Source organism: Chlorocebus sabaeus, chromosome 11 (genome assembly GCF_047675955.1).
Source record: "Chlorocebus sabaeus isolate Y175 chromosome 11, mChlSab1.0.hap1, whole genome shotgun sequence".
Lineage (NCBI taxonomy): Eukaryota > Metazoa > Chordata > Mammalia > Primates > Cercopithecidae > Chlorocebus > Chlorocebus sabaeus.
The window spans coordinates 63,030,369-63,318,726 of record NC_132914.1 but is presented as its reverse complement, the minus strand read 5'-3'; the positions used below and the strand labels follow the sequence as shown (position 1 = coordinate 63,318,726).

The 288,358-nt window shown below is 39.0% G+C and overlaps 2 protein-coding genes, 1 long non-coding RNA gene and 1 pseudogene across 6 annotated transcripts; 2 read left to right on the top strand and 2 right to left on the bottom strand.

The window, feature by feature from the left end:
- The first annotated feature begins 30,678 nt into the window (after positions 1–30,678).
- LOC119620677 (uncharacterized) lies at positions 30,679–33,893 on the top strand. Its single transcript, XR_005237222.2, has 3 exons — positions 30,679–30,792; positions 33,049–33,160; positions 33,752–33,893. It is a non-coding gene; the product is annotated as an uncharacterized lncRNA (long non-coding RNA).
- A 45,346-nt stretch (positions 33,894–79,239) lies between these two features.
- Positions 79,240–79,719, bottom strand: LOC103238657 (large ribosomal subunit protein eL31-like). Its single transcript, XM_037996837.2, has one exon. The coding sequence runs from the start codon at positions 79,691–79,693 to the stop codon at positions 79,316–79,318; it is 378 nt and encodes a 125-aa protein (XP_037852765.1). The 5' UTR covers positions 79,694–79,719; the 3' UTR covers positions 79,240–79,315.
- Positions 79,720–96,391: 16,672 nt separating this feature from the next.
- On the bottom strand, positions 96,392–237,889 carry HMGA2 (high mobility group AT-hook 2). 4 transcript variants are annotated; one of them, XM_008003920.3, is made up of 5 exons: positions 236,944–237,889; positions 234,253–234,339; positions 223,791–223,841; positions 111,321–111,353; positions 96,392–99,383 (listed from the first exon to the last, which is right to left on the bottom strand). In XM_008003920.3, exons 1-5 carry the CDS (start codon positions 237,052–237,054, stop codon positions 99,336–99,338), a joined length of 330 nt encoding a protein of 109 aa, XP_008002111.1. In that variant the 5' UTR covers positions 237,055–237,889; the 3' UTR covers positions 96,392–99,335. The 4 variants fall into 4 exon arrangements, with proteins under 4 accessions (XP_008002111.1, XP_037852770.1, XP_037852769.1 ...); XM_037996842.2 differs by lacking the exon at positions 96,392–99,383 and adding an exon at positions 110,199–110,383; XM_037996841.2 differs by lacking the exons at positions 96,392–99,383; positions 111,321–111,353 and adding an exon at positions 187,438–188,123.
- Positions 237,890–285,287: 47,398 nt separating this feature from the next.
- The window catches only part of LOC119623872 (small ribosomal subunit protein uS2B-like), an 18,527-nt pseudogene continuing 15,456 nt past the window's right edge, over positions 285,288–288,358 (top strand).

The window sequence follows — 288,358 nt, the reverse complement described above, 5'->3', positions numbered from 1 at the left end:
TGCTCAGCTTATTTGGCAGTTTCCAGAAGATGTTACTCTATTGCCAATCAATAGTTAATTTTTTTTTTTTTTTTTTTTTTTTTTTAGACGGGGTCTTGCTCCATCACCCAGGCTGGAATGTGACCTCTGGGGCTAAAGCAAGCCTCCCACCTCCGCCTCCTGAGTAGCTAGGACCACAGGGGAGTGCCACCGTGCCTGGTTAATTTTAAAAATTTTTTGTAGAGAAGAGGTCTTCCTATGTTACCTAGACTGGTTTTGAACTTCAGGGTTCAAGTGATCCTCCTGCCTCAGCCTCCCCTGCTGGGATTACAGGCGTGAGCTACTTGTTAATTATTTGATAATTAAAATGAACACCCATATTGCATCCAGCTCCTTCCTGTTTCAAGGTCTTTGCAAATGCTCTGTTTAGAATATTTTTACCTAGCGCTACCTGGCCCCCTCGCCTCCCAACAAACATGCATTCATTTTCCATGGGTCTCAGCTTAAACATCACGTCAATGAAGACTTCCTTGACTCCTCCAGGCTGGGCTGACACCACTGTTACATCTCTCTGTGTGATGTACCTCTTCGTGATAACGTGTATCTCAACTGTAATTTATTAACTCTTGGGCAATTAATTATTTGTTTACCGCTGGATTTCCTGCTAAATTGTAAGACTCTGAAAGCAGGACTGCATCTTGTTTACCACCATATCTTTAGGGCCTGACATTTGGTAGATACTCCATGAGTTCTTGTAGAATAAATGAACGAACAATTGAGTGCCTGGCTTCCTACCAGATGACTGCTACTGTGAGAGAATTGCCACTGTTTATGGGAGACCAATAAACTGCTAGCTCCAAACAAAACCATAATCATAATGGTTACTCAGAACCATTAAAAGCCAGTTTAAACATTCATGGGAAATTCAACAGCAGAAGAAAAGATAAGGAGGAGGAGGAGGGTATGTAATGGCCACTACGTTTCTCTGCAGTATGCAATTAATGATTCTTTGCCATTCTGTTAAGCAATCTGAGTCATTTTCAAAGACCCTAACCCTTTTATGGTGTCCTTTCCCTTCAGATCTAGCAATATGTGAATACCTAGTGAATTTGTGTGTTGAGAAACTAGATTCCTACTCTGAACTGCATTCACTCATTTATTTACTTACTCATTCAAGTGCATATTGTGTATTGATTATGCAGTATCACAATTGCCAATGGGAGATATTGGGTAAAACACTTAACCTGCATGTGCCTCAGTTTCTTAAGTGTAAAATAGGGCTCATAGGATTAAATGAGATAATACTCGCAGTAAAACTTTTAGCACAGTGCCTGGCATAGAGCAAGATTTCACAGCTTGTGAATGACTGGCACTGCAATGTTCAGGAGGATCTTTCCCTTTCTACAGTCAACCAAGTTGATAAAATGACCATCAAGAAGAGTTTCTCACTGCACTCGTTCTGTGCTATGGCTCCCAGCTTTTCACGTGTTTTGGCAGAGCTACAGCATGTTCACATCACACCACTCGCAGCAGCATTTGTTTTTCTGCCTCCGTGGTCAAGTGCCGCATGGAGTCCTCTCGTTCATACCCTGGGGAGTTGGAGTGGCAGGACAGATGGTGTGTTGGCCATTTGCTGTTGTGCTTAGATTATATTGAGCTTAGGTGCTGCTGGATACATGTTTGAAGGTTTAGAGAAAATTGTTCACAATCTGTGAAGCATGTGAATTATATTCCTGTGACATTTAAAAAATTCTTGGCAGAGGAAAAAGTGTTGAGTGAAAGGTAATAATCCGCTGTTACCTTCCCCTTCATTTGACTGCATAATAGCGTTGGAAAGGCCTTTGAGAAATCTGCTGAATTAGACTCTTGTCATTGTGCTTCTCATTCGTTAGATAGCCTCCTTATTCTTCTGTGCCATTTCCCACTGGCGGTCTGTGATTAAAAAATATTTTGAACATGGGCAAGCAATTGATGTTCAGTTCCCCAGAGATTCACTTCTTAACACAATAGGTTCTACGTGAAGTTGAGAACAAGTTTTGATCATTACTTTCATGGGGGAATGTGTTTCACAAGTGTCTGCTGTTTCTTTAAAAATGCTATCTCAGCCTTGTGGGAGATTATTTTTTGTTTATGGGAAAGTTTGGATGATGATATAGAAATTTCTATTCAAATTTTTTGGAGACTTTCACCCAAATGGAAGAGGAAAAAAAAAAAGCAACAAACCCTCTGAGATTTCATAACTTAGAACCATACGTATCATTTATAATTTTTTAAAGACAATCTTCATATCCTTTGTAATTTTTTCTAAGACAATTTTTGGCAGTGCTCTTACTTCCTTCTTGATTTTTCTCTCACTTGTATCTTCACACTGACTGCATTTATAAATACAGTTAATACTTACATTACAATTTTTTATGTATCAGGCATTGCCTGAAGAATTTTACATGAATTAACTTCACTGACACCTTACAACAACCTTATGATATAGTGATATTATTAATATTATCCTTATCTATAGGCAAGGCAATAGAGACAGAAATAACTAAAATAGGCCACTTAAGATCACAAGCTAGTAAGTAGGGGACCTGGGTATTTCAACACAAGCAGTCTGGCTGCAGAATAGTGCCAGCCCTTAACCACTATGCTTCATTACCATTCACGTCCCAGTATATGCAAAGCAAACCACAGAAAGAGCCTAGCTCAGGCCCAAGGACTTCACCAGTAATTACAGAACCTTGCAGAGCAACCAGTGGACTCTGGGTCTCAGTGTTGAACACTTTGTTTGTGTGCCCTTCAGTAGGCCATTCACTGAGCTGAACTTTGCTGCTTAAAGTAATACATTTTTAAAGATCCACCCAGTCTTTGTGGGAAAAAAGCTGTTAATGGAATAAAGTATTAAGAGATCTTTCCTCTCAGTGATGCACCCATTGAAGAAGGCAATTATCCATAGTTGTATTTAAAATGTATAATTTCTTTCAGGCTTATAAATTCAGATCCTGTAACTTACAACAGACTGATGTGTGCATCTTTCTCTTTTTTTCTGAGTAATATTATTTTAAAGTACTGTATGTCTTAAATTTTGTTTTTCAATGTTAAAGAGTGTCTTTAAGTGGAAAAACAGAAATTCTATAATGTGACGGACGTGGTGGCTCGTGTCTGTAATCCCAACACTTTGGGAGGCCGAGGAGGGCGGATCACGAAGTCAGGAGTTTGAGACCAGCCTGGACAACATGGTGAAACCCTTGTCTCTACGAAAAATACAAAAATTAGCTGGACTTTGTGGTGGGCACCTGTAATCCCAGCTACTTGGGAGGCTGAGGCAGGAGAATTGTTTGAACCCGGGGGACAGAGATTGCAGTGAGCCAAGATTGTGTCATTGTATCTAGTCTGGGTGACAGAGTGAGACTCTGTCTCAAAAAAATAAAAAAAATAAAAAAAATTATAGAATGAGTGCACTTAGGCCATTAGAATTGGAACTGGCCAGTTATATCATTTGCCTTTTCATGCTTGTTTGTTTTAATGAATTCAAATTCCTAAACTCTTATTTGGTCCAGTAGGATGATATGTCAGACAAAGACTGAGTTTACTGACTTCAACATCTGTTTTAAGAAATGAGAGTGCTTCTCACTTTTAGTTGGAAGCTGCTAAGTTTTACCCCTAGAATGAGGTACACTTTGAGTGGTTAAGGTGAAGATTTTACCAGGCCCTCTTAAATGTTCATACCTTTTATGCCTTCCTGAACAGAGCTCTGGGGATAGAGCAATGTGGTCTTGGCTATTAAAGATAGTGGGCCAGGAACACCTGGTCACAATAAATATAGGCTCCTTCTTTCAGCTTTCTCTGTGGTCTTAAAATGAATCTACAAATTTAAAAATGTGTCATTTCCAGGATTATGATAATCCTAGGTAATGAGACAGTTTCACAAGCCCTACATTGTCAATCTGATGCCTGCTCATTTAAAAGGCCATATCCAAACGAGATTGAATTGTGTTAACTGTACAGTTTCCCGAATTCAATTCTTCCCAACACCAAAAAGACTTAAATCAAGAATATTTACAAGGTATCCAATTATAAAATCATAAAAGCAAATGAATTTATTGAATGTTATTTTAAGAAATTGTCCACCACTTGAAAAGCCTGCAAAATGTTGGTGAGTAGAAATAAATTAGGGCAAAGTCCAAATATCTGTGGGCTTCAGAGAGTCTAAAATCTTCTTTCCAAATAATAACATTGATTGGTATGTTTCTAATTTATAAAAGTTATTCATGCTTATTTTAGAAAACTTGGAGGGAAAAGGAGGAAAACAGAACCATTTTCGATCTCTGTCATGCTTGAAATCTGTTATCCAAGAAAAAAGCAACTGTGCGTATTCTGTTGAGGGTCCTTTTTCAAAGTGACTACATTATTGAATTTAATATGCGTTTGAACTTAAAATACAAATAAGAATATCTGATAAAAGCAACAATTGCAATGACTCTATACTATAATTTCTAATGGTAGGACACTCCAATTTGAGATACACTTTTTCTTATTTGCTTTTTAAAAGTTACCTTTTCCCGTTATGAAAGTTACATTTTAACTATGGAAAATTCGAAGAGCATGGGAAAAATGTCACACAATCATCCTTACTTCTTCTCAGGACAAGCACTAATATTGATCTATTTTTATCTAGCCCTAAAGCTTTTCTTTCTTACTTCAGCAGGTGCTTTCTCAGAAAGAGGTTGCTCAGGTCCTCTTAGAAAGGCAGGCAGATTTGGCAATGTCAGATCCTGGGCCAGTGTTTGGCAGACTAGCGCTGTGTTAGGAAACAGTTTCTAACAACTGTGCTGTCTGGGCAGGATGGTTGGGGGAGTGTCTAGGAAGAGAACTGAAAATGACCTGTGACATGAAAGCAAATTCAAATATGTTGGGAGCTGACTGATCTATCTATTCACAACTCGTTTTTGCCCCTGGTGCTTCTTTGATTGAGATTAAGTGTCATCTTGTCTTCATTCCAGCTTGTGCTTCACCACAATGTAGTTTTTATTTCCCAATCAGCTTTTGTGAAAATAATCAACCCATCCTAATTGAACCAGGCACATAGTAGGTCCTATATAAATGTGTATTGAGCTCAACTGAGGAAAATTAAACTTAGAATCTGGATGGCAGTCTTGTATTTAAGAATATCCAATTGTTTTGTAGAAAGACCTATAATTGGGGCCAGGTGCGGTGGCTCACGCCTGTAATCCCAGCACTTTGGGAGGCCAAGGTGGGTGGATCACAAGATCAGGAGTTTGAGACCAGCCTGCCCAATATGGTGAAATCCTGTCTCTAATAAAAATACAAAAAAGTAGCCCAGTGTGGTGGCATGCGACTGTAATCCCAGCTATTCAGGAGTCTGAGGCAGGAGAATTGCTTGAATCCGGGAGGTGGAGGTTGCAGTGAGCCGAAATCGCACCACTGCACTCCAGCCTGGGCGACAGAGTGAGACTGTGTCTCAAAAAAAAAAAAAAAAGAAAAAAAGGAAGACCTATAATTGAACTTAGTGAAAGGATAGATCTTTTAAACACATGTGGACATAATTTGATATGCGCTGAGTGAGGTACTGATGATGACAATGGAAAAGGAGAAAATGGAGGAAAATGTGAAGGCCATAAAGAATTATTCATGCAGCAAAGTGTTATGCTTATCTCAGTACATACGCGTCTGCACCTGTACACCTGTAAATAAAATATTTTACAAAAATGTCTTGGGCTTGATGCTGATAAGGTTATTTTTAGAGAAAAAGTAAGAACTGAAAATGCCAAAATATAGAGAACGTCAAATGCCAAGAAATATGCTCAAGGAATAGAAAACCGTAATGAGAAAAATGTTACATTTATACATCAGCAGAAATCTTATCTTTGCTTTCATGAATTTTAAATTTGCATTAATTTGATTCAACTAATTTCATTAACATCTAATTTCTGCTTAGGACTATTAATGACATGCAAATGACTTATCTGAAATGAAGGCCAGCCACCCACATATTTGGATAATTGTTTTTTTCATTCCTTGGGAAATTCCTTTAATGTTTGGAAAGTATTAGCTGTGGGTACTGTCTACTTAGCACAGAAAATCAAATCAGTGAAAATTCTTCTGGTTCAGCAGGTGCTCTTTATCATCTCTGAGGTCCCCAGACTCAGAGGGTCTACATTTCTGAATGGGTGACCCAGGGACCACCTATGTCAGAATCACCTGGGTGCTGACTTCATGCACATTCTGCTTGACAGCATGAAGATTGCTGGGGCCCACTACAAATCAACTAGAGGAGAATATTTAGGTATGAGGTACCAGAAATCTGGGTGATGTTTATGCACACCAAAATTTGAAAGCTGGTGTATAATAAATGCTAGGAGATATTTGTTGAAAGTTCCTAAATTATGTAAATCCAAAAGAGAGAAGGAATGGAGTACACTGGTTCTTTCACCAAAGGGAGTCACTTACCCTTTAGTCTTAAAATTAGTTTGAACACACTAAGAGACAGATTTAAAAAACCCACAAGCAGTGGGTGAACTGATATTCAACAGAGGAGAAAACTAGGAGGTTTACTTCTCCAATGAATGATTCTGCTTTTTGATCATTGCAATAATAATGATCAATGCCATTTTTTGATTACTACTTTGTGTTCAGCCCTTTCCACGTACAATTGTAGGGGATCTTACTTGATCTTCTTAATAACTCAGTGAGGCTGATGCATCTAAATAAAGATGATGAGGCCACTGAGGTTCAGAGAGATTAAATAATTTGGACCAGCTCTCCCTGCTAGTAAATTGTAGAGATGGAATCTCTTTGATTCTAGAACCTGGGATCTTAGCCCCCAAAGCACAGTGCATTCACGACTTTTATAAACCACAGCTTTGGGTGCACCTCCTAGGGAAAGAGCTTTAATTGAACTGTTTTGTTCCCCTCTTCTCTGCCTTTCTTGAATAATCTACCGTGAGCAGTCGGTGTCACACACAACATTTTGGGACCTAGTAGCCCTGTCAAAACCACAAGCAGAGAGAACTCAACACTGGCTGTTGTCATCTCCCATTGCTTTCCGGATTTGGGGCTTCACTATTCTTTCCAATCATGATATAGGACAAGATGCTAATGCTGAGTGTGAGTAGCGAGACAGTGCTAAATCAAAAAAAAATTGTAAGAGTGCTGATAATGTTCTGTGTCACAGTCTAGGTGCTGCTTACATGGATAGATTCAGTTTGTGAAAATTCAGTAAGGTGTATACTTTTGAAATATGTGCTATTCTGATTGTATATTACACATAGATAAAAATTTTTAAAATAAACAAAATTCATAGTCTTATTTTGAATTATGTAATTTAGCTGCTGAAGCTCACCACCTCTGGCCATGTTCCACTAGTCCCAACTGCCCCTTTTATTACCAAATCAACAAACAGTTTTCTGGTGAGAAAATGGTAAGGTAATTGTTCCAACAACTGCAAATAAAACTATTTGTTAGACCAAAGATTCAGAGTGGAAGTTAACCCTGGTGAAGGAAATGGGCTGCTTCCCTGTTAAATTCTTTTCATCTCTTGGTTTCCGTAATCTTAAAAGTTTTGCACATTTTTCTATTATGTTAACACATTGTGTACTGAGTGTGCAGACCTGAGGCATCTACAGCGTGCTTTAAAATTTTTTGCTTAAGTAACCCACAAGACTCCTACATTCTTTAGTTTTGCCTGTATTGAGAATCAGCAGTTACTTTTAAGTTTTAATAAGTTTCACATGTTTTGTAGTGAAACTGTGTTTGGTTAATTCCAATCTTTAATTAGTAGCCTCTGGATTGGTGTATACCAGACACAGGGATGTTATTAGTGTGAACTGAAAGCTATGTGTGTTCCTCCATAACAGATCAAAACAAACCTTGTGTGCTCTGACAGCATTAAACCCCACTGAGACCTGACCAGGATACGGTTTTTAGTTGTAAAAGAAAATTGTAATTCACAAGTCCTTGCCAGATGTTGTACCCCAATATCTCAGCTTCATTACATCTACCCCAGAGTAGGTGGTGATATGAAGGTTACCCACAAGGGACCTGGTTTGGTTTTTAAAAAATTATTTAAAAATTAGAGTCATTGAAAATATTTAAAGTGGGAAAATTGGTGCATCTTGTTTTTTAAAACTTTTTAATTAAAAAACTTTTGGGATGTTAAATTTCAGGTAATGTAAATAGTACTTTGCAGTTTAGAAGATAGCTTTGAAATCTTCATATATATGGTACATTTTTTTGACAATGTTAAATCAAGAAGAAAATTTGCATCTACAAAATAGAAAAAGATATTTAGATAAAATAACTGGAAATGAGCAAACTTGAATGAAAACACAGATTAGGGATTTGGTGTCTGTTTAAGAAGCAAATGAAAGAATTCTAAGATTTTTCTTATCTCAAACTTGTGCTACACTGTGGATGCTACCAAATGCAAAATTACAAAAACTTTGATTAGCTTGACCAAGACAAAAAGAGCTAATGCATTTTAAAAAACTAGTTTGATTGGCAGTGGCCTCCGAAGTGTGGAAAGGTATCAGATCAAGTTCAAATGCTAATGTAAATGGTATATTTACAAGGGGTTCATGTGGTTATGTCAGGATGGTGAGATTCCACCTATCTTGGAGTTTAACACATGACTATGAACAGCTAGACTCCTAGGTAATTTAGATGCTCCTTCCCTGATCATTCTGTTATATGACTTTGGCAAAGTATACATTTTGTACCTTACATTTCTCCTCTCTGAAACTATTAGATTTCTGAATGTTTTCTTTGGTTAGACAGTTGGTCTTCTTCTAGCACTTATTTCAATATAACTTTAATATAATTTCACAGTAATATGTAACACAGATGGTAAAATATAGTAGTAGCTTTCACCTTATAGGCAAATCGTATTTTATCTGGTTGCAACTATAAAACATTATTCCTGAAGGAATGCCATGGTAAGTTTCCCCACACTTCCCCGCCAACCCACCCCCAGAGGGGATTTTACTGTAGTAAAGATCAATGTTAAATCTTGGTGATTTAAAATTTAAATTATATATATTCCCTATAAAGAAGTAACTACAGAAAGCAACTCCGTGGATAATCTTGTTATGAACATAACTTGACACTAAATTCCCTGTTGACTAATTTGAAAGATACCACTATGTTTCTTTGTTTTTAGAAGCCCCCAATTGCCTGTCATTGACAAAAGAGCAGCATTGTAAAATGTGGTGGAAGGATGTTCTTTTTTAAAGACACTCCCCTCCCCCTTTTCACGCATTTTGAACTTGTGAGGAAGCAAATAATCACATGCTGAATTTAAGAAAGGGTGTTTTCTTGTATCAACACCAGCAGCAAAAGATTTTATTTTATTTTTTTAAACAGGATTTTAGGATCCCCAGTGCTAATTCCTGTGTGTGAACTAAGCAATAAAACCACACAGGCGAACTTGAACTAGGCTCTGAGGTTGGAGAATAAATTTAAACCTTCTTTGGAATTTTTCCTTTTAACTTCTTTTATTCTCCAGATACAAACCACAGAAGTGGAATTCGTTGCTCTTCATGCTGTGTATAAATTGTTGTTGGCACCAAATTTTTGAATGATATCCTCTAAACATCCTTCAGAGGGATAGAGTTTTTTACTCTTTCCTCTCCATTTTAAATTTAAAAATTTCAACTTCAAAAATTAACAAGATTGAAAGGTCTCTTCACGGTTCATTATCTTTTCAGAATTTTCATTAACAATTCATTTTGGAAAATTTACCCGTTTTCAGATTAAAACAGGTAGATAATGAGTTCCTCGTTTTATCTTGCTTTGTTTTCCTACAGTGAAAAAGATTTAAAATCATTATCTATAATTCTAAACAATCTCCAGCCCTTGAAAGGCTATTAAAAATAGAAACTAAGAAAAATATACTTTTTATAATCAGTAATACCTTAATATTTTATGAGGATTATAAATATGTGATTCTTTTGGTATTTATTGTTAGGCTAATGAATTGTTTTAATTGCTGCTAAATTTTTGTAAAATTAAAATTGAGAAGTATTTTAATTAAGATTGTTATTTTATTAACACAAAGAGAAGTGCTAGTACCTCCTTACTTGTGGAGTGCATGCGCACATGTTTTGAAAGACAAACTTCCCATCACTTCTCTTTCTATCTCTTTGTAGTAGAGTGGTACAGTTGCAACAGCAGAGGAGTTGTTCCTGACTTCTGGTCTTCATCCTGCCTCATACTAGCTATATGACTTTTGGCAAGTCCCTTAATTCCTTAAGTCTCAATTTACTCAGCTCTAGAATAGAAGAGTTAATAAACACCTGCCTCAAGAGTTGTGGTTAGTGGCTACACATCTTGTACACTGTAAAGTGGTGTGTTACCATGTTACCAACCAGGAATAAGTATCTCAATAAGTAGCTCTTCTACTAGCAAATATTTTACGTAAGGCAATGGGGAGATAGCGGTTAAGTGATAAGCCTTTGGAACTAGAGATTCCAAAGTTCAAAACCTGGTTCTGTGTATTAGCTCTAACAAACTTTGACAAGTTTCTTTATCTCTCTGACTCTCATATTCCTCACCTGTAAAAAGGGGTTAATGAAAATACCTCAAAGGGTTACCAAGAGGGTTAAGTGAGATAATATATACATTGGGCACTTAGTATGTGCCTGATATTTAGTAATTGCTCAATATATGGTAACAGATTTTTGTCTTTGCCAACAGTAAACAGTCTTAAGTTCCCCTTGAGTAATTATAATCATTACTTGTTTTAAAAATGATGTATCAAGAATTTATATCTGTGTTTATGCAGATGAAGCAACTCAGTAAATATTTGCTGAGTGAATACATGACTTTCTTTAATGTGGATTTAAAAAAAAATGTACTTTGTCACCTAGCAAATGCTCCACATTTAAAAAAATATTTTCATAGCGGCTGGGCTGTCTCAGCCTCCCAGCACTTTGGGAGGCTGAGACAGGAGGCTTGCTCGAGGCAGGAGTTTGACACAAGCCTGGGTAACATAGGAGGCCTTGTCTCTACAAAAAATTTTTTGAAAGTTAACCGGGCATGGTCATGCATGCCTATAGTTCCACATACTCAGGAGGCTGAGATGGGAGGATTGCTTGAGCCCAGGAGGTCGAGGATGCAGTGAGCTGTAATCGTACCACTGCACTCCAGCCTGGGTGACAGAGAGAGAGAGACCCTGTCTCAAAAAAAAAAAAAAAAAAAAAAAAAAAGCATAGGATAGTTATCAATCAAGGCATATCTACATAAGCTGCCAATGATTATTTTGCCACAAAACTTCAAACAAAGACATGCTTATAACTGTTCTTTGTTCAAGGACTTTAGCCTAAGATAGTTCTTTAGCCATAACATAATTATCTTTATGCAATACTTTCCCTTGCAAATAATTTCAAAACAGCAGACTGCTTGCTGTAGGGACTTCTCTTACTGCTCAAGAAATTCATCAGAACCATAGCCATTCAACAGTTGTGGAGACTATTTAAAAATGTTTTTCACCAAAAAACACTGTAAAGGAACATTTTGAGAGTAATGCTAATTTTCCATAAACTACAACAAACATGTCAATTTTCTGTGAGATATATCACACTAAAAAATAAAAGTCCACAGATTTTTCCTGAATCTTGTTGCACCCTCTGTTTTACCTTTCACCACCACAAGAACTAACAGCAGCTGAAAGAGTAGAATTGCACAACCACTTGTGTACATAAATGCTAACAAGCAATGAAATAGCCAAAGGGTAAACCCCAGAAAAAAGAGGTATCAGAGATGTGGCTAGCACACATATTAAGCAGCTATACCCTGGAATGCTGACGATAATTTATTGTTTAAGGAGGCACTTTCATGAGTCTGACAAAGATGACACCAATACTGTATTGCTGTTTATCTGGTCTTACTCACTGATGGAGCTCAAGGTCTTTTTTCACGTGCTTGAGAAGTTGGAAGCAGACATTACCATTTTTTTTTTTTTTTTTTTTTTTTTTTTTTTTTTTTTGGCAGAGGAAGAAGGTGAGAAAGGCGAGAAGTTAGAGGTATCTCAGTGTTTGCAGGTTAGAGCAGAAGATGCTGGCAGCAGATGTCGTTAGCTGAAGCAGTGTGGTGTTTGATTCAGCTTGCTGTGCGAAGCCCCCTGTAGACGCTGCCCCACTTTTAGACATTCTCAGGAGGTTTTCTCTTAATGGGTAGATCCCCAGGAGACTCCCAAATCATGCCATTTTGTTTCTCCTTTTGCCTGGAAAAGTTCTCATCCTCTTCTCACCTTGGGGACCTTCTGTTTTTTTCAGAGCCGCTCAAACATCACTTCCTCCATAAAGCCTTCCTTCGCTCAGCATACCTCCATGCACCTCCATATGCTGGCATGGCTGGTTTCCAGGTGCTGGTCATATATTGTAGGTGTGTCAACCAGCATTCGCCTCATTGTATTGCAATCAGAGGTTTCCATGTCATTCTTCCACTACACTACTGGGCAGGGCTCATACTGGATTCCTGTTTATATGTTCACCATACAGCATATAACTTGGCAGACAGGAAGCCCAAATTTAACATCAAATAACTGAATATAAATGGAAATTAAGAAGTCTTTATTTGCATCTTGATGATGTAATTGTTTTACAAGAAAGCTTAAGTACATGGCCTTTTAGGAAATTCTAAACCTGAATATTGATGGAGAGATTAAAAAATTAATTTTAAAGTGAGCAATACTAATTATAGTGGCATTATTATTAGGTTCTTCTTGAAGAAAAGTTCTGAATTCCAAAAGTTAAAGAAATACGGGATTAAGCAAAATTAAAAGTAACATATTTAAACTCTAGGTTTTACCAAAGCCTAGTATATATGTGTATTTTGTTTTCTTACCTAAATCCTAAATTCTTTGAGGGGAAGGAGATTTTTACTTCTGTTTTCCAACAAGTAGGCACAGTGTTTGATACACAGTTAATGTTCAGTAAATGTCTACTTGACATCACACACACACACACACACACACACACTTCATCACACATCTTGAGAATCATCAGGAAGCCTAGCATTATTTTTGGCTGGGGTACGCATGAAAAGACATGAGCTTTTCACTGAATACCACCAACATATAGTTAATTCATGAGGAAGAGAAGTATCATGGTCTGTGAATGATTTGGGGTCTGTGCTCCCAAATTCCTGGAAGCCCAGTGACTACAATTAGAGAAACACAACCTCAAAGGTGTTTTCCAATATGGATCTTACATTTGCTTTTATGTTTACATTTTTAGAAATGCTGTAGCTGTGACTGTTCCCAAAAACTAATGCCATGTGAATTTGCCTCTAGTTTTATGAATGATTTCAGATGTGAGAACTTCTCCAGAAAACCTGCTTTCTCTATCTGGGTGAGGAAAAGAGAGAAAATACAAGAATTTCTCTTGTGTAGTGCTGACTTCCTCTGTGGCCCCAGAGAAGCCATTTGAACTTTCTTCTTTAGTTCCTCCAGCTGTAAAATGGAACTAATAATGACTAATAATGTATTTCACAAGGTAACAGTGAGGATTAAAGTAGTCAGTGTTTCAAGGTGGTAGGCCCTAAGTATGAAATATTTGTATAATGTCAAACTCTGACCAATGCTTTTCTATTAGATTGGGTTTTTAAATCCCCTAACTTTATTTAAACACCCAAGTCAATTGACTTGCAAGCAAGATGCCATATTTCTACGTTAATAATTCCATTTTTCTGACAGAGAAGTTTCTGGGAAACAATAGCATTTGGCATTAAGATAAACAATGTAACTTCTTATCCCAGCTATACTGCAACTGTAGGCAGGCTGCACAATTTATTTGCTTCTCTTTTTCCTTTCAGGTCTGAAAGCAAAGTATCTGTGCCCGACTCTTACAGGATTGTGAAAAGTAAAGAGGTTAACATATGGCGAATGCTTTAAACTCTGTGGTGAAGATGCCAGAGAGTAATATTCTACAGATGGGAAAACTGAGTCCCAGAGAAGCTCACAGGCTTGACTTAAATCATGTGGCAAGTGAGTATCAGGAAAAACACTCAATACTCTGGATTATAACCAGTTATTTTTGCCTTATGGCTTCCTAAAGAAACAATACCAATAGAGGCAAAGTTTTCCCTTCCTACTTTCACAAGAGTCGGCTTTCTTTCACCTGTCGTGATAGCTTTTGCTTCCTTCTGAATCTGGAGCACTTTTTTTTTTTTCTTCTTGAGTTTTCTCTCAGCAAAGAGGAGGAGGTGACTAGAACTTGTTGCCAAGGAAAAGAGCCTGATTAGAGTGTCCAATTGAAGACTTCTTATTGGTTGCCAAGAACACTGTTATATGGCTTGTAGAAATAAATCAAAGTCTCGAGAGGAGGCCAGAAAGTCAAAGAAATGCTGTTAAATCTTGAGTCCTGTATGATGCTGAAGAAATAAAGGAAAAATATAGGGTGTAAATTGAGTTGTAATTCCAACCAAGTCCAGGCAGTCAGTTGTGATGGCGAAACAACAGATGCATGTAAGGCTTTAAAGGACAAAAAGTGTTACAGACTCTGGCTGCTACCCAAACACCCTTGCCACGGAAATCAAAGAGTCTTAAAGACAAAGCAGCAGACTCTCCTGGCTAAAAGGGTTTGCAATGGATCTATTGCCAGTAATCTTAAACCCACTCAGCAGAGACCGAGTAGGCTTGGGAAGCAAACAGGTTTTGTAGAATGACGATTTTTGTATAACGCCTAACATATTCTCGGCACTCAGTGACCTCCTTATTATTCCTTCGAGTATTAGTTATGTAGCACAACAACATATGAACACAGGACTCCCTGGGTGGGGAAGAAAAGAAACTGGCATGATTTCTTCAAGTTTTCCCTGCTCATTCCACCTCTGGGGGTCTGGGCTGAAAGGACAGGGAAAGGCAAAAAATAATACCTGACATCTTTTTAGTGCCTACTAGACCCCAGGCCCTGTGCTAAATTTATATGTATTGATCTCTTTTTTATTGTTTTGTTTTGTTCTGGGACAGTGTTTTGCTCTGCCGCCCAGACTGGAGCGCAGTGGCATGATCTCAGCTTACTGCAACCTCCACCTCCTGGATTCAAGTGATTCTTGTGCCTCAGCCTCCCGAGTAGCTGGGATTATAGGTGTCAGCCACCACGCCCGGCCTATATGCGTTATCTCATTTAACCAACATAATAATTCCATGAGGCTTATAAGCTGTATATTTTAAGATGAGAAAATGGGCTTAGATAACTCTAAAGATAGTGCAGTCACTAAGAGCTTGTGCTCTGTGGCCAGACTTGGTGGGTTTGAATCCCAGGTCCTCCAATTCTGAGCTGTGTGACATTGTGCAAGTGATTTAATTGCTGTCTCATGTATAAAATGGTGTGAAAATAAGTACTTATCATCATTGTGATAATTAACTAAATTAATAGACTCAAAGACTTGAGAAGACTACCCAGCACACAGTAAGTACTTGATAAATTACTCAATGAATACCAATCAAGATTATAAACACAATTAAAAATAGTGTAGTGGCAGACCTGGGCCTAGAACTCAGGTCTCTCTGAAGCCAGCGACTTTTCCCTCACCCTTTCACTCTACTGCCTATAGAAGGAAAAAAGAGAGGATGTGGCCAGGAAAGGCAGAAGCAATGTTCTGAAGCAATTTCTAGCTGCTCAGCAATAGGAGAGCACCAGAAAGGGAATTTCTTCCACACTCCACCCCTGGCCCATTCTCACCCTCACTGCTTGTATTTATTTTATTTTTATTATTTCCAATTGCCATCACTGAGAGCCAAAAATAAGAGTAACACAACAGTACAGCCTTATTTTGTGCCGTCTTGTTAATGCTGTCTGTTAGTGGTGTATCCTCCCTACCGATTCTCGCCTGTCCTTTGCATCCAATGCTTCTTTTGCCAAAAAGAGGAATGAAAGATGATTTTCCTGATGTTTCTCATGAGCAAATAGCTTCAGGGGGAAATATCATCAATTCTATTCAGAGTTTTAAAGGCATGGGCATTTAGATGTTGAAAGAGCACTGTCTAATGCAATTTTCTTGACATAACCCTTTGGACTTGGCTTCAGTTTTGATGAAACACACAAGAAAGCTCTCATCAGTGGCTTGGACAGACAGCAGTTCCCTCACAGCCCTGCCGAATTGTCTGCACAGGGAGTGGACGATGAATCACATCCTCTTATGCTTGCAGCTACCAGCGGTACTCTGGGGGCAGCAAAGTCCAAGGCTGTCTGTAAGACTCCAAGTAAGTTGGAAGTCCCACATCTGTTATGGAGGGAGTTGTAAAACTCACACTACTAGTTTAGAGGACTAAGGCAGTTATTAAGATTTTTATTTTAATAATGATTTAATTTTTTTAAACTCAGGACTGTAAGAAAATGTTCACATGAATGTATTTAGAAGGTTTTCCAGTTTTAATGCAGGAAATTCAATGGATTCAGTCCTGCTGTCAGGCTTCAGCTGAGATCACATCCTCTTTGATTCTTCAGTATGGGCTGAGAAACACCCTTATGGGAGTCTGACTGTTAAAATGATACAGGCAGGAGCCTGTTGTTGGAGCAGTTGTTGGAATGTCTTTCCTGGGGCCAGAAGCATCTTGTTCTGCTGCAGATGGTCACCACTTTGCCTCAGCCCCCACAGGCTGAAGACCCAGCAAAGACCTCCTACCTGTTGGGTAGGAAACCTGGACTTACAGGTCTGAGTTGCCGAAGGAACACCAATTTGGACACGCTGTGATTATTTCTATATTACAGCCCAGCCTTCAGAACGGGTGGGTAAAGTTTTAATTTTCTGGAAGAGGATACATTTAAAAAGTGAGCTCCTCAAGGACCTTCTTAGTTCAGCCAATGGTCGGTTGTACTATCTAGTCTTCTTTGTGCTTTTTGCAAAAGTATATATTGACTGGATATAAATTAATATGTGTTAATGACACATGAGATAGAAATTATTTAGGCAGATAGTGAGAGTAAGAGAGTCCTTGGCAAGGCTTCCCTTTTAACACAAAGCAACCCCCAAATCATTTCTTTTCTAAAAAAGAGCAGCCTGAAAAATTGAGCTGCGGACACAGATAAGTAAGCTGGAACTTGCACAGGTAAATGCCAGCAGCTGTGCCAACAGAATAGGGCTACCTGCAAGCCAGGTATGTTTAACATGGAGGCTTCATCTTCCCTTTTCTTTGTCACCACCTGTGCAGTAAAGAACCAGGCAACATGGCACCTACCAGGTAGATAACCCATCTGCATAATAAAAGATTAGGGTGGGGCGGCCCACTTCTTTGTGCACTATGCAAATGGCACACCTGGTCTGACCAATCTTTTGTGCCCTATGTAAATCAGACACAGCCTCCTCAAGCTCATCGATAAAACCTTCTGCATTTCACTACGGAAGTGGCAGCCAGTTTTTCCGGGACCTCTCTTTCTGCAGGAGAGAGAGCTCTTCTCTTTCTTTTGCGTCTTAAGCTTCCACTCTGAACCTCGCTCTTTGTGTGTACGCATCCTAGTTTTCCGTGGCCATCAGACAATGAATCTTGAGTATTTACCCCATACAAATGACCCTGCTGCATTAATGTTGGAGCAAACTGACCCCACATTTTATGCATGGAGTCCAGGAACTTAGCCTTCACTGGCAGACCACAGAGAACACTGACAGAATCTGCGCACAGTGTCCAGGGATATTTAGACTCCATTACCCACCTGCCCCCAACATGGCCAGTGTTTACTGGAACAAACCCGGGAGCTACTCAATGTTTTTACTTCAGAAACTTTGTTGGAAGTTTTTCAATGGCTCGAGGTTGGCTGCACTATTTCCTCAGACCTTGAACAGACCTGTTATCTACAAATTCAGCATGTTCTACCCAACATCTAGAATCATTTAGTCCAAACTCCTGCCCAGTGGGGAAATCTCTTCCACAATAATTCTGATACTGAATATGCCCCAGGGCAGCACTCACTATGCACAGGGTTTGAGAGAATAAATACCCTTTACACTGGGTCAAAGCTTCTTAAGTGAAAAATGATAAAAATGTGAGGTTGATTCATTGATCCACTGTTAATTCCAGGCTACTATCCAATTTGCTATTATGTTTGATCTGGCTTGATTTTCTGCTATCTTTGTAAACGCCTCTTTAGAGCTGGGAGTATGTGTGGAATGATATTTATGTTAATTTTCATACTTTGTAGTAAGCTCAATCAAAGAGTTGTTTGTGTTTTGCTTGAGAGAAGTTGAAACTAACAACCTAAATGAAACAATGGAGTCATCTATGCATTTTTCTTATACACGCTGTTGTCACTGCCAACCTTGCTGGTGGGAAAAATTTGTGACTGGAGGCTACTAAGGTTTCCTAATCAGCAAGCCACTTCTTCGAGTACCTTTTTCTCCTATAAGTGTGAAAAAGTCACTTCACATGCTGTTGGAAAAATGTCTGTTTGTCCCATAGAGAAGTTTGCCAAAACCTATTACTTGTTGAATAATCGAGACTTGTCTAAGGTAAAATTGCTTTCCAAAACATTTGGTCTCAATCAGAGACACACTTGTGCTCATTTGCTTAAAACTGGGTGCAAGTTTCCAGGAGATTTGAATGGAGGCTGCTGTGTTATCATCCAAACTATCATTGGCTTCTCATGTCCCTAGATCTTTTAAGTACTCATGTTTGGTTTAGACATTGGCAATTCTCACTCTAAAAAGAAAATGTTTTGAAACTGTCTTTTCTGTCAATAGGTGATATACCATGTAGTCCATTTCCCCGTGAAAACAATGCTGCTGGTCAGAGTTTCTCTTTGTTCCAGGTTTTTCACGTTAACGTGGTCTGTGTAGTAAAATTGTTACTAGTGAAGGGGGGTGCCAGATTTGTGGCACGGCCCATAACACACGCACATTACTGAGACCACACACAGATCAAAAAGATAAAGGCACGCATTGCTTTTGAGCAATGACCCGTGTGCCAAAAATGAGGTTTCACCTACAAGAGACCAGAAGAATGTAAGGGTTTTAGTCTCAGGGAATCAAGAGTTTCCTTATTTGTTCTAGTCTATGTTTTAAAAGGATGATAGGACATTATTTAGCCCCTTTGATTGTTCTTGTTTCACTATTTGCAACTGAAAAAGAAAAAAAAAAGCCTTCTTCCTCCCTCCGGTAGCCACTATAAGAAGTGCAGCGACACAGTGAAGGGCTCGGAACTTTGGCTCGGGGGCTGTACTGCCTGGACTCACTTCTGCACTCGTCACTGTGTAACTTAGAGTCTCAGTTTTCTGTAAAACAGGAACAATAACTGCACCTACTTACTGAGGTTGTTGTGAGAATTAACTGAGATAATACAGGTGCTCAGCACAGTACATGGACCCTAGCAGGGTTTCAATTGCTATTGTTACAGTAAAATATTACTCTAATAACATCAATATGCTCCGTAAATTAAATTACATAAAATGTGGCATCAATTTGCCCCATTAATAAATATTAATATATTCTTAGTCAATCTGTACTGTTGCAAAAAGCACAAAGAAGATTAGATAGTACAACTGACCACTCGCTCTATGAGGAGGTCACCTCTTGAAGATATCCTGTTCTGGAAAGTCAGAGGGTCACCCACTCATTCTCCAGCTCTTTACAGGGGTTGGGCTAGAGTGTAGGTACAATCACTGTGTGTGCAAATTGACTTAATTAGGGAGGGGAGGCATTATTCAAGGTGTTACTTGTTATTATTAAAGTTGTTGTCTCAAACCTGCTTTTAACCTTTCTAATCAGCGACTGTTAACCCTGGATGCACATTATAATTACCCAAGGAGATTAAAAGACATAGTGATATCTGGTCTGAGATAGGAGCAGCAAAATATAATTACTCAGACTTGAGTTCAGATCCTGTTTCCCTCATTTTTTAGCCATGTGACCTTCGACCAACTATTAACCTCTCTGTTGCCAAATCTATGAGATGGGTGGAGCGAGTTGGGGGGGGGTTCGTTGTAGGGACTAAACCATGTATTTAAAGCTCTGGGGCCACGTCTTTGCATGTAGCAGGTATCCAGTAAATACTTGTTATTAGAAACCTATTTTCTCTGAAGACCCCAGCCGAAAGGGTCCCCTACCTCCACTGAACTCAGTTATGAAAATTTTACCTTGAAATATAGTCTTGGGCAAAAACTAACGAAGGTTTCTTATTTTACAAATGACAAAACTAAAGCACAAAAAAGTTATTCAAAGTTACACGGCTAATAATAAACTAGAACCTGAACCCAGGTCTCCTAATTCTTTGTCTATTGTTTTTCTTCCTATTCCATAGTTCTTAATCACATATCCCTGGAAGCCTCAAATTCTAGCCCTGGATGCCAGCGTCAGCCTCGTATTTTTCCAATCCCTTCCAGCCTTAGCTTTGTGGTGCAGCAACACCAAATTGTTGTTTTCTGATACTCATAATTACTGTTTCTCACCTGTTTGCCTTGGCTTGTGTGATCATCCCTGCCCTGCCTGAAATGCTCTCCTTGCCTTTGTTTTCTAGCAACTACACTCACTTCTGCTGCTGACCATCAATGATTAACTGCTACAGCAAATGTTTTCCCATTGTAAACAGTTAGAAATGAGACAAAATGTCAGACATCAGACAACAATATTTTAATCCCTGTGAGGAGGAAAATAAATGGGATGAGCCCTGTAATTGCCACAGCTTATCCCCGGAGGCAGTTTCCAGGATTACTACCCATGGTGGAATAACCAAAACAGCCCAGTGGTCTTGCTAAGTTGAAGAGACAGAGTTTAAAGTCTGAGGAGACTGAGGAGGCTAGAATTTGCAGGGTAGATTACCAGAAAGGGGAAACCACATAGAACGGAAGCTCTGGAGATCTGCAGAGCACTTACCCCATATCTTTGGATGAGTTTTATTGATCTGCACCTGCACGTGAAGACACTATGAAGACTGCGGGAAAGAACTCCCTGAAAGCATAGGCTGAACAATATTTAGAGCTTACAGAGGACTGGGAATACTTCATGTTTCTACCAGCTTGAGCAAAGAAACCCCCAAATACATAGGGTGTTGGCTGAAGTCCTCAGAAGTGCCATGCTTTAGTAGTGGAGTAAATTAGTCCTATAATAAAAGCTGCTCTGGAACCACCATACAAAATGTAAAAATGAGCCTTTCACGAATCAAACTGATCGGCCACAAAATCCAATGTTCTTTAAAGGAAGAGAATACAATCCAGCACCCAACAAAATAAAATTAACAATATCTGTAATTCAAATAGTAATTTTTAGATATACCAGAAAGTGTAAAAATGTGATTTATAACAAGAGAGAAATTAATCAGTAGAAATAGATCAAGAAATGACAGAGATGGCCAGGCGCGGTGGCTCACGCCTATAATCCCAGCACTTTGGGAAGCCGAGGTGGGCAGATCACGAGGTCAGGAGATCGAGACCATCCTGGCTAACACGGTGAAACCCCGTCTCTACTTAAAGCACAAAAAAAAAAAGCCGGGCGTGGCGGCGGGCGCCTGTAGTCCCAGCTACTCGGGAGGCTGAGGCAGGAGAATGGCGGGAACCCAGGAGGTGGAGCTTGCATGAGCCGAGATCACGCCATTGCACTCCAATCTGAGCGACAAAGCGAGACTCCATCCCAAAAAAAAAAAAAAAAAAAAAAAAAAGAAATGACAGAGATAATGGAATTAATAGGCAAGGACCTTAACAAAGTTTATCCTACGCTTAAGGATGTAAAAGAGAACATAAACACGACGAACAGGGAATAAAAGACATTAAAAAGACCCAAATGAAACTTATAGAGATGGGAATGTGAAATAAAAAATAATTTGGATAGGATTACCAGCACCTTATGTGATGCAGAAGAAAAAGTCACTGTACCTGAAGACATAGCAATAGTAACTATCCAAAATGAAACACAGGTTAGAGAAAAAAAAAAAAGTCCAGGCTCACACCTGTAATCCCAGCACTTTGGGAGGCTGAGGAGGGTGGATCACTTGAGGTCAGGAGTTCAAGACTAACCTGGTCAACATGGTGAAACCCCATCTGTACTAAAAATACAAAAAATTTTCAGGCATGGTGGTTGGTGTCTGTAATTTCAGCTATTTGGGAGACTGAGGCAGGAGAATTGCTTAAATATGGAAGATGGAGGTTGTAGTGAGCCAAGATTGTGCCACTGCACTCCAGCCTGGGTGACAGAGTGAGACTCCATTTCAAAAAACAAAAACAAAAACAAACAAACAAAAAAAAAAGCAAACACACACATACAGAGAGCCCCAGTGAACTCTGGGATCTTATTAAGCCACGCAATGTAAGTGCAATTGGAGTCTTACAAATGTGATATGGGGGAAACAGAAACACTATTTGAAGAAATAGTGGCTGAAAAATTATACAAATTTTATAAAAAATGTAAACTCATAGATTCAAAAGACTCAACAAACTCCAAACAGCAGTAATATAAAGAAAATCACACTAAGGCACATCATAGTTAAATTTCTGAAATTTATGCCAAAAAGAAAATCTAAATCACAGCAGGGAGAAAAAGATACATTGTGTACAGAGATATAAACTTGAGGATGATAGCAGACTTCTCGTCATAAACCATGCAGGCCTAAAGACAATGGAAGGTCATCTTTTAAGTGCTGGAGAAAAACAAACAAAAATCTGCCAGCCTGGAATTCTATACCTACTGAAAATATTTTTTTAAAGATAGAGGCAAAATAAAATTTTTTTCAGGTCAGTAAAAGGCATGTGATCTTTACTATAAGAAATGTTAAATGTTGTTCTTTTAGCAGAAAGAAAATGATACTAGATGGGAATTTGGACCTGCAGAGAGAGATAAAGCGCACTTAAATAGTAAATATGGAGTAAATGTTTTAAAAATGGGTTTTCCCCTCATTTTTCATCTCTTTTGCATCTATTCATCCTTCTAGGGAGAAATCCTGTGCTTCTTTACCACCTCTTCTTAGGTTAGGAGTGACAAACTCAACTCTCTACACAGGCTTAGATTGATAAGGTAAATAAGTCTGTGTATGCTTATAAGAAATAGTGGGAACAGTAGTAAACTGTAGAGTACATGTCTCATTTAAAAGGAGTATCCATTACTCAACTTCAGTTTCTAGTTGCTGGGAGGGAATTGAGCCAAACTCTTCCTTTATTTAAATGTAGCAATTAATTTAAATCAACCAAAACCCAAAACTCCATGGACTATAGTCAGCTGTTGGGCCACCAGGATGCAATTACTATTTTAGGTATTCTTCACTTGTGCCCTCATAATCTCAGAGAACTGGAGAAAGGTTTAAGAGTTAAGCACTTTGACCAAAATTTTGGTGGAGTACTCTTTGTTTGCATCAAAAATAATTTGGTTTACTTTGTTTAATTCAGTTAAGTTTATGCTATCCCTAATGTAAAAAAGTTCTGTGAGAGTCACATGTGGGTTAAAGCAATGTGGTACTTTGGTAGCTATAGTCTTACTTCAATGACTTTAGTTTTGTAATAGATGAAGAAACCACAAAGCATGTTCTGCAGCTTCCCTAGGAAGTACCTCTCTTAACGTAATTTCACAGCGAAGCATCTGTCACTGGGAAACTTTCTGTCTGAACATGAATGATAAAGGTATAGGTAGGGATCTTTCTTTCTTGCTTGCTTTCTTGCTTTCTTTTTCTCTCTCTCTCTCTCTCTCCTTCCTTCCTTCCTTCCTTCCTTCCTTCCTTCCTTCCTTCCTTCCTTCCTTCCTTCCTTCCTTCCTTCCTTCTTTCTTTCTTTCTTTCTTTCTTTCTTTCTTTCTTTCTTTCTTTCTTTCTTTCTTTCTTTCTTTCTTTCTTTCTTTCTTCTTACTGTCCAGAGGTCTTTTATTTTTTAAAACACCTATTATGCCATGAATTCATAGGGAATAGTTTCCAGCAGCTCAGCCTCCTTCCCATTGGTTCTCACAAAGTGTGTTTCTCTGGGTGGAGCAGGCTGGCGCTTCAGTTGAACCCAAGTACCTTTCTCTTTGGTTTCTTTCTTATTCTGATAATTTTCCTTCACATGTTTCAACTATCTCAGCTTTTAGAGTGCTTAATATGTTTAATATGCACATTAATTCTCTTGGCAAGAATCTTGCCCTTAACTTGTTTGTTTACAACAATGCCAACAGCATGCTGGGGAACACTGTAGACTCTTCCAGTTTTGCCATGGTAACACTTGTGGGGCATTCCTTTATGGACAGCGCCCATTCCCTTATGTCTACAACATCACCTTTCTTATAGATTCGCATATATGTGGCCAAAGGAACAATTTCATGTTTTCTAAAAGGCCTAGAGAACATATATTTGGTGCCTCTCCTCTTTCCCTTTGTATTCATCATTTTGGTGAATTACTGGAAGATGGTGGTTCTGGCTGAAAGGGGGATCTTTCTTTTTATTCCTTCCTAGGATTGCTTTTCTTCCCACTTCCTCCACCTGCTCCTATCCTTCCACCCTGGACTTCACTTCATTCTGCACACCTCGTCTCACCATTAAAAAATCAAATCGACAAATTAATGTTTTGGAAGCTGCTCCAATGCTCAAATGAGTAAAAATGAAATATTGATGGTGATCAACATATTGAATCTTTATTATATCCCAGGTAAATGACATCATGTCACTTAATGCTCACAATAATCTGATACAAGAATACTTAAAACGATCTCCATTTCGCAGGTTAAAAAAAACAAAGCTCAAGATTTCACAGCTCATAGGTTCTGAAATCGGACTTTGTGTTCTTACTTTCTGCATCCTTGCTCCTCAAGGATTGTCAACTGAAAGTTTACTAGAAAGGTAGTGTCTCAGGCCTCACCCCAGACAACTGAGTCAGAACCTACATTTTAGCAAGATCTCCAGGTTATTCATAGACACATTCAAGTTTGAGAAGTCCTGTTCTATGCTGCACCACCTCTTTCTGGGTGTGCCTCCTGATAGTGCCCATCCACCACTTGCCTGGAATTCCCCACACACTTCCCAGTGTGCCCAAATTTCTCTTAAGAGTGATTTATGCAGCAAGCCTTTGCTGGTGGAATTCCATTGTGTTGACTTAAACACTCACCCCGAGATCCCTCCCTTCTTCCTACTCTCAATCCATCATCATGTCTCATTTTCTATTTTTGGACACAGCTCAGGGACATGAAGAGGGAGGGCTGGGCTTGTGGCACTGGAGGGTTGCCTGACCAATAATTTCTCCTAGTGGCTGCTTCTGGCCCTGCGTGGGCCAGAGAACAGTGCTATGGGTGGGAAAGCAGGAGAAGCTTCATAGGAAACACCCATCAAGCAAAACCTTTGGCAGACCTGAAGCCATGGAAGTTGTTATGGGTACAGACATCCACGGATGCTGGCAACTTTATTAAAGCTTATTTTCACATTGATATCACTCCCAAGCAAAAGTCTGACCACTACATGCACTTTCTATTGAGTCCAAAAGACTGCGGAGCTGACCTATTATAAAAATGGGTTCTCAAAATACTGTATGAAGTCAAAGTTGTTGGATGGTCAATGAAAAATAGTTTTTTCAGTTAAAATAGCTCATACACATTGACTTTGAAATGGCAGAGGTGACAACTGATGGTCTTATGATGTCATTCCAAGGCCCATAATGATAGACTATTTATTTATTTTTTTATTCTTTTCAAGAGGTAGGATGTCTCCAAGCTCTCTCCTTGCCATTTCTCTCTTAGAAACCTTTTGTATTTGTCACCCGACTTCGGTGGGGGTCTGAGTTAAGCAGAAAAGGCTGCTGTAGAGAGATGAGAGGAATTCTTTTCTCCTGAGACATGGCCAGTTGGGGTAGAATGCTGGTGCAGAGGCCAAGTTTTCTGCCAACAGAATACAGTGTGGAACTGTAACATACTCTTTAATGTTGTAACTTTATTTTCCACTTTATTTAAAGTAATAGAAATTCTTCCTATAAATAATGCTGTTTAGTAGAGACAGCATGGCATAGCTGACTAAAGCCATATCTTTGAGCATTTGCCAACCTTTGTAGTAAAGGGACATTTTTCATAAGTCTCCTGCATTCACAAGATCAGGAAGTGATGGAAATATCTTTATCACAGAACCAAAATGCTCAAAGGGGGCGCTGTAAGATCATTTTATATATTTTATTCTTCAAAGATAGGCAGACATCCTAATTTTTTACAGAGATGTGAGCCAGTGAGGTATAATGAAAAGAATAAGGCTTTAGGCTGATGCCAATCTTGAAATGCATCTTAAGTCTATTATTTATTAACAAGAGTTTGGGGGGAATTGTTCAACTTTTCTGATTTTTAATATTCTTATATTTAAAAAATAAGAAAATGGACACTTTTGTCTTTTGATCCTGAAAACATGCCTGCAAGTTGATTGTAAGAATAGTGAAACAATGGATTTAGTATAAAAGGGGCAAGGGATCCTGTTTTGATATAAGTTTTGCTTTTTAGACACAATAGTTCAATGATTAGAATTCTAGCATCTCACACACATTCTCTAATTCTATTTTTCTTTGCAACCGAATGTGTAGTCAACATGCTTAAGTGAGCCCCTGGCTGAGGTTAGAGACATCACTTTTAAACATGTCTAATAATTATTATTCTTTTCTGTATTATATTAAGTCCATGATACTCCTGTTACTAGTATATTTAAACCTTTATTATTCTATTTTTCACCATTTTTAATAGAAACATTATGACAAATTACAGTAAAATATTCAAATATTAAATATTAATCTTTGTTTGGATCACTGAATTCACAGAAGTTATTTCTTAGGGGTAATTATTTTTAATTACTGCTGTTACAAAACAAATTCCAAACCTCACTGATTTAGTTTAAATTTTTTTGTCATAAAAAGTCCAGTCCAGTGGACTTTGGGAGGCTGAGGCAGGAGGATAACTTGAGGCCCAGGAGTTCAAGGCCAGCCTGTGACAACATAGCAAGACCCTGTCTCTACAAAAAATTAAAACATTTCCCAGGCATGGTGGCACACACCTGTAGTCCCTGCTACTTGAGGCTGAGGTGGTAGGATCTCTTGAGGCCAGGAGGTAGAGGCTGCAGTGAACCATGACCATGCCACTGTACTCCAGCCTGGGCAGCAGAGGAAGACTCTATCTCAAAAAATATCTATCTCTCTGTCTATCTATCTATCTATCTATCTATCTATCTATCTATCTATCTATGAGAGAGAGAGGTCCACTGGAGCTGATCTTGCTTGGGCAGCTCTTCTTAAATTGCCAGAACTCAGGTGTCCTGGCATCTCTCCTCAGAGACTCTGTTACTCCATCATGGTTCTCCCCTGGACGCCTGTGCCTGGGGTCTGCTTTATTCAGCAGCCGATGAGCAAAGAGAGGGATTCTCACATCATCTCCTCCTCCTCCTCTGCCTCCTCTGTCTCTTTCTCCTCCTCCTCCTCCTCTTTCTTCTTCTTCTTCTTCTTCTTCTTCTTCTTCTTCTTCTTCTTCTTCTTCTTCTTCTTCTTCTTCTTCTTCTTCTTCTTCTTCTTCTTCTTCCTTTCTTTCTTCTTTTTCTTTCTCCTTCTCCTCCTCTTCCTCCTCCTCCTCTCTTCCTCCTCCTCCCTCCTCCTCCTCCTCCTCTCCTTCTCCTTCTCCTTCTTCTTTTCTTCTTTCTTCCTTCTTCTTCTTTTTCTTCTCCTTTCCTCCCTCCTCTTCCTCCTCCTCCTCCTCTTCCTCCTCCTCCTCCTCCTCCTCCTCCTCCTCCTCCTCCTCCTCCTTCTCCTTCTCCTTCTTCTTCTTCTTCTGACAGGGTCTGGCTCTGTCACCCAGGTTAGAGTGCAATGGCAAAATCAGGACTCACTGCAGCCTCCACCTCCTGTACTCAAGCAATCCTCCCACCTCAGCCTCCCCAGTAGCTGGGACTACTGGTGCATGCCACCATGCCTGGCTAATTTTTGCATTTTTTTGTAAAGATGGGGTTTTGCCAGATTGTCCAGGCTGGTCTTGAACTCCTGGTGAGTTCAAGGGATCTGCTCACCTCAGTCTCCCAAAGTGCTGGGATTACAGGTGTGAACCACCATGCCAGCCTCTTATGGGTCTTTTTAAGGACCAGGGCTAGAAGTACACACTTGACACTTGCTTACACTTCATTGGCCATCAATTGTCACAATATGCCATCTAGATGGAAAAAGATTGGGATATGTAGTTTTTCCAAGTGCCCAGGAAAGAAACTAAATGGTTTGGTGAATCCACAGCATTGTCTGCCTGGCAACAGGGCTGTCAAACGGAATTATTAGCCAGCAAGCAACCACCAAGGCCCTCGAAAAGTTTGTTCATCAAAACTGATGTATAAAAGGGTGATTTTAGTACGTAGTAAGTGTGTATAGCTGTCCACACATGATATATGGAAATTGAATGCATGGCAATTGGAGACTATCTCTACATCTTATTGTGTGCAGAGTTCATGCCTATTGCAGAGTTGCTGCAAAGAGTCAGTAAGACATTTATGTGAAAATGCCTAGCACAGAGTTAGTATTAACATGTTGTTCCCTGGGCTTTTTCAAAAAAATGAGATTCTTGGCTGGGCATGGTGGCTCATGCCTGTAATCCCAGAGCTTTGGGAGGCCGAGGCAGGAGGATCACTTGAGCCCAGAACTTCAAGGCTGCCGTGAGCTAAGAGTGCACAATTGTACTCTAGCATAGGTGACAGAGGAAGACTTTGTCAAAAAAACAAAAACAAAAACAAAAACAGAAACCCAAAAAACCCACAGTCTCCTTTAATAAACTCGTCTAGTGATGAATGGGTTCCAGCTAGAGTCTGCAACTTCTTATACATTGCCAAAATTGATTTCTCTACATTTTAATTATATTTACTTTGAATGATTCTCATAGAAATAGTTAAACATCTGATCATCACTCTTCTTATACTACTCCATCAATGTCAAAGCCATCTGGCCATCTGTAAGTCTTTTCTTCTTTTGGCTCATTTAAAACTTTTTGATATGTCTATCAGTTTTCACATATGACTCAATGTACATTAACTGCTATTTTCTTGAAGCTCTTTATGTGTGAAAACTGGGAGATTATAGTAGTCACCTACCTGAGAAACTTGCCATTGACTTTTATTTTCCATTTAAAAATGAATATTTATTTCTCCATTGCTCTCCGTCAGTTAAGAATGTGTTTGTGTGAAAATACCTCAGGAAAACAAAGATGGCTTCACAAAATTCAGAATGTTAATTTATCCCAGTGGGCTACTGTTATTGGAAAGTTATCAGCCATATCATCACAACCAAAGGTTTTAAAAGAAGTAATTTTATATCAAGAACATATGAGTGTTACCTTATCCTTTCCTTTAATCTTATTTTCATCTTAAAAGCAGAGTTTTCCAAAACCTACTGTCTTCTGGGAATAAATCAGAATTTTCCTGAGCCTTCCTTCCTGATGTGCCCCTAGAATTCAGATCCTCATGAATCAGCAGCCACCCCATAATGTGAATGCTCAAGAACAGAATGAGGAACAACGTTCTCCAGGTCTGGTCTGAATTTGGGAGGGCTGACTTGTCTAATTTTAGAGGTGTTGTGCCCAAGAGGAATGGAGGCCGGGCTTCCTTGCTTCTTTACCAATCTACTTATCGGTTTCCTGTTCAACTCCCTTCCTTTGCTTAGTAGGTTTCTAGGTATTCTCATTTATTAATGTTAAAAATACCTTTTCAGATGAATTGCTCATTTACACGTTCAAACTAAGATTTTCATTTCACAGTTTTATCACAGCTGGCATAATGAACCATGTCAAATTTTTAAACTATATTGTGACAACATTTAAACTTGTTATGCTTTGCCTGTGGATGTAATTAAGACAGTGTGTTTGGTATCAGTTTATTCTTAAAAAGCAAAGTAAAAGCAGATGAGGTGTATTTATAGACTCATCAGCCAATGAATGGATGAAAGAGAAAAAGAAATTAATGGGGAAATGTCAGCCAGAATGGAGGAGGGACCCACTGAGAAGTTCATTTCCAGACCAACTATTTGGAATTTAGTCCAAAGACAGCTGTCCCTTGATTTACAGTAGAGGAAAAAAATGACATTGTAAGACTATTGGGCCTCAAGTTAAGAAGCAGGCAAAGAGTAACATACTTCAAATAAACTTCTGCAGTCGGGATGGGGGCCCAAGCACAATGCTTACAGTCAGGGCCCTATCTGGAGGTGCATGCCTTCCTACAAAGAGTGGGGCTTAGAAAAAATCTGGGAAAGAAGGAAATCTGTAGGAAACGTAGAAGCTTTGGAACTTGGTCCCTGGCCACTTGAAAGCTGTTTTGATTTGAAGCCAAAGCCCCTGGGGGGTGGGGCGCAGGGGGGGTAGAGTGAAGGGGGAAGCAAAGAAAAGGGCAGAAGACAAAATTGTAGTATAAAGCCCCAACCCGGGGAATTCAGTTTCAAGAACCGACAAAGAAGAAAAATGAATTGCAAAGCGTAAAGGATACAGATTCATTTCTTTGTGTTTTCTTGAAAGTTTGGGCAATGCACTTCTTTTATTGTAAAATGAAACACAACAGTTGTCAGACCTTCTGGGGCATGTGTCTGACATTAGACACAGGTGAGGCAGAATAAATCTGCATTGTCTTGAGTACATGTAAAAGGGCAGCATGAGGGGAGGAAATATGGTTGTTTTGGCATCCTGTTTTTAACCACCCATATTTCAGAGTCTGGGAGAAATGATTTGGGCCCAAGCAAAGTCTTGTGGTCTGCAACACTTCAGCTGGGGTGAGGGGGAAACAGGGGAAATGGTTTCACTGGTTCTCTTCCCCAAAGCATCTAAAGGAATGTTCATTAATGACTTTTAGAAGAAATTCCTTTGGATTTTCATGGGGGAGCAACCAAGAAGAGTTCTTCAGAAATTCAGATTTAAAAATTCCTTTTCTAGAGAATTAAAATATATTAATAAAAGGTAGGTTTAATTCAGAAAAATGTATATTCTCTGGGAATTCATAAAGGAATGTTTCTTTTGTTTGATATAGATACTTGTCTCTAGATCCTAATGTACCTGCATTTCTGAGCCATAGTTTTGCTTCTCCATATATCCCTAAACTCTTTTTCTCCTTCCTCTGCCTCAGTGAATTTGACCGATGTAGTTTGCTGATGTGTGTGATTGTGGGCTCTTGGTTTAACTCTTTAGAGACAGATCAATAAGATGATATAGGAAAGGAAAAAGAAGAAAGGAAGGGAGGAAAGGAAGGAAAAGAGGAAGGGAGGAAAGAAGGGAAGAAAGAAAGGGAGGAGGGAGGGAAGGGAAGGGGAGGAAGGAAGGAAGAAGGAAGGGAGAGGGGAAGGCAGGAAGAAAAAGGATCAAGGCATAACAAATCCATTTGCTTCAATCATGTAATCAAACCATTCCTATTTCTGAACACTCTCCTCAGCTGTGGCACATCTGGAGATACTGAGGAAATGAGTTCACAGAGCTTTGAGCTTTGTTTCTGCTGAGTTGGCTGTTCTGTTATATAGATAAGGTGTGTGTGTTTGTGTGTGTGTGTGTGTGTATGTGTGTAATGTACATTTAATTCACAAAACAGTTACCGGGCCATCCAGATCACTTTATAGCTTAGACCCAAGCTTCTTAAACTATTTGTGGCAAAGGATCAGTTTTTAAATGTTCAATCAGTCATAAACTGGTGTTTTAATCAAATGTAACAAAAATGTATTTCTAGAAAAATTAAATTTAAAAACACCCCAAATCATACAAAATGCAAACCTCTCATATTTAATATCAGATTCAAAAGACAGGCCAGGCGCGGTGGCTCACGCCTGTAATCGCAGCACTTTGAGAGGCCGAGGCAGGTGGATCACCCGAGGTCAGGAGTTCAAGACCAGCCTCACCAATATGGTGAAACTCCATCTCTACTAAAAATACAAAAAGTAGCCAGGCGTGGGGGTGTCCGCTTGTAGTCCCAGCTACTCAGAAGGCTGAGCCAGGAGAATTGCTTGAACTCCAGGAGGCCGAGGTTGCAGTGAGCAGAGATCACGCCACCGTACTCTAGCCTGGGTGACAGAGCGAGATTCCGTCTCCTCCCGCTCCGTAAAAACAAGACAAAAAAATTTCATGTCAGATGACTAGAAAAGTTTCTAAGTGCTCACTCTCAGTTTCACTGAACTCATTGCAGTGTGGTGCCAATCCGCCCAGGGCCAGCACTGTCCAGGGAACCCCCCTTGCAGAGTACTAGTATAGATGTTCTATAAAGAAAAGGTCTCTAAACAAAAGGAAAGGGATAGCAGTTTATATTTTTAAGTTCAAAGTTATTAACTTGCTATTGAAGTATAGACAACAAGACAAATTCCAGTATTTTTCAAATAATTTCTTTTAAAGAAAACATTTAATTGCCTGGACAGCGTTGATTAAAAAAAAAATTAAGTGTTTGCTTAAGTAAAATAAACTATATACATGGGGTATCTCTGTTATCCTATGGGCCCTATTTGTATTCAAGCACTGGAAGAATGAATTGATTTTAACACAAGTAGTTTTAAGAATGAAACAGTTTCTAAAATGTAAATAAGGCTATGGTATTCTGAAATGCATATTCAGCTGGTTGACATGACATATACATTCTTGCGTGCCATTTTTTTTTTTTTTCCCAGTTCATCTTTCTTTACTCAAATGTAATGAATTAATGTAGACCATTGCCTAATTTAGTGTTGACTGAAGTAGTCAGAATTCACATATTGGGTTGAAATGGCCAGGAATATTGTAGAGCACTGAAAAGACTCTAAGTGAATTGCATGTTTTCATCTTAAACTATAAGACATTTACCAATTCCCACTGATCTCAAGTTGCCCTAACGAACTTTCCACACAGAGGCTAATAGAATTTATGTCTCTAAAAGCAGTAAGTTAAAGAAATGGAAGCTTGAGTCATAAAGAAATTCCCTGGCTATAAATTTATTATTTGTGAGAAAGAATTTATTTTTTCACACACACACAAAAAAATGTAGAGCAGAGCTATTGCATATCATCCCCACATGGAACAAGTGGTGAAAGGACTGTTGGGTTATGGAAATCATATTATTGTTATCATATGTTTTCCTTAGCTGCGGCTATCACAGAGAACCTTTTGGGTAGGGTATTATTTACAATGCCCTATTGTTTAACATCTCATGTTAGGATTCTGTTTCAATAGTAGTTTATTACCATCACATATTTTTTTTCTTTCTAGATTTGACTTTAGATAAATGTCACACTCCAGTAAAGAGATTTTAAGAATTACTCAGTAATCAAACGATGTGAGTTCAATGGTCTATAAGCTTGGAATCTTAAGAAATTACTGAGTAAGTAAATTTTGGGTAGTGAATATGAAAAGCATTCACATAAGCATGTAATTTAAAAATGGAACTAACATCCATTGAACAGCAATAAACTGACATGAATTGGCTTTATTGTGGCCAGCGAGAGGAGCTGGCTATCCGATGGCTGAATTAGAGGCTGGGACAGAATGTGAGATCTGGATAGGGGGCCTTTGTGGGTGGCATGTAGCATCCAGGTGCACAAAGGTTTGGTGTTGGTGTGTGACTTCGGACACCTCAGGATGCTGAAACTTCTTAAAAGTTGACCTATTTATATTGTTTGCCTCCCTACAGGACCCTTCCAGTGTCCCTAGATGATAGGAACCATCCAGTTTTGTCAAAACACATGCATAAATCTAAAGGGTTCTGTGTTCTGTGAGAGGCAGTTTTGTGGAGAAGACAATCATTCTCTCTGTCTCTCAGTTGGATCTGTTTTGGACCCCAGGGGGTGATTTGCCATCTTTTGGCACATTCTGGGTCTCTGTACACTGTTTCTGCTCCCATTCTTGCACTTGTTAATATACAGCCCCCAGCTGGTTGCTCTCTAAGTGCCACTCACAATCCATATTTCCACAGTGATGACATTGGCTGCCTCAGTTTTAGGAGCTGCCGGAAATAGCCACTAATCAAGAGAAAGAGAGAAGGACTAGCCCTGAATAATTGGTCAACGATGCTGATTTTGTTGGTTTCCTGTTTCTTTTGCTTCCTGGAAAACACAAAGCAAATATTGCATGTGGGTTGATGCTACAGCATCGTCTGAACTTGGAAGGATGATCATGCATCCTGATGCCTTGTGGTCTCACTACAGGTCCAATTTTCATGTGTTTTAGGAGTCTTGGGATTAGGTTATGTACTCTGACTCTGGGCAAATGGAAACACCAGGTGAGAATTGTTTATCTCATAACATTTCTTACAAGGTATTAACTTTTGGACCATTTTGGAGAAGATGAGCAAATTCATTTTTCAAGGCCAGCAGGGGTGGTTGCTATGAGCAGGCCTTTGTCAGCACATGAGACCTGACCTTGCTGACCTGGGAAGTTTCTATATATGATGAAAATCTTTTTCATAATCAGATGATGATAGCTGGCAGGGTGTCACTAGATTATGTATATGATGGTTTATGTTAACAACGACTATTTTGTTAAAAAGTATTTGTCGAACTTCTACTTTGTGAGAGGTCTTCTTCCAGGTATTGGGCAGTAGTACCTCTTCATTGCACTTTGAACTCTTTCTTTGTTATTTTATTTCCTTCACATTTGTAAGTCCAGTTGGAGTAAAATCTTTTCTTAACTCAAGTTTTTCTTTTGAATTGAGAAATAATAATTGTATATATTTATGGGGTACAATGTGATGTTTTGATATATAAATACATTGTAGCATGATTATATCAAGCGAATTAACATTTTATCACCTTACACAGTTACCATTTTTATGTGGTGAGAACATTCACAATCTACTTTTTAAAGCAATTTTGAAACATATGATACATTATTGTTAACTGGTTATGGTGCTGTGTAATAGATCTCGAAACTTATTCCTCCTATATAACTGAAACTTTGTCTCCTTTCACCAACATCTCCCCATTCTATTCTCCCCACCGTGCGGCTCAGCCTCTGGTAATCACCATTCTACCCTCTATGTCCACGAGTTTGATTTTTTCAGATTCCACATGTAAGTGAGATCTTATGGTATTTGTCTTTTTGTGCCTGGCCGATTTCACTTAGCACAATGTCCTCCAGATTCATCCATGTTATTGAAAATTACAGAATTTTCTTCTTTTTAAAGGTTGAATAGTATTCCACTACATTTTTTAAATCCATTCATCTGTTGATGGACATTTATGTTGATTCCATATCTTGGCTATTGTGAATACTGCTGCAATGAACGTGAGGGCGCAGATATCTCTTTGAGGTGGTGATTTCACCTCCTTTGGATATACACCCAGAAGTGAGATTGCTGGATGATATGTAAATTCTATTTTTGTTTTTTTGAGGTGCCTCCACACTGTTTTCCACAATGGCTATACTAACTTACGTTTCTACCAACAGTGTAGAAGTGTTCCCTTTTCTCTACATCCTTGCCAACATTTTTTATCTTTTGTCTTTTTGATAATAGCTGTTCTAACAGGGATGAGATGATAACTCATTGTCATTTTAATTTTCATTTCCCTAATAATTACTAATGTTGAGCATTTTTCATAAGCCTACTGGCTATTTGTATGTTTTCAAATCACCAAATATTGATCTGACTGACTCTGTTTGCTTTTTTCTCCCTCTTTCCCTCCACACCCCACCCCACACACACTCCATTACAAGTATTTATTGAGGTTGCAGTGGGAAAGGCAATCACATAACTATACCGTTACTTGAGTATACTTTAAATTATTATCTGCAAAACTTCTTGAATTCGTGTCCAGATAAACAGAAATATTTTGATCGAGACTTTGTTGAAGTATATTTCAAGGTGGGAAATGTTGGTTATTCATTTCAAAAGTAGTAATAAGTAACACATTATGTTATATTGGTGAGGTGTGTAAGATACAGAACTGTAGAAATCCAAAGAAGGAAATACCTTTAAGGGAAGCTCTCCATGGAAACCTATCAAGCCATGAATCTGAAGCATGCTAAGTGGCTTCTGCTAAAGCCACATCAGTGGAAAGGTTTATCACTTAACAACGTCTGCACATGGAATGTCATAATTTTGTGGGAACTACAGCCAACGTCTCAAAGGTTTTCCGGACAACTACACAAATGTTTTCTTTTACTGTGATACTTAAAGTATTTGACTTTTAATTCTGAAATTTTCTCTCATGCCTCCACATCTGAAATAATTCAACGCTATCTTTATTTGAAGTCTCTCCTGGTTAGCAAGCTGGCTGGTGGTGATGTATCACATACAGTGGTTTCTGTGATGTGGGCTGCTGACTATGGAAAGATGAATGAAGATCACAATCACATTAAGTCTGGGGACTATGGTCAGACTTAAACCATTATCCTTGAGGTGTATGGCTGTTGATTTATCAATGTCCTCATTTTTATGAAGGAAATCTTCTCAAGGTTGCTGTATGCTCTGTGTGTGTTGTATGTCAGATAAGGTATAATGTTATGTTCTCTCATAACTTCATAAATAAGAATGTATTGCTTTGAGAGATGGAATAAAATGACAAGTTTTATTTGACATCTATATATTTAAGAGGTCATGAAGAGATTAATGGTTGTTGGCCACTGGTCAAATTTCTTTGATGTACACTATTTTTTTCCCACTAAAATTCTGCACTTGCCAGTCCCTGGACGAGTTACTCACACATTTATATACATAAATTATGGTGCATTTATTACATCATTTCCAACCTAGCTGGATAAAAGCACGGTGGGATTTTTTCCCTGTGTGCCATTTCCATTTTGGTGGCATTTCTGCTTCCTAATAAATTCCAGACAGTCAAAGTCGACACCCAAATTCTGTTTTTATGTATTTCAGCTTTCTGGATTCAGCCACACTTTGTTTGGGAGATGTCCTACTGGGAAGTTACTTAGATTTATGAATATTTGATGAGCTTTTTTCAGAAATGGGGGTCTGGAGATTCACATAATCTCACTGTATATAGCATACTTTTTCTTTTTTAACTCTTTATTATAATTTTTAATAACTTGGATGTGGTATTTAATAACTCATTGATTTAATTTTATTACTTGCTAATAGTTTCAACTTTGATCTCTTTCTAACTTATTGTCAGAAGGATGTTGAAAAAAATCCAAAATGAGTTCTGGGGCAGATATAAAATGTATCTCTTCTATTCAAATATATATATATATGTATATATATATATAAATCAATCTATCTATCTATCTATCTATCTATCTATCTATCTATCTATCTATCTATCTGTTGATCTTTAAAGATAGACCAACTTTCTAACTTCTGTCACTTTACTAGCATGGAATGCAAAAGTGCTCAAATGCCCTCAAGTGGTCTCAGCCCACACTAACCGCTTTCTGTTACTTCTTTTCCTTATTTCTTTGCATTCTGAATGCATAATTTGGCTTTTTCTGCTACTTAAAATTAGCATCTAAAGGAGGAGTGTCTATGTATTTTTGTCCTGGTATTTCTCATATTTTAATACTAACACAGCACTGAATAATGTTTGCTGTGCAAATAAAAATTTAAACAAATGCCAGATTGATAAGGTTAGTTTTTTGATTTTGCCTAAACAATAAACAAAACAGGAAATACGTTAAAACCTAAACATGCAATCTCTCAAAGTAAAAAAATTTTTAAAAAGTTATACTCAACATACCCACTTACGGTTTAAGGATATAATAATATAAATTTTATTAGATTGCGGAAAAAATCATTCTACCCTCTGAAAACATGTAGATAGTCATATAATTCAGTTAGCCAGTTTAATGGGCTAGGCTCCCATGTTCATGCAAATTCACAGAGAAATCTCAAAGCATAAAAATTTTGGTCAGTAGCTTTTTTATTACTATTATTAGACGGAGTCTCGCTCTGTAGGGCAGGCTGGAGTGCAGTGGTGCGATCTCGGCTCGCTGCAACCTCCGCCTCCCAGGTTCAAGTGATTCTCCTGCTTCAGCCTCCTGAGTAGCTGGGACTACAGGCTCCCACGACCATGCCCAGCTAATTTTTTTTTTTTTTGTATTTTTAATAGATAAGGGGTTTCACCACATTAGCCAGGCTGGTCTCAAACTCCTGACCTCAGGTGATCCACCCGCTTTGACCTCCTGAAATGCTGGGATTACAGGCACGAGCCACCGTGCCCGGCCTGGTCAATAGTTTCAACTATCAACCCCATGTATTTTTTACTTACCTTCAGTCAACTGATTTGCTGATTTGCTCTTTGGTGGAGATACTCAGAGACCAGTGGAGATAGGGGGGAGTATTGAGGGTGGGTGTGGAGAAAATAAGAGTCCTAATCCAGCAGACAGGAAAATATCTGAAAAGTGACCACTATGTATACAACACAGCCAATTCTGATACTAAACTTTCTACTCTAAGAAAATCACTTACATTAAAAAAAATTAAAAAGCTAATGAACAAAGGAAAGCTACCCCAACTCTTAGAATTAAGGAATAATTATTTTCAGATAGAGTTTTTGTTTATGCAAAGCTCCTTCTCAATCTTTTTTTTTTTAACTCAGTAATTTTAATTGCATTAAAAACTAGCTCATTTAAAAATTGTTTTAGAACAAAGTTTTAGTAGATGTACTTTGTGTGTTTTATACAGCTTGTGAGATGCATATTGTAAAATGCTGTTATTACATTTTGTAGTGACATTTTTCCTTTCTACCATGTAAGAAATTCTGTTTTCTTATTCCCAAAGATAAAAATATGGTGGCTTTTTAAAATTTGAACCAATTTGAACATTATGCTCAGAGCCAGGCAGAATAAGAAAAGCTTATTTACTGAAAGGAATATTAGGATAATGGGCGGTATTGAAAATTACTTAAAATTAACATCTAAAAGAGGACTGTCTAAGTATTTTTGTCCTGCCAGATTTTCTGCTATGTTAGCAAAGGTGGAAAAGTTTAGGTATAAATGAAGAGAAGGAGAAATAGTAGATGAGGTTGAAGAAATGAATAATATCTTCAAATAAGATCATATAAGAAAAGAAATGAATAAATGGGCATGTAATAAGAGAAATCCAATATTATACCAACACTTCCAAAGAGGCTCAGAGCAAAAGATGACATTGTCTTTCCGCTCAATTATGCCAGATGCCAGGAAGGGTAAAGTTCTATGTTTGCTGAGACTACTCTTGCTCTTGGACCCTGACAAGATTGAATGGGAAGCCTGCAAACCTGAGTGGCCTTGCCCTGAGAGACACATTCACATGACGTAAGAGTGGATTGAACTAATTATTAAAGATTAAATGGGATTCCAATAATTTGCCAGTACCATTTGAGTTGTACATTTTTTTAATGTAAGGGATCCGTGTTGGAGGATAGGGAGTGGAGTGAACAGTTATTTTATGGGATATATATTTGGTCTTTGTTTCCTGGCGTTCAGCTTCTAAAATCCTTGGACTCTCCAAAGTAATGTATGTTTTTGAATGCTAATGAGATGACTGGTGACTGGCAACCTTTAGGTGGCTTCAGGATGAGGGCTGGTCACAGGAAAGACCAAGGCAGGAATAGAGGGTTGGGACTTCAGCCCCACCCTTCAATCTCTGGGAAGGAGAGGGACTAAAGGTCAAGTTAATCACCAATGGCCAATGGTTTAATCAATCATGCCTATGTAATGAAGCCTCTGTGAAAACCCCAAAGGATGGAGATAGGATGCGCTTCTGGATAACAGCATGTGGAGGTTCCTGGAACAGGGCACACCCAGACAAGGCTTGGGAGCTCTGTGTCCCTTTCCACATTCCTTTCCCTATGTATCTCTTCATCTGATTCTTTGTAATCTCTTTTATGTTAAAGCAATAAATGTGAAAAAAAATTTAGTTAATTCCACAAATATTTACCGGGAGTCTACTACAAGTCAGGCACTACGCTAGTCACTGTCAGCACATAAGACCCTGCTGTCAATGACCTGTGACGTTTCCAAATGATAAAACCCTTCCTCATAATCAGATTGTAGTAATGGGGGCAGGTCACTAGATTATGGAGATGCTGGTCATGATGACAATAACCATTCGGTTGAAAAAATAATCACTGAACTTCTCCTTTGTAACAGGCCCTCTGCCAGGTGCTGGGTAGTAGTACCTCCTCATTGCACTGTGAACTCTTTACAGTATTTTCTTTGTTATTTTATTAGCATTTATAAGTCCATATCTAGTAAATTTGGGTCAAAGCACTCAAAAGAACTGCCTCCAGTGGGCAAAATCTTGATCTGACTGGTGATCTCTTCCCTCTCTCTTTCCCTCTCTCTCAGTCTCTCTCTCTTTCCCACACACACTTGTACACTCCTCTATTCTGTCCTCATCTGACAGGATATAGGACCGCAACACTCTCTGCCCTCATGGAGCTTATATCATAGTTGGAGGAGGCAAACAATGCACCCAAATAAATAAGTTACATGGCTATTATTTATCGACAGGGGATAAGTGCCATGAAGAGTAATAGAGGAGGGAAATGAAATGAGCTGTGGAGGAGGGGAGGTTTCATGATTTTAAATACAGGTGGTCAGAGAAGGTCTCGCTGGGAAGGAACATTTGAGCAAAGCCCTGAAGAGGGAGAAAGGGAGATCCCTGTGGATATTCTGGGAGGAATCCTTCAGGCACAGGGAACAGGGCCACTAGCCTGTCTGGAATGAGTGGGTGAGGGGAGCAAAGCAGGAGAGAGGCAGAGGAAAGTGAGGTGAGTAGATGGTCAACAACCACACATGTGTCTGCCAGGGGACCATAACAATGCCACAGACTGGGGCGGCTTAAACAACAGACATTTATTTTCCCACAATTCTAGGGGCTAGAAGTGCTAGATAAGGTGCTGTCAGAGTTGATGTCTGGTGAGGCAGTTCTTTCCAACTTTCAGATGGCCACTCTCTCGCTGTGTTTTCCCACGACCTTTTCTCTATGAGCATGTAGAGAGAGATCTCTGGTGTCTCTTCTTTTCATAAAGACACCTGTCCTGTTGGATAGGAACCCTCCCTTTTGACCTCATTTAGCCTTAATTATCTCAGTAAAGGCACTAATCTCCCAATATCGTCACGTTAGGGTTTAGGGCCTTGACATGGTCTGGCTGTGTCCCCACCAAAAATCTCACCTTGAATTGTAATAATCCCCACGTGTCAAGGTTGGGACCAGGTGGAGATAATTGAATCATGTGGGCAGTTTCCCCCCTCCTATTCTTGTGGTAGTGAATAAGTCTCACGAGATCTGATGATTTTATAAATGGGAGTTCCCCTATACAAGCTCTCTTGCGGGCCGCCATGTTAAGATGTAACTTTACTCCTCACTTGCCTTCTGTCATGATTGTGAGGCCTCCCCAGTCACTTGGAACTGTGAATCAATTAAACCTCTTTCCTTCATAAATTACCCAGTCTCAGGTATGTCTTTATTAGCAGTGTGAGAACAGACTGATACAGGCCTCAATGTTTGAAGTTTAGGGGGATGTAATTCAGCCCATAACAATCCACAGTTGCAGAATGTTGTAATTTAGAGTGAGGTCAGTGGTGGAGAGACGTGATTGCAGTTTCTTTTTGAAAGGATCGCCTTGGTTGCTGGAGAGCTGGGAGGCCGGTTAGAGTAAAATGGGGTAAGGTAGTGATGGCGGTGGACCACAGAGTGTGTAGCATCTATCATGCAGATGAATTTGAGCATAATCTGGATGAAACGTTTGTCATGCCCTTGAGCTCTTCAGTGAATGTCTTAATTCCTTTGTGTACTAACCTCTGATAAGACTGCTATGTCTTAATATGTTGTGAAATGAGTAGGGAATTTCAGATTCATAAAAATTAATCATCAAAATATCAAAGCTTGCTAATGAAACTTTAAAATTTAGAATAAAATATGTTACTTTATTCCGCAAAGGATGACACTTTCATTCGCTGGCAATCTAATAAGTTATCTTGAGTAGCTGGAAAAACAGGTTATAGAATGCGTAACTGGGAAATCTATACGTGCATATTTAGATTGAAAAATCTGCTTTTCTTCCATCTTCATTTGGCTGGTTTTTTTGTGGCATTCAGGTCTCAGCTCAAAATCTCCTCACCTAAGGGTCCATCCTTGACCATTCAGTCTAAGTTATCTCCTGCTGTTACTTTCCATCCCATCACTCTGCTCTATTTTCTTTTATAACACTTTTATTCTGATATTTTCTTGTGTGTTCATTGTCTGTCTTCCCCTCCCAGAACCAGCATTAGAGGAAAGCAAGATCTCTGTCTTGTTCACTGCTGTGTTCCCAGCATCTAGAACAGTGCCTTGTGCATAGTAAAAATTCAACAAATATTTGTAGAATGAATGAAAGAATAAAAGAAAAAACACAGAGACCCAGTCATGTAGCTAACCAAGACTTAGAAACCGTGTAAGGGGAAAGAAATTCCTTCTGTGTAGTACAATGTTGAAGGTTGACAGGGACCACACAGTAGACAAAGGGCTGAGCAGATTTCAGGGCTAGAAAGTTTGTATTTTTGATAGTTTATGTGCAGATCTGGGAGTCCTGAGATTGGGGGTTTACATCTGCTCTATCTCCGACTCACCGAGTGACTACGGTACAAATCATTAACTTCCGCAAGCATTAGTTTCTCCATCTGTGCGGTGTTACCAGCTAGTTTAAACATTTAGAAACCTTCATTGGCAAATATGACTCTATTTATGCTTTTTCTTTCAGGAGACTGAGTGCTTTGTGGGAGCGAGCCCTGCTTTTCCCTTTGGTTTCTGAACTGCATCTCCTTGGCAGGCAAGTGATTAATTCCCCTAGATTCTTCTTCGCTTGCTCCCTTTCCCAGCCTCTCCCAAGTAGTGTCCACATGCAGTGATCACCTTGAGACATGCCTTGGATTGTCATTCTTTGCCTTCATTCCTCTTTACTTGCCATCTGAGCTAGATGAATCCACCAGCTTTCCACCACGCAGATGCTTAGGCCTATGTCAGTACTAGAGGGAGGCATATAGCTTTTCCTCCTCTCCCACTTGATAGTGCTCAGACTTTAGGTCTTTTTCCCAGATCCAAGATGCTGCTCATGTACCTTCAATTTTCCTTCCCTGCCAACCAGTTCTACTCTGCCAGGAGGAGGCCTTGGCCCTGTGAACAGATGTTGGATAACTTCCTTCTTGACTTGACTGCATTTTCACCTCCTAAAAGTCAACCTTCTTTTTAGCTTTGTCTCTGGGCTCTGTCCTCTAACCCTGCCTGACTCTGAATCTAGAGGGATATTGGGCATGACAGTTAAGGACATATGCTTTGGACTCAGCCAGACTTGGGTTAAAATCCTAGGTACACTACTAACTCTGTAACCTTGGGAAAGTTCCTCAACTCTCGGAGTCTCAATTTCCTCATCTGTAAAACAAAGATCAGGAGGGGTTGTAAGAATTAAATGATATGATATGGGCCAACAATTTGGTACAGAGCCTGGCATGCAAGTCTGGTAGTTGCTATAATCAATTACTCGTGCCTTCTTCGTTAAGTTGGGAAAACCCACCCGATAACATTCCATGCTTACTTTTCTTGGTTCCAGGGGTTGTTATTGAGGGTTTAACATTTTGGTTTAAAGAAATTAATCTCCACCATCCTGTGACCTCTAATTGGTACAGTTAGATAATCAAACAGTTTCACCTTAAGTATATTATCTACTCGTCATCTTGCCTTTGACAGCTAGTGTTGTTGAGGCACTTTGGCTGATGCTTAGAAATGCAATCCTGAAAAAAGAAAATGTGCTATCTAATGTCATGCCTACACAGACAAAATCGGAGATAAATTGATGTAATTTCCTGGAGAATGAGGATCATAAAGGCAGCTGATCTGGACAATTCCAATTGGATTATAATGTGAGAATATATTATGGACTACTTAAATTTTCCTCAAATGTTTGGTATTAGGAATATATTTAAAAATTATTTCATTCTGAAACTGGCCTGATCTAATCTTTTCCATGAAAAGAATGCTGTATTGGCTTCTCATACAGCCCAGATTGATGAAATATTTGCTTAGTCCCATGGATGGAATTTCCTCTAAAAAAGGAAATATCTCAACGGGGACATTTAGTATATGTTTGCCAACTTATCATGTAGTGCGGCAGGTTTTCTTCAATGGCATGTAATGGTACTTTCTGACTTTAAGCTCTAATGTATCTTGCAGATTAAAGCAATGAAAGGGATCAGAATCTATTGGTGTTAAGAAGTCAGCCTCAGCACTAAGAGAAAGAAGGAAAGAATGAAGGAAAGAAAGAAAGAACAATGAAAGCATTGTAAGAAATATTTATACAGCAAACGTTACAGAGAAAAACCCCAAACCGAAATGTATTTCAAAAAATGTTGGAGGAAATGTTATATCTTTTTATGTGCTTAAGAAAACAGTTTAAAAGAACTTCACAGCATTGGGTCTATTAAGCACATTTATTCCAGTGATTTCCCAGATATTTCCAAGTTCCATTTAAAACAGAAGTCTCCTATCAAGGAATCCTTTGAAATTATTTACTCTTTTATGGTTGTAAAGTATGGAAATGTAGTGCTTTTAATGGAAACCCTAATAAACGGCACATGCTACAAAGTGTCTACTGATGTACTTTATAGGTTAGGATTCTTACGTCACACTGACTTGCCAGTCTACATTCCTGGTCCAGTAAATGCTCCAGTGATGTAGAAGAGGATACGTGGAAGGGAAAGTTCAAGCAAGAATGGCATGGATCATTTATGCTGACCAGAAAGATATGGCAGCCAGAGTGTATCTGATAGGCAGCAAACTGTGCCAGTAGCCTGAAACAGAATTATTTGGATTAAGGACTTTGTTTTGTTTAAGAGATGGTCAATTGGTGAGCACTGTAACTTGAAAACAATTTTTCTTATGTTCAATATAAAGGAATGTTTTGTAAAAAACCTGGCTGTGAATCTCTGGAATAAAATAGTTTGTAATATTTTAGCACATATTTAATTGGCAACAGAAAAAGTAAAACCACTTGACTCATAAGGTTAAAATCGTTTTCTGGATAAAATCAACTCCCAGTCAATTTTTATTTTTATTTTTTTAGATGGCGTCTTGCTCTGTTGCCAGGCTGGAGTGCAATGGCACAATCTCGACTCACTGCAACCTCCGACTCCCTAGTTCAAGTGATTCTCCTGCCTCAGCCTCCCAAGTTGCTGGGATTGCAGGCACGCACCACCATGCCCAGCTAATTTTTGTATTTAGTACAGAAGGGATTTCACCACATTGGCCAGGATGGTCTTGAACTCTTGACCTTGTGATCTGCCCGCCTCAGCCTCCCAAAGTGCTGAGATTACAGACATGAGCCACTGTGCCCAGCCCAATCAAGAAAATTTAATGTGCTCCTTCAAATGCATAGTTTTATATAAAATAAATATATTATAAAGTTATATATCCTTAATTTTATTCTGAAATAATACTAGCAGTTCACAAATGGTTATTCTCCCCCTGGCAAATTTTTTTTTTCCATTAAAATGTTTTAAAAACATTCTCACTTGGGATATGTTTTGATTTAACAATTCAGGCATTCTGCATTAAATTGGAATTGATTTATTGACATTTGATAGATTCATACTCACATTCCATGGTTTAAAACTCTTGTTAAAATGTTGTTAATAATCTGTGGGTATATATTTCAAATAACTGTCATTATATTGAGAATAACTGTCATTAAATAGAGAGAATTAAATTTAATAGAGTAGTTACTAGATCTTTAAATACCAATGTGTGATTAGAAGCAGATTTATTGAGGATTTAATCATGGAAGAATAGATTCATGCCTTTTCAGCGATAAATTTATTTTGTTTCCTTTGTTTTATTTTTCTATGTGAAGTAAATGGTTAGTAGGCATTTAAACTGGTAGTGTAGGAAAAACTAAATGCCAATTAAGTAGTATTCAAAATATACAGAATACATTAGACTCTTCAAAAACAGTTCAAGACTGTACATTAATCCTTTGTGAGCTTGGAGATGTCCACCCTTGGCAGAGACTCAGAGAAGCCTAGAGATGAATGGCTGTTAGGAACAGAGGGATATGAAATTCACCTGATTTTGTTCATATTTGCTACTTGGTACAACAGTTGACTAACTTCCTTTAAGATGTTTTTGATACTATGGGTAAAATATCAAAGGCGGATACTTGAACAACATTGTTCAGAAACCTTAGCTTGATTCACTCAAACTCTCATTAGTTTGATACGCTCAAACTCTCATGCTTTCCGTTTTGTTTCATTTTAAGTAAAAAGACATATCTCTCAAACTATCTGGAGGGGCCGATTTGTTTTCACCGCCTTTCAGCCCACCCCAACCCAAGTTTGGAGCATTTTGTTAGATCACTTTGATCTTCTGTTTGACTTCTGCTTCATGGAAAAATGCTCATAAACCTTCAGAGAAAGGCTTTCTTTACTTTTAGCTTTATTCAAGAATTATAAACAGTGGACAGATCTATAGCAAAACGATTTTAAGAGCACTTAGGACCCACATGCTAATTTATTTGCTCACCACCAAAAAGAGGCTTGTTTGGTAAAAAGAAGTTTAAAAAGTTCAACTTTGCTTAGTGAAAAAGAACTCCACTTTTAAGTGGCTAAAAGTATTGTGTTTCAGGTTTCTTTTTTTAATATTAAGATCTCTAGCAACAATCTTCTTAAAGATGTTATGCACAAGGATTGACATGACATTTGAAATGGCTTCAAGAGTCCTGTTACTCCTGACATGCTGGCAAACACTTCACAGATGTGTGTTCTTGTTGTAGCCATGTCAAGAGAGGATACAAAATCTGTGACTACAAACAAGTCTCTGCATGTCTTAATCCCAGGGTAATGGTAGGCCCCGAGACGTTAGGGTGAGGGCAACCTATTCCCTTTAATCCATCATTATTCCAGCCTTATTGCAGCTTCTCCACAAATTATGGGATTGACCCATTGAGCTCTACATTCTTAGATGTTGGATAACAACTGTGGTTTCAGATAAAAACAAACAAATGAACAAAATTATAAACCATTGCCATTTGGAATTTTGCAATTCTGAGAATGTCTTTCCATGTAGCAAGTGAAAAAGGATTACAGACTGTTTACACTACTGATTTTTAAAAACGTAGTCCTCTAAACCTCTATTGGGCTTGTAAATTTATGTCTCCTGGGCTGAATAAGTACTATTGAGAGATTTTATTTGGAAAATCGCTTAATTTTATGTAAAAATTCAGATTTCAGCTTCTCTTAAAAAGTCAGATCTGACCACACTAGCATTTTCTCTGGCAATATCGACTGAAAGTAGTAGTGGCTGCGCATTTTATAGAGATAGTTTAATTTTTATAATTTTCCTCACTCTTTAACCATGGCGCTGGGCTTCTTGACTCATTTACCCATGGCCCCCCAGTTGGCATTTGAGTCTTTGGCCCCAACTCAAGGCCCCTGTAGCATATGATTACTTTGAAATACCAATACCAGTACTGATGTATGGGGGGGCCCGCAAAGTTTACATTCCTATTCTGAATAGATGTTATCCATTCTGCAGAACTGGACCTTTTTCCTTAGCAGGATATTATTATGATGAGGCAGAAAGTATCCTGGAAAGCTACAGAATATCTTTCCAATAGGTGTAATTCGGTAACCTTAGTTGTTACCAGTGGAGTGAAGTGAGGTGAAGGATTCTATTCTGGGCCTAGTGGAAGAAGCATCTTTTGCTGTGTTGGCACATGGTATACAAACCCTCAATAGAAGGCCAGTTCCAGGAGGACAGAGACTGGGGTTTCTTGTTGAATCCCATGTACCTAAAAGAGTATTTGTTGCACATAGTAGGAGCTCAATAAATATTTGTTGAATAAACTAGATGGATTATTTATGGAACGTCCAAGTTTCAGTTTAAACAAGATGTATAAAGTACTCATTATTACTTTTTAGCGAGTGCCTTCTATGTATTAGGTGCTTTGCAAATATCATTTATTTCTCACAAGAGGTAGACATTGTTGATGCCGTGTTATATATGGGGACGTTGAGATTTAGAGATTTCTAATTGTCTAAAGTCTTGTGCCCAAAAACAGCAGTGATTTTTATTCAAGTCATTTTTACTTCAAAACTTGTTCTTTCTGTTGCCACTCCACATTTTCTTTTAAATATAAGATCATACTTTAAAACATTAAGCAAAAGTGATTATGAATAAGCTCTGTCCAAAGGACACCAAAACATCTAACGCGTTGCTGACATTGTTCATTCAATCAACTGTCTTGGCTTTTTTCTATTTCACAAAATCCACTGTTCGGTTGAGTTTACTGATCAGTTCTGGACCTTGCGGGGGAGCAGGGTGAGTGAATTGAGCATGCAAAAGTTAATCTGTGAACCAGATCAGAAAGGGCATAAGACACACACCTCAGGTAGAACCAGATATTCAGCCTCAGGCTGTCTTCTCTAAGCTGCCAATTGGCCTCCCTGACCCCAGTCTATTTCAGCAGAAAGTCTGAAGGGTTGAATTTCCTCTGGGACTCCCCTTTGACCTCTGGTTTGTCCTACCATGGCTTGAAAGCCTAATTCAGACTTGCAAAACTCTCAGTCGTCCTTGCTTCCTGCTGACTGTGTCTGCTTTGTCTCAGATCTTCATTTTTGTATGTCTAGCTCTGGCGTGGTAATCTTACTCCAACTCTTGATTTCTCCCTTAGCTTGGCAGTTTTGGGTTGTGTATTTTTGACCTTGCACAGTAGCCAGACCCAGTTAGTCCAGTCACAGGAGTGCAGCAGACAAGACTCAAGGCCCTTGACTTACAGTTGGACTCATTTGAACTGATCAATTTAATAAGAGGCTGGAAAAGTTGTTTAACTTCTGTTCCTCATGATTCCATTTGCCTCCCCTTTTCATGGAGTTGTGGGGATAGCTTTAATGGTGCTTATAAAGTCATTAATTGAAAAATGACCATGAATCTAAGATAGTATAGTAATAACTTTTAAACTAAATTTCTATGAACTTCATATCTAAAAAATAATTATGTAGGTATAACGCAAACAATATTCACACACAAAGGTCAACTAATTAGCCAGTTGCAGTGGCTTACGCCTGTAATCTCAGTGCTTTGGGAAGCTGAGTAAGGAGGATTGTTTGAGCTTAGGAGTTCAAGACCGGCCTGGGCGACAGAGTGAAACCTTATCTCTGCAAAAAAATGAAAAATTAGCTGGGCATGGTTCTGTGTGGCTGTAGTCCCAGCTACTCAGGTGGCTGAAGTGGGAGAATTGCTTGAGCCCAGGAGGTTGAGACTGCAGTTAGCCATAGTCATACCACTGCATTCCAGGCTGGGTGATGGAGCGAGATCCTGTTTTGAAAAAACAAAAATCTAATAATTACAAAGCCCAGAGAGGAGAATCAAAACCGAAGCAAATGTAGAAAATGATAGGGCTTCACAGCCATCTGGGCCTGGAATTTTCTTTGTTGGAAGGTTTTTAATTAAAAATGAATTTTTAAAAAAGATATAAGGCTAATCTATTTCTTCTTGAAGGAAATTTGGAAGCTTGTGTCTCAAGAAATGTGTCCATTTCATCGAAGTTGTCAAATCTATGGATACACAGTAGTTTTTTGTTACCCTCTAAATAGTTGTAGGTTATATAGTGATATTTATTCTTCCATTTCTGATATTTGTAACTTGTGTCTTCTCTCTCTTTTTTGTCAGTTTATTAATTAATTATATTAATTAGTAGTATTTTCCATAATTTTTCTACTATCAGTTTCATTGACTTCTGCTCTGATCTTTAAGATTTTCTTCCTTTGGGTTCACTTTGCTCTCTTTATCAAGTTTCTTAAGGCAAAATCTTATATCGTTGATTTGAAATATTTCTTCTCTTCTAATATAAGCATTTCAGTTCTATAAATTTTCCCAAAAGCATTGCTTTGACCACATCTTGCAAATTTTGTTGTCTTGTGTTTTTATTTTTTATTCAGTTCAGAGTATTTTCCAAATCTCCTTATAACTTCCTTTTTGATCTATGAGTCATTTAGAAATTGTCTGCAATGCAGAGCAACCACCAAGATTTGTGCACTGGTCACTGTGAGACTCACTCCTGTTTTTTGTTTCTAACTGACCCCAGATGTTCTAGCCCTGTCAGTACTCCCAATGTTCTCTATGTGATAAGAGAAACAATCCTCCTGCAAAGGGTGCCAGAATGGTGGGGAAGCTGACTATCCATCTCCAACTCATTGTTTTCTACTACAGAAATTGTGGGTCCAGGGAAATTATCTCTGTGTGGCAATATGCTGGCTTGAGGAAGGTGCAGTGTGGCTCAAAAGAATTACTCCTCTTATTATTTGATTGCAGCTTTGCTAGGTTCTTCAGTCCAAGGGGGTGTCACACTTACTCCCAGTATTCAGGATGGCATTTTTACCTGTAGATAATTGCTAGTTAGATTTCTTGAGAGTGAGAGGGAATGAAGCCAGACAATGCCTATTCATCATCATACTTTCATCATTCTCCAGTATTCTTCGTCTCTTTTATCATGCTTTTCATTCTAGCATTTTCTCATAGTTTCCATCTTTTTGCTGACCGTTTCCTTGTGATCATGCAAATTAGTGATGTTTTTCACTAGATCTTTTAACATATTAATGATAATTATTTTAAAGTTTGGTAGTTCCAAAATATCTCTCATAACTGAATGTGGTTGTGTTAATTACTTTGTCTCTTAATGGTATATTCTTTTTATGTACTGCTTTGTGTGTCTTGCAATTTTTTATTGAAAACTGGACACTTTTATGTAGAGAGCAAAGACTAAAGCAAATATTTATGGCTTTTTGCTAGGCTTCTGGTATATGGAATTGATTCAATCAAGCCAGGAATTAGACTGGGTGTATGCTATCTTCCTGTTATGGTTACTCTCAATGTGTCACAGGCTTCAACTTCTAGTGTTACCTTGTGCTTAGGTGGAGAGTAGTTTGTCAGAGGTTTTTTCTCAATGTCTGCTTCATCCTCAGATTTAGGCCTTACCTTTGTGCCTATGCCTTGTCAAGTTGTCTCTCAATGCTCTTGAAGACTGCTATTACTTGTTTATTGAGCTTGCTAGCCTGGTGTTGGGAGTGGAGTGGAGGTGTTCTTTGCTATTCTGGTTCAATCTCAGTCTCAGATAGGTGCTCTGTCCTTGGGTCTTAGAGGTGGTGCTTTCTCTGTGATATTTTTATTTGCTCAGCAGTAGGAAATCTCTAATGATCCCCAATGGTCAAGCTTAGGATATATTCCTGCCCTTCCCCAGAAGGTTTTTCTGTTCCTTTCCCCAGCTACAATGGGTCTTTACCAGTGCCCTGATGGCGACGTAGTTTTTATTGTTGTTTTTCCCTCAGCGGGATAAGGCTTTTTTTTTCTTCCCCTGAGGAGAGAAATAAATGGCTATATCTTCAAGCCTTTGCCTCAGTGGCTGCTCTTCTCCTGTGCAAGTCTATACTACAGTGATGTTTTCTCTGGAATCTCATCCTGTCTTTAATTTTTCTCGTGAGCACTCAGCATCTGTGGAGAAGTGCCTGCAAGTGGATGTGAATTCTCCTTATGTTTGTGGCTCTCAGTAGTTCTATACTGTCACTCTAAACTCTATACCCTATACTTTCCCACTTGACCTTTAACAGTCTGTTAAAAATTTTGGTTGATTTTTTCTTACCAGCTTGCATGGTATCTGGTGTTTGCTGCAGGCAAGCAGGTACTCTCCTTGAAGGCACCTGTTTTTCTTTGAATTTATTAAGTTAGTTGTGTCTGCCCTGTGACCATAGCCCTGTGATAGATTCAAGAGAAGTTGTAATTCTGTAAATTATCTTTTTTTTCTTATTGGTTATAAATGTGGGACGATATTCTTTCCTGCTTTCTACATCCGATAAAGATCCAGAAATACTGTTTCTTGATTTACAGGAAAATTTATTTCTAGGTTTTTAAAACATCTACAGGTAATAAATCTTATTTTATAGACCAAGTGTCAGTAAGGTCATTTTGGACCTCGAGTAACAGAAAACCCAATCAAAATACCCAAACCAAGAGTTCTAAATTATCTCATTTGAAGAGAATAGTGGAGGTACAAGGTTTAGTTAAACTTTTCAGCAATTTTGTTAGGGATCTAGGTTCTTTATATTTTTCTATTCTGGTATTCTCAGGATATTGTTGTGTTCCCTTAGTGTAATTTCCCCCAATGTCCCAAGATGACTACCAATGTTCTATGCATCACATCCCTACAAACATATCCAGACACAACAAGAAAGCAAAAATAAATACAAATAAATCGATAAAATAAACATATAAGAAAAATCAATGGACTTCTATCATTATATTTTAAGAAAAGAAAACTGTACCAAGAAGTCGCTCAGCAAACTTTCTACATGTCTTATTTGACAGGGTTGGGTCACATGTCCACTGCTCAATCAATAGCTAGAAAAGGGATGGAATTATCACATTTGATTTAACCTCATCAAGAGTCACTTCTGGGCTGGGAAGAGAATAAATTTCTGTGAAGCACCCGGCCACCTGACAGCTGAACAAAATCAGGGTTCTATTTTTAGCAAAAAAGAATGTGGGTAATGACTGTTCAGTGATTAATGGTGCCTGGTAAAGTCCATAGGCATAAAGATGACAAACTTTGGAGTCAGATGTATCTTGGTTCAAATTCTGGCCCTTTGAACTCTGGCAAGTACAAAAGGGATAATATTTTGTAAATACTAAATATTTGGTATTTGTCTTTCTTCCTCATTAAATTGTGTTTTTCTGTGTTTATTTTGCTGTTATAGCCCAGGAAGGGGAAATACCTTGTTATTATAGCCCAGAAAGGGGAAAGCTACCTCAGGAAAGCAGAAGAAATGATTTTGGTTATGGTAGGTGCACAGAACATCACAGCTATTGTTATCGGCCAATAAATTGTAATAACACATTTAGCTGATGGCTTATTCTAATTACAGGTACTTTGTTATGACTGCACTTTCCATTCTGAGTAAAGATGGGGAAGAATTTCCTAGCTGAAGTGCAGAGTGGCAGGCCTTTAGTGGACCACGTTTTATGCAATAGCAAGGGTCAGGGACATGTGGCAGTTACAGCAATTTATGGCTCTGCCGTTAATGAGGAGGATTCCATATTCCTCTGTGTTCCAGGTGAGACATAGCTATGGAGCAGGGTGGTCTAAAGAGGTGCAACAAAAGTAAGAGAGCTCTTCAGGGACTCAAGTTTATCTCTTCATTCACAGTGATGGGACTATACAGTGAATAGGAAAAATAATAGCACCAGTCGAGTAATAAGCAGTTTAGATAAATCTAAAAAGACTCCTATTTATCTCTCATCATATCATAAGAATAAGATGGTGGTCAGGTTAAAGTGCATAGCATTTACAACAAGACTCAAAATCAAATGAGTCTTATTTATTTATTTATTTATTTATTTATTTATTTATTTATTTATGTATTTGAGCCAGAGCCTCACTCTGTTGCCCAGGCTGGAGTGCAGTAGCGTGATTTTGACTCACTACAACCTCTGCCTCCCAGGTTCAAGCGATTTTCGTGCCTCAGTCTCCCCAGTAGCTGGGATTATAGGCATGTACCCCCATACCTACTAATTTTCATATTTTTAATGGAAACGGGGTTTCACCATGATGGTCAGGCTGGTTTTGACCTCCTGACCTCAAGTGATCTGCCGGCCTCAGCTTCCCAAAGTGCTGGGAATACAGGCATGAGCCACCACACCGGGATAAATGAGTCCTTTTTTGCAGATCAGTCACCAAATATGTTATTTTGCTTTGGTTTTTCAAAAGTGTAAGCTTAGTTTTATTAATCTCTCAATGTTTATTTCCCCCAAGACCTTAGATCATGTCAGTTCCTTCTTAATCCTAGAATAGTCTTTCTATATTGAAAGTGTAATAGTCCTTCTGCAAAAATACAATGGAACCCCCACCCATAATTTGGTTTGGATGTAGAGACTGATGATGCCACACATACACCAAGAGGGCATGAAAAGTTTTGATACTTACATGATTGAGGCATTTCTGGAAGGAGCAGAAAAGGAACACCCATGGAATCTGAAAATGGCTTAAAAGACAAGGAAAAGAGATGGGTTTGGAGCTTTTACAGTGTTTAGGTGGTGGGTCTGGGCTGAGGGTTTCTGTGCAGGCAAAGGACTTGGGTAGTTTGAATTTCTCACTAGCGCCAAAGGAGAGAGCACCCAGAATTTCCTATCAGCTTACTGTGTTGTGGGATGGGGAAAGAGGAAGGAGTGAGGCCTAAAAGCTGTCAGCAGTCAAACATCAGAAATGGAGTCAGACTCATTGTGAAAATAAGATCTAGAAATGTACATCCTTGAATAGGGATGCTCCAAATATTTGGGTCCTTTGATAGTTGGGTGAGAAAGTTAAAGAAAGCAGGATGAAGAGGGGAGAGAGAAGGGAATGAGTAATCTTACAAAACCTTTTGCCATTATGAGTTACTTATTTTGGTTCTGAATAAAATTCAAATGTATTCCTTTTGCCTACTGCCTCTTCACGATCAGACACCTGCTTGTCTGCCTGTACCCTCAGTCTCTCTGTCATACACTAACCTTTGGCATCAATGAATGCCCTTTTATTTTTAAAAATGCTTTAAAATTATGATATATTTTACATATACAAAAGAAGTCTTGTGTTTTTTATAAACCATTTAAAAAAATACATTCAGATACCCACCCACAAATTAGATTTTTAAACATACAGTTTACTTTCTTTATTTCCTTCTTTTTTCTTTTCCTTTCTTTTCTCTTTTCCTTTCTTCTTTTCCTTTTTTTTCCCTTTCCCTTTCCCTTTCTCCTTCCTTCCTTCCTTCCTTCCTTCCTTCCTTCCTTCCTTCCTTCCTTCCTTCCTTCCTTCCTTCCTTCCTTCCTTCCAGAGAAAATCTCACTCTGTCAACCAGGCTGGAGTGTAGTGGCACGAAAATGGCTTATTTTAGCCTTGACCTCCTGGGCTCAGGCTATCATCCCACTTCAGCCTCCCAAGTAGCTGGGACCACAGGCATGTACCATCATACTCAGCTAATCTCTTTTATTATTTTTGTAGAGACGGGGTCCCTCTATGTTTTCCAGGCTGGTCTCAAACTCCTGGGATCAAGCAATCCTCCTACTTTGGCCTCCCAACATGTTGGGATTATAGGTGTGAGCCACTGCACCTGGCAGTTGATTTTCATTATTTGCAGTTGCAATGTCCTGCAAAGTCACTGTGAACACTGAGTTACTGAATACTGAACCACTGCTCTTAGGAGAAACACAGGGTTAGATTCCTGTGAGCCTTAGATCAGTCACATTTTCATCAACCTGTCGACACCTAACTTTGTTTTGTGTGTGTTTCTGTTTAAAATACTGTATTTCATATATATGGTTAATTCATTAACATTGAACTCACAGCAACAGCACTATAACTTGACTGAATGAAGCTTAAATGTACACTTATTTTCTCCAAAAGGGAAAGCACAGCTTTCCTGCACTTAGGAACACTAGACACTAGTACTTCAGCAAAACATTTGGGGGCTATTTTAAACATTAAAATCACCAAGAAAAAGCACAAAAATACAAAAAAAAAAAAAAAAGACACTGGATAGACCACAAAAACAACATATGTTTCGAGTGTGATAGATTAAAAAAAAAAGGTGGAGTGTGGCCTCATTTCACTTCAGCTGGGAAAGTGTGCATCAGGTGATTGAAATTCTTCTCCACTCAATGCTTGTCCACAAAGAACCGTGAAACTGCTGCTTGTACTGATTTGGAGGCTACAAATAAATCTTAACAAGTAGGCAAATTTGCAAATGTGGAATCTCCAAATAATAAAGATTGACTGTTAAATAGTTATTAAATATATATCAAATATAAGTATATATTAAATATATGTTAAATATAACAACTTGCCATTATTAAAAAATACAGACTAAGAGAATAAAGAGTGTGGAGAGGAAAAGTTTTGCTACCCAACAGGAGGCCCAATCCAGCAATGAGTCTAAGCTTTGGGGGATGAGTTTCAGAGGAAGAGAAGTGGGGTAGGTCTTTTAATGCCAAAAATTTTGATGTATTAGTGAGAGTTCTCCAGAGAAACAGAGCCAATAGGGTATAAATATGAAAAGAGATTTAGTACAAGAAAATGGCTCATATGATTATGAAGGCTGACAAGTCCCCAAATCTGCAGAACCGGTTAGCAAGCTGGAGACCCAGCAGAGCCAATGATGTCATTTCATTTCAAAGGGCATCAGGGTGAAACTCAGAAAGAACTGGTGTTTCAGTTCAAGTGCAAAGGCAGGAAAAAGGTGATGGCCCTGTTCAAAGGCTGTAAAAAGGACTTCTACTTGGGGGAGGGTCAGCCTTTTTGTTCTATCCAAGCATTTGATTGATTAGATGAGGCCCACACACTCTATAAAGGCCACCCTGCTTTTCTCAAAGTCCACTGATTTCAATGTGAACCTCATCCAAAAACACCTCACAGAGACACCCAAAATGTTTGATCAACTATGTGAGCATCTTGCAACCCAGTCAATTTGACATATAAAATTAACCATCACAACTGGGGACTGTTTGTGTTCCATATTAGGAAAGGCATATCTCTGGGTGTGGCTAATGGGCTGGAGACAGGAGAATCTGGCTCGGCTAGAGGTGGCAAGCTGAGCCTGCAGGATAACTGCCTCAGGGCTCAGGTGCCAGCTGCTATATGTAGGATGTGTCAAGATTTTGGTTTCAGTCTTGCCTCCACTATTTAGAGTCTAGGTAGACAGGTCAGAGTCACCATATTTGCCTCAGATTTATTGCTTTAGGAATAAAATGTTATAGATAGAGTTGGAGGTACTCCCTTCCAATTTTCTTTCCTCCCTCATTCAAAAGTATTCTAACCATGTTTCTATATTTTTACTATATATGTATATACCCACAAATAACATGTTATTTTATATAATAAACTTTTTCACTGTTAAATCTATTATATATATCTTTTTCAATTTCTTTAAAAACTCAATATTGTGTTTATGGGCTTTATCCATATTGCATATGTTGATCTGGTTCATTTTATAAATTACATTATATATATGTGTGTGTGTGTGTGTGTGTGTGTATATATATATTTTTATTTTTTATTTTTTTTTATTTTTGAGACAGAGTCTTGCTCTGTTGCCCAGGCTGGAGTTCAGTGGTGGGATCTTGGCTCGCTGCAGCCTCTGCCTCCCGGGTTCCAGTGATTCTCCTGCCTCAGCCTCCTGGGTAGCTGGGATTACAGGTGCATGCTACCATGCCTGGCTAATTTTTATATTTTTAGTAGACACCAGGTTTCGCCATGTTGGCCAGGCTGGTCTCAAACTCCTGACTTCAGGTGATCCACCCTCCTTGGCCTCCCAATGTGCTGGAATTATAGGGGTGAGCCACTGCACCCGGCCTACTTCATAATATTTTTACTAATCGACACAAATTCTTTTTCTCCCAATTGTTCTATTACTATTACAAAATGCTACAGTGAATATTCTTATACACGTGTGCAAACACCTCTAGCATTCAGCAAGAGAAGTGCTGAGTACAAGCATTTTCACCTTTAGCAGAAATTATTTCCCAAATGGTTGTACAAATGTACACTGCCACCATCAGTGAACACTGCTTTCTGTTGTTTCACATCCTCATTAACACAACGGTTGTGAGATTTCTTAGTTTTTGACAAATTGCTTGGTAAAAAGTGTTATCTCATTTTTGTCTAATTTATATTTTCCTAATCACTAGAGAAGTTGAAAACTTTTCCATGTGGTTATTGGCCATTCACCTTCCTTTTGTTGTAAACTGCCCATTCATGTCATTTACCCATTTTTCTATCTGATTGTTTTTTCGTATTTACAGATTTTTAAAATGTATATCTTGTATAGTAATATTTTCTTGGTTATTTCTTTTACATCTTCTTCCAACAGTGTGCCTTTAAATTTTGTTCAGACAGTTTTTGCCATCCAAAAATTTTTAATTACTTTAATAAGGTAAATTTTGTTTTATTTAGGAAATTCTTCCCTACTTCAAGACCATAAAGATTTTCCTTTGTTTATATCCTCCATATTGCTATCTCATGATATGAAAAATTTACATTTCGTACTTAGGGCCTTAATTAACCTGGAATTCTTTTTCATATAAAGGTTTCGTAGGATTTCTTTTTAAACCATAAGTATAGCCAATGTTCTCAGCCTCATTTATTAGATAGCTCATTCTTTTCCCACTATTTCTTTTGCCTCTTTCAAGGGCCCCCACCAGAACTACATATACCACATTCTCTAAATGTGAATGTTTGTTTCTGTTTTGCATGAGTCCATCTATTTATCCTCAAGGTAGTATCACATTGTTTTAAACACTAAAACTATAACAAATCCTGATATTTGGGAGGGCAAGGTGTCTCCCTTCTTTTTTTTTATTTTTCAAAATTTTCTTGATGACTCTTGATCTTTTATTTTTCTATGTGAATTTTAGGATTAGTTTGTCAAGTTCAACAAAAATCCTATTGAACTTTAATTAGATTTATAGGTTAATTTGGGAAAAATTATCATGTTTACGGCATTGAGTCTAACTATTAGTATTCTATAATTTTTCATTTATTTGTTAAGTATTTTAATACATATTTATATTTTTATTACAATGTTGTGCATCTTTTTAAAAATTTATATGTTCATTTTTTTGCCGTCATTGTGAATGGGAGCTTTTCTTTAGTTTCATTTTCTAAATGATTGTTTATTAGGTATAGCATAGCTATTGTTTTTGTATATTGTTTTTCTATCCAGGAACTTTGAGGAGCCATCATTACTTTTATTAACACAATTGTGGAATATCTTCAATTTTTTATGTAGACAACAATATCACCAGCTAATATTAAACATATTGTTTCACTTTTTCAGTTCTTATCACTCTCTTATTTTTTTCTGTTTCTTTTTTTTTTTGTCCTGAATAGAAGCAGTAATAGTGAGTTTCTTTACCATGTTCCTGACTTTAAAGGTAATGCTTTTGATTTTCACATTTAGTATGATATCTGCTTTAGGTTGTTGACAGGTACTTATATCAGATTAAGAAAATTTATTTTATTGCATATTTATTAAATTTTTTTCTTACTTGCTTTTTTCCTGTCTTCTTTCTTTTTCTTTTTATCTTTCTTTCTCTCTCTTTTTCTCTCTTCTTCTCCCTCTTTTGCTTCCTTACTTTCTTTGGTTAAAAAGTAACAAATATTAGGTGTTATGAAAAGTTTGCATACCTATGTTATAGCTATGTCTATTATAAATTTTTTCTCATACTACACTGCGCTTGTGCACTTTTAATATCAAAGTTTTTCTAGCTTCATAAAAAGGACTTGGAGAGCATCTCCCTTTTGTAGTTTCTGTAACTGTTGTATAAAATAAGTTATCTGTTCTTTGAGGGCTTGATATACTCTATGAACTGGTTCCTTGTTTTAAATGTGTATTAGTATTTTTTAGCTTAATATTTCCTTTGGAGTCAAGTTGAGTAATTTATAGTTGACTCAGGATATTTAACAAGCAAATAATATAGCACCCCATCAGAAACTGATTTAAACAATACAGGTAGTTAGTATGTCAGATATTAAGAAGTCTAGAGTGGAGAATTCTGCAAGTTGGATGACTGAGAGACTCAACAGTACCATCAGGGACATAAGTTCTTTCCACACCTCCTCTTCAAGGAATCTTCAAGGGGTTGACTCTTATATCCAGATATAGCAATGGTCAGAGGATGGACAGGGGTCTCTCTTCCTGTTCCATCTTTTTAGGAAACTGTAGCAGGTACCTCATCATACTTGGCCTGAAATAGCTCATGTTGTCACTTCTAAATCTGTCGCTGAGCAAAAACACTTAGACCAGGATTCACAAGCACTTTCTGTAAAAAGCCAAACAATAAATATTTTATGTTTTGTGGACCATATCATATGTTGCAACTACTCAACTCCACCCATGTAGTGCAAAAACTGCCATAGGCAATATGTGCATGAAAGAGCATGACTGTGTTCCAATAAAACTTTATTTTCAAAAACAAGTGTCCCACTGGATTTGGCCCAAGGGCCATAGTTTGTCAACATCTGACTTAGACACTTACCTTGATATAGGGATGGAGTCAGCCATCACTCAGATACATGGCTCTGTAGATACGGTAAGATACATAGAAAAAAACTGGGATGGTGGGATTCTTGGGAAGCTGGGAACAGGAGAAAGGGGCCTGATTCTCAGAGATGCTATGCATTGGACTTCATATTTTGGGGAGGGAGGAAGCACCTTTAAACAAGAGAAGATTTCATAGGCAGCATGAAGACTTGTTTGCAGGGGGTGAAATATCTGATCCAACACCTTTAATATCTCCCTTTTACCACAGAATTGAGGCAGCAGCTGCATTACAGCTACTCAGGTAATGGCTCTAGTTTTCCACCTGAAGACTTCTTGAGCTTGTCTGCCTTCTCTGGGAATTAAACACATAGACCCACACCCACACCCACACAGACACACACGCACACACACACACAGACACACACAAAATGAAAAAAAACCAACTCCCAGGTGCTCTTACTATACAATCAAGGTTGAGAGACACAGGCCTAGACTTCCGACTGATTCTCAGAGGAACTCTCTGCCTGGCTTCTCTTGTCTCTCCAGTGCTCATTGGGGTGACCTGAAAATTACCTAACTTTGGGATTAGGACCTTATTTCCAACATTGGGAGCAAGGGGGCTCTATCTGAAAACAAGGCTTTACACCTTTCTAGTTGATTCCTACCCATTCACAATGGTCTCTGAATAAACTTCACTCATAACTAAAATTAAAGGGAAGTGAGTTCTGGTTTTAATAAACCACTGTGATGCAATATCATAAGCCATTAATTTATGCCAAAATAAAAAAATAGAGTCATTATCAAGCATCTAGTTGTCTACCATTTGGAGGCTTCATGCAGATGTTTTTAGGTCACTATGAAGGCTTCAAACATAAGAGACCTGACCTGTGTGGGGTTGGTCAGTCCTTTAGTTCCCTTTGTGAGATCTGGGACTAACCATGACATCTCTGACGTGCTTGGGTGCTCTTTCTTCTAGCCAGTGATCTGAGCACTCCTTTTATTAAAAATACCTTCTAGATATGAAGCCACCATGGACAGCACAAGCTTCCAATCCTCATGTTGGATCCTCTTTTCATCAACCAAAGAGTAATAAGCTTAATCAGGCCAGAGAAAAGAAAGGCTACTTTACATTTCATTTTCATTTGTGAGCTTAATTTTCCCTTCACTTTCACCTTTATTCCCTGAAAGCAGTATTGCCTAGAAATTCTTCCTACCACAATTACACTGCTTTCCCAGGAATTCTGGAGCTGGCAGCAAGAGCTGTTCCAGCCCACACCTGGGTCCCTGCATGCCACCATCCTTACTCACAGCTTCTGTGGGTTTTTCCAGGAAAAAAGATTCAAAACATACTCTTTGAGGCAAAATGGCCCTAGGAGGAGATTCATGCTGACATAACAGAGTCTGACAAGGATCTCATTCTGACTCCTCACCCATATCAGAATGCATATTTGGGAAGAATTGCCAAGTATTTTTTTTTTTTTTAAAGTCACAACTTCATTCTTGTGGTTTCCATACCCCATTTCAGACAGGTTTGGACAAATTCTACTAACTCTATTGCTATGTGGGGGCTCTGAGGGCATTTCCAGCAACTGAAGGTAGAAAGGCACTAGGGTGAGTGGAGATAAGGAAAGGTGGGTAAGATAAGTTTGATGGCCTCTGGTGGGACCACCCAAACTGCTATAGGAAGCCACTGCCACTCACCTTTCAAAAGTTTTGAAACTTTGCTTTATGTTGAGTCAGCTTGGGGGAGAATTGGAGAAAGCTCTGCTATTTTTCTAAGCCAGTGCACAGTGTAGAAGAGGGAAGGTGAAGCAACGTGAGATCAGTTCAGTTCTGCAGTCCTGTGTGAAGCAGCTGTTATACACAGCAATGTGCAGTGCCCAACTACTGGACGAAGAATAGGACCTTGGCTCTGGAAGTGGTCCAGATACCAGGATTGATCCAAGCAGGCCCCAGGTGATATGTTTTGGGTGTTCGGTGCAAAGCCTGAGGCTGGAAATATGGAAGGGTTGAAAATAATAAGTCCAAAGCATTTAACAGAGAGTAAACCCAAAAGTTAGAAGCAAAGCATGGGCAAAAGGTTAGGGAGACAGGTTTGGAGGCAAGGTCTGGAAAAATCTCTCAGAGGGTGCTTTTGAGGGAGACATCACAATCACCCCATGGTGGAGAAAGAACTGTACAGGCCCTGCCCCTGATAACAGAAGTGAGTCACACGTTTCCATTCTCAAAGAATGTACACACTGGAAGAGGAGCAGCCACATAAACAGGTAATGTATACTAGCCATGGATGTAGTCTTTCAATTCTAAGGTAAAAGAGAGGGGAACCTCACTGGATCAGTGCTACGGGAAGTTTTGCAAAGGAGGCCATGATGAAACAGGGTTTTGAGTGATGCTGGCAGATAAGGATGTGGAGAGGCCAAGGGAATGAGTGCAAAGACACAAAGGTATGAAACAAAGTGATGTGTAGGAAGCTGAAAGAGTGAGAGAATTTTGGAGATGAGGAAGAAAGAGTGATGGTGAGCTTAAGACTGGAGAGGGGGACCTGTAGGTTTTCATAGGAAGACAGTCTCGCGTTCCACGCTAAGTAGTTGGGTTTGTTTTTTTTTTTCATTAGGGAGTGTGGAGCCATGGATGTGTTATAACCAGGGCTGTGTAACTTGATCAGTTTTGAGTTGTTAAAGAACTCATTCCTGGAGGCAGTGGCTGTAATAGATGAGATTCATTTGAGGGCTATAAGAATGAAAGGACTTGGTCAGTTAGAGAGCTACTGCAATGGTTCAGGTAAAGGCTAATGAGGCTGGAACCAAAGTGGTGGCTGTGGGGCTGACAAGGGCAGGGCAGAGGGAAGAGATCCAAGATATCATTAGGATTTGATGATGAGTTAGACATAAACAATGAGGTAGTGATAAGCGTCAAAGATGACCAGCTCAAATGCTGTTCATCCACTGTCATCTCACACGCCTCTGACTGCATCACACTTGATCTTGACACATACTACATGAAGACTATAAAGCCCTCCTCTATTATGCCCACCAACCTTTCCAAATTCATTTCCTACTACTCTCCTCCATGCACGTTGTGCTTTCGTCACACTGGTCTCATCACACATTCCAAGCACGCTCCTGTCTCAGGATATTCGTGCTTGCCTATTTATCTGCCTGAGATGTTCTTCACCCAGAAATCCTCATGGCTGGCACTCTGATTCCTTTCAGATCTCTGCCCAAATATTAATTTATCAGCGAGGACCTCCCTAACCACCCTATCTGATATAGGAACCACTTCCTGTCACACCGTTCCTTTATATCCTTAACCCTGCTTAGTTTTTCTACAGAGTAGTTAGCCAACCCATCCTCTTAGAAAAGGTCTATGTTGTGGGTAACTGATAATCCTCAAATGTGAGTGGCTAAAAAAGAAAACATTTGTCTTGCTCACGCCACATGTCTACTGCAGGTCAGCAGGAGCCTCTGCTCATGGTAATTGCCCAGGGTTGAAGAGTGATGAGGCATCATTTAACACGTGTTTCTGCAATTACCACAGCAGTGGTGATGGAATATGTGGTGGGTTGTGCACTGACTCTTAAAGCCTCTGCCTGCAAGTGATACATGTGATCTCTGCTCCTATGTCATTGGTCATAACAAGTCACACCTAACTTCAAAAAGGGAAGGGAAGAGTGATGTCACCATGTGCCCAACAAGGGGGAGAGTCAGAATTATTTAGTGAACAGCACTAAGTTGGAACTACACTGTCAGGCACATTATAGTTATTTATCTACTGTTTGTCTCCGTCTTCCAGAATATGAGCCACATGATAGCAATGTCTCTGCTTTATTCCTGATACTGAGAACATGTTTGGCATGTAGTAAGCCAAGTAAGCATTTAATAACTGTCTGTGGGATGATTAAATATATATCTAAGCTCTTCCTCTAGACTGAAATGCCGTGAAGGCACATGCAATGTTCATTTATGTTTGCATCTCCTTTCATTTCACGTCTTGAGCCTACCAAACATTCATTCAACATTTTCCCAATGAAAATCAACCTGTGGCTTGAAGATCATGGCTCTCTGTTTTCAGAACTCCAAAACAAAATTTCCCAGCTAATTAAATACTGGAAACAGAACGGAATCTTGAAGGGGCAAAAAGAGAAACAGGAACAGGGCAGAAACCTTTTGACTAAATATTTTTATGGTGCAAAATTGACAAAGATCATGATAGTCAATTGAGTCCAGATTTCTTCAATAAATGATATTCATCACTTGCCTTTTATTATAACCTCCTGTCCCCAAAATCTTCAGCACAAAGCTTAACGGTTTGTGCTGATTTTGGTTGGAAAACTTTAAAACTCAGAAAAGTGCACAGCTTTCTGAGTGCAGATCCAATCAGCAAGCAGTGACATCACCCTCCTCTTGTTTTCATTGCTGTTTCTTTTCCTCACTTTTCTTTTTTCTTTTCATCGTCTTCAAGCATAGGATATTGCTGCTTTCTTTATCAGTAAGTTTTGAGTGTATCAGTCAGAAGCCTCGTTTTTGTGGGGAACTCTGCAGCTGTGGCATTCCAGGGACAAGCCTTAGCGGGAAAGTGAATGAACCAATGACTGAGCCACCTGAGGTTGGGGCTGAGAGAAAAATGACAGTTGTGATCGAGGCAATTGACTCAGGTTGCAACTTGTGCACTCCTGGAAATCTAGTGTGAACCCCTCTGAAATGTAGAATGAGTAGATGAACGAACATTCAGTCTTGTTCAGAAGTTGAACATTCAGATGAACACATCTGTCCTCACTTACTCATTTATAAATCAAAACATTGTAAACGTGCCCACAAAGAAACATGTCTGGACCAAGGATTTATACAGATCTTTGAGACTTTTTCAAAAATGAAAACTATGAACATTCCCTCCTACCTTTACCTGTTCCAGAAGGAGCTGGATACACACGTAGCGGTGAGTATCGTGGTTGCAGAGCAGCTTGTTGGGTTTTGTTTGTTTGTTTTCTTTTCAGCCTCCTAGGAGGGGAAAGGGCACTATGTTTACAAACAAAAAATAGTGCTCCTGAAAACACATTACCTAGAAGTGAGCCCCAGTGTAGAGCTTAGTGAAGAGAACAGAGCTACATCTCTGCCCTGAGCACCTTACCATCTACAGCCCCGTGAGACACAGTGGCGTAGGTAGGTGACTCCAGATGACTCCAGCAAGAATGCTTCCTTGAGAGTCCTCAGAGAGCAGGCTTCTAGGGAACAAAGGCAGGATTTCTGAAAAGAGAAAAACAGGCCTATAATCTCAGAACTTTGGGAGGCCAAGGCGGGTGGATCACTTGAGGTCAGGAATTCAAGACCAGCCTGGCCAACATGGTGAAACCCCTTCTCTACTAAAAATACAAAAAGTTAGCCGGGCGTGGTGGCATGTGCCTGTAGTTCCAGCTACTTGGGAGGCTGAGACAGGAGAATCACTTGAACCCTGGAGGCAGAGGTTGCAGTGAGCTGAGATCGTGCCACTGCACTGGGCAGCAGGGCAAGACTCCATCTCAAACAAAACAAAACAAAACAAAACAAAACAAAACAACAACAAAAAACAATGCCCAAAAGTAAAGCCCTTTGCAAGATCTCCTTCCTTGTATAAAGGTTATGGCTTGATTCTGGCCCTCAATTTGTACCTGTGCATTGGAATGCTGGGAGAATCCACTTGTGTCTCCTGCCCCTCTCTTTGGGGCAACTGTGTCCGGAACACTGTAATAATAGTGTTTACGTGCTAGAGCAGTGTCAGGATGCATGCATTACCTCATTTAATCTTCAGAACAACTCTGTAAGTTTATGAAGTCATGTTTCCAGAAAAAACACTAAAGAAATTTATAGTTATTCTATAAAACAGATTTTTCTTGACTTTGCAAAATCATTTGTTGTGTTATAATGAGCTTTTCATCGAATGTGTGTTACTTTGCCATTAGTGATCTAAAGAATTAAACAATAAAATATATTTAATGGATATAAAATTGAATATATCTTATAAAAATATATTAGCATAAATGTCAAAATTATAAAATTAAAATTATTTTTGTGTGCTTTCAAAAAGGTTATTTCTTCTATTTAAAATAACCTACAAAATTAAAAGGCAAAATATAAATACCTGTGATTATTAATGCATAAAATTTTAAAATTATTTAAATAAAACCAGTCTCTCTCCAAAAGCATTCACGCCAATCAATTGATGCCCAGGTGTCTGAGGTAGGCTGATTCCCTACCAGTAAGAAAACGCAACTGATCCCTTAACAGAGCTCATGTTCAAAACTTCATTGTGCATGACTCTGCCTTCATCTCCTAATTTTCATGTATTTAACTTTAGTGTTTTGAAAAGTTAATTACATTTATTACATATTTTATAGAATTAAAGCTTTTTTGCAAATCAAATGTTCATTGTTCATCTTATTACCAGTGTTAAGAATCAATATTACATTTCACACATTAGTTAGACCGAGACTTACATATATAAATTTAAAAGTAATGTGATGTTGTTTTAAGTTACAAATTGTTTTCTTCAGAAGCCATATGCTTTTTGAATTATCTCATTGAATTATTCAGTTGAATAGTTATATCATTATCTCGAATAATTAGCTCATTGGTAAGCATCTCCAAGTTCACAAATTGGAACATTATGAGAAGCAAGAAACTTAATGCTCAGTACTACTGGGAAATGATGTCATTTATGTGAGAAAAAAGGTGCGACACGCTCATTTGTTTTTCTCTCTCACTTAAGTATTTCTACTGCTCAAATCCTCTGCTTACTCAAAGCAGTGTTAATCTCCAGTGCTGGCAATGGTGCAACCTATACAAGGGGTGTCCAATCTTTTGTCTTCCCTGGGCCACACTGGAAGACAAATTATCTTGGATCACATATAAAATACATGAAACACAGCTGGGCGCGTGGCTCACGTCAGTAATCCCAGCACTTTGGGAGGACGAGGCAGGTGGATCACGAAGTCAGGAGATCGAGATCATCCTGGCTAATACAGGTGAAACCCCATCTCTACTAAAAACATAAAAAATTAGCCAGGCATGGTGGCTGGCGCCTGTAGTCCCAGCTACTCGGGAGGCTGAGGCAGGAGAATGGCAGGAACCCGGGAGGTGGAGCTTGCAGTGAGCCGAGATCGCACCACTGCGCTCCATCCTGGGTACAGAGCGAGATTCTGTCTCAAAAAAAAAAAACAACAAAAAATAAAACACACACACACATACACACACACACACACACACACACAGAAAACATGAAACACTAATAATAACTGATAAGGTAAAAAAAAAATCACACAAAAATTCATAATATATTAGGAAAGTTTATGAATTTGTGTTGGGCTGCATTCAAAACCATCCTGGGCTACATGTGGCCCATGGGCTGCAGATTGGACACCACAGTCAGAAATGTACAAGGATATGGGGCAAGTGATATAGAGAAGTGTTTCCCTGGGAGCTTGAAGGATGATGTTAGCCTTTAGAGCAGAAGGATCTGACATTCAGATCCTAAGTTAACAGAATTCATGAGCTCTTTAGTAAAATGTGTGTGGGTTGCAATATGCTGCTATTATTTTTTGCATATTATTACCTAAGTGGAACCGTCTCCTTCTTCCTCTGACATAAAACCTTGACATTATCTTGGACTCCTTTCTTTCTACCACAGCCTGTATCAAACCCGTCTCCTAATCCTATTGGCATTAACTTCAAAACTAATTCTTGAATCTGACCATGTACTCACCTTCTCCCACTACCACTGTAGTCCAAGCCACTGTTACCTTTCAACTCTTGTTGCTGCACTGTGCCTCCTGATTCATCTGTTTCCTGTCTTCTGCAACTCCCTGCTTCCTCCTAAAGTCTGTAATAGTTGGCAGTCACCCTCTTAAAATATAAGTAGTATCATGTCAATCCTGTGCTCAAATCTTTTCAATACCTTTATGTTACATTTAGAATAAAATCCATGGTCTTTGTAGTGGTCACAAGGCTGTCTCTGACTAGTCTCCTGGCTACCTCTCTTTTGTCATCTCTCACAGTTTACTCCTGGCTTAGTGTATTCTAGCCACCTGACAGCTCCCTCTCAAAATCTAAGACTCTGTTCTCTTTTACATTACATTATCTGACGTTTTTGACTTTGGGGGGTATCAGAAATTACTTTGCATTATGAGAGAGATTTGGTATGTAATAACTAGGTTGGAAATACACTTTTGGGGATAGCTAATGGCAGTTATGGGGAGATACTTAGCTCTACGTGTTTGGATAAGAGAAGCATGCTCTTGGCCACCTAGAAGTTATGGAAATGTCCCCACCCCACACTGGGAGATGAACTGATCCCCTCTTTTTGGGATCCAGGATCTCGTATAAAAATGGGAATGGGATCCTTACTTTCTGGAAATCTGTTTTGCCTTCCAGCTGTGCCTGTTTATTATATTCAGCTGTAGAAACTGCATGCTTTCCTGGCCCTGTTTCTCCAAGGACTCTACCCTAAAGCCAGTAATCCAATTAAAAAACTTAAAAACTGGCAAAGGAAAAATCTTACAACTACTGGATCTTTTTCCATCTGTCTATCTGTATAGTTATATATATGTTGTATGTGTGATGTTTATATAAAAAAGCTCTAATTAATTGGCTTAAAGGAAAATAAGCATTTAAAGAAAATATTTTGAAAGAAAAATAACAATTGTAAGACTTTTTAGTTCTTGTAACCTTAGTAATCTTGGGGAAATAAAAAGTTTAAAAGATTATTAGTAAAATAAAGATATTTGTTCTAAATTAGGCAGGTCAGATATTAGGTTTGCTAAATGCTTAAAGGTCATAAACTCCTTTGACTTTTGAAAATTTTTCAATTTACCTACCTTGGAGACATTAGACTCCAGATAAGGTCTGGAAACATGTGGAATTGGCCATTCCCCTTAGCTATGCAAAGAAGGTTATAAAGAAAATAAATTTTGTGAAAGAAAGGATCTTGTATGGTAAATTCTCGTCCTAAAGTAAAATAACTAGTTTAAAAAGAGAGATGTTTAGGACAAGTCAGAAAGTCCAAGCATGTTGTAGATGATCTGTGCAAGTCATGAAAAGACCTGTGAAAGGAAATTTATGCATCAAAAATAAAAGTTGCTAAGATTTGCCATTATCGCATGTAATTGAGATATTGAAAAAACAGTTTTATATTCAAGATGTGTAAGAAAAGTGAAGTATGCTTTTGGTCAAAAAACAAATTATAAGAAGGCATGGGAATGTAAATTTTTACCTAGTTTAGAAGGTTAAAGGATTGTTTTAAATTAAATAAGACAAAGCTAAAGGTTTGGGCCAGGTGTGGTGGCTCATGCCTGTAATCCTAGGACTTTAAGAAGCCAAGGCATGCAGATCACTTGAGGTCAGGAGTTCAAGACCAGCCTGGCCAACATGGTGAAACCCCATCTCTACTAAAAATACAAAAAAATTAGCTGAGCATGGTGGCACACACCTGCTATTGTGGAGGTTGAGTTGGGAGAATTGCTGGAACCTGGGAGGCAGAGGTTGCAGTGAGCCAAAATCGTGCCATTGCACTCCAGCATGGGTGACAGAGTGAACCTCTGTCTCAAAAAAAAAAAAAAAAAAAAAAAAAAAAATGCTAAAGCTTTGAGCAAGTTGTGGAAGGTGTGTAAAATTAATTGTAAAATGTTCTGTGTGTAGCCATATTGGCTAAAGTTAAAGGGGGTATTATTCAGTTTTTCTGTAAATTGAACATTGAAATAAAAGCATAACAAGTTTTTCTTAGAGCACTGATCTGGTCTTTAGTAAAAATTGTAAAGGGTTATAAAGGTTTATGAGAATCTCACCTTTTGGTCAAACTGATTAAATAGATAAATTTGTCCATAAGTGTTATTAAAAATTGGGTTGATATTAATGGTAGATTAATGCAAGCATGAAGTTTGGTTCCCTCTCAAACAAGATTTTCATGTAGTATCAAAGAATAATGAAAGACTTTTGTTTGCCTTTTGAATAAACAACTGAAAAAAGAAGGGAAAGACAAGAAACCGATTATTTGGAAAGCTAAATCTTCCTTCTATCAATATGTAAATGTTTTTGCTTAAAAAATTTTTTTTTAAACTCATTATTTTGGCTAAATGAATGGCTTATGGTGAATGACCTGGAATTCTATCTCATAATATTAAGTGTTTTAATGCTTTAACATATTTGAAAGGCTTCCCAAAATCAAATTTCAACTTCAAAATTGTCTTTTCTGACCTCTAACTTTGGGATGCTACATAAGGCTCCTGAAGCAACTGAAAGAGAGGTAAACAGGATTATTTAACATGTTAAGTTACATGGGAAATATTGTTAAAATAAGAAATAATGTTTATAGGTTTTAGGTTATACGTCTTTAGGTTATACTCTAGTGTATATCATCAATATGTTCCAAAATTATATGTGATTTCTAAAATTCTAATATGTCTATATGCTATCAATTATAATTATGGTTATTATGTTTTTATTGTAGACCACAGAAAGAACCAAATTTCCTTGTCAATTGTATTTTTAACTATGACTATTTAAAGTTATTTCCAGTTAATTGGTTAATGCTGGTGCAGTTTCTGAAAACTTCATAAGCACACAAAATCCTAGAATATGCTGATGTTTTTTAGGAGGTTCATGAAAGGATGGAAAGAACCCTGAAAAGCACTCCTGAATACAGGTTTCTGATAACTTTAGAATCATATCATTTGGACTGGGTAAAAATTAATGAAAAGACTGACTGGGTTATAAAACTACTAACCCAAGTAGAACAAAACTTAATTAAATACCAAGAAAATAATTTGCCAGATTTTCATGCTAAATCAGCCAATACTGAAATTGTTTATACATGCAATTTGAATGAGCTCTGCTCCATGGTCTAAGTCAAATTACCTATGGTAACCTATGAGTTATCAGTGCTATGCACCTAAATTGGAAAAACAACTTGTATTCAAGAGAACATAAGTCCCATGTTAAAGATGGATTCTTGGAGGATGAGGACAGCTGCCTTGTCCTTCCTGAGCCCTTAAAGTTTTTGTTATTAAAAGTTTTGCATTCCATAACTCATTGTGGAAAAGATAAAATAATCAAAATTAAATATATTGGTGTGGTAACTTATAAATTGCTAAATAGTGTATAACCAATGTTTGGTTGTCAAATCCATATTCCTGGGAAAACAATCAAAGCTTCAAGTACATTTGGTTACTTGATGGGTCATTTAAACATTTTATAAAGGGATTTCATTCAATTGTCATTTTCAGTGCATGTTTTCCAGTTATAGAAAAGTTATCTCATGCAAGAGGACTGATGTTATAACAGTACATTATTATGCTACAGTGTAATTTCATCAGCTAAAGAAAGCTTTTTATGTTTTACTGAGGACAGTCAACTTCTTCACAAACTAGAACCTGAAAATTGGATCTTCTGAAAACATCAGGGAAAGACTGTCCTTGCCATTTACACTGCAACAAGACTTTGGACACTTGAACTTCGGGTTCATAATGTCACAACTGAGAAGGGTCCCTCCACATTCTTGAAACTGTAGACCCACTGGAATCCTTAAGGTAAAACTAACCAGGAACGTTTCTCCCCAAAGGATGGCATCCTTGATGTGAGCAGCTTTTCCCAAGATCAGGGATCAAGACTTCTCTACTCTCATGAGACTTCTCTTTGAAAATTTTTCCTTGTTTATGTCTCTATGAACAACAGAAATGAAAAAGGGGGTCTGTTGTGTGCACTTACGGGTTATACTTTTATTTGTGAACGATTTTGCAACCAGCCTTATGCATGGATAACCTTATACTTTGATAGATAAAAAATGAAGGCCTGGCTGAGTGCAATGGCTCATGCCTGTAATCCCAGCACTTTGGGGGCCGAGGCAGGTAAATCATGAGGTCAGGAGATCGAGACCATCCTAGCCAACATGGTGAAATCCCCATCTCTACTAAAAACACAAAAATTAGCTGGGCATGGTGATGTACCCGTAGTCCCAGCTACTCGGGAGGCTGAGGCAGGAGAATCGCTTGAACCCAGGAGGCGGAGGCTACAGTGAGCCTAGATCACATCAGTGCATTCCAGCCTGGGCAACAGAGTTAGACTCTATCTCAAAAAAAAAAAAGGCCTAATATGGATAAGAAACTTTAGTGGTACATATGTTGCCTCATAATCAGTCAAAAACAGAACATTGGTTCACTCTTCTTAAACCACATCATGGTTAAAGAGAACATTGTCAGGAGGCCTTCACTCTTCAAAAGGCATCATTTGTTAGGTTCTTTTTTCATGGCTTGGAGTAAAAGAGGCAATGATTAGAAGTGTATCCCTCATGATAGTCTCTATAGCAGATTCTACCATAAAGGCTATGGTTACACAACACTTAAATTCTCTTGTGAAAGTGATGCTAAATAATAGAATAGATCTAGATTATTTAGTGGCTAAACAGAAAAGTATCTGTGCAGCTGCTGGCCCTCGTGGCCTATGGAGAAATACATCAAATGTAGATTATAGAGATTTTCTTGTAGGGGATTAACGAAGAAACTGCTTAGTTAAGTGAATAGACTCTTCGTCTAGCTCATTGTCCAACCTATTTGATTTTAGGTGGTTTGGTTTGTGGGGACCCTAGTAAGGAGCATACTCCAAATTCTTGGTATTATCCTCCCCAAAGTCATAATCACAGTCTCCCTGGTGCGCTGTATTCTCTCAAAGATTTTAAATGTTTGCATGCAGCCATCTCTAGAATGTCAAATGGTCTCTCTTCACTGCAATGACAAGAGCGGAAAGAAGTATGCAACCGTGAGGACACCGTAACCTATGAATGACATGCTGAGACCGGAAACTCAAAATGACAGTAACTAAGTGTGGTGCTAAGGCCATACGTTTTGGTCACACTCTCACCTAAGTGAGAACCTGACCCAAAAAGGAGATTTTTTTAAAAAAAATTATGGGAGGCGATTGTTTTGGACTGAGTTCATGCACTAGGCCCCAGCAGACCAAAGCAAACAAAAATGGAGTCGCTCGTGCTACATGTGATATAATCAAACTAAGACTTTAGGCAAACACATATATCTTAGAATAGACCAGGTTTCGTTTTTCTCCTGTAAACAGAATGTTCCAGCATCAGGAAGTACCTTCTACTCAAGTCCGTGTTCCTACCTTTGCAAAACTCACTCTTCTACTGTTTCACAGTGGGTTTTAAAACCAAATAAGTACATTTACAATGGTGATAGTGACATCAATGACTAATGTTTTGGTCAATGTCTCAAAATTGAGAAAAAATGACCCAAAGTGGGGATTTGTTAAAGAAAACTAAATATTGCCTGAGAAGGACTCTGTACTTCTTTATTTGAGTCCTTGTGGGTGAACTGCAACCTAACTTAATAGGCCAGCAAGACTGAAAACCTAACTTAGGAGTATGCCCTGAAACAATAGCTGAGACTTGGCCAATCCCAGCAGCCATACTTCAACCACTTGTACACTGCTGAGTGTTCAAACTGTGTTCAAATAAGGCAAACAGCAATCTGTAACCAATCCAGCAGTTTCTGTACCTCACCTCCGATTTCTGTACACCACTTCCTTTTTTTGGTCTATAAATTTGTTCTGATCACAGGCATTCCTGGAGTATCTCTGAATCTGCTGTGATTTTGGGGGCTGCCCGATTTATGAACTGTTCATTGCTCAATTAGACTCCTTTAAATTTAATTCAGCTGAAGTTTTTCTTTTAACGATAGGTAGTCACAAAATAGGTGTTGAATTCATGAATGAAGACTGCCATGGTTGTATACATGGATTCATCCCTCATGAATTTAGTAATGGACTTGATTTATATACATATCACTAAACAGAAATGGATTGAAGTCTTTACTTTGGGGCTAGTTCTTGTTTTTCCAAAAACTGCCAATTAAGATAGAAATACTGACTAAGAAGGAAAATAGAGTAGCCCTTAATCATCCATTAAAATAGCATCAGGAAAAAAAAAAAAAAAAATCAGTTCCCATATTGACCAGAAGAGGGCAGAGTCCCAGTGGGAATGTGACATAGGACAGGTGTTTTGATGCTGCAGGAAGGTTTCAGAGCATATGACACTGCCTAGGGAAAAGGCATAAATGGCAAAGATAGCCAGGTGGAAGACAGAGAAAGAAATAATCTCCAGGAGGGGATAGAATAGGAGATCTTAATAAATACTATTTCCTTTACTGAAATTCATCTTCCTTCCTCAAACATTATTGAGCATCTACTACGTGTCGGGCAATGTGCCCGGGACTCGCAATACAGAGACAGATATACTTGATGTGGTGTCAAGGAGCTTACACACTACTAAGTGTTACAGAAATTAAACAAGTGCAAATATTGTTATAGATTTTGATAAGAACTATGAAAAAAATAACAGGATATAAGAATTACTTGTCAGGGGAGATCTATCTAACAAATGAAGCCTGAAGGATGAAGAGTCACATGAAAAGTTGGGAGAAACATGTTCAAAGCAGAAGGAATAGTTTGTACGAAGGCCCTGAGGTCAGAAGGAGGTTGGAATGCTCAGATCACTCTGGCTGCAGTGTGGAGAATGAACTGGAAAGGAGCACCAGGGGTAACAGGGATATTAGGAGGCTGTCGCAGTCAGTCAGGGAGGAGATGAGGCTAGCTCGGACTAAGGTGACGATGACAAATGGAGAGAACTGGATAGATTAGAGATGTATTTGAAGACAGACTTGACAAGACTTGGTAATTGGATGTAGAGGAAAGGTGTCAATTGTTTTTGACTAGTTTCTTTCATAAGAAATTGGGGACATCCAGGGAAAGGCAGCCTAGGGATGTGAGGATGGAGGTTGGAGATAGAAAATCAAGAGTTCCGCTTTGGACACGTTATGCTTGAGATCTCAGTGAATATCCACATGGAGATATTCTGGAGTGGAGCTCTGAAAGGAGGGCTAAGTGAGAGACACAAACGTGTGAATCATCCATACACATACAGTATCTACACATACACAGATAGTATCTAAAGCCATGAGTGTGGGTGAAGCTCCAGGGAGAGAAAGAAGGGGAAAGGGATAAGAAGATGTCCCAGGACTGTATGCTGAGGAGCCGCAACAAAGGCAGGGATCACAAACATTTAATATTGTTTGTGTTAATAATAAAAACAGTTAATATTGCTTCTGTGGGCTTATGGGAAGGAAGACCTTTTAGAAATTAGTCCAGTTGGTGCCCACCTAGGCTTTTTCCTTGTAAGGTAAAGTAAGTATGAACAGTATGAGTGTCCAATTGCTGCTGTAACAAATTACCATAAACTCAGTGGCTTCAAACAACACAAAATTATTCTCTTGGGTTTCTGGAAGTCAGAAGTCAAAAATATTAACAGGTCTCACTGAGCTAAAATCGTGGTATCAGTGGAACTGTGTTCCTTCTGAAGGCTTTAGGGGAGAATCTGTTTCCTTTCATCCTGTGGCTTCTAGAAGCGTTGAGTCTTTCTCGTGCTGCATCACTCTGACACTGACTCTCCTGTCTCCCTGTTTCATTTTCAGAAGACCTCTTGTGATTACATTGCCCCACCTGGATAATCCATGACACTCTCCCCATCCCAAGGTCTGCTGAGTAGCAAATGTAATTCCATCTGCAGTATTAATTCCCTCTTGCTACGTATTGTCACATATTCATAGGCTCTGTACATTAGGACGTGGACATCTTTGGTGCCATTATTCTGCTTACCATGCCATACAAGTATTTGTATACTCCTTGTTGGAAAAGTGTAGATGAACACATACTATTCCTCAATCCCTAGAAAAAAAAAGTCATTTCTGATGGTGCAAAAGAATAACATTTGCCAAAATAGTGAGATTTAGATTTTTGTGTGTTTGTGCACTCATATGTATATTTAAGTTACATGCCCAACTGGGTAAGAAAGAAAAACAACTAGCAAAATTATTGATTAGGGACTGTTTACATTTCCCCTATCAATTAGAATGGCTATTTGTTTGAACAGGGATCCTTAGGTTATTATCATTACAAAATATCTCTAGTGAAACACAGTGTTACTTAACATCAATTAGAATGGCTAAAAAAAACACCCCAAAATTAAAAACAAACAAAAAAATCATGATAATACTGAGTGCTTGCAAGAATTAGAGGAACCAGAGCTCTCACACATCGCTGGTGGGAATGCAAATGTCTTGCTACTTTGGAAAACAGTCTGATGGTTCTGTGAAAGGTGTATCATAGAGCAAGCAATTCTACTTCTAGGTATTTACCCAAGAGACATGAAAATTTATGTTCACGGGAAAACTTATGGGCACATGTTTACAGTGGCTTTATTTGTAATCACCAAAATCTGGAAACAATCCAACTATCTCTTAAGGGGGGAATGTATGTGGAGAAATAGGAACACTCTTACACTGTTGGCGGGACTGTAAACTAGTTCAACCATTGTGGAAGACAATGTAGCAATTCCTCAAGAATCTAGAACTAGAAATACCATTTGACCCAACCATCCCATTACTGGGTATATACCCAAAGGATTATAAATCATGCTGCTATAAAGATACATGCACATGTATGTTTATTGTGGCACTATTCACAATAGCAAAGAATTGGAACCAACCCAAATGTCCATCAGTGATAGACTGGATAAAGAAAATGTGGCACATACACACCATGGAATACTATGCAGCTATAAAACGGATGAGTTATTGTCCTTTGCAGGGACATGGATGAAGCTGGAAACCATCATTCTCAGCAAACTATCACAAGGACAGAAAAACAAACACTGCATGTTCTCACTCATAGGTGGGAATTGAACAATGAGAACACTTGGACACAGGAAGGGGAACATCACACACCGGGGCCTGTCGTGGGGTGGGGGAAGGGGGGAGGGATAGCATTAGGAGATATACCTAATGTAAATGACTAGTTAATGGGTGCAGCACACAAACATGGCACATGTATACATATGTAACAAACCTGCACGTTGTGCACATGTATCCTAGAACTTAAAGTATAATAAAAATAAATTAAAATAAATTTTTAAAAAAGCAAATAGTGGTACATTCATCTGATGGAATACTACTCAGGAATCAAAACCGACAGCCCATAAGTGAATTCAACAACATGGATGAATTTCCAGTGTATAATGATAAGCCAGACTCAAAATCAAAAGGCTACATACTGTATGCCATTTTATGACTTTCTGGAGAAGAACAAACTATAGGGACAGAAAACAGACCAGTGATTGCCTGTAACTGGGATTAAGAGAAGAAGCTAAGTACAGAGTGATACAGAGGCATTTGCGGGGTGACGGAGCTGCTCTGTTTTGATTGTCGTGACGCTCTCACGACTGCAGTTGTCTGTTAACACTTACAAGATTGTACACTAGAAAGGGTCAATTTTTATGTAAATTATAAATTAATTTTTTTTAAAGTGTGCACAAATTTTACAGGTCTTTTTGTTCTAAGAGAGCTTTTAGTCCACATTTTTATAGAGTATTGATTCTTCTACTGCCTTAAAAGATAAATAAGTGAATCTGGGTCCTACTTAAGCTGCTTAGAATGAAGGTCCCTTACAGGAGATCTCTAAGTAGCACTTCTACTGAAACATATCATAAGAAGAACTATGCTCAGGGAGTCGGGAAATCAGGTTCCAAAACCAAACAGTCACTAACTAGCTTTGCAATTTTAGACAAAGCACTTAAGCTCTCTGGGACTTAGCTGCCCTACTGTAAAATGAGAATAAGGCCTAATCAAACCTACCAGCTGTGAATATCAAAAGCCAAGTGAAAAATGTACCCTGAAATGCTTGTCAAAATTAAAAGTTCCCTTCTACCATAAAGTATTATTCCTTTTCTAGTTCCAGTACCTACTGTGTAGTGATTGTTGCCACTGCTAGGCAGCAAGGTGAGCACTCCATATACAGTGACTGGTATTCATCACAGTGCTCATCTACGGCTGGTACCCGGGCTCCAGCATCTACAATTTACAGGGAAAGAAAGTGAAACGTTCAGAGGTTACAGAGATATGCGCAAGTTGCCCAACTAATACAAGGTAAAGTCGAGATAGAATTCAGTGCTGTCTGAACCTCGGGCCCCTGTTCTTATTCATCCTTCAACTCTTGCTTCTCTCAGAGCTGTTTTCTATTTAGAGAAAACTTGAACAAGTAGAACTTTATTATATGCAGACACACACACACACACGGAATCCTATTGCATTACATACAGATATTATATATACATAATATATATGAGAAAGCCAAATATCTACCATTCCACTATAGTGGGAAAATTGCTTGAGCCAAAAAGTTCGAGACCAGCCTGGGCAACTTGGTGAGACCCTATCTGTACAAAAAATTTAAAAATTAGCCAAGGATGGCGGTGCATGTCTGTAGTCCCTGCTACTAGGGAGGCTGAGGCAGGAGAATCACTTGAACCCAGGAGGTCGAGGCTAAATTGAGCCATGATTGCACCACTACACTCCAGCATGGATGAGAGAGTGAGACCCTGTCTTAAAATAAATAAATAAATAAATAAATAAATAAATAAATAAATAAACGGAAACAAAAAGACAAAAAGGACAGAGTAGATGAAATTAGCATTTTTATTACTTGGCTGAAATAAATTTTACTTGGGGCAAACAAGAGTTTATTTGTTTACCCAATAAAGTTTTGTATATATGAAAAATGACAAGCTCTTAACATTGGTATCTAGTTTCCTTCAATGACTTAATGTATTTTCTTAAAGCAAATGCTTGTTTTCAGTATCCCTTTAAAGAAACATTTGAGGTTGTAAAATAATATCTAAAGACCACTTTAGCTATACCCCATACATTTTAATATGTGGGGCTTTTGTGGTTGTTTAGGTCTAAATATTTTGTAATTTCCATTATCATTTCCTCTTTAACCCATAAATTATTTGGAGGTGCATTTAATCAAAATATATCTTCTTTTCCATATTGTTATTGTTGATGTCTAATTTAGGGATAATTTGCTTTACAAATGTAATCTCTATGAGATTACATTTTTGAAAAATTTTGAGCTGTCCTTTGTGACCTGGTTATGTGGTCAGTTTTGATAAATATTTTATGTGTGCTTGGAGAGAATGTGTATTTTCAATTGGAAGAGTACAGAATTTTATATTGCTGTAATTAGTATCTTCAATCCATTATGCATGGGCTGTAACAAAAATACAATTTTGAATTTATTCAATGGAAGTAAACTTTCTCTGTCGCTGGATGCAAATTCTGGAAAATGTGGTGTTTTTTCTGTGGACTCTTAAGTAATAGACAGTCACATTCCCACTTTGGTCCTCAAATCACTCTCTCCAGTCAGTGTTCTTCAGGAGATATGAATCAATGCTTCAATCTACATCCAGAGGAGATTGCTCTTCCCTTCACAGTGAGGTCTGTAGTTGGCTGTGGCCTTAGCATGTGTAGTTGGCTTCTGATCTCTGCCCTCTCCCCACATTAGCTTCTTCTTAACCCACTTTTTCCATCCTTCTTATCTTTTTTTTTTTCAATTTTATAACTTTATTTGATGTATCTGACGATCAGCGATTAGTTCTCATCCACACTGACTGTCTGTAGATTTTTGAAAGTGGTAACAGGTACATAGGTAACCAAAGTATAGAGCTTATTTGGTGAATCTTCATCCTCATTACGTTTTCTGGACAGCCGCACACGGATTCGGTATGGGACATTCCTTATTCCTTTGGCCCAGACAGCTTTGTTGAGCCTGGTATCAATGCGCACATCTGGAGTTCCCATCTCCTTCATGGCAAATTTCCGAATCTCTTTGAGTGCCCGAGGGGCACGCTTCTTGAAGCCCACTCCATGGATGCGCTTGTGAATGTTGATGGTGTATTCTCGGGTCACCACCTCGTTGATGGCAGAACGGCCCTTTTTCTTCTCGCCACCCTTCTTTGTGGGAGCCATTCTGCCGGGTCCAAGCTGGAAAGGAAGAGCACGAACTATCCTTCCTATCTTAGTGAATGGCACCAGAACCTGCCTGCTTAGGTCAGAACCAGGAACCATCCTGGAGTCCTCTTTCCACTCCCACTCTCACTTCTAACAAACATCAAGACTCATCAACTCTATTTCCCAAATATCTCTCAAATTGACCCAGTGCTCTCTGTCTCTACTGTCATTGCAATCACCTGCTAATTGATCCATCTCAGTTTTGCCCCTACTAAATTCTTTCTGCTGTAGCCAGTGAATTTTCTAAAACATAAATCTGATTATACTATTCTCTGTTCAACTCATTCAGTGGTTCTCAACAGATCATAGAATAAATTTCAAACTGCTTAACTTTACTTTCAGGGTCAGTCTCCATTAAAAAAAAAAATTTTTCTCTCCAGCATCTTCTGTAATCAGTTTCTTCTCCCTAAAACAAATCTCTACTCCAGCCATTTTGCAGGTCCTAACATGTACCATGACCTTTCACTTTGAAATATAGTTATAGAACTTTGTGTATTTGAGATTAATGATATTTATTGAGTTTACATATCTTACCTCCAAAAGAGTAGAATGATGGAAAAAAGATTATACAGACATACTTGCACACACACATACACATAATACACACACACACACATAACATATGTAATATGTATATTAGATAAATATATGGGGAAATGTACATATACCTGTGTATATGATGGGAATTATAGCAATCAACAAATGCTTTTTAAAATTGTACATGGATATCCAATAATAGAGAGCAGATGAACCAATACATTAATTTTCCCTTTTTCCCTAAACCTCATTACAATTATAGCAAAGGCATACAAACGATACAGATTCATGAGAACAAAAATAATCCCATTAACATGTGGGCAATGGGTGGGCGTAGTGGCTCACTCTGTAATCCCAACACTTTGAGAGGCCGAGGTGGGTGGATAACTTGAGGTCAGGAGTTTGAGACCAACCTGGACAAAGTGGCAAAACTCCCCTTCTCTACTAAAAATATAACAATTTTAAAAAAAGAAAACAGTGGGCAAAGGACATAAATAGTCTTTTTATTTTTTCAAGGGAAGACACACAAATGGCCAACAGGCTTATGAAACAATACTTAACATCACTAATCATCAGAGAAATGCAAATTGAAACCACAATGAAATATCATCCTACACCAGTCAGAATGACTATTATTAAAATGACAAAAATTAACATTTTGGTGTGGATACAGAGAAATGGAAACTCACATACACTGTAGGTAAGAATGTAAATTAATACAACCTCTGTGAAAAGCAGTTTGGAGATTTCTCAAATTGCTAGAAAAAACAACCATTTGATCCAGCAATCCCACTACTGGGTATCTATTCATTATATTTCAATATCAATATAATCTCATTATACTGATTACAAGAAACCATTATATCAAAAAGATACCTGTATCCATATGTTTATCACAGCACTATTCACAATAGCGAAGATATGGAATCAACCTAATTTTCCATCAATAGATGATCAGATAAGAAAATGTGGTGTACATACACAATGGAATACTATTCAGCCATCGAAAGAATGAAATCATGTCTTCTGCAGCAACATGAATGGAACTTGAGGCCATTATTGTAAGTGAAACAACACAGTCACAGAAAGACAAATACTGCATGTTCTCACTTATAAGTGGAAGCTAAATAATGTGTACACATGGACATAGAATGTGAAATGATAGACATTGGAGACTCAGAAAGATGAAGGGCTGGGAGGGAGGTGGATGATAAGAAGTTACCCAATGATGGCTGGGCACGGTGGCTCATGCCTGTAATCCCAGCACTTCGGGAAGCTGAAGTGGGCAGATCATTTAAGGCCAGGATTTCGAGACCAGCCTGGCCAACATGGCGAAACCCTGTCTCTACTGAAAATACAAAAATTAGCCGGGAATGGTGGCGTGTGCCTATAATCCCAGCTAGTCGGGAGGTTGAGGTGGAAGAATTGCGTGAACCCAGGAGACAGAGGTTGCAGTGAGTCGAGATCGTGCCACTGCACTCCAGCCTGGGCGACTGAGCAAGACTCTGTCTCAAAAAAACAAAACAACAACAACAATAAAAAACCAAAAAAAACCCAAATTACCTAATGGGTAAATGTACGTTATTCAGATGGGAGATACCCTAAAAGCCTTGAGATCATGCCACTGCACTCCAGCCTGGGCAACTGAGCAAGACTCTGTCTCAAAAAAACAAAACAACAACAAAACAAAACAAAACAAAACAAAAACACAAATTACCTAATGGCTAAATGTACGTTATTCAGATGGGAAATACCCTAAAAGCCTTGAGTTCACCAGTACTCAAGCTACACATGTAACACAATTACACTTTGTATTAGTCTGTTCTCACGCTGCTAATAAAGACATACCAGACGTACCAGAGACTGGCAGTTTATGAAGAAAACAGGTTTAATTGACTCACAGTTCCACGTGGCTGGGGAAGCCTCACAATCATGGCAGAAGGCAAAGGAGGAGCAAAGTCACATCTTGCATGGAGGGAGACAAGAGAGCTTGTGCAGGGGAGCTTTAATTTACAAAACCGTGAGATCTCATGAGACTTATCCACTACCACAAGAACAGTTTGGGGGAACGTCCCCATGATTCCATTATCTCCACCTGGCCCTGTCCTTGACATGTAGGGATTATTACAATTCAAGGTGAGATTTGGGTGGGGACACAGCCAAACCATATCACACTTGTACTCCATATATTTATAGAAAAAGAAGAGAATAGGATAGGAGTCCGTAGCAGAGGAGAATTTTCCACACATTTCTGAAGCACAGAGTTAGCAGACCAGAGGAGGCTGCCTCTTTGCCCACAGATGAAGATAAAGAAAAAAGTAAATCAATCAGATTTGTCCAGAGGAATACCAGGAAGATTTAGGATTCTGGAATTCCAGGTACAGTAGTGGATGGGATTTGGGTGTAGGTCTAAAAACAAAGGGATTACGTGGATCTCTTGACTTTCAGCTATTTCTTTTCTTTTTTATTTTGAGATGGAGTCTCGCTCGCCCAGGCTGGAGTGCAGTAGCCAGATCTCCGCTCACTGCTAGCTCCGCCTGCCGGGTTCAAGCTGTTCTCCTGCCTCAGCCTCCCGAGTAGCTGGGACTACAGGCGCCCGCCACCTCGCCTGGCTAATGTTTTGTATTTTTAGTAGAGACGGGGTTTCACCATGGTCTCGATCCTCATGATCCACCTGCCTCGGCCTCCCAAAGTGCTGGGATTACAGGCGTGAGCCACCGCACCCGCCGCCCATCTGTTTATTTGGACATAAAACGTCAACATCGTGGTTTCTGTCCCAAGCCTGGAATTCAGAGGTGACTTTCCAGGACAACTGAAGAGTCTCAAAAAAAAAGACCTCCACATACTTGTTGTATGAATAGTTAAAAAGAGAAAAATCAAGCAAATCTCCCAGAGAATAGAACAAAAAGTCAAAGACAGAGAAAGGTAGAAAAGAAAATCCAAGCATTGTAGAGGATTAAACCAGGAAGTTCAACATTTGATTTATAGGGTATCCAAAAAGGTAGAACAGAGAAAATGAAGGCAAAGAAATTATCAAAGAAACAACAACAGAAAATTCCCAAAGTTAGAGTCTAGTCAAATATCAACCTCTCAGAGAGGCATTTCATGACCAAAGTATTAAAACTGTAGTCCTCTCTAGCCAGTGTTCCATATCCTGGTGGCCAACTAAATTTTTCTCCATTGAACATGTAACCCACTGACATATTTAATGTCTCTTTTCCCCATTAGAATGTAAACTTCTTGCAGGCAAGGAGTTTTTGTCAGTTTTGTTTACTGTGGTATCCTCAGTGCCTACGTAATTCTTGGCACTCTAGGTGTTCAATAATTATTTGTTGAGTTGGCCAGGCCTAGTGGATCAGGCCTGTAATCCTAGAACTTTGGGAGGCTGAGGTGGGCAGATCTTTTGGGCTCAGGTGTTTGAGACCAGCCTGGGCAACATAGGGAGACCTTGTAATACAAAAATACAAAAAATTAGCCTGGTATAGTTGCATGTTCCTGTATAGTCCCAGCTACTTGGGAGGCTGACGTGGGAGGTTGGCTTGAGCCCAGGAGGTGGAGGTTGCAGTGAGCCAAGACTGATCATGCCACTGTGCTGCAGCCACAGAGAGAGACCCTGTCTCAAAATAATAACAGTAGTTATTGTTATTTCCTGAGTGAGTGACGAAAGGAAATGATGCAAGAGACCTAAATCCTCATCTGCCATGAAAAGATGTCAATTGATAATGCCTGGAATGAGTTAATCAATGAAAAGATTTATGTCTATAATTTAAAAATAGGAAAGCAAATACCTGAAAGAACAGCTGAGAAAATGAAAGGCAATTAGTTGTATCTGAGGAATAAGAAGAGAGGCTGTGGGCAGGAGGAAGCAAGTCATTGTTGTTTTTCATTATAAGATTTTGTGAACTACTTGCTTTCTTCATCATGTGCTTGATTTTAAAAGAGTGTACATGTCTCAGAAAACATTTTCTATTTATTTTCTGTAAAGAGGTCATATCAACAATAATAATAGCTAACATTTATTAAGCATCGAACACTTATTACATGCCAGGCATTGTGCTAAGCTTTATATGGATTATTGAAGAATGTATTACATCTCTGTTGTCATCTTGCATGGATTGAAAACATCTGGATTTAGCCTAAAAAGACAGAAAAACTCAATCCAAAAATATAAATATTTAGTAACATAAACTCAATTGGATAAATTCTGCTTATCAATCCTAACAGATATGAATTTGATATGCCTATTCATGTCCTTAAAATGCAAGGAAAAAGCATCATACAATACTTTTAAGACTATCATTTATATTTATTAGGGCATTCTTGTAGAACTGCAACAGTGCTTGTCAACAGGATTTGTTGCAACAGGAGCTATAGAAAGTGAAGGAAAAGTTGTGTATACACTCTTGTGGAAACATCTGTTGGTGTCCTCTGCTTGCTTTCCCTCCACCCTTCTCCCTACATTTATCTTCCTGTCTGTTCATCTGGAGTATAAATGACCTTCGTTTCAGGAAATTCATGAGATTTTCACAACATGAAATGGCTTCTGACAGAGTCATTTCTGAGCCTCAGCTCTGATCCACTCCACTCTGTCTGTGCCCGGAGTTGTGCTGGCACATTGTCATCCACCAATTAGTTGTTCAAGAGCACACAGAATCAGATACCATGGCAACTCATTCTTCAGTCATTACAGTGATGTAATTTAAACATGGATAGTTGTTTTAAAAAATCTTTTTAGCACAATTATCTTGTTTGCATGGTGCTGATGTGTAGACTATATTATGGATCTATTGGGAGCATCCTCCACTTCCCTTTTCCTTTTTGCTTGGCTAAACTCCTTCTCATCTTTCAGGTTCAGTTTAGCTGTGCCCTCCTTAGAGATGCCATTCTCAATAATGGCGCCACCTAAATGGGGATGCTGTACCTCCTACAGCTCTGGGTGCATCCCTCTGGCATTTCCTTTCATATACTCTATTATCACTGCTGTTTGCTTCCTTTAAATTTTTTTATTTTGAATTATTGTGGGTACATAGTAGGTGTATATATTTACAGGGTACATGAGATGCTTTGTTACAGGCATGCAACGTGGAAGAATCACTTTATGGAGATGGAGTATCTATCCCTTCAAGTATGACATTTGTTTTCAGTTTCTCCTGCTGGACTTTATTCTCCATGGGTGCAGAGATTGGACTATTTGTCTTGGTAGTTCCAATACATGGCATAGTGCCTGGAACATAGTAGGTGCTCAGTAAACATGTTGAATGAATTAATGAAAGCCACTGTCACTGTGTACAGTTGCACTTTAGTTTGCATACACTGATTATGTGAAAAGTAAGAATCTAAACAACCCTCAGATGTGTTAAATAACTGCTCAGTTAAAGGCTAATGAGTTAAAAAATATTGGCCTAAACCCAAATGTTAAAAGGAAAGAGATAGAGAGAAGGTTATGCAGATTTCCTGTGTTCCATAGGAAATGAATATTTCCTAAGCTCTTTTCCTCCAGCCATTTCCTAAGTAAATTGAGAATGCACCGTATACTTTTACAGCCTTATGAAAGAAGAAAGTAAAATGCTTTCAGAACGGTTGGTGCCACATGCTATAACCTAGCCTCTTATTTATGGCTTGACAAATAGGTGAGGGAAAGTTGCTACATTTTCTTATTTCTTCAGAGCCTTTGAATAATAGTTAACAAAGACCACATTGAAAAGTTAACTTGCCTTATCACTCATGAGATCAGGTTCTGGATTATGTGAAGCAAAAATGTTTTCAATACAGTTCCATTCCCCTCCCATCCACTACCCTCTCCAATGGGGCAGGAGAGGCCATAGGAAGCATCACAGCTTCTCCATGCCTTTTTTTTTTTTTTTTTTTTGAGACAGAGCCTCATTCTGTAGCCCAGGCTGGAGTGCAATGATGACCTCGGCTCACTGCAACCTCCGCCTCCCAGGTTCAAGTGATTCTCCTGCCTCAGCCTCCTGAGCAGCTGGGATTACAGATATGCACCACCAGGCCCGGTTAATTTTTGTATTTTTAGTACAGATGGGGTTTCACCATGTTGGCCAGCCTGGTCTTGAACTCCTGACCTCAGGTGATCCGCCTGCCTCGGCCTCCCAAATTGCTAGGATTACAGGCATGAGCCACCATGCTCGGCCTCCTCCATGCTTTTCGTATCTCTCTTCATTGGACCATAGCTAATATGCACTGACTGCCCTCACAAATGATATGAAAAACTTTAAAAGAAATAAAAATAATAATAATTATTATTGTTAATATCAATAATGTTATTAATAATATTAATAATAATATTAATAATAATAATAATTATTATACTTTAAGTTCTGGGATACATTTGCAGAACATGGAGGTTTGTTACATAGGTATACACGTGCCATGGTGGTTTGCTGCACCCATCAACCCATCATCTACATTAGATATTTCTCCTAATGCTATCCCTTCTTCAGCCTCCCACCCACTGTCAGGCCCCAGTGTGTGATGTTCCCCTCCCTGCATCCACGTGTTCTTTGTTCAACTCCCACTTATGAATGAGAACATGTGGTGTTTGGTTTTCTGTTCCCGTGTTAGTTTGCTGAGAATGATGGTTTCCAGCTTCATCCATGTCCCTGCAAAGGACATGAACTCACCCTTTTTTGTGGCTACGTAGTATTCTGTGGTGTATATGTGCCACGTTTTCTTTATCGAGTCTATCATTGATGGGCGTTTGGGTTGGTTCCAAGTCTTTGCTATTGTGAACAGTGCTGCAATAAACATACATGTGCATGTGTCTTTATAGTAGAATGATTTATAATCCTTTGGGTATATACCCAGTAATGGTATTGCTGAGTCAGATGGTATTTCTGGTTCCAGATCCTTGAGGAATTGCCGTGCTGTCTTCCATAATTGTTGAACTAATTTACACTCCCACCAACAGTGTAAAAGTGTTCCTATTTCTCCACATTCTCTCCAGGGTCTGTTGTTTCCTGACTTTTTAATGATAGCCATTCTAACTGGCATGAGATGGTATCTCATTGTGGTTTTGATTTGCATTTCTCTAATGACCAGTGATGATGAGCTTTTCTTCATTTGTTTGTTGGCTGCATAAGTGTCTTCTTTTGAGAAGTGTCTGTTCCTACCTTCGCCCACTTTTTGATGGGGTTGTTTGTTTCTTGTAAATTTGTTTTAGTTCCTTGTAGATTCTGGATATTAGCCCTTTGTCAGATGGATAGATTACAAAAATTTTCTCCCATTCTGTAGGTTGCCTGTTCACTCTGATGATAGTTTCTTTTGCTGTACATAAACTCTTTAGTTTAATTAGATCACATTTGTCAGTTTTGGCTTTTGTTGCCATTGCTTTTGGTGTTTAATGACATGATTGCATATTTAGAAAACACCAACGTCTCAGCCCAAAATCTCCTTGAGCTGATAAGCAACTTCAGCAAAGTCTCAGGATATAAAATCAATGTGCAAAAATCACAAGCATTCCTATATGCCAATAATAGAGAGAGAGCCAAATCATGAGTGAACTCCCATTCACAATTGCTAAAAAGAGAATAAAATACCTAGGAATACAACTTACAAGGGATGTGAAGGACCTCTTCAAGAAGAACTGCAAACTACTGCTCAAGGAAATAAGAGAAGAAACAAACAAATGGAAAAACATTCCTGCTCATAGATAGGAAGAATCAATATTGTGAAAATGGCCATAATGCCCAAAGTAATTTATAGATTCCATGCTCTCCCCATCAAACTACCATTGACTTTCTTCACAGAATTAGAAAAAGCTACTTTAAATTTCATATGGAACTAAAAAAGAGCCCATATAGCCAAGACAATCCTAAGCAAAAAGAACAAAGCTGGAGGCATCATGCTACCTGGCTTCAAACTATACTGCAAGGCTACAGTAACCAAACAGCACAGCACTGGTACCAAAACAGATATATAGAACAATGGAACGGAACAGAGGACTCAGATATAACGCCATACATCTACAATCATCTGATCTTTGACAAACATGAGAAAAACAAGCAATGGGGAAAGGAAGGATTCCCTTTTTAACAAATGGTGTTGGGAAAACTGGTTAGCCATATGCAGAAAACTGAAACTGGACGCTTTCCTTATACCTTATACAAAAATTAGCTCAAGATGAATTAAAGACTTAAACATAAGACCTAAAACCATAAAAACCCTAAAAGAAAACCTAGGTAATACCATTTAGGACACAGGCACGAAAAGAAATTTTAAAAGTGTTTCTAAAATTTTAATCTGAGGCTAGTTGAAAGATAATTGTTTAAGGAGGTATGGTTATCTGTGACCATTGGGAAATTGGTCAAGATTTCATTTTTTAATTTCAAGTTATGTGACAGGCTCAGGAATAACAAGTTAAATGGAAAAGAATTCATTGGAATGACCTCAAGGATATACAAATGAATAGTAAGAAGAAATAGAGAATGATTCTAGTTTGATGATTTTACGTGTGAAGCTAGATTTTCAGTTAACATAACTTTAAAGGAAAATGCATAAATCAGGATGCTATTAATAATGATTGTAGGAGGATTTTCATTGACTGATGTAAGATTAGACTCTGGCTTAATGTCCATTTCCATATGGCAGTTGTTCCTTCTATAGGAAGAATACTTCTATGCAGAATGTCTTTTTGATTCAAATGGAGTTGCAGAGAAATATTTGGTTAAAAGCTGAAACCATGTCAGTTACAAATCTATATCATGTTTTCCATTACGACCAGAATAATAGCACATTTTCTCACGTTGATCCATGTGCCATGATAGATGATGTTTCATTTACTTTCTTCACTAGCTCTGCTTTCTTTACTAGCCTCTGGCTACGATTTTTAATTGTTATCACTGTTATTATTATTATTACTATATATGGTTAATTACGAATGACTTTATATTATCTTAATTTAAGAAAAGACATATCTTGCATCTATGTAACTTAAAGTGATATATATATGCATATATATGATACATGCATACACATATACATATGTGTGTGTGTGTGTATGTGTATATATGTGTATACACACACACAAAAAGAAATAAACAAGCTCTCTCATGAAACTCCACTGCTGCCTGTGGGGTTGCTATTTTGTTATTTGTGGGTTTCAAACTTCAGTAGGTTCTGTTATCACCCCAGGAGTTTCCTCATTTCTCTAACTTGGAAATATACTAGGAAGCTGTGAACACGTGAGATATGGCAGATGCATGAAAGGTGTCCCCTGATTCAGTACTATTTCCTCTATAGGCTCTTAATCTAAATTCTCACCTCTATGAACTAGTTCTGTTGTGTTTAAGCTTTGTGGACATCTTAGTATCACAGAATTAAAGAATTTTAAACCTAGAAACAATATTAAAGGTCAGTCTATAGATAAATAGATAAAGGTCAACCACCATGCTCAGTCTGAAGATAAGGAAATGGGAACTCAGAGCTTTGTCCAAGGTCTCAGCCTCTGAGAGTTGTAGAACCATGGCTAGAATGGGGTCTTCTGAAGGTCATTTTTGTCAACTTTCACTGCATTCCTGTATTTATTGATTATTTAGTTTACAGCATCATCAGGATTCTTCTGGGTGAAAGTGAGAGAACCCTAAATCCGACAAACTTCAAGAAAAGAAGGAACTTTATTAGCTCATGTAACTGAAAACCTCCAGGCACAAAGAAATCCGGTGGCTCAAATTATGTCTTCGACACTTGGTCTGTCTCCAAATCTTGTCTCTGCTTTTCTCTGTGCTGGATTCATTGTCCAACAAGCCCATCCCATGCTGTGGCCACATGTCTTCCTCCTCACCACCCTTCCTTCAGAAGCTACAGGCATGCAGTCTACCAGCTTCAAGTCTACCAGAGTGAGAAGGGCTGACTTTCCCACCAGTCCCAGAAAAGTACTGATATTAAACATCATGGGTTTACCCTGGGTTGTGTGCCTCTGCTTGAACCAATCAGAGGGTCAAAGTATATCCACTGGCCTGAACTAAGTTGCATACCCTCCCCTGCCACCAGGGATTGGATGTCAGCTCCGGCTGAATCTCATAGGCTGAGAGTAAGGAGAGAAATCTCCTGAAGAAAAAAAAGTTCTGTTAGCAGAGGTAAAATAGATGCCGAGTAATTCAGAGCAACCACTGTCTGTTCCCAGGGCACACTATATCTGAGACACTGTGTTAGGTGTTTGTCTATGGAGCATCTGTTGTCAATTCATTTGTTTAGCAGATACTTTTTCAGGATGAACATGCTGGTAGAAAGTTGAACTCATACAAATGGGGCAGAGGAGAGATTACATTGGCTGTGTTGAGGAAGTGATGGGGTGGCAACAGAGAGTGGCTTGGAGTGCAGAGCCTTGCACAGGGGAGGGAAAGTAAGTTCTGAGAGAAGGTTAGTAGGGTGCTAAAGGACAGGTGGGCTCTAGGAAAAGGCCAGATGAGAGGTTGCTAGAAAAAGTCTGTCTGCTCAGTGCAGAGGAAACTTTGTATGGTTCATTTCATTCAAGCAGTTTTGGAAGAGCAACTGTGTTCCACCACTGTGCCAGGTGCTAGAAAGACAGAGATGGCAAGACAGACTTGCTCTCATGCTCCACAGGGGCACATCACACAATTGGTTAATGACAACTGCAGTAATTGTTACCAGGGAGAAGTCTAGGGTGTTACACGAGAATATATTCAATATATTTTTGAATATATTCAGTATTCAACAATCACAAAAACAGGGGATCAACTGAAGTGTCTATCAACAGATGATTAAAGAAAATGCAGTGTACATATACAAACATAAAAAAGAATGAAATCATGTCTTTTGCAGTAACATGAATGGATCTTGAGGCCATTATTTTAAGTGAAACAACTCAGAAACAGGAAGTCAAATACCACATATTCTCACTTATAAGTGAGAGCTAAAGTGTACACATGAACATAGAGTGTGGAATGATAGGCATAGGAGACTGTAAAGGGTAGGGAGTGGATGATGATAAATTAATGGGTAAAATGTACATTATTCAGGTGATGGCTACACTAAAAGTTCAGACTTCACCACTATGCAATATATCCATGTGACAAAATTGCACTTGTATCCCTTAAATTATACAGATGAAAAGAGAGAATATGCACCAGGGCAGGGTCATCAACCTTTTTGGCACTAGGAACCGGTTTCATGGAAGACAACTTTTCCATGGATCGGGGTGTTGGGAGTGAAGGATGGTTTCTGGATGAAACTCTTCCATCTTAGATTCTCATAAGGAACGCACAGCCTAGATCCCTTGCATGCGTAGTTCATGGTAGGGTTTGTGCTCCTGTGCGAATCTAATGCCACCGCTGATCTGACAGAAGGCGAAACATGGGTGGAAATGCTCACTTGCCTGCCGCTCACCTCCTGCTGTGCAGACCAGTTCTTAACAGGCTACAAACCACAAACTGGTAACGGTTCGGTAATGGGGTCTGGTGACCCTTGCACTAGAGGACCTGATTGTATGTCAGAGCTGGGAGTGAGAAGGCAGAGAGGCTAGCCTAGAGGGAGAAACATTTCAACTGAGATCTGAAGACTGAGGAGGAGGTTTGCCAGAGTGAAAGAGAGGCCGAAGAGGAAAAGAATTCCAAACAGGGGGTACTAGAGCCTAGGAAAAAGTGCTCAAGGTTATAGGAAGGAGAAAGGTGCATACCAAGCCACCCTAAGGCAAGTGAGCACAAAGTAAGGAAGACTGAGACAGCTCGGGCTCAAAAAGGAAGAAGGAGTCAGACTGTCCAGGCCATTTGGGCCATAGGAAAGATTTTGAATTTTACTAAGACCATAAAATTTGTGATTGGATTTCTGTTGTTCAAAAGATGACACTGGCTGTGGGTAAAGAAAAAATTGAAGTGGGGTGAGAGCATATGGAGCATAAAAAGGTAGTGGTGCTTGAACTGTAGTAGTGGCAATGGTGATGAAGAGAAAGCAGACACATTCAAGAGATATTTGAAGACCTTTGTCTTGTAAAGATGACTTCTGTAATTGTTGGATGGGCAGCATGATGTATCTTATGGATTTAGGTAAGTTTCACATTTTCATTAGCAGGTTGAAATATAGGTTTTATTTTTCATGATGTGATTAAGTTGGCTGGGATTAGGCTAAACATAATTGTTTTATGGCTAAACATATCCTGTTGTAATAAATAATTACCATACGTCAGCCCACCTAATGCCTGATTTCAGAGATGAGGCCACAGGGAACTTCGACAAGCCTATAGATTGGGGGACTAGACGAAAGGTAGAGGAATGGGGCCTTAAACGTTACTGGTCTTGCAGAATGTTCTGAGTCTTATGGCCAGCTTACTTGCTGCAATTTAGAGAATCCCCTAAACCTGATATAGCTCATAGTCTCTTGATATATATTCTTAGATTGCTAAATGAGATGAATAGCTAGGTTTAGGTGTTCCACAATGCAACAGAATCATTCCAATTGAAGGGTACTGAAGACTTGGAGACTGAGTGTGCTGCTATTTCAGTGCTCCCTTTGAAAATATAACTTTGGAAAATCTGACTGAAGCTTGGGAAGCTAGGTTTAACTATGTTACGGATGTGCACCCAAAAGAAGGTTCATCCTGAACAGGAATTGCATGCAATACTCTGTGGGTATGCACCAGCCTAGAGGAGAGTGTGGAACCTGAGATTACATTATGGCTTTGCCATTTACTAACTGTCTTCCCAAGTCAGTCACTTAGGCTCTCTGAGCCTCAGTTAACCCATCTGTAAAATAAATATAATAATAATAATACCTGCTCTATTACTCACCATGGTAATGAAGATGAAAAGAAAGAAAATTTGTGAAAGTGGTTTGTAAGCAAAAAACTGATGATGCAAAAAGAGTTGTCACTATTTGTCCCAATCAAGATAGGCTAAATTGTTTCATGGTAAGAAACAGTAAAGTCTCAGTGCCTCTAAACGAGGTGTCTTTATCCTCCTGCAAAGTCCACTGCCAGACCAACAATTCTCAGGGTATTTGATTTCCACTCACATTCATGGTAAAGTCTGTGACATTTTTCAGCCTTGCTCACATTTATCTCACCTCAGTTTCTGGGTGTTAAGTGAGAGTTGTTGGCTGTGCCATTGTAACAGGCAGCTGCTATCCTTCCTCTCTCCTGTATCTATTTTCCCTTCTCCTGGCTGTGGGCTTGGGTTTGTCTTTGGGGCGTCTCTGATTTCGTGTTTCACGTGGGGCTGGACCTCCTCTCTTCCCTCCCCCTCACTTACTGAGGTCCGCCTTTATGGACCAGCTCTAGGGACAGACATGTGACCCACATCTGATCTGACCAATCAGTGTTTTCTCTCCACTCCCACCCACTTCTGGCCAGAATGATTTTATAGTGATTGGCGTGAGATCCAAATTGGCCCAACAGTATTCAACCCCAAGATTTTGTTAGAAATATTGAAAAAAAAATAAGGATCTTTCTTCAGAGTTTGCTAGATCGAGATGATGTGGGTGTGGGGCTTGCAGCAGCTACCCTGTCGTCGCTAGAAGATAACCTATCCAAGAATGAAGCCAAGATAGAGAAAAGCTGAACTATAGGTTATATACAGACTATAGTTCTGGCCGCATCCTTGGGTCCCTGGATCAAGCCGTACCTAAAGATCCACATCCTGGACTTCCTAGTTTATCAGCTACTACACATTTTGTTTTGTTTTGTTTTGTTTGGCTTAAGTCATTCTGTATTGGGTTTATGTCCAGTGCAACTGAAGGGATCCTGGCTAACACAGCCATTCATTTCTAGGGTAGGAGCTGCTAGCCTGTGCTAGACTAAACTATCTGCATTTTAATATCAACTTTGTCTTTGTTTCATTGCATCTCTTGGAGCATTACTACTTAAATGGCAGCTCTTCTTCCTTAGATTCCTCTAAAACCTGACCAATATGCCCAGTGGAACAGCAGACATTAGTCAGTGATCTGACTTGGGAGGACATTGACGCTTTTGAGATCTCCAGGATTTGGGGAGATCTCAAAACACACATGGCAGCGTGTTAAAGGTCTCCTCTTTTCTCTGAACTCTCTAGATTCTCAGCAGCAGCACACTACTAGAGCTAGATCTGTCTACCATTTTCCTCACAAAGCAAGTTTCTTTCAAGGTAGATACCCTACAGTCTGGGTTCTGGCAGCACAGCATTCTCAAATGTTGCTGTTTCACATCCTCAAGAACGTATGCTTAAACTAGGACTAAGGAAGCCACAGGACAAGCAAAACCCAAAAGTGAGAAAATAGGTAATTGAATAGAAGGGAGATGGGACTAACAGGTCACAAGGGATCAACCTTAGGGTCGGTGGCAGTACAGGGGAAGAATTTAGGGCCCTGGGAAGGCTGAGATAGACTTACACATGGAGTGGAGGCAGATCATCAAGGTGTTGATTCAGGCTCAAAAGCAAAAACAAGAGCCTAACTATTACAAACTAGGTACAAAGTGGAGTATTGCTCACTGACATGAGGCATTTCCCATGGGCCGCAACTGGGTCTTGGTATGAGAGAGGAACCAAGGCATGACTGGCTCAGCTCGGGTGGAGTCCCAAATACATAGGCTGAGGATGGAGGAGAGAGGGTCATATCTGCCGCCATTCCCCTCCTACTTCAGAAAAAACCAGATTGCCAGTTCTTACAGATGGCCGAACTCGGATTAGGGGTGTAGACCCCTGTTGTTGCCTTTTGACCCCCTGGTTGTTATCTATCTGAATTATGTATTTCAAAAATAATTTTGATTTTTTCAATTTTTCTTCCACTTTTAGGCCAGAATTCCTAGATCTGAAGAGTAATTTCTCAAGAATGACCTTACCTAACTCTAGAAATTAGTCTTGCTCAATAAAAAGTCATTTCACAGAAATAAAGCTAACTTGAAAAGAAGAGCATCAAATCTGCTGTCTTCTCTCTGCTCTTGGGCTTTTTTTTTTTTTTTTTTTTTTTTTAACTTGAGAGGTTGAGTTTTGCTGTGTTGCTCAGACTGAAGAGCAGTGGCTATTCAGAGGTGTGATCACAGTGTACTGCAACCTCCAACTCCTAGACTCAAGTGATCCTCCTGCTTTAGCCTTCTGAGTAGCTGAAACTATAGGAGTGCGCCACGGTGCTGGTCTTGGGCTCCTTATGTTTCACTTCTCTGAAGTTTTGTTACAGTTGGAGTTTGCATCATATGCCCCCTGGCTGGAGGGTATTCATTCCTAAATTCTGTTTTTATTTCTGCCTAGAGTACTACACCACTTACTATTCCTGAATTCACTAAAGAGTTGAGCATCCTCAGCCCATTAAAAGATACACACCCTCCCCACGCTCCCATATGAAATGCTACATTGGCTGAAACCCATTCTCCCTCTCTGATGGTGACCATAAAGGCTTTCTGTGAGAGGGCCTGTGATTTGTCCTTGGTATTGGCAGGGGTTTCGGGATGCAACCACTTTTCAGGATAACTCAGTAAGGTACTCACAGAATACTGACTGTGAGAATAAGTGAATGAATTCAGGAATGAAGTAATACATTTAACAAATTTCCTGACAGTAGATGTCTTAAAATTGGCAAACTCTTTCTAGAAACAAATTTCTCTTAAGAAGCTAAATGAAGAAAATTTGAGTAACAATGGTGATAGTACAAACCAGAAGTTTTAGCTTTTTAAAAATCCTGGATATATTCATAATTAGCAACTTAAGTGTCAAGTTGACCTTGAACTTGGTAGAATCATTCTGACTTTGCTAGTACTTTTTAGAGTTAAAAGGCTCCTATCTAGGAGACACTTCGTGGCTTTCATTTCTTATTCTTTTGATCAAACTTCTAGATCTCTCTTCAATGTTACTTCGAAGACAACTGTTGCATTAGTTACTTCCCTTACAAACTTTGTAGATGCTAGCCTGAAGTAAAAATTCTATAGTTTGGAACTACAGCTTATTCTTCATGTTTCTTCTAAGATTGTCTCTGTAGAATTAAATGTCAGAATCTGAAAGGTGAGTTCAGGGCAGTTGATTGAAGGAGTATGATATGTAAAACACACTTTATGTACGTGTGTACCAAGGTGTGTGCAAGGGGTGCAACAAAATGACTTGTGAGTGTCTCCCTCCTTGACCTGTTTTGACCAAACTTTATTACTCATTTAATGGAACTGTAACAAAGAGCAGGAATCAAAACACATGGGGATCACAGAGGCTGTTATGTTTATTGTGCAGAACAGACAGTGATAATCCACTAGAGAAATATTTTCAACAAGCAAGCGATTCAAAGTACAATCATAGACAGCAATTCTACATGAAGAACAAGGAATAAAGTTAGAAGACACTCAAAGGAACAGGGAGAAAGTCAACTGCAGTTAAATGTCTTGATACTTTTCTCCTGCAAACATACCTAACTTGCAGAAATGGTAGAAAAGTTAAATGTCCAGTCTTATTTAGCTGTGACCAACAACAGCAAAGAACAGTCCTATAAAATTTATCTCCCACAAAAATAAACTATATATATAAAAATTTTATGATGTTCTTACTGTTCCATTGGCCACAAGCTTTTTTTTTTTTTTTTCAGTATGAAAAATGAGGTATACTGGGACTTAAGAGGTAGTAGTGTGTTTTGATTGTACAACATACGGGAAATAAAAGTGTAACTTCACCAGAGATGGAAATCACTCGTTGTACCATGTCTGGCCAACACGAGCAATTGCTTCAATTTTATGAGCTGGCCAATGAGGTTTCTAAAAGGCCCATCCAAAGATATGGAATGCGACTTTAATTTTTATGAGCCACTGTTTATTTGCTTATTTAATGCACAGTTAACAGTAATGTTGAGTTTTAATTCTCTCCATAGCTCCTTTGGTGATTCACAACAGTGAGCGATCTGCCAGTCTCAGAGAGGTATGTGGCTTTTGAAACTACCTCCCTGAAGCGGCTGGAAGAGAGACGGTTTTGAGTTTCATTTGGCTTCAGTACTAAAAGCCATACTGACAAAAGCCATCATGAGAAACTACCTCCTGGCCCAGTTGATAATACCATGTTAAAAAGTCAGCACACTCACTAGGAGAGAAAGGCATAAAAACTCTACATAAGAAGCGTTTAAAATAAATCTGGTTGAGACATATTACAAAAATCACATTTGTGTAAAATACATGAAAATATTTGTCAAGCATTTTCTTATATTCAACTAATCTTAAAAACACATATTTTTGATTGCATTATGCAAAAGCAGGGCTTGTTGCATCTCACCTACAAAGCTTCAAGTTTCTTTGAAGGTTGGCTTTTATTTTATTTATTATTTACTTATTTTGCAAAAATATGTAAAAATGTGTTCCTTTCTATCAAACGTCTTTTATAAAAATAGTTTTGACTAGGGATAGCTGCAGTTTGAACTATTTCAAACATTGAAAAAACAAATGAATGCTGCAAGTAACAAGTTCATTTCTTTTGAAGTCTGGAGGTAGGTCTTTGCAAGTCAATTAGTCCATTTCCTTAAACAATTCATTTGAGGTACAGACTTGGAGGGTAATATTTAAACATTACAGTCAAATCTTGTGTGATGTGTAGTGTGATTGAGGAAAATTATCCTTAAGAACCTAGGAGCGACTTGGTTAAAACATTTTCAAGTTAATGTAGAAATCTAGCAGAGAAGCTGAAACAAGTATTTGTAAAAATTTTTAATTAAAAAAACATAGAAAAATACATAGTCATGCTGAAACACAGTAAGGAGATTGCTTCTTTAACTGTAATTAAGTGTACAAAAAGAACTGCAGATGATTAGAATCACCTACCCAGTAAGTTTTTTTCTTGCATTGCTTGTGTATAGCAGCATGTAATAAGTACTAGACTGTAAATTCATTGTAACATTCAGAGGTAGTATTGAGTAGTGGGGATATATTGCATCTCTGGCTAAAAGTGCAGTTTGAATGAAGAGATGGTGAACTCAAGCCGAAGAAAAGCACCTCGGTCAACCATCTTATGTCAAAACGTATTACTTGAAGTAACACATATGCTTAATTTGAGGTAAGTGGTATTTAGGTCTTTCATGGAAACTGATACACAATGAAAAGAGAGAGGGAGAGGAAGAGGGAGAGAGACAGAGAGAGATAGACTGCCCCCTTTTTTTTTTTTTTTTTTTTTTTGCTTTTTAAATTGACGTATAATTATAGCAAAAGAAATTTAGATTTCGCTCCTCTCACCTCATAATTAGGTGAGTTAATCATGCATTATTCTGTTGTACCTTTTCATTAAATTACAAAGAGGATAATTTTACTTGTCTAGGTTCCTTAAATGCTCTGAGGCTGACAAGTGTTATTGATTGCTAAATGGCATTTGGCTCTGTAGGAAGTAGATTTCCTAAAAATGAAGTGTCCTGAAAACAAGTGCTGTGAGTAAATTTATTACTCCTGCTGATATGTGTGATATCCATAAATAGAAAAGTTGGCAATATTCGTTTGCTTACTTCCCTTTTTGAAAAATGAACATAACCTTTTCTGGTTTGTAAGCTGAATGAAAGGATACATCAGCATTTCGTCTCATTTAGAAATAAAAAGTTAAAAATCATCAAGTAAGTGTCTACAAGATTATACGAAAAAGAGAAAGTAGTATCTAGTCCTTATCTTTGGTGTTCTAAACAGAGGATTCACTACAGGGAGTGGGTTGGGGTGGTATTTGAGGCGTACACAGTGTTACACACCGCGTTCTTCCTATATGAATGCCCGACATCACAAGTGTGACACGTTTCTTGTTTGCATGCAGTGCAGTGATTGACTAAACCCAATTCAGTTTTTCTCACCCGCCCACTCTTGCTTATCAGATCAACAAACTATTAGTAGGTTAAGAAAAAAGAAAACAGTAATTAAAAGTTGCATTGTTAAGCTGTGTCCCCTGTGTTTACAGCAGTTTTTCACTAAACCTGGGACTGTGAAGGGATTACAAAGAAGGTGATTAATATAGTCCTTTTTAAGGTTATGTGATTTCTCCCCACCCCACCCCCACCCTCCCCCGCCCCACCCCACCCCACCCCAGATGAAAGTGGAAAGACCATGGCAATACAGAATAAGTGGTCACTGCAGTGTCTTCTCCCTTCAAAAGATCCAACTGCTGCTGAGGTAGAAATCGAACGCTGGCGCCCCCTAGTCCTCTTCGGCAGACTCTTGTGAGGATGTCTCTTCAGTTTCCTCCTGGAACACACAAAGGGCACAGCCATGACGCTCAATCGTTATACTGTGTGGGCTGCTCTTGCCAACAGTGCAGAGGTAACCTGTTTCCACAGCACATTATGCTTGCCTCAAAAGAGGATGACGATGACTGGCGAGCCCTCATTGCCAGGGCTTCTTAAACCGTAATTGAGGAATCAAGGTGTTGTTTTTTCCCAGAGTGGTCATTAGCCACTGTTGACTTAAGGCTTGACATCATGGCGGCTGGTCAGCAAATTCAATTGTTTGCTGTCCAGAGACGGTCAGGGCAATGCACGGTTACTCACCAATTAGAAAAAAAATTGGAATGGAATAAATTTTTCCCGACAGCATGCCATTCATCAGTTTTAAACAGCGGCACACAAGTAAAATAGAGTTAGGGGGATCAGTTCTTAAGGCATAAAAGAACCCACCCTCCCAATACTGGTAATAATAGCTGGTATTTTTAGAGTGCTTACCAGATGCTTACGCACCTTCTGTTAATATTCCTATTTTACAGATGAGAAAACCAAGGCACAGACAAGGAATGTGCCCAAAATTACAGGGTGTGTGGGACCAGGATTTGGGTCGGGTCGGTTTTGGTGCCAACACCAGCGTGTGACCGCTACACCACTGTGCAGAGGCAGTGTGAGAGCAGGGGCAGAGCGGACAACGAGCCTTCTCAAATCCATTTCCTCCCCCTTGTATTTATTAAAGCACATTTTGAGACAGTGACCCAAGTTCAGCGTAACTGCTCAATCTCAATACTAATCCGCATGGACCAAACATTTGATGGTGGGCTAGCCAAGCAGAGAAAATCTAATATATATGTTTTTGCAAGGCCCCCTCTTCATATAAATCTAACTCCTCCTTCCCTTTTCCTTTTTCTGATTCCTTATGGCTCTGGAATTTGTTGGGGTTTCTGCGAGCCGGCTTGAGCCGCAAAGTTCTCTTTCCTTTTGCTTATTTAACAAATGTGCAGTACCTTTCAGGACATGGGTGGTAAAGCGGAGACAATAAACATTTCCGATAAAAGCGTCGTTAGTGAGAGGATGATTTTTATCAAATGCTGCACATTGTCTCATAAGACGGCATGTGAAAAAGATCTGGGAGAAGAGGTAAACATTTACTCCTGCAGCAGACCGAGCCCCTTTAAGAATGGCCAGCTTAAAACAGCTTATAACAGTCTTCATACTTTAATAGATTTGATTTTCCACATGGCTTCATTTTGTCTGGGTGGCTAACCGACACAATTTATACCTCTCTTCCTTTCCCAGGTCACCACAGTACACCATTCAGTAAAGCATGCCTTAAAGCTTGTCTGCATTATATGACCAAACTTCCATTCATTAGTGTTTGAAACACTTCAGCTGTGAAGGGGCTCCTAAATGCTACCATGTGTGACGCTTTTGCGTAAAAGCAGCAAATGGGAGAAAAAACCCCACATGAACGGGCACTCACCCACTCACATGAATGCACATACACACACACACACACACACACACTCTCTCTCTATCCTGGGCTTTAATCACAGGCCACTGCATACTTCAAACCCTTTGCAAAAGGTTTCAAATATTCTCCTTCCCCCTGAAGACTGAGAGAGCTGTAAATCCTGGGAATAAACACACATACAAATGAATGGATTACAGCTTGAAAAATATAACCATGGCAGCATCAAGTCATGAGATTTCACACCGGTTTTGTTTAGTCTGCTTTGGGTTTTGTGGGAAAAGTGGAACGTATGAGGCTACCTCCCCTTTAACTCCCAACCCCCAAACTGTGGGCTTCACATATATAAGCAGCAGGTTTATACCTCTTGACTAGGCAACAGGCCATGACCCTGAGATTCTCTGTGGAGCCCTGGCCACAAAGGAGGATGTAGCATGATCAAAGCCATGGGCAGACGAAAGAGAGGCGAGCCAAAGATCAGCTGCCCTGTGACCCTGTCCTTTCATTTAATATTTAAATTCCAGAAAGTCACTGAACTGTTAGGCAGATACACACCTCGTCTGTCCCCAGATGACTCACTTCTCATTATGACATGAGGTGTGGACTTAGGTGATTACTCTGAAACAGACCACGGCATAAAAGCCAGCAGGTATATTTTATTCCTTCTTATGGTTAACAAATTAATAGAGCACAGTCAAGCTGGCAAACCTCCTGGATTGAGCTGTAATTATTCCATTTCTAACTGTTCGATTTTTCTATACTATCCGGAAACCAAGGTACTTTCAAATCCGAAAGGAAACAGAATTTTCAGGCCGTGAACTTAACAAAGACCTTGTACTAGATGGAATGTGATCAGCTTTTCAAAACATTCCCAGAAACTTTGCTTGAGGTGAGCTCCTGAAACTCCTGACTTCCAACCCCTTAGACACAATTCAAATGAAAATGGTGGTAGATCATAATGTTTCCTTAACTGTTCTTAACACAATGTGGGTAGTTGTTTTATTAATGCATCTTTCTGCTGACCTTGGAATTCTTCTACTAGTGACTATCAGTTAGCACTGGGAACATGACTAGGATGTCAGAGGGTGGGAGTCTCACTCTGTTAAAGGTTTGCAGGCAGGGTGGCTCTCACATGCTCAGAATGATGGTTTTCTCAAATGTCTAGTTAGTGGAGAGCTCTCTCTTCTTGGCATAGCCCTGGCTGGCCACCCTTCAAAGGAAGGAATGGTTCCCAAAGGGGTGATGTGGCGGGGCAGGTGGCTCTTCCCACTTCTGCAAACCTCAGCTCTCACCTTCCCAGTGACTTGGTCTTTGGCTACATGTGTGGATTCTGTACCACAAGTGTACATTCAATGAAGAGAAGAAAAACCCTCCCTGTCAGGAATGAGGTTGGAAAACCCATTCTTAGCTCCCCTAAGTGTCATGGTCTGGCCAGAGTTAACACAGGGTGCTTCTGTGGTACAAAGAGAGAACAGAAACAGGTGACAAGGAGAATAAGCAGCTGGCTCTGACATCCCCAAAGAGTACTGTTTCTGTAACTGAGGAGTTGGTAGGGACCCCTGAGCTTCAATCATCTTTAGTAACTTAAAAGACATGGCTGGGGCCAGGCACGGTGGCTCACGCCTGTAATCCCAGCACTCTGGGAGGCCGAAGTGGGCGGATCACGAGGTCAGGAGATCAAGACCATCCTGGCTAACACAGTGAAACCCCATCTCTACTAAAAATACAAAAAAATTAGCCAGGTGTAGTGGCGGGCACCTGTAGTCCCAGCTACTTGGGAGGCTGAGGCAGGAGAATGGCGTGAACCCGGGAAGCGGAGCTTGCAGTGAGCAGAGATGGCGCCACTGCACTCCAGCTTGGGAGACCTCAAAAAAAAAAAAAAAAAAAAGGCTGTGTGTTATAGACAATAGCTTGTACCTTGACATGTTTTTAAAAAATTGCATCACATTTGTCACCTAATGGTCAAAGGACCTTTGAGCTTGTGTAGCTCCAAAGAAAAGCCTTGAAGTAATAATAAGAAGAAAACTGTAGCCAAGAGTTACACACATCTCATTAGGGTCTAGTGGCAGGGTGGGAAGGCTAAACAGCCGCTCTTTGGTCAAGAAGGCTTACCTGTTGGAATGGGGCTTCAGGAATGTTCATATGAAAGGACTTTTCAAAGTGCAAGTGCACAGTGACATTTTTATGAGCACCAGCCACTAAGGCCTCTAAACACCGAACAGCTCCCAGCCATCATGCAGCTACTTTACAAAGACAAGTGAGGTTGCGTGGTACCGGGCTGAAACATGTGAGCTTTCTTGGCAGAAAATTGATGAGCGGGGCAAGGGATGGGCAGAGTTGGAAAACTATATTTTTATTATAACTACTGGAAAAGTGCACTTACTTTGCCTTAGTTTTCCTTTTGTTCATGAAAAAAGGAATTTGGTAAATGTAACTCTTTCATTGTTTTAGCTAAGCTTGAAAAAAACTCCACTAAAACCCAGAAATATAGTTTGCACGTATCACTGTTCTTTTAATTTGGTTCAATATGATGCATGTGATATATACACCTTTGGGTACACTTCTGCTAATTGATTAAAAAGGAGGAGGAAGACAGCCCAATATCCAAACTTAACTCCTAAGGCTGATGGAATTTTAAAATGTCTTGAGTTTAATAAGACTTACCATACAGGCATGGATGAGGGTGTGTGCTGGAAGAAAGTTCAGTATTTAATGCTAAGAGCTGAAGCTCTGGGTTTAATTTTCAGATGCAGACTAAACAGCAGGTCTGCAGTAGAAGAGGCCAGTGGATTCTAAATGGAACCGGGAAATACAGACTCAGAGGTGGTGTTACCACGATGCCCTCCTTTGTGTGCGGTAAGGAGTGCAAAAATCACAGAAGTCCATGTCAGCTTTAATAAGTCCTTATCTTTTTTTTTTTCTTAACTGCAAATAATTCTGCAACTCTTCTATTACATGATGTTGCAGGCCAGAAATACATATGTAATTTAAGCTATCTTGCCAATAAACCTACAAATACTTGGTAATCTAGAAAGGGTAGTTATGGCTAAATGGCATTCTTTTTTTTGTTATCTGTGTAGGTTCAATTTCTCAGGAACTCAGAACGACACACTTAGGAGTTTTCCACGTTCATGAGTATCTTGAGTCAGTCCTGTTACAGCAGAAATAAAGGGCTCTCCTCAGCAGCAATGACCAGGAACTAGTTTTTCAAGTTCCATCTGTAGTTAAGTGACCGACAAGACCACAAAGCTGAGTTTTTCTATTCTGTCAGATATTTTCGTTTAAAATGTATCAAGACTATTTAACTTAATGGAAAGTGATTATTTCCTCCAACTAGGAAAACTCTACAGCAAATTTTTAAAAAACATGTTAAATGGAACACATATAAACCATATTATCTGGTAAGAGCAACGGATTCTGGTGGAAATGCTAGGCAGGAATTACGTTTTTCAAAAGGAGACAAGAAGTTGAGATATTGACAGCATTTGTACCTGATCTTGTCTTTATTTTTGCATTACGTATATATAACATAGAATTGTTAGGACTACTTTGTGTGTGTTAGCATCAGCTTAATAAAGTTGGTTTGAAGGTCTTGCTAGGGCATGTTTAATGTAAAGAAGGTTGAGCTTGGACCTCACTAATCATAGATGCCAACCACTGCACTAGCAGGTCTCAGTCCCACTCTGCCAGACCAGTAATGACTATACATGTCTATCTACACTGCAGGATTGTGTGAGAAATGTGACAACCACTTGGGGAAACCTTGAGAAAGAGTAAAAATCCAGTAAGACTATAGTGTGAAGCTGTGATTATTAATGTCAGTTACTAATTCTGTGATTATTTCTTTACCTATGATTCAAGGATAGGTTCTTAAGAAAGAAAAAAACTATTCAATAGGGTCCCCAGAGGAAAGTAAAATAAAAGTATTAGCTTCCTAAAATGCTCTCTGGCTTGTCTTGTCTGTAATCTCAATAGAGTTCCATTACTGAAAATATCGCAACAGAAGTAATGCTGGTCTCTGGGATACAATGAATTTCTCCTTCCTGGGATAAAGGGCTATTTTTTAAAAATCTGGAGATAGTAGGCACATTTTTCAAACAGGGAAATCATTTTGGGTATAAACTAATTATAAGTTTCAGGAGTCACGATTTCTGAGGATTACTGGTTTGATCAGTTTTCCATGCCAGGTTCAATTCTTATCACAGGAACACTGCATTTAAAAAAATAGCTAAAGACAGCAAAAGGATTTTTGCATAAACAAAGTATTCAAAAGAAGGGATTTTTTTTTTTTTTTTTTTTTTTAAATAGAGATAGGGTCTCACTATGTTACTCAGGCTGGTCTCAAACTCCTGGGCTCAAGGGATACTTCTGCCTCAGCCTCTCAAAGTGCTGGGATCACAGACATGAGCCATCATGTCCAGCCCAGAAGAAGAAAATTTATTTCAGTGTTTCCACAACTGTTGTGGAATGTTCTTATTTTTATGCAAAGTAGCTTTAAATTATGATTAAAGACTGCTTAAGGGTTATATTCCAGATGTGCTTATTAATGGCATAGACTAGGAAAAACCTTTTCCTTTTGTTTTGTAGATGTGTAAAATTTTGCATAGGTGTTGTATTTGCAGCCAGGGAACAGAACATTTGTGGATTTTAATCATTATTGCACCAAATGTTATTCATTATCCTGAGTTATGACTTTTGAGTAAGATTATAAAAATATCAATAACAGTAAGTTAACAAATAATTTCTCAGTAGACATTTGAGTGTCCAGCAAACATTTCCTGAATGTGAGTGTCTGAGACAATGCAATATATTTCTATGCAATAATTAGGGATTTTCTTAGAAAGACCAGGTTTTAAAGCCAATTGCTATTTGTTCCACATTAATTTGGGTCAGTAAGTTTGGAGAATAAGAAGAAAGATATATATTGAGTAAATAATTGGTTTTTATCCAGTACACATCAAAATGTAGAGGAAAATTCTGCAATGTGAAGGGGAAATGCAGGCAGCCACTGCCATTTTGTTTTGAGCCTAATCCACAGACTTCCCCACACAGAAACAGTCATACTTAAAAAAAAAAAAAACTCTCGGCAAATTTGTCAAGTCCAGAAACACTAAATTTTGCCTTTTGGAGTTTTATAAGTTGCCCTAAATTGAGTGATGTTCTTTCACTTCTGTTAGAAGTTGTCATCTCTATAAAACATTTCCTGCCAAGAACCGCTGACTTCATCCTGCCAATATTCCTGTATTACAACTGTTAGCTAAGCTAATTACTTCATCTGTTTACAGTTAATAATCATTTTGATATGCTTCCTCTGCCCTCCAATTTCCCTGTGCTGCTATGTCCTTGAGCTACTTTATTAAGGGTTAAACCTTGGTTTCTACTTTGCTCTCTCCTTTTCCCTTGACCTGTGTGATGTCAGAGGTCAGCGGTTAAGTCAAAAAGTATTTCCTATACAACAAAACAGTGCAACTCAGGGCAGCCTTTGATATGATTCTTCATGTTTTGCCAGTTGGTACTAAACATTTACTGGCCCACAAGATGTTTTACCAGCTTGAAAGTGCATAAGGAAAAAAATAAATACATCAGTAATCTTTATGACTTAGGCAGTATAAATCATTATGTTCCTTGAGTGAGTAGACGAGTGAGTATTTGTAAGTCTGATTTATTATGAACTATTTACTGCACTGGCCAAGGTACCATGTAAAAGATGAGTGTTAGAGTGAGAATGCTTTCCCCTTTCCTCCTTCCCTCTTTGTATGTCTAGACTAAAAGCCCCCAGTAAAAATGCCTTCTTTGAGAACGAGATGCTGACTGCAATTCATCAACTTGCTTGTCCCAAAATGAAATCTCTCATTTTGCTCCAAACAATGTTTAGGTTGTCTGAAATATAAACATCCTTAAAACTGCCCTTGAAGTCTCTGTAAAAACATTCAACATTTTATTTTGAGGGGGAAGAAATCCCGTGATAATCAAGGCTTACTGAGATTTCTTTGCCCGGGTGCACACCACCCACAGAAGATGTTACTCGCAAGTGAAAACTCTTTTTTGAAACAGAAAGCTTTGTTCCCAGTCTTTTAGAAACTGAAAACTTTGCAATCCTCTCACTGGGAAATTGAAAAGGAGCAGGTTTGTACCTGTCCTAATTGCCAGAGGCATTGTTTGCCAGGGCTGTACAACAATGGGGAAAGTAGATTGAAAGGGTTGAGAACTTTTGGATTTTAAAAACCTGTTTTCCCTTTGGGTAGAAGAAAGGTGAGAGAAAAATGTCTGAATTACATTTAGGGAGTCCCTTCAAGTCTCAGGTGAAAGCCTTAAAAGGGAAATAGCAATAAACGATCAAATACCTGATAAACTAGAGAAACATTTTTAGACATCTCAGATGGAAAGAACTTATTTTTATCAAAGTAAAAACCTGAGTAACAAAGCACCCTCTAATAATAATAATAATAATCTGGTACTTTTATGGTGTTTCTTTTTTTAAAAAAAGAAAAAGAAAAACCTACCACCATTTCCTACTAGGGTTAAGAATGTAATTCATATGACTGAGAATTCAACTGCTCAAATTGCTAAAAAATGAGCTGATTTCTATTTCTTTCTTTTGAGATGGAGTCTTGCTGTCACCCAGGCTGGAGTGCAGTGGCACAATCTCTGCTCACGGCAACCCTCCCCCGCCAACCAGGTTCAAGCGATTCTCCTGCCTCAGCCTCCCAAGTAGCTGGAATTATAGGTGCCTGCTGCCACGCCTGGCTAATTTTTGTGTATTTAGTAGAGACGGGGCTTCTCCATGTTGGCCAGGCTGGTCTCGAACTCCTGACATCCCTAAGTGTTGGGATTACAGGCATGACACCGCACCCAGCCTCATTTCTATTTATTTCTAATTAGCTAATTTCAATTTATTGTTTATCACTTGAAGTGGAAATATAGTAGAGCTATTTTGTAAGCCGTTTTCATTGGTTTTGGAATTTTAGAAAAAAGTTAACGTGCATATTACAGATTTTCCCCTTTAGATTTTTAAGAGGCTATTAACTCTCCCATTAGGATTATGGGACACAGTTGATGTTTGCAGCTGATGACACCTGGTGGATTTCCCAAACACGAACCCCTGCAACAGGGTGGTCCTCCACTTTTTATTTCTCTCTAGATGCATGTACTTGTACGCACAAACACAAGTGCATATGTAGGTGCTGAGATTTGTCATAATTCTGAATTCGTCTCCTCAGAATAAACTCTGCTGCTTTGTACCCCAGGTTCAAGAAGGGCCATTCTTGAAGATCTGAGGAGACTTCAGCATTGGGCGGTATAAGGATACTTTACCACAGAGCCTTTGTAATTCTGTATACATGTGACAGAAATACTAGGAAGATGATTCTGAATTCTTTAGCCCTAATGATAGGATGGAGCAATTACTAGAAAATTTCCTCCAGCTAAAAAATCCTGCTTTAAAAAACATTCAAGGAAAACACTTGACGTCAAAGAGGAAGTACTTTGGAATAAATCAGGATTCTAGAATTTTTGAGACGATAAATATCTGGAAATGAAAAACAGTCAAAAATAAGTCAGAACGTAATAATGCTACCTGGAATTTATATAATTATGAATCTCTTGTAATGTTCTTGGGAGGAAGGGAAAAGGCATTATTATTCCATTTCCTAGGTGGATAAACAGAGCAAAGAGAAATTAATTAGCCTAGTGATGGGGTCAGAAAGAAAAACCTAGGTCTCTTTACACACTTTTGAGTCCTTTTCTTTAGATATAAAATATTTAGCTGTGCAAAAATTTTTATCTCAAAAGTGATTCTGAATGTAACCCCTCAAAGTGCTGTTGAAGGAAGGATATGAGGCTGAGTTAATCCAGATTGCCACATGGGAAAGCCATCTGGGAGGGTATTTTGAAAGAAACAGATGGAAAAGGAAGATATTCTTTTGAATGTAGTGTAAAATTTACATTATCGTCCACGAACTTTCACATAGTTTTCATGTTTACATAATTCATTACTGTGTCATCAGACAATATAAATTAGGTAGCCCAATGAGCTCATGTTCTTTTTTATAGTTCTGAGTCTGAACTCTCCTATATGGGGCAAATCTGGAACAGGGTCTGTAAGGTAGTCAGATTGATCCTTGAAGATCAACTCAATCCACTTATGGATTCTTTGAGATTCTGGATTCTCTTGGGAAAAACTGTGATTTCACTTATATTATTTCTTGGTGTATTAATGCCCAACTTGCAATCAGTTCTAGCCACATTAATAATCTCCACCTGTGATGCATTTGTTCTTGCCTCTCTACCTTTGTATATGCCATTCATCTCATCTGTAATTTTTTTCCCTTAATTTATGTTTCAGTTTTCCCTTCTGCAACTCAACAACAACAAAATCAAACAAAACAAGAAAATTCCAGTCTTTGGGGTATCATCCCCTTGATAACCTGAGGCATTCCACTCATTCATCCGTATCCCCTGGGTGTCCCATGCACATTGACATTCTGTGGTCATTTGCTCAACAAATGTTCAAACATCTTCCCATGTGTTTTCATGGAGTGTCTTCATCTCTGGTTGCACATTAAACTCACTTAGGGAGTTCATAAAAAATACTGATGGATCTCCAGACCAAATAAACAGAATCGCTGAAGGGTGGGGCCATGCTGGGGAGGTAAATGTTTAACAACTTGCTCTTCAGGAAAAAAAAAAAAAAAAGTCCTGAATTTTAGTATTTGTCATTTTCCATGGTGTAAATACTCCCACCATAGTGGATTTCAAGCTACCTACTCGACATCACTGCACAGAATTCAGAAGAGATGTTCACTATTTGCTCACAAGGGCTGGTTCCAGCATACCACTGGATAGGACACAGGCATATACATATAAATACATTTCTCAGGTGCAGTGACTGTTTTTCTTTGTTTGACTCATCTTCCCTATGACACTAAGCAGAGGAACTGAATCAATATTAACAAATCACATAAGGTGATTAATCTGTAGTTCACAGCCTGTGATGCAAATGTGAACTCTGCCTCATCCTTTGACTCAAATGCACAGATATCAATTTATTTTCTCTTGATTTTTGTCAGATAAAGGATGAGAGGCTAAATATATTTGGGTTCTCCTACTTAAAATGTCAAGTTTTTGTTTATATATATATGTGTGTATATATAAACATATATATATGTGTATATAAACATATATGTGTTTATATATGTGTATATATATAAACATATTGTTATATATATAGTTATATATGTGTGTATATATATTTTAATATGGTATAATGTGTATATATATATATTTTAATATTGCTTAAAGACACACAAACAGTGGGTCTTTTTAGCACCCCTCTCCCACTCTTAGCTTTTATGTATGGGAGCAGCAATGAGAATGACTTTTTTCGTGGTAACTCTGTTTTTATTCCACTTAAAGCTCATGTGTAATTGTTTGAAGACAGTTTCCCTGGATCCTTTCATGTGTTTGGAAGTTTCAGTTCTCTTCTAAGTGGCATTTTTAGAGAATAGTAGATATATACGATTGCCCGGGTGGTCCTTCCCAGGCAAGGCAACATTGACCTAAGAAAACAGGATGCAAGGTAGATTTGTAAAGACCTCTAGGGAAAAAGATTTCATGGATACTTAAAATTACACGAAAGAGTTCTACTTAATTTGATAGCTCATGACACTGCTTAATAACTTATTTTAGCAGGTTCAGCATACCACCTAGATCTCCAATGACTATGTACATCCAGAAGGGAAGAGAACAGCAGGACATTCTTATACTTTAATAATGGCTCACATTATTAGCAATCATGGTTAATTTATACTTCAGTTTTGCTTTCTTCAAGATATGCTTCCTCAATAAACATGGTTTTTTAATGTTTCTATGTATAGATTATAGTGAGGACAAGGAATATGGGGCAAGAGACGTAGAGCTATTTCCCAATTTTGATGTTGCCAAAAACTTCAGAGACTGGGATTCAGTTATTTAAATAAGATCTAAGAATGCATCAGTCTGCAAGTTAGTATAACTTAATTTTCAAGTATTCCAGCATTCTTTGCAGTGTTTTGGGATCATCAAATATTATGAAATGGTTCAATGAAGAAATATGTTTCCAGTCATGAATCATTAAATAGAAGTCTGGTGTCAAGTCAACAGAACATAGACAGTCAGTTGGAAAGGGCAAAATTTGATGTTTAAGAATTGGTAAAAGATAGAGTAAGATTAAATATTTGTTTTACATATGAGGCAATGAAATAAAATAGTTTTATTTTTAAAATAATTTATATTTGCTTTGTACACTTAAGACCTTACATTTTGGGGGGTTTTTAATGGTACGATTGTCGACTATATATTCCTGACTTTGAAGGCTACAACACATTTTCAAGAACACTGCAAGACGATAATCAAAATGGAGAAAATGCGAAATAAGGTTTAGTTTGGGGACATTTTTCAGAACATATTTCACTTTTTATATTAATGGGGAGAATATAATTAATGACTATGTCTTACCTGAGCAGGCTTCTTCTGAACAACTTGTTGTGGCTAAGGAGGAAAAGAAAAAGATATATTTTAAAAGAAAATATACATTATGGAAAAAATTAGGTGTACATATTTTAAATGTATATACTTGTCTTCAAAGAAAACAGGAAAGTATAAAGTTCAACTGGTATATCCAAAGTTAAAAGTGTTTATACATGGCCAGGCGTGGTGGCTCACGCTTATAATCCCAGCACTTTGGGAGGCAGAGGCGGATGGATGGCTTGAACCCAGGAGTTCTAGACCAGGTTGGGCAACATGGTGAAACCCTGTCTCTACAAGCAGTACAAAAATTAACAGTGTGTGGTGGCATGCAACTGTAATCCCAGCTACTCAGAGGCCTAAATGGAAGGATCACGTGAGCCAAGAAAGGTCAAGGCTGCAGTGAGCCGTGATCATGCCACTGCACTCCAGCCTGGGTGACAGAGCAACACCCTATCTCAAAAAAAAAAAAAAAAAAAAAAAAAAAGAAAATTGTTTATTCCTGATCTCTCTATATTAAGGAAACACAACATAGGTTATCTCAGTGAAAGCAATTCCCAATTAAAGTCTGGCATACACGCCAACTAGCTTGAAAGAAACTTAACTGTTTGATTCACTTTGTTTTTAGCTTATATGTCACAAAACTGAGGAGTGAAGGTACCTAATTTGTTAATATTTCATTTTTTAAAAACACCTTCATTGAGACATAATTTACATACCACACAATTCACTCATTTAAAGTATATTTTAGTATATTCAGAGGGCTGTGCAACCATCACCACAATCTGATTTAGAACACTTTCATCGCCTCTAAAAGAAATATTGTACCCATTAGCGGTTACTCTTCCCTAACCTCCACATCCCTAGCCACCTCCCATGCCTAAGTGACCATGGATCTACTTTCTGTCTCTATGAATTTACCTATCTTGACATTTCACGTAAGTGGAATCATACAATATATGTAGAGTATTTTGTGTGTGACTTCTTTCACTGGCCTAGGGTTTTCTAGGTCATCCATGTGGTAGCATCAGCAGTTCATTCCTTTTTATGCTAAATAATATTCCCTTGTATGGATATACCACAGTTTACCTATCCATTCATTAGCTGGCGGACATCTAGGGTGTTTCCACCTTTTGGCTATTATGAACAATGCTACTATGAACATTTATATACACATTTTCGTGCGAACATGTTTTCATTCTTGGGTATATACCTGGGAGTGGAATCACTGCGTCATACTGTAATTCTTTGTTTCACTTTTTGAGGAGCTGCCAGACACCTTTCCAGAGCAGCTGCACCATTTTACAGTCTCACCAGCAATGAATCTGGAGTTCCAATTGCTCTGTATACATGCCAATGCTTGTTATTGCCTGTCTTTTTGCTTATAGACATCCAAATGGGTGTGAAATTAAACATCATTGTTGTTTCGATTTGAATTTCTCTCACAACTAATGATGTTGAGCATCTTTTCATGTGCTTATTGGCCATTTATATGTCTCCTGGGGAGAAATGTTTATTTAAATCCCTTGCCCATTTAAAAAAAAAATTGCTATCTCTTCATAACGAAGTTGTAAGGGTTCTTTTAATGTTTTACATCCAAGTCCCTTATGATTTGCAAATATTTTCTCCCATTCTGTGAGTTTGTTCAGTTTCTTGATGGTATCACAGGAAGAATATTGTGTTATATCTATACCTATTGTATATGTAGAGCAAAACTCTCTCTTTTGAGTGAAACATCCGAGGGAATGTTTTTCTGCCTGCCTAACTTTCCAATAGAGTATTAGAAAGTACTTGTTAGTACTTTGGCTTTATAAAAGGTGGATTTGAAGCCTGAGATTTTCGATGGATTATTTACTTCCAGCCCTCACTCTCATGTCTGAATACAAGCATGCATTATTCTATCTACACACCACTGAGATTTGTGAGTACACCTGAGGTACTCTGATGTGGATAGTGACATGCTTTCTTGCGCCAGTGAAAAATAAAATTGTTACAGTTCTCCCAAATAACAGCAGTTAGGACACCTTCACTATTCACTAGCCCCTGTTCGTTCATTCTGAGAGCCCCTTCCTCTCAGAGTTCCTCTCAGTGGTATGGTGGTTTATTGCTGGTACATTAAAAATTCCATATAAAAATCATCAGAACTTTTTTTGTTTTTAGATGGGCAGCATAAAAATAAAATAAATGGCAAGGTACTTTTGCTCAAAGGAAAAGACGTTCTTCCCTTTGACTTTAAACCACAGTAGAGATGAGGTCATCACAAAAGCCCAAGTTTTGAGATGATATTTTCTCCAGGGGAAATCGAACTAAGAACAATGAGGACTTTTTGCCTCTTAGGACACAAAAGCGTGGGCTATAAGAGGATTCATTTCCAAAGGGCCATTTGGAAGAAGACAGCACTCTTCTTCCTCCCCCTTTTCCCTGTCGATTACACCTGTACACATGTTTACTCCCAAACCGTTTCAAATCTACACACATTCTTGCAGGCTGACTGGTTCCTACTGCTCAGAAATCCCCCTCCTTTTTTGGCCGAGGCTCCCGCATTCATGTGACTCCTGCACACTGCAGCTCAATGAAATCCTCTGAAAGGGCTGCCAGCTCACCCAATTTTCCATGAATTAGGTCCTGACACTTCAATGAGGGGAAAGACAATGTCTGAATCTCTGCCAGCCCTGGCTCCCGGCCTAGTCCGTGTCACGGAACTTCTACCAGCTACCCTCAGACACAGCACTTCATACTTTTCAGACCACCAAACAAACAGACCCTTGAATACTTTCAATGTTGGTTGGGGTTATGGCTGCCAGGATGTTTTCCCAGCCTCTGGCACCCAATGGCTCCAGACTGTGCCGAGAAAGTTTTTGTTGTTGTTATTTTGTTTTGTTTTTATTTTTATGAATGGCTTTGGTAGAAAACGCAGACTGAAGCATAATACTACCACCATTCATAAAAAGGGGAAGGAAACAAACTGCTGTCTGGAAAGCTTTTTGGACGCCAAACAAACTGTAAGTCTCTTATCTTCCTTGAGGCATCTCTCGGCTCAGAACTAAGTGTTGATACTTAGAAACCAGTTGCTCCTCAGGGTTCTTGGCATTAAAAACACGACTGGCCACAAGATTTTTTATAAGACCTGAATAATATCAACGATACATATTAGTCTTCTGTGCCGTTAACAGTAAATGTCCATGCACCTTAAAAATGAGTAATATTTTGCACATGCATTTCCTATATAAAAGCTAAAATCCTTTATATTTTTAACATCTGCCCCTTTGTTACTGGGAGGGTCCAGGCCTTACTGTTTTCATTTTCTCACAGGGAAACCAAGGCCTAGGGAATTTAAATAATCTTCTGAGATCATTTTCTAAAACTAAAACAACTTGAGTCTACTGATTCTCTTAATCTCTGATATAATGCTCTGAAGAAACCCAGTCTGCTCCTTGAAAAAAAAAGAAAAAAGAAAAAAGTCAAATCAATATCCAATCCAGGAGAAGTTGTACTTCCCCGGCTTTGATTTTCAACTCCAGATTGTTCAGCAAGGCCTAGTTCTGATTCCTCCAGGTTGCTGATGAAAAGTGAATCCCAGGGGACAAGAGTCAGCCCTGCAAAGTCCAGCTGCCTCACCTCACTTGGAGATTCTTCCTTCATTATCAATTGTGGAGGGGATGAGTCCCTCTTAAAGGTGTGGACATCATAATGACCGTTCTAGTGAATACATAGCAAAGCCTTTCAAGTTATTTAGACAAATCTGATGATCCAATTCTAAGTGTGCACATAGGGAGTTTATATAATTTAAGCACTTCGTCAACTTGGCATGCAAACCCTTCAATGCACTGAGATTTTTAATTCATGATGTTGAGACTATTGCACCTTTCAAAAAGCTTGTAATGAAAATCCTCATTCCATGGTTGCATTTAAACTTCTAAAATACAGTGGGGTGAAACAGAGCTTCCTCCCAGAACAAAACATCAATAGCAGCATTGACAAAATCACCAAAGGACTTTGAAGAAATATTTTGGATTAATAGATGTTAAAATAAAACTGTGGTCGGATGCGGTGGCTCATGCCGGTAATCTCAGCACTTTGGGAGGATTGTTTGAGCTCATGAGTTTGAGACCAGCCTGGGTAACCTAGCAAGACTTAACCTCTATTAAAAATAATTAGCCAGGTGTAGTGGTGCATGCCTGTACTCCCAGCTACTCAGGAGGCTGAGGTGGGAGGATTGCTTGAGCCTAGGAGGTTGAGGCTGCAGTGAGCTATGATCACACCATTGCACTCCTGCCTGGGTGACAGAGCAAGACTCTGCCTCTAAAGAAAAAAAAATGGTGAGAACTCAAAGACCCCATCAGTTGAACATATCATGTGAAGATTAAGAAGAGCTCTTTCTAACCACATGGATTTCAGTGAGTAGTGCTCTGTAGTCTAGCCCTTAGAATGGACTAGCTCAGCCACAATTGAAAGTATAATGCTTGCAAATAAATAAATATCATTGTTAAAGTATATACAAATAGCTTAGGGTACAACATGCTAAGAAACTGTAGAGGATAAGCAAAAGGAAAGGACATATTTTTGGATTTCTGAGGTCATACAGCAGACGAGCAGTTCTCCCAATGAAAGAAAAAAAGTTACTGAATTTTTAAAATCCACAGAGTATCTGGATTTTTAAGATTTTGTAGAAAGACACTTGTGTAGGAAATGGTCTGCCATTCCACCTATTTCAGAATAATTAAGAAGTTCCTTAGCCCTCCTAAGAATACAATCTATGGTTCCAGGAAGTCTAGGTATTTTAAAGCTGATACTCAGACAGCTAAGCCACTCCTTCTGGTAGGCATTGAAAGAAAATCCTTGCTAACAAAGGACCCAGACATTAGTAGTTCATTTTAGTACTAATCTAAACATTAAATAAAAAGAGGCTTGAATTGAGCTTACCAACTTAATTTTTTTAAAAAAATTAGGCACAGTGTATGGTAAAGCAAACATGATTATTATGCAAAGGGTCTTAAGTTGACCTTAGAAAGAAAGAAGCCCTTCACATGGCTCTCTGTGCAGATGAGTCTCTGGCTTTAATGTAAGCAGCAGAATTTTAATATAATTAGATCCTTTGCTTCTTGCCAGCCAGTAGTAGGTGATTTTGCCCACTTTGTTTTGAAATCGTATGATTTTGTTTTAAAATCATACCACCATTGTTCAACCAATAGGTACTTCTGTGCACTAGCATAATCTTTTTTCATGTAGATTGCTTTCCAGTCTCATAGCAATATAGTGTAAGACAGATCTTCTAGCTATTTACTAAAAAAGGATGTAAAAACCCTAATTGCTATAAAAATTCCTCAATGGGAGTTACATTTTGGGGGCCTTTCACACCTCATAAAATAACATCTCACAGGATCATCTGTTATTTAAAATTTTAAGTTAAATATGGTGTCATGTTAAAAGTGTTTATGCAAAAGATATTTGTTTTTAAACTTCCAAAAGAGTCCTTTAGATATAAGCCAGCTCATTGAACTAGTGAGGTTTATGATCATGTTTGTATCCACACAAGTGTAGCCAGTTTTATCTGCCTGAACTGACAGATGAATATATCCCTACCATATAGACAACATTTCAATAAATACATAGACCTATTACTTAATCACTTCACCGCTTTCTAGACCAAATTGATTGGTTATTTATAGGAAAAATGTCCCCAAATATTGAATAAGTAGACACAGCTCAAATTCTAGACAAGTAGTCATCAAATCTCTCTGCAAACACTCCAAATGGCCATGAACCATCAAGGCCAGCAGCAGCCTTGACTTGTGTGGTTGGGGCATATTGATGGGAATAGCTTTTGACTTGTGGTATGAACAATATCCTTCTTCACCTTTTATCCAAAGTTATTTAAAGGTTCAAAACACAACATTTCTTTCTATATAGAACATTCACCGAGATCCACTTTCATTTATGTGCTGTGAAATATGCTCTTATCCTCAGAAATTTCACACTGCTGTCCTGAATATATTTTCTTTGAATTTGATGTTTACCTGGCTGAAGGAGGATGACCATTATCAAGAATTTGTCTTTCATGAAATTACGTGATCGACATGTTTGTTCATGGCCCTCCGGATTTACAGTTTTAAAACTTCAATATTCCAGAATGTCAAGATTTGTGTTTGGGTCACTTTTCAAACAATGAACTTCAGGCTTTGGAAGCTTTGAACCATTTTTTTTTTTTTAAAGCATAAGAACCTCCCCCACACCTTTTATGTTAGATCTTATGTGGGAACCCTACAACAGAAAGCAAACAAAATGGTATTTCTGAGACTCATTCACGTGGCCTCTACTCCAACCCATCTCTACCTTCCCAGGATGCCCCTGAGGCCCCTCAATGGAAAACCAGAGCTCCAGGGGAGGTCAACTAAAAACAAATCTTAGGACTAGGCGTGTTGGCACATGCTTTTAGTCCCAGCTACCTGGGAGACTGAGGAAAAAGGACCCTTGAGTCCAGAAGTTCGAGGCTGCAGCGTACTATGATCGCACCTGTGAGTAGTCACTGCATTCCAGTCTGGACAACAGAGCAAGACTCTGACTCTTAAAAAACAAAAATCTCTGATTTTTAGATGCAAATCCTCCTGCAGAACTGTATCGCCAGGATAGGTGGAGGCAGAGCGTCTTCACAGCATTCACCCTGTGTGACTCGTACTATCAGGTTGAGCCACATGAACTGGCATTTTTGTAGGTGAAAACCAATCAATTATCAGCAATTTCATATGGTTTAATCCCATACAATCAAGGTAAGGTCTTTCTAATTCAGTAAGAGTAATTTTTGTGACGTGCCATTAAGCTGTATTAGCCAAGAGATTTTTGTACCTTCTGTGTACCTTTTTGTACCTTCTGAGATCCTGTACTCAATTTTCTTGCTCACTCCTCTCCAGCCTGGATCCTTCCCCTTACACTTACTTTACCAAAAGCTGCCAGATTGCAGTGAAAGGAGGGATTGGCCTATACCAGGCATGGTGTTCCAGTTTCTTGCTTATGCTGTGGTTCTTCTTTCAGAGCACCAGGACTGTCTGTGGCCATCTGGCTAGATTCTCATACCCACTCCAAATCCACCTGAACTCTACCTCTTCACTGAAACTGAATGGCTGAAATAATTTGTACCTAACACTTCTCTGTGGCTATCCAGGGAAGGTCTAGAATGAAAACTGTCACTTTGAATTAAATTTAAAATTAATGGTCAACTCAGGTATTGATCAGATATAGGGGAATTCAGTTTGAGGTATTCTACAATAGTAAGTGATCAAAAAGTTTTAATGTACCTAACGAATGTATTTTGATAATTAGATAGGAATATGGTATATCTGAAGTTTGAAGGATTTATTTCAGATCAAATGTTGATGCAACATTGTGAGGATGAGATTCAGCTATAGTTAGCTATACAAATCACACCTCTAGGCACCACTCTTCTGGGGTTGAAAGTTTTTCTGTCTTAGTGCTTCCTGAGTTGGAAATAAACCTGCCTCCTAGTGATGGGAGGCTTTGGTAAAGAGGAGAAACCATCTACCAGGAGTAGCTAGTGAGAGTTTTTTCTGAACCTAGAAAAAGCCTAGGTTAGGCCTTAACTTCCATTCCTTGTGCCTCCTGTGTGCATTTAGAGATGACTGTGCAACGTGTGTACACATGTAGCTACGGGTGGTTACAATTCAACAGTAACATCTGGCCCTTATGGTGCAAAGGAGATTTTGTAGTTCTCTCTACAAAGTCTCCCAAGAAGTGATAAATCTATGGGGGAGTTTTGGCAAAATCTCTGGAATTTCTGCTTGGTATTGTGGAAAAGGGGAAGTGTTCTTTATTTTCTATTCTCTTGGCTTTGCACTTAGACTTTAATGCAAAAGACAAAAGTAAGCATCATTTCAAAAGTATTTATTGGATTATTATAGCAAAGTGCCCTCACTGCTGCTGGCCTCGTTTCATCTGCTCAAGGATGAGAATAGCCACAAGCTGCTCTAGTTAGTGTTGATTAACATCAGACTGCGTATGTGTGGCGATGAGCCATAGCAGCTCTCATGAGAACAGATTAGGGGGCTGATACTTCGGAGTTTTTGCCTTCCCTCGGGTGCCTTTGAGACACCTTTGGAATGGAGTGAAAAGATCAATGGGAAGCCCTTTAAAAATCACAGTGTCATGATTAGTTTCAAAATGCATCCTTCTGGATTCTGACCTGATGAAGTGGTTCATTGGCTCATCAAATACTAATTGATATTTGAACTATATGACAGACAGGAACTGGGTGTAGAAAACAAAGAAGAAATCTTTCAAGAAGCCTAGAGTCTAATGGGGGAGACAAATGAAGCACAGATATTAGAGTACAATGTACAATTTTAGATTAATATTTTTTCCTACAATGTTTTCTTAAGTGTGGGAAGGCGTGCTGATCAAATATTAAAAAGATAAATGTAGGAAAGAAGAGATGACTATTTTCTTTATAATAGGGAAAATAAGAAAGTAGAGATAAGGTCACTGAAAAAAAATTCCAGAAGAAATTTGAAGACGAAGTAGAAGAAAAGTATCACTTTTTCCCTATCACAAAGAAATACAGTAAGAAAATTTCTTTGCCTTCACTTTGGAAAGTTAAAGATTACAATTAAGCTTAACAAATTAAAAAGCAAAAGATGTGGTTTGGGGATAGTGTTGTCAAACCATGGTTAGTGTCAAGGGGATACTCTGGTGTGCTCCCGAGTTATAGCAGTTTAATAGGCATTTTTGTTTTACGGGAGATGGTTGTGCTTTGAGGAACATAAAGCAGTCTGAAGTAAACAGTCACACACAGGTGGGGTAAAGGAATACACAGTCTCAGGAGTCGACTTTGCATCTCAATTTTTATGATTCTCTAAGATTTTAGGGAAAAAATCCACCCTTAGTCAAAAAGTGGAGTGAAAATTGTGAGATTAATGTTACTTCATAGAAAAGAATGAATGTTTCAGTCCTATTTCCTATTGCTACAAGTTTTCAAAACAGGAGCGCTATACATACATACACACATATATACATACACACATATATACACATATATATATTTTTAAGGCTCAAATTATTTATTCTATATGTATTTCTTTTTGTCTGTGTATGACCATTCACAAAGCTAGGTCACTTTGCATATGCACATGTGCTTAAGAGCCAGCACAGGAAAATGAATAAATATTTGAACTGCCATGCTGCTGGGTTTTCACAAATCAAACAAGTATGCATAGATGCTATAGCCTAAGTTCAAACTTTAGCTAACGTCAACTCCAGCCAAATGAAGACTAATTAGTGCTCAATATTAGATGAAAAGGAGGCATCTATGAAATAATGGAAATGAAATTAGATGCTATTGGAGATTACCAAGAATTAATATCCAAACTTGTTGTTAATACTCCAATCATGTTGGCAATATACTTGAAAGTCCCTTTAAGATATCCATCTTCTTGACATTTGGCCAATTATTCAGATAGTCATTATATTACATCAGATCAGGACTTGAACTAGATACACGCAATTTGACATGGAACATGTATATCTTTTCTTGTACGCTTACCCATAAGCTTATAGAAATAATATGATTTTTAAAACAGTTCTTATTACTTTCATTCTGACTAAAGAGATTTAGAATCAATACCCAGAAAATGTATTTGGTTCCAAGAACATATGCCCGGTCTTAGACTAAACATTTGAAATGGTTTTACAAAATGATTTGACTATCAAGTATTTCCCAGCACCTATAGCACTTACACATGGAAACTGAATTTAAAAAGCTGAATCATGATTTTAGGCATTTCTTTTCCTTAAGGAAAGAGTCAGTACATTTATTTGTAATCTCTTATGTTCTCAAGGACTACAAAGGGATAGTTTATGGGTTGAGTGCTCTATGATACTTAACTGAGTCATATCTCTCCTAGAATCCTAATTTAGCACTATTTTCTTGGCACTGGTTTAGGGCTGACTTTAGCAGTTGAGTTGTTTTCCTTGGAGGAAGCTTAATATTCAATCCGAGAAACGTTAACTATTCCCGAACATTAGCTTATATCCTTAACGTTTTTAAACAGTTGTGAAGTGAGTTTTTTCTGCTACATGCTCACACTTCCACAGTGGCCCTGACACCCTGGCCTTTCCAGAGGATACCTTCTTCCCGGACCTTCCTTCACTGTCTTCTCTGGATTGATGACCTTTCCTCAGAAGCTGTAAATTAAAGTGTCTCCATTCCCTTTTTTAGACAATCAAATACTTCATTCGTCTTGTCTTCCAAATCTACTCTATCTCAAACCTAAGTGGTGCTTCAGGCAACTGTTTTGAACTACCCAACCCAGCTCAACTTCTCTAAAATGGTTGATTCTGGGGTCAGCATTCTGTTAACTTAAAAACTGCTTATCTTTGTTTAGCACTGTATAGAATATTCCAGAAATGTCTCTCTGAACTCGGCTTCACGATCACATCCATGGAATCAAGGATTCCTTCATTTCAAGATGAGCTGACATGAGTTTTCATTTTGTTGATATCAATCATATGATGATAATGACACATAGTTTGTATGTGTCATATGATAATAGTGACACAGTTTGTAATGTGATTTAAAACTGCACTGACTGATTTTAACCCTTACAACAACCATGTACAGATGTATTGCCATTCAGATTCATGCATGCAGAAGCTGAATACAAAAGACAGTAACTGACTTGCAAAACATTCCAAGGCCAGAATATAATGAAGCTATAACACCCGCCCAGGTTGTATAGCTCCACATCTTTTTCCCTTTCCACTATTCTACACTGCCCCAGAAAAGAATTTTGGGCAATTATTCAGTATATTCCGTGCTTTTTTTTTTTAATGAAGAAAATCAGTGTTATATGCAACCATCCTCTTTTATCTATATATAAAAATAGCATCTGTTTTTGAAAACATAATAAAAATCTAGCTTCCTAGGACTATGATTTCACTAAGAAGAAAAATGACCAAATAAGGAGAAAAACTGCATTTTAATGTAACAATTTAAAAGATCTTAGTTCAAAAGAATGTTTCTAATATATTTAAAGGACAAATCAGCAGTAGAACACTATTTTTATAATAACAGCTTTGCTCTGAAAAAAGTTTTCTCATCAAAAAGTTCAAGATGTTTTAGAAATATAGAGCATCTTGTTTCTCACTAGATTTCTATAAAAGTAAAAATCCTATCCTGTTATTCTTATGTATAGCTATATCTATCTATCTATACCTTCTTTAATCCTTTTATTTCTATTATTCCTTTTGAAAACTGTAGAAAATAAATTCGGGTAAGGCTAAGAAGGCTAAAATATCCATGATAAATGTTAATGACTTACTTTTGTTTTTTTCCTCTTTTGTTTATTACCTGCTATAATATTTGATTATGTTACAAATGTTAGCTATAAATTCTGTGGTGTCTATGATATAGAAAATATACAGGCACAGTTCCTGTATCTCTGGACTTTACAGTCTCATATATTATATGTTAATGTCTGTGACCAAAATATGAAGAAGAATAAAAATGCTTGTTCCCCATACAGATGCCATACGAGTCCTTCCCATAATGAGGTAGGCCCATCTACATCATCACACCTCTCCCCTTCCCAACCACATGACTTTCTAATCAATAAATCTCCACGTCTCTTGCCTTTAGTCCCTTGTCCAGTATGGTCTCTGTGTTCACTGGCTGGTGCTCCTGTGCCTGTGTTCATTTCTTTAGAATGTTACCATCCATGACATTCTTTTTTACTCATGATCTATAAATACAGAGGAAGTCATTTAAAACACTTCATTTAAAGCTTGTATGTGGCTGGGTGTGGTGGCTCATGCCTATAATCCCAGCACTTTGGGAGGTCAAGGCAGGTGGTCAGGCGTTTGAGACGAGCCTGGCCAACATGGTGAAACCCCATCTCTACTAAAAGTACAAAAAGTAGCCAGGCGTGGTGGCAGGTGCCTGTATTCACAGCTGCTCAGGAGGCTGAGGCAAAAGAATAGCTTGACCCTGGGAAGCGGAGGTTGCAGTGAGCCGAGATCACGCCACTGTGCTCCAGCCTGGGTGATCCACCGAGACCCGGTCACAAAAAAAAATAAATAAATAAAAGTAAAAATTAAAAAAAACTTGTATGTTTGCATGTGTGTGTGTACATAGAATATTTATACATATTTATATTAAGGCACATTACCAGTCAAAGCTACCGACACACCATTTCATGCTCGAGTCTCAGAGAAGCTGTGTTTACAAACATTGAGCAGACCATAACATCAATGGAAAATTTCAGGGAGAATCTTCCTAAAGCAGGGAAATTGGCCATCCGCCTCACTCACTCAGTCCCTACCATGTTTCTAGTCTTCTGGAAGAAGTAAATATTAAAAAAAGGTTTCCAACTAATTTCTAAGGCCTCTCATTGCCTGGAAGAAGTCCTCCTCCTCTTCTAGCTCTTCTTCCTCAAGTGCTAAGTCATACCTTCCATATATCTCATAAAAGAGTGCTTGTTAGAAATGCTGATTCCTGGACATGACTCTTAGATTTGGAGGGTCCAGTGACCTGCTTGGGAGGATGAGGTGGGAGGATGGCTTGAACCTAGGAGTTCAAGGCCGGCATGGGCAACATGGCAAAACTCTATCTCTACAAAAAAGTACAAAAATTAGCTGGGTGTGATGGTACATGCCACCCATTTGATAGCAGTAGTCTCAACTACTTGGGAGGCTGATGCACTAGGATCACCTGAGCCTGGGAAGGTCAAGGCTGCCATGAGCTGTGATCATGCCACTGGCACTCTAGCCTGGGTGACAGAGTGAAACCCTGTCTCTAAATAAATAAATAATTAAAAAGAAACATTGTCATGGGAAAACAATGCTTACACACCCACAATTCTTTTCTCTAACAAGGGAGTTGTTAGCCTGATAGAGTTACTTTTTTGGAGTTCCAAAAGTGGCTAGAAGAAAATGAGTACATTTTAAAAGACATATTAAATATGATTTGATCTCCCTATATTTCCTGCAGATCAGTGTATGTAAGAAGGTAATGGAAATCCAACCAATTTGTAAGACTGTAGATAATGAATTCTGACAAGTCTCAAATAGCCCACCAAAGAAAATTCCTACTGTATGCTTTTGGGTATAACAGTGAACCCCAACTCAAACTGATTTAATAATAAGGATATTATTTACTTAACATAACAAAAAGCCTGGAGATGATGCACGTTTAAAGTTGGTAAATTCAGTGGATCAAGAAATGTCGGAGCTTCAGATTCTTTCTTTCCGCTCTGCCAGTTGACATTTATTCTCAGTCTATTTCCTTCAGAATCACAAAATGGGTACAGTCATTTGCAGTGGCCATTCATAGTGGCACTTCCAGAAATGTCAATGTCCAGCAGAAGGAGAGAGTCTCTTCCGACAGTCCCTGCAGATTTCACCGCCCTTTTTAACAGGCCAGAACTGCCTTGCGAGGGGAATGGGACCAGCATGACAACCATGGACAGATCAGATTTACCGCAGGGCCATGGAGAGGGTCACTTTCTGTGAACAAAGGAAGCTGGGGAATGGATAGAGAGTAGCAACCAGTTTGGCTTTGCATATTTTACTATTCTCTGTGCTGGTTTGTCTTTGAGGGTTGATAAGAAGCACCCTCTTGACTCTGAAATCAGCTGCACAACATTTTTCTTTGCATTGTTTGTCCAGGGGTAGTGCATAAAGTTTTTGCCTTTGTCAAATTGTTTCTGAGGAGGCAGAAGAACAGCCCTCTTTGTAGAATGTACATGTTTCAGTTTTACAGTTATTATGGAGATGGTGTCAGTGGTTTTTGCTTTCCTGGTCTGTTTGGAATTTTCCTCTGGTAAATCCAGATTTGTGGACCAAAGGGTGTAGCTGTTCCTGACAGCTAGTTAATGAGTGTGCCATACTGCCTAAAGACCAGCTGTAACTCATTGGTCATGTCCAAAAGGAATTCCAGAGATGGGTAGTAAATAACTAACATGAGCTTCTGCCCACATTCTGGAAGCCGACTAAATGTCTACTGACTTTTAATGGGAGTCAACTGCAGTTCTGCTTGGTTAAGCTGAAGAAGAGCAGAACCTGGGGTTGTGCTTGGGGCCGTCTGCTGCCCAGTCATAACTATTCTCTTTGTTCCATGCCGCTCTTCCGGCTCCCTGTCAGTTCAGCAGGGGAGTATCCCACTCTAGGAACAAGTTGTCTATTGAAATGAGATGCTTGTCTCTCTGCAGATGCAGTGGTATTCAAGTCCTTGGCTCTAGATAATACACAGTTTGGTATGTCTGGGCTTATTGCCAGATGTGCAGGTATCTCTGATCTTGGGAAGAACTGTTGGTGGTAGTAGCTTTAAAAAAATTTTTTTTTTTTTTTTTTTTTTTTAAATAAAGGAAGGATGTTTGTAAGGTGCTATCTTTGATTGTAGTTGCTCTTTCCAGAATATCGAAGTTACTTTGGAGTATTACAGGGGCAGCTTTTTGGCCTTGGGAAAAATTCTCCTCCAAATAACTCACTGGGCTTTGTAAGGGTTAGGAGGTGACATCTTGGTACCTGGTGAGTTCCATTCCCTTCACATACAGGAAAAGGAAGTTCAAGATAGTGGAGAAGAACAGGGCTTTGGGGCCAGAAAGACCTCCAAGATCAAGTATGAGACCACGTATGCATAAGCTATGTGACCTGGCAGCAATTTAAACTTCAATTTCCTTAATTGTATAAAGTGGATTCCTCAGTGGGTTGCTGGGGTGATTAAATATGATGAATGCCACTAAAGTACATAGCACAATTGCTGGCTGTAAGAACTTAATAAGCATGATTTAATAGCACTAGGGAGGGTGGTGGTGATGGCAGTAGTAGTCACAGTAGCAGCAGTGGTCATGTAACCCTTATTGTTTATGGTCTGCAGTGTTCAGTATCAAAAAATGTGGTACCATTGTGATAAGTGATTACAGATCTCTCTGTATTATCAATGCAAAACCTACACTCTCTGATTTGCAAATTTGTCACTTAAGCCTTGCCGTTTCTGTGGCCTTTGCAATTCTAGTTTCAGCTGCACAGGAATATATATGGCAACCAGAAGAGGATTTTTTTATGTGCTTTGTTCACCTAATTTGTGCAGGACAATGGCAATTTCCTTTGTATTGTGTGATGCAGAGTTCATAGGCATACATTTCACAAAGATGTTATCTAGACTGATTTCCTTCATTCAGCTCTAGCCTGGCTATTTAAAGTACATGATTTGTGGATAGGGATATCCTCCCCCCACATTCTTGTAAGGCCAAAAAAAAAAAAAATAAATGAATGGAACAAAAGATTTACAGAGAGAGCAAAGAACACATGCATTCATAATATTAACAAGGAACCATTACTTAATAGTAAAAGGAAAACAGCTTAATAATAGTGGCTTGCAAACTACATCTGACCCACAGATTCCATTTGTGAATGGGTCCAGCCAGTGAACATTAAAGCTATATGTATTAGACATGTATGAGAATTCCCTGTAGCTTTTTTTCATAATATTACTGTAACAGGACGCTGCATCAAGAATGCACTGCCTTAAGCACTTAACTGCTACCCTGCAAGACTTTATGGCTTAAAGTACTTCCCTTGTTCTCCTATCTTCAAAACACGCTGGGCTGCTGGGAAAGTGATCCAGACTTTAAAATGTACTATTGTCTGAGATTGCTTTTGAAAGGAACATATATTTTATAAAATGTAATTAATGACTACCAATTACATTTCAGGAAAAAAAAAACAAAAAAAACTTCTTTTTCTTCAAAAGCTACCACTCTCTAAAAATAACTCTCAACAAGTTACAAAATTAGAATTTCATGAAAAGCAAACTTAATTTTTCTGTGTTCAAAGTTACGTGTTGCTTACAAACTACCTTTAGTATGCTCAAGCTGTTAAAGAGAAAAGAGATACACTTTTCTCCAAGATCATAACCATAAGTATTCAAACTATGATGTCTGCATGTGTGTTATGCAGACAGAAAAAAAAAAAGGAAAACCCAAATTCAAACAGACGTCCTTAGGCTATAACGAGCATGTATAACACACTGTAATTATGCAGATATTTCTGTCAAAGAGATGTCATTTACTCAACAAATTTTCAAATAGCTACTTTGTGCTTAGATGACTCATAGATTATTCTTGAGCACATGTTAAGCAGCCTTCTGATAGATCACATTCAACTATAAGTTCACTGTTTAACAAGTTATAATGGTGCTAATAATTGATAAAATTCCCCATATACATATAAGCTTAGAATTAAGCTATTTTTTCAACCTATTGTTTTCAAATGGAACACAAAGCTAATATGGAAGAGCTTGAATGTTGGAACAATCCAATTTTCTTGATGCTTTCTCAGCAGACACAACAACTATAGTATCTTCAGGATGCAAAGCCACACAGGCTCTGTCAGTTGCCTTCTACTGAGAGGCAAGAAAGCCTCCCTTTGAGCTGTGGTGACAGGGTTGCATAAGAGGGTTTGGCTGCTCTTCAGTTCAGAAGCCATCACTGCCAGCACCTGCAACTTGCTGCTCTGCACTTTCTGCTCTGACCACTGGTGAGAGAAGTCACTCCTTCCTTCTCTTGCTCTTAAGATCCCTCTAAGTCCTGCAGGGTAACACCTGCTTGGCTGCCACAGAGGTGTCTGGGTCTCCTGGTGCCTTTACGGATACTCACCACTCATGCAGGGTCTTCAGGGAGAAGATGAAGAAATCAACAGCCAGCAGCATGAAGAATGCCAGCCTCTAGGTTGAGTGATTTCATTCACAGTTCCTCAACCTATGTGCAAATCATTTTCAACTGAGGAACTTCTATTCATGTGAACAAACGTAAGCATCAGAACAAAAGTGCCTCAGTTCTGCTTGTCACAGACAGATGACATTTGTGGGTGTACCAACAACCTTTATTGAGAAAATGGAGGCATGATTTGGTAGAAAACATAGAGGCCAAGGCTCTCAGGAAGACAAATTTTGCATTTTCTGGTTATAGCCACAACATATTAGATAGTAAAATCACAGGAATGTCGTTGCACAAGTGGGCTGGAGTATAAAAGGAACCATTCTATAGCATGAATTCCAGTGTTCTCCTAATGAAGAGCAAAAAGACAGAAGCATAAAAGTATGCTAATGTTATTAGAGAATATGGTCATTGCTACACAACTGGAAAAAGTGAGCATGGGAAAATGTCAATGGATCCAAGCAATATTGGTTTTATGCCCCCACCCCCCTGTATTTTATCAATGGTTACAAAGTGCCACTGTTGAAAATCTGTATAAATTCGCAGTTACTCCAATTATATGGAATAATATCTCGCAATGTAGCCATTTAAATCTGAATTAAAGCACTTAGAATATATTTTCTTTAAGTGACTCTTTTTAAAAAGATGTGAGAATTCCCTATTCTTTGAGGACTACTGTTCAGTGAATATACAAACACATGTAAACTTTTTCTGCTACTGCAAGCTGAGGCAGAAGAGGAGGTAGGATATGGTTGATATACAAGTTTACAGAAGAGTTCTGTGGCTTTTTCTGAGAACTCATATCTGGGCATACTCTGTCCCAGGACAGTTCTATATTATGGATAAAATTGGTCTATGTTGGCATTGCTTTCTTCATTCTATTATGGTGTTTGTTCATGGCCCCATGGATTCAAACAAATTAAGGACAGGTTAACTCTTCTTACAAATGGTAAGTAAACATTTAGTGATTAGGAAAAAATTGTCACTTTTGCTTACTGCTCATAGAGGGCATGCCAGTGTTTAAAAAAATAAGACATTTTTGATGGCTAGCTCCCACTATCTTTCATATTTATTCTTTCAGTCAACAATAATTTCAGAATAACATATTTACCTATGCATAGCTACTAAGGAAGCAAGGTATAGTTTGGTAAATTTTTAAATAATCTTTTATCCTTTAGCATTAATTACCTCATTCACTGAATGCATCATTCAGTATACAAAATGCTATTACAAAATGGATTTCATAAGAAATGCAATCTATTTTGCAGACTCTAGTGATTGTTTACACAGGATAAATTAAAGGGGTGCTTTGCAGCATCGCTTATGCTTAAAGGACAAAATATTAAGGAGGCTTAAAAAAACTTACAGCTTAGTTTTGTGTCTGGTCAGGTATATGTAATCTTTGGTACAATAATAAAAACAAACTTTCATGGAGTTCTGCAAAGATCTTTCCTGTATATCAGCATGTATATGAAGACACCATGTTTACGAAGCATGGACATGTTCCCAGGTTACTTTTGGAAGCTGGTAAGGAATGAAGCAAACATTTCAAACCTATGCTAGTCTACCTCTAAAGGCCCTACTTTACCTTCACATTATACTAGATAGGAGTGTAATCATGATAAAGAATTCATAAGAATGCAATTCAAATATCCTAGCTGAACTTCTCAAAGTGATAAGGAATGCTCCTCTCTCACAACCCAAGGATAAACTTATCATATGTGGGACACTGGTGTGGGAAAGAAAAAACAAGTTGGTACGGTGCCCAAGATGCCAAAATCACTGATGTTTTGAATGGCAGTGGCAAGAAAAACCTCATTGGCTATAGTCATTGCAATAATTGTCTTTTAGAAAGTAAGGACATCCTTTTGAAAGATGGCTGCTTTAGATTTTGTCTTGAACACAAATTGTGACAGTAGATTTGTCACAATGCCCAGAGAGTCCTGTTGCTGCACAGTTTCCCTCCAATTTCACAAGGAAGTGGCCAATGATTAAAAATTTTAAAAAACACTCTCATATCTGTACTACTATTCAAGGAGGGACAGGGCATTACTGCATGGTGGTAAATACACTCCACGCTATTTATCACCAAATAGCTCTGTCATGGCACTGTGACTGGTCCTACACCCAAATCAAGGTTTACAGAACTGAAACTATCCTTTTAACTATCCATTGAACTTGTTTATTCATTTATTTTTTTTTCATTTATTCAATAAATATTCATCAAGTGCCTTCTATACACCAAGCACCAGAGTGGGTGCATAGTTCCTGGCATATAGCCAGCACTCAAGAAATGAGAAAGGAAGAAAGAATGAAAGAATATGATCTTTGCCACTTGACAAGTCTAGTAATGCTTATGTTAACAATCAAACATTATCAAGAGACACATAAAATTACATTCAGTGAATTCATAAATATAGTTTGAGACACACATATCATGCACATTGGCTGCATTTTCATATATCACCACATTAACAAAATTTGAAGTTAAAATTTGAAGGCAATAACTCAACTATCTGGAAAATTAATAACCTCTGAGATTCCAAGATTAGATGAGCATTTACAGTACCCAGTTTTGACTCCAGCTCTCACTTCCTCTTCCTTCTGGGAAGAAGAGGTGCAATGACAATTAATGTGAACCTCACATGAAATATAACTATCTTGCTTTATACTTCTTAGAATGAAAACACAGATTTCTTGTGCTCGAAAACCTGGACCTTGAAGCCAAATATCAGCTATGGAACAATTAAAGAATGAAGGTTACCAGACTATCCAAGTTTACATAGTTTACTCTACTTAAACTTATTTTATTTTTTTGAGAGACAGGGTCTTGCTCTATCGCCGAGGCTGGAGTGCAGAGGCATGATTGTAGAGCTCACTGTAGCCTCGAACTCCTACGCTCAAGTGATCCTCTTGTCTCAGCCTCCCGTCAAGTTTAAACTATTCAAACAAACCTTCATTTCTTGGGTTTGGTAAATATTTCAGTCCTCCATTAACTGTGTCGTTCTGGCGCCCATCCACTAATAGATCCATGCACTTAGACATTTTAGAGGAAAAAATGATATAGATGCCTAATCAGCAATTTGTATGCTAAAAATACCGTGTACATTTGGACACATCTGGATATATTGATACACACACACACAAACACACATCTATAAACTTAGTTAGCTCCTGGGTTCCATTCTTGTTGCCGTTGATAAGTAGAGAAGTTATAAGTATATAAAGGATATTTATGGGAGTGAAAATCTCTTAAGTCTTTCAACATTTGATTGCTTTACATAGTTGTGAGATGATGGTTTCGGGAGGGGGTAAAGAAGGAAGTTCCAAAATGTGAACGGTATTTAAATCTCTTAAATTTTTTTCTTCAAAGGAAGAGAAAAAGAATGAAATTATGTTTTCCCTCTTCAACAAGATGGCTTGCAGAAGGGCTGTGGGCAGAAAAATAACTTAAAAGAATATAAAGACCCAGTGACTTGAGTCTCTTTCATGAAATATGTGGGTTAAAAAAAATCCAATAACCATAAAACAACCTTTTCTTTGATGCTGAACAAAAAACAAGCTTGAAATTTAGTGCTGCTGAGCAAATGAATGAAAAATACAGATGTCTTTTACCTTCAGCTCAACTCAGATTTGCCATCTGAACAGCTCCATGCTTAATTTAACTCTTTGTATGACTGATCATATCAAAGCATTTAGTTAACAGCAATGGTTTAAATTGAAACTTAAAAATATACATTTTTTTCCTTCCTTTTATTCCTGTCTTAGTGAATTAGAAAGTTCAGCTGCACCATATCCCTTTTCTTGTCCTCCCTGAATTACAAAACTTTAACACATAAAAGCAAAATATGTATATCTCTTCCTGGTATTGTAATCTAGTCTGATTTTTAAAATTTAAGATATTGATTGTTTTATTGAAAATGTAGGACCTTGATGCTATTTTAATTTTCCAAAGTAAGCTCATAATACCAATTTCCCCAAAGGTCAAAAACAATATATTAAGGAAATACCACCTGCTACTTAGAGCTTGCACAGGAAATTTGCATTTCCACTTTGTAATGCATTATTTGGGGGTAGGAAATGACAGCCTGCTTCATTATCCCAAGGCTCAGAATCCCAATAGCTGCAAAGCAGCAGACAAAAGGAAAAAGAGGCCACTGTCTGTTTTCCCACCAAATATCATGGAAATTACAAATTCAGTAGCAGAAGCCAAAAAACATGTGTTGAAAGATGCCAAGCTCACCCTAAACTCTCTCTTCTGTCCCCATGAAAGCCAGGCTTGCCTGCCAGCCCACTTGAGTTGGGCTAGTTTCACAAAGGGCCAGGTACAGGCCCTGGGCACATTTTTCAATCTTTTGTAAATAGTCCCTGAAGGATTAAGGTGGTGGTCATGGCCGTACCCTTTAACCTGCCTCAAAGAGTGAGGGAGAGCTCATGGAGCTTGCCTGTCCAAAGTTCAACAGACCCTTTCTGAAGTTTTATTTACACACCAAACAAGGTTGAAGATAGATTACTTCCTACTGTCCAGCTCACAGGAAAGAAGCATTCTGTTCAGATATAATATATACATTAAGAAACAAAGGAGTTGCTGAAAGCTTCTCCTCTTGTGAGCATTCAACTATACTGGGGCTTACAATATATTCTACTCTGAAATAGGCAACTTTTCTTGAGTGTATCATCTCTGTCCTCTTTCTTCTCATTGTCTTCCATCTTTCACGGTTTTCCCCCTCTACAGTTCTTACTGCTGTATATAAAAACCTCCATTCCTCGCCACATATCCCATACTTAATGTGTGTGATGGTTAAAGCCACCTGTGTCTTGACACATTACAAAAATGCATTCAGCGCATCAGTGATTTTATCAAGGTAAGGGCAAACAGTCAGTTTATCCGATTGTTTTTCCCCAGTGAGTCAACTGAATATCCTCTTTAAAATGAGATATTTTCAGTTGAATTTAGTTTAAAATTGAGTAGAAATGGGTATTCGCCAAAGTGCTTGTTGTAAGGTGCTTCATGTGCTTGAAGAATTGGTGTAAGGTTTTGTTACCTATTTGTGTAAATTAGCTCCTTAAATACACATCTCTGTATAGATGAGATCACCTCTCAAGAGCCCTTCTAGCTTAAGAATTCTGGGATTCGGGATTTAAGGATAGGTCTTCTGCAATCTAAACACTCCCTTATTAAATTTGCAGATTTCTAAAATATATATATAATATATATTACATACATACATATGTATGTATATAAATATCTAATACATATATACATAGGTCTCTTTAGAAATATCGAGTCGATAAATTTTTTTTCAATTTTTTAAAACAAGAGCAAGTGTTTAAAATTAGGATTATCTTCAAAGAGGAAAGGTATTTAAATTTTATAGTCATAATGCACCATGAACAAACAAAACAAAACTCTGCTTTACAAATCAAGTATGGGAAGGCTGCAACACTGAACTATAGAGCATGGAAAACACGAGAGAGTCTTGTTACTCAGAGAGATGGTTTGACAGACTTTGGCCAGAGAACAGTCCTCAGTATTTATGTAGGAAGGAGTTTTGAGAACAGAGAAATGTAGAACTTGTATGCACAGTATCCAAACACCTATACAAAAACTTGGCCATGGCCAGGCGCGGTGGCTCACGCCTGTAATCCCAGCACTTTGGGAGACTGAGACGGGTGAATCACAAGGTCAGGAGATCGAGACTATCCTGGCTAATACAGTGAAACCCCGTCTCTACTAAAAAATACAAAAAATTAGCCAGGCGTGGTGGTGGGCGCCTGTAGTCCCAGCTACTTGGGAGGCTGAGGCAGGAGAATGGCGTGAACCCAGGAGGCGGAGCTTGCAGTGAGCCAAGATCGCACCACTGCACTCTAGCCTGGGTGACAGAGCGAGACTCTGCCTCAAAAAACAAAAACAAAAATAAAAACAAAAACAAAAACTTGGCCCCTTCTCTGAATATTTTAATTGCGATTCTAAAAGTTTGCTGTGTATAGACCAATTCTTAAAATGGTAAGATTAGAAAAATGGAAATCCCAAAGTAAGATACATACATACATACATACATACATGCATATATACAGTATACTATATATAAATATATATGCATTCTTTGTCTTTGTATCCTTTATATATGTGTAATCTTTATACAGATATAAATACAGCCAAGCACCACATAATGACATTTCACTCAACGATGAATTGCATATAGTCCCAGAAGATCATAATGGAGTTAATTCCTATTGCCTATTGACATTCTGATGATCCATACCCTATGTGTGCCTAGGCAAAGTGTGTGCTATATCTTAGTTGTTGACCAAAAAGTTTGAAAATTTAAAAAAAATCAAAATTTTCAAAATAGAAAAAAGCTTATAAGGATATAAATACAAATATTTTTGTACAGCTACATAATGTGTTTGTGTTTTAAGTGAAGTTTTATTACAAAGAGTCAAAAAGTTAAAAAAAATTTAAAGTTTATAAAGCAAAAAAGTTACAGTAAGCTAAAGTTAATTTATTATTGAAGAAAGAAATATATTTTTTATAAATTTAGTGTAGCCCAAGTGTATGGTGTTTATAAAGTCTATATAGTGTACAGTAATGTTCTAGGCTGCCATATTCACTCACTGACTCACCCAGAGCAACCACAACTTCCAGTGTGGCAACTTCCATCCATGGTAAATGCCCTATACAGGTGTACCATTTTAAAATATTTTATGCTGTATTTTTACTATACCTTTTCTATGTTTAGATATGTTTCGATACACACTTACTATTGTGTTACAATTGCCTACAGTTTCAGTATAGTAACATGCTGTACAGGTTTGTAGCCGAGGAGCAACGGGATACACTGTTTAGCCTAGACGTGCAGTAGGCTGTACTATCTAGGTTTGTGTAAGTACTCTCTTTGATGTTAACACAACAATGAAATTGCCTAAAGATGCATTTCTCAGAATGTACCCCTATTGTTAAGCAATGTTTGACTGAATATGTATCTTTATAAAATATATAACATATACACACACATATACACACACATTCATATATATACACACACACACATTTTTGGTGACAGAAATACATATGCATATATATACATATACATACATACATATTTTATATATACATACACATATATAATACATACACACACACACAGATACAGAGAGAGAGAGAGAGAGAGAGAGAGAAAGAGACAGACCAATAAGCCTTTATTTTCCGTGAGGACAGATATTTGTATTATCTGAGGACACGAGAAGTTTGTATTAATCCAGTAAAGACGTTTGGATAGCTGAAAATACAATTAGCTGTAAGTCAAGGTTCTGGCTTCTAACCCATTTCCTGCTTCTAATAATTAGCTACAAGATCTTGGGCAAGTCTCTGAAACTCGTTAGGTTTCCATTTCTCCATCTCAAATGGGAGATCACTGTCATAATTTGCGATTTTCCAAAACGTAAAGAACAGTTTGTCCCTATCTTCCTCAAAACTGAACTAATTACCAATTTTCTATCACATAGCCACTTAAAAGTGAAGAACTGTCTTTTCCAGTGTAGTTTTTATATTTGGCAGCAAAACCAAACATCTAGCAGAGGCAGAATATGGAATCAAAAGGCACATGTAGCCTTTGTTAAAGCAGCAATTCATCTCTTCGGAAAGTCGTGATCCCTTCCTGGAGCCTGGTGTGGCCGTGGATGGTAGCTCACAGGATTAAGTTTCAGAAAATAAGCTTGGTTTTTCTACTATGAAGGGAATAAACTCAGTTCCTACAAGTGTAGCAATTAATGGGCACCCATGGCCATCCCACTCTGAGGGGAAAGGGGCCATTTTGTAGAGAAACAATCCAGGACTGGAACTCAGTTTGAAAATGGTGTTAAGTTGGGCTTTTAAAATGAGTGATAAAACTCCCATGTGTTGAAAGAAGGCCATGAAACACTGCAACTCCTCCTCGCTTTGCAAAAAAGTAACATCCACGCCATTCACCTAGGAGTCTGCAATGATATATCCTCCTCCCATTACACTTAAGCAGCAAAAAGACCCCTGATTACTGCATGGTAACAGTGATCAACATGGTCACGCGGAAAAACACTTTTCCTTTCCTTTCCTGGAATGAACAGGGTGCTGCTTCTGGAATTAGAGGAGGCATTTCTGTCACCCAAACCTCTCTCAGAGCTGCGTGTGTTGTGAGACAGCTGAATGTCTCACTGAATGTTTCCTATGACAATGAGGGTGTTTCAGAGCTTCCCGCTGCTGCCACAACCTTTCCTTTGTGATCTTCATGGTTAATGAGACTGTAAACTAGTATCCAAATCAGCATCTGCTGATTGAAAGCAGGTTTAAAGGGCAAAACAAAATGGTAGTGGTTTAATGATTAAACAACTTTTTACTGCTAAACATTTAAGTTGTTTTAATGTCTAAATCAACATACTTGCAGGATGCAAACTGCAATTAGGTGGAAGCAGAGCTTCACACTGTTGGAGTTAGAGAAAAAATTGCTACTATCACTTTAAATGTCAAACTTGTGAACTGGCCTTGAAAGCCTCTGCTCTGCCTCTGTCTCCCCACCTCCTAAGGCATTACTCTGTAGAGACAAGTTAGACACTTAATTTGTAAAACTACTGAGAAGTAAATTTCTTGTTCCAAGGTAACTGGAGTAATTGCCAAATGCAGATAAATCTTCCTCCTGAGTAGGAAGCCCCACACTGTTTTGAAAACAATTCCTAGACTTTGTCCCTGTTGAAGCTGATTGAATGCTCAACCACAATACTCCAGTGTTGTTAGATCTCACTTACTCCTTTTAGGGGCGGAGTTAACACTTTTCAAAAATCAGAGCTTCCCTAATAAATACAGTGATTTAGTGAAGATTTTGATTGTCTGGGGTTGGCATTCCTGAGGACAGAATAATTTATTTTGCTCTAAGCAGGTGTGTAATGAGAACAGAGGCTATGTTGATAAGAGATCCCTGGAAGCTGGTAATATATTATCTTCTGTAATTTCTTCCAAAAATAGACTTAATGGAAAGAGGATGCATAATATACCCCTTCTCAAAGGAAGCGTTCCTCAATACAACAGAAGCAGTCATTCTAAAAACAGCTTTATGGCTCTGCAGTCAATAGCTCTATTTTCTCCCCTTTCACAACTTCCTTCCTTCTGCTATGTAAGAACTTATGTGAGGGCACACACACATTCACATGTCAGTGCACACAACTGAAAATGCCCCAAGATCCGGATTCTCATTCAAACATCTGCAAGATCATCGAAAACTTAATGATTGCCTGACATGACTTCACCTGAGTAACTGATAATGCTTTTCACTTTATTTCATTTTTTACTCCAACTCTGGTCATGTACAATCATGAATTAACCTTGCATTTAATTCAGTTCCGGGAGCAATTTCCGAATGCCTTCTATGTTTGAAGTTTAGACACAAAGATATACAGGAAATGATGTCCACAAAATGTAGGCTGCAAGCAGAACACTTCCCCAAAGATAAAGATGGCACCAACAGCAGAATTGGAACTCTGGTGTCCAAACTGCTCCTAATTAAATGCCCAAGTTGCAAGTCAGGTTAATTGGTCAGGTTAAGGTCTTGGAAATATAAATGAATGTTCTATGCCTAAGATGTTTTCCTTAGCTACTTCACAAACTAGAAGAATAGGTCCTCCTGCTTAGGACCACCGAAATGCTTATTAGAAATTGTTCAAAAGTCAATTTTTTTCAAATTTGGGACATGTTTTACCTTGAGCGAACAAAAGATATAAAGAGTGGTTAGACTCATACCTGGTGGCAAAAGCTTATAATCTAAAATGTAGCATATTTACTTTAGAAATTGTAGAAAAGATACTTTTGAGCTACTCAAAATTAATAGAGTTTTTTTTATTTATAAAAATATTTTAACAATTCAGATTGGAATTTCACATTTGAGGAATACCAGGGTTTAATAAAAGATAGTAGATGGAAACTTTTAAGGAAGGTCTGTTTGGAAGCTTCTGGGCATTTTCAAGGGCTGGAAATTAATGGCATTCTTTCTTTATTCTGTTAAATTTTACCTCAGAACATATGGTTTCTCTCTTCTCTGATAGCTTTATTGCCAGCCCCACTCTAGAAATATGACAGAATGGCAGAAGAGGGATGGAAGAATATAGGAAGACCTGTTCTGAAAGGCTGGGAGAGAGTTGGAAGGCCTCAGGAAGTTGCCAAAGACTTCACAGTTAAATTTTTTTTTTTTTTTTGTAGACGGAGTCTTGCTCTGTCGCCAGGCTGGAGTGCAGTGGCAGGATCTCAGCTCACTGCAAACTCTGCCTTCTGCGTTCAAGTGATTCTCCTGCCTCAGCCTCCTGAGTAGCTGGGACTACAGGCATGTGCCACAATGCCCAGCTAATTTTTGTATTTTTAGTAGAGACGGGTTTCACCATGTTGGCCAGGATGGTCTCGATCTCTTGACCTCAAGCTATCTGCCCGCCTCAGTCTCCCAAAGTGCTGGGATTACAGGTGTGAGCCACTGCGCCTGGTCAACTTCATAATTACTGATATTTAGAGTGACTTCAGGGATGTGTGTGTGTGTGTGTGTATGTGTGTGTGTATGTGCGTAGGGGGGTTTTGTGGTAAGCTGAGGCAACACAGAGGCAGAGGACAGTTGGTGATTTGTTACCCCATAGCATTTACAAAATTTGAGTCCCTCATCCATATTCATTTTACAGCCCAGAAATTTATAACATATTTGAGAAGTTGGGACTATCTTCAGATACAGCAAAAAGAACAATGGGATTAGAAGCAAGTCAGATGAAGGAATATTAAAATAATTTTATATTCTAATTTAAGTTGGTTCATTTTAACTGGGCTTCAATAACATGAAGAAGAGTGGGAAGTGGGTAAAGCTTCCACTGCCCTGAATAAGCCAAGACAAGATGGACCTTCCCTACCCTAAGAGGAATTTAAGTTACTATTAAACAGTATCCTTCCCAAGGTGGGCTGGGGGTGGGGTCAGAGAATGACTTTCCTGGTTTTTTTGTTTGTTTGTTTGTTTGAGATGGAGTTTTGTTCTTATTGCCCAGGCTGGAGTGCAGTGGCACAATCTTGGCTCACTGCAACCTCTGCCTCCCAGGTTCAAGTGATTCTCCTGCTTCAGCCTCCTGAGTAGCAGGGATTACAGGCAGGTGCCACCACACCTGGCTAATTTTGTATTTTTTAGTGGAGATGGGGTTTCTCCATGTCGGTCAGGCTGGTCTCGAACTCCTGACCTCAGGTGATCCACTCGCCTCTGCCTCCCAAAGTGCTGGGATTACAGGCGTAAGCCACCGCACCCAGTGAGGATGACTTTCTTAAGGGTGATAAAGTCTGGCATCTCCCATCAGGGCTCTAAAGCTCCCATTTGAAGCCAGAACATAGCCCTTATATTGCTGTCCTACCATACTCTTCTAGGTTCCCACAGGGTACAGGAGCCTACAGGAGTTTCAGTTATTCACTAAGTTTTTTGATCTTCAGCCTCAGAATATATTTTGTTGGACTGGTCCAGTGCTGTAGCTGGCAAGGGGAGCCCACTACTGTATCACTTATTCCCTGAAAGCCCGGGAACTCACAGTGGTCTGAATGTAACACAGGGAAGCCCCTAGTGGGTGTTGAGTGTTCCTTCATCAAAGAAACATTCCTCTTCCTCATTCTCTCCCCTAACCTCCAGTCTTTAGAACATCACTTTATATAAATCATAAAAATGGAGCTGCTCTGCTTTGGGAGTGGGAAGGGACCCAGAACCTTGTTCTTTTATTTCCTGAGGGGTCTTTTTTAAAGAATGGCCATAGGGATTTATTTTTCTTCTTTTTTTACTTGATTGGACCCAAGTTTACCAACTAAATTAGCAGAAGGCCCATGCTGCCCTTCTTTGGGCACAACAATTGGTGGGGATGAGCAACTTCCCCTCATTTCCAATTGAAGAAACTAGGGAAATAGTCATGCAATGAAGTCTCCTAAGGTTGGCGTATTAGTCCATTTTCATACTGCTGATAAAGACATACCCAAGACTGGGAAGAAAAAGGTTTAGTTGGATTTACAGTTCCACATGGCTGGGAAGGCCTCAGAATCATAGTGGTAGGCAAAAGGCACTTCTTACATGGTGGCAGCAAGAGAAAATGAGGAAGAGGCAAAAGCGGAAACTCCTGATAAACCTATTGGATCTCATGAGACTTATTCACTATCACGAGAATAGCACAGGAAAGACCGGCCCCTGTGATTCAATTATCTCCCCTGGGTCCCTCCCACAACACATGGGAATTCCAGGAGCTACAATTCGAGCTGACATTGGATGGGGACACAGCCAAACCATATCATTCCTCCCCTGGCCCTTCTAAATCTCATATCCACACATTTCAGAACCAATCATGCTTTCCCAACAGTCCCCCAAAGTCTTAACTCATTTCAGCATTAACCTAAAAGTTCACAGTCCAAAGTATAATCTGAGACAAGGCAAGTCCCTTCCGTGTATGAGCTTGTAAAATCAAAAGTGAGCTAGTTACTTCCTAGATACAATGGGGGTACAGGTATTGGGTAAATACAGCCATTCCAAATGGGAGAAATTGGCCAAAATAAAGGGGTTACAGGGCCCATGGAAGTCTGAAATCCAGTGGGGCAGTCACATTTTAAAGCTCCAAAATGATCTCCTTTGACTCCAGGTCTCACATCCAGGTCATACTGATGTAAGAGGTTGGTTCCTATGGTCTTAGCAGCTCCACCCCTGTGGCTTTGCTGGGTACAGCCTCCCTCCTGGCTGCTTTCGCAGGCTGGTGTTGAATGTCTGTGGCTTTTCCAGACGCATGGTGGAAGCTGTCAGTGGATCTACCATTCTGGGGTCTATGGGATGGTGGCCCTCTTCGCACAGCTTTACTAGGCAGTGGCCCAGTAGGGACTCTGTGTGGGGGCTCCAACCCCACATTTCCCTTCCCCATGGCCCTACCAGAGGTTCTTCACGAGAGCCCTTCCCTGCAGCAAACTTCTGCCTGGGCATCCAGGCATTTTCATACATCTTCTGAAATTTAGGTGGAGGTCGGCAAACCTCAATTCTTGACTTCTGTGCACCCAAAGGTTCAACACCACGTGGAAGCTGCCAAGGCTTGGGGCTTCCACTCTCCAAAGCCACAGCCCAAGCTGTACATTGGTTCCTTGCAGCCACAGCTGGAGCTGCTGGGACACAGGGCACCAAGTCCCTAGGCTGCACATAGCATGGGGACCCTGGGCCTGGCCCACAAAACCACTTTTTCCTCCTGGACCTCCAGGCCTGTGATGGGAGGGGCTGCCGTGAAGGTCTCTGACATGGCCTGGAGACATTTTCCCCATGGTCTTGGGGATTCACATTAGGCTCCTTGCTACTTTTGCAAATTTCTGCAGCTGGCTTGAATTTCTCCTCAGAAAATGAGATTTTTCTTTTCTATCACATAGTCAGGTTGCAAATCTTCCAAACTTTCATGCTCTGCTTCCCTTATAAAGCTGAATGCCTTTAACAGTACCCCAGTCAGCTCTTGAACGCTTTGCTGCTTAGAAATTTCTTCTGTCAGATACTCTAAATCATCTCTCTCAAGTTCAAAGTTCCACAATTCTCTAGGGCAGTAGCAAAATGCCACCAGTCTCTTTGCTTAAATATAACAAAAGTCACCTTTGCTCCAGTTCCCAACAAGGTCCTCATCTCCATCTAAGACCACCTCAACCTGGATTTTATTGTCCATATCACTATCAGCACTTTGGGCAAAGCTATTCAACAAGTCTCTAGGAAGTTCCAAACATTCCCACATTTTCTTGTCTTCTTGTGAGCCCTTCAAACTGTTCTAGTCTCTGCCTGTTGCTCAGTTCCAAAGTCGCTTCCACATTTTCAAGTATCTTTTCAAGAATGCCCCCACTCTGCTGGTACCAATTTACTGTATTAGTCTCTTTTCATGCTGCTAAGGACATACCCGAGACTGGGAAGAAAAAGAGGTTTAATTAGACTTTCAGTTCCACGTGGCTGGGGAGGCCTCAGAATCATGGTGGGGGGTGAAAGGCACTTCTTACATGGCAGTAGCAAGAGAAAATGAGGAAGAAGTGAAAGTGGAAACCCCTGATAAACCCATCAGCTCTTGTGAGACTTATTCACTATCATGAGAATAGCACAGGAAAGACTGGCCCCCATGATTCAATTACCTCCCCCTGAGTCCCTCTCACAACACATGGGAATTCTGGGAGATACAATTCGAGTTGACATTTGGGTGGGGACACAGGCAAACCATATCAATTGGTAATAGGAGAATTGCATTTAAAGTACACATTCTAAACAAATCTACATGTTCCTTGTCTTTTTATCTTTTTTTCTAGATTTTCTATTATATTTTAGTAGGCCCTTGATGTTTTTGAGGACTTGGCAAGCCCCCAGATTCACAGTCTCTAAACTTGAGAATCCAGGAAACAGTTCACTCAGGTTTGGAGATTTCTCCTGAAACTGTATTACTATCTAGAGGCAAGCGTTTCCTGTGCACATCCTCACACCGCAAGTTAACTCCCTTTCCAGCTTCTACCCGGGACTCATCTCTCACTTCATGGCTATTTTCACAAAGAACTCCCCCATCACTAAAAAATGGTTTTGTTTCTTTAAGAGAGTTACTATGTAAACTCAAATTAGGAAACAAACTAGTCACATTGGGACTACCGGCTATGTGTTGGCTCACTTCATCCACAACTAAATGATTTTCTCCCAAACATCAGCTTCCTGAAGCCAGAATTCAACTTTGTGCCCAAGAAAAGTGACAAATTACTAAATGTCATGGACTTAAGAGTTCATTTTTGGTCATTAAAAGCTGGTTGCCTGAGGCCCATGGTGTTCTTTGTAAGGCGCTTTGAATCCTTTGTGGATTGAGGAAAAGCAGGATAATATTAAATAAGCCACAAATAAGCAGCAAATCTGAACACCATCTGGTGAAAGATTTGTTCTATTATGCTATTCATATACCTATTCTGCCACCTATTTGATTCCACTGCATGTCTTTCAGTGGTATTGATGAATTCACAGACATTGTAATTCTTATCAATTTAATGGCGAGTAATAGAACATGCTATATCTTCCCACGTGGTTCTCTTTGTCTGTCTTCCAGAGTTGAGAAAATGGCAGATTTACATAAATGTTTAAGAATTATTAGATTAGCCTTTGAAATAACATTAAATGAATTTAACATTTTGCTTAAATTCTTATTTCATTGGCAAAAATCTGCCCTGGCAACACCTGCCCTTACTACTAAAGCATCTCCTAGGTTGTCAGCTTACTTGCTCTTGCTTCTGATGTTTGGGATTAATGGACTATAGGTACCTGCTTTCTGCAATCCTGCTCAAGGCTCCCCTGCATTCACCCATTGTTATGAAAATCAGACAAGAGTAGAATAGGAAAAGTGGGTCAGCATATATTTGGTTTTCCAAAGGGACCACTACAATTTTTTTAAAAATTAGATATTTTGCTTAATTTACTTTTGCTTTCTTTTGAGCCAAGAGCTCATGGACTACTGCTGTATTTTCATTAGTGATACGGTCTTATGTATCATTTAACAAGTACACCAAAATGCCTAATGTATATGTTAGGGTGAGTAATAAAGACTGGTTTCTCAGGGCGCCAGTCCATATTTTTTATAGTGCTTTCTGTCTTCCATTTTCAGGACTTAGCAAGTCTATGCTGTGTAATGTTCCCAAAGGGATGTGGCTGTAAAATGTGTGAGGTCTGATAAATGTTCTTATCTGAGGTTTGCCCATCTTCTGTGGGAAAATTCTATCAGATGAAACAAGACTGTCTAGACCCTTTTCTTTTTCATCCTGCTGAGAGATTTATCAGAACTGTACCCCTTCCCTCCTGCAGAAACATTTATTTTACATCTCAAGGTGCTTTGAAAATTGCAGTCAGCCCACTGGTATCTCTAGCTCTACAACATCATTGATCTCACTCCTAAAAACAGGAAATACTGCCAGGAAATGGATGCAAACAATTCTTACATATTTAATAAAATAAGGAACATTGTTACCTTTTCCAGCTATTTCTCTGTTGCCCTTATAGGAGCATCTGTGGTAGAGCATTTTAAAGTTACATACAGATGTCATCCATAAGACTATTTTCAGAGTCTCCAGCCTCCTGAAATTTGTCAACACCATTCATCTTGATCTTTACCAAAATCTGAGTTTTGCTTCTTTTCTTAAAAGTTTGAGAAAAGTGCATTTAGGTGTTTTTAAAGCATAAGAAGGTGAAAATTACATTTTTGATGTTTTCAAGGGCCATTTTTCTTATTTATGTCATCACTGCATACAAAGTGGTTGAAAATAAAAAAAGTCGAAATTTTCCAAGCATTCAGCATAAAAAATCTTACAGATTTACTACAGAACTATTTTCCAGTATCAAAATTAATTAAACGCCACCACCAAGTTTTCTCACCAGCCCTGCTTCCGTTTCCCATGTGCACATTTCTCCTTTCTAACCAAGCTCCACTTCTCTTTATAAGTCCTTCCATCACAAAATCAAAGGAACATGTGATTTCCCTCCAGAACGACACTGCCTTTAATTCATCTGCAAATGCTGACAGGTACTCTTACGAAAATAGAACCAAAAAGAGGTGAAGGAAGAGACAGAGAAGCATATTTCAAATCATTTTGACCAATTTCTTCATTTTGCTAAGATTAGGAAGGACATTTTGTGGAGCTAAGTCAGAAGGCCATTTCACAAGCACTTCCCAAGGGCATTTCACAAGAGGGTCTTTGAGAGACGAGACAGGGGTTTGAGTAAATTACTTAGAAAATCCAAGTTTAAAAGCCTCTTCTGAGTGAAGAATGGATGTTTTAGTTTGACTTATCAAAACTGGATGTTTTAACTGACTAAATTTCTAGGTAATTCTTCATTTTTTAGAAATTACTGAAAACGTGCTTTCTTTCTCTCTACCTGTTATCAAGTATAAAGTAAATGCTTGTAGAATTGTATTAGTTACTAAAGAGATACACAATAGTAGTTCTTGTCTTTGCTAAGAAACTTAAAGTTTCATCACAGAGACAAGATGAATGTCAAAGAAACAACTAGAGATACGAACAAAGTAAGGGCCAAACCCACAGATCTAGGGCTCCATAATTGCACACTCCAGGAAACCCCGGCCTTCTTCAGTCCTTACTGCTCTTTCCTTCCCCCTTCCGTCTCTTCCTTGTCCTTCTTTTTCTCAATTCCTTTTCTCCCTTCTGCCTGTTTTATGTGTTTGGCCTGTCAGTGATGCTCACAGGCACTGCTGAGTACTCTGCTTTATGAAAATGCCCATGTTTCTGTATCTGCTTACTTGCTTGATTCATTCATTCACTCATTCCCTCCCTCATTCGTTAAACCAACACTATCTTATAAAGCTCTGTACTAGAGAGCATGGAGGAAACTATCCAGACCAGACCCAGATTCGGCCTTGGTTTCACCTCTCTGCAGTCCTAGCTTTTGTCATTTGCTTTTATGGAAGCTGTCAAACACCATGGCTTCTTACTGAACTTCTTAGCGACTCCCCCGTTCCTGGGATCTGTGTTGCCTTCTCAACATTCTCATGGCCTCAGTGGCAGGGACCTTAGTTAGGCCCTGGGACTCCTCAGATATTTCTGTCTGCTTTTTCTTCCTTCTTTTAACTTCTCCCCCTCCCTCCATGCATTACCACTTAGTGCCCCCAGGGCTCAGCCAGGGGTTCCTAGCTCATCTTTTCCTTCTCTACTTATTCCCTTAGTGCAGCCATAAGGATTCAATTACCACCTATACTCAGATGAGCCCCAGATCCCCATCTCCAGCCCTGACCCCTCTTCCTCTTTTCAGTCCCTTATTTCTCAATGTCTACAAAATATATAGGCTAGACATTTCATTGCCATCTAAAATAAACATGTCAAAATCAGATTTTATTCTCTCTCCGCCCAAAGGCGCCTCTGCGGGCTACCTCACCATGAGCGGCCCAAGTGCCGCTGCCCCAGCTGCCAAGGTCTGCCTTCATCAGCTTCCTCTTTCTATCTGTTGTCCCCTTTTCCCTGCATCCTTCCCTCAATTCTTCTACTAAGACCTACTAACTCTTTCTCTCTATTATTTTCCCAGACCCAAGCCTTCAAGGCTATTTCCATAGCCAAAGAACTCTTCTGGATATTAACTATCTCAAAGTCAAAAATCATAAATTCATACACTCAAAAAAGTAATAAACAGGAAAACCTTCTTGGGGTATCCTGCACATCCTAAGACCGATCAGGAATAGCTCCTGTCACGTGTTTTCTAGTGATTTATAGAGCATTAAAAAAAATACTTCAAGCTGGAGTTATATGCGTATTGTTTAAGCTTTTCTATTTACTTAATAGTTGTTTTTATATTATGTTCCCAGGGAGGTACTGGCCTAGCAGATACATTAGAAATAAATGCGGAAAAATGCAGACAAGATTAATTTAACAATGGAATTGCAAGCATATCCATCAAAAGACCTATCTGCAGTCCAGTACATCATGCTGTCAGGAAATTTTGCCTCTGGCTTAACTTCAAGTTTTCCACTTCTTAATCTTCATCCCTTTTTACACATTTTTTTTTTTTATATTAAAGTATTCTTCTACCTCCTTGAGATGAATGTAAGAATACCTATCAGTTACTGAACATGGGACCAGCTTCCTGAGACTTGCAGCTTCATTGACCACCAGAATCAATTTGGCCGAGCCCTGGAAAATGTAATGGTCCACTGTACTCCCTTCCTGTTCTATGGGGGACTTGTCCAAAGTTGTGGGCCTACTATAAAAGGATCTTCTTTTCTGGCAAGGAAGACAGCACGGTATTCCTCTTAGAACGACTGGACTCTCACCTCCTTTGAAGGTTATTAGTGTGTAGATATGTAAGACTGATGGTCACCCATTCCCCCTTTCCGTCCAGCACCCTGGGTTAGGTCATTTAGATGCTCAGTTAAGCCATCTCTAGAGGCGTGGTAGAGAAGAGGGGGAAGTAAAGTTAATATGAATTAACTATCTAGATTTTGCCAATTTGCTATTACTAAGAATCTGTTAATAGAATGAAATTTTTAGCAAAATCTATTTGGGTTAATACCCAAATGCTCAAAATTTAAACCCAAAGAGTAATTCCACATACACACACACACACAAAAGTATAAGTCAAGACAGGCATTCAAAGGTGCATCCATAGAAATAGTTGGAACTGGTAGGAGTCATGGCAGCCCATCTGAAGCTGGGAATGAAATGTTACTGACAAACTGCACAGAAGATAAAAGATACAGGAAAAGACCAATGGAATGACAAAGGAAGGTCATGTGATATTACATGGCACTGAAGAGACAGAGACAGTGAATACTTTTTAAGTATCTGTTTTATGAAATCAAACCACACCAGAGCCACACTGTGATTTCTGCAAAAAGGTGGATCCCTGTACAAGAGTGACTGGAGTTCGGCCCACCCTCTACTCTCTAAGCTGTCCCCCGAGGCATGGCTCTGCATGTGCCAAGAGTGAGTACCTTTTTCAAATTTGCACAAGGGTGCCATATGGAATGGCAGTGAAACTGTATCTTGGGATGCAGACTTCAGTTGGAAACCTAAGAAAGAATAATCCAGTGTTTTGAAATGATCTGAAGGACACCCGATCAGTTTCTATATGAAGAAAGCCACACACAAGGTTCATAGATGTAACAGACAGTTCCTCAAGGTGAAAATAAGATCAAGAGCTATCCTGGACTCCTCCAATGACAATTAAGTGACTCCTTTTGATACTGTTTCCCAGAGATGTTTTCTTCTTGGAGCTGGTTCTTGGTAGTAGATTGTCCCGTGGATACGACATCAGGGTGGGGCATATGGCATGAATACCTCAGAACAGATCTAGTGATGAAACACTAATAGACATTTTTTAGACCAGGCACAATGGCTCACGTCTGTATTCCCAGCACTTTGGGAGGCCAAGGTGGGTGGCTCACCTGAGGTCAGGAGTTCGAGACCACCCTGGCCAATCAGGTGAAACCCCATCTCTACTAAAAATACAAAAATTAGCAGGGTGTGGTGGTGGGTGCCTGTAATCCCAGCTATTCAGGAGCCTGAGGCAGGAGAACTGCTTGAACCTGGGAGGCAGAGGTTGCAATGAGCTGAGACCGCGCCACTGCACTCCAGCCTGGGCAACGAAAACAAGACTCCGTCTCAAAAAACAACAATAACAACAACAAACAACCAAGACATTTTTTAAAAAGCATGTTGCGGGAGGATGAATAAAGATAATTATTTCAAATTCTCAACATTGTGTTCAATCCTAGGCTCCATAAGTGCCAGGAAATAGTGACCTGATGTAGAGGAGAGTACAACAAAAGGGAAGAGGAAGGGTAACCAACACTTTTTAGAGCACTGATGACACATCAGGAACACCACACACATCAGCTGTGATGAGGACCCTGTGAGACAGGTCCCATGAACCCCACCTGACAGATGAGGGAACTTATGTTCAGAAGTCATGAGCTCTGAGTGAGGTCAAACAGCTAGTGAGTAACACAGCCCAGATTCAAACCTAGGTCTAACTACAAAGCCCATATTCTTTCAATTACACCCTGCTGCTTATTAAAAGGCTGAATAATACGCCTTATGAGAAAAAGTTAAAGGAAGTTCTATAACTCATGCTTGACAAAAAAGACTGAAAAGTGATATAATGTTTTTGAAGTACTGTCTAGGAAGGACTAACCTAAAAGATGGTAACCAGCTGTTTTGAAACGGGCTCTGAAGAAGTAAGAATAGGAAATGGGCTTCAACTGCAACAAGACAGCAAGTTTCCTTAGGAAAGATTGCACTTATTTGACTCAGTGGCTGAGGAAGACTGTGGAATCTTCTTCCTGTGCAGAAGTCAAGATGACTGACCCCGGAGAAGAGTGGGGCAGTGAAGTTTGTTTAAAATGGGGAAGACCACTGAAGGAGTTGACCAGAAAAAAGGAAGGAGAGGCAAACGGCCACAGAATGGTACAAAATGGCAGAAGGAAAAAATAGCACAAAATGGCAGAAGGAATGGTGGAACTGAAGAACTGTTGGATGGAGAACTATACAGAAAACAAGAGACTCATGATTATAAGTAATTAATTAATAATGTCTAGTGTAACTGTGCTTGTGGAGTAAATTCCTACCACATCTCCTCTGAAGGTATTTTCAAACAATATAGATTTTTTATCTCAATGGAAGAATTTAAGAGTGGTCCTGCCTCAGAGCAGGACATAGAAGTGCTAAAGGACTGCTTTGAGAGTTTTTGTCATCCCTAAAACAGGTTCTTTTTTAACTTTATATTTATATAGATGAATAATGTTCTCATTTTGGAAACTAAAATGCACCATTCGGCATGATCATCCTATGACAATCCACAGTTTAGACTTGTGAAAACTGTGGGCCAGAGACGAAGAGGGACTCATCCGGTAAATAGCTGATGGAGCTATGGCTTGACATTAAATCCAGGAAGAGATTCCAAATCCAAGATTCTTTCCAGAATCATAACCTATGTTTTCAAACACATTCTGAGGGTTGGCTGTCTGTGAACAACACCTCCTCAGGTTGTTCCTTTAACTTCAATGTGAATCACTTATAACTGCTAAATAAAACTGATAATTCAGCATGAATAGGACAATGCAAAGGACCCAAGTATCCAGGACTCCTCTGCCACTCTACAGATTGGAGGAAATGAGTTTCAGAAGGGTTCTAGACAGAGCAGAAAGCAAGGTCTAGAAGCTTTTGTTCTTTATTTTGCTGAGGCCCACTTTCAAGAATGCTCTCAGGGGACATTATTTCTTTCATTTACATATTCATTCATTCATTTATTTAAATTTAAAATACATGAGGTCACACTTTTTGGCCTATTTTTGCAGCACTGAAAATTTTTAAAGCCGTGCACTTAATGAAGAAATAAATGACAGAATATAAAAACATATCAAGTTCACTTTAACATAAAAAATTTGATTAGCTTACCAAAATAATATGCATAAATTTAAAACTTTCATATTTATTATCTACCTGAAGAATCATTCTGTGAAGTGTGGTAAGGGTTGCAAATTATTGGGTGTTTGGGGATTGTAAAGAGAACATAAACAGAAAGACTAGTGGAAAGATATAGTTAATATAGTATCTAAATCAGGGATCACCAGCCTGAAGTTCTGACACTAGAACTTCCATACAATGTATTATCTATAAGTGTAGATATAGCCAGATCCATAGAGAGTAGACTTTTAGTACAGAGATGCCACTGTCATAGTTTCATTTCTGTTTGGCCATGCTTGTAACGTAATTTTTAGAATGGAATTGTTAATAAACATACAGTTAAATGTGGTGAACCCCACGGAGATTCAACAGCACTGACCATTTACCATGGTAAGTTCTTATTTCTACACGGATGCCCTGGCTCTGTGTGTGCATAAGGGGCACTTAGAGTATAAAGGGTCTCATCATCTCGGGTATGACAAGAAAGACCAAAAAGGATCCCAAATGTAATGCCATTTGGTATTGATGAAAATTCTAATGACCGAGTGCTCATTAGGAAGATTGGCTTTCAGAATAAGCCATGTTCGTGGAATCGAACATGCTAAGGGAATAGAAGAAATGGACAACTTAGAGCATATGACCGGGCCTTGCTTCCTGGATCTTAATCTTGCTGTCATCACACAGCTTTCCTTGGAGTCCTGCCAAGCAATGTGCCAGCAGAGAAGTTGCTCTGTTGAGCAGAGGATGTGGATGCTAACTACCCTATCACCTGTTTCCGGGAAAGACTGAAAGCATATTAAGGTTTTTAGAAGGATGATCCTCTCAACAACCAGCCCATTATTAAGCTATCTTCTTATCTAAAAACTAACTTTAAAGTCAAGTGGTAGAGATGGTTCATCTGTTATCCCAATCTTTGAATATCTATTTTTCTAACAACAAAGACCAGCTGCTCCCTGCCTCCAACACTTGAATCTAGAGGCATCTTCTAAAATTTGCTTGTTCCCTAAATGCTAATGTAAGTCATCAAAGTATACCAACTGAGTTGGATACACGGGGTGTTGTTTTGAAATAAATAGTTCTATTGTTCGATATCAGCTTTTAAGATTAGAAAATGTTCTCTGCGTATCTGAAGCCTTATTTCTTAATATTGTTCCTCTCGAAGATCTTGTCCATTGCTGCAGAATCTGTGGGGGTTCTAATGCTGAAAGGACAAAGGTGAATAGGAGAATGGGGTGGAAGGAAGCTAAACACCAGCTCTCTCTACCACTGGCATTCAACAACTACTAATTGCTACTAACCTGTCTATACAGTTCAAAAACTTGAATCTGAGCCTTTGAATTCAGTCAACCCTTGGAACAAAGGGTATTTAGCCCCCCCCCGCTTTTTTTTTTTAGTAAGGCAAAAGGAAACATATAAGAAACCAAAAGAAAACCATGGAGATGCGCATTTCAGTTAAAGTTGGACAGTACTCCAAGAACTAATAAGATGTTTTAAAAATAAAAAAAGGAGAAAACTGTAAAAAGTGTCTGAGGATCTAGTACCCCAAGTTCCTACCAGAAGATGTCATGAAAACTCAGGGACCACAGACACTGAACAGAGAGAAATGCATGCAGGAGCAAAGGAAAAACAGCAAAATCTTATGTAGAATTATCAACTACATGTGTTTATATTCATGGCTAAAGATACAGAACATCTTACTCAATAATCTATAAAATTGGGACAATAGAGTGTATGTTGTAGGCATGAGGAGTGAGTACGATGTAAAGATTTTTAAGTAAGACATAAAAGATTTAATGCAGTACCTTGGTAAACAGTGACTATTGTTCATGACTGCAATGTTAGTCTTTGAGAGAATACTCGGATTATAGAACAAAAAAGAAAAAGACCTGGAGAAGGTATCTCCTCTTGGTGATGGGGACCTGTTTCATGATAATGGTTAGGCAATGACTGAATTAAGAGACTGAGCAGAAGCCCCTTCCCTTGACTAAGGGCAGAGAAAGAAGCATGTTTTCAGCTGTGGCTGAGTAAAAATGAGTGTAAGAACCACCTGGAACACAAAGAGGGGAGGTGGACAGGAGCCTTGTCTTCATTGCTTTGGTCTTTAGCTCCTCTAGTTTTTTTTCTCTAGTATACGCTCTCACTCCTTCCTTCCTCTCTACCTCTTTTCAATATATCCTCTTTTGTGCTGTTAGCTTTCATTTGCCCTTTTTACTGGTCCTAGTGAAAGTGTTCTGTACATTCAACATCCAAGATGATGTGCATGCAGCCATCTCCTAAGAGAGGACTACGTGAGCCCAACTGGTCACTGAGGGTGTGAATGTGGAAGCCAGAGTTCTCCACCTGAACAGCTGGGTTTGCATGTGTTTTCCTCCACAGGCTTAAAATATAACATCTTGGTCCTCTAAGCAGGGGATAAAACTGTGTTCAATGGATTTACAGAGATGAGGTTACATCTCCATATTCATGCCCATGGATGTGCTGTTCCTACATTCACATCTATACAGGCAAAAAAGAGGCAAAGATATCAGGTTTGAAGTTTGATGGTTTTTGGTTAAATTAGGTCAAAACTCCCTATTTTTCTTCATCATCCCTTTTTTTGTTTGTTGGTTAGTTGATTTCTAAATAGACTCCTTCGGATAATGACGTCTATTTCCCACTTCGCCCCTAGCTTTAGATATTTTTCATTCTCAAGTTAGCCTGAGAGACTAATAGGATTTCTAACTTTGTCTTCCCTCTGACTGAAAAATTCAAAATATGCCTGTAAAATGATTAAAATTAGGGATGCTAAATATTCCACATTACAGGAATAAATCGGAGATTAAAAAAAAAAAAAAAAGAAGGCAATCTGTAGTTTAAATTTCCTGCCTGCAGGGCACACTACACCTTACATCCTTTTAAATTCCACAGGTAATATAATTTATATTAAATGGGGCAGGTCCCAGCAGAAATTTGTGCTGGCGCCAGACAAAACAATTACTTTGATGTGCACTTTTGAAAGTATTGTGGCTCCCAGGTATGGGACTTACATACAAACAGTAGAGATTTAGATGTACTTTCTGTTATTAAAATTATTACATTGCTAATGTGTGATTATTGAGCATAATAAGCAAATTAAAGGTAATCTATTTACTTTTTAAAAGTTAGATCAACAGTTAGAAAGAAAAATTAAAGTCAGACAGTCTCATAGTTGGCTAAGCTACAACTTCCTAGAAAAGAAAGCAAAACAAATCTTCTGCCAGTGGATGTGTTCAGAAGTAAGCCTTTTTAAGATGATGGTAGGATATATGTTGTAAAGGTAATTATAGTGGAATTCAGGTGGGGTCAAAGTAGATCAAGATTAGAGTTTTGTAACCAAAAAGCGCCTTTTGCCGTAGTTGACCACATTGCAGAAACTCCTCAATCTATACGGGAGTTGGGTTGCAAAAGTCTGCTTGTGAATTGACTATCGGGAAAGCAGAATAAACTTACTAAAATTACAATGGTTAAAAACATAGGCATCTATGAAGTCCCCATTAGATGCCAAGGAAGATGTTAAAGATGAAACTTCCTTCAAGGAAGAAATAGATGCATAAACAAATAATTTTAACACGGTGCACTAAAATAGCTGTGGATAAACGAAGAAAGTACCCATACTTCCCAGCAACAACTGGAGACATATGTAGCTCATTTTGAAACTGTAAAAAGGTTAATAATAAAGAGAAAGGCAAAGGAAAAAAAGGAAAGGATGTGAAGGGAAATATCTAGAAGACAAGTGAATGAGACTTTGAAGAGATGAGGAAAAATCTAGAGATGCTGGAATGTATGAATAAGAAATCACACCGAGTAGAACAGACAGACTGGAGAATAGAACTACAATATGTGTGTGAGATATGCCGAGCTAAGGAGAATGACTCATGCCAACAGTTCCCCGTGCCTGTTCCCAAGCGGGAAGGGGAAACCCAGCCTGTATACAGGCTGCCCTTCACATGTAATGGTTGTTTGACAGTCAGGTACGAGTAATGTGAAGTGTGCTTTCCATGCAATACCATAACTCACCATGAAAATAAGCTAATCTTCAACAAAATTATACCAAACTTAGGCAAATTCTTGGTCCACTTGATTGTCTAATTTGACCTTCTTTTCTCCACAGTGTGTGGTTTCCCCTAAATGCTTAATTGGCAGACTCTATGGATATCTCAATTTTATTTAAAGGACACAGATTTGAGTAATTAAGTGTAAAGAGGCAGTCAAGCTACCTTTGTAATGGCTGAAAAGCAACGGTACAGCTGAAATGGACTGCCAAAATGAAACTCAGGTCACACAGTTGTTGAAACCACCCAGAAGCAGTAAAAGGACTGGAAATTATGTTGGAAACCTAATTACATCATTACTATCCAGTGCAGCTGCTTAATCCCATGTCTACCACTTCCCAGAACCACGCGGCCACAACAGGATTGTTACCTAGAAACATCCTTACTGGAAATATTAAGCACTTGTCCAATAATTTCCTGTTAATCACCAATTTCCCTAAATGTTGGCTTGTGTGCCTTGTAAGTGGCCACTCTATCTTTCAGTTCTCTATTCTCAAATCGCTGTCATTGATGAAGAACTCCCCAAAGAACAGGCCTTCCAGGTCCTTCCAAAGACGGGCACAGACTCCTCTCTGAATTGCTCTTTCACGCTAGTTAATTGATCATTGAGTGATCCCCTAACTTTGGACAAACACCGAGAGGCCCGGAACTCTCAGCGTATGACTCCATCAGAGCACTTTACCTCCCCACCCCTACTTTTTTTTCTGAGACGGAGTCTCTCGGTCTATTGCCCAGGCTGTAATACAGTGGTGTGATCTTGGTTCCCTGCAACCTCCACCTCCCTGGTTCAAGCAACTCTCCTGCCTCAGCCTCCTGAGTAGCTGGGATTACAGGCACGCGTCACCACACCTGACTCATTTTTGTATTTTTTTTTTTTTTTTTTTGGTAGAGACGGGGTTTCACCATGTTGGCCAGGCTGGTCTCGAACTCCTGACCTCGTGATCTGCCTGCCTCGGCCTCCCAAAGTGCTGGGATTACAGGCGTGAGCCACCGCACCTGGTAACCCCTTTTTATTGAAGTTAACAGTTCACATGCTTGGCTCCCACTCGTTTTCAGCTACAGGGAATGCCCATACACCTTTGCAGTCAAATGCTAGCCTCGCACAGGTCGTGGCACACTGGAGGTGATCAGTAATTGGAAAAGAAACCCATTTCCGCAGGGTCTTGATCTTTAATGTTTGTAGCTATTATGGCATTATATTTGATGCTGAACCTTGAGAATAGCTATTAGACAAAAACATCAGCTGCTAAACTTGTAATATCTTATAAGCATGATTTCTGCCCTCAAAGAACGTACAATCTAAACAAAGAACAATTAAAAAAAACCTTAAAATCCTTACTCTACAGGACTTAATGTTCAGCATAATTTGTTATTTTTAACCTCTTTCTTTACGATCTTCTTCTCTAAGACCCTATTTCTTTTCCCTTCTACCCTTCTAGTGGGTACCACCAGCCCTAATCAGCATCAAACAAAAATATCCCCAAGAGTATTCTATGAGTTGAACTAACTCACCACCCGGATTCTAAATGCTGATGGTAGGGAAGACTAGAGAGTCACCTTCTCGCTGAAGTATGGGAAGTGAAACAACATACTAGCAAGACATTTGTGCTTAGCTTTTTCCTTCTAAAGCTACAGAGAACATGAATAAACACAAAGATGTACCTAAACACTTATTAATGAATGTTGCTGGGCTACTGTGGACCCATTTCTGTAGAAATCAACCTTCAAGAGCTCACATAAAATGGCAACTAATCTGTATGCCCGTAAGATGCTATCATCAGAGGCACTGATCCCCCAAGTGACCCCTGACAGTCCCCTCACCTCTCCCACAAGACTTCCAAAGGAACACCCCTCCAGCCATTGTGATGTGTGACCTCATGGCAACTTCCCGACATGAGTTTAGCTGCAGGCTGATGTCTAAAAGTTCACGCACTATAAAAACTGGTTTATTGGATGCAAAAGAGAATTAGGACTTCAAAGACTCTTACTCTGTCAAATTAAATTAACATATGGAACAGCAACTAAGCTATGACTGGTATTCATAGCATCAGCTCTTTGGTAAGGCTCTGGCTGGTTTTTAATGCAGTTTGTTCGCTGTTTTAAGTGAACTATTGCTGATCTATTCTGGTTACTTAGAAGAATATTTAATGACTTGGGAAACACAATATAATGTGAAGTGTAAAGAGCTGAATACAAAATTACACATAAGGTATAATCCATATATTCTAAATATGACTGTATATTTAGCTTTTAAAATTGTTTACTTCATAGATAAAAATTTACACTAAAATATTAATATTTTAGTGTATAAGAAGATATATTTATTTAGAATATATTAATATTCTAAATAAGAATATATTAATATTTTAGTGTATAAGAAGTAAATATAAATATTTCTTCTGAGTAGTAAGATTCAACAATTTTATTTTATTCCTTCAGCTTTTATGAATTATCCAAAATTTCCAAAGACAATGTATTAGTTTAAGAATATATGTATTTTCAAGGAAAGTATTTTTTAAAGAAAAATATTCCTTATGTAAGTAGAAGCATGCAAAGAGTACTATGCATATACAGGGCAGGCACCGTCATGCACACTGTGTGGCTATCCTCAGAAGAAGTGGAGTCGAGTGACGACATGTCTGTGCCGTGGAGTTAGTGTCCACACACAGGTTTGGACATGAGGTATTTTATTTGTCTTCTGCTTTTTCTTTCTATTCCTCAACCTATAAAACTGTAATAATGAACAATGAAAATATTTAAATATTGGTACTTTTTTTTCCATTTTGTTTTTCTTCTGGAAGACAGCTTGGTTTCAAAATACAATGGAATCCCATTGAAGAAGCTTGATAAACACGTAAACAAAATTAAGCAGACTAAAGCATGAGAAACAGACAATATTCAACAATTTTTTTTTCTTTCAAAAACGGCAATTTCATTTGGTTTCACTGACTATATCAATATTGTTAATTATACAGAAAAATGCCCACTTTAGTATTCATCCTCATTTCCTGTTATATATGTATATGTGTTTGTGATAAAGTCAACTTATTATAACCTACTCCCAAAATAATCAGAAAGCCACGCCTCCAAGAAATAAAAATTAGGACATGCATTTCAAAGACTGATATATGACTTTCTATTTATCTGCAATTAAAATAAATAAATATATATATATATATATATTTTTTTTTTTTGATAGTGTCTTGCTCTGTTGCCTAGGCTGGAGTGCAGTGGTGCAATCTCGACTCATTGCAACCTCCGCCTCCCGGGTTCAAGCAATTCTCGTGCCTCAGCCTCCCGAGTAGCTGGGATTACAGGCACTCGCCACCATGCCCAGCTAAATTTTGTATTTTTAGTAGAGATAAGGTTTCACCATGTTGGCTAGGCTGCTTTCGAACTCCTGACCTCAGGATCTGCCCGCCTCGGCCTCCCAAAGTGAAAAAATTTTCACTCTCTACGGTTTCATTGTAATTTACATAACCAAAAGCTGACTTGGCTGTAGAGTTATATATATGTAAGATGTTTAAGAGTTTTAAAATAAGTAATTAATATCATCAAACTAGCCAGAAATTTAATCTTCAAAATGTCAAAAAAATCACTGGAATCAATTAATAAACAGCGTCATTCAGAATCATCAAATCAACCAGTTGGGCATATCAGAACCGTTCTCTTGCACCTTGTTTTATTCATTTATAAAACAGTAATACTTTAGTTGTAAAGTTATAGCAAAAAAATCAGTTAAAGAACAATTGCTAAGGAACTGGAGGAGGTGGCTTGCACTGTCTTGATTCTGGATGCTTTCTACTGTGGAAAAACAAGATAGGTCACAATTCTATGTGGAAAGAGCATACCTGATAACTGTGTAGTGCTTGATATTAGAAGTCATTTAAAAAATGAATTGCTCTGCTGCTTCAATTGTGAGATGAGTCTATAATCTAGAGGTAGATGAGACTGCAGTGCTTTGGTCACTCAATGAGCCAAGGGACACACTGGGTGGAAACAGTATGTCCAGATTCTAGGCCCAGCCTCGAAATCCACGAGTTAATTCTATGACGTTGAACAGATCTCTCAGAAGTCCCTGACCCAGGGCCTCTGGAATATGAAGCTAATGATTTAAAGTTCTCTCTAATTAACTGGTGCTTTACAAATTACTGTACAAATTCAAGATATTATCATTACTGTTCATGGATCACTACGTGATGCGTTTGATTTTGTTATTTACTACTACGTACTGGCAAATCCCCACCTCCCCCAAATAAAACATTTCCTCTTTATCTCCACTAGGAAATCAAGCGGCTCTAGGCCGTTATCATGAATGTAAATTTGCCAGTGTTGGGTCTTATTTCATTCCAGCAACAAAAATGGATGTTATCTGTTATCTGCTAGTTATCCACAGAAGCCTATTTCTCACCAATCAAAAAGCCGAAAGACCTGACATAACTCTGAGTTCAGAAATCCTGTGATGGAATCTCTATTCTTCCTCAGAATGAAGAAGTACTACTCTTGGAACACAAACAGCCTCTGTAAGTCCATGGATACAGTGTTTGACAGGCCTGTCAGAAACATTTTGCTAACATTTAACCTAAAAAAAAAATACTCACTGTGATGTCTCGAACCTTTAACTTGGATCCTTCTTACAGTGGCTCCTGTTTACTGGAGACCCTTGCTCTGCCCCCACCTCCCCAGCAATGTCTCAGTATGTTCATTTTGCTCTTGTGACTACAGTCTTTTTGGCTGTCCCTAAAAGGTAATTTTTTCCCCACTCAGATCCTTTTACTGTGAACCTATACATTTCTCCAAAGTTTCCTAATAGTCTGCAATTTATATTACTCAAACTGATGGCTGAAAAATCAATCAACTGATTTAAAATCCTACATGTCCCTTTATTTTCTAGCATACATTGGCCATATATACATTTAACTTTATGGCATTTGTTTTTAGGAACTGCTTTCGTGAAGTGACACAAGTTTCAGTCTTTTCAATCAGCAAAGCCATTAGTTTCAAATTGTGTATTTGGTGGAGAATATATTTATATGTATATAAATACATTCTAGACCAGGACACAATGAAATATAAAGCAGCTGAAGGGAAATGGTATTCCCAGTGACATCTCATATCCTGGTGCTTGTTTCTTTAAACAAACAAACAAACAAACAAAACTAGGCAACATTTAGACCAATATATACAAATAATGTATTCTTTTTCTTCTTTTAGATCCTACTTCAGCTTGCTTTATTTTCTTTCTAACACTACTACTTGGTTTATATAACTATCTCACTCTACAAAATTTAGATATAAAATTTTGAATTAGTACTGGTAAGTAGCACACTGGTATTTTGTATGGGACAAGAGGAGAGTGAGGTAGTTGGAATTATCTTAGGCCACAGCGTGAGTTTCACAATTAAATCCTGTAGTATCAGCAGGTCAAAAATTTGCTTGTATCAGAGATGACTAATGACATCAGAATATGGTTCTCTACTTTCTTCTGAATGTAAAAAGATACCAAAACATACTGTCTGCTCCATTTCCTCATTTCTGGGCAGCTGTTTTCTCAGACTCTGCTATCTACTGCAGAAAATGGATCTGGCCATCCAGCTGTCACTTAGTTTTATTCTCACACTTGATGAAAGCATTTCCCCAGGCTCAGTGTGTGTTCAGTAATTTAAAGGAATATAATTTTTGATTGTTTTCTTTTTCAAGGGCCCTTGGGGTAAAAGATTTTTTCAGAAAAGACACAGAATATTTGAGTCAGAAAAACCTGAACTGAAATCTCATATTCATCATTGATTACCAGTATAATGTCTCATCATTTTTGTGTAAAATGAAGACATTATAACTGAGCTCACAGAGATTTTCAAAAGATTAGTTTTGAGGAATGTGCCTGGTATAGAATGTGGCATATAACAGGTGTTCAATATTGTTTGTTTATTACTATCTATGGAAGACAAATTAAGATGATCAACAGTCTTCACAAATTCATGTCGATTCTCTTAAGAAACTTAGAATGGCTCTTTACCTATTTATTTGGAAAGAAAAAAAACTCTTAAAAGTAGGATGATCCATATTAGAGCAAATATTTAAGCTCAACCTGGGGAACAGGCACCAAGTCCTCCTTAAATCTGTGCAGGACCCAGGACAAAGTTTTCTACATAGTTGTTTCTCAGAGAATAAACTCAGGAAAGTTTTTATAAAGTAAGTTAATCAACACCATTCATTTTTACTATATTTGAAAAACATTTCTATGGTTCTCACATAAAAGACTTCGTTTTCACATACTTCAGAATATTAAGTTGGTGGAGATCATGTTTCTTAGACTTGTGTGTGTGTGTGTTTTATTTTGTTTGAAAAGTTCTGCTTGTGTCCTTCAAATAACAAGGATCTAAAAATAGGACTCAACAGAAAATTGTGGGGGATTTCTGAATTTACGTCATAAGGCATCCATTGTCTTCCATTACCTAGTAAATGTTCAATGTCAGGATCTTTGGGAGAAAAAACAATGTGTGCATATATACATATTCATAAGTTTATTATAAAATTTGTGATTTAAGGAATGTTTAGTAAACAATTGACAATTGATAATAAAACATGTAATACTGTTTTAAAATTCCATACACCTGTAACTTGTTTCACTTGCTATTTCTTGCAAAATTCAGTATCAGTTTTTGTAATTCGATTACCAACAACAGTGTCACAAAATCAGACAACAAGCAAATGCGTGGTGACTATTCATTTCAGCAAAGAAACAGCTCATGTCATTAACAAATAAGTGCAGTTTCAACATGAACATTGGTTGATATTTTTCTTTACATCAGTAAGTAAAACCAAAGTGAAACAGTGAAGTCAGAGCTTTACTCATTCATCAATAATGTGAGTGACTTCTTTGCTAAACTGGATGATAGTTTTTGAATACCCAAGGAATATTTCCTTAAATGTTTTATGCTATTTATAATGTAAAGGCTGCAGATATAACACTTTATTAAGTTTAACCTGCATTATTAAAATGTCCTCAATAATTTTTTAAAGTCTAGACAATCATCAAAACAATGTGTCAAGTCCTATTCATAGCATTTGCCAATTTCTGCGTGTAAATGCTCCTACCATGGTCAATTTCAGCTGCTAACGTGTCATCACTAAACACAGAGCTGGAAAGAAATGGGAGGTGGCACACCATTATGTAGTATTTCTCCACACAGATACAATAAACATAAATACCATCAAGAGCATAAATAATAGTAAAGTCCAGAAGAATAACTTGGAAATGATGAGTTTTACACATTGACTGTTTTTAAACATAATTTATTTAATTATACATGTATATATGTTAATTTTCAGTAGTGGCTGTGTTTAACAACCAGCTCCCAAACTTCCTAAAAATGTAACAGTTGGCTCCAACCTGCCTCCAGCACACAAACAAAATCTCCCTTAAAAACAATGGCCAGTTTGGGTATATTAAACTGGCCTATGGGTGTATTAAAGCCAGTCTGGCTTTATTAACTGAATTGAGTGAGTGTTCAGTAATTACCAGGGCTTCTACTACAAAGATTGGGCTCATTTTGTTCTTAAGTGGTCTTTCAGAGAACAGGAAAAAAATAAAATTGTCCCTGTGGTCTCCATACCCCGCTCTATGTATTCACTGCAGTCCACAGTGCTGGTCAGTCCCCTTTGATACACTTGGTCCTTGGCTAGAGGCTGCTGTGAGCTTGCTGTGGCTACTAAGAGGGAAAGTTAATGACACTTGTCTGGTTTCTACCTGAACCAGGTTCAAGATTTGGGTCTGGTTAAGTTCTGCTCTCTGGCATTCAGCTATGCCGTGACGAAGGAAAAGATTCTACCTTGCTTGAAAATACCCTGAAAAGGAGTCCAGGGGAGAAGTAAAACTAAAAACAAGCTTCTTGGAATAGTAGCATGCCATTTAGTCCTGTAAGATGTAGTATTTTCATAACAAAATCTTCATATACAAATTTAGAGTGCGTTAAGGCCCTCCTAGAGAATGCAGAGAAGCTGATCATTAGTGGCGTTTCTCTCTAATGGAGAGGTAGTTATGACTGAAATAATCCAAGGAGACCTCAATTTGAACAAATCATTTTCACTGACTACAGAGTAAACATGACCTAATTTGCTTACAGCAGTTAGAAAAGCAATGTAAATTACATATACAAGATAATCTAAAATAATGAAGTTATTATAAGTATTAAAACATTACCCTATCCTATAAAGATTTTAAAACCACAAAATATTCAGATGATTGAGATGAAAGGTTTCCTTCCTCTTTTGATTGTACTATTCGCTTAAATTCCCTGCATAGTTGTCTCAGTGTCTAACTTGAGTAGTAGAAAAACCCCAGGTGTCAGGAAACTCCTTAGGTGGCAAAACTGCTGGCAGGTAAAATGTGATCCAGTAGTTTGGAACTAAAAATATCAGCTTTCCTAAGATGCAGTGGGATATCTGTAAATTAAAATGAAAACTATCCAGAGTCAAAAGAGCTTCAATTATCTTCATAAAAATAACATGACCTGGGAAATAATCACTTTCTTCCTCAGAATATAAGATCCTAAAGGGTACAGACCATGGTAAAATGTCTAGAATGCAGAGCAGTCTAGAGTGAGTTAGGCTTTTCCTTAACCAACATTCAGAAAGCTGGCCAGAATGTTTCCAGTTCCTTTCCCAGGCCAGAATTCCTCTCATCCAGAGATAAACTTGATTCAAACCCTCATCCCCCTCTACTCCAGCCTTCTGCAATTCAGAAAACATCCTGCAATTATCATATCACAAGGCAGATTTTTCCAAAGTGTGTGCATCCTGTGACAGATAGTAAGTAAGAGAGCCAGTGAAGAAATGGAGCGAATACTGAATCAGGGAGAAGTAGGATCGGAAGTCATTATGGGGGAAAAAAGTTAAATGTAGGTACTATAGAGAATAAATAAACATTGGAAAGAACTTGCTCCCAAATGCGTCATAAACTACAAGCTATGAAATAAAAGGATATTTAGTAACATTCGGATATTCAACTAAACTTTTCAGTTTTCATCTGTTCAGAAACACGAGTAATAAACCGACGAGAAGGCAAAATAGGATGAACACAGCCAGTGCCACTTGCCAGGCATCATTGGAAACTGACTCCATTGTCTTATAACACTAGAACCTCCCTGAGCCCCAGTTTCCTCATCTTTAAAATGGGAATAATCGTAACATGATTTGGCAGGGAGGCTAGGAGGATTAAGGATAATGTGAATCAAGTGCTGGACATAGCAGAGTTCATTGTATAGTGGCTACCACCAAGATTTTAGTAGATATAAAGGATATTTAAGCCCTTAAGGGCTGTTGAATATGTACTAGAACCATATATATGAAACATGTGAATATCAGATAACACTGATATTTTAAAATGCATGATATTTTCTTCATGGGGAAAAAAAACGATGCCCCGTTAGCACCTTTCCAGGACTGGGTAATGGGGCCCCGCAGGGAACACTAGCCACTGCAGATTTCCGTTGAGGCTGGGAAGCTCCACTTTTCAAGTTGCAAAAGTCATTGAAAGATCTGAACGCTGAGTTTATGATTTACAATATGTTATACTGAACAGATGATAACAAAAAGCATTAATCAAAAATCAAAACCTGAAAAAAAAAATGAATAAAGTGCTGCTCTATCAGAGGGAATGATTTTCTCTCTTCTTTGACTAGCTGTCAAACTTTTTCCCATCCGACTTACAGCACGTGGATATTTTAAAACGTACTGAGGTAGGGATTTGGGGACCGTTAAATAGCATCACGAAACCTTGGCTACACAGAAGCCTGGTGTCCTGTTTGTTATTTAGCTGGAGGCCGAAACTCATATTAAAATACCTACACTTAGCCCAGAAGTCATGTCAAAATTAAAATGAAGAATTGGCATCAGTGGCTGGTGGAAATACGAGGGCACTGTGCTATCCCTTCCGATGGATGAATCATTTAACTTTGTTTTTTTTTTTTTTTTTTTTTTTTTTGAGATAGAGTTTTGCTCTTGTCACCCAGGCTGGTGGTGCAATGACGCGATCTCAACCTCCACATTCTGGGTTCAAGTGATTTCTCTTGCCTCAGCCTCTCAAGTAGTTGGGATTACAACAGGGGCGTGCCACCATGCCCGGCTAATTTTTGTAATTTTAGTAGAGACAGGGTTTTACCACTTTGGCCGGGGTGGTCTCAAACTCCTGACCTCAGGTGATCTGCCCGCCTTGGCCTCCCAAAGTGCTGGGATTACAGGCGAGAGCCACAGCGCCGGGCCTTTCTTATTGCTTTAGGAGAAATAATAAGCACTGCTTTTCACCTACCCTCCCTTAACCTAACATTCCTTTTGACTTTTAAATCACTGCTCTGCACGCTTGCTCACTCTGTGCTATCCCTGACCACTCCTTTTTGTCCTTTTGCCTGAGCCCCAGTATTCAGATGGAACATAAGAAAATACATGGTAAGTAAGTAGAATTACCTCTATCAGGATGCCTAATGTTCCACCTATTCCCAAATTACTTCACAGAGATTTCCATTTAAAATAAGAAACTTTTTCCTTAATTTTTTCAGAAACTTAAAAATAATGTCGTTAATATGATTGCAAGTTCTCTAGTTTGTACTGTCAGTTTCTTTTCATCAAAAAACAGTCTTATGCAACAGGGTGACTATTGTCAATAATAATTTAAGTGTATATTTAAAAATAACTAAGAGCATAACTGAATTGTTTGCAACACAAAGGATAAATGCTTGAGGTGATGAATACCTCATTTACTCCGATGTGATTACTAAGCATTGTATGCTTGCATCAAAATCTCTCACACACAACACAAATATGTACACCTACATACCCACAAAAATAAAAATTAAAAAAAAATAGTGATCGTCACTTCTAATAATTAATTCTAATTTCACTTCTCCACTATTGCAGGAATCAGGTTTCAACTAATTTTTGCATTCTTTTTAGAAGCAAGTAGGATACAACAACAGTGACTGGAGTTACCCCATTCAGTCTGGCATTGATAACACAGTCAGGGATATACCACCACAGCAGCCACATGAAGTCAAATTATTGTGTTAAGTGTTTATTCCCACAGACTCATTCATCTCAACTACCAGATACTTTCAGTAATTAAATGCCAGCATGTAAGAAAGATCTCAAAATCAGATTCTTCATGCAGTGTTCTTCCAATGTTTAATCAATTAAGAAAACACAGACCTCCCCGCAGGCTGTGAAGCTACTGTAGATCAGATCAGTTTATAGAATCATCTTATGTTCAACAAAGGCTTTGCCATTGGCCATTGACTTATGAGTAGCAGCAAAGGTCAGAAGATCTGCTTCTAGAAATGGCCATGCTGCACACGCACACAAATGTGCATTTATAAAAAGAACAGGGAGAAGAGGAGGAAGAAGGAAAAAGCAGAGAGAGAGAGAGAAAGCACCACACTCCCCCCACAACAGCAGCTTTGTGATCCCTCTGGTAATGTTACCCGGTTTTGTTTATCATGAAAAGATCCCATTAATGCCTCAGCCCCATCAAACAGCAGACCAAGTCCATGAATGGCACCTATCAGAGCCCAGGGCAAATCCAATGATTAGAGGGAATTCGCCAAAGGGCCTTTGTAGCTGAGAAAAATGCCTACTCCAGAGAGGAATGCAGAAAATTCCTGGGAGCACAGGCCCTTCTTTGTTGGCAGTTGGGCGGTATTCTGGAGCAAATAAAGGGACAAAAATGGGATCTCAGATGCAATGAACATTTGAAGAAAATGGTTTTCAAAGACCTCCTTGAAACATTCCTTTTCAAAAAACCCCAAAACCATTACTCCGATAAGGATGAACTACAGAACTTCTACTCAAACCACCATTTTATAGTATTGCATAACCTTGGAGATTCTCAACAGGAATATAGTTTTATTTAGCTCTCCTTTGTCCTGCTGAGTTTCCTGGTTAAACAGTAAGCCAAAGTTAAAACTTTACAGATAAGAAAACACACACATGCACACGCACTCCTCACTTACTCTCTTCAACTTTACTGACAGAATAAACTGAGATTTAGCATAACACAGAAGCATTAGGCAAGGAAATCAGAAAGCATATACTACTGAACCGAGTGCACTAGCCTTCCTTAGAGCGAAACAAAGCATAAAGAATAAGCTGAGCTATCACCATTATCCAAATATGCATACAACCAACTAAAAAGAAGTCTGCTAGGCAGACTAAGTAGGATAAAGAAGGTAAGTTAAGGCACAGGGACCCTAGACATCAGTAAGCTTTGCTTTCATCTACTTCTGTGCACAAGGAGGTATTTGTGTGCTGAAATCCCCTAACTAACATATGGCAAATATAACATGCCTATATTGTTTTTATTATACAAGAGCCGGGGTCTACCAGAGCATGCAAAAGGAATGCCAGGTCTACTATACCTCTTTAAGTATGTTTCCCAGAGAAACAAAATCTTTCAGTTTTGTCTGGTAGGAAAAAGCTGCCACAATAGAGAATGAATCAGAACCTTTAGGTACAATGGCTTTTAAAAACCTAAAGCCTTAGGTAATCATAAGGAAGGCATTTCGATACATCTGAGTTTCTCATTTTTCTCAAAAGGGGTTTTCCCCCCTTCTTAAGGCCCAAACAATTTTAATGACTTTTCTGCACAATGTGCCCCTAAGTGTAATACCTTTCCTCATAAATCTTGTTATAGACTTGCTTTATGTTCCATTTTAATGTTTGCTGGGTTGAGGGAGGAGCAAAGCAATAATCATGTAATTCTAGTTGAAGGTTTTCCTCCCCTTTCTCCTAGTCTGAAATCTAATAAAATATTATTTATTTGCATCTTTGGAGAGCTATTCACTAACATTTTTCAAAACTGTAGTAAAGTGGTTGCAAAGGTGGTGTCTTTATTGCTTTGCAAATGTTGTTCATTTTACAATTTGTTTTAAATGCCATTTTACTGGTACCAGTGGATTTACATTATAAAGCTGTATTAGGATGCTATTTGGGGTATACACAACAAATGCAAACCTTTGGACCGTGCTTCTCCACACTCACTTCTTATTTGCCCATGTAATCATATAAAACACTTCTCCCAGACTTCCCTTCCAAATAATTGAGCATACATAATTGTGGGGTTATTGCATCACTGTTTATGGCCAACTTTGCCCTTTCTAAGAGTTACTCCAATAAGTCTCTACCTTGGGGTGTACTTCCATAAAGTTTATACATCTGTGCACCAAAAGGGAGAGGTCAACTTTACTTTTGCACCATTAAATGTACAGTTTTGCAAACACTAATGAATGCAATACTTTCTCAAATACACGATGGCTTGAAAAACAATTGCCATACTTTCCTGATGCATTTTGCAAATTTCCTCCTGTGTCTGGACTGGAAAAGCTTTATTATTACAGTTCTTATGAATAAAATGCTTAGATTTGCCAATGTAAAAATGATCCATTTGAAAGAAATGTCCAGAGCAGAAATAAATTTAAGCGCAAAACAAAATAAATGCTCTGAATGACCCTGATTCAGGATTCCCTATAAATGGAGTGTACTTCTCCACCACTATAGAGTTCTCTGAAATCCTGCCAGATGCATAAATCCTTGAAACATCTTCTAAAAGATAAGAATGAGCTTGGAAAATAGATCATCAAAGAAATATGCAGTGCCTATAAAATAAACCACACACATACACACACAATTTTCATTTACTAGATCCTCCTTCACAAATCTAGCAGATGGTAGAGTTTTAAAACTAAGTTTTTCAAATTGCAATCTGATTTTCTATTTAAAACAGAATCCTTAACATGTTAGGAAAAAAATGCGGTGGATATCACACAAACACAAGAGGCACACAACCAGACTCACGATGAGTTGGCCAACAGAAGAAATGTATATAATTTAATCAGAACTGTGCACTCAAAAGCATAATACCAATTGTTAGCTAGACAAGTTTTTACTCCCCTCTATGTATCATTTCTTTATAGTACTACAATCTACAAAAAAAAAAAAAATTGAATTAAAAAATATCATCACAAACACTCTTCAGCCAGTGACATTTTCAAGTGCTCTGAGCCATATCAAACAGGAGAAGGAACAGCTACCCACGTGAAGGCTCTACTCTATGGGAAAGTGAAACATCAGTTTTGCCTTTTCTCCTCTTAGAGGATTCAAACTATCCTAACATCCTTCAGTTTCCATCCTTATCTCCCAAAATTAGACGAATTAAACTTTGCAACTTAGTTGCTTAACTCTTGGAATAAAGCTCATTTTGACCTCTTTACCAGTAGTGATTCACTCCCTGAAATGCAGGACAGCTCTAAACCTTGAAGGTGGCAGTCGAACACAAGAGGGTTCTCATCAGCCGCTACCTCTGAAACCCTATAATGTTCGCGAAGGATGAAAAATCTCCAACAAGGAGGTGGTTTCAAAAACCAGTCCTGGTCTGCATCCATTTGCAAATACTAATAGAGAGGTAGATTCAATGCTACCTTAAAAAATTTTCACATTTGAAACTTGGACCCTCAGGAAGAAAAAGAAAACCACTTTGAAGAAACAGAAACTAAACAAATAAGGTGGTTTGTTCTTTTCGCATGTATCCATTTGGTCTTGTTGAATTCTGGAGTACCCTGTCATGGCAGATCTTGTCATTAAACTAAATGCCTTAGGTTTTAGCTGTGACCACACAGGGGTGAGGAGACAGTAGATGTTGCTATGAACAAAATGGGTCTTGCTGCAACCCTTAAAGTTCCTCCTGTACTAACAGCAATTAGAGTTGAGCTGTAATTTCACCCTCCTTCATGCAGGACCTTGTCTCCCCTTCCACAGGAAATGGGGGCTGAGTCAGTGGGGCATGACTATAATAGGAGCCTGTGACCGGGGTGCAGTGTAGCCATCAGTATAAATCTGTCATAGACACACTCACAGAGGAAGAGGGACTTCCATACACTGCCGTCTTTACACTTTTTGATGCAGATACAGATTTATGACACACGGGAAGCAGAGAGTCTTTGAGCCAGAGGGGCTCTGTGAATCAAGGCCATTTTGTAGGTTTCCGCCGCTTGAAAGAGCTACACATTTCTAATTGTGCTTGAAGTCAGCCCCCTTCCAGCCCCAGGAGGCAGCACCATTTGGTTGAAATAAAACTGAGGACTTTTCTCAACAGCTGGCCAGCTCTAGTTTTAAGTTTTAACAACAGGATGAATGGATTGAGGACGGCTGAAGGCATCAGAAAGTGTTATGCCAGACTTTTAGGGACTCTTCCTGACGACCCAGTTCCCATGGATCAGATTTGCTCGGAGATGACAAACTCTACTTTGAAGGGTCCCTTTGCTTTCACCCAACACAGATGACTCTTTCACCAAGATACTTAAAAGCGATCCAACTGAGACCTTACAAAAATGTCTCACAAGTTTCAGGCAAGAAAAGAAAAGAAAAGAAAAAAAAAAAAGAGTCTGCTAGGAGTAAATGAAAAACCTGCCCAGAGTTGGTGTTAATTAATTAAAAACACAATTTCAAAGCATCCCTAATAGAATGCTTCCTCCATGCAGCCAGTATCTGATTCAGGGAGTGACTCAAGCAATAAAATCACAGTTGGGACGACTCTCGTGGTGCTGGCAGGCCAAGTTCAATATTTTCCCTGTGAGGCATGCCTGTACTATAAAAAGAATGTGATGTTTGAAAATGAGTGTCTCTGCTCTGTGTGCTGGCATTAAAAGTCTCTCCTAGCCCTCCTGCCACATTTTGAGAGTACAGTATGAATCACAATCATGTGACGAGCACCTCCTTGCCAAATTCTTTCATGCTGCTACCACGGTATGTTCCCTCTTAGGTTTTTGCCAGCAGCCTCTGTCGTCCAGCCAAGACCATCAGAGTGAGCGTCGGCGCAGAGGCAGAGCATTCCGGTCCAGATTCACCAGCGAGAAGACAAGGCAGCGCATTATTGTACAAACTGTAATCTCTGAATTGACTAAGTGAGCAGGAAGGGACAAAAGTCAGCTAAGAGATGCAGCAAACAGGGTGCCAAGAGAGGATGAAACACACAGAAAGAGGGATTGACCTTTGGAGGGTAGCCTCCGTTGTGCTGGGCACGGGACTAGGCTCTTTAAACTCATGCTCTTATTTAATACTCCTGAGAAATGATCACTAGTACTATGAGTGAGGAAACTGAGACCCACAGTTATTAGATAAGTCACTTGCTGCAGCCACGCAGCACAGGGCCGCAGAGTTGGGGCTGGAACCCAAGCTAGTGTCCTGTCTCTTCTCTCTCTATTCTGCCACTTCTGATTCTGCAGCTCAAACTTGGAGAAGCCGGGAAAACTGCTCTTCTCCCATCTTGGGCATTTTAATATTTACGCAACTCTCTTAACTAGCACTGTGCATCATGTCACTTTCAACAATACATGTTGATGAAACAGTTGTCAGCCAGATTAACAGCCGTCGGACCAATCTTACACAGCCATGACCACAGAACCCACCCCCAAGCCTAACCGTCTTCCCCAAATGCTGCTCCAGGGTCACAATGGGAACTGGGAGAGTGTGTGGAGGAAAATATTATTGTAGTTCAACATCATGAATCACTACTGATGGAACCACTCTAAGTTTATCCCCTACTTACATCTGCATTTCCTTTGTGTTCATTTATTGCTGTGGTTAACTACAGATTAATCGACTTGCCAGTTTTCTGGCTGAGCCTCCTGTAAGCCTAGCACTGTCTGGCCCCTAAGAAGCAGAAATGGATCATGAAACAAGAAAGCTCCCTGGAGTTACAATGCTTATTTATCTCAGTCTTCCTAAATGGCCTGGTAGGTACAAGGGTTTGGAATCAAAACAGGGTTAGAGCGGCTGAGTTTCTATACTTTACATTAAAAAGTCAACTGGTTCCAATCGATGGAAGAGGAGGTAAAGGAAGAAATGGAAGGCTCAATTCACGTATAAGAATATATTGAAGAAGTGGGCTGGGAGCTACTGCTCACGTCTATAATCCCAGCACTTTGGGAGGCTGAGGCAGGCAGATGACTTGAGGTCAGGAGACCGAGATTAGCCTGGCTGACAAGGTGACACAGTGAAACCCTGTCTCTACAAAAAAATACAAAAACAGCTGGGTATGGTGATGTGTGCCTGGGACCCCAGCTACTCAGAAGGCTAAGGCAGGAGAATCGCTTGAACCAGGAGGCGGAGGTTGCAGTGAGCCGAGACTGTGCCACTGCACTTCAGCCTGGGTGACAGAGTGAGACTCCATTTCAAAAAAAAAAAAAAAAAGAATATACTGAAGAAGCAGTAAAATAGTCCTCTCAATCTCAGCTTAACCCAAGAAGGACTTCCATTTCATGGAGTTCAGATCTATCTGAAAGCTGGGTATGTGTGTGGGGGGGTTGTGAGGGAGAACAATGCTGATTTTCATGGCATATACAGCTTGCTTGAGTCAACTGTGTAATACAGCTTCCAAAACAACAAAACAAAAGATATATACCTTAGGCAACATTATAGAAATATATTGAATAGTATTCAGGATAATATTAGATGATGATCTTGCTCTTCTTTACATTGATCAAATCACAAGAATATATTAATGAAAGATTAAGCACAATTTTTAATTTTTAAAAAACTAAAAGCTAAGACCTGTTAATTTATTCAGTCCATCATCCATCCAACAAGCATAAATTGTTGAGGAATATGTCTCAGGTGCTGTGGTAAGGGCTGGACATGCAAAGAGACATAAAACATGGTCTCTGTCCTGTTGAGTTGAGTATATGGGGATAACACAATGTTTTAAATAGTGGCCTATTTAAATGGCTATACTTAAATAGTGGGCTGAACTTGGTAACCACTAACTTTGTGGCATAATGATTTTCAGGACTTGGGCAACTCTCATTTTGCTTAGTGTTTTGCTGATAAAATTAGCCCAGAGGAATTTGTAAGGTTCTTTGCTATTTTGGTACTCTGTGAGTTGACAATGTTGTTGTTGTGTAGGACCATTTTTGTAGCAATTATAGAAGAAATACAAGTGGGTAAGAATTAGGAGGAAGACGGCCTGGATTGTCTTTCTTTTTTTGAGACGGAGTCTCGCTCTGTCACCCAGGCTGGAGTGCAGTGGCCAGATCTCAGCTCACTGCAAGCTCCGCCTCCCGGGTTCACACCATTCTCCTGCCTCAGCCTCCCGTGTAGCTGGGACGACAGGCGCCCGCCACCAGGCCCGGCTAATTTTTTTTTTTTTTTTGTATTTTTAGTAGAGACAGAGTTTCACCGTGTTAACCAGGATGATCTCGATCTCCTGACCTCATGATCCGCCCGTCTCGGCCTCCCAAAGTGCTGGGATTACAGGCGTGAGCCGCCGCGCCCGGCCTGGATTGTCTTTACAGAATAAGACAGAAGAACTTTTCCGACTGATTTCCATGTGAGTGGGGCTAGGATGTAGGGAGAAATAGGAAGCGAAACAGTACAATTCTGAAGCCAGCCTGCCCTGCCTGGCTCTTTCATTCATCAGCGGTTTAGTCCTGCAGCAGATGACTTTACCTCATTGTGCCTTGGTTTGTTCATCAGTGAAATAAGGATGATAACAGTGTCTACCTCACTGAGTTACTGTGAGAAAGAAATAAGATAATCCTCACAACAGCCCTGATACGTACTTTCCCATGACATAAACCACTTTCAAACTAAGGTTTGTCAACAACTCCTCACCTACCTACCTCTTTAAAGTCAAAGCTCAATTCACTCACCATTCTGCCAAGCTGGAATATTCTATCTTATTCCTTGTTGGCCTTGTGTACTGTGTTTTCAGTGAGCATTCTTGGAATGGCAACTCTCCAGAATATTCACTTATTAAAAATCTGTGGGTATATATATATATATAGGCATATTTACCTATTAGGTATGTATTTACTATATAGTAACTAAAAGGGTCCTCTGTGCACATCTACATCTAAGCATTCCTGGTTCAGTGCTAAGGTCACTTTGTTGGAAAAGATAAGGAACAAACGGCAAATAACACTGGCAGCTCGTGGTATGCTGAAGTTTGATTTGTAGGAAAAAGCCTCTTTCTTTTCTGGGACTTGAGGAGAACAAATAGTGATCCTGTATTAATTCCAAAAATGAGTCTTACCAAAAGCCAAATGAAAGCAATCTTAAATATCTAGTTGAACACTGGACAAAGGTCATAAAGTTTAGGAGATTAAAATGGGCACAACTAATATTTCTTTTAAGAAACATTTAATACTTTGGATATTTTTTGTGGATAAGAGTAGGGTGATGATGAAATTCAACAGTATAATAAAACAAAGTATCAAGCACATATCCTTCCTCCTAGTGTGGGCACAGAAGGCAGTTGATCATTGGTGGAAAGTGCAGGCTCGAAGTTAGACGAGCTGAGCATGGTGCATCTCTAATGGGAGGGTGGTCCCTGGGTCCCTATGTCATCATTGTCATAAGAGTTAGCACACCATGGGCACTCTATTCCTATTGGATGAATGAGTCTATTAGTCAAAGATAGTTTTATTTGAAAGTTTCTTTTCTTTTCTTTCTTTCTTTTCTTTTCTTTTTTTTTTGAGACTGAGTCTCACTCTGCCTCCCAGGCTGGAGTACAGTGGCGATGTCTTGGCTAGTTGCCACCTCCACCTTCTGGTTTCAAGCAATTATCGTGCCTCAGCCTCCTGAGTAGCTGGGATTACAGGCGCACACCACCGCGTCCAGCTAACTTTTGTATTTTTAGTAGAGGCAGGGTTTCACCATGTTGGCCAGGCTGGTCTCAAACTCCTGACCTCAAGTGATCCACCTGCCTTGGCCTCCAAAAGTGCTGGGATTACAGGCGTGAGCCACCACGCCCAGTAGGTTTGAAGCTTTCTTTTTCAGAACATATTTGTGTCTCCCCAACTCATAAACTATATCCTATGTTCCCAGACCACCATGGAAAGAGGATTCATAATCTCAGAAACACCAATGGCTAGGGTGTGTGTGTGTGTGTGCGCGTGTGTGTATGAGAGAGATGGAGAGGAAATTCTAATAGAAAACTTAATGGGGTCATCTAAAGACACATTAATGCCTTGGAGTGATGGAAAGGAAGGGGCAATTAGATTAACAAACTCAAATGTTGTTGTTGTCATTGCTTTTTTTTTTTTTTTTTTTAATTTACCTGTGGCAGGCTAATATTGGTTAGTAAGGTATCTCACTGTAAAGCTCCTAACGACACAACTCCAAAGAATCCTTAATATTTAATTATTTTAATTATAGAAGGTAAGATTTAACTATTGTTCTTTAAGATTTTTAGGATTTTACAAATCCTAACTGCAAATTTTTTTTTTTTTTTTTGAGATGGAGTGCAATGGTGCAATCTTGGCTCACTGCAACCTCTGCCTCCTGGGTTCAAGTGATTTTCCTGCCTCAGCCTCCCGAGTTGCTGAGACTACAGACTCGCACCACCATGCCCTGCTAATTTTTGTATATTTTTAGTAGAGATGGAGTTTCACTATGTTGGCCAGGCTGGTCTCGAACTCCTGACCTCAAGTGATCCACTGGCCTCAGCCTCCCAAAGTACTGGGATTACAGGTACACGCCACCACACCAGGCTAATTTTTGTATTTTTGGTAGAGATGAGATTTTGCCATGTTGCCAGGCTGGTTTCGAACTCCTGACCTCAGGTGATCCACCCACCTCGGCCTCCTAAAGTGCTGGGATTACAGGTGTGAAGCACTGTACCTGGCCTAAGTATAAAATATTTTTCTTAATCCTCTTCCATATGGTGACTCATTGGAATGCCAACTCGAAAAAGAATAGCCAAGGTAAGTTTTCATTGCCTTCATTGAACTAGCCTTAGGCCAAGTCATCAGACTCTTTCGTCTTTGAAATGCCTCACTAAAATAGCATCCATTTTATGAGGAGGAGAGGTCAGCGTTTGTGTAATGAACTCTTTATAGAAAAGGCATCATTTAAATTGCCAAGTAGAGTTAGGTAATTGGCTTTCTACATTTTTGGGCCATGAAGAACAGGCATTTCTTTCTAACTTAGCTCAGTCATTAATCCCAAGAATTTCATAACCTGTAGTTCAAGTCTTGCTTACTTATTAAGGGAAACTGAGGAAAGCAACGAATGAAATAGAAAATGTGGAATTCTACAGACTGTGCCTTCAAAAAGCAAGAGTATGTTCAAGATAAGACAGAGTGAAAGTGACTGCTGTGGGTTGGGTCTTGGCTGGTGGGTTGAGAAGCTTTGTCTGGAAATTTCTCTGGAACTCAATGGTCTGGCCTGGTTTGATTCACACCTCCTTCCTCGAATACCTCTGTATTGTCTTTTAGCTCATGTCCTTCTCAGTAATTCCCTGCAAGAATGATGAATCAAAAGAAAAGGAGGAAACAGGGACTAAGGGTGACAGGGAGTCCCTACTCTTAAGTGAAATGTGAGCTTGAAAGCAGTTTAAGAACAGTCGGGTCTAAATTCCATTCAGTCTCCTAACCTCTTAAATCTGTGTATCATTTAGTCAATGAACAGTTTTTAAGAATGGTGAAAATAAAGCAACATATATAATATATATGTAAACCAAGTTTTCAAATTCTTTCTATGCAAATTTAATTTGTATACATGAAAGGGAGATGAAGGAAGCAAATTATATTATAGAATATATCAATTAAAATAGAATCAATTGAAAGTCACAAGTGATTAGTACAATTAATTAACACATATAGCACTTACTATGTGCCAGCTGCAATTTGAAGCACTTTACGTAATTAACTCATTTAACAGTCTCAACAGCCATTATAATATGATTTTCTTGATTCAGTTTAACCTAGTAACTTTTTTGTAAATGAAAGCAAGTTTATTAGGAAAGTAAAGGAATAAAAGAATGGCTACTCCATAGGCAGAGCAGCAGCTTGGGCTGCTGGACTAAGGATACTTAAAGTTATTTCTTGATTATATGCTAAACAAGAGGGTGGATTATTCATGTGTTTTCCAGGAAAGCAGTGGGCAATTCCCAGAACTGAGGGTTCCTCCCCATTTAACCGAGTAATTTGCCTCAAAACAAAACAAAATTTCATGGCATAGTTGATATCATCAGCTCAAATATCAAAATAATTTTGAAAATCTGACTCTCAAATTAAAGTCACTGGTCATAAAAATATTTTCTTATCATTGTTGTTATTATTATTATTTGGACAAAAATTTGGGGAGAGGCAGCCTATCTTAAAATCACTTTTACAAAAGGCAAACGGCTTGAGATACATGGCATGTGCTGTCAGGTGCATGAGCAATCCTGCTGCCACCAAGTCAACCATTTTCCAACATGCTATTTGTTCCCAGGAACTGCACACATTCCAGATGCTATCACCAGGGCTGCTAGTGCGCAAGAAAATAAGCAAATGAGACACACATTGGCTCATGTGGCAAATCACCGGGTTTGCCAAATGGAAAAGAACAAAAACTTAGAGGGGAAACATTTTGTTTTTCATCTACAAGGATATTAATAAAACTCAAACCCAGCATTTTGTGGCTACATTTCCCAGGAAGATGAGTGTCTTCTGGCCAAAAGAACATAACAACAATCCTTTGTATCTGAGAAATATGTATCTCGTGATGTCATTTAAAAAACCCACTATTTATCATGATCAGGGCTGAAAACATGTTTCTCTAAGACTTGGGCACCAGAAAAAAAAAAGGAAGATAAATTCTACCTAAAATAATCAGTAATTCAGAGAAAATAAATTCAATGACTGTAATTTCATCTATTATATGTCACAGCTTAATATCAAAAGCTTCTCTAGATAAAGTTCTAAGGGATAAATAAACAGCTAGAAATTACTTACTACAGAGCTAAAGAGAGGGTGAAGTAGAAGAATGAAAATTTCTTAGAAGACTTTCTATGCAAATTTAATTTGTATACATGAAAGGGAGATGAAGGAAGCAAATTATATTATAGAATATATCAATTAAAATAGAATCAATTGAAAGTCACAAGTGATTAGTACAATTAATTAACACATATAGCACTTACTATGTGCCAGCCGCAATTTGAAGCACTTTACGTAATTAACTCATTTAACAGTCTCAACAGCCATTATAATATGATGATACCATTTTCATTCCCAATTTGCAGCTGAGGCAACTAAGGCCCAGACAGATTAAGAAACTTGTCCAAGTTCATACAGGTAACGCTTCTAGTACATATTAATCTAGATGAGTCTAATTCACAAAATTTCAATGATACTAACAAATATTGAGATTTTAGAAGCATAATTCCATTAGGATATGAAAAGTCTTCATAGAGAAATTTCACTCAGTAAATAATGCTATTTGGAGTTTTTACCTTGAGGATACCAAATTACACGCATAAATGTACAAGTTTCCTTAGAGATAAAGACTAGTGCAAGTAAAGTTTAAATTTTGCCCTTGACAGCAAAAGTACATATACTCGTGCATTAATATTGATTAGTCATTATCAATTGGCCAAGCACAATTTGGTGAATGTGTTAACTTTTCCCAACAGCCATAAGCATGCAAATACAGGCTGAGTGTCTGAAATGCTTGAGACCAGAACTGTTTTGCATTTCTGATTTTCTTCGGATTTTGGAATATTTGTCTTGCACTTACAGATTTCAACATCTCTAATCTGGAAATCTGAAATCCAAAATGTTCCTATGAGCAATTCATTCAAATATCATGTAACTTTTTTTTTTTTTTTTTTTTTTTTTTTTTGTTTGAGGCGGAGTCTCGCTCTGTCGCCCAGGCTGGAGTGCAGTGGCCGGATCTCAGCTCACTGCAAGCTCCGCCTCCCGGGTTTACGCCATTCTCCTGCCTCAGCCTCCCGAGTAGCTGGGACTGCAGGCGCCCGCCACCTCGCCCGGCTAGTTTTTTGTATTTTTAGTAGAGACGGGGTTTCACCGTGTTAGCCAGGATGGTCTCGATCTCCTGACCTCATGATCCGCCCGTCTAAAGTTTTGGATGTTGGAACATTTCAGATTTCAGGTTTTCAAATTAGGGATATTCAATCTGTATATCAAAAATACGAGAGCTGGGTCTGGTGGCTCACACCTGTAATCCCAGCACTTTGGGAGGCCGAGGTGGCTGGATCACCTGAGGTCAGGAGTTCAAGATCAACCTGGCCAACATGGCAAAACCTCATCTCTACTAAAAACACAAAAATTAGCTGGGCGTGGCGGTGCGCGCTTGTAATCCCAGTTACCTGGGAGGCTGAGGCGAGAGAATTGCTTGAACCTGGGAGGTTGGAGGTTGCAGTGAGCTGAGATTGGGCTACTGAACTCCAGCCTGGGCGACAGAGCGAGACTATGTCTCTAACAAACAAACAAAACCACGAGATTATTTTTCCCAGTTTTCAATTCTGTCCTGAACTCTCTATCTTAAACAATACATAGGTATGAAAATTACAACTGGTACATTGATTTTAATAGGGAAAAATTTATTTGGAAAGCAATAAGTTTGTTGTAAACTGTGCCTCTTTCTGGAAATATTTACAATTTTCAAAGAAGTGGCCTTAGCAAAACTGTAAGTACAGTCCTTGATTTGCAGGTGAACAAAACAGCAGTGCATAGACATTAACCTAAATTCAAGTTAGGATTAAGGTTAACATTAAGGGGTAAGCAGGACATAGCACAGTGATTAAGTGCATAGGAGCATTTATTAATTGAGTGATCTTGAACAAGTTATTTAACTTCTGTCTAAGTCTCACTTTCCTCTTCACAAAAGGGAGAAATATTTCATAAAAGTTGTTGTGGAAACTGAGGTAATAGAGAGAGTACTTTGCACAATACCAGACACCCAGTAAGGGCTCAAGAAATGGTATTGCTGTTGTTATCCTTGTCTTTAACAAGTGAATCACAACCAGTTAGTGTCAGAACAGGATGCAAAGCACTTCTGGAGTATCTGTTATTAGTTTATAAACTGAGTTCCTTATCCTTTGCATCTATCTGGGTCTAAGGAGGCAAGATCACATAGCATTAACGTTTTCCACAAATGTGGTGTGATCCATCGCCTCTCCTCTCCTTTCACCTCCTAGAGCAAGCCTTCAGCCTCTTAGGAAGTGTTTTCCATCAGAATATAACTTTGAAGTTGAATATTTTAAACTCTGTTGGGAAGGTTCAGACAACGAAGATAAACAAAGATTCGGGAAATCTAAACGGCGAAGATGCCACGGCTCACATTACCTGCTTCCTCCTAGTTGGAGTTGAGCTCTTCCTGGAAGTGGGGCAGTCTGCCATTTGATTAGACATTTCAACATCAAAGCTGAACAAAAACATATAATCAATCTGATCTTAATTCAAGTGTGCCTACCCCTTCTTGTGAAAAGTAGCCTTGCTTTAAAAAATATTTCCCTAGCAGATCAGGCATTTATGAACAACTCCCTATCTTTTCTGCTTCACTTCCATCTCAAGTTCTGGTTCACATAATTAGACAACACTTACTGAGGACCCATTAAGTGGCCGGGCACTGTGCCACATGCTTTGTTTATACTTTCTCATGTAATTGTCACAACAACTCTTAGCGGTATTTTCTCATCCCCATTTTACAGATGAGATGGAGGCTGGGGAGAGTAAGTCACTTGTCCAGGGTTACATTGTTAAAAGCTGAGCAGTTAAAACCAAACAGCAGTGGGGACAGGCCCTCAGAAGACATTTCTACTCCTGGCTTGGTCACTGCTCAGATATGTCACATGTCCTCTGGGCCTCAGTTTCCCGGCTTGAAGAGGATGCAGCCTCTCCAGAAGTTGCCTTCCACAGCCTGCGGCAGCTTCCCAGGGCGGGCAGGCTGCTTTGTTTCCACACTCAGCTGCTCTGGCTGGGGCCTCCCTGGGCTCTGCCCTGTTTTGTTTTTGCTGCTGGACCTACTACAGACGCAACCCTGGCAGCGCAGCCCGGAGCACAGCCGAGGCTTCCTCTTTCTCTCAGTTCCTGGCTGCTTCAGTATGAACAGAAAAGGTGGGCTGGGGCCAACTGGCAGGAGCCTCCGAAATAGCAGCACATGATCCTCCTACGAGCAGCAGAAAGGCCAGCCCGCAGGACCTCGCCGCCTGCCCAACTCTGTCATTGACTAAGGTTGCTTTTGTCAGTACAGCCGCCAGGGGTTTCCACGCTCGTTCCCCTCCAGACAGGGTGGACAGCTTTGGTGATAGACAACTGGGAGGTAAAACTCCACAGAGCCATGCCAGCGACTGACCGCCCAGGGACAGGAGATGGAGACGTTCAGCTGCAAAGGCTACGGAGGAACCCCCGCAATTGGAATCTCTCCATGTCTTATGCAGCATGGAACATACTCCGGGACCTACCCGGGGCTCTCTCCGGCCACCTCTGAGTGCAAAGGAAAAGGGTGCAGTTCAAGGAAGGGAATGTGTCTGTCATCCCACCACATGCGCGCAAGGCCAGTTCCGGGATCAGCAGGCTTCCTTCACCAGCACGGGCTCTTCATTAGCAACCACTGGGAGGGAATGTGTGCGGAGTCAGTGAGTGAAGCTCTCCTTCAGCAATTTCTCTCCTCCTCTCATACTTCCTCTCTCTCTCTCTCTCTCTCTCTCTCTCTCTCTCTCTCTCACTCCCTCTCTCTCTTTCTCCCTTCCTCCCTCCCTCTTTTGCTCCCTCTGGGTCTAGGACAATACTCAGGCCAGGACAGTTCCAGTCATAACTGGATCTTTCCATTACTTGGTAGCACACAGGAGGATTTGTTGGAGTGGTTTTTTGTTTTGTTTTGTTCTGCTACTATTAAGCAAGATTGCTTCATAATCCTTTAAGGGGTTTTTAGCCAAGTCTTATTTACATATCTTGGCCAGCAAGCACGTGATTAACCCAAGGATGTTGGAGGGAAGGCAGATGCTACATCTGAAAAAATTTTGATTCTGTTTCATTCTGGAGACACAAACAGCCGAGCTGTCAAAAGGACAACAGTCTCTTGGGCCAACATGACACCAAACTCAAACTCTGGAGACCCTCAGAGACAAGGAGGAGGAGCTGCTGAGGTAGGGGCACAGATGCGAGGAGTTCTTGTCCCTCTCTACGTCTCTTTCACTATCTCCACTCTGGGGACAAAGGCTCAGGATAGCCAGAGGTACACATAATCTAATACATGGAAATGGTGGTAAACTGCCTGTCAATTCACCGCACCACCATAATATGTCTACAATGTGGTGCCTGTCTACAACTTACATACCACCCAGAAAACAAGCTGCACTGGCATTTCTGCATGGACAGAAAGGACATTTGAAATTTTTCCCTACAGGCATTATTTCAACTGATATTTACGAGTGGTTTTATGGGATAGAATCATGCCAGTCTTATCAAGGAACTTTTCATATCTTTCACCCCATGCTAAGGATAAATAGAGCCAGTTATGATTATTCTCATTTCTCGAAAGTTACCGAATGATCCACCAGAAAGTTAGATGGATCTTCACTTATCAGAGGAATCTTTTTGTTTTTTTAAGTAAAAGAAACCTAAACTCCAAGACCTAGACTCCTGGAATAAGAATCTCTCCACCAATGAAAATTCTTAAACATTAAATAAGCATTTACCGGGAGATATCGATGAGGTCTTAACTGTATATTGTCTGATTCTGAGGCAAAACATACAAATACAAACACTGAACTAGTACTTCTAATTCATCCTTCCAGGCTACCTGCTGTATAACCTTAAGTCATTTATCTTCCCTAAGTATACATTTTGTTATCTTTAATACACAGGGACTGCGTTTGATGTCTCTAATTTCCCATATAGCTCAAAATGAAATATTTGTTTAATGAAAGAATCTATTAACATTGTCAACAGCAGTTTTTATTTTAATCTTTAAATACAAAGGGCAACACATGTTTCATGGCACAAAAATCCCTCATTGCCATAACCTCTGACAGAAATATTTTTGCAAAGTTTTCTTGCTCTTCTTGGGAAGAAACAATCATGCCATTAGGTTCTGTGAGTGAGGAGATGCCAGTGATACAGGATGAGGGATAGAGGTTTTATTTATTTACTTTGACCTGAAATGCTTTCATAGTGCTAGCATTTTCCCTGTGGAAAATGCTTTGCTTCTAATATTATCTCCAGTGATCAACAGTTAGTGTCAAAGGTTTGTGAATGGATTTCAGAATGTGCAAGTGGCACCTCCCATCGTTAGCTGTCTACATTTTTTTATAACCACTTGCATACTTTTGGTCAACCACTGTAAAATAAACAGTCCTTCCCAAATGTTTTTGTTTTCTTTGACAGCACAGCAATAATTCACTTGGAATGCTACAGGATAGAATAGCACTTTAATGCTGTTGTAAGGATGGCTTTTATGATTTCTATTCATCGAGTTGCTTTTAAGTTAAAAGATACCAGACTGAAAAGAACATAAAGCCCTGAGATATGCTTAGATCTTTGCTCCCTGTTCCCACCCAAGGATATATACATAGAATATATGTATAAACACACATCCACACATGCATAAATATATGTGTACATATATGCTTAATATAGACATTTAAAACAACAGTCACCTAAAGTGTTTACTGTCTTTGTTTTTGTTCTTTTGTTTTAAATTTGAGAAGTATGGCATCTAGATTATGGTAGAGTTTTGTGTTCATGCAAATCAAGATGTAAAGTAGTTTATTCCTACCTAGAAAAGTTTCATGAAAAAAATGTCATAACTCACTTTTGCTTACTTGGTAAATACTCTTGTTCTCTTTTTTCTGGTCATGGACATACTAAATATGAAGTTTAGAAGAAAAAAATCTTTATATATAGTTTGTTTCGAATTTGATATATTTTGGTTAAAAGCGCTTTATTGCCAGGCATGGTGTCTCACACCTGTAATCCCAGCACTTTGGGTGGCCAAGGTGGGTGAATTGCTTGAGCCCCGGAATTCGAGACCAGCCTGGGCAACATGGTGAAGCCCTATCACTACAAAAAAAAAAAAAATACAAAAAATTTGCTAGGTATGGTGGCACATGCCTGTAGTCCCAGCTACTTGGGAGGCTGAGAAGGGAGGATCATCAGAGCCTGGGAAGTCAAGGCTGTAGTAAGCCATGATCATGCCACTGCACTTCTGCCTGGGCGACAGAGCTAGACACTGTCTCAAAAATAAAAATAAAATTCTTTTTTTTTCTTTCAGGGGGAATGGTTGATTACTGTCTCAGATGTACATACCACAATTAAGTTTATATCTGTGTGTCAAAAATGGAAGGATGAAAATTGACTTGAGAAACTGCACAGTTTCTGTGCAACATTATATAGGATATCTTTACAAAGGACATTCGAAGTAAGAAATTGGAGCTTAGGCAGTATTATGCTTTCTATCTTACCTATACTACTCTCTGAGAAACCCATTTCTAGCCCGTACAGCACAGCTTGCAAACTGTGATCTTCGACTAGTATGAATAAGTCTTGTGTTGAGTTTAATTTCCGAGGCCGGGAGTTTATCAGCTGAACCATCTCACCTGCATTCCTTGCAAGTCATTAGAGCCTTAGATGCCTGGCTTGGCTTTGGGCTTCTCCAGCAGAGAGCAGTGAAACACTGTCAATAAACCTAATTCTGGAAACCAGAGTAGATTCCAAGTTGGGGAAAAAAGCAAAGGCAGAACTGGCAGGCTCATCAGAGTTATAAAGAAACTGAGGAAACTGGGCTTGTAGATTTTTAAAAACAGGTATGTGTTAAAAGTTTGGTGTCAATATTATGGCAATACATATATTTAGATATTTAAATGTTATTCGAAATATCACTTCATAGCAAGGTAGATGACCCAAAAGAAAAAGTGTGCACTTTCCAAAATTTGCTTATTTTAATCCTGCAATTGCTATACTGTTACACGTTTATAAGCTTTACTATTACACATGTATTAGGTCATTTCCATTTGCATTCAGTGTTAGAACAACGTCAGCTCTTCAATCCCAATCTCTGGCTACCTAGCTTGGCAGTTCTTCAAGCATCCCTTGTTTACAGGGACCACTTGGAAAGTCAAGTACATTATAACAAGTTTATACATCCTCATTCTGTAAGAAACATTGTTGCAGAGAACCATTTTAAGAAGCTTAGAAACAGTTTTCTATGGCTCAGGTTCAAAATGGGGTTCATAGTGGGGATGTGTGAATGGCGCTTCCAGGTAAAGTGATTTATTACATTACACATGAACTTGTTAACAGTATAACACAAAAGTGCAAACACTCCCCAGGACACCTCACCCTTGGCTGGGGTGCAAGTAGGTTCTTCTCCTTCCAATCAACAGTAGCATGATGACAGAGAATATTAGTGAATGCAGTATGTTCACAGTTGGCTGCTCTTAAACAAAACATATTTTCACAAAAGGAAATATGAGCATTTACAATCCCATGATATGGAACATAGGATCTGACCTGTTTACTTCTCTTGGATGAAAAATAGTTTAATGTATTAACTTTTTTTGAAGCAAAGACAAAAGGGAAGAGGTCTAAAAAAAAAAAAAAAAAAAAAAAAAAAAAACCGGCAGGTCATCCATTGCTCCATTGACGTGGGAGATAATACCCTATGTATAACCAATGACTTGAAGAGTTCCCATTTTGAAACTTTTTTGCTCTCTTCAAAGCACTGGGCTCAAATGCCAGCCTCTGTGTGCAGGCTGCCAAAATACTAAGTGAAGCATGGGGCACTACACATTAAAGGAGAAAGGTCAGCATGGCACTATGCCCAAAATGCATGCTGTACAGCAGGATGAACTTTGGAGAGACCAACTCACATCAAGTCACCGTGTGTTTTACATTCTCCCAGTGGCCGGGGTCATTTTACCTCCCACTGGAATCTCCTCTCAGCCATTATGTATCCCAGCTCTCAAAGGAAAACCTCTCTCCTTGACCCCTCCTAAGGCCTCTCTCCACAGTACCATTCTAGCAAAAAAGAACAGCTCCAAGCCAGGAAACTACTTCCACAGGGCAAATAAAGCTTCCGCCAGCACTCCTAATGGCATTCCCTGCCACTGCAGCAGCCAGCAGACACAGGGCTGCATTGCTTGGGAAAGTGCAGCCTGACGCTCCACGTCAACATTCCACCCCCTTAACTTTTCCCAAGGTCTCAGTGAGAAAACCTTTCTTTTTTCTTTCTTCATTTTTTTTTTTGTTGTTGTTCTTATCAGTTCAAACAAGAACAATGAATTCCTCAAGCCTAAGCAAGAATGTGACAAGGTGTCAACAAAGCCAACCAGGAAGGTGATGTATGGCCCATAAATCACTTCACAAACCAGGGCTGCGAAGCAAGCACCCAGCAACCCAGAGTGAGAGTTTTTTCTACTACTAAACCTTCACACCCCCACAGCCACCCTCCTCCAGCACCCTCGCTGACTGCTCACCTGTCACCCCTCCACTGACCAATTGGCCTACTCATGGGGTAATACAAGTTCTGTTCCTTCTGTGGCAAATACTGGACATCTATGGTAGAGCACCATATAATATAATGTGCTTTAGGGACATGTGTTGCTATGGTTTCCAGAGGCTGTCTGGAAAGTTCTACTCAAAACCTTAATTTGAAAGGTTTATAAATGGTGAAAGTATTTGTTCTTACGGTAAAAATTTGATTTAGAAAGTTTGGGCTTAAGTGGTGAAATGATTGTATGGTTTTCAAAAATCAGAGGCCAGAAATTGTTTGGCCTGCTTTATAAATGATACAAAGAGAAATAGAAAGCAACCAAATTAGAATCTCTTTTTGGGGTTGTAGGATTTGGTTTTCCTGAAAGAAATATTGAATGTATAGTTGTGTACATATTAAGATTAGGAAGAGAAAGAGTATTCATAATTGCCTTATGCAAAATAACTTATTGGCTAATACAAAATTACCAAATATTTTCTTTCACTATTTTAATAGATGTGACTAATCATACTTTTCATGCCATGGTTTCAGAGTGAGTATATGGTATGAATTCCTAATGCAAAAACTCCTGAAAAGATTTAAATTCAAATGATTGGCTAATTTTCAGCAACTCAGTATCCATTCTGTGAGTTTCTATTTTATATATATATATATATATTTTTTTTTTAAATGGGCCTTAAATACATATTTAACAAGCTGGAACAGCTAAGTAAATCATTTATAAATATGCATTTATATAATGGAATTACCTGTACCTACTACATTCCTATATAACCAGTTTAGGAGAAAAAGCAAAAACTTCCAAAGAAGCAATTTTGTTGAAAACTGAAGACATCAACAAAGAGAAAAACTCACCAATCCCCATGATAATGGCAACCAAGGTCAGCCTAGTTGAATGCAGTTTCATTTCTTTCCTCCAACCACTTTAAAAAAAAAAAATCAGATTCTAAAAGTAGCTGAAGTAGCAGAGATGAGCTCATTCTCTACTAAATAACTTTGCCCATTCTCTGATGATAGTAAAAATAATTCAAAGAAAACAAGCAAATAAAAAAAGAAAAACATCCACCAAGTTGGTAGTTCAAACTCATAGAAAGTTGACTGATGTTTTACGTAGGCCATCGGTATTAAAAAACCAGACAAGGCTGGGCATAGTGGCTCACGCCTATAATCCCAGCACCTTGGAGGCGAGTCAGGCAGATCACCTGAAGTCAGGAGGTCGAGGCCAGCCTGGCCAACTTGGTGAAACCCCGTCTCTACTAAAAAATACAAAAAACTAGCCAGGCGAGGTGGCGGACGCCTATAGTCCCAGCTACTCGGGAGGCTGAGGCAGGAGAATAGCGTGAACCCGGGAGGCGGAGCTTGCAGTGAGCTGAGATCCGGCCACTGCACTCCAGCCTGGGCGACAGAACGAGACTTCATCTCACAAAAAAAAAAAAAATAGCCAGGCATGGTGGCATATGCCCACAATCCCAACTACTCAGGAGGCTGAGGCAGGAGAATGGCTTGAACCCATAAGGTGGAGGTTGCAGTGAGCCGAGATCACATCACTGCACTCCAACCTGGGCAACAGAGAGTGACTTTGTCTCAAAACAAACAAACAGACAAAACTGAATATATGAAAATCTGAATAAAATATTTCTTTGCAACACAGTATAATCTTTGAAATAATAAACTAACAGTTGTTATAAACTGCAAGTTCTAGTGTATGTAAATAGATCAACTTAGAATAATATCATTTACTCACTCAGGAACACAGCTATTCAATTAAATAAAATACATCTGGTATTATTGCCAGCAAGATAAGCAAAGCAAGCAAGTACTGAGCCACTGTCAGTATATTTTCTCGTATGAGCATAAGGGAGTAAAAATTAATTTGGGACTACTTTGAGACAATTACTTGTATTAACTCTATTTAAATATAAGCATTTCTTTTTTTATTTTTTTAATTTTTTAAATTTATTTTTATTTATTTATTTATTATTATTATACTTTAAGTTGTATGGTACATGTGCATAACGTGCAGGTTTGTTACATATGTATACTTGTGCCATGTTGGTGTGCTGCACCCATCAACTCGTCATTTACATCAGGTATAACTCCCAATGCAATCCCTCCCCCCTCCCAGCATTTCTTTTTATTTTTACATCTGTGATTAAACAAAACAAGACAAAACCCATTATGGCCATAGCATCAAGCTACATGATAATTCTAAAAGAGTATTACTGGTGGGGGGAAACCTTTCTGGTTGAATAAAGGGAAATGAGAAGATAAAATAAGTACTGCAGGTGTGTGAGATCCCAATTTTCTTGCTCTGGAAAAATCTGTAGAAAGAGCTACATCTGTCTCAAAGTGTGACTCTCTTTTTCTGAGATGGAGCACCAAACTGGAAAAGGGAGACGAGCCCATTGGGGCAAATCTTTAAACTCTTCTATTATTTTTAAGTGTACTTGTGAAAATGTTTACCTGTATGTATATATACAGAAAAACAAATGAGTTTGAACTATGATTATCCATTACTTTATTTTTTTTTCAAAAGCTATCTTGCCAAGTCTTAAGGTGGTTCTGTGGGTAAATCGGGGTAGCGAGCTGCTTATTATAAAGCAGGTTGAAGAACAAGTACATAGAGGTCACCTGCACTCACTTCAACAAGGTTGGAGAGGCACCTGGAGTCACACTACACCTCCTTCTGAAAAAGATTCTAAACAATTTCTAAAGGGCACCACATCTTCAAATGGTTTGCTTCCTGCTGGAAACCTAGGCTTTGTTGTATGAGCGCAATTCGTTACCACTGAAAAGAAGATGATTAAAATTTCTTGAGTATTCACCTCACGTCATTAAAGCCTTTTATATATACTTTCACTCAATGTGTCTCAGCAAGACTGACAAAGTCTTCAACTAAGTAGTAGACTTTATATAGCTTTAAATGCTATACATTATATATACCTATTATTTATATAGCTTTATTATTTATATTATATATTTATTAATTTACATTTGAAGTTTACAAAACAAAAATAAGTTTTCTTTTCTTGTAGATGATAAATGAGATCTATGAAACTGTAAAGGATAAATTCTTACTCTTATTCCCAACAAGCTGGTGTCAACAAACATAGCCCAAAACCCAACTCTAGTTTAATGCATACAAGGAAGAAAGTGTAATTGAAAAATTAGTACAAATTTGCTTCTGCTTTACTGTCCACTCATTCAGCAAATATTTATCCAGTGTCTGCAAAGTGCTATAGTAGGCTATAGAGAGATAAAAAAACAAAATCTCACTAACTGTGTGCCATTAGTTGGCATACTTCAAACCACCCTATATTGTTACCTACCTTTTTTGGTGTGTGATTTTTGAATTCTGTAAGGGCAGCGACCATATGTTAAACCTCCATGGGTGTCCTGCTCTTTTCAATCATCTAATAAATGGGTCTGCCATTATTGTTACTGTTGTGCAAGCATGGGCAAATACCACAAGCAAGACTTGAAAATAAATCCTCAGTTCCCTGTCTTTATTACTGGAGGTAAAACAATGATTTCGTGAGGATGAATATAATAAAATAAAACATAGAGTAATGTGATAATGGTCACATTTAAATATATGTATGCATCTACATATATACATGTATACATATCATAAAACACATGTAGACATGCTTTATATATCTTACTTTCTACTAAGCTCTTTTCACATTTACATGGGAAATTAAAGAATAATATATGTGATTCACTAATAGTGACATTGGACATCTCTCCTCTTTTCCTTCTTTCTTTTTTTCTAAAATAAGTATTATCCTCCAATCCCACAGGTGCATTTGACTTCATGAGTGACTATTTATAGCCATCTACACTTAGCCCAGATTCAATACGAAAAAAATATTGAGAAAAGGAAATAAACCTTTTCTGCTGATGGCTTCCCTATTTGGTGCTCAAAGCACTATTTATTTCTAACACACCAGACAACAGAATCTAGAGGGCTCATGGTATAGGTGCAGACACATGGCTTGGACACATTCATTCCTTGGATATTTTTTGTAAGACACACACTATGCTCTGCATTGAAAATACAAAGATAGATGAGACACAGTCTCATGCATGAAAAACATGTAAACAAATAATTATAGTAGACTTGGAAATGTCCTTTACCTCAGGTATGTGCAAATTTCCATGAGGCAAAGAGGAAGGAAATAATTTCAGGAGGGGTTCGGGGGGGCACCATATTTGAACTGCGTCTTGGGAGGTGTGTTGAGATCGGTCCAAATGGAAGTAAAGTTAAAGACTTCACCAATCAGAGCACAAGTGTGAAAGACCTAATGTAAGTTTCAGAAAAACAGGTCTTTCTGTCCTAGGGAAGTGAAGATTTCAACTGGTGGGTGGTAGGAGGCAAGATTAGAAACTGGGCCCAATGCTATAATCAACATAAGAAGTTCAGACTTTATCCCTTGGACGAATGGTAGCCAGTAACAATTTTTGGCAGGAGAGTGATTGAGTGTCTGTTCTGAAGAAAACACTTCCAGCAATAATGGAGGCAAGCTGGACAAAGAAGAGTAGACACAGCAGGAAAACTAGTAGGAGGCTGGTGCAAATAGTTTAAGTGAGAGATGATAAAGACTTGTACAAAGAATGTGGCAGTGGGGAAGTGGGAATGGAGGAAAAGAAAACTCAAAACATATAGCTCCAGGCACCTTTAGGAGTAATAAATAGCAGAACTTTGCAAATGTTGAAATAGGAGACTGACAAGTCAAGGATGACAGGGTATATGATGGCACTCAGATAAGCTACGAATACAGTCAGTCAATGCAGACAGTGACTGAAACACAGATATCACGGAGCTAACTCAGAATAAACACCATGGAATGAAAAATAGAAGACCTCAGATATAACCCTGGAGACGAGCAACGTGCAGAGGGCAGGTAGAGAGAGAAGAGCCTCCCAGGTGCAAGGAACTTCTTGACAAGAGAAGAAACACAGGACAGGTTTACCTTCAGGTATCCAAGGAGGGCAAGTTTGAAATAAGGAGGCGCTGCTGATGTGTCAGATATTTCAGAAGAGACATCAGGACGAGGACTGAGAAGTGTCCGCTGGATTTGGCAGTTAAGAGGTTACTGGCAACCTTATTTAGAGGACTTTGTGTAGGGGGACCCTAGGAAGGATGAAGGGGGCAGAAGCCAAGTCACACTAGGCTCCGGATTAAAGATCTGGAGAGGTGAGAATATTTTTCACTTGGCTGACATCCTGTTGCCTCCTTACCACTTCAAACTGGCTTCAGTCTAACAAGGACAGGCTGTCACACCTTCTTTTGCTATGCCCACAGACCCCTAAACCCAAGAAAGTGATGATGCACTGAAGCACAAAGCTACAGAGCACATAAAGCAATTGGTTATTTTCTGTGACATCATCATATCAAATAGGAAAATTAAATCTATTTTTGGTAATCAAAGGTTATTCTGCTATTCCCGAGCCTTTCTGAGGAAAACTAACAAAATAAGGTATGGGCAGAAGTCAAACTGGAAGTGATTTTTAAGAGGTCTTAAGAAGCTTGTGTGACATTGTTCTGTGTATCTGACAGCCTGAGTGTGAACTAAAATGGAATCTGCCTAGAAAAGGAATATAGTTCTCTCACCTAGAGGGAAAACCACACCTTTAGAATCCCCGTAGGAAGGGGATATAGTAATGGAGAAAACATATTCTGCCTCATTATTCTTTAGCCTTGAGAATGTAGATATAGGACATTCAAAATTCTCATGAGAAGGAAAACAAATAATACCTGGAGGCCAAGCTAAAGGTTTCTTGCTTCTACTAATGAACTTAAATTCATTTTCCATTCACACACAAAAGGAAGAAACCTATATAAATGGATTAAGAGGGCCAGAAAGACGCAATAGAGCAGGAGTCAGCAAACTTCTCTTAAGGGTCAGATGGTAAATAATTCAGGCTTTGTTGGGCAGATGGTCTCTGTGGCAGGTACTCAATTCTGTCACTGTAGTAGGAAGGCAGGTGTAGACAACACGTGAACCAATAGGTGCGACTGTGCCCAGGAAAACTTTATTTGTTGATACTGAAATTTGAATCTTACATAATAAATATTATTATTCTTTGTTTCAACCATGTAAAAATGTATAAACCTGTATTATAAACACATATTTTAAATGCTGACTTCTAAAGAAGAAAATTAGGGTAGCAAATAATTACGATGCATTGGTCATTAGACTATGGCTTCTGACTGAGCCTACTTTTTTTCCAAATCATATCGGATTTGACCTGTCATTCTCTTGCTTAGAAATCTTTAATAGCTTCCCATTTCCTGTAACGTCCAATCTCCTTACGCATGTATGCACGGTCCTCGTGACCTGCTACCACTAAGCGTTTAGGTTCACTGTCCACATTCACTCCCTCACTCATGGTATGTCTCTAATGTACACTATCCAATCCAAACAAGCTGCCCTTACTAAACACACCCTACATTTCCCTGCCTCCATTGATTTACTCCTACTTTTCATATGACATGAAAGGCCCTGTCACAGGAAAGTCCTCTTCCAGCTGTTTTGTTTGTTTTGTTTTTAGATGGAGTCTCCCCCTGCCCAGGCTGGAGTGCAGTGGCACGATCTCGGCTCACTGAAACCTCCACCTCGTGGGTTCAAGCAATTTTCCTGCCTCAGCCTCCGAGTGGCTGGGATTACAGGAATGTGCCACCACACCTGGCTAATTTTTGTATTTTTAGCAGAGATGGGCTTTTGCCAGGGTGGCCAGGCTGATCTCAAACTCCTGACCTAATGTGATCTGCCCACCTCCCAAAGTGCTGGGATTACAGGTGTGAGCCACCACGCCTGCCCCCAGCTGTTCTATTAGAATCCTATTCATTCTTTAGGGCTCAGCTGAAGTGTCATTCAACTCCTTTGTAAAGCCTTCCTTATTTTACCTAGTTGGAATAAAGGCTTCGCATATTGTTTTTTACTATTTACATTTCGGCAAAAATATTTCTGAAACCACTACCTTACAAGGCTCTTGTAAGGATTAAATAATAAATCAAGACAACGTTCATAATGTGCTCAGTGTAACACCTGACACATAGTCGAAGTTCAAAAATAAATAGAAGTTGTATGGACATGCATATCTACCCCTAGACTGTAAGGTCTTAAAGCTAAGGACCATATTATATTTACTTATACACACACCTGTAACAATGACCTGTATATACATGTGTTGTGTTCAACAAATGTTTATTGAATATAGCTGGAATATTGTACACCACTTTTTTTTTGTTTTTTGTTTTTTTCAAATCGTGACCAATACTTTAATCTTAAAGCTAAGTATGAGAAGGGCTGAAAAACTGTTAAGATTTTTTATAACCTTTCTAACTGGGTTGGCCACATGGAGCAGAAAATCATGGACTTTGGAGTCTGACAGACCTGGGTTCAAAATTCAGTTTTATTACTTTCTAGTTTGTGTATCTGTGCAAGTTACTTTAATTTTCGGAGACTTATTTTCTTCATTTATACAACTGTCAATAAAATGTGTTTTTAAAGGTGTATTTTGAGGTTTCTAGAACAGTACTGGGCTTGGTAGGCATTTAATAAGTACTGGCTAAGGATATTAAACAGGACTGTGTTTAAATGCCCCCATTCATATTACCTACATGGTGAAACATGGTCAAAATGGTGTACATCAGAAAAAAATGTGAATTGTATTTTTTGACCATTCTTTCTTAAATACATAAAGAGAGCTGTTGTCTCTAGCCCATTTTGTGGGAAAGAGTCAGTGCAATGGAGGGTGGTTCACTATGATCCCTAAGAACTGACTCCACTGACAGCACCCTCTTTGACTTTTCCCTGCTAACTTCAGCAGGTAGCAAGAGGGGAGTGTGGGCTATGGTGTCAGATTACTTGAGGCTCCATCAACCACCCAGATGGAATTTTAGGAGCTATGGTAATTCCTATCTGCTGGGTAGGGTTCCTGAAATACAACCATGGTGTTTCATTTCCTAGTTGTTGCTGCCATCTTTCTGAGTTGCTGTGTGATCCACCATATTCCTTCTCTAATCTTGCTTTGATTTATGAATGTACATGATGATGGTGATGGTAATATCCTATTTTAAATGATACATACTCAGACTAACTTGGCCCAGAGAACCCTACCAAAAAAAAAAAAAAAAAAAAAAAAAAGGAATGAATGACTCAGGTCCTTAGAAGACAGTTTCTAGAGTCATTCTAGCTAATCTTTTCATCAGCTGAGTGCTTTGCAAAGGGGTTTCTGCCTCATTGATCAAGAAAGTGTAGTGGCTTACCAATGCCAACCTCTTAAAGCATAAGTAGAGGAACTCAACGGTAACCCACTAGACTCACTTGTATGCAATGCATTGGCAGTTTGGGACAGCATTAACGTTTATAATGTGACCTTGTCTATATTTGGGGTTTGGCATAAATTATTACTTTACTTCTCAACTCAAAATTTGATGATTCCACTATTTTGTCAAAAATAACCAATAAATACCACTAATCACCTAGTCGACAGCTTATTAAAATTTATGCTAACAGTTCCTATAGATTCTAGTGAGAGTTTAAATGAAAGAGTTAGGTGGAAACAGGCAAGACTGATATCACCTGGATTTTTCTGCTATATCATGATTCCATAAGCCATCCTTAAAGATGCACTGAATTGGATAAGAACCATGGAGAAAGTGGTGATTATGTACACAGTACCTATAAAGAGAAACTCTTGCTTCAAATTTTCTCCATATTCAACGTAGGTGGTGCTTTGGGCCCAAATAAGGTGACTCATTGCCTCAGTTCTCCCTTTCCTGTTTCACAAGCAGACACAGCAAAGCCTGGAGAGTAATCTGACTCCTCCCTGATTGTAGTGGACTGCATCTGGGATGACATTTAGTTTTCCTTCTCTGTGGGCTCTGTAAAATCACCTACTGCTCAGAGAAGCTCTCTGACATGTTCTGAACTCTAAGAACAAATGAAAATGGCATTTTGGGAAAAAAAAAAATGAAGCCAGACCAAAGAAGTCAGAAACATGATACTCTAAGATCAGGCACTTATCTGCACTGCAAATGAAAAAAGTTTCAGACTCAAAGAATTAACAATTTCACCACTAGTTTTCTCCTGAGACGTTACTGTCACAAGAGATCCTTACATTTCCGGTGGCATTCAGCAGATTCTCCTCTTTAGGGAGGCCAACGGCAGAAAGTTACTGAATATTTGCTCCCTCTCAGATGCAGAAAGATTATTTTGTAAGCAATGTTGGAGAGGAAAAGGGCTCAAAAGGAGGGTGAACATCAGAAGAAAAAAGGGACAGATCTACAAGGTGCTTGTGACATGTTTCCACTTTGTGCTATGGGCAGTGGCAGAGCGGAAGACCAACCTTTAATTAACTTAGCAACATGGTGCCCATGTCCAGGTATTCAAGTGCTTAGTAAATACTGTTACAGAGTGCCCGACAAGGAACGTGGGTCTTCAGGGAATGTGTAAGAAATAGAAGGCACGTTCTTACCCTCGAGATGCTTCTAGTCCTGTTCAGACGACAAGCTTTATGTATTAATACGTTAATTCAGATCTTTTCCTCACTTCCTTCAAAACTCCATCCAAAGTTCTTCTCCTGCAGGCAGCCTTACGGCTCTGACTAATAGCTCATGCCTCAACTCTGTGTCCCCACAAGACTCATATCCTCCACTTTTACACAACTTGAACTTGGCAGAAGTGTTCTTCAGTTGATTCATGTGTGCTCAGTCCAACTGATTTGTCAGTATCATGAGGATACGATTTTAGTCTTCTTGTTCCTTTATGTCTTTTCACAGTAATTAGTTCTGTAGCTTAAACATAATAAACACTCATTAAGGGAAAACTGGCCAGCCAATTCTGACTCCTCCTGCTCAGATAACACTCCAAGTGTGCTGGTTCCTGGCTCTCCCACTAACAGATTAAGTTCCTAGAAGTTCCCCTTCCTGAGAAGGCCTCCGGATTTTCATGCTGCCTTTGTATCCAAAAGCAAAGATGTTCTCAACAGAGCAAAAAGTTAGAAAAGAACTCAATGTCTCAGTGGGCTAGATTTCTGCTCATTACAAAAACAGGACAAGCGCTGTTTCTATGTAGCTTGTGCCATTAGCTACATTCAGGGATACCCGTTAACAAAAATGGCAGGCTCTCAATTTAGAGTGTCAATTTCTTTGTCATTATGTGAGCTAGTGATTTAACTCCTTGCTAAGTTATCTCATGCATCTCTTGCCACTTCTTTCCTCACACACTCTCCTCTTTCTTCTCTACTTTGTTTTTCTGCAGTGTTTAGAAACTAGAAAATCAGAACTGATTTCTGCCCCCTAACTCTCTCAATCTCTCTCTCTACTAGTGTCAAGATGGGAAGGCACATGTTCCCATCTTGATAGCAGCAGAAAGAAAACCGGCAGCAGAAACAGCAGCAGAAAGAAAAATTAGACTCAGATGGGCTGAGAGGGCAATGGCAAGCAATCTTGGTACATGTCAGCTGCGTCTCAGCTAAGTGCTAGTGATTTTTTTTTAAGTTAGCACTGCTGAAAAGAAGAATGACTGTTCACATTAATAATTGCCTTCTTAAATTTGTAATGATGAGAAGCCGGCTAAGGTAGAAGAGGTAATGTTTATTTCACTTTGAAGCTTATAGGTAGTCACACGAGTATCACAAAAAGAAGAGATACAATGAATCATCTTGCCTTTTACATGACTGTTACGACACCTGCAACATCTCTCTTGAATGATCTGCCTAGTCACACTCATAACGGAGGGGAAAAAGAAGACAAAGGTGAATGCTCAGTTAGCCCCTAACCCTCTCATCCTATCTGCTGTTAATGTTGCCCACAGGACTACCAGCTGCAAGGCTATCCATGACCTCCTCTGTCAAGTCCACCCAGACTCTCTGATCTAAAGCAGCCTTGCCCACTCCAATACTCTCCATTACATTAACTTGGTTCACTTTTCTTCTTCGCTCTTATCATGGCTTGAAATAATCATCTTTATTTTTTTAATAACTATGCCACCATTTGTAATCCCTCTCTAGAATGTAAGAGCCACAAGACTAGAGACCTTAGGCTTTTCCCCAGTGTCTCTCCAAATATCTAGCACAGTGCCTAGCATTAGCAGAGTGGGATAAATGTTTGCTGAGTGAACAGATGTTTCCTTAGGAGTCAATTTCCATTTATCCCCAACGTTTGTAAATTTTCTCTCTAATATAGAGGTCCACCCTCCTTAGACACAAAGGAATTATAGTTATACACTTGCTATGATTCCCAGAGTTCACAAATTTTGATGCTTCATCATTTTAGCCAGTAACTATAGCTTGAATATTAGTGAAAAATAGATGGGGATACAGACTCTTAGAACGTGTGCCTTCCCATCTTGACACTGGAGAAATGGAGAAATGTTATTCTAGTGCATTCTGCTTCGCATTCCAGTTCAAATTTCAAAACCTTAAAAAGCCTGAAGACTAACTTAGGTTTCAATTTAATATAATCATTTTAGAACAACAGTTATAATATTTTTACTGTACATGCATTCAATTATTACTAAGTACTTTCATTTCTATCTGTAAAAGTATAGTATAAAAAGTTCACCCTCATGAAATCAGACAAAAATACAATTGACCCTGGAACAATGCAGGGGTTTGTGCACTGACTCCCTGTGAAGTCTGAAATCCAACAAAAATCCACGCAAAACTTTTGACTCCACAAAACTTAACTACTAATAGCCTACTGTTGACTGCAAGCCTTACTGATAACACAGTCGATTAACAAATATTTTGTATGTTATATTATTATATACTGCATTCTTACAAACTACATGTAAACTACAAAGAAGAAAATAAGAGAGAAAATTTGTTCACTATTCATTAAGTGGAAATGGATCATCTTTATCGTCTTCATGTTGAGTAGGCTGAGGATGAGGAGGGGTTGGTCTTGCTGTTTCAGGGGTAACAGAGGCAGAAAAGGGAGAAGAGGTGGAAGAGGCAGGAGAGGCAGGCGCACTCGGTGTAACTTTGATTGAAAGAAATCTGCATATAAGTGGACCCGTCCAGCTCAAACCTGTATTGTTCAAGGGTCAAGTGTGCACTAATATGAAAAAGAGATGAAGTGAAAAAAATGGATCAAAATATTTCTAATCATAGTTAAATAATCTAAAAAATATAGGCCACTGACAATTTTATGCTTCTGTTCAACAGCACTGCACATACAATCCATAAGAAAAGCTACTATGTGTGTTAAATGGAAACACTATAAAATCACTTTAGTATGTCCTAAGAGAATTATGTGAACATTACAATATTAATGTTAATGAATTTAAACCTTTTTTCCCTAGTATGTTAAATATTTTCCTGTATTACAAAAACTGTGAGCATTCATAGCAAAGCTGGTGTTCTCTGCCAAATGCAAGGTGAACGTGTGCTACCTACAAAATAGTCAACAGTGGAGTGAGTAACATAACAAGGGATTTCAAGGAGATGCAAGACAACACTATTATTTTCCTAATGCTCATAATTCTGTTTCTGGCTATGTAATTTTGTCTTTATAACACTACTCAATTAAATTTATGTTTGGGCCAAAAATTATCATCTTGGCTGCCATGTAGCACTCTTCAAATCTCTTAAAATCACTTGCTTAAGTTTGCGTTTGCTGAAAAGCACTTACCCACCTCTCTGGGGTGTTTTTTTATGAATTAGGAATCCTGGAGCCCTCAGAGTCTAAGCATGGTTGGCAGGTTGGAAGCAAATAAGCACGATGGAAATGGGCCCTACTTAGTTACTATGGATACCTCAGATATAAAGGATTCCTATTTGTAGTGCTCATCAACAACCACTAGCACAAAATCCCTCATGCTGCTTGGACCTAAATACGGTCATAAATGTTTACTGCACATACATAATATTCATGAAACCATTCTAAGATTGCAGAGCCATAGTGTGGGAAATGATATGTCTTTCCTTTGGTAGATTTTCATATCCCGTTTTCCATCTGGAGAAGTGAAGATATTGTTTTGCAATTAGCTTTACAGAACGGAGCATTTTTGTTGGACTACTAAAATCGCTTAGCCAAAGTTGGGCATAAATGCAATCCCTGCGCCAAGCCAAATTACCTGGAAACATCACACCCTTCAAAAGGTTTGAATATCTCATGCTTTGGGGTTAGGGTTGCGACTTCTGTAGTCTGAAGACAATGTTCCCTAGTCAGTCAGAGAGACTGAGCTGGGCACAGGATTTAGTATTCCTAACCTCCAAGATCCTGTCCATGGGAAAACCATTCAGGCCTTTTCTTGTAAATGAATCCCAAATTACAATTTAGTTTCTCATCATCTGGTCCATGCAAAGGATATTGTGACTTTTTTTCTTTGAAATCTAATGATCCCTGAAGACAAGGCAGTCAGTGTAAACACACCAGGGACACTGTACTCTTCTTTACAGATGTTCACCTCATACTGCAGAAAAGAAGGTGCAGCCAATTCTGGAACCAGGACTTGCACTTGTGCCCTGTTTTGGCTTAACAGTTTTAGTTTGAGGCCAAGGCAGTCAGTTTAAACACACCCGGGACATTGCACTCTTCTTTACAGATGTTCACCTTGTACTGCAGAAGGGAAGGTACAGCCAACTTCTGAAGCCAGGACTTGCACTTGTGCCCTATTTTGGCTTAACAGTTTTAGTAAACCAACAGAAATGCTCCATTCTGTAAGGCTAATTGCATAACAATTAACTTTTCCAGAGGGAAAATGGGGTGTCACTAGATATGAGTTAATGATCTGACCCCAAAAGAATTCCAGTTTCATTCCCCAGCTCTCCTTAAGTGCTGATAGGGTCGTCAGGATTTAGGGTTCACTGCTGTTGTTGGCTATCCCAATGGTAAGCTCAGTCTAGTGAGCTAATAGATATGAAACAGCCATGTCAATTACCATGAACCGAGCATGGGTGGAGCAGAGCAAGGGAAGCATGCATAAGTTCGTGTGGACGGTGGGTCAGCTGGAGAAGGATGTAGTAAAGACCACTGTTCCACACATCGCTGTTGGCAGTTGACAACCTATATTATTTCCTTTGTGTGCAGTGGTCCCCATATTCCCTTTCTTCTCCACTTTCTATATCACGTTTCGTTTTTCACATTCTCTTGGGATCTTTATCCACAGCCATGGCTTCAGCTACTGCAACTCGTGGCTCCATCAAGCTCAGCTCCCTCTCCTAAACTTCACACATACTAAGTACATGAGTGTTTCATCTCTATCTCGAATTCTAAATCCACTCTTCCTCTTCTTGAGTTGCATGGTCATCCACCAAGTGACCCACGCTTCTAGTCCAGGTCTAACCCTTGACACTTAACACTCTTTTAATTTTTGGAGTATAAGAGATTTCTAACAACTGGCTTTTATTTTGTATACCCAAGCAGATTAATTGTTCTAAAGTAGTATTTTAAATGTACTTTCAAAAATATTTAGTTTTTCCTCAATTACTGTGTAATATAAACATGTAGAATTATAAGACATTTAGGCTTATTTGCAGAAAATTGATAATGCTATAATAAACACAAACTGTAGTAGTGGTAGTGGTACTGACTGTGGGACACAGAGACAGAGAGAATCCCATTTTCTGTTGTTTGATGTTGTGTAGTGTGTGTGTGTGTGTGGGTGGGGGGGTGCGTTTTGGTAAATTTGTTACAACATTTGAAAAAAGGTAAATATATCCAATGCTTATTATTTTGTTAACTCTCTTAAAAATCTGAAGTCATACTGTTCACTTAGAAACACGTTGCACAAAAATGGATTCTTTTTTCAAAAATATGTTGGTATATTAAATGTTAAAGTACATCTGTAAAGCCAGTTCATAGAGAAAAAATTTAAGTATAATCTATATTTATTTAATCAATTTACTCTTAAAATTTTATCAGTTTGTTTTCCATGGAACTACAAGGTACTTAAATTAAATATATATAGTATCTAGGTTGTTTTTACCAATTTAGGATAAATCAATATTACCTAAAACGAGATGAAACTACCAATCCAATGTTTTGAAAAGGAAAAGTAATTTATTTTCTGAGCTCAGTATTCCATAGTGATCCACATACATAAAACGATGATTAAACAATACGAAATACTTTTACGTACAGGTTTTGTCACATGAAACTCTGTTTTCTCTATCCAATACAATAGCATGTATTGTTTCTTTTAATTATCTTTTTTTTTTTTTTTGAGACCGAGTCTCGCTCTGCCACCAGGCTGGAGTGCAGTGGAATGATCTGGGCTCACTGCAACCTCCGCCTCCCGGGTTCAAACGATTCTCCTGCCTCAGCCTCCCAAGTAGCTGGGACCACAGGTGTGTGCCACCATGCCCAGCTCGTTTTTTGTATTTTTAGTAGAGACAGAGTTTCCCCATGTTGGCCAGGATGGTCTTGAACTCCAGACTTCATGATCCGCCTGCCTCGGCCTCCCAAAGTGCTGGGATTACAGGTGTAAGCCACCGTGCCTGGCCTAAATTATCTTTTAAAAAATCAATCATAGACACATTTTTTTTTTTTTTAAATTTCCAAGAAAATGCCCCAAAGTAGACACATCTCTTTCCAGTTCTGCAGAAGAGTGTGCCATGAAATCAAACACCATGTGTGGCAGCTTCAGCTTAGACTATGTCCCTGAACCAGGCCTAGTAAGATATTCTACATTTTGTTATCTTTGAGGATATTTTCCAACATCTGCTTCTACATCTACTTTCTATTTTGTAATCTTGTTGAACAGTAGCAGTGCTAATGTCACTTATATTTATGTCTCTAAGTACTGAATCCAAGAGATTAGCAGCAGCAGTAATTCCTCAGGGTACAGTAATTAATGACATAATACTGTGGACATACTTTTTTGAAAAAACAGTAACTTCCAATTACGCAGTTTAAAGAAATCATTTTGTAGTAACGACCTGAGTAGCCTAGCCATGTATTTTTTGTTCTTCATTTAACAAATATTGTATTAAGCAGTTACTGTATACTACAGTCCTAGGTTTTGAAGAAAATACAAAACTGTTCTCAAGAAATTTACAAAACTGGTAAAAATAACTGTTCAAAAATTACCAGCACAAGAGAAAATAGAGAATGCTATAATAAAAGCAAGGCATTCATACAGACAGTCCCCGACCTATGATGGCCTGACTGGAATTTTTTGGCTTTACGATGGTGTGAAAGTGATACACGTTCAGTAGAAATTGTACTTCAAATACCCATACAACCATTCTGGTTTTCACTTTCAGTACAGTATTCAGTAAGTTACATGAGATATTCCATACTTTCTTATAAAACAGGCTTTGTGTAAGATGACTGTAGGCCAATGTAAGTGTTCCAAGCATATTTAATATAAATACGCTCAGACTGTAGGCAGTGTAAGTGTTCTGAGCATATTTAAGGTAGCCTAGGCAAAGCTAGGATGTTCAGTAGGTGAGATGTCTTAAATGCATTCTCTTCTCTTCTCTTCTCTTCTCTTCTCTTCTCTTCTCTTCTCTCTTCTCTTATCTTTTCTTTCCTGACAGAGTCTTGCTCTGTTGCCCAGGCTAGGATGTTCAATAGGTGAGATGTCTTAAATGCATTCTCTTCTCTTCTCTTTTCTCTTCTCTTCTTTTCTTTCCTGACAGAGTCTTGCTCTGTTGCCCAGGCTGGAGTGCAGTGGCACAGTCATGGCTCACTGAAGCCTAGACATGCCAGGCTCAAGCAATTTTCCCACCTTAGCCTCCCGAGTAGCTGGGACTATAGGTGCGTGCTACCACACACCTGGGTAATTTTATATACATATATATATATATATATATATATATATATATATATATATTTTTTTTTTTTTTTTTTGTAGAGATGGGGTGTTAGTATATTGCCCAGGCTGGTCTCAAACTCCTGGGCTCAAGCAATCCTCCCACCTCAACCTCCCAAAATGCCGGGGCTACAAGAGTAAGCCACTGCGTACAGCCTAAATGCATTTTTGACTGACGATATATTCGACTTCCAATGAGTATATCAGGCCATAACCCCATGGCAAGTTGAGAAGCATCTGCAATGTCTGTTCACCCTCCTCCACGGATGAGACAGCCCAATTCTGACTAGGGCAGTAAGGAGCTAATTCATAAAAGGGTGCCGTCTAAACTGGACTTTGAAGATTAAAGAAGATTTTAAGCAGTTGAAAATGGGAGAAGGAAATTGCAGGTAAAAGTGAAGGTTAGAAAGTGTTTGTCCTGTTCATGGAATAGAACGTTTACTCTGAGCTATTTCCATATTGGAAATAGAGCTTTCTGCTACATGTATATAAGAAAAATGGTAAACTGAGAGCCACATAATTGTATTTATGGGACCTGAAATATTTATAAATTATTTAATCACAAACCAAGACCCAGTTAGCAGTTTCTGAGCAGAGCAACGACACGCTGGAGTAATGACAGAGGAAGAACAATCTGGAAGTGGCCTCAGAACACATGTGTAACAAGAGCAGGAGAGGGACAAAGTGTGCATTTGAAAACAGGCAGACTGTAGGTAGAGTGATCATACAACTTACTCTCCAAATTAGGCCACTTTGGGGAGTGAAAGGGGTGCTACTGATAGTTACACTACTTGGAGGCTATAAGTGAATTTGGTAGCGAAAGGAAAGTAGTGGGACAGGAACCCGATGACCTAGCAGGACAGGACATCTTAGGTTGATTCCTATTTCTTCCAGCGCAGAACTGTGTCTTTTAATTGTTTCAGTCCCTCACCAAGTCTGGCTTATAGCCAGTGCTCGATAAACATGGAGTCACCAACTGATGACAGATAAACACGATCCCCAGGCGTCATGCCTGGGAGATGCTGTCTACGTTTCTCCAAAAGGTCAAGGGCGGCAATATCCCAGAACTGTCAAGATTTTCCCTTTTTTGACTTTTAAGAATGTTTCTTCAAAAACCTTGTTAGCAATCTACATAAAAATAACGCAACAGGCCAGTTGATTAGAATAAAAAGTAGAAACACTGCACAAGAAGTGCTGGCTTTTAAAAAGAATCAGAAAGCACAGTGAGCAAGACTTTGACTCTTTGGCTTTATTTTTAGGAGGTTTTTTGTGGTTTTATGTTAAAGTATTCACCATTATTGCAATATTTAATATACATTTTTAAAAACCCCTGGAATGTCGAATAACTAGGCTGTGCATAACTCTCTCATGAATTCAATATGTAAAGGTATAAATATAAGGTGCCTGTTAAACAAATGACAGAGAAAAATCAAAGAAGCACAGCACAATTGTTAGAGTGTTGTTTTTTTTTTTTATTTTTCATTTCTTGCGACGTTTCATTCTAAAAGAAAAATTATCACAGGATTGAAAAACAAACTCTTTTTCCCTTTAGATCATACATAAAACCTGACTATTATTTAAAGCTGATAACAGAAATTGGTGTTTCCAAAGATGTCACTGAATACAATACTTTTAGGAATTGCTAAATCAAATTTTCCCTTTCTCTCTTTCTTTCTCTCTCTCTCTTTCTTTTTCTTTCTTTCTTTCTTTCTTTCTTTCTTTCTTTCTTTCTTTCTTTCTTTCTTTCTTTCTTTCTTTCTTTCTTTTCTTTTCTTTTCTTTTGTAAATGAGAAAGGTAGGTAGAGAGAACTGTAAAATCAGTCACAAAACATATGGAATACTGAGGGATGATTCAAACAATCTGACTTACTCTTGTATGTATACACATTCATTTTCTCAAATTAGTACATACCATTGGAAACTGCATCAACCCATAAAAATAACTCATACGTCTATTATGTTTTTCCATTTTAAGCTTATAATAGCAATAACGACCTCAGCAAAAGACATTTCCTTAGAATTAATGGCTGGCTGGGAGGCAGAGCCAAGGGCCACTGGTTCCTCCCAGCTGGTCATTAATCCTCAGGAAATGCCTGCACCTCCATCATTATTGCTAAAGCACCATTATAGAAAATTCTCACAGTTCCAATATATGGAAATTTGAGGCTATTTTGCAAGCCCATGATATTCATGTGAGTTAATAGGCCACCACTGAGCACAGAGGACGTAATTATCAAAACGACAGAAGGGAAGAAGGGAAAATATTGTTCTCCTAGGTCTGTAAGATTATAGGAAATGGGGACTAGCCTTATGGGAAGAGGTATATTTGAAACTAGAAGACATTAATTTAAAGGGAGATTTGGAATCACATATACAAAAGTCAATAAAAGATACAGCAATCCATTCCCATAACTTCGTTTAAAACTATATTTTTAAGGTACAAATAAAGGTTATTTGGAAATTTCCTCCCAAATTGATAAACTAATATTAAAGAGAATGCAGTCAGGAAGACTATTTATACACACAAATTATTATATTCAACCAGTGAAGTTTGGGGGAATGAATACATTTGACAGTGCTGAATGAGAATGGGATTTCTTTCTTTTAAATTTTGGTTTAAAAGTTGAATACACACCATTAAATCTTATAGAGCAAACATTTTATTCTAGACCTTATTACTGCTAAAACAAACAAAAACCCTAAAGTTCTGTCTTTTTGTCTTAGCTAGAGGCTTAGCACATCAAACAAGCATTAATAAAACTGAAGGCCAAAATGATAACAAATACAGTGCTGGTGCTCTGTGAAACAGTTTAAGTTCTCTGCAAAAGCTTTTGCTAGCTTCCAGCCTAAATTGAAAATAAAAATTAGGTGCTTTCAGGTCTATTCATTCCTTCCTTAAAATAAACTAAACCCAACAAATGTCTTCAAAAGAGGGAATTAATCCAAAAATCACACCAAAAACAGTCTATAAATCTTTTCAATGTGTTATTGTAACAAACTACAAATGTTGGATATGATGCTTTACACTTAATGAAATTCACTGCAGTTTCTCGTTATGCATTACACATACCAGCCTGGTTCTAACAGGTTTAAAGTTAAAAAGAACTCCTATAGGTTGAATTGTGTCCCCTAAAAAGATATAGTGAAGCCCTAACCCACCTTGTCTCTATGAATGTGACCTTATTTGGAAATAAGGTCTTGGCAGGTATAATCAAGGTAAGATGAAGTCAGTGGGGTGGGCCCTAATCAAATATGGCTGGTGTCCTTATAAGAGGAAAAGAGACAGACACACGGGAACTGCTGTTACCACCATGTGGCAATGGAGGCAGAGAATGGAGCAATGCATCTAAAAGCCAAGGAGTATCAAGGATTACCAACAGCACCAGAAGTGAAGGGAAAGAGATGGAAAAGATTCTTCCCTAGAGCCTTCAGGGAGAGCACGGCCCTGCCAACACCATGATGTCAGACCTCCAGTTTCCAGTCTGTGAAAGAGCAAATTTCTGTTGTGGTGAAGCACCCAAGTTTATGGCACTTTGTTATGGCAGCACTGAAGAAACTAGCACAGGATCTGAAGGAAGAGATTCATCAGAACTGCGGTCAACATTCCCAATGGAAATCCAAGGAAGATCAGGTGAGGCAAGAGGAAGCGGCTCGCTACAGGGAAAAGCAGACTAGAAGTCAGGAAACCTGGCTCTTGCCAGAGCTAACAAAGTTGCATGGCCTTGAGCTGGACACAATTGCTCTGGGTTTTCATTTTGTTACCTGCAGAATACAAGAGGATTTAACTATATAACCTCTAGACTAAGTCTAGGTTTATAGTTGGGAAGACCAAGGACCACACAGACCAACAATTTAATACTTCCAGATTCACTGTTCTGGCATTGCTTGGACCTCAGGGACAGAAAGCAGGACACAGGAAACAGAACTGCAGTCTTCCATTTGCCTCGAGCCATGCCTACCGCAGTAGTGTGGTCACATTTATTTTGGTTGAGTAAGGCCCAAAGGAGTTTGCTATGGAAGCAACAGCAGCATGTGCTGATATTCTGTAATTATTTTCTTTCAAATATAACTTTTTCTGCACTTCCAAGATTGTCAAAAATGTTTACAGCTGATTCAAAAGCATGATTTTGTTTAAATAAGGTAATCGTTACCACCAAAAATAAAGAGTATCACTTGCAATTCGTAGAAATTTGAAGTGCCAATAGTCAAAAAGCATTAGTCCAAAAAAAAAAAAAGAAAGAAAGAAAGAAAAAGAAAAAATAGTTATTTGTATGCCACAGTATAGCTGGGATTTAGGATCCCATAGGCCTTTGGGTCCAAATATGCTAAATGTATTCTCTAAAAGAATCCCATAATGATCACATTGATGGTGTTTTACTCTTCAGTTATTATGATCAATCGGTATCATCATCATCATCATCATCATCATCATCATCATCATCATCTGTGTTCTGGTTACCTCAGATTCTAGGAGTGACTAGTGGAATGCAATAGACCTTGGCCTTTCTCAAATGTTAATATTCACAGCTTGAGCTGTTTGCAAATCCATTTTTTTCTCAGACTAGAATACAGGCCTGAGACATTTAGCCTGAAGTGGCAACTTGACCATCTGCCTAGTGTTTGCATCTTAGCACAGCTTTGCTCTGTGTGTGTGTGTGTGTGTGTGTGTGTGTGTGAGAGAGAGAGAGAGAGAGAGAGAGACAGAGAGAGAGAGACATGGTTGTAATATGAAATTTTTATTTGGGGAACCTAAATGTTACAGTGGCATTCTCAAATATGGCTCTTCCTAAATGTGTCAAGATGACATGGTTCTACTATAATTGTTCTAGAGACTTGGGCAAATAGCCAAAGTACAATTAACAGGACAGTTTCCTCAGTGACTGTCTGCCCGCATGGACATTTAAAATCTATGTGAAACAAGGAATTTCCAGGGGATAAATGTATTCATCCACAACTTCAGGACGATACAGGCATGTGTTTCAATATATACCAAAGGGCAAGCAGGTACTCAAACAGGCCTGTTGTATGTGCCCTCAGGAAAAGCAGGTGTGTTACACTCCCAGGCCAATCCTTTCTTTCTTTCCTGGCCTCTGAAATTGGCAGAACTCTGAATGCAGTACAAAAGCGTAAGTTACTTCAGGCAAGCAGTTAGCTGTGTGCCAAGCCCACCTATGATTTTGCCAGGGCCAGCCAGACCTTTATAATGAGGGAATGTGAAAGAGTAACTGCACAGCCAAAGACAGGAATTATGGACCAGAATTCCTCTCCCCACATTCCTACAGTCATGCAAAGTTCTTGTGTATTTAGAGAAGACAAATTTAGTGTATGTCACCATGGGATGTGCCACAAACTCCTGAGCAACTGACCGTCTTAAAAGATAATACTGGACACTTTGGGAGGCTGAGACGGGCGGATCACGAGGTCAGGAGATCGAGACCACCCTGACTAACACGGTGAAACCCCGTCTCTACTAAAAAATACAAAAAAACTACCTGGGTGAGGTGGCGGGCACCTGTAGTCCCAGTTACTCAGGAGGCTGAGGCAGGAGAATGGTGTAAACCTGGGAGGCGGAGCTTGCAGTGAGCTGAGATCCGGCCACTGCATTCCAGCCTGGGTGACAGAGTGAGACTCCATCTCAAAAAAAAAAAAAAAAAAAAAAAAAAAAAAGATAATACTGGAGTGGGGAGGGAGAGCATCAGGAAGAATAGCTAATGCATGCTGGGCTTAATACCTAGGTGATGGGTTGATAGGTGCAGCAAACCACCATGGCACACATTTACCTATGTAACAAACCTGCACATCCTGCACATGTACCCCGGAACTTAAAAAATAATAATACCTCTGGTAGTGAATACATGAACCTACATGTGATAAAGTTGTATATAACCTGATGCTCACACATACACACACACAAATAAGTACATGAGAAACTGGGGAAATCTAATTGCAATGAATGGATTGTATGAATGTCAACATCCTAATTGAGATCTTGTTCTACAGTTTTACAAAATGCCAGCGTTTGGGGAAAACTGGGCAAAGTGCACAAGGCCTTTCTCTGAAAGAAAAGGGGGCTGATTTTTCTCTCTACCAGAGAAAGGGCACGAAAGAAAGTTTTATGTAAAGAATTTTTTTATTTTTAAAAACATAAATGTGTAAGGTTATCAAAATGTTCCCTTCTATCTTGATGTTTCTCTTATCTAGGAACCTACAGAAAATGTGGAGGGCCTTCCTGCTGACCTTTTTGTAAAAGGAACAGAAGATGTCAATAAGATAACAAACAACGTAGTCAGAACACAGGATATCTCAAAATGTGTACCTCCATCAGCCACTTTTCATGACGAACACTTTGAAATGTCCCAGTATTACACATAGTTCAAAAATTCTGCAATAAGTTAAAACTCATTAATCCTGTAAGAGTTCTTATTATGATTCATGAGCATGGGAAGCCTTGTTGTAAATACAGTGTGATCATCTCTCCTATATTAACTACAGTGTCTGGAACTGCGTTCCCACACATCTGCCTCAGGTTTTACTATGGACTTTAATTAGGGAACCTAATGCTTTGGTGGCATTCTCAAATTTGGATATTCCTATTTGAGATCCAGAGAGAGACGGGAAAAGCAACTGAATTTATTGAGCACTCACGATGCGCCAAGCACTGTGCATTGAGCTGCCTAGACCAGGAAGGGTGGGACCCATGTACGGCGAGGATGCAGGCTCATGCCCCAGACATGACATCACATTACCACTCTGCCCGCTCAGAATCACTGACTGAGGAGGCCAAAAACGATTAAGCCATTCAATGGCTAAGGTCACAGACAGCCATGGAGAAAAGGGCCTCGGGAAAACAGCATCTACAAATCCCATATGGATCACTGCGGCTGATTTTATTGGAATACTGAAACACGTAAAGTAATCTGCAGGGATATTTAACCACATTCCACTCTAGACTACTCAAACTTACGTACTTTCAGCCCCATAATTACATGAAACAAAACTGAATTGAGGCAAGGAAACCAAAAGATTAATACAGTACAAATATGGGGGGAAGTTTCTTGCTTCTATAAACTTGAACAGTATATTCAGTAGATTTAAAATATTAAGCCAGTATCACATGTAAATATTCATTTAAGCATTACCATGTCCACACTACTTTCTTTTCTCCCCAGTTTCAGTGCTCTTAGACCGTCCTCATGGTTCACCTTTCACACCTAGGGCAATCAGTTTTCCAACTGGTCTTCTCCAGTGCCACACTCCCAGTTCCCAACACGTCAGTCCGCAACCTTCCCCCTTAGACACAGCCACTGCAGACACGGCCATTGTCCTCTCCTGCCTGGGATCACTGTAACCTTCCAGGTCACTTCCACGCCAAGCAATCCTCAATGTCCCAAAGTTTCCTTCTTATTTAGATATGTTTTGTCCACGATGTTCGGTTGGAACTTGGCAATGAATGTCTTAGGAGACGAATTCTAAAATCCTCCTCTTCAAAGTCTACTACTGGAGAGATCTCTTCTGCTCATCTCTCTCTCCTGGACACTTCACCTGTTTATTACCACTTAGATCATCTGGCTCTCTCTTAACCTCACCCAAACCTGCTTATTTATTCACTACTTCTGCACATGAACCCAGTACCTTTCATGTTGAAATTCTTTTGACATGTCTCTGTGATACATCTGAAAGTTGTCAGTTTTAGCCTTTCAATCACAAGAGCAGATGGAAATGGTAAAAGAGTAAATGCCTCATAAACCACCAGATAGGACAAGGGAAAAGCTGAAGATAGCAAGCTAAGTGTTAGAAGTTACATAAATAACAGGAACAATTTCATTCACCCTATTGTAGTGCAGGAAATTTTAATTATTATTATTTTTTTAGGCAGAGTCTTGCTCTGTCATGCAGGCCAGAGTGCAGTGGTGCAATCTCAGCTCACTGCAAGCTGCACCTCCCGGGTTCAAGTGATTCTTCTGTCTCAGCCTCCCAAGTAGCTGGGATTACACTGGTGCGCCACCATGCTCAGCTAATTTTTGTATTTTTTTCTTTGGTAGAGATGGGGTTTTGCCATGTTGGCCAGGCTTGCCTTGAACTCCTGACCTCAGGTAATCCACCTGCCTTGGCCTCCCCAAGGGTTGGGATTATAGGTGTAAGCCCCTGCATCCAGCTAGTGTATGAAATTTTAGTTGCTGATACTTACTGCTGTTACCTTATGATTGCAAGGTGCTTTATTTGTACATTACAAATTATTTTCTTATATTATTCTGACCACAACCCAGAGAGGAAGACAAAGAATATATGACAGTTATTATCCCCCTTTTACATAAGAGCAAGCAGGTTCAAGGATAAGTCACCTGTCCAAGGTCATAAAGCTAGAAATTCATTAAGTCAGAAAGCAAGTCAGAAAGCCCTTTCATCACAAACGTAGTGTTCCATCTACCATATCATTTGAAGTCTCATTCAGAACCATGATTAATGAGCTAGAAAAACAGGACATAGTAAGGAAGATTTGGGAATCTTATTGTGGAAAATGGAAAGGTGACAACATATTTTTACAGGGTTTAAAACTAATGAATTTTGTTGTTGTTGTTGTTGTTGTTTTGAGACAGTCTCCCTTTGTTGCCCAGGCAGTGGCATGATCTTGACTCATTCCAAACTCCACCTCCTGAGTTCAAGCGATTCTCCTGCCTCAGCCTCCCGAGCAGCTGGAATTACAGTTGCCCGCCACCAAGGCCATCTAATTTCTTGGTTTCTGTTTTTGTTTTTGTTTTTGAGATGGAGTTTCACTCTTGTCACCCAGGCTGGAGTACCATGTCGTGATCTCGGCTCACTGCAACCTCTGCCTCCTGGGTTCAAGTGATTCTCCTGCTTCAGCCTCCCAAGTAGCTAGGATTACAGGCATGTGCCACCACACCCGGCTAATTTTTTGTATTTTTAGTAGAGACAGGGTTTCACCATGTTGGCCAGGCTGGTCTCAACCTCCTGACCTCAAGTGATTCACCTGCCTCAGCCTCCCAAAGTGCTGGGATTACAGGCGTGAGCCACAGTGCCAGGCCAAAATAATGATATTTTGAGCATTTGCTAGGTACTGGATACTTTAGCTAAGACTACAATGGAGATATTACCAGCCTCATTTCACAAAAGAAGAAATTTAGTCTCAGAGAGGTAACAAAGGCCTAAGGTTAGTAAGTGATAAGGTTCAGAGTCAAATGCAGATATGTTAGGACCCAAAGTATGTATACTTTACAGTACCCCAAGTAGGAAGATATGTTTTGAAGAGGAACATAGCAGATGTTCTCTATCACCATTAAGAATAAGACAAGAGGAAATGGACTAAGAACCGTAAAAGGAGAAATTCTAGGTTGAATACATGAAGACTCTCCTGCCACAGGAAAGATGATTAAACTTGTACACCACTGTCAAGGATACTCACGAAATCTCCTTTCTAAATGGCTTTTTTCATACACATAAGGATGGTTTTCTACAAAAGATAACTTCAAGACTTCAAATAAATTAATCTAAACATTTTCTTGGACACAAAAGTATCTCAGACTCAAAAATAAAATAAAACCACAGGATAAAACACCCAAATTTTCACACAAATCGGGAAATTCTGTGTTTGCCTTATGGATATAAAATATCAGCTTCTCTAAATGTTTATTGTGATATATTTGCTTCAAAGATAGCAAATAGTAAGTCTGAATACTTACCACATTATTACAATCCCAGCAGAAAAGTCTTTTTTTAGTTAAAAAAAAATTCGATCTCTCTTCATACTATGACTATATAAGGCCAAACTCTCTCACACTATACAATCTAAGTGCATTCATTATTCTATTAAAGCAATAATATACATAACCCACTTGCTTTATCATAGCAGGAAACAATGCAGTACAAGTGAGTTGAGCGTGAATTAGTTTCCTATAAATACTATGGCCCCCTAAGAACTTCCAACAGTGTAAATAGGATCATAGCTGTAACAGTTTTGTTTCCATAGGTCTTAACAGTTGAAAAGGATCCCAACTGATCTCCACTAAGATAAGCAATTTAATAGCAAGGTGGACTATATGTTAGAAAAAGTTACCAATTTACTGCTTATAAAATTATGAATTTTAAATGGTTTTATGTAGCTCATCAATTGTTTAAACAGGATGGAAGGCACAAAACTTTAAGCCTGGCTGATTTGATGACAAATTTTAATATCCACAAAAAAGTCAACTACCAATAGAGGAAGGGCAATACTAAATAAAAAATATAGGCTGGGCGTAGGGGCTCACGCTTGTAATCCCAGCACTTTGGGAGGCTGAAGCAGGCGGACCATTTGAGGTCAGAAGTCTGAGACCAACCTGGCCAATATGGTGAAACCCTGTCTCTACTAAAAACACAAAAATTAGCCAGGCGTGGTGGCAGGCACCTGTAATCCCAGCTACTCGGGAGGCTGTGCCTCAAGAATCACTTGAACCCAGGAGGCGGAGGTTGCAGGGAGCCAGGATTGCGCCACTGCACTCCAGCCTCAAAAAAAAAAAAAAAAAAAAAATTCAGAGCGACCATTTTCTTGGTTTGGCAGTCTGGAAATAAGCACTCTCATTTAGGAAAATCTCAATAGCAATCCAAACAATGTCATTAAACTCTACAACATAGCTATGAAAGAAATTATAATAAGGAGAATTAGGATTGGGCATGAGATAATTTTCACCAAATATATATGGAAAATATATAGTCCAAACATATGAAAGGGGAATAAGGGATTTATTTATTGATTTGTAAATCAAACTATACTTTCTTTTAAAAGAGAAATTTTAGATTTAGCAATAGCACAGAATGAACATGTTATAAGATCACTCATTGCCTTTTCATCCTTCCCTTAACACTCATAAAGTGTGCATCCAGTGCCAAGAATGTCCATCTCTCAAGAATGAGGGGCCACAGAGATGGCCATGTTCATGCATTCTAACCCCACCCCCAGTTCTATCAACTGAGAGTGGGCCCAGGCATGCAAATGTCTCATCAAGTTTCCACTAGAGAATGTAAGGAATACTGAAGTTGGACTACCTGAGAGAATAATGGCAGGAAAGAAAATGTAGGGACAGAGACCCTGTAATAAGGAAATTACACTCGAGGATCAGCTTCTGACACAAACTGCATAGGATGTACTTCTCTGACATCACAATCATTCTGAACAGGAAATAATAAGACACCGCAAAACAAATGGTGCTTTCTAGAACATTACCAACCATAATCGTATGAGTCCATGTTCCTCCATGCACGTAGAGTTATTATCTCACCTCCTTGGGATCTAGTGCTTCCCGCACTGGGGCACTGCCTTAATAGTGAAGATACTTGGGTTTTCTGGGAACTTGGTAAACCTGAACTTCCGTTATTGGTAATGCTTAAACTTTTAAGTTATGTAACATTGCTAGCTATTATTCTCACTGTGAAGTACTTACTCCCATGTTGATGTAAGCCTAGCGTTTCAGATTTTTGTCCCCAGTAAATCTTTAGTTGTACACCCTACTGCCTTAGTGTGTCACTTTAAGTGCTTTCAGATGCCCTCAAAAGAAACAAATAGAGTTACTTTTACTTTTCTTTATTCTCATGTTAGTACTAAAAATTAACAGAAAGAAAATGGGACACGAATAGGCCATTAAAATGAGTTTTTGTAAAACAGAGAGAGAAACTACCTTAGAAAATTAGTTCATGAGGGTTGGCCAATAAAACTGTCTTCTGTTTTTCTGATGATCCAAAATTGTGACAAAAATCCTTCTAAGGTACAGCATAAGAGTCTATTTTGGAAAGCAGAATGCTATTTCCAGGAGTGAGGGAATGGAAATATTAATATAGGGCAAGACATTCAAAGTTTCTATTGGGCCTGGTTGATAGTGGCTAGCAGCTTACTTCTTTAGCGGAGAGGCATAAGATGGAATTCAAAATTATTACAAATCTGCTTTGATGCCTATAGGTTGTGCTTTTTAAAAAACAAAAAAACCTAGTGTAGCCTCTTTGGAAATACAAATCATCTGTTTGGTTTTTTTCTTTTTTTAAGTCAAAGAATGTAATTCAAATCCACACTCATTACTGGAAAACAAAAATTCAAAAGCCATGCTTTTTACACACTAAAGAAAAACTGTCATCCTACTCACCGAACATTTAGTAAGCACCATTATGGGCCTGGGACTGTAGTAACATCAACAATTATGACCTATTGAGAGCTTGCCACATGCTGAATAAAGTTTTTTTGATGGCTTCTCATTTAATTCTTACGAAACAATCCTACAAGACAAAAACTATGATTACCCTTTGTTTTACACACAGGTAAACGGGCTGGGACCATCAGCAACTTGCCTTGATTAAGCTGATACCTGAACCCAGGCAGTCTGAGCTCTTAATCGCTTTGCTGAATTTCCTCCTATGTCCTAGGTGCTGAGGGTGAAAAGATAAATATGAGATATGCACCCTACCCTCAAAGAGCTCATTTTAAAACACAAAGGGCTGCACTTTTCAGAAATATTAAAGTATATAATTAAGTTGCTATAAGACCTGGTGATTTAAAAATTATTTGATAAACATAAATTATACTGAGTATGCACAAAGAGGAAAAATAAGATCACCATATGTTGAATGGCTCACCAGAATTTTCCTGGTTTTTCTGATTCCCTTTTTCTCCCTCTTTTTGGAGCTGGGACCTGACGACTTAACACCCATGTTTTTGAACCTATACTAACTAGATGAAATTTGACTACTTTGATAAATCAAATCTGTACACATTTTGTATTAGCTTTAATATTTGCTGTGATGATAATGAGAGAATGTGACCCCAGGTGCACAGTACATAGTACAACCAATTCGTATATCATATATAAGTGTGTGTGTATGTATATATATGTATACATGTACATGTACATTCAAATTATGGTGTTAATATAAGTAAATTCCAGCCGGGCGCGGTGGCTCAAGCCTGTAATCCCAGCACTTTGGGAGGCTGAGACGGGCGGATCACGAGGTCAGGAGATCAAGATCATCCTGGCTAACACGGTGAAACCCCGTCTCTACCAAAAAAATACAAAAAAAAACTAGCCGGGCGAGGTGGCGGGCGCCTGTAGTCCCAGCTACTCGGGAGGCTGAGGCAGGAGAATGGCGTAAACCCAGGAGGCGAAGCTTGCAGTGAGTCGAGATCCGGCCACTGCACTCCAGCCTGGGCGACAAAGCAAGACTTCGTCTCAAAAATAAATAAATAAATAAGTAAATTCCAATAGTGTGTTGTTAGGATTTGGAAAGCAGTATAATTACTTCTGTGGAAGGATTTAAATTCTAAAGAGCTCAAAATACTTGAAAACTGTCATTTAATTTAACCTCCTAACATCTGAAGCACAGAATAATAATCTACCTGGCAGGCATCAGGTTATCTCTTTAGAACTCCCCAGACTATAAATTCCCCAAAGGCAGTCCCACCTATCTTGTTAACCTTGACACCCGTAGGACCTAGCACAGGCTTGAGTCATAATAATGTCAGATGGCTTTGGCAAAATGTTTAGACAAATGGGAAAATCACAAAATCAAAGGGTCTCAGAACTGGAGCTCTAGGGTTTAAATGATCCAGCCAAGAAAGAGACAAGCAACCAAATAGGTGAACAAACAAAAGTGTCTCAGTAGCCTCTGTCTGTATCTCTGTCCTGTATGTGCTGTGCCTTCTGCACAATGTCACGTTTAAAGAGGCACTTCAGGTGCATTTTCTGAGTTAACACACTGAAACTACAGTACAATGTGATAACACGGGCTTTCCTTGGTCATATAGTTGGGGTTAGCTCTGTGGCCTCTTAACACCCAAACAGGAATCTTTCACCATCATAAGGCAAATTCCCTAAACCTGAATTGAAAGAACTACATTCCACAACCTGAGCCTAATGTAAGCATAGATTTGGTGCCATTCTTCTGAATCTGAACAGAGGCGAAAGACTTGCCAGAACAAGCTTGACCGGCAGCCATTCATCGTTTACTAACAAATGCTCAAAAGGGACTCTTATTTACTATGACATCTTGAAAAATACTTTTTAACTTTTTAACTAACTTATAAAACCACGTTTATTATAAGAATGAAAAAATAATGAATGAAAAACAAATTTCAGTGTCATGGTTGCATTCAGTGATTCCTGAGGACAGGGTTGGGGGCGAGCCTGGATGTAGATAATCTGAAAACCTGATGTTGGCTGTTACTCTCAGCCTCCTTCTCACCAAGCCTTTTACCAGAGCTGACCCCCTGTTCCTGCCCCTGCCCCCCATCTGGTGGAGGCGCTAATGAGCAGTGAAATGGCCAAAGGACAGGCAGCAGGCGGGAGTAGAGAAAACAAAGCAAAGAAGGAGACAAGAGGCTGCATCATCACAAACTCAATAATCAGTCCCTGGCTGGAGCAATAAAGGTTTTTGTGTTTTACAACCGTAAACGTTTGACAGCCATTAGTTATGGACAGAATGTTCCTGTCAGGCACTTAAACATGAGAAAAAGCATGGATAAATTAAGCAACCTGCCCAAAGGTATTCAGCCCATCAAAATACAGAGGTCCTTTTTTCAATCTGGAGTACAAGGAGTAGGCTTGATTTCATCCCATCTTTTGTCAAAAATGTTTAAATGTTTGTGTCAAGTATTGAAGAGTTTAGAATCAGGAATTCCTTGATTTTTAAAAAAATCTTAAAGGCCGTGAGTGGTGGCTGATGCCTGTAATCCCAACACTTTTGGAGGCTGAGGTGGGAGGATCACCTGAAGTCAGGAGTTTGAGACCAGCCTGCCCAACATGATGAAACCGCATCTCTACTAAAAAAAAAAAAAACAAAAATTAGCCAGGCATAGTGGCATGGGCCTATAGTCCCAGCTACTCAGGAGGCTGAGATAGGAGGATCACTTGAACCTGGGAGGCAGAAACTGCAGTGAGCCGAGATTGTGCCACTGCACTCCAGCCTGGGTGACAGAGCAAAACTTTGTCTCAAAAACAAAACAAAACAAAACAAAAACAAAAACCCTTATAAAAGCAGGCTCCACCCTTAAAAACACAACAAAAATATTCTCCTGGAATATAATCATTTTACTTGTTTACCTAGTAAAAAAAGTGGCATATTAATATACAGTATGAGAATTTCCAACCTTTTAGAAATATTTACTACCATCCATAAATACTTACAGTAAGGTGAATGTAGGTAAACGTGTATGGGAGTAGGGATAGTACACTGTGTAAGGAAAATCTTATATACATTTGTTGTCATACAAAATGGTCACTGATTCTACATCTGTCATTTTATTAGAATTAAAAATTGAGAATACTGTCTTGGCCAAGACTCTGTTGATCTGATGATAACATATGGAGAAACAAGACATTTTTATGAACTACCTCCTGTCTAAAATTTGCCACTCCACACAAGTGAGAAAAACCTCTTCTTCCTTGGTTATAGTCAATGCTATTTTGGCACAGCAGCAGAGTCACTGGAGCTTCAGACTCTGCAGTCAATGCTTTTATAATCCTAAATGGTTAGTGTCTGGTAGAGATTGGCCGTGCTAAACTGGATGAACTGGATGACCAAGTAGGGCAGATTATCAATCTCTTTTTTGGAAAGTCTTCATTTAACAGAATTATTAAGAATAGCACTTGCATATTAAAACAAATGAAAAAGACGTTAGTATTGAATCAAAACATGAATGATCAAATTCAATTCTTGCCTTTTAGACATGACTTATTCTTGTTTTTATATTTCATCTTTTAATTTTAAATAATCATTTTAGTGAATTTTGCAGTAAACTATTAAAACAAAACAAGATTAAGCTACTTTTCCCCATAGGGAAAAAATTGGAAAGTACTCTATTTTTATCATAATTGCAAAGGAGAAGCTAGTTTCAGAAAATATTACTTACCAACTTTGAATGCATTATATGCATCAGCAAATTTATATTTAATTACTAAGCATATATTTTTAAAATCCAGTTGCTTTAAAAAGAGCATCTCCTGTTTTTTAAAGCATGTGATAATGGCAAGGGTCTAAGGGAAAATGATTTCACCTTCACATATTCCATTAGCAGAGAGTTTTTGATGTTATATCAAAGTCATTTCTTCCCCACCAACTCCAGTACAAAGTTGCAATTATCTGCAATCTGCATTATTGGATATTCCTTTCTAAACACTGCAGTTATATATTTCAGTTTCTTTTCTTTTTTCTTTTTCTTTTCTTTTTCTTTTTTTTTTTTTTTTTTTTGTGAGACGGAGTCTTGCTCTGTTGCCCAGGCTGTAGTGCAGTGGCATGATCACTAAGCTCACTGAAACCTCTGCCTCCCAGGATCAAGCAATTCTCCTACCTCAGCCTCCTAAGCAGCTGGGACTACAGGCACAGGCCACCACACTCAAGAGTTTTTGTATTATTGGTAGACACGGTGTTTCACCATGTTGGCCAGGCTGGTCTCGAACTCCTGACCTCAAGTGATCTGCCCACCTCGGCCTCCCAAAGTGCTGGGATTACAGGCGTGAGCCACCACTCCCAGCCACTTTCAACAAGGAAAGTCTTAAATTACAAACAGCTAAAAGTTTTTGGGGGGTGTGTGTGTGTGTGTGTGTGTGTTTAAGTAGCAAACCTCTGGAGGGGAAAAGTAATGGACATGAAAACCTAACGCTTTAGCTTCAAAATCAGATTTCCAGGTTCTTCAATACATTAATGCTTGGGATCTTTAGAAGAAAGCCAAAGAATTCCAAAACCAAAGAATAGGTGTAGTAAATTTTATTTTGATTCAGTTCTCCCTTCTTGATCCTCAAATCATCACTTAAATTTCTAGATTTCTACAAACTAGGGAAAAAAACCCTTGTTGTCTTATCTAGAATCCTCACATGTTTGACTAATAAATAAAATTACATCACTTTCCTGTGTATCACAAGCTCTTTAATAAGAGAAAGACAACTGCTCCCCTTCAAAAGCAATGGAATGGAAATACATATTTTTTAATCGACGTACTGCACACACCCCATTACCAAATAAAGGGAATCAGCAGCCTGAGAAACCAGCTGGGGATTGCTGGGATCTTTCTAGTGACCAACTGAAGTGCAGTTTCAGCATCTGGTCCTTGGATCAACTTCTAGGTCAATCTTAGTATCTCCAGAAAGATTTTTTTTTTCTTTTAAAAACCATTAATTCATATTGGGAAATATTTTTCTTCTGTTGTTAATTTCCTTTCTTTTAAAATATTCTGAGAACAAAGCACCTAAAAGCATCACTTGTTCCCATTGATGTAGTCTTCATTATTTGGTTCTTGCTTCTTTTCCTCCAGAAGCACTAGCTGCATCACTAGCAACATCTGCATGGAGGATTTTATACATGAGGTTAACAACTTTATTACTTCATTGTATTCTTGAGCCTGAGCCCCACTCTCTACAACTTTCTCCAAATGCTTTCCATCACTAAACTAGGTATGTGACAAGCTCCTTTCCTATGCAAGAATAGAAAAATGCAAATATTAAATGCCAAATTTCAATTGGCAGGACTGGCTAATGGAATTCTATAGAAGTTCTGAGAATCAGCCATCTCTGTATGTACATCTTGAGGCAAACAGCAGAAATACTTCTTTTCAAACTGATGAACACCACATGACACCAAATCTCTACTATTAGAAGAAAGGCTTCTAAGCTGCAATGTAAAACTCCCCCTTAACAGCAAAGAGAATTAAAATGCATTTCAGTATTATTTATAAGCAGTTCTTAAACTTGATTAATATTCAGCATAAATATATTGAGGACATAATGATACTATCAAGGGTACTTGGTTAGTCTGACATGTAACTCTGTCATTCATTCTATGTGTAACTACTGGTGGCTTTAAGTAATTAAGGTTTAGCCTATAGCTAATGTCAAAATGAAAATGTACAGTGAAATTAATCATAATTTCCAACATTTATTGAGTACTTCCTGTGTGCCATGCTCTTTATTAAGCCCTCTGCATGCATTATCTCATTTAATCCTTACAACTCTATTAGAAATATAACTTTTGCAGATGAGGAAACTGGACCATTAAAGGTCATGTGATTTTCTCAAGACTCCAGTTAGCTAAGTGGCGGGCCAGAATCTGAACTCAAGCCATCTGAATCCAGAGCCTAAGCTCTTAACTCTAAAAAGCCAGAAAAAAAAGAGACCCGTTTACCTCTAGCCTCTTCTACACACACACACACCTTGAAAATCAGACCACCTCATAAATATAATAGATCTGAAATCCAGTTCAAACTAGGGGGATTAAAAAAAAAAAAAGATGAAGGGAATTAAAGTAAACAATAGACATGTTCTTAAGCAAATCTACTTAACACACTCATTAGATCACTGGATTGGTCAATGCTTCATGCCCTCTGAAAGCAAGACTGACTCAAGTTTCTCTCCTACACCTACCCATACCGATCCCAATTACATCAGATCAGAGGATTCCTCGCTAAGTATCTTTTCCCAGGCCTCTTACATGAATCTATAATATCTACTGGAACAAGTTTTAAAAGCACAAGAGCTTTAAAACAAAGCAAAATACCCCACAAGAATAAAAGGGGAACAATTTGGCTTCTAACCCATATATCTAATGAATCCAGTCGGTTCAAAAATATATCTCTAACTCAAGGAAATCGGTGAATGACACTGTTGGAAAGAATTGAACTTGCTATAAAGTATAAGCCCATTTCCTATGGAAAATGCAATAATTTATTTCTTCAGTACAAGCTTTCCAGCAAAGAATGCCATTGAACGGAATGCCTTGCTGTGACTGGCTGCATACTCTACCCAACAGAAGATATACAAGCAAAGAGGAAACATGCTGTCTAGAAAAAATATACAATTTCCTTTTATTTCCTCTTCTCAGTAGAACAACTCTTCTTTGGGGACCAAATCAGGGACTTGTAACAATTCACCGCATAATATTTTCCATTCTCACAGCCAGTAAAAATTAGAAACCAGGAGAGTAAAAGAAAATGGCCCAGCTATTCTCAGAAAGGCAAGGATTTCTGTGATGGGCGCCTCACATGCGCTTCTTACCCAGCAGGAAGATCGAATGCCTGCAATCCAGATCCCCCCCTAAATTAACAAGAACCCGTTAAGAAAAAAACATATAATTGCTCTATAGTTTACTCTGGCTTGGCTGATTAATCAACTGTTTAAGGATGTGTGGTGAAAAAGAAAACTGTAAAGAAAGGTAGATGTAAACCGGGTGACTTCGAAGTACTAGGGTGGGTTGTAATTAATTAGCTGGTCAGATGTGGAGCCATAGGAAGGTTCTGAGATGACAGGACTCTAACCTATGGAGGTGAATTGGTGACCATTATAGGACAGTCCAAAGGCAGAGGAGATGAAAGGCTGAGAGAGTTAAGAGGCCCCATTTGATGGAGGTTAGTTTGCTGGTTAACTGCCACTGTATTTGCTTACAATTTATTTTATTTCATTTTAGCCACATTAATCCCATGACTTCAAATAACTCATCTATTTTCTATTATGCTACCTATTAGAAAGATTATACACGTCTTTCTTATTAATGTTCAATGGTATGGGATGTCCTTTCAGAGTTCTGATGCTCAGAAAACAGCAGATCTCTATTGATATGTATGTCAATATCAAGTTAGTCAACAGTGTGCTCATTAGAGTATAATGAAGGCAGCAGTTTTTGACTTCTGAGACTAAGGCAAAAAAGGCCTTGCAGCTTCCTCCTCAGTTACCAGAACACTCCCAGAGGGAGCTCTGAGTGCATGTTAAGAAGGCTGATTATCCTGGGGAGGCCACGTATGGGTGATCCAGTGCACACACTCCCAGACCCACCCAGATTTCCAGTCAATCTTGATAAAGCACCAGACTTGTAAGTGAAACAGCTCCAGATTCTGGATCCCAAGTGTTAGAGTCATCCACTGATGCTTGAGTCTTCCCAGTGGAGGCCCCAGACATCATGGAGCAGAGAGAAGACTTTCTGCTCTATCTACCCTGCCTGTATCCTTGACCCAAAGAATCCATGTGTATAATAAAATCTTTTTTTATACTATGAAGTTTTAGAGTGGTTAACTAAGCAACAATTGATAACTGGAATCATATGTCCAAAAAGGAAGGTGATAAACCCACTGGTTATGGAACCCACACCTGAAATATGATATTTAGTTCTAGGTGACATCTTTCAAAAGATTAAAGAACAAACATGCTCAGAAAAGAACAACAAGAACGTTCCTTTATGGGGAAAAAATGAGAAAACTGGAGTATGTGTTACATACAAACACAGATACATACAAAGAATATGTGTTTATTTTCCTCAACTGTTTGCAGGGCTCTCATGAGTGAAAGTGAAAACAATTACTCTGTATGTTCCAGGAGGATGACCTAGAGACAGAGGACAGAAGTTACAGGGAGTCAGATGGAATAATTTTCTAATGTTCAGAGCTTTCCTAGAAGAAAGAGGCAGCCTTGAGAGGTAGCAAGTTCCCTAACTTTAAAGGTAATCAAGCACAGGTTAGATGATCACCACTTGATAAGCAGGTTTGGAGAGAACTAAGTTAATGAACAGAAGGTTGAATGAAATATCCTTACTTTAAGGTTACACTTTAACACTGAGATGTTTTTCATCTAAAGATCATCCCATTTCCTTGTGCTAAGAAATCTAATCCCAACACATGTTGAGCAGAGGAAAAATACAAGATGAATAAATTAAATGAAAGGCAATACCAAAGTATAAATAGAAAGTGATGCAGAACTCTAGAGGAGAAAGGAATGGCAAACAGGGACATATAATCCAGCATAACAGAAAAAAAAAAAAAAAAACTTTTTAAAATTTGGAGTGTGAAGAATAAACTGGGGAAGAGGAAAAAGGAAAGCCAAAGAACCCATCATATACAACATTGGGTATAAAGGATTCCCTCATCCTTCTTGAGAAACGAGTTCATTCATTTTTTAGGACTTCTCTGTCAGTGGGAAAGACAGACCAGAAGAACATGGGTAACACAGCAACCAAGGGAACAAGGTTCAAGCAATAAAATTAGCAAAGCTCTTCAGTGACGACTGAATCTCTGGCCTCAAAAGATACAGGATCTGTGTGCCTATGGGATTAAGTGCACTTGTATGGATACAGCTATCTCTAATGTTTGCATGTGGAGAATGACTACTAAGGGAAGCAAGAAAAACTCGAAATAAACCCTTGCTTCCTAACAAAGCCATGTGAAAAAGAAAACACAAACCACCTAGAAAATGAGATGTGTCCAAAAAAAAAAAAAAAAAAAAAAGCCATGGAGAAAACCAAAAAAAAAAAAAAAATAGAAAGAAAAAGAAAAACATTAAAAAGTTATCACATACACAGTGTGTATGAATTTTATCACCATTTGTAATCAACTTCCAAGGTTTCATAATACCCTTTAACTTTAGTTACTCAATCTACTGAACAAATCATCTCATTGTTACCCCATTTGAAGGAAGAGTGGAGCCTCTTTTGATGTTGATAAGAGATAGAAAAATGAGTCCACCTTCAGGAAAGAAAAGTGTTCTGCGTAAACACCTGGAGCCTAGTGGTAGGAAGTGATGATCATTTGTCTCTTGCCTTAACCCTTTCAAAGATTCATCAAACCAGAAGTTGGAAATTCATGTAATCGACGAAATAAAACTTTTCTCATTTAATACAACAGAAATTTTTCTTTCCAAAAAAAAGAAGAAAAATTATATCTTATTACTCACCCATTTCCTAGGTCTGCCTCTTGGCCGTTTTTCTCCAGTGGCTTCTGCTTTCTGCAAATGACAAAGGAAGTCATTATAGTTTTCTACCTGACATTGCTTATAAGTACTGCACCAAGGGACACATTTGAAGTAAGAATGTTCTGCTTTGCAGATGAAGTATCGGTTTTTTGGTTTTTTTTTTAGCAAACTCCATCTCCTCTAAGGTTAACCTTTTTCCACATTTTTGAGTAGATTCTTCTTCACTGCATGATGTAAAGAGGTATCTATGCAACCCCTCACCCTAAAATACTCCCCCTGTAGTGATCTCTTCTGAAATGCATGAAAATGCTTCTTAAAAAGCTATTTTGCTTTTATTTCTGTCCATATTAAAAACATTATCCCCACATTCTGTAACTACATATGTTAGTATTTTAGAAAATTAATGTTTCTTAAGATGATCAAGATTCTTTCCATGTCACAACTAAAGTTGCAAAAATTAATATTGATACATTGCTTTACAATTTACAAAGCTCTTCTACCTATATTGATAGTCAAAAGCAAGTGTAAACGTATAAAAAAGAATACACAAGCATTCTAATTCAAAATAACAAACATTTGTACACTTCTACATGTTTAATTTCATGTTCCTTGCCTGAAACAATTACCTGTCAATCAGTTCACCTAAAGCAGAGGGAAAAAAAAGCGGCAGAAATCATCAGTTTGTCCCAGTGATGAAAACTATATGTGCCTAGAAATAATGATTAATTAAAAATGTACTTTATTAACAATAATCCCACACTTAACACGAATACATTTCTATCTTGAGAGTTTGTTTCATTGCTTTACTTCACAGAAGATTTTTCTGATATCACAGTTGTTAACATGATTTATAAAACAATTATTTTTCCCTGTTTTTGTCAGCCCTAGTCCAATCTTCAGACACAACAACACACCAATACACACACATATCACATACATCTATAAAAACATGCGTTCATACTTCTTAGGATAAAGAAAACTTAGTACATATTGTTTCATGTATAAGAATCATCCATGGCTATATTAACACACAAATATAGGTAACTTGAACCAGGATACCTTGTTCCACATTTTATTTTTGTTATCTGAGTTAGCAGCCAGTGGGGGTACTTGGTAGTGATACTGACTACACTGCCAAATGAAACTTTCCTCTTTTTCTCTTCAGTCTGCCTGGTAAAAACAGATAGATTTACATGATAGTTAACAAACAGATAGATGGATAGGTAGATAGACAGACAGGTAGATAACAGATAAAATAAGCCACAACGTTTCTTACCAAATAGTATCTCCCTGATCTGTCATTACTATCTAACAGGTCCCATGAATTAACCCAGACTCTATATGATTGTAATGTTAACTCACACATATTGAGCATTTAAAATATCCCAGGCACTCGACTGTCAGTCACAGGTGTTATGTTCATCCTTACAGCAGCCTTATAAAGTGGGTATTATTATTTCTCTTATTTTGTAGAGGAACAACTAAGTCTTAGATAGGTTAGATATATAACTGTCTCAAGGTCACAAACAAAGCAGGTAAGTGGCAGACCTGGGATTTGAACCCAGTTTTGTCTAACTCTAAAAACTGTGCTCCTAGCCTCTTAACAATGCTACTACCCCTTAGTATACAAGCATTTGTTACCGTAAAAAAATACTTGAGGAAACTATAATTGTCACTGATTCAGTTAATTTCCCAGAACAAAAGGAAACCTGGTAGCCTTTAGGAATTCTATCTAACCATCAGATTTGGACACTCTGAATCATTGCTTATTACTTTTGAATGGCTCCACAAAGGAATCATATATTGTCAGAGGTTAGTGGCACTGTCTTACCTTCAGTCCCAAGTGCATGAATTCAGTGAAAGCCCAGTGTCAAGTAAATCACACACTCTTCAGAGCATTGCCTCATGGAGAGAGGGAGATGTCCTGAGAAGATCACAGACTCTACCTTGGAACGCTTAGATTCCAATTCCTGCTCTGCCATTTTAGTTTTATGACTTTGGGCAGGGCCTTGAAGACCTCAATTTGGTTTCATCTGTGAAATGGAGATGACGCCTCCTATGAGAGGTCATTCCTCCAAGTACTTAGAAGTTCCTGCCTCCCATGAGGTGCTCCATAAGTGTTCTTTCACTCCTAACTAGATGGAACTCTTAAAGGGAGTTTTTCTTTTTTCTTTTTTTTTTTTTTCCCCCACTCGGTCACCCAGGCTGGAGTGCAGTGCAGTGGCACGATCTCGACTCACTGCAAGCTCCGCCTCCCGGGTTCCCGCCATTCTCCTGCTTCAGCCTCCCGAGTAGCTGGGACTACAGGTGCCTGCCACCACGCCTGGCTAATTTTTTGTATTTTTAGCAGAGATGGGGTTTCACCATGTTAGCCAGGATGGTCTTGATCTCCTGACCTCGTGATCCCCCTGCCTCGGCCTCCCAAAAAGGGAGTTTTTCTTCAAGTTAGTTCCCTCTCTCAGAAGGCTTGGTCAATGCAAGTATTCCATCACACCCATCTGTCACCTTTAGAATAAGGCTTTTAAGGATCCCTTTTGCTACTGCATAGTGAGTTATATATGGGTATGGAGTTCTCTAGCACAGAAGCAGCATCTAACTTAATCTTTGGAAGCAACTGTAAGATTGCACACTTAACCCAGTAGTAAATTACATAAACATGGAAAATATAAATCCTTTTTAATGGAAATGGGGGTGTGAAGTGGGGGTGGGAGAAGGAGGCTATTGACCTTAGAAGCTAACAGTGCTACACCATGCTTTCTCTGCATGGTTGTTATGTTTTAGGGGCCATGGTGTGATCCGGGCGTATTTAAAGTCTATTGAAGAGAGAGTTTTTTGTTTTTTGTTTTTTCTAAAAGGATTTCACTGCATTTCAAAGTCAGAGAAAACAAATCTCTCAAAAACAGAAAAAACTCTGCAAATAAGATGACTTTTAAACAAGCATCTCATTTACAAAAAGCCTATTGAGAAATAAACTTTGCACCATTAACCAAAGGGCAAAATATCACGATTATCACTCGGACTTGTTAAAAGCAAATTCGCTCCTTGGTCGTTCAGGCCTGTGTTACATGTAAACTGAAACCCTCTTCTGAGACTACATCTAGAAGAAACACATTAGCTGTGCTGTGTGGCATCGATCTGGGAGGTTTTCATTTTTCTTTAAAACCCACATTATTTAATCATTCTAATCAAACTCCTCAAAGGCTGCAAAACAAGTTAGGGTTTTAGTTTGTAAACCAGCTCAGATCCAGAATTTTTACATATTGGAAAACACCAGCTTTAATATTGTTTTCCTGTGTTTAATGCTCTTCAGGATATTATTTTTCAAAAAAGACAAACAAAACATTCAAGAGGCTTGTTTTGTTTTAACATATGCAATACTGTAGAAGTGTATATTTGGTTTTCCTTTGCCAGAATAGAATTTGGCTTTATACTACAGACCCATGTATAACAGAGACATAACTAATTCTAACTATTTATTGCTCTCATTGAGAGAGAAAAGGGAGATATGGTCGGAATTCTCATTTGTAAGAACTGAAATTTCAGACTATTACCAGTACTATTATGTGAATATTTACAACAATCATTTCTCATTAAAAGTGTCATTTCTCCCTTGTTTGCCCTCATTAATATTTTTATGTTTTAAACTTTAGATTCAAAACTGTACACTTAATTTTATGATATATTTAGAAGCAAGTCCATGAGGATTGGGAGAAATGTTAAATGGGAAATATAACTATTTCCTTCTCTAACAAGTTCTGGTACTGCAGACTCTTCAATGTACTGCAGATTTTAAAAACTAATTAGGAAAGAAATTCATCTAGCAAATACATCTCTTGAGCTTGAAAACAGTGCTTAGCACTAGTGCCTGGTGAGCAGGAGGTGTTCACTATATACTTGTTGAAGCAGTGGAGGGAGGGAGGGAGGCAAAGAGAGAGGAAGGGAGTAAGTGAGGGAGGGAGGGAAGGAAGGAGGAAGAGGTGAGGAAGGGAGGGCAAGAGGAAAGGAAGGAAAAAAGAAAGGAAGGAAAAGTGATTATATTATATGTGTATCTTATTTCCCTCTTCTCATCCGAATTCTAGAGTTCAGTAAAACTTTAGAAATAATTTCATCTAGCCCTCTCATTTAGCAAAGCAGAAAACTTCTGGATGCACTACAATTCCCAAAGACATAGCCTCATGATATATTTGGGAGCTAGAAGTCTTGTGGGTATCAGTACCAGAAGGCACACATTTCCAATCTCTTTATAACCTTTGGAGTGGCCCTTCAAAGGTTTCCCAAAGCGTAATTTCCAACCTGCATTTCAGGTCACTGGAGATAACAGAAATCTACCTTTTAACAAGTGTTTTACAGAACATTCAGGAGCACATGGTAGTGGAAAGAGTATCAGCTTTAGAATTAAAGTGATTTCAAACCCACGTGCTACCATGTACCAGAGTTGAGTATCAGATATGTCCTGGTTTACATCTTTGAATCACAGTTTTCTCATTTGTGGAATGAAGACCACAATGCTTAAATCAGAGGATTAAAGGAGCTAATATACATATAAAGTGCCTGACAAAAGCTATGGTATTTAGCAGTTAGGCAAATGTAATTTCTTCTCCCTCCCCTTACTTTAAAATGCTACCCACAAATATAATACTTACCAATTCTGTAAGTTTCCAAAGTGACTTTCCAAGCATTACGTGACTTAAGTAGGGCAGGGCAACTGTTAACTCCCCTGTTTTACAAATGGGAGATTAAGCATCCTGCGCATGTTCACAGGTAGTAGAACTGAGACCCAATCGGATTTCAAGGCAGTAAAGTGTCTGTTCTTTGGAGAGCTATTCTCATATAAAACAAAACTGCCATGGGAAAATTTAAAAAATAAAAGATAACCTTCTAGGGTGAAAATCAAATTAGTTAAAAGTAATGTATTTCCAGGTTTCCTATAAACACAGGACAAGAGCAGAGGTTGGAAACTAAGAATAATTCAATTCTGACTTCAGGGTCAGATTTAGATGGCTATTAATTTTTTGCTATTACAAGTTATCTTATCATATTTTTTAGGTACTATGATATAGCCAGAACTTCCCCACTGCAAATCCATCAGTGCATCTGTACCAAAAAAAAACTAGAAAAATATTTGGGTGTGATGGTGCCCTGTTTTGTTTGCATGTATCTTGATTTACATGAAGCCCACTATTCAAAGCCTAGAAAACACATTTTATTTCCTTCAGTTGCTATTTTTAAAAACATAAACAGTATAAATCAATGTACACTGATATCAAAATCAACTATACAAATCAATCCCACTAAGCACTGAGGAAATTTTCATTTTGCCTTTTTGATAATCCAGTTCTGTGAGTTTCCTAATTTTACAAGCAACACTTTTAGCCTTGAAGAGACATTACAATTTGCTATCATAATATATTTACCAATAGGAAATATAAGTAACTTACATCATCCGTTGTAGTTCCTGCTTATTACCCAAGTTAGCCCTTACTGTCAACTCTGGTGTCCTTATTTTGCACATGCTTATCTTCATGTATACAAACACTAAATTAAAACCAAAGCCAAATGACAGGCAAAGTTATCATTTTCAAAGTTTAAGATTCTCCTCCTCCAAATCTTCTCTCTACTTCTTTGTAATGAGAAAAATCAATAGCAATGATACAAGAGACCATTGCTATTGATCATAGGAGTTACCTTCTGAGCAAACATTATCCTAGACAAAAGATAATGCCTGCACTACTCTTCCCTAATTTAAATAGACTATGCCATTCAAAATTGCTCAGCATATTAAAACAATATGAGATAATGCAATGCCCTAACAGATAGTCAGTTCTCATTTCCCCTTTTCTCCTGGTTGGCAGAACAAAGATTCCTAACTAAAACCTTCAGAATCTAGGACAGTGAAATTAAATTCAGTTTCTACTTTGTGCCTTCTGCTCTGGAAACTGCAGAAAGTTAACAAGACAAGACAGTTTTGAATGATTTAACTGACATAAAATGCTCTTCATCCATCTATTCTCGAGAAAGAACTGAAATGCAATAGAATACCAATCTGGTATATTCTATCTCCTTAGCAAAATGATCTGTTGAGAACTTGAGATAAAAATGAGCCAGGAATGTAGGTCAGCCAGAGAAGTGAGGAGCCTTCAAGTTCAGAAGAGTTCAGAAGGATGAGAGCTTCCAGAGAAGTAGAACTATGGGTCCCTTGAAATAAAATTACTTCGTAAGATAATTCAAATGTATTTCAATCTCCCATATTTGGATCATAATCTGTGATGATTCAAAGCATTGCCAGATAGAACGTGCTGGTGCATTAAGTAAGGCTTTGTCTTCCCTGGCAAAGTGAAAGAAAAAAATGAGTCAATTGTTTAGGTAAGTCAGCCTGAAATATCAAGATAATGGAATAACAGTTGGGCTTTACTTAATTTCACCTGCTGAATTCATTTGTATCCTCAGATAGGGCCCTGAATCTGCCTGAATTCATTTGTATCCTCAGATAGGGCCCTGAATCCCCCAATAAAACTTACCTGCCCATTGAAATACAGAGGAATTAAACTAAATCACAGTAGTTTAATTTAGAAACCATAGGCCAGAATTATATGATAACTGCCCATGTTACCTTTCCTTAACTCACCTATAATAATGCCTTGTGTTTCTCCTTTCAACTAGGCCTACTATATTCTGAAGAAAATTCTGTCCTCATTCAGCATTTATGCTGAATGATTTATCTGAATGGTGACTAAAACCTATCTTCTCTCTTCTTAAAATACCTGTGATTGGTGTTGGTAAGGATTATGAAAGGCAAACCACATTTCTAGGAATGCAAATGATTAGAAGAAGCATGAAGTAGTCTTTACAGTATCTAATTAATTCAGGCCTTCTTTTTATAGCAAATTGAACATAGAGACTAAACATTTACTCTGAACATGTTATTTTAACTATAGCTGCTATATCTAGATATTTTCATTCTGCACTTTGCTCCCTAGATCTACCCATTACACCTAAAGTCATAAGGGTGGTAAAGCAAATATATGACATGATGAAGTAGGGTTATCTCACACCTGAGATCTTTTTTTTTTAAATTTTCATTTACCTTCCAATAAAATTTAATTCAACCTCAGAAAAAAAACTTCCTAAAATATGTGAATGAGAATTGGCTTAAAACTTAAGGATGAATTTGACTTGAGACCTTCAACACTGAAGAATTAGTGACAACCCCTCCAGTATTCTGTCATGATTAAAAAAGTACAACAAAACCCTAAACTAAAGGAGATTATAACTTCTTTCTCTCTAACCATTTGGGAACTGTAAAAATGCAAAGAGTTCCATCCAGCACAACCTAGGAAAGGAAAGCAAAGCAAACCAAAACAAAAAAGGAGGTTAAGACATAACTGGTCTTAGGTGTATCTCAGACTAAAAATAAAAGGGTAAAGATATGCTCACACAGACATATACACACATGGACAAATTAATTATTCAGGAAAACTTTAACTTCTGATTTCTTTTCTTTTATTCAGGTAACTATATGAAACCGATTCAGGGACAAATTTTGAGCACTCAGATTGGAGTTCTGAGGAATGACTAGAATCATCACACAATGGTCATGCATAGTAGTTCGTTTTAATGGAATGTTAAGTAGATTGAAGAATAATTCTCTTCCAAAAGTTCCAAGCATAGCAAATTGTGTTTTTATAAATGTCTTTGTTTTACATATTATATAAATCAATTTTCTACTGAATATTAATTAAAGTGATGGCTGATTCAGTAGTCATTCACTTGGTCTTGCAACGTTCTGCATGCATTGTCCAGTTTCACACTGTTAATTTTCTAATAAACAGCTTTGTTTTCAAATGTCCCAAGGCCAGTTACTGAATCCAAATATAAACTTTGTAAGTCAAGAAACTCCAAGCAGCAAGACATTTTAAGCATATAACCATCAGGATTTCAGTGTGCACTGCAACTCCTCTAATTTTAGGCTTCTCTCTTCTCATATACTTACCAGTCTTTGCAATGTATGTTGCACTGTGATGGGTCTCAGTTTACAGGAAAACACCCACTTTGTTACTCATAGAAGACTTCTCATATCTACTCTGGTCAGTCTCACAGGGTGTGTTTATCTTACATGTTATGAACAATATAATTTTTTCTAAAAAGATTTGCATTTCAAAATCCTGATGAACATATATGTTTTGTTAGAACACAATATATGCTTAATAAACAAATATGTTTGAAAATCATGTTTATATAGAATAGTAACATACTCAACAAATTCTGATTTGAAAGTGAAAATACCTTAAGTTTACACATGCCATGAACGATTCATCAATGTCATTCATTATTTTGCAAGGTATTCTCTTCTCCAGATGAAGTGTAATTTATAAAACTGAAGAAAAATAAGTCAGGTTATGGGCAAATGTATTTATTCATTTTTATTACAAGAGGGATTTTTATAACAGCATTGTTGGAAATAATTGTGTCTGAAAGAATGAAAGATTCTGGAGAAGGAATCTTTAGAAAAAAGAAAGCCTACTTCTGTTTTGGAAATTGGAATAATGTATGCATACATATGAAGAATTTTCAGAAAGATGAGTGGCTTAGGGGGCTCATTTACAAACGCCTGTCACTAGAGTCACTAAAAATAAATCAACCCTTACTTAGGAATAGATCAACTTTAAAAATTTTGCTTTAGGTGGTAAACTAGGCACTAGTTTCAGCTTCCCTTTTCTCAATACAAATTTTGTTAGTCAGTGGTAAGCTTTTTAAAATGAAGAGGAGGCGATGGGAGCATTTCTATCTATTCATCCAAAAAACATGGAATATAGTAAAATATGGGAGACAATTCATTCTCCTTTTTAGTATTAAATTTCAAATTACTTATTTATGGTGAAATTTAAAGATTTCTTCCTAGGAGATACTACCATGCTGCATTTTTCAGAGGAACTACACCATAGCTTAAATGCGTGTTAGCTATCTAACAAGTATTTATTTGTGCATCTCCTTAGAATAAAAGTAAATTAGGTAAACTCCACACTTATGCAACATAGAAAAACTCCTTGGTAAAATCAGTCCTTTTTAGTTCATTTATAAACGAGGTAAAATAAAACAAATATAAAGTATTCATATTAAAAATACCGGAGTACATATTGCCATTTTTAAATAACAAGGTTACTTAGAGCTATTTTAAAGTTTATTGATTAAATAAGAAACACAATCAAATCTAAACTCTAAGAAGCAATTAAATTTAAATATATTAAAAATATGCTCCTCAACTCTGTTCACAACTGTTAAAACAGACAAGAACTCATAGTTACTTCCTAAATAACTTTATATGTACCATTAGTTGCTATGGCAGTTTACAACACTGAAAACTAGCACATATATTACAGTTAGTACCCACAGTCACAAAGAAAACCACACAAAACATTAATCCCCAAACGATGAGCATATAGTCCTTTCTAACAAATACTGTACATGTATTTAAACCCGTTGAAAAGGTATATCCAAATTTAGTTCTGATTTTTGAAACTTTGTTCTCAATTACTATACAAACCTACAAATAAAATGTGGAAACTTTTTTTTCCAATTTATTTTATAAAGTCAAAAAAGCGACTGGTACTTCTCTATACATGCATGAACCCTGACATAGTTCCTCTTTGCAATCTTAAATATAGCCAGCCTGAAGTTATCTTAAACTGCAACTTTAAATTTATTAAGAAAAACACTGAATGTTACACTTAACTGGGTTCTGTTTTGCCCAAAAAGAGATATTAAATGAGCCAAATATTTGTTTTAAAAAGTCTCATTGTCCAATTCAGACATTTCTATGTCACTTGATGAAAAGGCTTTTTGAGATTATGATATACTATACTGCAGGTTTATTGTAAAACAAGCAGTATACTTTATTATCACAATTAAAGCTGTAAAATTCATGAAATTTTTCCATTATCCCACAACTAGATTTACTTCTAATTATCATCTATTTGGCAAAGTACTTTAATAGGGGGATTTGGTTTGCAGTAGCCATGTAATAAGCACAAAGTAAATCAGTCTCTATCATTTTTCAGAAGAAATTGCAAAAACTTTACCACCAGGCAAAATCTATAGTTTTGATTTGTTTTTAACTACTTACAACTAGTGCAAATATTAGTTGTGTCATTTTCCACCTTCCCCTCCCCCCTGCCTTCCTTCCTCACTTCTACCCGTTTTAAGGTTCAAATTATTTGGTGGCTGTTTGTTTAAAAACAACACTGTTAAGTATCTTCATAAACTTTTTATGCTGAGCATCTGCTTAGAAAAAAGGCTAACTCGCATCTAATTAATGTTAAATGTAAGAATTGAGTCTGTGTTACCCAGTTGGGACAAATTCCTAGGTGCGGAGTTAGAATAGGAAAATTACAGGGAGGCTCCTGTAGTCATTGATGAAGTTAGGAGAGCTTGACTCGAGAAATCTCACCTTTTGAGCTGCTTTAGAGGGACTCTTGTTTTTGCTGCCTTTAGGTCTTCCCCTGGGTCTCTTAGGAGAGGGCTCACCGGTTGGTTCCTAATTGTGAGGGGGAAAAAAAAAATGCTGTTGTGGCAAGAATGTCTGAAAGAAATTGACCCTGACTCTTTAGCTATATTTTCTGCATGTGCTGCTCAAAAGAGCTGTTGGAACACTTTCAGTTCAAGCATAAATGGATGATGATGGTACAGAGTTTACAGAAAGGGGAAATAACTATACTTTTAATCCAAGGGTTCAAAGAGGAAACCCTATTTTGTATATGAAAACTAGATTCTACTTCAAACCTAAAATGGTAACAGAGACTGAAGAGGCATGTTCTAGAAAGAAAGTCATATACTTTTAAGGTGTAAAGTTTACAGGGCTATGCATTTGGCGACTCAGGAATAATAAGCATTTTAAAGGAACATCACTCTCCATTTCAAACAATAGAAATATGAAGCTAACATCATAGATATTTCAACAATCTTCCATATTGAAAAGGTGGCTTTTAATCATCTTTGTATACCTGCCTTCTAGGTGGATTATGATTCAACTGACACATTCTGAGTGAAATACTGGAGGAATTATTCAAGTTCTTCAGTTCAAAATAACTCCATTCCCCCTAAAATTTCCAAATAATTATAGTAAATCTATTGTGGGAGGTTTTGCTTGAATTATCTAGTTAATTGCTTCAATTCTCCACTTCCTTTTGGAGATGCAGGCATGGTCTCCAGTCTACATTTAAATATCTTTTGATAAAAATAAACATATTTTCTTCAAAACTTTCTTTTAAGAAAACTCTTATGGGGGTGGAGTGGAGAAAACTAAAAGGGGGTAAAAGCGAGGAGGAATGGAGTGTCTGGGAATGAGAAATGGAAGCAATCACTAGGTTTAGCAAAACTTTAAATGGCTCCTATGCCAAGTAGTAAATACTCAAGTGGTTAAGAGAATGCGATGATTAATATTCCAGATCCCAAATATTTATCCAGTGAATCATCTATTCACATTTCATTCAGATTCGGTGATTAAGTGAGACTAATTAACTTAAAACCCATGAACGTCCTCAATGAAAATTCGCATCCCATTTAGATAATTCGGGGAAGGTTCCCTGCAAGCTTCTGTGGGACCACTAGCGCCAGTGGGCACATCGAGAGCAAACACATCGGAGACACATTTTTCTTTCTTTGTGAACTCTGCCTTAACTCAAAGGTAAAGTATCCAATCACCTCCAGACCCCATTGTAATTTCTTTTGGATTTTTTTTTTTGGAGGGGGGTGCAATTAGTCAGTTGGAGCTGGGTGTCGGGTGGGAAACAAGTGGGGGAGGGCAGAGACTTCCTGGGAGGTGTAAAACAGGATTCAAATGCGATGTAAAGTGTCGCTTGGGCAGAGCGGGAAAACTCAGGGGCCTCTAGATAGGCTTGTTTCCTTTGATGATTTTGAAAAGGTAAACTCTCAATTTTTCTAAAATTCTCTGGCAAGCAAACATTGTTCAATTTCCCCACCTTGCTCTCAGGCAACTTTGGGACTCTAGGATTATTTTCTAATCGGCGTGTTTGCCATGAAGGAAGCGATTTAAGACTAAGGAGCGAGCAAGTTTTAAAGCCCGAGAAAGTGGAGTTTAATGTTCTCAATAGACTTATCCCGCTCCGACCCTGCCCGCCGCGGCTTGGAAATTACAGCGAACAAAACCCCCAGCCCTGCGCGCTAGGCGCAGCTCTGCAAGCGCCGGCTGCACGCTTAATTGGTTGCATCCGCAGACAAAACCCTCCACTCTGCTGGGTCCCGGGCGCCCCTCGATCGTCCCCTACTCAACCCCAGGCCACTGGCTTTGGAGAAGAGCATTTAATGGCTGCAACTCTGAGGCGCGGGATCCAGAGGCAAAAGGGGGACCCGGCGCCTGACGAGGAAGCGACCCTGGCTACCCTGCACTCTCTCGGACACTCCTTTCAACGCGCCCTTGGCTGGGCGAGTTAACCCCGTCCCGCGGGGAGCCAGGCTCCCCGTAGCCCCTGCCCCGGGCTCCCTCCGGCGGCCGCCGCACATTTAAAGAGCCCGAAGAGGACCAGGCGGCCGGCTCTCCATGCGTTCTTTGTCGGGAGGGCGCGAGTCTTGGGCCACCGAGAGCTTGGAGGAGGGCGCCAAGGGGGCGGCTGCGGCGCGCCAGCCCCCGACCCGCGAGCAGCCTCGGGAGGCGGGAGAAACAGCCTCCGGCCCCCAGGACTCTAACCCCTTCAGCCCAGATCGGCCGGAGCGCCCGGGTCCCCGGCACCTCCTTCCTCCCCGGCAGTTGCAAAAGCAGCTCGGAAAGCGCCTGCGAGCCCGGGTTTGTCGGATCCCGGTCGCTTCCAGTCACCCGGCGACACCGCGCCACTCGGGGCGGTGCACAATAGCGAAAGTCCGAGGACGCGCTTCGCCCGACCCCACCTCCAGCCTTCCCCGGGCCGCCCGCCGCAGCTCCCCACCTCCCCGCCCAGAGGGTTGCTGGCGCCCCGGGGCCGCTCGGCACACTCGTGGGGTCTGCGCCGCTCCCCCCAGCCGGCGGGCGGGCAGCGTGCGACGGCCGCGGCGACTGGGCTCCCGCGCTCCGGCCGCCCCGCGCGTGTCTGGGCCCCTGCAGTGGGGACGGGGTGGGCTGGTGCCCCCACCGCGCCAGCGTACTGACTTGCTGCTGCTTCCTGGGGCGGCCGCGTCCTCTCTTCTGAGGCGCCGGGGCGGCAGGTTGTCCCTGGGCTGAAGTGGACGGCTGCCCCGCGCCCTCACCGCGTGCGCTCATCCTGCCTCCCGCCGCCGCTACCGCCGCTGCAGCCGCTTCGCCTCGACTGCCCCGGAGCTGCCCAGCACCTTTCGGGAGATGAGGTGATAGAGCTGGGGACGCCGGCGGGGCGAGCGCTAGCTGGCGGGCTGCAAGGGCTGCTGTTGCTTAGGCTGCCGCCGCTGCCACCATCAACACCGGACGTCCAGCGGCTGCCAAAAAGAGAAGAGGGGAGGAGGAGGAGGAGAGGAGGAGGCGCTGCCGGTGGCGGCGGCGGCGGCGGCGGCGGTGGGTGGGTGCCGGAGGTGGAGGTGGCGGTGGAGGTGGAGGTAGCGAGAGGAGGAGGGAAGCGAGGGAGAAGGAAGAGAGGTTTTGAGGTCGCAGAGGCTCCTCTCGCGGGTTGGGATCAGGAGTTGCGGGCACCGGGAGCACTTCGGAAACGGCTTGGAAAGGGAAGAGACTTGGAGTGAATTGTGTCCCTTGAAATGTTAGGCAGGGAAAGAATTCCTCCTCCTCTTCCCCCCACCCCGCTCGAGAGAGAGAGAGAGAGAGAGAGAGAGAGAGAGAGAGAGAGAGAGAGAGAGAGAAGTGAGAGAGAGAGAAAGATTGAGATTGAAAGTGCCTTGGGCAGTCGGAAAGCAAAGGAGGATGGGGAGATTCCGCCGGGATAGGGTCGGGCACGGAGCAGAAGCAGAGGACAGAGCAGTGGGTGGCACCGCGCCTCCTCGGGTGGCGGGAGCAGGCGGCGGCGGCACCGGAGAGTCGGAGGGGGACGGGCTGCTCGCTCCTGAGTCTTGCACCAAGCGCGCGCTGCCCGGGCTGGAAGTTTTCTGAATTCCTGCCCCAAGATTCAAGTGGGATGAGTGTGTGTGAGTGTGTGTGAGTGTGAGTGTGTGTGGTGTGTGTGCGTGCGCGCGCTTGCGCTTGGGGAGGGGGTGGTGGAAGGGGGGGAGTGCCCACCTCTAATCGTGGGCGGATAAAGGGGAGGGGGTTGCGCAGGAAGAAAAGTATGAGGAGGAGGGAGGCCAGGCGGACCGCCGAGCCAAGGCGCCTGGCTGCTAGCCAGAGGCAGCGTTCGAAATACAACTGCCTCGGCGGCGGCGGCGCCCGGGTGCCACCCGGAGCCCCGCTCACGTGCTCCCGCCCGTCGGCGGGGTTAAAGGGACAGGCCGGGGATCCCGGACTGGCTCGCCGTGGGCCTAGCCCCACCCGCCTCTCGAGGTCACCCCTGGGCGGTTGTCCTGGGAAGGCGCGGGAACGTGACTGTCCCCGAGCCACGTTTCGGGGCTGGCCTTTACCTGCACCTCTACGGTCCCGAGCCAACACTTTGCAGGAAGCGTCTAGGCTGCACCCCAGGCAGCGCTCCGGTTCACTGTGAGCGGGAAGGGACTGCAGAGGAGTGGGAGAGGGGCTCTGACAGCCCTACTCCGCCGCAGAATGCCCTCACCACAGAGACTGCGGGCGGGCGAGCGCGCACATACACGGAGACATGCATGCAGATACACACGAACACGCGTGTAAGCACATGCACACTTGCACGCAGATACACGTGGACACGGGGCACTCATGCGCTCGTAAACACACGCATTTACGCACACACACATACACACAGGCACGCAGATAGACATGCACATTCGCAGACACGTGCAAGCAATGTGCACACACAGAGCGCGCCAGCTTCTTCATTGAACTTTATTCTCCAGGAAAGACTAGAGGCAATCGAAGTTCCCTCCCCATCCCCCTCCCCGGGGATCCGACATTCGCAGAGTAAAGGGCACCTTGTAGATTCCTAACACCACAATTGCACTCACTGCCCAACTCTCCCTTCAGTTTACCTCGATTTAACCTTCTGCCTGAGAACTCTTTCTGCCAAGTCCTAATTTTATAGCCTGAGCTGTTTCTGAATTATGTGAACACCATAATGGCCACAGTCCGTTTTTAAAAGGTGGAGTACATTTTTAAATGTACCTCTTTTCATCCTTGAATAACACAAAACTCTGAAAAAATTAGGTTCAGATTTTCACACATCACACCCAAAATTATTTTGGACTAATTCCAAAATAAAAACTTTCACCTGGGGAAGAATTTATTTTTTTCAAAGATACAGACCACCGTGGAATAAAAACGCCTACTCTGCAGCCCTAAGCAGGAGTTAGGCACCGCCAGGTTCCCCTGTGCATGTGGAGGAGGCGCGTGTAAATGTCTGCTTTGGCGCGGCAGCGCTGATTGGTCCGCGTTGCCATTTTAAATCCATTTCCAGCTGCCCATTGCAGAGCTGGGACACTTTGCTGCACGTCGAGTGCTCTGCAGGAATCCAGGGTTTCTCCTGGGTCTGGGAACGCTTAGCTGTGATGGAGGGAGAGAGCCTCCATCCCTCCGGATGGAGCCCAGCAGCTGACTGGGAAGGGAGGGGTCTAACAGGAACCAAAGGTTTTCTGTCAGGGCTTGGCTCAAAGATGGTATCTTCATCAAAGGAATTGAATTTTCACCTAAAGATTACAGTGACATTTCCTAACTGCCAAGCGTTCACATTTAAAAACTATAATCACATATTTGCACTGTGGTGTGCACATTTTACATACACGTACAAAATAGATTTCTGGATTTGTGTTTGTTTGCTTACTTTTTGCCAGGAGGAGAGAGAAATTCTGAGGGTGAATGCAGGGGAGCCACTGAGGAGTTCAGCCGGCCAGTTTTGTGCTGTATACCTCATTATATCATAGGAATTTTTTTTTTTTTTTTGTAATGTGTACAGAGGTCAGCAAGGAGGGGATTCCAAAATTTTGTTTTTGCATTAATCTTTGAATATAAGAGAAGCACAGAAAAACTGGGGGTGGGGGAATATACAGCCACTTGTTTTCAGGCTGCTATCATTTTGCTCTTAGACTATTTGACCCCTTTTGAATTTATAACAAGGGTATAAAACAAATATTGTATCAAGTTCTGTTTAAATCAATTTTGTATATTTTCATTCTTTGGAAGCTGTATTTAATTTTTCAGAATTCTGTATATTTTCTGTAGGCAAAACATTAAAATTTGTTCTAATCTTTGAAATTATTGAGACTTTTATTATACAAAATGGTGTTCTTATATATTTTAAAAATAATGCTAAAAGGTTAGATTTTATTTTTAAAGAAAAAGGAATTTTTTTACATTTACATCTGAGGGTTTTTCCCCCAGTTTAAACTTCTCAACCATTTACTTTTATATCACACCATATTTTACCCATATATTCAAGGCTCAATTCTTCTTTCTAATTTGAAAACTTTCCAGGTAGTTTCTGTCCATATTCAACTGTCTTTTCTTCTTCTGTACCCACTATAGAATTGAGCAATTAGCACCTTGGTTGTATATGTTAACAAGGTTTTTAATTATCTGTGATACATGATGTAGATTAGTGTTTAGATCAGGTCAGCCCATTAGTGGGTGGTAAAATTAATTTAGCAAACCCATAACATCATTTAAAAAATAGGTAGACTAAGATCGAGAATATCACATGTACAATTTCTGCCTTAGATATATAGTACATATGTATGAAAACTGTTAAGATGGGTTGTATTTTCATCGTTAACGTCTCAGAATTTGGGATGTATCTTAGAATTCAAGGTGTCTTAGTACTATGTTATCACATACTAGGTAGTGTCTTTTCTATTTTGGTAGTATACATGCTGCTATGGTTTGGCTGTGTCTCCACCCAAAACTCATCTTGAATTGTAGTTCCCATAGTCCCTACCTATGGTGGGAAGGACCCAGTGGGAGGTCATTGAGTCATGGGGTTGATTCTCCCATGCTGTTATCGTGATAGTAAGTGTTCACAAGATCTGATGGTTTTTTTAATGGGCTCCTCACTTTGCCCAGCTGTCATATTTCTCCTTCCTACTTCTTTGTGAAGAAGGTGTCTTGCTTCATCTTTGCCTTCTGCCATGATTGTAAGTTTCCTGAGGCCTTCCCAGCCATGCAGAACTATTAAACCTCTTTCCTTTCTAAATTACCCAATCTCGGGTATTTCTTCATAGCAGTGTGAGAATGGACTAATACACATGCTTATATGTAAATTTTATGTATATTCCCAGAAGACAGGTAGCATTTCAAGTACCTCGGTTTTTTGTTTGTTTGTTTTTGTTGCACTAGTCTAAGTAGTGTTCTGTTCATGATAGACTTCTGATAGTTATTAATTTATTGCAATGACGAAAGCACCTATAATACTTTTACTATTTTAAAGAACATACCATACAGGATGAGAAAAGCTTTAGATATACTAAAATACCTTTCATATTCTTTTAACTAAAGAAAGATGCATCTATGACAAGGAGATTTAAGTACTCATATTGCACTTTTTCGTGGTATATTGACACCTTAATACATTCACAAATTAAAAAGAATTATTTAAGGATTTACTCAGATTATAACTGATTAATGATGAATATATTTCATGTGTAATTAAATGGAGATTTATTATAATCATGTATTTTGGAATTGAATCTATGTAAGGTCACAGAAAAAAAATATAACTAATTTTGATTGAACAGAATGCATAGCACTTGTGTGTGTGTATGTAAATAGAAGTTTAGTAAAGTACAGTGTAAACACATAGGCTGGACGAAGCGGCTCATGCCTGTAATCCTAGCACTCTGGAAGGCCGAGGTGGGACGATCACTTGAGGCCAGGAGTTCGAGACCAGCCTGGGCAGCATAGTGGGACCCTGTCTCTTCAAAAAATAAAAAAATTAGCCAGGCATGGTGATGTGCAACCATAGTCTCACTCAGCTACTCAAGAGGCTAAGGTGAGAGGATCACTTGAGCCCAGGAGGTCATGACTACAGTGAGCAATGATGGCACCACTGTACTTCAGCCTGGGTGACAGAGTGAGACCCTGTGTCAAAACACACACACATACACACACAAAGCAAAATAAACACATAATCTTGCCTTAAGAGCTTTGCATTCTACTTTGGCTGAAAAATGTTTCATGTGTTTTAATATAAGGTCATTTGCACTGCTCAAACCCACAATTTAGAATTTATATCTTTAATAATTTATTATTTAATAATACTTGTGGGCTGGGCATGGTGGCTCATGCCTGTAATCCCAGCACTTTGGGAGGCCAAGGGGGGCGGATCACGAGGTCAGGAGATCAAGACCATCCTGGCTAACATGGTGAAACCCCGTCTCTACTAAAAATACAAAAAATTAGCCAGGCGTGGTGGTGGGCACCTGTAGTCCCAGCTACTTGGGAGGCTGAGGCAGGAGAATGGTGTGAACTAGGGAGGCGGAGGTTGCATTGAGCTGAGATCACATCACTGCACTCTAGCCTGGGTGACAGAGTGAGACTCCATCTCAAAAAGAAAATAATAATAATAATAAAAGTTTTTAATGGTTAATAGTTAATGAAATGTCGGAGAGATTATCTCTAAGAGTTTCCCTGTAGTATCATCAAGAACAAATATATGCTGCCAAATTAGTTTTGGGGTTTTAAATTTTTTCTGATAGGCTTTCTAGTCCTGTAGTCAGAGAATCACCAAACAAAATAAATTGGTTCACTCATTCATTCAAGGAACATATATTGAGTTGAGTTGATTTTGCAGAAATCTCACTGTTATTCTCTCAGGGCTTAGAAATATAATTCACCTAGAACTACAGAGAATCTCAATTAACACAATTAGGTCTTCATTTAAAATCTATTTACTTATCGCATTAAGTCTTCCAGCAGTCTCCTCTGTCCAATCCCTCATTCATTCAGCCCTCTTTATTGAGCACCTAATACATGCTGGGATTCACAGAACGTTCTTTTCAACAAAAGTCATGGAAACAGAACAGAAGTGATAGAGTTTCATGTCTGTCTTTCATCTATTGACATCGTATTGTCAGCCCCAAGCGATCTCGGTCTCCATATATTATCAAGCAGCTTTGGGTAGCAGGAAGAACATGGGCTTTGAAGTCAGATTTAGGGATAGGAGGTGTAGTAGGCAGAATGGCACCCAAGATTTTCTGCCTCGAGGTGTACATGAGTGCATAATCACTGGCTGGCCTTCACTTCTGTGACTAGGGTGTATTACCTGACATACTGACCTTAAGACAGGGAAATTATCCAGAGGAGCTATACTAAATGTATGTTTAAAGCAGAGAGTTTCCTCTGGTTCAAGAAGGATTTGAAGAAGGTTTTTGAAGATGGAGGACATGGGTGGCAAGGAATATGAGTGGTTTCTAGAAGCTAAGGTCAGCCCAGACCAATATCTAACAAGGAAACAAGGACCTCCGTTCTCCAATGACAAGGAACAGAATTCTGCCAACAACAAGAACAAGCTTGAAAGTGGAGTCTTTCCCAGAGTCTTCAGACAATAGCACAGCCAGGCCAACACCTTGATTTCAGCCTTATGATACCCTGAGTAAGAATCCCAGTCACACCATACCTGGCTCTGACTCACAAAACTGTGAGCTAGTAAATGGGTATTTTAACCGTATTTTAAGTCATTAAGTTTGTGGTAATTTGTTATGCAGCCATTGAAAATTAATACAGGAGGGATCTAGTTAAATAAACTTCCTCTCCTTTCACCATCCGTGAAATGCCACCAAGCTCCAAAGCACAATGACTTTATCTGGAATTTATCTGGAAAAGCCCCACGTGGTTGCACCACTCCTACCAAGCCACCTGCCTTGTCTCTTTGTGGTAATTGGGTAGTAGTGACCAGCATAAAAATGCATCGTCTTCAATTGCTTTCCATCCTTCCCTGCCTTATCTTCATTTTTCCTTACTTTCACTGCCTTGGGTGTGTATTTCTAAATAAAGTATAAGGATTGATCCTTACCCAAGACTCTTGTTTGCTCAGGAAGCAGACTAAGGCACCCAGAAATTCAAACTCAGTGTCTCTGAAACTGAATTGGTCATGTGTGGTGGTTTAAGAACATGTTTGTAAATTCTTCAACATTCTTCCCACAAAGGGTGAAATCTAATTTCCAGTCTTCTTAAACGTGGGTCAATTTTAGTAACATGCTTGTAATAAATAAAAGGCAGTAGAAATCATGCTGCATCATTTTGGAGACTACATAACACAAGGCTGCAAACATGAATAATACAATTACTGCCTTGATCCCAATCTCTCTCTCCCTGTGCCTCCTCCTGCCACCTTAGAACTCCTGAATCTACATGTGAGAAGCTTAGCTGCCTTGAAGCCACCATGCTGTAGAGACCTTGGGTAGAGGCCACACAGAGATAGAAATGCCAAGGAGCCCTTGCTGTGCCAGGTCTCAAACATTTATCTTCCCATCAGCTGCCTGATAAGTGAGTGCATGAACATTCAGATAATTCCAGGCCCCCACCTCCAACTGCCTTTAAGCCACCCCAAGCAGATGTGAAGCAGAACAGAGAGCAGAGACCCCTGCTGAGCTCTGACCCAAGTGCAGATTTAGGAGTAAAACACATGTTGTGTTTGTTCTTCATTCACTAAGTTTTTGGGTGAATTGTTACATAGCCATAGAAACTGCCCATAATTTTTTCCCCAAAACGATTTTCTTTTCTTACCAATCACTCTTAATCATTCTTAACTAGGAATTGCACTTAGCTAGGAATCAGTCTAGATCCTTCTCTTTCCACATCAAATGATCACCAAGTCCTTCTAATTCTACCTTCTAAATATTTCTTGACTCTACTTCCCACCCCCACTGCCTTAGTTAGGGCTCCCTCCCCTTCTCACTTGGATTTCTTCACTATCTTTCTCCATGGTCTCCTAGCTTTCAGTCTTACATTGTAAGAATCCATTCTTCACTGCTTTTAGAAGGATCTCTTTCTTTTTCTGATCAGTTATTGTTATTGTTCTTTTTCTCTTATCACAACTGTAATAGAAAATGCATTGTTGAAAATGCAAGCGACAGAAAAGTAAAGAAAAAAATGCCCCAATTATCACACCACTGAGAGAAAACTCTAAAACTATTTTAATCCTTCTGGACTTTAAGTGAACAAATATAGGTTCATACTGTACATTACAATTTATAACCTATTTTTGTTGTTGTTGTTTTGTTTTGTTTTGAGACGGGGTTTCACTGTTGTTGCCCAGGCTGGAGTGCAATGGTGCGATCTTGGCTCACTGCAACCTCCACCTCCCGGGTTCAAGCCATTCTCTGTCATGAATAGTAAAATGTAATTCTTAATTGATAAAATATTCAATCCATGCATGATTGACAAAAGTTATAATGTGACTGGCTTTTTAGAAAAATCAATGAACTTTATTTTTACAGCACTTTTAGGTTCACAGCAAAATAAAGTGGCAAGTGCAGAGAGTTTCCATATATTGTATCTCCACATATATACAACCTCCCGAGCTACATATACATTGACACCATTTATTACAATCAATGAACCTACATTGACATATCATTATTGCCCAAGGTCCATAGTTTACAGTAGGGTTCACTCTTGTTGATGTACATCCTACGAGTTTTGACAAATGTAGAATGACACGTATCCACCATCGTAGTCACATACAGAATAATAGTTTTACTGCCCTAAATATCCCTATGCATTGCCTGTCATTTCCCCTCCCACCTAATCCCTGGCAGCCACTGATATTTTTACTGTTTTGGTAGTTTTGCCTTTTCTAGAATTTCATAAAGTTGCATTTACACCATATATATCCTTTTCAGATATGCTTCTTTTACTTAGTAATATGCATTTAAGTTTTCTCCATGTCTTGTCATGGCTTGATAGCTAATTTCTTTTTAGCACCGAATAACATTTTATTGTTTGGATGTACTACAGTTTATCCACTCACAAAGTGAAGAATATCTTGGTTGTTTGCAAATTTTGACAATTATGAATAAATCTGCTATAAACATCCCTGTGCCAGGTTTTTATGTGTGTGTGAACATAAGTTTTCAATTCTTTGGGTAAAGAACATGGAGCACAGTTGCTGGATTGGTAAGAGTATGTTTAGCTCTGTAAAAAACTGCCAAACTGTCTTCCAAAGTAGCTATACCATTACCATTTTGCATTCCCACAAGCAAGAAATGAGAGTCCCTGTTGCTCCACATCTTTGCCAGCTTTTGGTGTTACGAGTTTTGGATTTTGGCCATTCTAATAGGTGTGTAGTGGTATCTGACTGTGGTTTCAATTTACAATTCCCTAATGACACATGATGTTGAACATCTTTGCATATGCTTACTTGCCATCTGTATGTCTTCTTTTGTGGTCAGGTCTTTTGCCTATTTTTAAAATAGGATTTTTTTTTATTTTCTTATTTTTGAGTTTGAAAAGTTCTTTGTATATTTTCAATAGGAGTTCTTTATCAGAAGTGACTTTTGCAAGTATTTTCTCCCAGTGTGTGACTTGTTTTCTCATTTTCTTGACATTGTCTTTTGCAGCGCAAAAGTTTTTAATTTTTGTAAAGCCCAGATTATTCATTCTTTCTTTCATGGATCATGCGTGTGGCATTGTATCTAAAAAAAAATTGCCATACTCAAAGTCATCTAGGTTTTCTCTTATGCTGTCTTCTAGGAGTTTTATAATTTTGCATTTTACATTTATTAGTAAATCATAGATTTAGTTAATTTTTGTGAAGAATATAATGTCTGTATCTAGATTTATTGTGTGTGTGTGTGTGTGTGTGTGTGTGTGTGTGTAATTTCAATAGTTTTTGGGGAACAGGTGTTGTTTGGTTGCATGGAAAACTTCTCTAGTGGTGATTTCTGAAATTTTGTTGCACCCCTCACCTGAGCAGTGTACACTGCACCCAATGTATTTTCTTTTATCCTTTAACCCTTCCCTCCTTCCCGTCTGTTCCCCAAAGTGCACTATATTATTCTTATGCCTTTGCATCCTCATAGCTTAGCTCCCATTTGTTTTGTTTTGTTTTGTTTTGTTTTTTTGAGACGGAGTCTCGCTCTGCCGCCCAGGCTGGAGTGCAGTGGCACAATCTCGGCTCACTGCAAGCTCTGCCTCCCGGGTTCACGCCATTCACCTGCCTCAGCTTCCCGAGTAGCTGGGAATACAAGCGCCCGCCACCACGCCTGGCTAATTTTTTGTATTTTTAGTAGAGATGGGGTTTCACAGTGTCAGCCAGGATGGTCTCTATCTCCTGACCTCGTGATCCGCCCACCTCGGCCTAGCAAAGTGCTGGGATTACAGGTGTGAGCCACCACGACAGCAGCTCCCACTTATAAGTGAGAACCTATAATGGTTTTCCATTCCTGATTTATTTCACGTAGAATAATGGTCTCCAACTGCATCCAGGTTGCAGCCTATGCCATTATTTCATTCTTTATCGTGACTGAATAGTATTCTATGGTGTGTGTATGTCTCTCTCTCTATATATATATCACATTTTCTTTATCCACTCGTTGGTTGATGGACATTTAGACTGCTTCCGTATTTTTGCAATTGCAAATTGTGCTGCTATAAACATGTGTGCACATGTTTTTTACATATAATGATTTCTTTTCCTCTGGATAAATACATGGTAGTGGGATTATTGGATCAAATGGTAGTTCTACTTTTAGTTCTTTAAGAAATCACCATACTGTTTTCCATAGTGGTTGTACTAATTTACATTCCCAACAGCAGTAAAAGTATTCCCTTTTCAGAGCAGTCCCACTGGATCCTTTTTTTTTTTCCTTTCTTTTTTTCTTTTTTGCATTTGTACATCCAGTTTTTCCTGCACCATTTGTTGGAAAGATTATCTTTGCTTCATTGTACTGCCTTTGCTTCTTTGTTAAAGACCAGTTGGCTATATTTATGTAGGTCTATTTCTTGACTCTCTTCTGTTCCATTTTCTGTTTATTCTTTTTTTTTTTTTTTTTTTTTTTTTTTTTTTTTTTTTTTTTTTTTTTTTTTTTTTGAGACAGAGTCTTGCTCTGTCGCCCAGGCTGGAGTGCAGTGACACGATCTTGGCTCACTGCAAGCTCCACCTCCTGGGTTCATGCCATTCTCCTGCCTCAGCCTCCCTAGTGGCTGGGACTACAGGCGCCCACCACCACGCCTCGCTAATTTGTTTGTATTTTTTAGTAGAGATGGGGTTTCACTGTGTTAGCCAGGATGGTCTTGATCTCCTGACCTCATGATATGCCTGCCTCGGCCTCCCAAAGTGCTGGGATTACAGGCGTGAGCCACCACGCCCCGCCTGTCTATTCTTTAACCAATATTACACTGCTTTGATTACTGTAGATTTATATAAAGTAGGATTATATCAAACTAAAATGCTTCTGCAGAGCAAAGGAAACAAGAGTGAAAAGACAACCTACAGAACGGGGGAAAATATTTGCAAACTCTCTGTCTGAAGGGATTAATGACCAGAATATATAAGGAATTCAAACAATGTATCACAATAAAACAAATTATCCAATTTTAAAATGGGCAAATGATCTGAATATACATTTCTCAGAAGAAGATATACAAATGGCCAACAGATGTATGAAAAAATACTCCACTAATCATCAGGGAAATGCAAATCAAAACCACAATGAGATATCATCTCACCCCACTTAAAATGCCTGTTATCAAAAAGACAAAAAATAACAGATGCTTGTGAGGATGAAGAGAAAGGGTAACTCTTGCACATGGTTGGTGGGAAAGTAAATTAGTACAGCCATTATGGAAAACAGTATAGAAGTTCTTCAGAAAACAAACAAAGCAATTCTGTTTTTGCCTCACGTATTTTGATGCTCTGTTGTTAGGCACATATACATTAAGAATTGTTGTGCCTTCTTGGAGAACTGACGTATTTGTTGTTATATAGTACTCTCTTTTAAAAGATAACTTTCCTTGCTCTGAAGTCTTCTGTGTCTGAAATTAATATAGTTACTCCTTCTTTCCTGTGATTAGTGTTAGTATGGTGCATCTTTCTCCATCCCTTTACTTTTAATATATGTTTTTATATGTAAAGTGGGTTTCTTGTAGATAACATATACTTGGGTCTGTCTTATTTTTTGATCCACTTTGAACTTTTAATTAGTGCATTTAGACTATGGATGTTCAAAGTGATTACTGATGATATAGTTGGAATAATATCTATGATATTTGTTACTGCTTTTTATTTGTTGCCTTTCTTTGTTCCTATTTAGTCTTCCACTCTTTTTCTGCCTTTCATGGTTTTAATTGAGTATTTTATATGAATCTATTTTGTCTCTTTTCATAGCACATAAATTGTACTTTTTAAACTTTTTTTTACTTGCAATATACGTTTACAATAAATCCAAGTCCACTTTCAAATAACACTATACCACTTTATGGGTAGTGCAAGTACCTTACAATAACAAAACATCCCTAATTCCTTCCTCCCTCCCTTTTATTGTCTCCTACTGTCATTTGCTTTGTTTACACATAAGAATATATAAGTATGTGTGTAAATATATATATATGCAAATACACTGTTGCTTGTTATTTTGAAGAAACTGTTATGTGTTAGATCAACTAAAACTAAGAAAAATAAACATTTTTATTTTACCTTCGCTTATTCCTTCTCTGATGTGCTTCCTTCTTTATGTAGATCTGATATACTGAGCTATATCATTTTCTTTCTCCCTGAAGAGATCTTTAACATTTCTTGCAAGGCAGTTCTACTGGCAGCAAATTCCCTCAATTTTAGTCTGTCTATGAGTTTTTATTTCTCTTTCACTTTTGAAGAATAATTTTACAAGGTATAGAATTCTAGGTTGATGGGTTTTTTTTTCTTTCAGTGCTCTAAATATTTCATTACACTTTCTTCTTGCTTGCATGGTTTCTGAGAAGTCTGATGTAATTATTATCTTCCCTCTTCTATGAGTAAAATGTTTCCTCTGTCTTCTTTCAAGACTTTTTCTTTATCTCTAATTTTCTGATGTTTCAATATATTATAGCAAGGTGTAGTTTTTCTTGTTTGTTTGTTTTGAGTTCGGGTGTGGTTTTTTGTGTTTGTCCTTCTTGGTGTTCACTGAGCTCTTCCTGGATTTGTGGTTTGGTGTCTGACAATACTTGGGGGAAATTTCCAGTCACTATTGCTTCAAATATTACTTCTGTTTCTTTCTTTTTTTGTTATTCCCTTTATGTGTATGTTACACCTTTTATGGTTGTCCCACAATTCTTGGATATTCTGTTCTGGGTTTTTTGCATCATTTTTCTATTTGCTTTTGTGTTTTGGAAGTTTCTAATGTCATATCCTTAAGTTCTGAGATTGTTTCCTCAATCATGTCTAGTCTACTAATGAGCTCACCAAAAGCTTTTTTAATTTCTGTTACAGTGTTTTGATCTCTAGCATTTCCTTTTTATTCTTTTTTAGAATTTCCATCTTTCTGCTTACATTATAATCTGTTCTTGTATACTCTCTACGTTTTTCATTAAAGACCTCTACACACTTATCATAGTTTTTAAGACTTTTTCGTTTGATAATTCCAACATTCCTCCCATTTCTGACTCTGGCTTTGGTGCTTGTTCAGTCACTCAAACTGTGTGTGTGTGTGCGTGTGTGTGTGTGTGTGTGTGTGTCTTTTAGTGTGCATTGCCATTTTTGTTGAAAGGTGGACATGCTGTACTGGGTATAAGGAACTGAGGAGACTAGACCTTCACTAATGTAATCCTAAGAAGTGGAGGGGAGAGAGTCTTCTATAGTCCTATGATCAGGTTGCACTTTTTGGTGAGCCTGTGTCCCTGAACTGAGTGCTTTCCCACTTCTTTCCCCTGCGTGTTATGTGGAACAGGATGGCTATAGGAGGCTGGGGTTGGATATTTTCCTTCCTTCAAGTAGGATAGGCTCTAATAAAACCCCAGTAGATTGGATTCCAGTTAATAGTTTTTCCTGAGAGCAGGCCTTGTTAAGGACAAAATGCTGCTGAAAATTTCAAAATGGGTTATTTACCCTTTCCCTTGCCAGAAGCATGAGAAGATTTTTCTCCGATATTCACTGTGAAGACCTGGTAGAGATCCTGTAGATAAAACTCACAGAAGTGTGGACAACCCCATGGCTGGAACCCCATGGAGTTTGTTAACTCTCAGGCTTGCCTACTCTGAGCCTCTAGCAGTTCATCAATTACAGTTCATGTTTTCCTACCCTGGCACTGGTTCCCATTATCCCCCTGTTCCCACTCTTGGAAATAATCCCTAGAACTTCCTAGAGCAGAGGTGAAAGACACTGGGTTAGGAAATAACTCTATACCTCTGATTCTAACTCATAATTGTAGATAACCCTCAGTTACAGATGAATATTGGCTTATATGTTATTTTTTTCTATGATACCCAATAAAAGTGCTGGGAGAAAACCAGATTTATCACCTTAAAGTATTAAAAAAAATAAAATCACTTATCATATATGTATCATAGGTGAATGATTATTGTATATTTTAAGTGCAACAAATGCATTATCACCAAAAGGAAAATTTTAGTCTGTTCCATAATTTTCTATTTTTTGATAAAATGTTGATTGTAACTGGTATCTCTTGTAGTACTAATAATAAACAATAATAAGTAGTAAGTAGTAATAAGTAATACAAATGAATGAGACAGTACCCATTTGGCGCCAAGCTTTTGGGAGAGAGAAGCAAACGTTGGGAAGAAGCAAAGAGGAGAAAAAGAAAAACAAAAACAAATCAGACCTGGATGTGGGTTCAGACTTCAAAGTGTTTACCAACTGGCCAGAGTTGCATATACATAAGTCACTATAATTTAAACCAGAAAAAGATAATTACTGTCAAGTATGTGCTGAGTGAGTTCAAGGAAAGAAGAGATTTCCCATGTTGTGGGGATTAAGGAAGGCTACTTGGGAAGAGTGTGTCTGAGAAGGCCTTGAAGGACAGCTAGACACAGAGAAGAGAGGACAGGGATTTCAAGCAAAGGGAGAATTATGAGAAAAGTTCTGAAATACAAGCCCAGATGCATGTACCAGGAGAGGTTTTACTGTATTAGTCAGATGCCAGCTGGAAACAATTCACTGCAGATGGTTCTTGTGAAGGCACTGGAATGCAAGGACCCTGTATAAAGATTGGACAGGGTTATAAGAACAAAACAGAGATGTTAAGCCACCTAGATATTGGCAGCAATCGAGAGCCATTATCATTCTAGGGCTTAATGGGTAAGGGGAGGAAATCATGTTGAAGAGCTAGTGAGATTTGGAGCCCTGGAGGAGAAGCTACCTGGTAGTAGCTGAGGTCAGGAAGCAAGTGACCATTGCCAGAAGGGAAGCACCAAAGCAGGGCAGTGGGAAGAAGTATCCTGAAATTTTTCTCTTCCCATTTTTGCTTCCTTATGCCAGTGCATCCCACTGGCCAAACTCAACAAGTAGCTAACAAGCAAGGGGTCCTGGGTGACTTGGGCTACCAGCATCACCCTCTAGGTAGCGCACAGAGCAGGACAGAGAAGGATGAAGAATAGATCTTGGGTGGGCAGTTAGTGGCAAATCAAAGAATAATCATGAGATGAAAGGTTGGAAGTTTAGAGACGACTTTGGAACATCTTAATTACCACACTAAGGAGTTTGTAAATTACTTGATAGTTGATGCAAAGACACTGATGCTTTATCAACAAGATAGTGACACAATAAAAACTCCAGAAGTGAGTAGGCCAGCTGAGTCAGAGTTCCATGTGTTATCAGTGTTCACGTGCCTTCTTCCATTCTATGTCCCAATTCTTTGCATCTGGTTTTCCTTGCTATGATCACCTTATGGTTAAAGTATGGTCACTCCACCTCTAGTTTCATATCCAGGACCTATAGAAAACAATACGAAGAAAATGACAATGACATTGAATTTTCTTCAATGTCAAGGACAATGAAAAGGAAACCAAACTTTTCCAGAAGTCTACAACAGAGTTTCACCACAGGGTCAACCCCAGCTGCAAGTAAGGGAGGCTGGGAGAAACAACATTGCCAGAAAAAAAATCACGTTTGTTGTTGTTGTTGTTGTTGTTGTTATTTTGGTTTTGGTTTTGTTTTGAAAGAAAAAAAGTATTATTACATAGCAGCTAGCAGCATTTGATACAAAAGAGGAGTAGGTTTGATGGGAGAAAGACACTCTAATTCTTAATCATTTGGGCTTTTAATAATTCTAAATTTGGGTGTTGTTGCCTCAAATGGAGAAGTCGGGAAATGAGTTCTTTGGGGAATTAAGAGAGTTTCTGAGATTTGAGAGACATGGAATTTTGAAAGACAGCAATTTATAATAATAACATAATGGCTAAGCAGTTCTAGAAACTGAGAAAGAGGATGGAACTGGGGACAGAGAATTGAGTGGTAAAGCAGACCAGATTACTGTTTTCAACTCTTCTTTACTTAATACAATTATACACTCTTGCCCTTAGCCACTGTGAGCCACTGTTTACTTACTGGCTTCATTGAAGTTGGGTTTGGCAACATGAACTTTTTGGACAAAGGTTTGAGAGCAGAAGTAACAAGTGCCAGTCCGAGGCCACAGAATATTTCTGCTTGCTGCTTGAGGTTCTGAGATCCCCTGTGAGAAGAGTATGCCTAGTCCTAGGAGGAAGACACATGAAACAGATCAGAACTACTGCCAAGCCAAGCCCAGTAGAACCACAGTTAACTTGCAAACCCATAAGGAAGGAATATATGCTTATGGTTCAAGCCAGTGAATTTTGAGATTGTTTATAGGCACTAGTATTGGAGCAGAAGCCTAATTCATACAAGTGGTCATTCTCAAGAACACAATAATGTATACAACAGCTCCCCACCAACTAGAATGACTATGATTAAAAAGGCAGATGAAGTAAGTGCTGGTGAAGATATGGAGAAATTGGAACATCCATAAATTGCTGGTGGGAATGTAAAATGATGTTGCCACTTTGGAAAACAGTCTAGCAGTTCCTTAAAATGTTAAAAGTGGAATCACCATATGACTCAGCAATTCCACTCCTGGACACACCACCAAGAGAAATTAAAACATACATCCACACAAAAACTTATGCATGAATGCTTATAGTGGTACTGTTCGTAATAGCCAAAAAATGGAAAGAGCACAAGTGTCCACCAATTGACGAATGAATAAACACAATGTGATGTTTCCATACAATGGAACATTACCCAGCAATAAAAAAGGAATGAAGTACTGACACATGCTAAAACATGGATGACATTATGCTACATTATGCTAACTGATATAAGCTAGGCCCAAAAGGCTACATACTATATTATTCCATTTATATTCAATGTCCAAAATAGGTAAATCTATTGAGACAGAAAGTAAATTTGTGGCTTGGGGAGAATGGAGGGAGGGATGAGGAGTGATTGTTAATAAGTGAAGGATTTCTCTTTGGAGTGATGAAAATGTTCTAAATTGATTTTGGTAATGGTTTCACAGCTGTGAGTATACTAAAAACCAGTGAATTGTATACTGTAGATGGGTTAAGCATATGATACGCACAGTATATCTCAATAAAGCCATTTAAAATGAAGAATAAAGGATGAAGCCAGACCTACCAACATGACACAAGCTGTGCCCCGGGGGGCTGGCAATTAACCAGTCAAACCCTCTCACTTGATCTTGATTGTGACAAGTGCTATGTGTGGTTGCAAGAGCTTGCTGGGGTTACATGGGGTGCAGTCTTTGTCATACAAAGAGATTTTCTCTATGAGGTACCAACCTGCCTATGTAGGGAAAAGGCACATATTCATGGCCTCATTAGCACCAGGCTTTAACTCAGTGGTTTCCAAGCTGAGTTATTTCTCTAATAATGTACACAAGTTATACTTGAATGAATTCTCATAGTAGAACATCCAAAAACTGAGAAATAGTTGGAGTAAAATGTAAAAGTATCTCTTTATCAGCCTCCCATGTCTTCATATTATCCTCCCCAGAGGTAATGACTGGAAACAGTTCATGTACACCCTTCTAGTTCTTTATTCCAAGCACTTACATGTATATAATAGGCAGATATACAGCTTTGTTTTACATAAATGGGACCATACTCTTCACATTGTATTGAAAAATGCTCTAAAAAACTTAACAAGTCCAAAAGATCTTTCCATGCATTTTTATCAACTGTATAGTATTTCATAGTATAGCTTGCTTAACTGTGCCCCTATTGAAGAATATTAGATTGCTTCCAGTTTACTGTCATTACAAAACAATGATAAAGGAGCTCTTGATATATACATTTCTGAGCATGTGTGCAAATATTTCTGCAGTTTCTAAAAGTTACATTTCTGAGTTGAAGAGAGTGCACATCTTAAATTTAAAGTTATTTATTATTTTTATCAGCAGAAACCTTTTCCAAACAAAATTTTACATGGAAGCCCGATGCATAGAAAGTTGAGAGGAAAAACATTGAGCTGGGGCAGGGAAGCAGAGCTCTAAAGCTTCAACCCCTTACCCTCTCTCTTAACCTCTGCCTCTCACTGTCCTAAGAGGCCTCTGCAGAGCCCTGGGGTTCCCTGGAATACAGATTGAAAACATTGCTTTAACCAACTGAATTGACATGGTTTATTTCAGAATGTAAAGGTGGATTTAAAACATGATTTATATAACAAATTAATTACAAATGAAAGAGTTTTAACTACCTTAAGAGTAGTAGGCCAGGCATGGTGGCTCATGAAGCCCGGCACTTTGGGAGGCCAAGGTGGAGGGATAACTTGGGCCCAGCAGTTCAAGACCAGTCTGGGCAACATGAGAGATTCTCTCTGTACCAAGCATTAATAAAAAAAAATTTGCTGGGCATGGTAGTGCACACTTGTGGTTCCAGCTACTTGGGAGGCTGAGGTTGCAGGATTGCTTGAACTCAGGAGTTCAAGGCTGCAGTGAGTCATGATCATGCTAGTGCACTCTGATCTGGGTGACAGAACAAGACCCTGTCAAGAAAAAAAAAAAAAGACTAGTGCATTATTTTAGGCCAGCCAGTTTTAAAGCAGTGGTAGCTCCAGAATGTCTAGAGAGGAGGCATCAGAGGAGGTAAGCTGATCGCTAGAAGAGGCTGGATTCATCCTGCTGCTGCATTCGCACAGCCAGCTTCTTGCCTACGTGGCTTTGTGGGGACTGAGAGTGATTGTTGAGGGTGGGATAAAGCATCCTCCTTCAAGCTACAACTTAGCTTGACCATACCATGAATGTTCCATAAATCAATACTAGATGTCAGGAAGACAGAATAATTCAGTGCTAGTTTATTTGTTTTTTAATTTTTTTTTAATGTATTTTTTAAGACGAAGTCTTGCTCTGCAGCCCAGGCTGGAGTGCAGTGGCACGATCTGGGCTCACTGCAGCCACTGCCTCCTAGGTTCTAGCGATTTTCCTGCCTCAGCCTCCTGGGTAGCTGAGATTACAGGCACCCACCACCATGCCCAGCTAGTTTTTGTATTTTTAGTAGAGGTGGGGGTTTTACTGTGTTGGCCAGGCTGGTCTTGAACTCCTGACCTCAGGTGATCCTCCCGCTTCGACCTCCCAAAGTGCTGGGATTACAGGCATGAGCCACCATGTCCGGCCTCAGTGCGAAATTTTTATACATCTTTATTACCTATGGTTTTGTATTAAATCCAAGGCTTAGAAATGAGAACTTTTAGAATGCTTATATTACTATCAGCAAAAGGAACACATCTGGCTAGCAATAAGTCTTTTGCAATCCAACACAAAACATAAGGTGATGTCACCTAATTCTAATGAAATCTTTAAATGAAGTTAAATTGAATTCTTGAATGAAGTTCAAGAGCATAAAATACTTCCACAGAAGTTCAAGAGCATAAAATACTTCCACAGTAACTCATTTCAAAGACTCCACCAACATCATTTAGCTTGGAAATCATTGTGAAGATGTACAACTTATATTTCCTAATTCCATTTAATAGGAAAAAGCATAAGTAAATCTAGTTAAAGCTGTATAGTAGAAGGTACTTACATCTGAAGTAAAAGGTTCACCAATATGTAAGAAAATAAAACAAAACCCAAGACATTCAAAGACATTTCTCATCACAACCATTAATTCCCTCCTTGAGAACAGAGACTCTGTCTTTCATATTTCTATCCCCTGGGCCTTGCATACAATCAATAAATCTTTGATAAATGAACGAAAAAATGAATGGTAACCACTGCCACCAAATCTGAATGGCCTCCCTTCCTGAAAGCGAAGGGTACATAATTTAATTAAAACATTCCAGCCTCTTTTTAAAAGCAGTTCTAAATAAAGAGACAGGTCTTCTTAAAAAGTAAACCAGTTCTTTGAAATCAAAAAAAGAAACATATGTCACTTATAAAATTCTTAAACACTACTGAAACATATAAAATGAGAAGTAAGAATCTTCTCTCACCCACTCCTCAAACTATAGCTCTGGTTCCGCTCCCCAGGGTAATTTCTGATGGCAATTTCTTATTAATTCTAAATGGTTTTTTTTTTTCTTTTTTTTCTTTTTTCTTTTTTTTTTTTTTTTTTTGAGGCCGAGTCTCGCTCTGTCACCCAGGCTGAAGTGCAGTGGTGCAATCTCGACTCACTGCAAGCTCTGCCTCCTGGGTTTATGCCATTTTCCTGCCTCAGCCTCCCCAGCAGCTCTGACGACAGGCACCTGCCACCATGTCTGGCTATTTTTTTTTTTTTTTTTTTTTTTTTTGTATTTTTAGTAGAGACGGGATTTCACTGGGTTAGCCAGGATGGTCTTGATCTCCTGACCTCATGATCCATCCATCTTGGCCTCCTCAAGTGCTGGAATTACAGGTGTGAGCCACCACGCTCGGCCCAATTCTAAATGTTTTATGCTTTTGTGAGTGGAGTGAATACCTCTTACTTTTTTTTTTTTTTCTACACAACATCATCATCTTCTCCCTGTGTTTTGGGTATTCCCACCTAATATTGAATGAGGTGGATCTTGCCTCTTGATATGGCAGCTAAAATTGCCAGATATTCCCTTTTCTGGCATTTCTTGTAGCAGATGTATAAACACAGTCTGGCCGCCATCACTTAGCACCCTAAACTTTGTTTCGTTTTATTCTTTGTTTTTTATAATTTCAACTTATTTTAGATTCGGGGGTACATGTGCAGGTTTGTTACATGAGTGCATTACATGATATTGAAGTTCGGGGTATGAATGATACTGTCACCCATGTCCTGAGCACAGTAACCAACAGTTAATTTTTCAACTGTTCTTCCCTTCCCTCCGCCAGTATTCCCCAGTATCTATTGCTCCTATTTTTATGTCCATGAGTAACCAGTGTTTGGCTGCCACTTATAAGTGAGAACATATGGTATTTGGTTTTCTGTTCCCGTATTAATTCACTAAGGATAATGGCCTTCACCTGCATCCATGTTGCTGCAAAAGACATTATTTCATTATTTTTTGTGACTGTGTAGTATTCCATAAACTCTAGAATTTAGAAGTTAGAGATTCCAAGAACAGGTGACAAGCAGAATCCATGGGAGTGAGGATGGGGCAAAGACTGCAGTCAGCAATTAGATGCAGCAGTGGGTAGCAGTGCTGGCAAGGCACCAGCAGCATCAGAGATTTCCCTGATGGTGCATGGGGCAGTTGCACGGTGTGGTTTGGAGTATTGTTACTGCTTGTGTAACTTGAAAGCTGATTGTCTCAAAGTGGCACATTGCATTCGTGCTTTGCCCAGGTCTCACTGGATCCTTTTTTGCTATTTTTCTGTGTTCCTTTTCCCCAGCATCTGAGGTGCTTTCTATTTCAAAAGCCAGTGCCTAAATCTTTCTCTCAAGGGCTGTCCTCTGGCTTCTGGAGCTAGCTTTTGCCAGAATGCATAGAGGGCTGGAAATCCTAGGAATTTGCCTTCCAAGGAGTGCTCTTAACCAGTGATTCAGAGATGTGGAATAAGGAAGCCCAGCTTCTGTGCCTTCAGTTGGGGCAAGACAGCCATAACTTCTGCTATAAAGTTCCCCTGTGGGATCAGGCTGAAACTACCTTTGCATAGGCTAGCACCCTTGATGGGTGTGGGCTTTCTCCCATCCCCTGCCTTACTTCCCCACTCTCTTGTTGGCTTCTCCTGGCATCATTTAATAAATCACCAAGACATAAATTCTCCAGGGTCTGCTTCTTGGCAATCTACCTAAGACACTCAACTTTCAGGAGATTCTGTACCAGTCAAAATCCCTTTTTAAAAACTCTCCCTTTCTGTCTAAATTAGCATATGTTGCAACTCAGTATAGATACATGCATGTATATACATACATATATGAAAATAGAGATATATTATTGACAGTATTACAAAATAAAAAAATATTTTAGATTTTTATTCTTTGCTTTTTTTACATTTAGCCGTTTACTTTTATGTTCATTTTCACCAGTCTATCATTATGAGGATTGTCTTCTTGCCTCCTTTCTAAGGTTTCCTTGAATTTTTCATCAGTCTACTTTGGATAGAATTGGTTCCACTTGGCTTCAGGGGTGATCTATATAATTGGCTTAAAACAACCATCAATTCCCACATTCCTCAAAGTAGGATTAGTTCACGGGATTGATCACAGGAGCAAATCTGCCCAATCAGGGCAACAAATTCCAGGACTTTTATTTAACCTTTATTTCTACTCACCTCCACTCCCACCAAAGAGCCTGATGGATTTGAGACCTTAAAAAGGCCCGTGTGACGGAAGCATCGAGTATGAGTGGTACGATGGGCCTGAGAAGAAGTTGAAGAGATAGGCAAGTTTCTTTCTTCTGGACGATCATGAAAATTTTGCTTATTTTTTTACAAGCACAATAGAAATTTCCATTTTCATTGAATAGGAAATATGTGCCTAGCTCATAGCTGTAGGCAACCATTTTGGGACTAGGAGTGGGGAGCTTGCTAGGGTCTGGAGTCAATATAGCACCAGTTGAGGAAAAGAAATGGAAAAAGGGATACACTATTTAAGCCTTGAATAAATCCCAGCCTGAAGGATGCCTCTGTTCTAGACCCATCCTCTTTCCTTTTTTGTTTGGTTTGACACTGTTTGGGTCAGGCTTTCTGTGACTTTCGCTCAGTAGATAAGTCATGAGCTTCAGTGATTTACTATATGTAAAATACTTAGAACCATACCTGGCACATGGCATCCACTAGATTGTAGTAGCAGGAGTAGGAGGCGTAGAACATCACACGGGACACAAACATCTTCAATTCACCTTGTTTGTCTTTGGTGCTTATAGCAGGTTTTATTCCCTTCCCCATTTCTTTGTGATTCTAACCACTCTTGAGCATCCTCCCTCCAGCTCCCTTATCCCACTTTCTTCCCATTTTCCTGTCCTCTCCCCCATCACTTCATTTTTCTCATCTTCTCTACCCATGAAGCTTGAAGTAGTGTGAGGATGCAGCATTTAGGATCAGGGAGAGAAACTCTGGAAGGAGATGATAATGCTTTTGTATCTTTTTTTTTTTTTTTAAATGGGCTAGATCTTTTATTGTCTTGTATTCAATCTGATATCTCTCTCTTGCTTTTTGATGCTTAGAGCCATGATACTTTAAAGCCTTTTTTATTAACAAGGAAATAATTATCAAAAGTTGAAATCATGTCTTTCCACACTTTCTATGAAAGTGTATAGCTCCTTGGTTATTCACTGAATATGCATCTCATAGAAAAGCAGATTGCTCTTCCTTTTGATTAAATCTTTTAACAAGGATTCTGTACTATTTTGCACTTTTTTAGTATTTTCCTTTTCTGATAAAAATGCCCATCAAATATTTATAACATATAAATTTTCCTTTTGTGTCCAGATGAGCAATCATGCAGTACAAGGAAAAAATTCCTTGAGGTGTCTGGATGACTTCACAGTATGAACAACTGAATTTTTAGTGGCTCAGCAACAGAAACTCAAGATAGAATTTCTTTTGCAATACAGTCTTAAAATGTGCATTTCTCCAAATTCATTTACAGGAAATATCATAAAAATAACATTAATACTGACATAATAACTTACCAGCCTGACTTCTCTTGCAGCATATAATATACACAGTATTTTATTATCTTTTTAGAGACATGGTCTAACTCTGTCACCCAGGCTGAATTGCAGTAGTGGCATGATCATAGCTCACTGCAGCCTCAAACTCCTGGGCTCAAGCAATCCTCCCACTTCAGCCTCCTGAGTAGCTGGAAGTAGCACACAGTAGCTCCTGAGTAGCACACCTGACTAATTAATTTTTTTTTTTTTTTTTTTTTTTGTAGAGATAGAGTCTCTGTGTTGTCTGGACTGGTCTCAAACTCCTGGCCTCAACGCAATCCTCCCATTTTAGGCTTTCAAACTGCTGGGATTACTGATGTAAGCCACCAAGTCTGACCCATACACAGACATTTTAAGTGGGAGCACTCCAGCTTAATAATTGTAACACAGGGTAGCAATATAAAATGATTCAAAGTATAGTATTTTTCTCATGAATTACGAATGACATACGATTTAGATTTATTTTCCCCATTTATGTCTTTCCAAGTCATGATTTAAATTATTTAATGTTCATCTTTCAGCTTTTAATCTACTTATCATTTATTTGTTCCTATTTGCAGTCAACAAGTAACTGGAGTGTCTGCTGTACAAAAACACAAAGCACTGTGCTAGGTGCCAATAAAGAGGGAAAGGGGCTAAAGGTGAATAAGTCCCTTCACCTAAGAGCTTGTAGTTGAGTAGGAGCAAGACCCAACATACAAATAACACTCAAAATAATGTAAAGACATGACATATGAGGCAGGGAGAGAGAAGAAAAAATATGGTCAGGCAAGCAAATGGTTAATCAAAGGGGAAGAAGTAAAGCCTGATACATATGTGCGCCTTAAATTATTCCATCTGGAAGAGTGTATGAAAGGGAGCTGCAAAAGGTAAGAGCAGACAGCTAGCATAGGCCAGACCATGGAGGGCCATGAGGCCAGTCTAAGCATTTCATGGTCGGCAGAAGCCCAAGGTTACTTGTAGGAACTCAAAGGATTAAATCTGGCCTTCAGGAATGTTGATCTGTCAGAACTGTACAGAATAGAATGCAAATGGATACAAACTAGAGATGTTGTGGTTGATGTTCTGCCAAATATTTCATTTTCCTTAGACATATACAGCTTTCGCCAACATTGGTGTGCCATTAAATGACACTTTTCCATAAATATTGGGGCTGATGGAGAATAAAGAGATGAGACCTGGAGCCCAAGTCCATAATTGAAAATAGAGTCATGCTGTGGAATCCAGAGAGTCTGAAAGATTTGCTGAGAATGCTTAAAATGACTCCACAAGGAACAGGTTTTCACAACTCCTGGGACATTGTGGATGGAGATGGCAAATTGGATCCACTATTCTTTTAATTCCATGAAGTTGCACCATATGTTCATAAATAGTGTTTTTGTGATGACCCTAATTGAGGGAGATTGAGTGCTATACTGGCCTATTTCTGACTCTCTATTGTCTAAGATCTTGCATTCTTTTAAAAGTTGAAACCGAAAACTAGAGTAAATTACACATATCTGCTGCCCAAAGGATTTATATTTTCCTTTTGTTTGTTCTTCAATACCATCATTCCTCTCATCTGCTGACTGTTCAATTGCAGGACAGAGTGGCATAAAGCCAGATATCCTGTCCTGTGAATTCCCCTCCACTTCGTGAAATTAAGAGGGAAGAGGGGCATGGAGGGAGGAAAGGAAAAAGGCAGAGGAAGTTCTATTTCACTAAAGACCTAACCCCAAATAAAAGAAAAATATGTTAGCACACAGAAAATTTCTGATCAGCCACGAGTTTCACTGTTGTTGCTGGTGCTGGTTTACTTATGCTGTCCAATGAGAAATGGAGACAGCATGAATTTCAACAGCGTGCTGAAATGGGCTGTGATGGCACAAAATCTCAGGCTAATGTGCAGACAGAAGGGGCTCACCTGACTTGCTATGCAGATGGGGTCTGAGTGTGTGAGGACTTCAGCTGCCCTTAAGAGGTGGCTGCTGGCCTCCCTCATCCCAGCTCTCCTCCAGGCCCTTCCATCTTGCTCTGGTCAATTGTGCCAATGAATTTACCTTTCTATGGTCAATGAAGAAGATAGACAAGGTTTGACTAAACAATACATTCAAATATTCCATGAGCATTGCCCAGCGAGCAGTTTGATTTTAATGCTAATGTGATACATTCCACATTTCAGATGTGAATAGGACTTTTCCTTCCTCCCTTTCTCTCTCTCTCTGCTTTCCTGTCTTTCCTCATCACCCCATTCTTCTTTCCTTTCCTCTGCTCCTTCCTGCCCCTTTCTCTCCCTCTTTCCTTCCTTTCTTCCTTTGTTCTTCTTTTGGGGGAGCAGTAAGTAACTTTCATATTATGCAAGTTCAGAGACATTAAAAGAGGATTTCTACTATGCTCAGGAGAAAAAATGCTGCCTTCAGGAAATGGGAGGTGTTGTCATCTGACTTACATTGTCACAGAAAACATGGGTTTGTCTTCAGTAAGGTTTGTAACTATGGGTAGTTGGTGTGGGCATTTCTGGTCAAGGAAATCTGCACTTTGCGTAGGAGTAATCAGACTGTTTATCCACAACACTGATATTTGCAAGCACACCATGGGCTTTTATCCTGGCCACACACTTCCACCAACTAAGGCCAACAAGTGGTTGTGTGAGTACTGATCTCTGTGATGGAAGCAGCTGATGGTGAAGTATCAGTTGTTCTGCCTTCTGTGGCTATACCTGTAACATTCTGACGGCCTCTAGAACAAAAGAATTGTCCCTAGAGCCACACAGGAGACTTACACTATGTGTCAGTTTCCTAGGGCTGACATAAAAAATTACTACCAACTGTGTGTAACAGAAATCTATTCTAAAAGCCAGAAGTCTAGTTCTAAAAGCCAGAAGTCTACAATCGAGACACCAGCAGGTTTAGTTTCTTCCGGAGACTCTAAGGGAGAATCTTCTATGCCTCTCTTCCAGCTTCTGGTGACAGCTGGCAACCCTTGGCTTGTAGGTTTACCACTCTAGTCTTTGCTTCCATCTTCATGTCGCTTTCCTCTCTGCATGTCTGTGTCTCAAATCTCTCTCTCCTTTCTCTTATAAAGACACCAGCCATTATTGTTAGGGCCCATCCTGCACCCAGGATGATCTCATCTTGAGATCCTCAACTTAATTACATCTTCAATGACCCTACTTCCAGAAAAGGTCACATTCACAGAATCAGGGGTTAGAACTTGTACATACATTTTTGTGGGATACAGTGCAACCCACCACACACTGCTGCCTTAAAACAGAAAAGTCGGAGACAAAAATCTGTAAAGCTTTGGCCAGGCGTGGTGGCTCACACCTGTGATCCCAGCACTCTGGGAGGTCAAGGTGGGCAGATCGCTTGAGTCCAGGAGTTTGAGACCAGCCTTGGCAACCAGGTGAGACCCTGTCTCTACAAACAAACAAACAAACAAACAAACAAAACATTAGCCAGGAGGGGTGGCATGCTCCTGTAGTCCCAATTACTCAGGAGGCTGAGGCAGGAGGATCACCTGAGCCCAGGGGATCGAGGCTGCAGTAAGCTGAAATCGTGCCACTGCACTCCAGCCTGGGCGACAGAGCAAGACCTTGTCACAAAAAATCAGTCAATCAATCTGTAAAGCTTTTATAAAATGAATTCAACATTTAAGCCAATGGGAAAGGATCATTGAGCTCCAGGATTAGTCTGAGACTTATCATCAAACAAATAGAACACAGGCTCCATTTGCTCATAATCTTTTTGTCTAGAATGATTTCTTTTGAGTTTTGTAAAGGAAGCTCTCCTTAAACACTGATGTCACATTTCCAGTCATTTCAGAAACCCAATAGAGGAAAAACAAGACTGCTAAGTTGCTTCCACAATGTTTTGCTAAAAAATTAAAAATGACTGCAAGGAAAAAAAACAAAAAACAAAAAACATGCGGATGGCTTCACTAAAGATTATCTTGGGGTTAAGAAACATGATCTCCTGAGAGATTAGCTGAGGCTTGATCTCTCAGGAGACAGAATCCAGAGGAAAGTTAAGGGTAGTTTTGGTTAAATCAGTTTAGCAGTTTTAATACACTAAAGTCAAATGGTCAGTTTGGAAAAAAGAAACCTGTCAACCTCATTGTTTTAATTCTAAACTGAAATCAAATGGCAAGTTTCATTTAACCATCAGAAAGTCTCTGATGGACCATAACTTTTTCATGCTTCTACTATTATAATCATGCTATTCCCCTGCCTCAGGGTGGGAAAAAAATGAGTGAGTTGCTCTAATAGATTAGTGTTTTCTGTGAGCAGACCAACCAGTGCAATTTTATGATTGCTGACAACTCCTTTTTATACACTTCGCTGTTTTGTTGATATCTCTATACATTTGCTCGATGGAACGCATTTGGTGTTTTCTGAAGTGAGAACTTGCATTTATTTACCTATATATTTTTTGACACCTCAACTGCTGATTTTGTATGCAGGGAAGTCCTTTGAAAAGGTGATACCTAAGGAAGATAATTCAGTGAGCACACCTTGTTATTAGTCTGAAAGCTGGAGACATTGGGTAACTACCTCAAGTTCCTGGGTCAAGTAATATTAATAAGACCTTAACCTGGAATTCAATTCTTAGTGCCCATATTAAAAAATAACAGCTACAATGCATGCCACTAACATTCTTTGCACACTGCCATTCCAGATGACCTGTACCTCTGAGTCCCTCCAACACTGTGAACCATCAAGAATGGACTTTCTGTCTTTGCACTTCTCTTGCGGGATATTCCAACCTATAACCCTTAGCCAGAAAATGGTTAAAATTGATACTGTAATGATAATTCTGATGTTAAGGTGACTTAAGGCAATGCTCAGATTTTGACAATAACTTCACAAGAAGATATGGTAGTTTGGCATGTTGATATGATTTCAATAAGAAAAGCTTAGCGTTGTTACTACTGGCTGCACAGACATTTGGAGTCACACATATGCACTATCAGAAGCACAGAGTGGGACCCTCTTATAGAGCCATGTAATTCTCTTGGTTGTATTTATGGACCTCGGCACTAACACCTGGGAAAATACATATGAAATATAAACCTTAATTGAAATATGCTCATCATGTTTAATTGAAGCATGCTCCCGGGAAAGTAGAGGAGGTTTCTGCCTATGTTAAAAATTGCAAAATAGGGCCCAAAAGTAACACAATTTTCTTCTTTTAGTAGAGTTTTTTATTTAACAAAACTATAACAAAGCTGTAAGACAAATATCTAATGTGCTTGGCTCATTAACAATACTTATTTTTCTAATCAGAATTAATATTCTACCATATTTTCTTTGGAAATAGCAATATTGATATTTATATGAAATGCAAACAAATGATGCAATGTTCCATATTTTACAGTTTTTTACTGTGATATATTCATTCTTTAAAATTTTATGTTAGCTCAACTACCAAAAAAATGCTTACACAGTACTTTTCAAGATAATATATTGCTCCATTACAGCAAATGCAGTATGACTTGGGCTTAGGAATTGGAAGCTAAAAAGCAATCTTTGTACATGTGTTCATTATGTCTTGAACAAGGCTCTTTTGGTAGGTCTTGGACCACTGATAAGTTATTACAAGGCATAATTTCCAAGCATGTGGCAAAACTGTTTAAATATACAGTATAGGTGTAGATATAGACATAGATATGGATATATTTCAGGGCACTATTAAAATATCTTTAAAGGGAACATCCTCGGCAGCAAAGAGAAAATATTAAACCTGCAATTCTAAAAAATTAAATGGGCCAGTCATGGCAGCTCGCATCTGTGATCCCAGCACTTTGAGAGGCCATGGCAGGAGGATCACTGAAGCCCAGGAGTTTGAGACTAGCCTGGGCAACATAGAAAGATCCTGTTTCTACAAAAATGAAAAAAAAAAATTAGCCAGATATGGTGGTACATGCCTGTAATCCTAGTTACTTGGAAGACTGAGATGGGAGGATCACTTGGGCCCAGGAGGTTGGAGGCTGCAATGAGCCATGATTGCACCACTGCACTCCAGTCTGGTGACAGAGCAAGACCCTATCTCAAAAAAGAAAACAACAATAACAACAAAATTAAATGAACTTCACAAGAAAAAGGAAAGTTGATTTTGACTTTTGATATTTTAGTGGTTCTGTGAATTATAGATCTAACTTGGCAAAATCACAAATCTCTAACCTCCATCTATTTACTTTGTCATGAAAACACATTAAATTATGTTTTTATGTATAATTATATGTAACATTTTATGAATATTTTAAAAATTAAAGTAATATTAGTTTAAAACTAAGCATACTTACATAAATTCATTAATCTTCATGACAAGCTTTTGAAGTAGGTATCTTGCACTCATTATGTATTTCATTGGTATCACCTGCATTTTTAAGTATTCTTTTTTTTTTTTTTTTGAGACGGAGTTAAGCTCTTGTTGCCCAGGCTTGAGTGCAATGGCATGATTTCGGCTCACTGTAACATCCGCCTCCTGGATTCAAGTGATTCTCCTGCCTCAGCCTCCCAAGTAGCTGGGATTACAGGCATATGCCACCACGCCCAGCTAGTTTTGTATTTTTATTAGAGACAGGGTTTTGCCATGTTGGTCAGGCTCACCTGGAACTCCTGACCTCAAGTGGTCCACCTGCCTTGGCCTCCCAAAGTGCTGGGATCACAGGCGTGAGCCACCGCACCTGGCCTCTACATTCTATTTTTATATTGAAATGAACAAAATAATTTTCTCTCTTGTTTAAACGGAAAAAAATGTAGGGAAAAAAATGAGAACTTTAGGTTGTTAAAATATTTGAGCAATGTACACTAGAGCCAAGTACTAAATAGCAAGGATGACATTACACATATTTTCTTAGGAATAAGATCTTTCTAGGAGATCATAAATATTTAAGCATAAACATACCATACAGTGGCAACCAGGGCAATTCTTGATTCTATGTGGAATTTTTTTCAACCTTTAGACTGCTAACTACACAATCTGAATTTACTCATTAATTGCCAAGTATCAACTTTGGTTTAGAATGTGCAGATACAACTTTTAAGCCAGATCTTAACTTTTAAGATGTTTAAGCTTAAAGACCTTGAGAAGATCTTGTGACAGTGATGCACAAAAGGAAATGTTTCACAATAATTGATTTTTATGTTCTTGTTCAATCTAATTCAAATATCTCAATCTTTACCAGGTTTTCTCCTGCTCCTCCTATTTTGTAATTGCTGTAACTTTATACAATTTTATTGTATTCATTAATCATATGCAAGGCTGAAATTCAGTTTTGCCTCAAATACCCATTCTTCCTCAAAAAGGTAAACCCCTGAGTTTTAGCTGCACATATGGCCTTCAAGAATAAAGACATTTCCGGCCAGTTGTGGTGGCTCATGCCTGTACTCCCAGCACTTTGGGAGACCAAGGCAGGTGGATTACTTGAGGTCAGAAGGTTGAGACCAGGTTGACCAACATGGAAATACCCTATCTCTACTAAAAATACAAAAAAAGAAAAAAAAAATCAGCTGATTGTGGTGGCAGCCACCTGTAATCCCAGCTACTTGGGAGGCTGAAGCAGGACAAGTGCTTGAACCCAGGAGGTGGAGGTTGCAGTAAGCCAAGATTGGACCACTGCATCCCAGCCTGGGTGACAGAGCAAGCAAGACTCCCTCAAAGTAAAATAAATAAATAAATAAATAAATAAATAAATAAATAAATAAAGATGACATTTTTTAGCTTTCCTTATAGCCAGGTGAAGCCATCTGAGTAATTTGAGCAAATGGAATGGCAATGGAAATCATGATACGATGCATGCCCTTTTTTAGCATCTTCCTCATGTAGACTGAAATGGAGATGTGATGTCTGGAGCCTCAACAGCCATTTTCAAGCATGAAGTGATCTTGAAAAGCAGGCTTCACACAGCCAGCAAGACAACCACCTGGAAGGAGGTGAACTTTTGCCATTTGGGAAAACCATTCCACCCAGGATCAACTGCCTTCAGACTTCTTAAACTTAAGACAGACATTTGCAGCTTATTTAATCTGCTTTTTATTTTTTGTGACTTGTGATCAAATCACTTTCTCCAAAACAATATACAATTTACTATCACATTTGATCTTTATTGCTTATAAAGTGTCTCAACAGTGTCCAGCACAAGTTAGTGTTAGAGTTCTGGTGTCAGGCATAAACATATGCTCAGATGATCGGAACATTGCTGAGTTTTGATCACTTATGAATTTATTTGCTGATTAATACTTTTTATATTTTACATGGTACAAAATGACTTTTCTTCTTTCTGAATAATATCTGGCAATGTGTAGTTCAACAGATTTTGCAGGTGAAATACTCCTTGAAATAGTGAAGTCTATTGTGTGCCTACCTTATAAGGTTTTCTGGCACTGTACTTGTGTGAACAACATGAGGATAAATTCACAAGCAAAAAGTCAAGTGTTCTGTATTTTCAGGTTAGGAAGGGTGAGGGGGTGGAGATATTCAGTTGTTCAACCTTACGACTGAAGAAGACCTTGGCATCTATAGATCCTAGGGAGCTGCTAAGTTCAACTTAAGGAAGATTTCCTTTAACAAAGGCAAATCATTAAAGGCATAGAGACGAATCCCAATAAGACAGCTTTGTCAGCTTTGCTACAGGCCTTCATGTTGTTTGAACAGAAAGGCCGGTGATGTTTTATCTTGACTCCATGACTGGTTATGTGGATAAATCACTGTGAATTAAACCTTAATCAAGTGTTTAGTCAAGTTTTATCCAACTATAGCTCTATAAAGCCAGTCTTGCTTTTACTCCAATTTTTCAATATGGTAAGCAATTTATTGAACTCTGGAAAATTCTAGATGATTTTCCTAATTTCTTATATGCTATAACAAGAAGAACAATAATTAAATGCCACCTAATTTTACACAAAATTTTAAGTGTTTAACAATTTGCATTTTGAGGTATTTACACTTAAAAGCCTTTGAAAAAAGTAACTGAATATCTATTTCCTTCTTGGATGAAGAAACAAATTTTCCTTTTACTAAAAAAAAAAAAAAAAAAAAAAAATCACATTTGGAAAGCAGTCACCAGGGACAGTTTCACTTGGAAAGAAATTTTTTGAGAAAGTTCCAAGTGACTGAGAAAAGAGAATTATAATGGAATTTATGCCACAACTTTTATTCTGACAGAGGGGCTATTCATCCTATGGAATTCTTTTAAAATCACTGACCTGAACAATATGCTTCTGAGAATGTTTTCCTGCTTAGCTTATAAAGATATTATTATGTATCTATGATATAATCACTAGAAAATGCTCCCTCTGGGGCATTTGTTGTCCCCCTAATTATCATAGTTGATTGTAGAATTGATATACCTGATATACTTCAAGGTACAACAGGAAAGTAGATAAGATCTTTTAAGCAAAAGGCAACTTCTGTCTTCATACTGAAATCTGTCGTTATATATAGTACTTCTGTCAATTAAAGGATAGCCTTTAAACAGAACTTTTTAGTTTAAATGGGCAAACATTATGGTGATAGGGTTAAAATAATGATTCCTCTAGTTACTTGTGATTTTGATATCAAGACAAATCTATTTCCAATAATAATCATTAGTTATAATCTCTGATACAAATTACTCCTCAAAGACTCAGTTTCCTTTCTGTAAAATGGAGCTAGAAATACTTCCCATCTTTAAGGACTGATCTGAGCATAAAGAGAGGTGATGTATGTAAGGAGTCTAACATACATCTTAACTAACTTCTATTAGTGTTATTTTAGAATTCATGCAATTCTGAAGCCCAGAGTCATAAATTTTATTATACCAATTTTCCTTATTTTGGTTGTGAAACTGAAGAAGAGTAACTCAGTAAAGTTAACCAACTATAAGGAAATCACAGGCTTCATCTGTTACTTAGGTCTTCTTAATTATTCCAACTATTTGGGAAGATCACAGATTAGGTTAATGTAAAACAGCCATGAAACTTAAATTTCTTTACATTTGACTTTGGAATGTGTTTGATTCTTACATTTGAAAATCGGTGGATCTGGGGGTCTGATATTCACTTCAAAGAAAATGATGAAGATGGATTGAGAAGCCGTGGCTCAGGCACAGAGAAAGATGCCCAGTTCCTCCTATCCTGCTTCTCTGTCCAGCTCTTCCCTTAGCCCACGCAATGGTAAAACAAACAAAAAAACAACAAAAATGTCTGCTTTCCCTTAACTGGTGAAAAATCTGTGCACTCTCCAAACTTTCTTAGAGTAAGGAGGTGGCTAAGTATTTGAGCTTCAAATGACTGCTCTGCATCCAAACTCAGTAGAGGAAATTGAAATGTCTAAAATGCTGTAATTAAACAAATACAGTACTAACTGCATTGAACTTGAAAGCCAGCTTGTTACGGTATAACCTCAAATTCTGATAAACCACTCAAGGAAAATACTGATTAACAGCAGTGTACTTTGAATATTTATGAGACATAGATCTGAATATACCAAAACAAAGCCTATACCACTGATTTTATTATTTATTTAGAGACATAAACTTATTTTTAAGTGAGTTTCTAAAGAGCTGATATAGCAATAACATTAAACTGGAAAGATTTTTCTTTTGAGGAAAAATAATCATTTTCAGGAAATTCTCAAATTCCTTCATTTTAGATAAAATATTTAATGCTTAATTTGAATGTCATAGAAATTACTTTAAATGAGGCACATTAAAATGCACCTAAATAATAAAACCTGCTACATATTTTAAAACCACACATGAATCTCTGGTTAACAAAAGTGAAATTATTCTTAAAGGAGAAGGTAATATTTAAGTAGAAAAAAGATGTTAAATCTGATATTTAGAAAGCATAGAGGTTATAGTATGACAGTGTTTTCATATTTTAAGATATCAAGTATAGAATGATTTTTAAAATGGTTATTTCTAAAAGATTTAAAATAGAGCTTCAGAGAAACTTGATAACATTTAATTGTGTAGTGATTTTCAACATTGTAACAAAAGAATGGGCTACAGTATTAATAGGTATAATGTGGGATCAGTGTCCGGGGTCAAACATTGAATTGCATAAAGTTAAACATGTTTCATTATACATTCATTATCTATTGTTACATAACAAATTCCCCTCAAATTTAGCATCTTAACTGGATGGTTCTGGCTGCGGGACTCTCATGAGGTTGCAGTCAAGATGCCTTCCAAGACCACAGTCATCTGAGGGCTTGAGTAGTGTTAAAAGAAAAACTTCAACCGAATTAAATTTAAAGGAGTTTAATTGAGTAATGAATGATTTGGGAATCCGGCAGCCCCCAGAATCACAGCAGATTCAGAGAAACTCCAGGGATGCCTCATGGTCAAAACAAATTTATAGACAAAAAAAGTCAAGTAATGTACGGAAATCGGAAGTGAGGTGCAGAAACAGCTGGATTGATTATAGCTCAGCATTTGCCTTGTTTGAACACAGTTTGAACACTCAGTGGTGTGTGAGTGGCTATAGTGCAGCTGCTGGGATTGACCAAGACTCAGCTATTGTTACAGGCACATACTCCTAAGTTAGGTTTTCAATCTTGTCTTTTTCTATTAAGTTAGGTTATGGTTCATTCACAAGGACTCAAATATAGACATAAGGAGTACTTCTCAGGCCATATTTACTTCACTTTACAATTGGTAACGACGATCCACTTCCAGGATAGTGCACTCTTGTGGCTGTTGGCAGAGGCATTCATTCTTTGTCACGTGGGCTTCTCTTGGAGACATAGCAAATGGCTTCTCCCAGAGTGAGGGACCAAGAGAGAGCAAGGCGGGGGCTGCCACGCCTTTTATAACCTAGTCTTGGGAGTCACACACTGTCATTTCTATCACAATCTGTTCACTAGAATTCACAATCTATTCACTGAACTGGAAAACTAAGTTCAGCCTATATGCGATGGGAAGGGAAATAAACTCCAATTATTGGAGGGAGAAGTGTCATAGAATTTGTGAGTATATATTATAACCACCACATATCTCGAGAACTTTGTAGAGACCTTAATATGCTAATGTGAATCCAGTAGCATGTGTACCATTTCCCAAGTATATTTGACCACTGAATTCATTTTTGTGGATAATTTTGCAGAACCACTGTTCCATTGAAGACACTTTGGGAAACACTGGTTTGACACTGCCATCACAAAGAAAAACATATGTATTTCTTCAAGGCTATAGCGTATCACATTATTAGCTCATTATCCTGCTGCTAGATATAGATTTGTAGATCTCAAATAAATATTGACTTTACTCAGTGAGTGTTTATTGTTATCTTCTGTGTGCCAGTCACTGTGCTAATAGTTGTCTGTTCAAGGCCAAATAAGACATTGTCTTTGCTCCTGACCAGCCAACTAATGAGGTCCAAGGTATAACAGTTACAGTGAGGCAATGGCAAAGGTGTGTAGCATACATTATGTGCATTGCACAGTTTAAAGTGATTTTCTCATTTTCACTCATTAAATCCAGACAATAACACTAATGAGCTACATCCCTCTTTTACAGATAAGAAAACTGAGGCTGGGATAAGGTAAATAACTTACTCGAAGTTCCACAACTACTAAATGTCAGAAATAAGATTTCAGTCAAGGTGAAGTCTAGCTGCGAAGTTTAGCTCATAGTGTTAAGAATATGCCCTGCTAAGTCCTATACTATCAGATGCTTGCAGGAGCAAAAGGAAAGTTGCAAATAGCTGTAATCGGGGACTAGATGAAAGTGTCACTGTGGAGGTAACATTTGAGGCAGGCATTAAAAGGCAACCAGAAGTTAGCCAGATGGACAAGGAAGAAAGACAATTTCAGCCTTAGGACCCGGTGTTCCCAAAGGCACAGAGTCCTGTCCCTGAGTTGTGGGTTTAGAGAACATTGGTGTGAATAGGGAATACCAAGAACGACAGGGAGATGGGGCTCTAAAGTTAATTACCTGAGGAGTAAAATCTAGGACCACCGTATTATTTAGTTATTATCTGCAAACGTTTAATGTTAATATTCACCTTTGCAGAAAGTGATTCACCAAGCCAGGAATATCTAGCTAAGAGAGCCTTGAATACCGGGTGTGGTGGACACTGGGATGCACCACCCAGAACCCCTTTCAGGGATGAAGGACATCCTCTCCCAGCTGCTGGGAGCACTGCCAGCACAGAGCCCTCAGCTGTCAGCTCTCTTTGGGGATTGTGTTGGCTGAAGACAGCTGCCTCACCCAAGGTCATGCCCCTTTTCCAAGATACTTGCATCCGATGACTGATCAGTATGGGGTAGAAAGGCCAACCTCTCACCCCAGCTCAGGACAACACAGCTACAGAGGTCATCTCAGCTTTAGAGATCCCTATGGAGTCAGCTGCAGTGTTGGCTGAGACTGCATCACAGCTTGATTCTCCCTCTGCGCAATCCTACTTTTGCCTCTTCTCTTCTGCAGGTAGAGATCCTTAGAGGCTTCATAATACACTTGACTTCTAATTTCCATTTCATAGGCTGCCTCCTGGGGAACTCAACCAGTGACAACTGGCATCAGGAATGGTTAAGAAGGCAGATCCTGGGGTGAATTTGGAGCTCTTGACTGGCAATTCAAATCCTATCACTGGGGTAGGTGGTGGCCAGGCAACCTCTGGTACAAAGTAGCAATGCAATGGTTAATACTTCTGCCAGCGGTGAACTGGGATGAGGTACTTACTGGTGACCCATGAAAGTGAAAGTATTACCTGGTGTGGAGTTTGAGAAAGGTGTGGGAAAAAGTAACTAGAGGCTGATGGAATTGGTTTGCCATTCCTAAGCATGATTAAAGCTCTGAAAAAAAAAAATTATGACAAAAAAACAAAAGTAACTAGCTGAAAAAAAAGCTAAAATTGACTAAAAGCTAAATGTGAAAGCCAGAAAGAGTGTCTTTGGTAGCACAGAGAGGCTCTCACCTTGTGGAGTGAAGGCAGAGAAAGCTGAGGTTCACATGCAGAACTTTGTCCCTATAGTAGCAGAGCTCAAAAGGTTAAGCTCTCAAGCACGGCAGATCCCTTATGCCAAGGTCAGGGCCCTGACTGGGTGGGAGCAGGGGAGTGACTCTGGCACATGAATGGGACATCTGGATTAGTGTGCATGAGAATCACGAATTCACAGACTGCTGGGCGCGGTGGCTCATGCCTGTAAATCCTAGAACTTTGGGAGGCCAAGATGGGAGAATCACTTGAACCCAGGTGTTCAAGACCAGGCTGGACAACATAATGAGACCTCATCCCTACAAAAAATAAACAAACTTAGGCAGGCATGGTGGCACACACCTGTGGTCCCAGCTACTGAGAGGTTGAAGTGGGAAGATCACTTAAGCCCGTGAGGTTGAGGCTGCAGTGAGCTGTGATCGCATTTCTGCACGTCAGCCTAGGTAACCCGGCAAAATTCTGTGTCCAAAAAAAAAAAAAGAAAGAAAGAACAAAAGAAAGAATGAAAGAAAAACGAAGGGTAGGAAGGAAGGAAGGAAGGAAGGAAGGAAGGAAGGAAGGAAGGAAGGAAGGGAATTCACAGACCTCCCTGAGCCTACTGAGCCTGAACAAGGGGCATACTCTTCCCAGTTAAGGACTAGCACATTTCCTTGTTCTTTGCTGGGCCCATAGCTAGGATTCCCTCACAGTATAACCCAGCCGATGATGTGTTGAACCTGACATAAGAGGAAAGGGACTAGACTCCAAAGAGCTGGCAAACTGGCAGGAGCCAGATGAGGGTCCACAGGTCTGGATTCTGTGAATGCTTGATCAACAGTGGTGAAATGAGAATTTACCCAGGATATAGAATTAAAAACCTTGACAAGGACCCTGGGAATGGTACAAATACACTACTAAGATGATTCCTAGAAAAAGTAACAGAGCACTAAGCAGACATGTGTATACCTGCCAGAATTGCCATGACAGATGGCATGAGAAGGGGTTTCAAAGCCAAAGAAATTGATATATTGGAGTGAGTATACTGTGTAAGGTCAGACAACCACCAGAGTCCCTTGATCCGCAGGAGGCTTGGGAGGAAGTGAAGCACCATTTGCCAAGCAACAAGGGTTATGCCATTAAGAGGGGCAACAGCATCCCTAGGAAGTTCAGTGGTGGCTGTGCCCTGTAGGTTAGGGTTGATGGTAGGAGATGCCATTCCTGATAGCAATGGGGGTGATAAGACCATGAGGTGGACATGATGATCCAATCAGGGTAACATCATAAAGGCAGAGGGAGGGGTGTCTAACAAGAATCTTACAGAATTGTTAGTGGAATATAGTGTCCGTGATGGCAAAATAGATGAGCAGCTAGCAAGGGTGCTGCTCAATCCATAAAATCAAAAGAACTGAAGGATGAATGGTCAGGAGGCTGAGGGCAGTCACCCCAGCAAAATGTTTCTGAACCTAAGCCAGTTTTTCAACCTGGTACTCAGTGACTGAAAAAGCAAAGTCCCCAGGAGGGAAGACCCTTCAGTAGCTTAGCAAATGAACACAATAATGACTTCCCTTTCCTTCCCTGAAGAAGCTTATGGCCATTTACTAGAGAACGGGGACACTGAAGTGCAGGGACCCAAAGCGTTGCCTTGTCTCCTGGTTAGCATGTGGTCGTATGGGGGCCAAGTATGAAATGGGGTCCTGGTTTGGGTCCACTGGGACAGCAGACCACCCCTCCTCCAGTGGTCCTTTCTCTGGCCCCCAAATATACAACTGAAATCGATATACTTGGTCATGAAATTTACATTGGACTCTTGCTTAATATGATGTTATGTATTTGTCTGAATTAAAAGAGTTAGTACATGTAAAGAACTTAGTTCCAGGCACTAGTAAGCACTATAAAAGAATCTGAACAGTATTGAATTATTTTTATTATTATTAATATTGGATGAAAAGTACTTTGGTAACATACCACAGCTCATGGAGCCCCCATGTTTGATTTAGTCAACACAGTGTTTTCAATTTTTAAAATTAGTTGGCAACATTTAAAAAACCAGGGCGTTACAAAACTTGGATGACCGTAGCTGCTGGATTCACTTTGTCACTTGGCACAGTCAGCAAGCACTGACTGCGGCATCATCTAGTTCACCGCACTCCTCCTCGCTCCCTGTTGCTCCCTGACACTGACGGAGTGCCAAAAGCTGTTTACTGCAGTGTTTGTGTTGTAGTCTTTTCTCATAACTGCCTGCTTTCCTTTTCCTTTTTTCAATTTTCCCAGTCCCCATGAGCATTTAAGTCTGCATGTCCATCACAGAACACAGGATTTGCAAATTGAAAGGGACCTAACGGTGTTGTATCATTTTTCCTCTGTCCTCTTTTTTTGCTTCTTTTGCTGCATGACTGTTAAAAGAAAACTGCTTCTTTCTTTAGACAATACGGTCTGAGTAGAGGCTTCAGCCTGGTAAACTACCCCTCTTGGGAAGAGAGTGTGTGGCCTCCTTGCCTAGTAACCTCATTGACTTTTCTGGGCTTAGTCATTGTTGCACATATAATTTCTAGTAGTGAATTGGAACAGACATAAGGCTGTTTCATGGAACTTGAGAGTTTTTACACTTACTCCCAGCCCATCCCCCAAAATAACCCACCACTCTGCAATTACTTTTACATTCATGAAATTGAGTAGGTAAAACTTGAAATACCTTTTAACAAGAATTTGGTGGCTGTGCACTTTGTACAGTTTCAAACAAAAAGTAAGTTTGGTAATTTAGAAGAAAGCAGATGTTTGATGTTCTGTAGTTGAAAAATATTATGTAAATAATTATCAAAATAATTTTTAGCTCCTTACTATGTTAGTATTTAGACAGCCTATTGGAAGTGATGTTCACTCTAACTTTCATAAGGCAGCTTATCTTTTCTATTATCTTTTTGAGAAGATTTATGAATTGGAATTGAGGAGGACAAGTTTGGCACCCAATCACAAGATTCCTTGTGGAATATTTGTATTTCATTCCAAAAAATGTTTCTAAGTTCTTATTGTAGTTTTCACTTGAAAAGGCCCTATGACTTATCTTCATCTTTCATTTAAGTAGCAATTCGTTAGGGTTTTCTTTTTCTCTTTTGTTTCTTTTCTCTTTTTTTTTTTTCTTTAAGACACAGGGTCTTGCTATGTTGCCCAGGCTGGTCTTGACCTCCTGGCCTCAAGCTGTCTTCCAGCCTCAGTTTCCCAAAGTGTTGGGATTACAGGCATGAGCCACCACACCTGGCCAGGTAAGGGTTTTAAAGTACTTAGTGCATTAAGAAAATCTTCCAAAAATATAGTTGTATTTGGTTTATTGACTGATTTTGCATCAATAGGTTATAAGGAGAATCCAAACTTCTACCTTTGTTTGTACGCTGCTCTGCAAATTTGATTTCTGGATTGCTTCCCTCCCCTCCCCCAGATGGAATATTGGGCAGTTTCTCTAGTTTTTCCCATTGTTCTTGGGTAATAAACAAATAATTCCTTCATTTGAGCATTTAAAATGATCCAGTGTAATCATCACAAAGTCCAGCACACTGTAACCAAACTTTATTCAATTTAGAGCTTTCCATGTAAACTTTAGTGGGTCATGGGCATTGCTATTTTATTCCCCTTCTTCACTTCCTTTCTCCCCTCCTCTTCCCTCTAGCTGGTGTTTCTGACCCTTGGAGGGTACCTCAAGGTACAGAGGAGATGAAAGGAGGAGCTGCAACATGGTGTTGGTGCCCCTAGGAAGGCAGATACTCTAAAGTTGGTTCTTTCTCTCAGGCAAGGCTATTGCTGGCTCCTTAGTGATCCTTGACCAGAGGTCTCTGACTGCCACCATCTTGACATAGCTGTCTGATTAACATTGTCCCTTTGGAGGACTTTTGGGTGCTTACTCCATTGTTAGGGTCCCATTGTTCTGCTAGATCACTTAGCGTATGGGGTAGGATCCCTTTTAAGGCAGCCCCATGCTGGCTCCCTTTGACCTGATCTTCCTTTGCTCGCCATCAATGAAGGTGAAGTTTGCTCCCACTGCTGGCTTCCTTATTCTGTGACCAGACACAGTGCTGTGGTCACAGCCATAGACTTTACCCTTACTGTTCTTACTGGGTCTCAGACCCAGTCCTTATGTTCCTGCACTCCAAGTGGCACATTTAAGTTTTCTGAGCGGTCCTCTTGAAGTTCCTGTTACTTGTATTGAATTACAATCCAATAATTTTTTCCCATGGAAATTCTCTCCCTACCTCTTCCAACTCAACTGGAAGATGATGCTGACCAACTTGGTCATTGCCTTTGCAAGTCCCACACAAGTGGCCTAGCACTCCTTTAATATGGGGTACTTGGAACGTCTTGCCTTATTCTTGGATTTTTGGTGCCTCCATCAAAAATAAAGCAGGATGACTTCAGTGTTATTATCATCCAGCAACATTAGTTAATACTCTTGACTCAGGCTCAGTGGTGTACTGGAGCTGGTTGTTAACCATGGCCATTATTGAAGTTTAAATGACACAAAATTCCAATTAAATAAATTGTATTACAAAGGAAGGTAACAAATTGTCAAAGATCATCATTTCCTAATTATTTCACTCCATTTTACTGTTACCTTTACTCTTGGGATTATTTACGTCTATTGTATCTGTATGGTTAAAAAAAAAAAAATTATGTGATGGTGTACCACTGCACATTTTTTCCCAACTCTGCATTCAGTGACCTAACTTTGATAGCTTGAAATTGGTTATAGTAGGAGTATTTACACCAAGGAAATTGGCAAGTGCAACAAATCGGGTTCTCCCTACCTCTAGGCCTGTTATTAAACACTTACCAGTTCACCGCTGCTCAGGATCCACTCTTCAAAGATGTTAAGAACTAGCAAGATAACAGATGCTATCCAAGGTAAAGCAGTTGTTTCAATATAAAAGGGCTATTTTGTAACAACTAACACTTCCTGGGATCAATAGAGTCAGCATGTTCTAACAAGGTGTGTCTCACTCTCCAATGCATGCAATTCTTGGGAGATCAAATTGGTTCCTCTTCACAGGTATCCACCCTTAATACATTTTCAAGTAAAAATCCGAGATTAGAGAAAGAAGCTCCTGCAGCTGCACATTCCTTGGCAGCCCACATCATAAATGCTTTTGCAAAAATGCCTCACCCAATTTTTTAAACTGTTCTGGGCTACATTTAATAGATGATGAAAATAATGACTTTTAAATATGCCACTGCACAATTAGGCTACTAAAGCAACTGAGACACTTTGGGCAGCTTGAGCCTAGGAAACAATACAAAAATACCTGCAGGGAAAAAAAGCAAAATATCTGCAGGAGAAAGGTAGATGTTGAAGGTCAAAATTTGCATCTATACAGTCAAATCGAATCAATGTAAATGACACTTCAAAAGAAACAACCTCTCATTTCTCATTCAATAGTATATATTTCGGCACTAAATAATCTCTCTATTTTGTTCTTCTTGAGCAGACTCAGGGAAGAGCTAGTGGTACCATTGTTTCTCAGAACTGGGGAGAGCACAAACATTTAGAACACATTCTCTAAAAGTGGAGTATTTTTCACAAATTTTAGAAGGATATGTTGTTGTAATGTTTGTTGAAAATATGAGAGAATTTAAAGAAAATAGGTGTGAAGGCAAAACTTCGAGACATATAAAGGAGAATGTTGATGGAGGAGCTTCCTTTATGAACTTGACCTCCCCCTGGTCTGACCGTGCCCCAGGCTTTCATACATCAATATTTGAACCTGGAAATATCTTTTACATCTGCCCTATAAGAAATATTTCCAGGTAATGGATGTGACCATATCCTTTCTGATCAGTTGCCCCTTGTGCTGAACTGGTTATTTAACATTTTGAATATCACTGCTATGCTTGGCTCTGTGTCCCCACATAAATCTCATGTTGAATTGTAATTCCCAATGTTGGGGGAGGAACCTGGTGGGAGGTGATTGGATCCTGGGGATAGATTTCCCCATGCTGTTCTCCTGATAGTGAGTGAGTCCTCACAAGATCTGATGGTTTGAAAGTGTGTGGCACTTCCCCCCTCGTTCTTTCTCTCTTTCCTTCTCCACCATGGTAAGATGTGACTGCTTCCACTTCACCTTTGGCCATGATTGTAAGTTTCCTGAGGCCTCCCCAGCCATCGTTCCTGTACAGCCTGCAGAACTGTGAGTCAATCAACCCTCTTTTCTTCATGAAGTTCCCAGTCTCAGGTAGTTCTTTACAGCACTGTGAGAATGGACTAATAGAATCACCGCTGTATAGCACTTTGTATTCCATAGGAATATTTGTGTTCACCATTTCAGATGTACTTCCCAGCTACTCTTTCAGGTAGGAAAGACAAGCATTATTAGTTCCTCTTTAAAAAGGTATTGCCCCAGCATTCTGGTCCAGTATCTGATGGAGAACCATACAGAAGCTGAATTTGCTATCATCTGAGTGTGGATCCAGCAGAGCCTGGTAGAAAGGGCACATATTAGTTTTCTTTTGCAGTGTAACAAATTCCCACAATTTCAGCAGCTTACAACAATACTAATTTATTATTTCACACTTTCTGGCATGGCAATCCCAGGGTCTCTGCTCAGGATCTCACAAGACTGAAATCAAGATGTTAGCCATGCTGTGGCTCTCGGCTGGAGCTCAGGGTCCTCTTCCAAGTTCATTCACAATGTTGGTAGAATTCAGTAACCTGTGGTTGTAGGACTGAGGTCCCAGGTTTGTGCCAGCTGTTGGCAGGGGTCTCTGTCAGCTCCCAGAGATAGCCCTCAGGCCCTAGTCACCTGGTCTCTCAAGGCAGCTGTTTTCTTCAAAGTCAGCAGGAGAATCTTCCTAACTTCTGCCAGAATGTAATGACAGGAGTGGTTATCCCGTCTTATTAAAAAGCCCCACCCACACTCAAGGGAATGGGATCACACAGGACATAGACACCGAGGAGTGGGAATCTTGGGATCTGTCTTAGAATTCCACTTCCACAGGGCACAAGCCTCCTGCACACAGAGAATCAACTCTCAACTGGCCATGGATTAGCTTTGTGACTTAAACCTCTCTGTGCCTCATGTTCCTCCAGATTAGGGCAATACTGCTCCCTAAGAGACGCTCTGAAAAAATAAAAGTACTAACATCTGGACAGTATTTGGCACATGAAATTCATTCAATAAATGCTTTCTCTAGTTCTTGCCACCGAATGTATGCCTCACAGCATGCAGGTACTCCTGGTCAGTTCAATGTTTCTTGTAAGTTTCAGAGCAGCATGTTACAAACTGTGATATTCAACTTTGTGCAATAACAATGAAATGCAGAAAGTTAAAAAGGATGATGAACTCATCTTACTTATTCCATCCTTAGTGAGGATTTCAAAATCGGTGTCAGATGCGTCTCATGTTATCCCCTTAACCCTAAAAATACTGCATGGAAGATATTATTATCCCCATTTAACAGGTGAGGAAACTGAGACTCACAAAGGTTTCCAACGTACCCAAATGCACACAGTGAATAAGTGGTCTAGCTCATTACTGGGAGTCTCAGCTTGTAACATAACATCCCACCAAAGAGCCTCCGATAAATCAAGGACTGTGTGTGTGTGTGTGTGTGTGTGTGTGTGTGTGTGTGCGCGCATGTCTGATTCATCAGGAAGGAATGCAAAGAATTTCCTTTCCCCTCAGGGAGAAGGCTGGGCCCCTTTACCTTCAACGAGTGCACAGATTTTAAAATGTTGCAAAGGACCATCAATTTCCATTGAGAGAGAAAAGGAGCTGAAAGAATATTTTGTGAATAAGGATTGAAGAAAGCGGGAGCTGGAATTAGTGATGATGATCTATTTCTCTCACTATTTGATGCTAGTTTTAAGTTAAAAAATAATCCTTTGTTGTTGTTGTTGCAATGTCATTATTTCCACATTTTTAAAAAAGCTAGCAGAAGGGAAGAACACACACTGGGGCCTATCAGAGGGTGGAGTGAGAGAGGAGGGAGAGGATCAGGGTAACTAATGGGTACTAGGCTTGATGCCTGGGTGGTGAAGTAATCTGCACCAACAAACCCTCAAGACACAAATTTACCTGTGTCACAAACCTGCACTTGTACCCCTGAGCTTAAAATAAAAGAAAAACAACAACAGCTTGAAATCAGAAACAAGGTCAATGGCACAACGACTCAACTTTCAATTAAAAAAAAAATTCTGAACAAATCTTCCTACCCAGAGGATTATATGTCCGACTAAAATTTCTAATGGTAAGAAAAGGTATATTTATTTAGAAAGATTACTCCACAGCTCTCAGAAAGGGGAGAGGACTTGATAATTGACAAGGCAAAGTTAATGCTGCAGAAATAATTCTTCTGTTATTTTTAAAGTTTCTTTTGTTGTGGTTTTATTTGTCTTTTAAGAATCACTCAATTATGTGTAATGAGTCAGAGAGGCAATCAGGCTGATACAAAACATTTGACAAGAAAAAAAGTTAAAATGGTTTTCTTTTTTTTTTTTCAAAATTTTGATTAAACATTATTAAAGTATTAGTCAAAGAAAGCTAGTCATAATTTTGTATCTTATGCCAATTTTCTGATGTAAAGAATTGGTATTATGCTTCTTACATGATGTTTAGAACTATTTATTTGGTCAAAATTCTATAATAATTTTATCTTTTATATACATATTTAATTTTATTTATGGAGTAGAGTGTGATGTTTTGTTACAGGTATATATCATGGAATGATTTCTTAATTTAGGTAAAAGATTTTCTGAAGGAGAAAATGAATGTAGGTAACACTTTAATAACATAACTATACTTAATAAAATGAAAGAAAGGGAGGATGAACTGGAAATTTGTTTTTGTTTGTTTGTTTGTTTTGTTTTTCTTCTTCTTTTTTTTTTTTTGAAATAAAAACTGCATCTCCACTTGACCCCAGAGGTCTAGGCTGCAGTGAGCTATGATAGCACCACTGCATTCCAGCCTGGGTGACAGAGCCAGACCCCATCTCTAAAAAAAAAAAAAAAAAGACGACGACAACAGCAACAACAACAACAAAAACCCTGCATCGCTCCAGCAATAGATGTCCCTGCAAAAATAAAAAGCAAAGATTGTTCAAACAGATCTCAAAGTTATGAAATAAGAGATGGAAATCTTTGAAGCTGAAGGCATCAGAGGAAAATGTTTGGAAATGGGATTATTACCATCTCTTCATCGCCTCACCAACTGGTATAAAGTCAGAAACAGCTTTTTAGCAGCTGGCTCACTTAAATCACATGTATAGGTGACTTAGCTGCAAAGAATAATGAACATGTTGGATTTTAAAATATGTTCATAGGCTGCAATGGGAATTCAATAGTAATAAGACAAAATTGAGTTCTTTGCTTGGGTGCAAATATTAATAGCTAACTGTATGAACCAAGAGATAGACACATGAGTAAGCAATAATATGCAGTATATAGAAATTGTGTTGCTTATAGATTTTCATTTTCCCTACTTCCTTGATGATAAAATCTAGATTTTATTTGGAGCAGCAATGTGCTAGAACTGTATTTTCCAGCGTCCTGTGAAGAAAGGTTTGGCCATGAGATTTAAATGGAATTATTTGCACATAAGCTTAAAGATAGCTATTTAAAGGGTATTTACTCATCGGGGAGGTGTGTCTCTTTTGTTCTTGCCCCTCTCGTTCTTCCTGCCTGGAACACTGATTTAATGGCTGGAGCTCTAGGAGCCACATTGTGTCATTGATGATGGACATGAATAAGGGTGACAGAGGAGGAAGGCAAGGGAGCAGTGAGTCCCTGATGACATTCTGGAGCTTCTGTTCCAACTCTGGAATTTCTTTATATGAAAAATAAGCTCTTAACTAGTTATTCCTCTAGTTGAATATCTGTTACTAGCAGAGGAGCTCAGTTCCTGATACTGGTCAGCAATATAACATGATTATGAAAATGATCCAACTGATTTGAGACTACATTAATAAATGAATTATACCAGGGTTAGAGTAAACAAAACAAGACACAAACGTGAAACAGCAACCACAAAAACTGACATATGCCAGAATCTCCTTCTACCACAGTACTTCAAAAAAAGGCAAAAATTATTTTCTTTAAGTCTTCTGAGGGGAAATGATGTTGGGCTGATCCAGACTTGGAAAAATCAAAGAATGTGCTTGGAGGGTAAAGTCAGAAAAGGCTGGTCCTGGGAAGAAGGAGATTCTGCAAACCTGAGAAGGGAATGGAGGGATCTTTGCTTTACAGCACCCTAGGGAAGTCACAGAATCCTGGAAAGAAATGACTGCACAGTGCACTGAGGAAAGCTGTGCACCCAGCATCAAGGGTTGCATTTTAGCTTTGGCAAAGACCCTAAAGCCCAAGCCTGGAGTGAAAAGAGCAGGGTCTCCTGTTTTCACATGGACCACACAGGACTTGGACAATGAACCTCTCTTAGGGGATTATGATGGCCTGAAGATAAGAGGCACATTCCTCAATTTCCAGGACCCACATAATACCTTCTCAACCTCAATCCTACTTTCACATGACCTTAAAGAAGCAATACTGAATAAAGGACATTGAATTTTTCATTAGCATGGTGAGACCAGGCACAAGATTAGATTTAATTTGATTTAGGAAAGTACAAGGACTTTCCTGCATCTGTATATGATGAAACAAAATTGCTATTTTTACAGTATGATATCTTTCATTTAGAAAAAAAAAGCAGTGACATATTGGCCACAGCCCTTCATGAGAGACCAAAGAGCACAAGGAGAGAGTGTGGTAAGTAAAGAAGATTACCTTCAATATGCATGTCCCTTTCTTCTAAAGCAACAGTACCTCCAAGTTTTAGGAAGGCATATGGCTCCCTAGAACACAGTTCATTTCCCAATTTCCCTTCCATGTGGGTGCAGGCATGTGGCTAAGATCAACGAAACAGAAGCAGAGTGGCCGCTTCTGGACATATTTCCTAAGGGACAACGTGCATTCATCCACTGTTTTGCCTTTCTTTTTTCCCCTTCCTCTACCCTGCTGCTTAGAACGTGGGTGCTACCACTTGGATCCTAAGATGCAAGTCAGGTATGGGAGAGCAACAAGCTGGCCAGAGCCTGGATCTGCTGTATTATGGAACACCACACTGGAGGTAAATCACCTACCTGAAATTTTATGCAGAGAAATATACTCCTATACTGTTTAAACCACTTGATGTTAGGTTTTTGGTTACTTGTTGCAAAATCTAGCTACAGAGGTTAGTTACCTAAGTACAGAAGTTTGAGGGAATTCACAGTTTCAGACCAGGTATGGTGACTCACATTTGTAATCCCAGGACTTTGGGAGACTGAGGTGGGAGGATCACTTGAGCCCAGGAGTTCAGATCAGCTTGGGCAACATAGTGAGATACCTTGGTTCTACAAAATAACAAAATAAAAAATTTAGGCAGGCATGCTAGTGCATACCTGTCTCCCCGGCTACTCAGGAGGCTGAGGAAGAAAGATCACTCGAGCCTTGGGGGTGGAGGCTGCAATGAGCTATGATCTCACCACTGCACTCCAGCCTGAGTGACAAAGTGAGAAAGACTCTGTCTCCAGAAAAAATTCAGTTATATCACAGTGTTGAAGGAGCAGGATCTACTTGGCCTTAAAGGAGCGATCACTCAGGGGGAGATAGTGACTGTTTTTTAAAACCTGAAACATCTTGCAGAACACAGATAAGCATTATTCTGTGCGGCTCCAAGGGGTAAATCGAGCACCATGGAAAAAACATTCTAGGAAGATAAAATATGTGGGCAAAATATAGGATGAATATCACTTTTGATACATTTTTGATATTCTTATCAGTATCACTTTTTTTTTTTTTCGAGACGGAATCTTGCTATGTTGCCCAGGCTGGAGTGCAGTAGCATGATCTCGGCTCACTGCAAGCTCCGCCTCCCAGGTTCACACCATCCTCCTGCCTCAGCCTCCCCAGCAACTGGGACTACAGGCACCCGCCATCACGCCTGGTTAATTTTTTTGTATTTTTAGTAGAGACAGGGTTTCACTGTGTTAGCCAGGATGGTCTCGATCTCCTGACCTCATGATCCGCCTGCCTCAGCCTCCCAAAGTGCTGGGATTACAGGTGTGAGCCACCGCACCCGGCCATCAGTATCACTTTTAATTGAGGCCAGTTTCTGATCTGGACACTGTAATTGGCTTTATTCCCTGATATGACTGGTTATTTTCATCAAAACATCCCTTGGATAATAAGCTCGGTGGGGGGAGGGACAGCATCCCCTTCACTTACCATAGTGCCTAACCCTTAGCCAGTGCTAGATAAAGTTTTGTTATGTGGGTTAAAGGACAAAGCATAACTGGAAGGTGGGGTGGCAAGAGAAGAGATCTTTGAGGACAGTCCCTCTCGTAGCAGCAAGCAGAATTTCATTGCTATTTAAATTCAGCTCTTTTTCTTGTTTGGTAAAGTCAAAGCAAAATCTACATAAATAAATGGATCCAAGAATGAGAGGCCATTTTCGTATAACAAGTATGGGATGGTAATGATTCTAGGAAAGAGAAAGGGAAGTTCACTTGCTTTCCCCAATATGTGTGTACATATGTGGAAATACCTAAGGAGAAACACACCAGGAAATATTGTATAAGAACTTCACCACCATTGCTTTCAGGTAGACATTTCAGCCACATTTCAAACTATGCCATCTTGATCCCATTCAGAAAATTTGAACTTTGCAACTAAAACTATATCAGATGTTTTGCTCACAATCAATTTTCTTTGCCTTCCTTTTATCTCAAAAGCTAATTCAGGTGTGCCCTGCTTTAAGCGAGCCAAATACAGTATACTAAAACCCAAACTTGACAACATATAAATTAGGGGATGAGAATTTACATTACAAAAAGATTCTGAATGGTAACTCCTCAGGAGATAGGCAAACGTTGAAATTAAAGTCATTTTATTAGAATAAAATCAAAATATCTCAGAAATTATGACATAAATCAATGAAAAAACACTATTTATTTATTTATTTATTTGAGACAAGATCTCATTCTGTCACCCAGGCTGGAGTGCAGTGGCACAATCACAGTTCACTGCAGCCTCAACCTCCCTGGGCTCAGGTGATCCTCCCACCTCAGCCTCCCAAGTAGCTGAGAGGAAAACACTACTTTAAGGACACAAATTCACTTGAGACATCCTTCATAGACCAAACAGTGCCAATAGAAGTGACTAGATGTCTTTAGAGCCTGGCAAGAAAGAAAAATCTGTGACATGCATGGCTGTTGTCTAAAGGGAATCCTCCCTGTGTACTGGAGGAAATTATTTTACATAAAATTAACTTATAGAAAACAATCACGGTAACAACGTTTTTCCATGATGCTTTTATATAAAGAGTCTTTTGAATCAGTTATATGGCCTTTGTTCATTCATTCATTCATTGGTAAACATTACTTAAAGCCCAGTGTCCCTGAGCCTAGGTTGGTGTGCTGGGCATTCAAGGAATAACTTATGGGGATACTTTTGAAAAGTCCATTCACAGACAAGTAATCATACTAGCTTGGGATGAGTGTCATGGAGTGCAGACAGTCCTATGATGAGTGCTCGAGACTACAGGTGGTTGCAGATGGTTTGATATACGATTTTTCTACTTTAAGATGGTACCCATGCAACCATTCTGTTTTTCACTTTCAGTACA

What these genes read in the sequence shown, in the direction of transcription:
- LOC103238657 (XM_037996837.2), bottom strand. Translation starts at nt 79,693, where the DNA reads ATGGCTCCCACAAAGAAGGGTGGCGAGAAGAAAAAGGGCCGTTCTGCC.
- HMGA2 (XM_037996842.2), bottom strand. Translation starts at nt 237,054, where the DNA reads ATGAGCGCACGCGGTGAGGGCGCGGGGCAGCCGTCCACTTCAGCCCAG. An exon ending in GCCCCAGGAAGCAGCAGCAA is followed by an intron (nt 234,340 to 236,943) that starts GTCAGTACGCTG and finishes CCTCACAATTAG; the next exon opens with GAACCAACCGGTGAGCCCTC. An exon ending in GAGGCAGACCTAGGAAATGG is followed by an intron (nt 111,354 to 223,790) that starts GTGAGTAATAAG and finishes TTTCCTCCTTAG; the next exon opens with CCACAACAAGTTGTTCAGAA.